The 232723-nt window shown below is 32.6% G+C and overlaps 32 protein-coding genes, 2 long non-coding RNA genes and 1 other non-coding gene across 58 annotated transcripts; 9 read left to right on the top strand and 26 right to left on the bottom strand.

Moving 5' to 3' along the window:
* The first annotated feature begins 1693 nt into the window (after positions 1-1693).
* On the top strand, positions 1694-2350 carry LOC103483809 (monothiol glutaredoxin-S2). Its single transcript, XM_008440601.3, has one exon. It carries the CDS (start codon positions 1795-1797, stop codon positions 2101-2103), a length of 309 nt encoding a protein of 102 aa, XP_008438823.1. The 5' UTR covers positions 1694-1794; the 3' UTR covers positions 2104-2350.
* Positions 2351-11685: 9335 nt separating this feature from the next.
* On the top strand, positions 11686-18913 carry LOC103483810 (acyl-CoA-binding domain-containing protein 6). The gene is made up of 17 exons (XM_008440602.3): positions 11686-12240; positions 12400-12478; positions 12562-12720; positions 12880-12957; positions 13103-13207; positions 13959-14025; positions 14098-14159; positions 14243-14382; positions 14549-14675; positions 14780-14894; positions 15386-15474; positions 16229-16312; positions 16405-16462; positions 16551-16750; positions 17334-17828; positions 17939-17998; positions 18555-18913. Exons 1-17 carry the CDS (start codon positions 12206-12208, stop codon positions 18633-18635), a joined length of 2034 nt encoding a protein of 677 aa, XP_008438824.1. The 5' UTR covers positions 11686-12205; the 3' UTR covers positions 18636-18913.
* Positions 18914-20878: 1965 nt separating this feature from the next.
* On the bottom strand, positions 20879-26839 carry LOC103483811 (probable serine/threonine-protein phosphatase 2A regulatory subunit B'' subunit TON2). The gene is made up of 12 exons (XM_008440603.3): positions 26376-26839; positions 25446-25537; positions 25075-25137; positions 24868-24966; positions 24361-24519; positions 23762-23833; positions 23506-23638; positions 23248-23312; positions 22526-22601; positions 22200-22301; positions 21801-21990; positions 20879-21437 (listed from the first exon to the last, which is right to left on the bottom strand). The coding sequence occupies exons 1-12, from the start codon at positions 26512-26514 to the stop codon at positions 21200-21202; spliced, it is 1428 nt and encodes a 475-aa protein (XP_008438825.1). The 5' UTR covers positions 26515-26839; the 3' UTR covers positions 20879-21199.
* On the bottom strand, positions 21549-21665 carry LOC127150118 (small nucleolar RNA snoR104). The gene has a single exon (XR_007822135.1). It is a non-coding gene; the product is annotated as a small nucleolar RNA snoR104 (small nucleolar RNA).
* An 809-nt stretch (positions 26840-27648) lies between the features above and the next one.
* Positions 27649-33251, top strand: LOC103483812 (GTP-binding protein OBGC, chloroplastic). Its single transcript, XM_008440604.3, has 7 exons — positions 27649-28757; positions 30228-30501; positions 30803-31091; positions 31191-31344; positions 31737-31845; positions 32471-32609; positions 32754-33251. Exons 1-6 carry the CDS (start codon positions 27700-27702, stop codon positions 32561-32563), a joined length of 1977 nt encoding a protein of 658 aa, XP_008438826.1. The 5' UTR covers positions 27649-27699; the 3' UTR covers positions 32564-32609; positions 32754-33251.
* A 9602-nt stretch (positions 33252-42853) lies between these two features.
* LOC103483813 (ethylene-responsive transcription factor ERF086) lies at positions 42854-45998 on the top strand. Its single transcript, XM_051086153.1, has one exon. The coding sequence runs from the start codon at positions 44900-44902 to the stop codon at positions 45872-45874; it is 975 nt and encodes a 324-aa protein (XP_050942110.1). The 5' UTR covers positions 42854-44899; the 3' UTR covers positions 45875-45998.
* A 3645-nt stretch (positions 45999-49643) lies between these two features.
* LOC103483814 (zinc finger CCCH domain-containing protein 34) lies at positions 49644-54060 on the bottom strand. The gene is made up of 7 exons (XM_008440606.3): positions 53579-54060; positions 53337-53479; positions 52973-53038; positions 52634-52753; positions 52190-52504; positions 51789-52103; positions 49644-50697 (listed from the first exon to the last, which is right to left on the bottom strand). The coding sequence occupies exons 1-7, from the start codon at positions 53667-53669 to the stop codon at positions 50302-50304; spliced, it is 1446 nt and encodes a 481-aa protein (XP_008438828.1). The 5' UTR covers positions 53670-54060; the 3' UTR covers positions 49644-50301.
* An 8167-nt stretch (positions 54061-62227) lies between these two features.
* On the bottom strand, positions 62228-66818 carry LOC127149864 (uncharacterized). Its single transcript, XR_007821677.1, has 2 exons — positions 66437-66818; positions 62228-62837 (listed from the first exon to the last, which is right to left on the bottom strand). It is a non-coding gene; the product is annotated as an uncharacterized LOC127149864 (long non-coding RNA).
* LOC103483815 (transcription termination factor MTEF1, chloroplastic-like) lies at positions 64404-72651 on the bottom strand. The gene is made up of 2 exons (XM_008440607.3): positions 72483-72651; positions 64404-65632 (listed from the first exon to the last, which is right to left on the bottom strand). Exon 2 carries the CDS (start codon positions 65596-65598, stop codon positions 64504-64506), a length of 1095 nt encoding a protein of 364 aa, XP_008438829.1. The 5' UTR covers positions 65599-65632; positions 72483-72651; the 3' UTR covers positions 64404-64503.
* On the bottom strand, positions 68426-69716 carry LOC103483816 (uncharacterized). The gene is made up of 2 exons (XM_008440608.3): positions 69559-69716; positions 68426-69432 (listed from the first exon to the last, which is right to left on the bottom strand). Exon 2 carries the CDS (start codon positions 69102-69104, stop codon positions 68427-68429), a length of 678 nt encoding a protein of 225 aa, XP_008438830.1. The 5' UTR covers positions 69105-69432; positions 69559-69716; the 3' UTR covers position 68426.
* On the bottom strand, positions 71203-72484 carry LOC103484193 (uncharacterized). Its single transcript, XM_051086165.1, has one exon. It carries the CDS (start codon positions 72099-72101, stop codon positions 71358-71360), a length of 744 nt encoding a protein of 247 aa, XP_050942122.1. The 5' UTR covers positions 72102-72484; the 3' UTR covers positions 71203-71357.
* A 2934-nt stretch (positions 72652-75585) lies between the features above and the next one.
* LOC127143804 (uncharacterized) lies at positions 75586-76059 on the bottom strand. The gene has a single exon (XM_051086582.1). The coding sequence runs from the start codon at positions 76057-76059 to the stop codon at positions 75586-75588; it is 474 nt and encodes a 157-aa protein (XP_050942539.1).
* Positions 76060-76200: 141 nt separating this feature from the next.
* On the bottom strand, positions 76201-76692 carry LOC127149988 (uncharacterized). The gene has a single exon (XM_051086583.1). The coding sequence runs from the start codon at positions 76690-76692 to the stop codon at positions 76201-76203; it is 492 nt and encodes a 163-aa protein (XP_050942540.1).
* A 500-nt stretch (positions 76693-77192) lies between these two features.
* LOC127149862 (transcription termination factor MTERF6, chloroplastic/mitochondrial-like) lies at positions 77193-78676 on the bottom strand. Its single transcript, XM_051086159.1, has 2 exons — positions 78423-78676; positions 77193-78295 (listed from the first exon to the last, which is right to left on the bottom strand). The coding sequence occupies exons 1-2, from the start codon at positions 78659-78661 to the stop codon at positions 77290-77292; spliced, it is 1245 nt and encodes a 414-aa protein (XP_050942116.1). The 5' UTR covers positions 78662-78676; the 3' UTR covers positions 77193-77289.
* Positions 78677-80197: 1521 nt separating this feature from the next.
* LOC103483817 (uncharacterized) lies at positions 80198-81911 on the bottom strand. The gene has a single exon (XM_008440609.3). It carries the CDS (start codon positions 81328-81330, stop codon positions 80236-80238), a length of 1095 nt encoding a protein of 364 aa, XP_008438831.1. The 5' UTR covers positions 81331-81911; the 3' UTR covers positions 80198-80235.
* Positions 81912-83535: 1624 nt separating this feature from the next.
* Positions 83536-84984, bottom strand: LOC103484196 (uncharacterized). The gene has a single exon (XM_008441159.2). It carries the CDS (start codon positions 84740-84742, stop codon positions 83645-83647), a length of 1098 nt encoding a protein of 365 aa, XP_008439381.1. The 5' UTR covers positions 84743-84984; the 3' UTR covers positions 83536-83644.
* Positions 84985-86601: 1617 nt separating this feature from the next.
* On the bottom strand, positions 86602-111027 carry LOC103483819 (uncharacterized). 5 transcript variants are annotated; one of them, XM_051086160.1, is made up of 3 exons: positions 88596-90011; positions 88368-88411; positions 87558-87814 (listed from the first exon to the last, which is right to left on the bottom strand). In XM_051086160.1, the coding sequence occupies exon 1, from the start codon at positions 89695-89697 to the stop codon at positions 88600-88602; it is 1098 nt and encodes a 365-aa protein (XP_050942117.1). In that variant the 5' UTR covers positions 89698-90011; the 3' UTR covers positions 87558-87814; positions 88368-88411; positions 88596-88599. The 5 variants fall into 5 exon arrangements, with proteins under 5 accessions (XP_016899004.2, XP_050942118.1, XP_050942117.1 ...); XM_017043515.2 differs by lacking the exons at positions 87558-87814; positions 88368-88411 and adding an exon at positions 86602-86621; XM_051086161.1 differs by lacking the exons at positions 87558-87814; positions 88368-88411 and adding an exon at positions 86829-86890.
* LOC103483833 (protein ALWAYS EARLY 3) lies at positions 90140-134420 on the top strand. 5 transcript variants are annotated; one of them, XM_051086155.1, is made up of 20 exons: positions 90140-90412; positions 91002-91119; positions 121199-121297; positions 121567-121629; positions 122162-122239; positions 123556-123745; positions 124004-124269; positions 124361-124709; positions 125379-125456; positions 126213-126430; positions 126544-126600; positions 127750-128070; positions 128151-128329; positions 128421-128703; positions 129012-129254; positions 131909-132070; positions 132424-132567; positions 132645-132833; positions 133354-133650; positions 134059-134420. In XM_051086155.1, exons 2-20 carry the CDS (start codon positions 91015-91017, stop codon positions 134221-134223), a joined length of 3486 nt encoding a protein of 1161 aa, XP_050942112.1. In that variant the 5' UTR covers positions 90140-90412; positions 91002-91014; the 3' UTR covers positions 134224-134420. The 5 variants fall into 5 exon arrangements, with proteins under 5 accessions (XP_050942112.1, XP_050942113.1, XP_050942115.1 ...); XM_051086156.1 differs by lacking the exon at positions 91002-91119 and adding an exon at positions 120189-120306; XM_051086154.1 differs by lacking the exons at positions 90140-90412; positions 91002-91119 and adding exons at positions 119341-119599; positions 120189-120306.
* Positions 93552-98275, bottom strand: LOC127143765 (transcription termination factor MTEF1, chloroplastic-like). The gene is made up of 2 exons (XM_008440618.3): positions 96814-98275; positions 93552-96440 (listed from the first exon to the last, which is right to left on the bottom strand). The coding sequence occupies exon 1, from the start codon at positions 97913-97915 to the stop codon at positions 96818-96820; it is 1098 nt and encodes a 365-aa protein (XP_008438840.1). The 5' UTR covers positions 97916-98275; the 3' UTR covers positions 93552-96440; positions 96814-96817.
* LOC107990329 (uncharacterized) lies at positions 100401-119121 on the bottom strand. 3 transcript variants are annotated; one of them, XM_051086162.1, is made up of 2 exons: positions 118944-119121; positions 100401-101685 (listed from the first exon to the last, which is right to left on the bottom strand). In XM_051086162.1, the coding sequence occupies exon 2, from the start codon at positions 101649-101651 to the stop codon at positions 100554-100556; it is 1098 nt and encodes a 365-aa protein (XP_050942119.1). In that variant the 5' UTR covers positions 101652-101685; positions 118944-119121; the 3' UTR covers positions 100401-100553. The 3 variants fall into 3 exon arrangements, with proteins under 3 accessions (XP_050942119.1, XP_050942120.1, XP_016899007.1); XM_051086163.1 differs by lacking the exon at positions 118944-119121 and adding an exon at positions 105287-105627; XM_017043518.2 differs by lacking the exon at positions 118944-119121 and having other exon boundaries at positions 100401-101278; positions 101407-102012.
* Positions 114001-115481, bottom strand: LOC103484197 (uncharacterized). The gene has a single exon (XM_008441160.3). The coding sequence runs from the start codon at positions 115239-115241 to the stop codon at positions 114141-114143; it is 1101 nt and encodes a 366-aa protein (XP_008439382.1). The 5' UTR covers positions 115242-115481; the 3' UTR covers positions 114001-114140.
* Positions 117667-118947, bottom strand: LOC103484198 (uncharacterized). Its single transcript, XM_008441161.3, has one exon. It carries the CDS (start codon positions 118907-118909, stop codon positions 117812-117814), a length of 1098 nt encoding a protein of 365 aa, XP_008439383.2. The 5' UTR covers positions 118910-118947; the 3' UTR covers positions 117667-117811.
* Positions 134421-134564: 144 nt separating the features above from the next.
* On the bottom strand, positions 134565-140939 carry LOC103483832 (uncharacterized). Its single transcript, XM_008440648.3, has 9 exons — positions 140840-140939; positions 140655-140734; positions 138613-138756; positions 137127-137324; positions 135727-137012; positions 135482-135639; positions 135278-135321; positions 135076-135177; positions 134565-134995 (listed from the first exon to the last, which is right to left on the bottom strand). The coding sequence occupies exons 5-9, from the start codon at positions 135825-135827 to the stop codon at positions 134939-134941; spliced, it is 462 nt and encodes a 153-aa protein (XP_008438870.1). The 5' UTR covers positions 135828-137012; positions 137127-137324; positions 138613-138756; positions 140655-140734; positions 140840-140939; the 3' UTR covers positions 134565-134938.
* An 881-nt stretch (positions 140940-141820) lies between these two features.
* On the top strand, positions 141821-143719 carry LOC103483830 (protein SRG1). Its single transcript, XM_008440647.3, has 4 exons — positions 141821-142285; positions 142362-142609; positions 142698-143025; positions 143115-143719. Exons 1-4 carry the CDS (start codon positions 142040-142042, stop codon positions 143376-143378), a joined length of 1086 nt encoding a protein of 361 aa, XP_008438869.1. The 5' UTR covers positions 141821-142039; the 3' UTR covers positions 143379-143719.
* Positions 143720-145297: 1578 nt separating this feature from the next.
* Positions 145298-146573, bottom strand: LOC127149863 (uncharacterized). The gene is made up of 4 exons (XR_007821676.1): positions 146370-146573; positions 146151-146212; positions 145920-146023; positions 145298-145770 (listed from the first exon to the last, which is right to left on the bottom strand). It is a non-coding gene; the product is annotated as an uncharacterized LOC127149863 (long non-coding RNA).
* Positions 146574-147733: 1160 nt separating this feature from the next.
* On the bottom strand, positions 147734-159180 carry LOC103483828 (cullin-1-like). Of its 10 annotated transcripts, none has more exons than XM_051086167.1 (20): positions 159076-159180; positions 158179-158278; positions 157805-157904; positions 157213-157398; positions 156997-157044; positions 156714-156917; positions 156551-156628; positions 156358-156447; positions 156174-156254; positions 155991-156053; positions 155019-155054; positions 149926-150012; positions 149615-149764; positions 149466-149521; positions 149249-149369; positions 149005-149166; positions 148768-148911; positions 148431-148649; positions 148177-148344; positions 147734-148086 (listed from the first exon to the last, which is right to left on the bottom strand). In XM_051086167.1, exons 2-20 carry the CDS (start codon positions 158265-158267, stop codon positions 147985-147987), a joined length of 2184 nt encoding a protein of 727 aa, XP_050942124.1. In that variant the 5' UTR covers positions 158268-158278; positions 159076-159180; the 3' UTR covers positions 147734-147984. The 10 variants fall into 10 exon arrangements, 7 of the variants coding, with proteins under 7 accessions (XP_050942124.1, XP_008438864.1, XP_008438860.1 ...); XM_008440642.3 differs by having other exon boundaries at positions 158179-158322; positions 159076-159160; XM_008440638.3 differs by having other exon boundaries at positions 158179-158406; positions 159076-159152.
* A 2296-nt stretch (positions 159181-161476) lies between these two features.
* On the bottom strand, positions 161477-165290 carry LOC103483827 (phosphopantetheine adenylyltransferase). Of its 2 annotated transcripts, XM_051086168.1 has the most exons (7): positions 165004-165290; positions 163649-163788; positions 163508-163579; positions 163028-163087; positions 162047-162141; positions 161861-161930; positions 161477-161777 (listed from the first exon to the last, which is right to left on the bottom strand). In XM_051086168.1, exons 2-7 carry the CDS (start codon positions 163766-163768, stop codon positions 161661-161663), a joined length of 534 nt encoding a protein of 177 aa, XP_050942125.1. In that variant the 5' UTR covers positions 163769-163788; positions 165004-165290; the 3' UTR covers positions 161477-161660. The 2 variants fall into 2 exon arrangements, with proteins under 2 accessions (XP_050942125.1, XP_050942126.1); XM_051086169.1 differs by lacking the exon at positions 163508-163579 and having other exon boundaries at positions 165004-165238.
* Positions 165291-167381: 2091 nt separating this feature from the next.
* LOC103483826 (uncharacterized) lies at positions 167382-168479 on the bottom strand. Its single transcript, XM_017043485.2, has one exon. It carries the CDS (start codon positions 168477-168479, stop codon positions 167382-167384), a length of 1098 nt encoding a protein of 365 aa, XP_016898974.1.
* Positions 168480-177676: 9197 nt separating this feature from the next.
* Positions 177677-190111, bottom strand: LOC103483824 (uncharacterized). Of its 4 annotated transcripts, none has more exons than XR_007821681.1 (4): positions 186835-188044; positions 186664-186750; positions 185510-186517; positions 177677-178233 (listed from the first exon to the last, which is right to left on the bottom strand). XR_007821681.1 is itself a non-coding variant. In XM_051086170.1 (2 exons), exon 1 carries the CDS (start codon positions 189845-189847, stop codon positions 188774-188776), a length of 1074 nt encoding a protein of 357 aa, XP_050942127.1. In that variant the 5' UTR covers positions 189848-190111; the 3' UTR covers positions 186320-186517; positions 186664-188773. The 4 variants fall into 4 exon arrangements, 1 of the variants encoding a protein (XP_050942127.1); XR_007821683.1 differs by having other exon boundaries at positions 185510-185620; positions 186835-188028; XR_007821682.1 differs by having other exon boundaries at positions 185510-185648; positions 186835-188028.
* Positions 190112-192900: 2789 nt separating this feature from the next.
* LOC107990389 (transcription termination factor MTERF4, chloroplastic-like) lies at positions 192901-194325 on the bottom strand. The gene has a single exon (XM_017043469.2). It carries the CDS (start codon positions 194107-194109, stop codon positions 193012-193014), a length of 1098 nt encoding a protein of 365 aa, XP_016898958.1. The 5' UTR covers positions 194110-194325; the 3' UTR covers positions 192901-193011.
* A 628-nt stretch (positions 194326-194953) lies between these two features.
* LOC103483822 (uncharacterized) lies at positions 194954-196546 on the bottom strand. The gene is made up of 2 exons (XM_017043488.2): positions 195825-196546; positions 194954-195740 (listed from the first exon to the last, which is right to left on the bottom strand). The coding sequence occupies exons 1-2, from the start codon at positions 196138-196140 to the stop codon at positions 195034-195036; spliced, it is 1023 nt and encodes a 340-aa protein (XP_016898977.1). The 5' UTR covers positions 196141-196546; the 3' UTR covers positions 194954-195033.
* A 546-nt stretch (positions 196547-197092) lies between these two features.
* On the bottom strand, positions 197093-199112 carry LOC103483834 (acyltransferase GLAUCE-like). The gene is made up of 2 exons (XM_008440652.3): positions 198436-199112; positions 197093-198056 (listed from the first exon to the last, which is right to left on the bottom strand). Exons 1-2 carry the CDS (start codon positions 198871-198873, stop codon positions 197106-197108), a joined length of 1389 nt encoding a protein of 462 aa, XP_008438874.1. The 5' UTR covers positions 198874-199112; the 3' UTR covers positions 197093-197105.
* Positions 199113-204433: 5321 nt separating this feature from the next.
* On the top strand, positions 204434-209777 carry LOC103483835 (uncharacterized). Its single transcript, XM_008440653.3, has 3 exons — positions 204434-204603; positions 206066-206824; positions 207365-209777. The coding sequence occupies exons 2-3, from the start codon at positions 206066-206068 to the stop codon at positions 209108-209110; spliced, it is 2505 nt and encodes an 834-aa protein (XP_008438875.2). The 5' UTR covers positions 204434-204603; the 3' UTR covers positions 209111-209777.
* Positions 209778-212653: 2876 nt separating this feature from the next.
* On the top strand, positions 212654-214204 carry LOC103483836 (protein SRC2). The gene has a single exon (XM_008440654.3). The coding sequence runs from the start codon at positions 212988-212990 to the stop codon at positions 214062-214064; it is 1077 nt and encodes a 358-aa protein (XP_008438876.2). The 5' UTR covers positions 212654-212987; the 3' UTR covers positions 214065-214204.
* A 3893-nt stretch (positions 214205-218097) lies between these two features.
* LOC103483837 (uncharacterized) lies at positions 218098-219034 on the top strand. Its single transcript, XM_008440655.3, has one exon. It carries the CDS (start codon positions 218207-218209, stop codon positions 218768-218770), a length of 564 nt encoding a protein of 187 aa, XP_008438877.1. The 5' UTR covers positions 218098-218206; the 3' UTR covers positions 218771-219034.
* The last annotated feature ends 13689 nt before the right edge of the window (positions 219035-232723 follow it).

Raw genomic sequence — 232723 nt, forward strand, 5'->3', positions numbered from 1 at the left:
ACATTTTCCAATTCCATACTCTCAATACTCATATACTAAACTTCATTTTCTGTCTCATAAATTATTATTATTATTATTACTATTACTATTTATTAATATTATTAAAATTATTTTCAAATCTATATGTATTAATAAACATATGTAATAATTTATCGTGGTTTATCGCAACTACATTATGATATTTTGAATATTTTAGAGAAGTTTTGTTATTTAAAATAAGAAAAATAGTTAAAAGTAGTAAAGTTGACAAAATATTTGCATTTCATGACCACCGGCGGATTTAGTATAGACTCAAAGGAGCTCGAGCCCCCTTTAACTTTATCATCTTTATATAATATATAAAGAAAATTATTTAATTTTCAATAGTTAGCTTGTGGTTATTCTGAATGTTAGCCTCCTTCCAATTTTTATATTTTAATTTTAGTTTCTGTCAATATATTTTCTAGATCCGTCACTGTTTATGACAAAAATTGTATACCGTAAATTTTTTGTTAGGAAGCAAAAATATCATATTTATTGTCGTTTGGTTAAAATAATAATAATAATAATAATTTAATTTTTTTATTATTAATTTATGATTTACGAGTGAAATGCATTTATTTAAAGTTTTAACTATATGACGTGGATATTTTAATACACTGCAAAATGTTGCAATTTTTTTTCTTTCCTTTTTTTTTTATTTTTTATTTTGATCTTTGTAGTTTTAAAATATTCAATTTTCTCTCCCATATTTTAAATTTTAGTTTAATTTTGTTTGTGGATTTTGAATTGATTCATATACTTTTAAAAGATCGTATTGATCCATATTTTCACTTAATCATACGTATAATCTAAAAAAAATGTTGAAATAAAAAATAAACACAAACATGATTATTTTGAAAGTAAAAAGACAGTCAGAATGAAGAGATGAAATTGAACAAAAATCTAAAATTACAAACAGTTGTGAATTCTAAAAATAATTAGAGCATCTTAAAGAAAAAATAGAGATTAAAATGAAGTAAAACTAACATATATATATATAAATATTCAAGTTTTGTAAACTTATTTTAAGAAATAGTGGATAAAATTTGAAGCGATGATGATGTGTGGTGCCGTACGAAGGACAAGTCTCTATTTTCCGCATTGCAATTTCAAAGATTCCGACGTCGTCGTTTTACTTTATATCTTCCCAATCCAACATGTCGTCACTCTCTACATCTAAAGAATTTTAAAACTTCAAATCACACATTTGTCCTTCCATTTTCATCTACTTCTTTCTTCCATTTAAATCTAAAAATGTAGAGAATCACTAGCAGTAACCATTTTTGTATTTATTTCTTTCATCTTATTTTTAAAAATTAAATAGATTTCATTTTGAGTTCGTAAAGAATTTGCACGTTACTTAAATACATAAATTATTTTGCCAGTTAAATTTTAAAAATAAAAATTTAAAATTAAATAAAAAATTTACAGGTAAAATAAGTGTTTATAAGCTGATATGATATTTGAGGACAAAAAAAGTTGAATTTGATATCATTATCTTAAAGCATGATTGTGAAATCAACTAAAATCTATCATCTAATGGAACATTCTTATTTGATTTCCTTTTCAATCATTTTCTTCTTTCCCAAGAGCCAATTCATTCTTTTAACCTTTCCCCCTCTTGTATTTCTCTTCTTCCAAAATTCCTTATAAATAGCTTTCACTCCCTATCTTGAGTTATCGGTTCTAGTTTGCCTTCTACATTACATACGTTGATTTGGTTCAAAAAAAAATATTTAACTTTGGTTTAAATTGCTATACGTTCCCTTACAAATGGATAGAGTCACAAGGTTGATTTCGGAGAGACCGGTAGTGATCTTTAGCAAAAGTACATGTTGCATGAGTCACACTGTCATGAGGTTGTTGAGTGGCTTTGGAGTTAACCCAGCAGTGCATGAGCTAGATCAGATCTCGAGAGGTAGAGAAGTGGAGCAAGCTCTCTCTAGGCTTGGATTCAATCCTACTGTTCCAGCTGTCTTCATTGGCGGTGAATTAGTTGGTGGTGCTAATGAAGTCATGAGTCTTCACCTTAATCGATCTCTTATTCCCATGCTTAGAAAAGCTGGTGCTCTATGGGTTTGAACTTCACCCTAGCTATATCGAATAAATTAACCGTCGTGATCATAGTTCATATGCTTAGATAAGAGCTAGTACTGTTTTATGGGTTCGAGCTTCCTTCTCCATCAAGTAAAGTGAATCGCATTAAACTATTACACGAAGCATTAACTTATATGTAGTGTATGTAACTCTGACTATCCCTTTTTGTAGTACTTGAGTTTTAATGTCATGGTAGTCTCTTTGTGGAATAAACATTAGGCCTTTTACTTTATTTTGTTGTCAAGTTGAGGGCATATTTTACAATCCATCATCTTAAAAGCATGCAATTTGGGCATTGAACCTTTTTTTTTTTTTGTCTTTGTGTACTTTTGGACCTCTATTTTCTCCCACTTCTAGGTGAGGTGTCACTCCTAATTTGAGAACTTTTTTTTTTCTTATAATTATTATCTTTCAAATTAAATCATTCTTAATAACTAAACTTACAAAAAGAAATTTAAAATAATTATATACATTGGTTTTAAAATTCACATGAAATATTTAATATATTAGGTTTGTAGCCATGATTCTCGCTCGTGTGGATTCAATGAAACAAACAATCCTACCTTACACCAAAACAATGGAACGTATATGAGTTTCTTACGTTGCTTGTATTTTTGTCCTTTTTTTATTTGAGTTGATACCCCTACGTTGTGTTATAGTTAAAAATCAACTAAACATTTTTTAAAATTGAAATAAATTAGGAACAAACAGAAATAAAATAATAAAAAAAAAAGCAAATATACAAGTATAAATAATATATATATAAAACTAGACGATTCACCCTTGATTTTAAGAAAAAATAAATATCTTAATTATAACTATTGAACTATAACTCTATCGATTTTTTTGCTTAATAAGTATACGATACTTCTAAAATATACAAAGAGGGACATGGAAAAAATAAATTCCAAATGAAATTTAATCTGATGAGACAAGGTTAAGTAAAAGTGAAATGAAATTAGCGGTATCTTTACGTTGTTATAAATTTTATTATTGCGCAGATTTCTCTTGCCTAGTTCTACGGTTAAATTATATACTTTACTAACTATGATTAACTTTCCAAACATTTATAAATTTCAACGTATACACTTTAGCTCTAGAGGTTGTTTTTTTTCTAAATTTTCATCAACTTTATATGGTATGCATAGTTTCATAGTTCATTCAACGCAAAAGATAAAACTTTTCATAATGATAATGTTTAAAATGAGAACTTACTATTACTAGAATATTGAAATTGAGACAATTTTTAAGGTTTAAAATTATATTATAACTCTTATCAAAGTTTGAGGCGTAGTTTGATGAAATTACAAGTTTATGGTAAGAATTCAAATAACTTTGACAAATTTTGGTCATAACTGATTTTTCCTACTTTTTTTTTTTATTCAACGATTAAAAGGTAGGAGATAGGCTAAAGTTGACTTAGATTAACAATAATGATCATCTATCCTAATGGTGAGAGGTTTGATCTCACATCTTCGTACTTGTTGTAGAGTGGAAAATAAAATAATTAATTTTACAAAGTTGTATTTAAGTTGACAAAGCATACAAAACTAAATGTACCGAGAGAGGAAAGGTGTTTTTCGTAGAAGTAACTAAACATATTTTAAAATATTGAAATGAAAACAAATTTGATATCCAACACAATATTAGTTTGTCAGTATTATTATTATTATTATTATTATTTTAATAATCTCTATTTTTTTATACAATCGACATATTTAATTAACGACTAACACAAACGACTAGGGTGTCAATAGCAATCCTAAATAACTTGTACACTTTTTGACATTTTTTTTTATAATAAAGATGTGGGATTCGAACCACAAACATATGTTGATCGATAACACATATCACATGTCATTTGATTTATGCCCGTTTTGATCTTTTTACAAATTGCACGTACCTTTTTACATATTCTAAATCAATGATATTTATTCTCAATGATTTTGTAACCTACAAGAGTACATCAATATCAAATATATTTTATAACTATCTCGATAGATGACAAAAAGACAATAACAGAGTTCAACGAACATAAAATCTTATACTATCAACTTTAGTAAGTAGTCAAAAATTGGTTAAATTACTATAGTACCCCCTTCAATAACCTAGATGGATAAGTAGTAAAGATATTAATTAATTGCTTTCTAACATTCATTCATTGATTTGGATCTTTGTCATGATTATGGATAATTAAACTAATAACCAACCGATCGCATTTTTAAATGATTTATTGATGGGCTGACAAGAAGAATGACAAAATTAGGGGTTTGCTTTGGATAAATGACAAATTTAGTTTTAAATTGACAAAATTGCATGACATAAAATTTTTAAATAAAAAATGAGAGAACAATGCCTTAAATAACACTATCTAAGTGACAAATGTGATTTCTAAATACACTTGTAACATAATCCACAAATACCTTATAATTAATACAAACTATGCACCAACACTTAAATATTATAATTTTTTTAAAAAAAAACCATCAAATCATCTGTAAGATATCACATCCCATTCAATTTGTCTATGTCATTTCACATCCCATTCATTATTTGAAGTTTGGAAGCAATTGAAATCCCTAGCATCTCCTTGTTCACTTTTGAAAACCCGAACATTTCTTTGTCTCATCTCATTTCCTTCGATTAGCATCTCCTTCCCTTGACATCTACTTTGTTGCGCTGCCATATCTTCTTCGTTCGATTAGCATCTCCTTCGTGTCGGCATATCTTTGTTCGTTGTTTGTCGTTCTTGACATTTTGGTTCGTCGTTCATCGTTTTTTGTTCGTCATTCCTCACTTCTCCGTTCGCGGTTGAATCTTTAACGTTGAAGAACGATTCGGCTTTGTCTTGGCATAATTTTAGGGATTCAAAGCAATAGTATTAATTAAGTTAAGGTGTACAATTTGAATTTTAAAAAATTTTAAAAATTTTGAATTAAAACCGTGATCTATAGAGTAAAATTAGGGAGTGATGCATATGAAATATTATATGTAGCATAATTGTAGGGATTCAAACTAATAATCTAAAATTGATGTATATAATTTGTATTTTAAAATATTGTTAAAATTTTGAATTAAAACTAATTTTATAATAACAATATTTTAAAATATGTATGTGTGTGGGTGCAAGTTAAGAATATAAAATTAATGTATTTATGTATGTTTTTTCATAAATAATTTGTAAAATAAAAAAATGTTAAAATTAAGGGATTATCCCTTCTATTTGGCATAATTTAATGAATTCAACTTAAGAATCTAAAATTAATGTATTTATGTATGTATTTTTATAAATAATTTTAAAAAAATTAAAAAAATGTAGAATTATAGATTATTCATTATCTTTTGCATAATTTTACGGATTCAAATTAAGAATCTAAACTTATCGTATTATGTGTGTTTTTATTGTAAATAATTTAAAAATAAAATTAATGGATTATCTATTATCTTCAGCATGATTTTACGAATTCAATTTTGAATCTAAAATTAATTAATTTATGTATGTTTTTTCGTAAATAATTTAAAAAATAAAAAATTGTAAAATTAATGGATTGTCCATTGTCTTTTGAATAATGTTAATAATAAAAATATTCATTTATTTTTATTGGATCTAATTAAATAAACCATTAATGTAATAACATACTGAATCATACTAAAATTAATTCATCCCTGCAATATTAAATATTCTCTTACATTTAATTAAATAATTACTTAGTTTTAGTTTCTATAAAAAAAATTGGTAGAATGAATATAGATATTTAACTTAGAACATTAGTCTGTATAATCAAACACAAACGTTAAAGTCTCATATAGTTGTGTTTGTACTCTCAACTTCAAGGTCTAAGATTTGATTTTTCACCCTATGCATTAATTCAATGTATTTACCAGAAAATTCATCAACAACAATTTGATGATCAATTTAATCGAGTTTGAAAATTATGTGAGTCGCACTAACTTTTTTGTTTCATTTGAAAAAATGTAGCTCGATTATTTTTCATGCAAATACAACTCTCAAAATTCTAGGATATAAATTGATTTTTGCCATAATAAATATTGAAACTATACCAAAACTCTCTATATTATTAAGATCTTAACTTACAAAAAAACTACTCTTTTAACACAATTATATATTGAGTTGCTCTCGATGAGATGAAACTAAAAAGTAGAAAAATAATAAATGGATGAAATTTAAAGATTAAAATATAACTAAAAAAACATAAGAAAAAAGAATAATACTTAAATATAGCATTATCTATCAATAGATTTTCAAGAGTTTTTGCACTCTCCCAAATTAAACGACCAAATGAAATTCCTACCTAATAGTTAAAAAATCTTAAGATCCTGACACACTATGTTTGCATCCAAAGCTAAGGAGGCAGCCCCTTTTTAGTGACCGACTTGTCCACTCATTTAGTACTCGATCGATTTCATCCATTAGTATATTCAAGTTCACCATTTTATTCATCAAGGGTTGTTGAGAAGTAGCAATGTAACTTGGAATGAGTAGCAAATCAGCGAAACAACAGTAAGAAAGATGGTTGGGATGAAAGTTGTGGAAAGACAATGAGTTTGGGTAATATGATATTGTTGTTGTTAGGTTGTTAAAAATTTTGGAAAGGTAATGAGTTTGGGTAATATGTTATGGGATAGCAAAAGGTTCTATATCCTCGAATTCTGTAATGAAAACCATACAAAAATCCATCAGTAATCTCCGGCGAAAACTTGAGCGTCTTCATCATCTTCGCATACGCCAAAGCTATCAACAAACTATCAGAACCATCGTTGAAAATAGTGTCGTTCACATTGATAACTCGGCGAGTCTCCTAAGTCCAAGTTCACCGTTTATCAAGTGTTCACAATTGCGAATCATGTGCTTGAGGTCGTTCACTGTACCAAGGTGACGTTGAGCTATGATGGCGAATTCCACCATGGACTCCGGCATGATTCTGATCATCAATAGCTTTAACAAATAAGCAACATCGTAAATTCCATGAAATGTGATCCATTTGGTTATTCGATTGCTAGAAAAGATCGGCAGAAATGTACGTCGAAATTCAGCCGATGGAATTCCGTCTTTCCTCTATTTCTTGAATTCGAACCCTTTGTTGTTCTTCAAATATTGAATTGACGTAGAACTAGAGAAGTCTGTTTGTTCATCAAAATCATAAAAGGTGAACACCCAAGACAACCCAACATGCTCGTTCTCATCCATCAGAGTGAGACCTAGTTGAAGAATTTTCAAATGGTTTAGATTGAACTTCAAATCTTGGTAGAAATGTTCCTCGGGAGCACCTCTCGGAGTTGATCGGAGACTCAGTGTTCATCGCGACTGGAAACTTGAAAAGTTGGTTGTTGAGAATGACCAATTCTTGGGTGAGATTATGATACCAAACTCGTCGAACGAAACTCATGATTTAACAAAAGTTTTTACGTCGAGAGATGATTGATGATTGTTGGGTTCTCTGAACATATATAAAGAGAAATTTGGAATGGAGATTTGTAAAAGGAAAAGGAATTGAGTTTTCTTAAGGAAAAAGGAAAAGGAAAAATAAATTCCACTAATTAACTATTTTTTATTAAATATTTATTTTATTTTTTATTTTAATTGGACCAAAAATATATTATTGGATTTGTAGCATAAAAATATTTAAGGGAAAAGGAAAATATATTTTTTTTTCTATTTTAATGTAAGCGTAAAATAATTATTCATTAAAGGGACATTTTTAATAATAACAAAATATTGAAACTATTTATGAAATATAACAAAATCTATCAAATTCTCTATGGTTCATTGAAGTTTTTATTTTTGCTATATTTTGTAAATAGTTTTTTTCTATTTATAACACTTCTCCTATATTTTTATAAATAATATTAATTTTTCAGAATAATAATATCAAATTTAGTTCATCATTAGATTATAGTTTTAATATTAATTTTATTTTTGAACTTTTAATTTTGGTTTAACCAATAAATATATATATATATATATATATATATATATATATATATATATATATATATATATATAACTTTTTTAGTATATATAACAAAATGAACAAAAATATTTGTAAATATAACAAAATATCATTGATAGATATCGATAGATAGTTGATAGATAAATATCATCTATCACTAATAGAATATGAAACTTTTTTACAAATATCATTGATAGATATCGATAGATATCATCTATCACTAATAGAATATGAAATTTTGTTATATTTATAAATATTTTTGATGATTTTATCATTTACTCTGTATTTATTAAATTATTTTTAGTAATTAAATTAAGTAAATGTTAATAATAAAATTATTCCTTTATTTTTATTTGAAACTAATTAAACAAACCATTAATGTAATAACATACTGAATTAAGGTGTAGAATTTAAATTTTAATAAAATTTGAAAATTTTGAATTAAAACCGTGAGTTATGGAGTAAAATTAGGGTGAGATACATGTGGCATAATGGATTCAAACTAAGAATCTAAAATTGTTGTGTATGATTTGTATTTCAAAATATTATTAAAAATTTGAATTAAAATTAATTTTATAATGAATAACAATATATATATATATATATATATATATATATATATATATATATATATATATATATATGTTCGTTGGAAGGTCCAATTAATATATGTACGTTTTTTCATAAATAATTTGAAAAGTAAAAAAATGTTAAAATTAAGGCATTATCCATTGTATTTGGTATAATCTTAGGAATGCAAGTTAAAAATATAAAATTAATGTATTTATGTATGCTTTTTTATAAATAATTTAAAATTTTGAAAAATATTAAAATTAAGTGATTATCCATTATATTTGACATAATTTATGAATTTAAGTTAAGAATCTAAACTTAATGTATTTATGTATGTTTTTAAATAATTGAAAAAATAAAAAATCGTATAATTAATAGATTATCCATTATTTTTGGCATAATTTTATGAATTTAAATTAATAATCTAAACTTAATGTATTATGTGTGTTTTTTTCGTAAATAATTTAAAAAATAAAAAATGGTGAAGTTAATGGATTATCTATTATCTTTGACATGCTTATATAAATTCAATTTTGAATCTAAATTTAATTAATTTATGTATGTTTTTTCATAAATAATTTAAAAAGTAAAAAATAGTGAAATTAATGTATTGTGCATTATTTTTTACATAATTTTATGAATTCAATTTAAGAATCTATAATTAATATATTTATGTATGTTTTTTCTTGGCATAATGTTAGGAATTCAATTTAATAATATAAAATTAATATATATAATTTGGATTTTACAAATAGTGTTATAATTTTGAATTAAAACTAAGGGTGGAAAATAATGTTAGAATATCAAATATGTATGATGTATTTTTATGTATATTTTTCATCAATATTTCGAAAAATAAAAAATGCAATCTTTGAAAGTTATTTTAGGGAATCTGAATTCAAATTGACGATTTTAAGGGATGGTGTAGATTGAAATTGTTATTATTAATTTGTAATATATACTATTTAATATATATTTTTTTAAATAATATGAAACATACAAATTCGTTAATTACTTGATTTTGTATTCTAATAAATGAGGATGTTGAAACTAATGTCATATCTTCAGAGATTGTTGGAACAATATAATATCTTTTTTATTTAGTTAAGAATTATCATAAGTGAGTGTTTACAAATACACTGTATTGGTGATATGTGATATTTTGTTTGACTTTTTGATCACAACAAATACACTATGGATGTGTTTGGGGTGGGGTTTTAGGAGGAAAAGGATTAGGAAATTAGACCAAACCGTGTTTTGCCCAAGGAATATGATAAATAATCATAATCCCTAAATAACCCTATCTTATCCTATTTTTACTTTCTTACAACCCTACATTACCCTACCTAAATAACCCAATCTAAATTCTAATATTATTTTTTAAATTACTACAATCATAATCCTTCCCCCAAACACATATTATTATAACACTACTATCACAATCTCTTCTCCAAACACATACTATTATAATACTACCTTTTATATTTTTTCTCCCAAACACATATTATCATAATCATTTTCTCCCATAACTATTTCCCTCTCCCAAACGCACCCTATATGTCTATAGGCATTTGTCATCTATGAAAGGATAAATTTGGACGAAAAATGAAAAAATTATTACAGAAGTTAGTTTTGTCGTAAATTAAAATAATACAGTAATTTGCTATTTTTCTTTGGGCTTGATTTGACTTGACTTTAAATGGGCCCAGTCAAACTATTTTTTGGGCCCCAAGAATCCGGAGGGCCCATGGAAGCCCATGTTCGGCACGCGAGAATCCATATCGGGCAGAATCCCGATTCTTTTCTCTCTTTCTTTTCCATCTGCTCCATTTTCCAACATCTCTGACACTCTCGTCCCCATTTTTGTTCGTAATAACTAAAAAGTGCCTTTCAAATATCATTTCCTTTTTCTTTCTGGTCCCCATACTTCTTCTTATTTGCTCCCTCTTTTCTTTTTTTACTCTGACCTATTTTTAGTCGTACTGTGGCCGTAAATTCTAAACCTTTTTACAACCAACAATCTAATCATTAACTTTATAATAATTTAGCATCTAAATTTTACTTATACACTCAAATTTACAATGATTCAATCTTTTTAATAAATTGCAATTATAATATTTTTAATAAATTGCAATTATAACAAAGTCGATCATGATAGGCTTTATTATTTGATTGACTTTTGACATATTTTGATACATTTGTAATTTTTTTAAATGTTAAATATACGTTAATATTTCGAATTTAATTCTTATATTTACAAATATACTTTAATTATATTTATAAAATTGAAACCAAATCTTGAAAATATTTGTAATTCATATTTTTATTATAAAATATTTACTAAGGATTATATTGTAACATATTTCCAACAAGGATAATTATAATATGTAGTAATTTTTAGAATAATTATTAAGTATATATCAGTATTTTAAAAAAATTACAAATATAACAAAGTTTATCGGTCATAGATTTCTATCGTTGATAGACTTTTATGGTTTATCGGTGATAGACCAACATTTGCTACATGCTCTATCAGTAATAACTTTTATAATTGATAGATTTTGACAGATTTTACTATATTTGCATTTTTTTTTAAATGTTGCTAACAATTTACAAATATATATATTTTTTTTCCTTTATGTATGTGTTCAAAGTTGGCTATTATGGATGTGTGATCGTGGACTAAATAGTATAGTCCAAAAATTATTAGAAGATTTTGAGAACAAATATATATATATATATATATATATATATATATAAATAAAGACAAAACTCATAATTCACACAAGAGAGAGAGAGGGGTAAAAAAAGGGATTAGAGGGAAAAAAGAAGAGAAATAGGGGACCAAAAACAGAAACAAAAAAGAATATATTATAATTTTTTATTTATAAATTAAATTATAAAAAGAGAAATTAAATGAAGTAGGGCCCACCCATGTTTGTCTGTGGAGCAGATAATCCTCTCCTCGACTCCTCCCTCCAAAATCAACGGTCATTTCTTATTCTTTATTTTCCTTCTTCACTCTCTCCTTCTTGTCTTCTTCTTCTTCTTCTTCAACTGTAGCTTCCTTTCACTTCACATGGCCTATTCTAGCATTCTCCTTCTCTCCTCTTCCCCCCCCCCCCCCCACTACTACCTGACAAAACTCCTTGCTAATCTGCGCTTCCTTTAAGGTCACTTTCTTCCTTTGTCTTTCTTTTTCCAGTGGACGAATGAACGAACGAACCAAAAAGTAGCTGATCCTCCTCGGAGTTTGGCCCCCTTTTGTCGCAGGATCCAATGTCTTTTTGATTGATTTCTTTCTATTCTATCGCTATCCCGCCTCTATCTCTATTGCGTGTCTCAATACTTTGCTTCTGTGGTTGTTTTGGTTGCATTCCGCTACCTCTTCTGGACTCCGAGGGTTTTTGTTGTTTGGCTCGTGGTTGTGTACCTTCCCTTTGATGGTAATGTGGTTTTTTTTTATTCTCTCTGAAGTGGTTAGGGTTTTGGAGTGAGGAAGTTTCTGGTGGTGGTGGTGAAGAAGTTTTTAGTCTGTGAAAATGTTCGGGTTTCGGAGGCGAATGAAGCTTGGAAGGTGAGTGATTGTGCCAGTTTTATGTGTTATGCAATATTTGAAGTTTTTTTAGATTTATTTGATTAAACAAGTTCTTATCTTGTTAACTGCTAGGAAATGGGACTTAGTGAGGCTACATTTTGCATTTTTTGATTGAGAATTTCTATTTCGTTACTGTAGATTGAAAGTCCAGCTTTCGGATCCTGCTCAGGGAACTAGGAGTCCTATTCGAAACCCCAAACGAGGGAGCAGCTCTAATGTAACACTTCTTTTTTTTTTTGGATGCTTTAGATTTTTGTTTGAAGTAGAATAGCTCGTTTCTTATGTCCTTTTCGCTGGCAGAGTGAATGTGCTGCGCCGGCTAGTAGGCATTCTGAAGAGCATGATGAGGGGCAACGAGCTTCTGACGTTCCAGATATTAGTAATAATGGTGCTTCGGGACAGTCTGAGAATTGGATGGTCTTGTCGATTGCAGGGGAAAAACCAGCTCCTCGTTTCAATGTATATTGTTTGATTCCACTTTCTATTGCCATCAATGATAATCTTGCACCGTTCTCCACTAAAAAAAATTGATAATCTTACACTAGTTTAGAGTTTAGACCTACATGTGTGGTTCTTCTAATGTTAAGAAGGTGAGTTGTTGCTCTTTTCTTTTGACAGCATGCCGCAACGGTGATTGGAAATAAGATGATTGTTGTTGGTGGCGAATCTGGGAGTGGATTATTAGATGATGTTCAGGTAGGAAAATCTTTCTTCTGCTTTGAATGGTTCATTTTCTTTGCACCAACATGTTACAGATTTAATAAATGTTCATTATACGACGTGAGTCACTCAAGTGATTGCTTTGCCTGTATGGATGTTGATTATTTCAGTTTTTATGCAGGTTCTTAATTTTGATAAATTTACTTGGACCAGAGCCTCATCAAAGCTTTACCTATCACCTAGCTCACTTCCATTGAAGATCCCTGCATGCAAGGGTCACAGCCTGGTAAGCTGTTACAAATAACATTAGCTAGCGAGTATTGTTGGAATGATATGCGTCCATGGAACTAATTATGCGATGAGGATAGGTTGTTGAGTTGAGATTCAGTGACTTCTTTAAGTAAGAATATAAATCCAAGGGTGTAATTGATAGACTAAAAGGATGATAGAGATTTGTTTTAATGAGCAACTTACTTATAGTTTTAGGTAGTGTTTAGTTCTATTGAATCATGTTTACCAGTTCCTATAGAGACTTATTGACTTAAATACGATTCCATTGTACTTCTCATTAAAAGAATAAAAGAAAAAATAAACATGTTTCTTTGCAGGGAATTTGGATTGAGAGGAATAATAGAATTTTTAGAGAAATGGAGAGATTGAGAGAGGAAGTGAAAGGTAATTAGGTTTAACTCCTAGTTGTGGTAGTCGATGACTAGGTCCTTTTGTAATTATGGGCTTGGTTTTGTTCTTAGATAGTTCTCTTCTATAGCTAGGGTTGATCCCTCATTTGTTGTGGGAACTCGTTTTTTGTGTGCCTTGTATTTCTTTTCTTTCATTCATTATGAATGCGATTTCTTAAAAAACAACCAAATTAGAGTAGGATAGTAGTTTTCAGCAAGATATTAGATTACAATATCCTCCATGGAGACGAGTTCTACAATGTTATTGCCCGTTCACTCAGTACGGTCACACACTCCTTATGGCATCTATTTTTGTTAACTTGCATCTCTAAAATATATTTCTTGCTTGTTTAAAAGGTTTCTTGGGGGAAGAAAGCTCTCTTGGTTGGGGGTAAGACAGAGCCAGGAAATGAGAGAGTGGCAGGTCAATATTCTACTTTTAGTATTGATACTGGTCTCCTTTTGTTTTGCAAGCTAATCTTTGTGGTGATTGCAGTGTGGGCATTTGACACAGAGACAGAATGTTGGTCGCTGATGGAAGCAAAGGGAGATATACCTGTACTGTTTTACATTTTATCTACCTTGTCGTAATTTAAATGTTTCTTTGTTACCCAAATCCCTTATGAAGTTAATTATTGCAGGTCGCTAGAAGTGGTCACACTGTAGTTAGAGCTAGCTCTGTTTTAATCCTTTTTGGAGGTGAAGATAGTAGGAGGAGAAAACTCAACGACCTTCACATGTTTGACCTTAAATCTTTTACTTGGCTCCCTCTACATTGCACGTGAGTAACCTTGGCGTTGGTTGAATTCTTAGTAGTACTTTTCATGAACTTTTGCATAATTAATGCTATGTTATTCTTAGAGAACCTTTTATTTTCCATTCTCTTTTACACTATTAGGGATATTAGATCTTTTCTCCTCCTCCTTATATTTCCGTATTTATGTCAGAGGAACGGGACCATCTGCAAGATCCAACCATTTGGCAGCTCTTTATGATGATAAAACTCTACTTATATTTGGAGGGACATCAAAATCCCGAACCCTGAACGATTTATATTCGCTTGACTTTGAAACAGTATGTGAAGATGCTTCATTACAAAATTAACCCCGTCTATAATCCAGAATGTCAACGGAATATAATCCTGATTGCATGTAGAACTATTTTTTAACCTTTGCCAGATGGTATGGTCAAGAATAAAGGTACGGGGTTTTCATCCATCACCTAGAGCTGGTTGCTGTGGCGTTCTCTGTGGAACTAAATGGTGCATAGCAGGGGGTGGAAGCAGAAAAAAGAGTATGTTCATGGTCCAAGAAACAAGTGCTTGAACTTCTTTGCTTATTTTATTATTATTGTTGTTGTTGTTGTGCTGTGTTTGAGAAATACATGCAATCTGGTTTAATGGAATTACTATATTACTCTTTTTTATGCTCTATTATGTCAACATACCTGGTTTCGATGCTCAGCCACATGTGTGATTTAATATATCTTAGCCAATCTCAGTAATAAGATAGTGATACTAGCCACTAGAACCCCTTTAAATTATTCCAATTCTAGCACAACTGATGATAATGCGTTTCGAGTTTCCATTTGGTGAATATATTGAATCTTCCTATAAAAAATGGTTAATATCTTCAAATCCTTAGTACATCCATTAGGTTGAAAGTACCTTTTTTTTAAATTATTTTTTTATGTTGGTTATATCTCTATATAATGCGAATTCCACATCATTATCTTTTTTACCACGATCTGATTTCTCTTTCTCGTTTTTTTCCCTCTGCTCCCAGGACATGCGGATACTTTGATCTTTGACATACTGAAACTTGAGTGGTCCGTTGCTCTCACATCACCTCCATCTTCTGTTACCACCAATAAGGTGAGTGGGGAAGATTTTGAGTATGTTGCTATATGTTGGCAATTTGCTATTTAATAGTAAGATATTCCCTCTAGAAGGGAAAGCTACCATCTTTTTAGTGATGGAGCTTTATTATTGTTTTAATCGATTCTTGCGGTGAACTCAGTGGATCATAGCTGCTTAGTGCGTCTTCAGGATTTTATGTTTTGGACCCTGCAAAACATTCTTTTGAAAAAACGACTGGAAGGCAGATTAGGGCTAAATCCCTTCTCATTATCGGTGATTAAAATTTAAAAGTCTGGCTTTGCATCAAACTGTTTTTTTGGACATTTATTTTGCCAGTAGCATAGTCAGTCTCCAAGAGGGTCTTGCACCTTGGGGCTGGGGTATGTCTGGGCACTGAGTTGAGTTCATATGAATTTTTTTTTGGATACTGAGTTAATATAAAGTTAGAACATAATATATAGGAGTCAGAAAGTTTCTGTTTGGAGTGTAGAGTTGTAAGATGGAGTTTCTCGATAAACATGCAAAATAAAAAAGAAAAAAGAAAAAAAGAGAAGATGGTTGATAAATGAACGATGAGTTGTTTAATGCCAACTTACGAAGTAGATAAGCCAAACACTCCTAAATATATAATGGTTTCGATCATATACCAGCTATTGTAGATATATATTTTTATTTTAAAACTTTTTGGTTTCAGGTAAAATCATTTGAAGCTTTACTATTATTTTGTCCAACTATGTTGAATGGTAACTTAAGATAGATATGTTCTTAGGGTTTCAGCTTAGTGCTCGTGCAGCACAAGGAGAAGGATTTTCTTCTTGCATTTGGGGGATCCAAAAAGGAGCCATCAAATCAGGTGACATTAAATATTATATTATTTTTTTCTTCTTTAGTCACTGAAGTGGTAAATTGTTTTCTTATAATTCTCTCCCTTCATGGTCGCCCCAGGTTGAAGTATTGACCATGGAAAAGAAGGAGCCATCTTTGAGGCACCGATCCAATCCCAGTAAAATCCTGAAAACTTTTAGTTCAATTCAAGCATTTCTTTTTCAACTTTTGCGTGGAAACTTAGTGATTCTTCCTTACGCATTCAGTTGACTCAACTGCTAGACAAAATCTAGCATCTGCTATTGAACATGGTTCTGGAAGAAAATCCATTTCAGAGACCTCACTTGTCGATCCAAATCCTATTCCTGGAAATATTTCACTCCGCAAGCAATTTCATAATGATGAAGCCTTTGACAAAACTACTAAGATAGCCAAGACTGCAGAAGATGATTCCTCCACTTCTCAGGTAATTTCAAGTTGGTTATATTGTTATCACTCTCTATTATGCAAGTTACCTAGTGAGTTCAATTGTGTGTATCTTTGTATTTATTGGCCTTGGTACTTTTATGTAACTTTCCTTTTTAATTCATAACCTTCATTGTTTGATAAAGTTCCGGTCCTTCATTGTTTGATAAAGTTCCGGTCCTACTTCAACTATCATGTTGGTTCTTCTTATTGGCCATCCGTTAAAGAATGAGAAAACTATTATGTCGACATTCGTCATCCAAGCTTACTTTTGGCCCATTTTTAATGAGTAGAATCGTCATATATTTGAAGATAATCCGATTTTACTCGTTTCTTGTATCACCTTTTAAATACATCTCTTTCATGGTGTGAATTAACTTCTTTCTTTTTTTGTGATTATCACCTCACATCTCTTATATCTCAGTGGAATAACATTATATAATCTCTCTCGGTTGCTCCTTTTGATTTCAAAATTATATCATTAAAAAAATTTGTATATTTAATTAGTAAAAAAATAAAAGTGATATTAAACCTCGCGTTTGTTTCTTTAGCAAATTTCATACGTTCATGGTTGGTTGGTGTAGGTAACAGAGAACAAGTTGACTCAATCTGGGGGTGAATTCCATGGGGAGACACTGCCTTCAGTATACGAGTATGAAAGCTCAAATCCCTTCAAGGAAGGAGTTGGATACCATCCCATTGATAACACTGATCTATTCAGCGAAAACAGTGGTAAAATAGTAACATCATCCACTTTTTCAAGTATATATCAATTTTATGAAGCAAAAATGGCGGCCTTAATCAGAAAGAATGGAGTTCTCGAAGGGCAACTAGCAGCAGCAACGGCGAGCCGAGAAGCCGTGGAGAAAAACTTATCCTCTGCTCTAAAGATCCGGCAGGAGATGGAGAAAAGAATAGCTGATATGATAAAGGAAATGGAAATGCTGAGAGATAAGCTAGCAGGAGTAGAAATAGCAAAAGAAGAGGCCAATAGTCTGTCAAATATTGTCCACTCTGACAATGTACGCCTTGAACATGATGTTGCTTTCCTCAAAGCAGTTTTGGATGACACTCAGAAGGTATTATTATACTCGTATCGTGGTACGGTCTATGGCCGTGTCGTGTATAACATTGCATACCTACTATTGCCATGAGGCTCAAGTTTTTGTCATTATCTTTTTGGCTGTAGGAGCTTCATTCTACTAGAGGAGTCCTTGCAGGAGAAAGGTCTAGGGCCTTCCAACTACAGGTAGGACATTCTTGTGATCATAGTTCCTTGTATGATTTTGAAATAGTTAATATCGTGTTCACATTTGTTTAAGCTTTCAAATAAATTTTGATGTAGGAAGAGTAAGATTGAAAGTATAATATCAAAAATCAAATTAACTGACCGATTAAAAGTTTGTTTCAAAGTGAGATATTCTGATAACGAAAAAAAGTTCACTTAAAATCACTCTTAAATGTATTAGCAACCACGTTGGGACTCCACTGTCTTTCCATGTTACGTGTGGGTGTTTATAAGGAGCTCATTCAACCTACTTTTTCATTATGTTCCAATAGCACCGGTTAGGGGTATATGCGTACGAACAGTATATTTTTAGTAAGAACATTAACAATAAGGGAATTCGTTAAGGTTTTCGGTTAGGGAGCAAGAAGGATTGATTTTAGTGAGAAATTTCATCTTCGAAAATTTAGGGAGAGCAAAAGGAAACCATGTTTTTTTAAACCTTCCTATTTCGTGATACCCTAACACAATCTTAGTTCTACGGATTTATTTCTGTAAGTCATTAATTCTATGGTTGCAGGTAGAGGTATTTCATCTAAAGCAAAGATTGCAATCCATGGAGAACCGAGCACCGACACCAAGGAAACCGTTCCACATGTAGCAATACAATTCGAACAAACACGGTAAGCATCTGTAAATTAAAATGATTCCCAATTGTAAGGTTGTGGAGAGATTATTGTTGCCAGAAATAAGAGCTTATTGAAATCCATCTTCCTTGAGGTAACCAACAACGAGATATAAGATTTTGTAATGGGAACTTATCTCCACAAATTGATTCACAACAAATCAATAGGCTTAGAATGTGGTTAGTTGTAGCGTAGGGTTTGTTGAAACCTTTTGTATTAATTCAATTTAAGTGTAAAAAAGAGTTTGCCTAAATTATTTCTCTCTTTTGTCCTCTGCTGACAAATTCCATTAAAAGGAACCCTAGAGGGATAGGCTAACTGTAAAGAAACACTTTTACCAATTTTTTTTCCTTTATATTTTTTGAGAAAACCATTCATTAATCTTGAGAGATGTATTGCTTCTAGAAATTTGTTGTTCCAAGACGTATAGTGTAAGAAGGTCAAAATGTAAGCAAGTAAAAGTTATAGTAAAATTTCAAAGATCATGCAAAATTAATCCAAATAAACAAACTTTTATATAATAGTAGATATTGATTGAATATCTATTAATAATAAAATATCAAATTTCACTATTTTCTATTTTTTAAAAAATAAAATGTAAGTTATTACCAACTTTGAACCCGTTTGGATTAATTTAAAATATATATATTTTTCAAAAAACTTATTTTTCGTGAAATTGGTTTAAAATACAATTAGAAAACTATTTTGAATAACTTCCAAATACTCTATTTTTTCTAAAAATTACTTATTTTTTAAATAAAACACTTAAATGTAATCCATATACCAAAATGGTAGATAATGCGTTTGATCCGATGTAGAAGTTTCAACTTATCTTTAATTGAAAGTTTAGATATTGTTTTGGTCTCATTCATTTTATCTTTGTACTTTTAGAATTTAGAATGTTTGTTGTGACCTTTATACTCACGATGGGTCCCTTTATTATAACCGGAATATAACAAACTTTCAGATTCTATTAATAGTAGATATTGATTGACTATCTATTACTAATAAAATGACAAATTTTATTATTTTCTATTCTTTAAAATAAAACGTAAGTTAGTACCAATTTTAGGCTGTTTGGATTGATTTAAAAAATATATATTTTTCAAGAAATTCATTTTCGTGAAATTGGTTTAAAGTACAATTAGAAAACTATTTTGAGTAGTTTTCAAAAGCTCTATTTTTTTTTCAAAATAGCTTATTTTTTAAATAAAACACTTAAATTGTAATCCACATACCAAAATGGTAGATAATGCATTTGATCCGAAGTAGAAGTTTCAAACTGTCTTTAATTGAAAGTTTAGATATTGTTTTGGTCTCATTCATTTTGCCTTTGTACTTTTAGAATGTTTGTTTTGGCTTTTATAGTCACGATGGGTCCCTTTATTATATTATAGCTATTTTCCTAAACTTCAAGAGTAAAAATGAATCAGAGTGGACTAAATCAATATTTAGAAAGTACAAGCACTTAAACAAACCAAAATAAACAATTTTAGTAAACATAGTGACTAAAGTATTAATAAATTGAACTTTGCAAAATATCTTTATAATTTTAAAACTTTTGGACTTTGGTTCAAGACTTGTCACCGTCAAAAAGTTCCAAAAAAGAACATCGGGCCCTACACTACAACAAGAGTGACGCCACAACTTCTCATTAAATAGATATTGATCCATCAACTTCTCAATAATGGATTGAAATCGATATTCCCTTCTTTATAGGTTAGTTTACACTCAATTGGATTTTGACGTCGAAATGCTTAAGGCTGATTAAGAAAGCTATCCTTTTCACGTTACCAAAAATATGATGAGAGTGCTTTTGGGATGACCAATAACCACATTCATCATATTCAAAACCACTTCTCTAAGAGTAACAAAAAATAAAAGCATTTTTAGGAAGGAAAAAAACCAAATGCTTGGTAACTTACGCTAAAACCATTTTACCAAGTACAGTACTTTCTTTACGTGCCCTAAACGGCTTAAATCTAACTTGTTTGAGGTTGCTATGGAAGCAAAGCCAATTATCAGCTAACTTAACTTAACCTGGCTAGGATAGCGTAACAAAGCCTAAACCCTAAACCATAGCAAGAAAATTAGTAAATCTAACCAACATTTTGTGTTACTTCAAGCAAGTAGAAATTGAATATGGTTGCATAAAATGAGAGGGGATAGTAAATCTAATGGTATTAATAGAAAGTTAACAAAGCATAGAGATGTCACCTTTTGTGATTCGAAATGGCTTTATAATAATAATCTTGGTGTTTCTCCATGAAGAAGGCGCAGTTGTGCCGTATACATTGATTCACCCAATAATTTGGCTCTGTTTTCACATCTAAATACAACTATAAAAACAGTCAGAATCAGAACAGGATGTTAAAATTTAGTATATGTACCTCAAACATGATACAATACATTAAAGCAGTTATCTACTTTTACTTTAAAAAGAGGTTCGAAGGGATCAACTTGATGGTTCATGTTGTAAATCCGAAACTTAAAGAGGAGATTTCCAGGTTAGCAGAGAGGCAAGGGGTTTTTTAGTCATTCACTCTTCTTCTGGCTCTTCTTCTTCTTGGAGAAGGTTTTCTCTGTTATCATGAGCCCAAAAACCACGAACATCAATTAGCATGCTCGCAACCGTGCCACCTTGCTTGCAGTTCAGTAGATCAGTTGAAGTGATTTTAAGAGGGTCAACTGGCTTAACCATGTCCCATATCTCATCTCTAACATCTTCGATGCACAACTCGTAGTTTCCACCCTCAATCCATTTCTGATGTACATCTCTGTATATCATGGGGGAAAGTTTATTTTATTTCATCGTAAAATGCAAATTTCACAACTCAAACTACTTGAAAGTGCCTTCATACACGTGTAAAATAATAATAATGTGTACTTCATGTTTCTAGCATTTTGAGGCTTGTAGAATTTGCTCGATTCAACAAGCAGGAAAATACAGATATTTCATGTAGGAAGATTGTATCAGGTAGCATCACAGCTTTTGGATGCTCCCCTTCTTTTACTTCCTTCATTTGAGTATGAACTTGGTTCACAAGATTTATTTATGAAACTGGATTTGAATCTGGAAGTGCTTGAAAAATGTCGAACAAAATAAGATGCTCCCCTAGGAGAAATTAAATTGTATTTACCTGAAAAGAGTATGAATATCCACTGTTGTAAGGTAACCTCTCCCATGAAGATCAAGACATCGAAATAAATATGTCAACCCTTCCGGAGTATCTTTGTTTTCAAGGGCAAGGACAAAGTCCAGAAAACTATCGAAGTCCATCTCCCTTGTGTTTCCTCCACCTTTGCTTCGACGAACATGCTCATCAAATACTATTGAAAGAGAACTATTAGCTAACAGGTAGAGAACTAGCTTTTTGCAGAATGAGGGGAAGTCATGACAATAGCATTTGAAGCATGTTTTCTTAAGAATTAAAAAAAAAAAATTTATAAGAAAAATGATAGCATACGTTGAAGGATGGATGGCAAATGGTGACTGATGAGTTCATAGAATTATACTAGGAGGATGAAACGGGACAAACCTCTTTCAATGAAAATTTCAGTTAAAGTCCCATCGGCATATTCTCGAAGCTCTTGCTTGCTTAATGTTCCATTCATATCTTTATCAAGGGCCAAAAACATATCTGCAGGAGTAGAAGTACAGTCAGCAAGACAGGAACCAAAAATATAGACTCCTTTCCACATTAACCACATGCATCCAAGACACTAGAATCTAATCAGATGCAGAATCAACATAGCAAGATTGGAAAAGAACATCTAAAATAGTGAACACTTCAAACAAAAAATCATGGCATGGATAAAGGAAATAATACTCGGTGAATAGTTAAGTAAGATGAATGTTACAAACCACAAATGCGTTGAGCAGATGTTAGGGAGAACCAGTTCTCTGCTTGTTCGGTATCAGTAACTTCTTCCTCACTTTCCTATAGAAGAGATAATGTGTTAAAATAATAAAAATATCTGTATGCTATTCAGAACACTGGGTGGGGGTTTAAAACATACTTTTGTTTTTCTGTGATATCGAAATGGGTGGGGGTTTATTTTTTGTTCCCATACTCCTAAGTCTATAAATTTTTGTCCAAGCACTATAAAGGAAAATGGATTTCATAAAAATTGTTATTGGTTTCTACGAATTGCTTGTGTGTGCTTCATGGTCACACATTTGAACCTAACTTTTTCTAAAGCACTTTATGTTACATCAAACATGAAATTGTCGAGTTAAAAGTGCTTTTGGCTATGACAGAAGCTCACTGGAAATGAATTCGACTATTGCTTCATAATGGCTTTCTATCCACTTGTGTCATAAACCACAAATGAACAATTGTACATTGGTCCATTTGGGTGTATGAACATATTTAGATTTTTGCAATTAAATTAAATGTCAGAATTAAAAATACAGAACTCTTGTATCAGGAAATTAGAATCTTTTAGATTTTTAGGATAGTATTACAAATTCAGTTTTATTTATAGATCTAAGTTTAGGTTTGTCTAAACCAGAGCCAAGGTTAACACCAAAATCCATTTGGTGTTTGATAACAAAAGCATTGAGCATAACAATGCGTGATCTACCTGGTGCAGTTCCATTAATTCCTGCAGACAATTACTGAGCAGCACTTTCTTTATGCAGGCTTTTCCTATAAAAACAACAATGAAGTCAGGAAGACCCTTTATTTACAAGCTGTACACAAATTAGAGAATTCATGAATCAAGAGCTATTTATAATTAGCAATGTACCATAAAAGAAATGATGTTGAAGGGATTAAGTTTTAAGGAGCTACATAACATTTTGATAACAGATTCATAACTTAATTAAGGCTGTTCCCAAACCTCTTCTTGCAGGATCACAAAAGAAGAAGAATTTCCGAGCGGCTATACGACAATAAGTTTGCACAAATGATGCAGGAATATCTCGCAGTTGAGCCAAATTTGGAATAAGACCTCTGATATAGCCCTCCATTTCCTGCCAAAAAAAAAAAAAAAAAAACAATTAAGCATTCATTACTGTGGTTACATGAGTTGCTACAGGAATAAACTAAAATTTGCATAGCCAGTCTTTGAACACATAAATATGCAGCAGGCTCACATGAGGTTGAAGGAAACCATCAGAATCCTCATCAAGTTCACTCATATCAATTCGGGCTTGAGTCAGTGAGACCTGCAGAATATAGAGAAAATCACACATATTAAATTGACGTGGAAGAAGAAAACCCTCCAAACATCTCAATATCCTTCTCTCTAGACTTCTTACAAATAAACTAAGTAGATAAAGACAAGCCTTTTATTCAGCAGAGGAATATCTTAAAAGAAACTTATTGAAGTTTCACTCCCTTGGAATGGTTGTGCTTCATGCATGTGTGGAATCTTTTGAGGATGAAATGGAATGCTGATTTTTTTTCTTTTTCATCGATAGTTCTGAAGAATATCATGTAACTTAATAACTTCAGCAGAGACATAGGGAATTCAATTGGAAAAGGCTATTTGAATTAAAGCACACCATCTTAGGACCCAAACCCCCACGCTCCGCTTCAATTGACAACAAAAAGTTGCAAGGGGTAAAAAAGCAGCAGGGTGACAGATGATTTCTAAATGCAGTTGATTTCCATCAACATCATTTATGCTTAAAAATGGAAATAATAGAATATTGTTAAAAACATATTCCTATTTCCTTGGGTCTAAACTCACCGTTCTCATCACATAAAGGTAGAAGGGAAGGATTGCAATTCTTCCAGACTCGTCTTTCTCAAACTTCATGAAATTAGAGGGACTGAAAAATCGCCGGCATTTAGGTCCTATTTGCTCAGCACATACTGAAGCAATGTGGCAAAAATCTTCATAGTTCATCTACAGATTGAAAAATGAGAGAATAAACACATATTACTTTAGATCTAGCTCAATATGCTGCAATCATGAAAGCTAAAGAAACATATGAACTTTAAAATCAGAACAGAACACACAATATCTGAAGATGCTAAGTACTGTTGTACATGTACATTTGTCCTACTGAACATAACTAACAGTAGTCTACATGAGTCACTGAGTCCTATCTGGCAGAGCTTTTAATAGCAATCCCGGGACATATGCTAGTCGCCCAATGAACTTCAGCTTGAGGCATATAGCAGTCTAGCAGATAAAAACTAATGTGACATGTTCAGGACAAATATCAAGCTAGAGGCTCAGAAATTATATTACCTTTTCTGCACCAGTTGCATCATCAATCACACAGTTTTCCCTCAGGCAAACCCACATGGCATCTAGATCATCAGCATTTAACAGAAGATCTGATTGTTTCTGCAGATCAAGAATGTGGTATGTAGAAAGCTCAATACTGGTGTGGTGGTGCCCATGCAGATAAATCAAGGGAACATCAATCATTGAAATGGAGAAGAGTAATCATACCCTCAGGAATCTATACTTGGCAAGTCTCTGAACCCTGTGGCTGATGGATCCCTCCTCAGGTTTCTAAAGAATAGACAAATGAAAATTCAATGAAACAAAGAAAAATACACAGCACAGCTAAGTGTTGGGTTTGCAGCCTTCTATTCTGCATCTCTATGCACCACAGGGAAGGGGAAAAAACAATAATATGCAAAATTGTTTGCATCTCTTCTATCCTGCATCTCCCTACACCTCAGGAAAATATTAATATGCAAAATTGCATAGCTTCTACATTAGAACGTTATAAAGCATCTCTGTTTCTACGCAACATCAAAAGACTAACTATGCAGTAGAGTTTACTCTTAGAACATATGAACTATGATTACACATGCCTTCTTATAAAAACTTGGGATTGTACCAGCTTCAGCAGTTCTCCGTTGCTTCTCTTTGAAAATATCAAGTAGAATTTTTTTTGTCTCAAGCTCTACAAAAAAGAGGGGGGAAAGAAATTAAGTTCCCCATTTGACTGTCATACTTTTCATAATAACCATATTTAGTATTGCAGATACACAGTTAATCAAGATGAAACAGCAGTAAGAGTGGGAGAGGAGAAAACAGAAGAAGAAGACTGACAAGAAGAAGAAACGAGCTCATCATTGTCAGAAGCACTAATTACCAGATCATAATCAAGAATTTCAAGAATAATCCCAGCCAGGAAATTCAAGAAGTTCTAAAATGAAATTGATCCAAGAGGAAGGATAATCATTAGGAGTCCAAAACTTACTCAGTGAATGCCTATAGCACCATGGACTTTGCATATGCACATGCATGCTTAAAAGAGCCAAAGTAAAAGATCGATGTCCAAATGTAGAATAAAGGGATCATCAAGTAGCCTACATTCATCTTTGATCAAGTTTTTTCCTCAATGAACGTAAAAAAAAAATGAATTCATTTCAGGAGCCATGGAGTTGCTGCTATTTGGAATGAATTCAATATGCGATAACCCAAGTTGACTTGAAAAGGCTAAAGCAGCGTTTGATCCAGTTCAGTTTTCTATGCCTCTTCAAATAAACTGAGAGTTAGATTTTTTTTTTATCTTTTGTTGCTAAATACTGAGCACTCCACGTTTTACACCAAAACATTACAGATTTATAGCATTGAAACAACTTCCTATTTTCCTCCTCATTTTGTTAAGTAAGTTGGTCGCGACATACTTCACGACGATATATGTACCAAACGGAGATATTTACGAAATAGAGTAGAACTGCGTGCAAGAAAACTGAAAATTAACTGAAAGCAAGAAGAAGGACAAAAGTACGAACCCATCAAAGCTTCAGATCCCAGCCCGGTACCAGTTCCGATGAATCTACGGAGGTTCCTGACCCACAGCATAGACGAAGCTGGAGGGATCTTCCGTTGCGGGGGGTCGTGGCCTTCGCCATCACTGGAACCACTGTACATAGTTGAGCAATAATAACCGCGGGAACTCTCAAGGTTAGGCAAACAAGTGGAATTTGGAATGGAAATGGAGAAAATTCAGATTGAAAAAGCCTCTCAGCCGCCGGAGAGGCTCCAGTGAAGAAACCCTAGCTCCGATCAAGCCGCAGGTGAGTGGAAGGTGGCTCACGGATGAATGAAAGTTTGTGTATTCTATGGGTTGCTGATTTGGTTTCCGCTAATTAACTCACCGCTCGCCGGTCTCTTTTCAATCGCTCACACTTTACTAATACTTAATCAAAGAGGTCATGGATAAAACACTTTTCTTATTACAACATTTCTATATACACATTTACAAAAACCCAACAAAATCTACTCTTCTTAGTCATATAATTTATAGAGCTGAAATTTAAGTTTTCGTGAGCTTCATTAATACTTTCAAACTCTAAGCTCTATGGTCAGTTTTTCGATTGAATCAACTATGATCAGTTTAGTAAATGTTCAAATAAATTCAAATCATCCATTTAACTCTTTAAAAATATTTTTGAAATTTGTCGATTTAAAATTCTTTAAAACCAATTTAATGGGTTGCTTCAATTTCTCGGTCTTTTATTATGTTCACCCTTAATGGTAAGCCATAGAGAAACTAATGAACCCTAGAGGAAAGTGTTAAAAATTAAAGGTTTAGAAAACACAAGAGCATTTACATTTCTTATAAAAAGAGTGAGTTAAGTTCTCCTTGATATTGAGATACAATGATACCATCTTCTACTTTTATTCTAGACAAGGATACATGCAAATTTTAGAATATTTATTTAAGCTGACAGTTTAATTTAATAAAATTAAAAGTCTCGTAAATATTTATCATAACAATAAATATCGATAATAACTTTTAATTGTTTTCACATTTTATAAAATGAGATAAATCATGGTAAACTCGGATAGATTGTTATACGTGTCTATAATAACATAAATAAATACCACTATTTTATTATACTTCATGGATATTTGATAGAAATCCAATGGGGTTATCATAAAAAATCTAACATGGTCGTTAATCCAAACGACGTCGTGGGACGAAGAAGGGGCTTTCAGGCATATCACGTACACGTGTCTTAAAATGAATGGATAGAGGACCCCTCTCATCCCAAAACCCGCGAACTTGGAGTTCGGAGTGCAATTCTGCCGTTTTTTCATTCGGATTTGGCAATGGCCGCCATTTCAATTTGCTTCGCTCCTCAAGCTCTGGCACGGCCCAGAGTTCGGAACCCTAAAAGAATACCATCAGACAAGAAGCTTCGTGGGAACAATAAGCTCGACCGCAATAGCGTCAAGATCAAAACCAATTCGAAAGAGTTATCTTCCATTGGCGTTGAAGCCACAACTTACACTCGCCTTCCACCCAGGGAAGACTTTGCTCTGCTTAGCTTTGATTCCCCGTCTTTTGATTCTTCTTCTTATTCGAAGGATGCTTCTGAGGTGAAGCTTTTGGATTCGGATGTTGCGATAATTGAGGAAGAAGGTGATTTGGATTATTTGAAATGTGAAGATGGGGAGGAAGAAGGGGATGGAGGGTTGGACGGAAATTTGGGGTTTGAAAATGGGTACGAGAAGTTTGAAGTGTTTGAAGGGGAATATGATGATGAAATGGAGGAGTATGGTGATAGTGACGCGGAAGAGGAAGATGAAGAAGGAGAGAAGGTTTTGGCGTTTAGGAAGGGGAAATCTTTTAATGCCAACGAAGCTTACGATACTGGCGAAGAAGGAAGCTCTTTCTTCGAGATTGAAGATGGGAAGGAGAAGGGGGTGCCAGCCGTAATGCGGTGCTTTGATCGAGCGAAAATTTACGTTAAAGCTGGAGATGGTGGGAATGGGGTTGTGGCATTTCGGCGAGAGAAGTATGTGCCGATGGGTGGCCCATCAGGAGGAGATGGAGGTAGAGGTGGGAATGTGTATGTTGAAGTTGACGAGTCGATGAATTCGCTATTGCCATTTCGAAATGGTATACATTTTCGTGCTGGAAGGGGTAGTCATGGGCAGGGGAGAATGCAAAATGGGGCAAAGGGGGAGGATGTCGTGGTCAAGGTGGCACCGGGAACAGTGATCAGAGACGCATTTAGCCAGGAGGTTCTTTTGGAATTATTGCAGCCGGGGCAGCGTGCACTGTTGCTGCGTGGTGGAAGGGGTGGAAGAGGCAATGCATCATTCAAGTCTGGAACAAATAAGGTTCCAAAGATCTCAGAGAATGGAGAAGAGGGTTCAGAAATGTGAGGTTTAATGTTCTTTCTTTTTAAATGGTTTGTCTTTCCAAAATTAGTTTATAATTTTCCAGGTCTAGCATGTTAGATTAAGTACTGTTAGAACAGTGAAAATTCTATGAAAACGGTACTCTATTCTCTCTCTCACCGCGCAATCACATACTCAAAATTATTTAACCCACCCGAGTGATGGTGGTTTTTTCAAACGCATCCTTCTTTACGCTTGGGAACTTACCGTGTGACGGCATTTACCTTCTTTCCAAGAATATAAGGATTGCTAAGTTAGTTGTACTTTGATGGTCTCGCTAGGTGACTGTGCGTTGCTGGTGAATCGAGAAAAAAAAGTTGGAATGTTGAAATCAAGAGTGAGTTGTTAGGAAAGGGATTGTTCCACGTATATTGTCTTTCATAATTTGGGCCATTTCAGGAGTTGCAAAAATTTCATCATCTCCTATTTATGATGATGATATGTAACTATTAAGGGACAAAGATATAGAGAAGTTGGTCTACTTATTCTCTCCTTTGTTTGTGCATTCCCAAGTTTCTGAGTTAGTTTTGAAAGGACTACATTTGCATCCTAAGAGGGAGAGTTCGGAGAGAGATTTGTCATCCTGATGAGATTGAGGGGTTTAGGATTTCCTTCGGCCTATATTGGGAAGCTGAGAGACTAATAAGCTCCAGCTCAATTTTCTGAGGCTCTCGGATAGAATGAACTCGGTCATGTTATTTCATAAATCTCTGTCATGTCATACATTTTCTTCTAGTTAGGTGCTCTGTGGCTTAAAGACAAATTATGGATGTGGTTCTCATTGACTATAAAGGCATCAATGGCATGCAGTTAACCGAAAATTTCATGTTTCTTAAATAAAACCCAGTCATAATAGCAAGAAGCAAGTTTCTTTTTTTGGTTCCCTAGAAGTGACATACTGACTAATGGTGTTCATTTGGAGTTGGCTTACACTTAACTTCCTTTCCATCTTCAAAAATTCTTGCGCCTGTTGGTGCTAAATTGGTAAAATAATATGAGGAATTTTTATGGAAGATGTGGGGGAGGAGGACAGTAGCTCTCATTACTTTGGTGAGGGCTGGTGCATAAACATTGTGTGGATGCTGGTCTGGGAATCGGGCATTTCGATTCTAAAATTTTGGATCTATTGTTCCTGTGCTGGTGACACTTTCCCTCAGTACAGCAATGTGACACGTGATCATTGAGCCTTAATGGGGGATGTCATCCTAATGGATAGGACTGAGAAGAGGTGGTGACAAGCACTTCTAGGATCGCTTTATAAACCATTTCCCGTCGCTTAATGAAAGTAGTTTCCTTAGAGCAAAAATCTTATTTCAGTCTTTATGAATTGTATGATTGTGTGTAGTTTTTGTGAATAGGCTGATCTATGTGCGTGAAGAATGTCTTACAGCTAATAATGAAATCCTATAAATATTTGGTTTATATTTGGTAGAAGTAATTATTTTCTTCAGGTGGTTGGAGTTGGAGCTAAAGCTTGTTGCAGACGTTGGAATCGTGGGGGCACCAAATGCAGGGAAAAGCACACTTTTGAGCGTGATAAGTGCTGCACAGCCAGCCATAGCAAATTACCCTTTTACCACTCTACTCCCAAACTTAGGTGTAGTTTCGTTTGATTATGATTCAACTATGGTGGTAGCAGATCTTCCAGGATTACTCGAAGGGGCACATGAGGGCTTTGGTTTAGGCCATGAATTTCTACGTCACACTGAGAGGTGTTCTGCACTGGTAAATAATAATGATGATGATGATGATGATAAATCATACTTCATAGTTCACTACTTGTCTACGTTTGTTTTTGAAACTAAATGATAAATTAACTTCTTCAAGGATTTGTAAATTTTAATATTACTTCACAATAATCCCTGATATATTGGAAAGAGTGAAAGGTCATAGACTCGTAAATACCCACAATGCTTATGGAAAATGTAACTGCAAGCTCTTGTTCAATTTTATTTTTCTATTGCATTTGTTGGCATCGTAATGCTTAGAAAGCTGAAGGATCTCCATTTTCTTTGTGGGATTGTAGGTGCATGTGGTTGATGGATCAGGACCACAACCAGAATATGAATTTGATGCTGTTCGTTTGGAGTTGGAACTCTTCAGCCCTGAACTAGCTGAAAAGCCCTATCTTGTTGCATATAACAAAATGGATCTTCCTGAAGCGTATGAAAACTGGCCAGCATTCAAGGAAAAGCTACAAGCTCGCGGGATCGAACCTTTTTGCATGAGTGCAGTAAAACAAGAGGGCACTCATGAAGTCATTAGTGCTGCATATCAGCTGTTAAGGGAGAATAAAGAAAACAAGGGATTTCAAGGTCCTATAAATTATTGTCTCCAGAATTTGTCTCTATTTTAAATCTTTATCTGCTATTTATTCATCAATAAAGCGTGTTAAAAAGTTCTGTCCATTTTAGGTGGGAAAATACCAGAGAATTTAGATCATGTGGCAGATAGAATACACAAGCAGCGTAGTGCTTCTATTGATGACTATGAAATTATTCATGATAGTGGTTCATGGCATGTTGTAGGATCTGGTCTACAACGTTTTGTTCAGATGACAAATTGGCGGTAAGTTAATCTTAATCTTAACTCATGATGTCAGCATAGATATGTTTAAATTTCCATCTCGCCCTATTTCAAAATCAAAAGAGTGAGAGTTTGTACTTTAACTGAGTTTTAGTAGGAAACAAAAGTAAACTGGGTTTTCCAAATATAGGAAAAGTCTTAAGGTGAATTTGACAACAAAAAGGAAAAACAAAAAGAGGAATTCCCTTTCCTTTCCTGGAGAGATCTCTCTGGTTCCTAAGATATGTTTTGATTTTTTATTATTTATTTATTTTTTAGTTAAATTGATGCAAGGCAGTTCAATTATGGATCAGTTCCTGCACTTCATGTTCTTTTTCATTTCCATACTTCTTTTGGGTTTATGGTCACTGAACTTAATGGATTTCATGCAATAGTTACATGGAGTCTGAAAGAAGGTTCCAACATGTCATGGAGGCTTGTGGTGTCAACAAGTCTCTCAGAAAACTTGGCGTAAAGGAGGGTGACACAGTATTTGTTGCAGAGGTACATTTCATGCTTAATTTGGTTGTATTATGGTTCTTTGTATTTCAAACCTTTTTGACCTAGCACTATTGCCATTAGTTCAAAGGAACTCTGCACTAATTCCCATTCAGATACAAAAACCAAAGATCATGCAAAAGCAAAGACATTTGTACTGAGTAGATGAGCCAATGTGGCCTATGACTCTTCAAATCAATATACAACTGTACACACTTGGATGCCTCTAAATTTATGCCACAACTAATAAATGATATTCAAGGTGAAGGGTTACGTTTTGCATCCTCTTTCCACCACACATGATAGTTATACTTCATACGCCACGTGTATCACTTCCATTTCCGATCATATCTAGGCAACTGTCTGGTTGTATGTTTTCGGTAACAGAGACTGGAAAACTAAGAAGCCTAAAAAAACTAATTTACCTAATGATTATAAATAGTTGATAGCATGATAAAATCAAAATAAAAAAAAATAAACTAGAACAAATACTGGAATTCTATCACGTCCACACTGCAATTAGTTCTCTCTAATATAATTCCTCACGATTCTACTTCAATGAGTGGGGTTCTCGATATTTAGATAAGAAAACTTGAGCAGACGACAAATATTTTGCTTTATTTTTCTTCAGATGGAGATGATTTGGCACGACTCACCAAATAGTTCTGGTCCATCTAATATGAAGAAAAGATCGGATTCTGTCAAATGGCCAGAGTGGAAGTAACTCATGATTGTTTGCTCACTTGGTAACTTCATGCTAATAACAGCAGGTATGCCGTCGAAATTTGCTTGCTGTGAAAGGGATATTGCTTTAAGAAGTCTTTGAAATTTGTTCTTAATTTTGAGGATAAGCCTCTTATATTTTTATGCTCAGTGCTAAAGCTAATAACATCTATGATTCTTGACATTTCCAGCAAAGTTGTAATGGTGCTGTCTGTTTTTCTATGGTCACAAATGTCTTTAAAACGCCCAATACGACGGTTAAAAAGCTTCGACCTTCATTCCCTTTGCTGAATGGTGGGAAGAATGAATTTTCTTAGTGGATCAGATGAACAGCCTTGCACATCCTGGAGATCCGAATGAAGAAGGCATCATTTGTGATGAAGGTAACTTTTGCACCCATCTCTCAAATGCTTAAATGAGATGAATTGAGTTCGAATTTTCTGTGAACGTTGTGATAAAGTCGATCACAGATTGTGAATAGAAGCACAATAGACTGCATATAATTGATCTCTAATTAGAATGTTATGTAATTTAATATTCTTTTGAAGAACAAAGCTGTTGCAATTACAAGGTTTTAGGCTGTTCTCTGTAATAAAGTGGTGGTGAGATTATTTAGAGTGCAACTATCCTTGTTCTGTGTAATATATATGTAGTAATACTAATAACTAATAAAACCGTTTTCTCTTTCACATTGTGTGAAGTTTCAGCCTTGGATAAAGTTGGTTGTTTCGTGAATTAATTGTGATTAACGTAAGCGGCTTTGGACACTCACAGATATATATAAAAAAAGAAAACAGTCGTAAAAATTTCCACGATGTGGCATATGAAGACAGTACTCAAATAGTCAAACATTATAGTTTCATCCTTTTATAATTTATCACATTCTATTTAAAAGAAAAGTTATGAAGTGTTTTCTTCTTACTACTGTGTCTTTGAATTTACATGTGGGGTTGAAGAGATTTAAATCTCTCAGTCGATGATGTATATCAAAACTATGACACAAAAGACAATGTTTTTATTTATTTCTAGAAAAGAAGTGTTTTTATTAAAAGCTATTTAAATATCTTTTGTATAATTCTAAACCATCACCACGTCAAAGTTGTTTAGTTCCACGAGGAAGCTGAATTCACTTGATTTTCTTTCCAACTAAATATGGTTTTCTTGCATGAAAATGAATTGAAAGTTACTTTTACAATGAGAAATACTTTGGTGTATTTCGGGCAGAACTTATTTTATTACATTCTATAAAATTGTCAAATCCTAATTTACTATGTGATAAGTTCCTACTTCTTTGAAATAATTTTATCTTTTGGTAGGAGCGTTGGATGCATGAAGATGGATGAATGCACTCACATGTGTTACCTATGCATAATCACAATAATATTATAATGTAATTTGCTTAGTTGGATTTAGTAATTTTTCACAATTTCTTGTTGGTACAAGTAGGCGTAAAAGATTTAAACTTTCGGATTCATCGAAGTGAATGCCAACCGGTATTGAGCTTTACATACGTCTAATCATGAATCCATTTTTTTTTCAAATATATTGTTTTTATCATGCAACAAAAATGTAAAGCGGCAAAAGATATAATATTAGATGTTAGTCCATGTTGAAGTGAGCTTAGCTCTTTGTCGATTTTGTTCTTATTTCCATAATTGTTGAAAAAAGAAAGAAAAGACAAATAATTTTTGTTTCCACCAACACATATTATGCTTATCTTTCTATAAATATTTTTTAGTCCATTTTTCTTCAAGAGAACCCTCCTCTAGACATTTTTTTTAAACCACAGAAATAACAACATGTCACCAACAAACAAGCGTACAAAAGTTGAAAACAAGTCACCAACAAACAAGTCAATCCTCATAAAAAAAAACAATTGTACAAAAGTTGAAAAAACTTTTTTTCAAACCAAACTAACACCCAAAAGAGACGTTAACAATGAACCAAAACTTCAAAGACTTTAGATTGTCTATACTAATACAAAGTTTTGGATCGTTTAAAAAGAAAGATATTCCATTTTATTTGTTTTTTTTTCCTCTAAAAATCTAAACATTTGAGTTATAATAGTTCATGTTTGATTCTAAAACCGTGTTTGAGTGAATGACTTCAAAATAGTAAGTGAGGTAAAAGAAAGAGATTTGAGATAGTAACGTTTAGTTAGAGTGAAAGAAAATAAGTGAGAAAAAAAGAAAAGAAAAAGCACAAAAAAGATTAGGGTAACTATAACAAATTGCAAAATTAAGAATAATAATAAAGTATACAGCAACATCTTTAAAAAAAATTATAAATATAGCAAAGTCTATCAATAATATATCGATATTTGCAACGATAGATTTTCGTTATATTTGTCTTTTTTTTAAAAAAAAATATTTATTAACTGCAATACTCATATAAATCTTCAACTCATGATCTATGCATAAAATTTGTATATTATTTTCAAACAAAATTATGTAAAATAATTTGTCCATAAATAAATAAGCTAAGAAGTAGAACACCAACTCACATTCCAAAATACCAAAAAAAAAAAAAAATCTAGCAATTTCCTGCTCTAGATTTTTTTGGGTATTTCTTTTTATTTAATTTGTGTGTGTGTGTGTGTAAGAACTAAGAATTAGATTAGTGTCAGTATTCTTTTCAGAATGTCAATTCAAAATGTTCATTTTCCCATACAAAACAGTTTAGAATTTAATTCTTATCTGATTCTTCTTCTTCTTCTTCCTAGTACTCTTTATTATTATTATTATTATTGTTTTTTAATGTACTACTCTTCAATTGTGTCATATTCTTGTCTTCTGCTCATCATTCTCCCTAAACTCATTTTCAATCTTCTTTTATTTATTCATTTTTTCCTATCACAATCAAATTTCCCCACCTTACTCTTTTCATCTTAGGTTCTTCAATGTTAGAATTTTCTAATCTCTATATCGTCTTTCCCGAATGATATAATGTTCTATAGGTTCAAACATGAAAACTTTTTGAATTGGTATATTGTGATATCATCTTAAACGACCGATTGATCTTTAGAATAATTGTAATGAGTTAACATGTAAAAAGTTGAAAATGTAACAAAATCTATCGAAGTAGTTTATAGTCGATAGACTTTGCTATATTTTTCGTTAATGTTTTTAATTTAATTACTAGATTTGTAACTATCCCAAATTTTTAAATTGATAGGTAAAAAAGATAAATTATAAATATATTTTTTTAAGAAAATTTGTCAAAGATAGAACATTTGACAAAATATTTATACTTCGTAGAAAAATCAAATGTAATTATTTTTATTCTTTAGTGGTTTTGTTCTATGTTGTGTAAATAATTTATCAATTTTTTTATTTTTAAAAAAATCCCTAAATTTAATTATATATTATTTCACACCATTTTCTTTAAAGGTTATTAATGTTTTAAAAAAAAATAAGAGAGTTTCGAAAATAAAACAAAGCGTTCTTTAAGAATGTTTGAAGTTCGAAAGAAAAATAAATGATTCATCGAAAAAGTAAAAATTATAGTTAGAAAATATATTTTATCAATTTAAAAATAAAATCTATTTTGAGTAAAATAAAATTTTAGAAAAATAGACCAATACTAATTTAGATTAACCGATTAAAACATATGTCTTATTTATTCTACGTTTAACGAGCAACGTCGCCATTGTTTGAATACGAAGCTTCGACACACAAATAATTAAAAGTAAAATTTATGAACAAAAATAAAACTAAACTTAATACGAAGGTTAAAAAGAAAGATGAGGTTATAGTTATGATGATCATACCCACACTATTTAGAAGCTTAAGTTTATTATTATTCATCATTAATTAAACTTTGAATAATTATGAGTGGGATTTCCTTGGAATTGACAAAATAAATTTTAATTTTGTTTTCCACTTTTCTTCTCACTATATTTTATTTTATATATATATATATATGTAGTAACTTTAATTAAATGGAGATGATTGGCCATCATTCTCTCAAACAGTTCAGATCTAACCTAATATTAAATCCATAGCCATCTACCTTTGCTTCAATTTTGAGAAACATAAAAAGTAACATGTTTTTCTTTTCTTGAGGGGAAAAATGAAAATTGATTATCATCATCATATATTAGTAGGCTATGATGAGATTAATAAATATATTTCTAGTATTAATAACATACAAAATGTTTCTTCTATATAATATTACCACTCATTTATCACCATGTTACATCATCTATTCTATATGTGGGACCATCCAAATTAACATATATATACATACATATATCAAACATAATTATATTTAGTCTGCATATTTTCCATTAAAAACATGTTTAAAATAATAAATTTTTTTTTGAAGAATTATAGTGTAGATAATAAAATGGTTTAAAATATTTAAATTTATATTTTTTTTAAAATATTTGTTATATTTGAAAATGATAAAAAAAAAAAATCTAATATTAAATTTTAGTTGTCTTTAAAAATTTGGTTGAACAAACATTAATTATAACATATCATGCATATATCACAAATAAAAATGGTTGCCTATAAGTTACAAATTTCAACTCTTTTGGTACTTTGGAGACAATTTAGTATTATTATGCTTCGATATATTTTTCATAACGTCCAAAGTTAGAATTTAGTTAAAAAAAACATATTATTTTATCAAAAAAATAATCTTTTAGTCGGTATAGAGATGGAAACTCTCACCCTCCTGGATATGATGTTTATGTTAATTAATGTATAGTAAATTCTAATTTTTCACCCGATCATAAGATTAATTTTACGATTTCTATAATTAACTATATTTTGATGAAAAGAATTTGAAATCTTGAGAGACTAAAATAAAAGTAGAAAACAATTAGAACAAAAAGTTTGAAAATTTTAGAAGGCAAAGGTAGAAAAGAAAAAGAATTTATTATTTAGTAAATTATATAAATATGTAGGTGAAGTTATTAGTTACCGTGAGCATTATTGAATTTATTTTAAAAAAGAAAAGAAAATAGGAAAGGAAAATTACGAAAGTGTCCTAATTGGTTCAAAGGAAATGAGGAAAGAGAGAAAATCCAGTGGTTTGCGCCCTACGGTAGGGACAAAAAAAAGTAGAGGAAGGGATTGTAAGTTTGACTTAACCGACGGCCGTCCAATCTAAATATAAATCACGAAATCCCCTTTCCCGATCTTTGACCCTTTCATTTCATTTGGACGATAACATAACATTACCTTCAACTGTTTCTTAATAATAATTATCCTATCAAACGCACATTCCTCCATCACTCATCATCCTCTACGCCGTACATCTTCACATGTGTGTGTGTGTGTGTGTATATCTATATATTTAATGCTCAATCCATACCCTACATCTCATTTTCTATTTTCTTTTTTCTTTTTTCTTTTTTTTATACAAAAACGTAAAATTTTATTTTTATACGATGTACGAATACGTACTTATGCTTTCTGGTTGTTCTAAAAGTGGATGATCTTTGTTCCTATGTTTATAAGAATAGACGCATTTGATTATCGAATTTTTGGAATGTATCTTTTTAGTGGTTGAGTTAAAAAAAAAAAAAGGTTTATAAGATTATAAATGTATTTTATATTTGATAGTTATATGATATTTAAAATTTTAAAAATGATGGCAGAGACATACTATTTTTAAAAGTTATTCTTTTAATTTAAAATGTTGTATAATTATTTAAAATAGAAGAATAAAATAATTTGAGCACCTATTAAACCTATTTTTAAAAATTCAAGGATTAAAAAAATACATTTTAAGAACTCGAAAACCAAATTGGTTTGTTCTTATAAAATTGGGAATTAAAAAGGTTTATTTTTAGAACTTATGGATCAATACACATATCGTTTTGGTACTCAAGTTTTTAGAGTTTGTTCAATTTTGGTTTTTGTATTTTCAAATGTTAATTTTTAGTTTATTGACTTTCAATAAATCTTAAATCTAGTCCTTACGATTAATCTATTGTAGATTTTTTTTTTTTATTTTTTATTAGCATTTTCACAATAAATTTTAAAATTATATTTGTGTATTATGTTTTATTGCAGGCAAAATTATTGTGACTATTTAATCAATTTCAATAAAAATTAATTTTTCTGAACTAAATTTAAGATTTACTAAAAAAAGTGAATCGAACATTTCTAGATTAAAATTGAACAAATTTTAAAACATAGAAATTATTTTAGCTTTCGTATATATTATTTCTATTATTCTTTAAAGTATACATCCTATTGCACGTGATCTCTCTACCCTTTTCTTCCCATGTCTTTCTTTTTGGGGTTAAATAACAAGATTTAGCCCTTTTTGAAAAACATGGTTTTTTAATCTTCAATTTTGTTTTTCTTTAGAAAATATTGGAACCCTAAAAAAGTAAAATATCTAATAGATAATTGAAATTTATTTTTCACGTTGGAAATAAAGTCATTCATTAATCGAAAAAGTTTAAAAGTTTTTTGATATTTGTATAAATACGAAAATATCTATGTCAAGTAATATGACACTTTTCAAGAGAATTTAGTATTGGAAGTAGACATTATCATACTACGAATGAAAACATGTTAAAGAAAAGGTTTGTTGTATTATTTTATCTATTGATGAAACTTGGTCGTGTCATTGAATAAATATTCCTTAGATTCTACATCAAAGGAGTTAGCAAGCGAGTGTCGTGGTCGTGTTGTATTTGAGAGTTACCCATTTGCTTTGATAAGAGCGAGTGTGTACGCAAATAAACGTTGTCTTGGATCGAAGAATTAGTGGGTGAACATACTATTTATGTTCATTATTTTGTTCTACAGAGAAGGATAGTTATGCGAAATACAAACAATATAAATCTCTCGTAAAATCACGAAAATATAAGTGAAAACAATTTTATCTCTATTTGTATAAGATATTTTTCATGATTTTAGAATAACAAACTCATGAAAGCTCATACCGATCGAAATAGACGATTATATATCACCTTAAATTGAAAATAGGTGGAGAGTCGGTTACTTTTTTTTTTTTTTATAATCAAAATAAAACAAATTAAATATCATATAAATTATTATGAAGACATGTTTAAGCAAGTTTATAGTGATTTAAGATATAGTGCAAAACTCACCTAAATAACTTTTTACTATCAACGAATTTCTTAGTCGAATAAATACACATGTAAGAATTTGTTTTACCGATGTTTATTATTAGTAATTATTGAACTAAAAAAAATTAAAAAATGTAGTAAAAATAGAAAGATGAAAAGAGAGATCAGATTGGATACAATATGTTATTAAGTTTATAACAGCTTATAATTAACATAAGGTGAAAGGAAGTATGTTCAAAATTAAAAGGTAAATGAAAAATTATATAAAAGTAGTGTTGATAAAACCCAAATAAAGTTCCTAAAATTTGAGACCCACTTGTAAGAAGTCAAGAAGCTTTTATGGGCAAAAGGCTTTTGCATGCTTCTCAAAAAGGTTATCTTTTGTAGCATTGATCTTTGAAACCCTAATTATTTATTATTCATATATATAATCTTTTTTTTTCTTTTACAAAAAAAGTAAAATGGGATTGAAATTATTATTATTATTATTATTATTATTATTATTATTATTATTATTATCGGTCAAACCCCCATTTGACCAATGCCTCCAATTAGGCCAAAAATATGTTCAATTTTTATTTTTATTTTTTTGTCTTTCATGTCCTTTGGTGATGCTATATGAGTACTTTGGTCTGCCACCAATATTCCATTTATTCAAATCAAATTTATAGTCTTTTTTAAAATAAAAATAAAAAATCTCTATAAGCAATGTTCCAATACCAAATTTTTTAAACAGGGTTTGAATTATATTGCATCTCTTTAATTATTTTTAATATATTCGAAATAGTTACTCAAAAACAAGATATATTTAAAAAGCATGCAAACTAAAATAAACAAAGACAAAAATGACAATAATTTAGAAACTAAATGAATTTTTAGAAACACTTTGAATCATATAAAGATTTTGTAAAGTCTTCAAGAAAAAAAAAACAGAGAGAGATAAATGAACATTCAAGAAATAAAACAAAAGAATTAGATGGTACAGAAAGATTGCTTCAATATTAAGGACAGAGTGCTTCAATTTTATTGTTTTTAATTTATTATTATTAATTGTTACATTATTGTTCATAAAATATAAAGCAAAAAGAGAAGAGGCAGAAAAGGTCTAAAACACAAAGGGACAATCTTACATTAAAACTTCAATATAAAATCTTTAGACTATATAATTAACCTTACTCTACGTTCTTTAATTTAAGCATATATTAGAATATAAAAAAAAACATATATATTAATATTAATTCCCTCTATATTAATAAATTCTCAATTATGCATGTAATTCAAACTTTACATTATATATATATATACAAGAATGAGGGATCGAACGTTCAACTTTTGATCGAGAAGAAAAGCCATGTCAATTATCTTTAAATTAAACCTACTCTAACAAACGACATACGCTTGTTGAATATTGATCAATTCATTTAACCATTTGTCACGTCACATCAATTCTACTAAAAATTCGTTTAACGAATATATCACCCATTAAATACATCGAAGATATATATATATATATCTTAAATTAGGTGAAGATATAAATATATATATATTAACAAAAATATACATCAATTTGGTGAAGATATAAATTAGTACTTCTTAAATCAAAATTAGGTTTGGTTTATAAACTTTTATGCTCATGTCTTATAAAAACATTTCTAATAAATTTCTGTTTAACGTAATAATCAATCATTTTAAAACTATGAATTCATTATAGGATATAATAAATTTTATGTATAATAAAATCATAAATGACAAAGATTTGTTAAACATAAAATTAAATATTAATCCGAACTTATTAACCACTAAAATTAGAGTTTAAAGACTTATTTGAACACATAACTTTGCATAAATCTTAAAAAAGACATAAGTGAAGTTTTCAAACGAAATTATTTAGTTAGTCATAAGCTCATAACAACATTATGAAATGACTAAATAAAAAGTAAAGTAGATCACTATCATCAACTCTTTCGTAAAAATCAGAAGTCAACACATGTCTTTAAAAATTAAAAAAAAAAAAATTCTACCTTACCACAAAATCGAGAATAAAAGTTAAAAAGGAAATATGTAATTTAACACAAATTTAATTTGATTTAGAAAAGGATAGAATATTTGAATTGGTGAACCAAAAAGGCAAAAAGAAATGAATCAATGATATTAATGGATTAAAATGTATATAAAGAAAAAGAGGGAAAAAAAAAACAAGAATTTTACAACTCAAGAAAAAGAGTGTCAATGTTTGTCGTCAAAGTCCAAGTGGTAAGAAAGAAAGAGAGAAAGAAAGACACGTTTATCTTTTTCCCCAAATCCCGGGCGACCCACTTTCAAATTATCATTTTTTTATTTCCCAACTTTGCCCCTTACTTCTTTCGAACTATGTGCAGAATTCTCTCTCTCTCAACCAAATCACTATCATCAACACACAAAATCATTTTAAATAACAAAACTATATTTTTTTTTTTTTTATAAAAAACAATTAATATTTTCATCAACTTATGCGATTGTAAGATCAGAGTCTCTTTGTTTTTCTAATCGTGGTGATAAAATAGTAGTAGAGAGATAAGTAAATTGTTGTAAATTTTAGGAAAAATATGAAAAATACAAGATTAAATGATTACATAGAAGAAAAGAAAGGGGTTTTGTTTTTTGGTGAAAGAAAAATGTTAACGTTGAGAGTGAAGAAGAGTGTTCAAATGTAGAAGTAGCTGGCTTTGGTCACACACACCTTTTCATAAGAGCCTTGACCAAACTTTCTGCTCTTCAAAAATTACTCAAATATACAAATAAACAAACAAAATTAAAATGCTTCCCACTCCACTTCATTTCATTGCCCTTCTCCCTCCCATGTGCATCCCATTTTCCAAACCCCTAAATTTTTTTTCTCTTCCACTTTCGGTGTTGTCTTCAAGTTCAATTTTTTTTTTAGAGAAAAAAAAAAAAAAAGAAAAAACTTCTCCTTTCTCTAATTTGGGCAAATGGGTCACTAGAAATCCCTATTTAGAGAAATGGGCGATTCTCTGTTTGGGATTTTAGTGGATCAGTCAATTGACAGAATCCATCATTTCTATGACTATGAACAAATAAAAAAGAATCAACACTTTATAGAAAAACCTTATGAAAATTCATTTACATAGATAAAAAACACCCCCCCCCCCTTTTATTTTAATGTGTGTGCATTTGAATTATATATATATATAAATTTGCTACTTTCTGCCATTTGTCTTGTTGTTGAGATGTTTTTTACAGTCAGAATATGCCTCTTTCAATCATTATGTTTAATATTGGCTGAACCATGATTGTGAGGTATTGCTAAAAACAAGAAGAAGAAGAAGAAGAAGAAGAAGGTTTACCCAATTGGATTATGATTGGTTTATGCTGTTCCCAATGCCATTTTAGCATGTGAATTTATGTTTTTTTCCATTCAAAATTCTGATATTATATATATGATTTAGATGCCCCCACCAACACTCTTTTGCTTTTGTTTTGCTGCAGTTTAATCTTCTTCTTATTTCCTAAAGTGTTTGTTTGAAATTCTCTAAGTTAATTTGTCTTGCCCCTTTTTTGACTCTATCTAGCCTTTTTATCATTGCTTTTGGAGATCAGAGAAAAAGAAAGTGACCCATTTTCCTTTTCATTCAAGGTTTTGCCCTGTTTCTGTTTGATAAAAGGTCTCAAAGAAAGTTAAGCTGGGAAATTGTACTACTTTTTACAGGCATTCTGTTATTTTTCAGCCAAAGTAGGCCAAGTTTTCTCCTTCATTTTTGTTCTTTTTTTACTGCTTGCATTTGTTTTTAGTGATGCAAAAAATCAACAATTTTCATTAAAATGAACTGCTTTTGGAGGGAATGTCAGTTTTTAAACAAACATGAGAAACACTTTTTGTCATATCATACGTTAGTCAAAATACATCTTGAGTCTCTCTTACTTTAGTTTGTGTAATAGTTTTAGCTTTTGGGTTTTTAACCATTTAAGTTAATGACATTATAGATACTCTACTTAGCATTAAGTGAAAACACAAATAGACATTGATACTAAATACCTAACTACACATTTGCATTAAGGTAGTGAGAAATTTGACCCCACTATATTCATTTGGCCTTGTTACAACCCTTCTTAGACCGTTTAATCTATAATTGTCACCTTAAGGGACGAGAAGAAGTACATGGAGTAAAACGTCATGGAAACCGATATCTAGAATTGAGTATAGTTAGGGAGAAGAAGAAGTATAAGGACTAAGACGCCACAAGAAACAAAGATATCTAAAATAGAATAGAGTTCAAGGAGAAGAATAAATATAGTGACTAAATAGAATATACTTAACGGAGATAAGTGCATGGACAACAATGTGACAAGAGCTAAGTTCTAAATTAGGATATATTTCAAGGAAATAAAGTATAAGAACTAAAATGTTACAAAAGACAATGTTGAAAAGAGAAGGTAGTTCCGGTAGAAGAAGAAGTAAGAGCCTAAGACATCATGAGACTCTGGATCTAAAATAGGATATAGTGCAGGAAGAAGAAGAAGTATAAGGACTAAAACGTCACGTGAGCCGAGATCTTAAATAAGATAAATTTTGACCTGACTTTTTCATGAAAGTGGATAACAAGCTGAAGTGGGTTTGCTACCATGAAAACAGACAAGAAAGCCTCAAAAGAGTAGCTCTTATTAATCACATAATTAATCCATTGTCTTTTTTTTTTTGGGTTAAAGTATAGATAATCTTAACTGCTCCCTTTGAAAATCATGAAACAGACAACAAAAACAGACCAAATTTCTCTTATTGGTTCTGTTTTTCTTAAACTACGCACTTACATGTGCAAATTGAGGTTTATTTGAGCCATGTAAATTTTGATCACATTCAAACATACCTTAAATGTTTTTTACTTTGTTTTTTTTTTTTTTTTTTCTTTTTTCATTTTCTTTTCTTTAGGGATTGTTCCAACTGTTATGGGAACTTGAAAAGAAAAGACTACCATTTTTCAAATATTATATTTGATGAGATTGTAAGTAAAACAATATCCCTGGATTTGTACCTTTTTCTTTCATATCAGAGTGATTAAAGGGATTGAATAAGGAATAGTGACTTTCAAAAAAAGAGGTCTTCCATAGAATGACATGTACAATGTACTTTTTCCCCCTTTTTTTCTCCTTCACCAACTCACACTCTTTAAAAAGACCTACAAGAGCTTCCTCAAACCTTCACCCCAAACTCAAAAACTTTATCTCTTCTGAACTGTCATTACCCTTCATATTATACTGTTTTTTTAGTTCATTTTTTTTGCTCTAATGGCTACCTCCAAAGCCTCAGATAAAGGCTACCCAATTTATGAAACTGGTCAATCTCAAATGGGTTTTGCCCTACTTCAAAGAAACTCATCTCCAATATCTCAAAATGGAGGTGAAAGAAGAGGTAGAAGAAAACAAGCTGAACCAGGAAGGTTTCTTGGTGTAAGAAGAAGACCTTGGGGAAGATATGCTGCTGAAATTAGAGACCCAACAACTAAAGAAAGGCATTGGCTTGGAACTTTTGATACTGCCCATGAAGCTGCCCTAGCCTATGACAGAGCTGCCCTGTCAATGAAGGGCACTCAAGCAAGAACAAACTTCATTTACTCTGACACTTCAACTTTCCATTCTCTTCTCACTGCTTTTGATGTTCAAACTAATTTGCTTCCTAATTCTGATCATTCTCATTCCAAATTACAACAAATTACTCCTCCCATTACTACTCCCAATAACCAACATAACAACAATATCTCATTTGCTCAATCTCAGGCCTTAAATCCTTCTGTTATTGATGATCACGACAGCAATTTCTTCTTCTCTAATGATTCTAACTCAGGTTATTTGAGTTGCATTGTTCCTGATAATTGCTTGAAACCTCCTTCAGATTCTAACTACAAAACCCAACCTAAGAACATCCATTCCTCTACTACTTCAAATGATCTTAAAAAATTCAGTTTCTTTGCCTCAAACTCCATTGAAACTCTCCCTTTTGAAGGTTTGGATGTTTATAATAATAATAACAATGGTGGTTATGGATCTGTTATGGAGGAACAACAGGAAATTTGGGAGAGTAATGGAGATGAACTGTCAGCTATAATTAATAGCTCTTCTTCTTCTTCTATGGTGGGTGAAAATGGAGGTTTTCATCCATTTATGAACACTTCTTATGGTGGTTTGTTGCCTCAATCTTCTACTTGTTCTCCTTCAGCTCCTTCTTTTGGTGAGGCATTTGATTTTGGGTATACATTACTTTGAGTAGCAAATGAACTGAAGTTGGTGAATCTGTTTAAAAGAAAGTGATTATTATTATTATTTTTTCATGCATGTACTTTCTGCTTTTGTTTTTCCTGTTGTGATATGAAGAATCCATGTTTTATCTCTAAAACTACTGTTTTATCTCTCTCTCCCCCTCTTTTTCTTTTTTGTAATTTTTATACTTAAATGAAGTCAAAACTTCCAATGTTGTTATTTTATAACGGCTAGTTATTCTCTGCAGCGAAATGTCTTGAATCTATTATTTGATTTTTTGAACGATTAAAGTTATGATCCAAGAATGATGCACCTTAGTGCACTATATAAACTATCAAACTCAAAAACCGTTGTTGGTATGTAATTATTTCCTGTAATAATAAATTATTTTACCTTTGCTTATAGACGACGTAGCTAGCACACTATGTAAATCTTTATATCCATTCTTTATTGTTTTACGTTTCTTCATGTTCTTTATTTGTCAACAGTAAACACTCTATTTTGAATTGTTTTTAACGGAGAAAGTTTACTTTGTGGCTGTTGAGATGAAAATAACTGATAAAGGACAAGACCAACACTTTTGATATTATTTTCTAAAATGGAAAAAAGAAAAAGACTTGGAAGGATAAATATTATTTCCAATCATCAACTGTAAAGATCGTCTTCTTTGACCTAAAGGGTCATAAACTTTCCAACTTCATATCTCTTCCAAGAAACCTTGTGAGAATTTCAAGTCAATGTGAAGAGCCTTTATATGTGGGTTAGGGGTTTGAGATACTTCTTTTTAAAAATTATTTTAAACCAATGTAGTTGGTAATATGGCCAACCCTCAATGGTTGGATTTATCAAATTAATCTGTTTTTCAAAAGCTGAGTTTATATGTAAATTTATAAGATTTATTTCTTCAAAGTACAATGTCTAACATGTACTTTTACCATCTCAAAACATATATAGTTAACTAATACAAGTTTTAACACCAAACTTACATGCAGAAAACTAGACTCATAGTAGATCTGTATGATCATGAAGCTGAAAGTATTTCTCAATGGGATGCATTGTGTACTTTCGATTTAAAGATCAAGGTTTTGAATCTTCAATTTCAGATAACAAGTCTTATTAGGATGAATGTTAAAAACTCAAGAAATTATCATTCTTTTGCAATATCTCACATTTTCCACCTATTCGATAATTTCATAAAGAAGGCTAACTAAAATAAAAGTTGGAACGATCTAACCAAAACATGTATATGCTAACCTCATAATTTAACCACACGCACAAAATAAACAAATGTGATAAAATATAACAAAGTTTAATTCGTGTGGTAGTTGACATAAAATCAAACTTTAATTTTCCAATACCCAACTAAAATATTTACGAATATAGCAAAATGTTATTCATAGAGATGCTAATAGACAAAATCGGATGTTGAAATCTCGCAAATATTATGTTAAACTGTGTTCATAATCACATGATCAAGCTAGTAATGCAGCCTAACTAAAAAGTGGGTAAACTTTGGGAAGTATGTAGGGGATTAAAGAAGTCAAACTTAGGTCATGTGGGTGTATTGTATATTTATAAAAAGGGTTTGATAAGGACAGTTTGTCCTAATCTATTAAGGATCAAATTTATATGTTTATGTGAAGCTTACCCTAACCTAAGGATGTTTCTTTGTTTGTCTATAAATATGCAATGTCCTTTTAAATGGACAAAAACAAAGTTGGGAAGGCATTTGTGTATATGATTGGTTTATATCCTACTTGTATTCTTTTCACTAAAATGGTGAGTTCCAAAATCACTACCAAGTAAAGTTAATTCTAGGTACCACATCCTTAGTAGCTTTTATTTTTCTATTATTATTTTGAAAAAAAAAAAAAGCATGTGAGACAAATTGCATTATTGTATATTGAAAATGGAATGAAAAGGGGGAAATTGACCAAAAAAATCTACAAACTATAAGAGGTTTTTTTTCGAGTATTGCGAAGATAGGAGATCAAACTTTCTACATCTAGAATAGAATATAATGTCAATTAACATTAGGTTAAACTCACTTTAATAAAGAATATGGTTTTAAATGAAGAAAAAATAATAATAATTGAAGTATTTAGTAGTAGTTAAATTTAATATTATTTAAATAAATTTAATTTTTTTTTAGAGAAAAGAATAGAAGGCTTCTATGATTGGCATGAGAAAGGGAGAGTGGTAAAATAAAATACTACATGATTATGTTTTCATTTAAGACAAAACTTGTATGGGTAGTATAGTTTCTAAAATTATATCTATTTTTAGAATAACTATTTTTAACCAGTCTCTTTTGTACTAAATAGTAACTTTTAGGCAGAATCATAAGCAAAGGTTACAAAAAATATTACATTTATTTATTTATTTTATCTAAGAGTTAAGTGGTTTTTGAAAAATTAACAAGAAAAGAGAATATATATATATATACACACACATATATACATAAAGTAGGAATATACCGTAAATAACATGGGAATATCTTTTAAACATAGCTTTACTACATAAATAGAGAAAGCACAATAGAATAAATCCCAAAAATATAAAGATTTGGGTGGAGATCCCATATAAAGTATTTTTCCATGAAAAATATAAACATAAAAGGGGGAAAATAACATAAACAAAAAAAACCATAGTAGTAATGTATATAAACTTTATTTTCAAAACTAGAACGGAGTATTTTTTTTAGCCAACAAAAGTTTAGCGTAACTGAGAATCAAAATATCAATGGCCTAATTACCTCAACGGTAATTAAGGTGACGTTCCATTTTAGGAGTTGTTGCCTTATATGCCAAAGAGGCAAAAAGAAAAAAAAAAACCATGAAATGGAGAGAAAAATAGAGAAAGAAAGAACAATCCCATGGAAAGCACAATGGAATAACACCTAATTAATAAATAAATGGGAGAAAGAGAGGATACCAATTTATCATTAAAGGTCTTTCGGCTTCAAAAGCTTTCTAATGCATTTTAGCCAAATTTGAGACATTTTTTCTCAGCAAGTTTTTTCAAACCTGTGGTGGCTTCTTTTTAATGCCCTTTGCCCTATTTTGCTGCTTATCTTTGGGATTCCACTGATTTTCTTTCCATGTTGCTGCTTGAAGCTTAGTTTTGTCTCCATATCCTTTACTTTTGCAAAATGGGGTCTCTTCTATAATGTTCTAGAAACCAATACTAACCTTCACAAAGGAGAAAAGGAAGTGGATATCTGAATCTGAAAAGATTCCCTCCTCAAGACTAACTAAATCAGGAACCTGCTTTACAAAACACTAGGATTCAACACAGAATATGAATTTGCTTACATTTGGATTCTCTTTCTTTCTTTCTTTTTTTTTTTTTTTTTTTCAGAACAAATAAAATGGTGTACAACATCCAACAACTGCATTGAGGGTATCAGACATATATCATCAGCATGGTATCATGATTTGTCTATTTGTTACCAAGAAACAACAATATAAACCCTCATCAATGAAACTTGTCTTGTAATTTCAATGGCCAGACATTAATAATATTCAATGTTGCTTCCTTTGAGAAAGAGACAGTTTGGGCAAAGAATTACCTAAAGTATTGCTGGATAAGCAAAGCATCATCATTGCTCTCCTATTTTCCACAGCAAGAAGCGATCTGTATAGTGGCTGTAGTATTTTTCTAGGCATTATCAAAAGTTAGGAGGGGGGAAAAATCATTTCAGCTATGAAGTTCAGAAGCCTTCAGAAGGAAGGACTGCCATGCAATATATATCATAAGCAAAGAGAAAAGGCAATTGATATAGAATTTGCAGGTTTTCATTTGAAACGTAAACTTTGTAAATTCATCCAAAGCCAAGTCTAGCAATGAATGTTTCACTACATAACGTGATATTAAAATCCCGTACAAGATTACATTGCCATTGGGGTGACTCCCAGAGTCTTAAATACATCTTTTTCCACAATAAATGAGGGAAAAAAACGAGTGGGAATTAACACAGCTTCAAATTCACATTCAATTCGAATTGAAAGCTTGCGCCCTGGTCACAGGAAAACTTGGAAAGAGATAGCATAAGCAGAGCATAGCTCGAAAGAAATCATCGTGGAACAGACCATTTTGTTTGTCTCGAAAAAGATTGATCAAAGCAGCAAAAATGAGTGACAAACGCCAGAAAGGAAGTTGTGATGCAGAGGTACCTAATTGCTATCGCTGCTTTCAGGATTATTCATAAGGCAGAGGCAGAAAACTGTACGAAATTTGCTACATTCTTTTAGGTTGACCATAACTTATTCAGGCTGAGATAAATTTAAATATAAGGATTGTATGGACACAGAAGGTCAGAGCTGAGGTATGCTAGACCTGGACTATGGGACCATTGTAATAGGAAAAGAAAAGGTCTTTGGTTTTGGGCTTGGGCAAAAAATAGGATGTTTTGATCCTGAGGCAGCTTAGCTTCAAGTACGACCCTCCGCACTGGTGCTGCTGGAGGTACTCCCCACTGACGGGCCAGAACTTTGAGAAGACCGTTGAACACTTGAAAGAGAATGCATTTCTGTCCTTGATGTAGTTGAACCAACCAATCCGCTAGAGGTGCTCATTGATGAAGACATTCTTGAAGGGTTAGAATCCTTTCTGGATCCAGAAAAATGTTCAGGCCTCAACTCTGAGGATGAGGATGATGGGGCTAAAGTACCGGCTACCGATCCCACAGGGTAGGGTGCCACTGGCATATCAGCAAGAGATGATGCAGATGGACTGTAACTAAGTCGATCCATTGAGTGGTCAAATTTGCACGCGGGGCCAAACTTGCACATTCCTCGTTGCATGAAGTGAGTACAAGGTGGTGCACCCTGACAAAAGATTATGTTAGAAACCATTCTGCCTCTAAAAAGGGAAACACGACCATACAAAAAACTTAGAAACAAGAGACAAATCGCCACCAAAAAAAGCATTAAACTAAATTGATGCAGTATTTGAAAAAGTGATAATAGGTTCAATCAAGCAATTTGACATGCACAGGTAGCATCTGCATAACCGAAGATTAAGAAGGCGACTAAAATCTAATTAATGTTTGACAAGTTTTGCTGCATGCATAGCATGCAAATTAAAGTGCAGTACAAGTTTGCCATTAACAGCTTCCTTACTCCGCTTTAAACAATGATTGTAACTACACAAAAAATGGTATGGGACTACATATCCTGAAATCTAACAGCCACGTTATGTAAAATCCTCAAGGAAGATCCCAGTGGATCTGGAAAGGGAATAAGTTAGTTTAGTAATATATCAAGTTTATTTGAGCTCTTCCAACATGGTTCTCGAGCAGGAAACATATAAAATATGATTTTCAGGAAGTGAAAAAACCAAGACCTTGTAGTATAGATAATGACAATGATATGGAAAGTAATTTCAGACTACAGCGGTCAATCCAACAGCATATTGACACAAAAGGCCCCCTTAATTTAGTATGAACAAAAAGACAATTTTCCGGAATATAATACATATTTTACATGCTTGACCTACATTAAGAACTCAAACAGAGACCTGGCAGCAAATGCTGCAACTAAACAATGAAACAATTGTTGAAGGGAATGTTCCGTCATCAGGTATTCAAGCAAGTGCTGGAAAAGCATTATAACATCATTTTATAGCTTAAGCCATCGGTTATAGGGGGCATGTACATCTTAATTCTTGTGTATGGCTGATCATTGATCATTCTCCCACAAACCTGAGCAACAACCTCAAGAATAATTTTGGAATTGAGCAAATTTTTGTCTGTAATTATATAATATTTGGAGAATCGGGAAAAAAACTAATGTCAATCCCTAAATACATCTGATAGGCAAGATTACTTAAGATACGGAAGAGTGAATTAAGCAAAAAAGTTCAAACCTTAAGCATCATTTTGAATCCAAATGAGATTTTGGTGCAAAGAGAGACTAACCGGGCGTAGAGGAAGACCTAGTTGGCTAAGGACAACACTTGGCCTCGAAGTAACCAATTCTGGTGGGTGATGGTATCTACAAGAAGATCCAAATTTACAATCCCCCGTTCTCATATAATATTGACATTCTGGTTGCCCAGGTCTTTCTGGAAATGAGTGCTCCTTCTGGCTAGTACTTGACGGACCAGCAGATGGCATGGGCTGATAAGATCCTGCAAAGGCAGATGCAGAAGGCGAAACATGTGCCATACCATAGAGTGGCCCTGATCCAACAGAAGGTTGAGCACTGGGAGAGGCTACTGGACTCATAGGTGCCTGCACCAGTTGTTAACAGCACTCCTTAAGTGCACGAATATAAAACAAGACAGAATGTGAAGTAAGACTAAGAAAGCTGTACATACAGGATAAGGACTCCAACTTGGGAACTGAACAACGCCCGGGGAAACCAACATAGGACCATAAGGGCCAGGGACATACGGGCTTGAAAGCAATGAAGGCCTCGCAAGTATTACTCCATATTGTTGTGACGAATGAGCAGAGGGAGACTGCACAGGAGGATAAACAGAGGGTGCAGGCACTTGACCTGCTATAGGTGTAACTTGAACAGGTGATGGTGCTGGAAACTGCAAGCCAGCCGGTTCTGGGTGATGAAATTTGCACGTAGCACCAAACTTGCACTGCCCATTCTTCAAATAATAAGAACACTCCTTTTCACCCTGCCATCAAAAGCCTGTAGGTTAACAAACAAAAATATATATACACACAATATATCGATCTATGACTCTTGTAACTCTCTAAATAATAAAAAAAACAAACGAAAAATGTGAGAGGAAGTTGACACAGACCGGCCTTAGTGGATAGCCATAGAAATTCAGTGACACGGGACTGAGAGAACCTCTTTCCTGCTGAGGATGGTGATACTTACACGAAGCACCAAATTTGCACATTCCTGTCCTCATATAGTACTGCAGATATCAATAAGATCAGCATTATCAATGACAACCCATGTACGAAATACTATTCATCTACACGAATCAACCAATTACAGCATATTTCAGTAAAAATAAAAACACGTCTCCATCCCATTCTCAAAGAATTTCATTAACGCACATTGCCCAATATAATCCCATTGAAGCCCAGATACCAAAAATTTCACATTCAATCGAACCACCAAAATGAAGTACCTGACAAACAGGCTGCCCTATTCGCTCTGGATACTCTCTTCCACCAAGTCTCGAACCTCCTAAAGCCTGATCAGAGCGAAAATCCACCAAAATCAACGAATTTAAAGAGGCGAAAAGTTCGCAAGCACTTTGCCGACAATTCAACAATAACATTTTAAAAAGAAAAGAAGAATATCTTGGTAGAGTCAGAATTAAACCCAAAAAAAAAAAAAAAAAAAAAAAAAAACTTAAGAAAAGGAATTTGAAGTGAAGCTGAAGTAGAGCAATTGGAAGGATCAAATAGCTTAAAACCCAATCAAACCAAAAAAACAAGCCCTAAAATAGAGAGAAAAAAAAGTGAACAGAAAGGATCAAAGAGAAATACCGGGGAACGTTCACGGGGATGATTAAACCTACAACGAGAGCCATATCCACAAAATCCGGTACGTAGGTAATATATACAATCAGCTTCATCAGGACGTTCAGGGTAGGAATCCCTATCCCTGGATCCCAAAGGCCAAAGGGAGTCTGCATTATGTGAAAGAAAAACGAAAATCAAGGAATCGAAAAGGAAAATCTGGAAGAAACGAAGAGTGAGATGAGGGAATGCAGAGTGAGAAAAGTAACCTCCATGAGATGTTGTATCAGGTCCAGAAACGGTCCATTCAGGTGACGGATCGGAGTGAGAACCTTCAATAGAGTGAGCGTAGGGCTTCATGGTACGGCCAGCTGCCGTAGAATGAGTGAAGAAGAGGAAATGGGTTGAAAGAAGAAGAAGAAGAAGAAGGAAATGGAAGGTCCGATCACATGTGGGGAGATCGTATTTGAGAGAGGAAGAAGATGAAGAAGAAGAAGCGCTTTCTTTCTTTTTGGATTTTCTGGGTTTTTGCTTTTGCCCCCTTCTTCTTCTTCTTCTTCTTCTTCTTCTTCTTCTTCTTCTTCTCTCTCTCTTGATTCTTACACAACAGTATCTCTGTTTTGAGCTTTTTCTTTCTTTCTTTCTTTTTTTTTTTCTTTTTTTAAATAAATAAATAAATAATTAATTGAATTTATTTTATTTATTTTATTTAGAGAAGAGAAGCACTTTTGAAAGCGTTTTTGTTTTTCTATCTCTCTCTTCCTTTCTGTTCCATAACTTTGAGAGGTTCTCTTTTTGTGTGTCGGAGTTGGTTGGTCTTTATACGCGCCAAACACTACAATTTATTTTTCTTTCTTTCCTTTTTCCTCTTCCTCTTTTCCTTCTCTATATTTATTTTCTCTCTACTAAATATTAATTTTAATCTTTCACTTTTTTTTTTTTTTTTAAATTCTACCTATTAAAATTAATAATTATATCAATTTATCAAACATTTGTACGAGAATCACTATACTTTCGACTAAACTTTTAAGTGGGTGATAGATTATATTTTATATATTACATTGAATGAATTGAGAGATTTTTTACTGATCATCGATACACTGATTTTGACTTAGACTTCAAATTGATTCTTTTATGAAGTTTTAAGTGATTAATTGGTTGAGTTATATATTTTGAGTAATGTTTATCTATGGAAATATAATGGAGGCTTGAATTGATACGTGTGTAATTAACAAAGTTTAGGGGTATTGATTAATGTTTTTGTTAGTTTTTATCAAAGTATTAATTTGACATTTGATCACGTGTTCTATAGATTTGGCATCAACATGAAGAAAATCGACGTTCAATTATATTGTATAAAATAAATTGTTGAAACATAAACAAATAACAAAACCAAAAACAAAATGTCACTATTATTAATATTATATAAGCAATGAGTATTTTAACATGTTTTAAAAGTGCAAAATGTTCGACCTTCAAATCTTGAACAACTTCATTCTTTTTTCTCTTTCAACAACACACTAGGTGGGTGATTAAACTTTTGTGACATTAAAGTTGTTATTGACTTAAATATAACATGCTCAATGTTAGCTCAATATTGTTTCGTCGTAAATCTAATTTTTACCATCAAATTGAAGTTACTCTAGATTTAATAGTGAACTTGGTGGATTGACACGTTATGTATCGGTAGCCAAGTTAATAGAATTTTGTAGATTAGAGATATCATTTTGCCTTTCCATTGGGTTTTTTTTCTTTCTAGGTTATTCTATAGAGATATTAAGTAATATATATATATATATATACCTATTGATGGGATTATGAAATTAAATTTCATAATCGTTAATATCTAACTTTAACACGTGTATAAAACTTTTTTAAAATGTAACATTAATGTAATTTATAAAGAAATTCTGAATAACATCGACAGATTTTTATTAAATTTGAATTTTTTTTTTTGTCTAAGATTATTCGGAAATAATTACGTGATAATTTTTCTTGCAATTCTAGTGATAAATTTGTTAATTATGTATATATCAAGATGATAAATTTGTTAATTATGTATATATCAAGATGAATTTACCTTGACCAACGACTAAAAGTAATTTCAATTTGGAATACTGTTATAATATCATGTTTTAAAGTAATTTTAATAAAACAATTAAAATCATTTTAATACTTACTAAAAACATCACTTTTATCGTGTTCGAGGTAAACATCAAGACCTCGAATTTGAATTTTCAAAATTGTTATAATTGTAACTATTACTCTACTTTAGGAATTATTTTTACAATTTACCCGACGACATGGGAAATTGGTAATATTTTTTTTCTGGGTAACAATAAAAAACTTTAAACCACATTTTGAACCAATTTTGGTCCAAAGTTGAATCTAATTCCTTTGTCTCATCTCTATTCATGTTTGGTCTCTTCCTATTTTATTCTTATTTTATTTATACACAAAATTGTATGTATATATATATATATATATATATATATATATATATATATATATATTATATAGATAGATAGCAATGTACCATCTTAAATATCTATAAAATTGGGTTGACATGACATTTTAATATAATTTATAATTGAATACTACACTTTGATTATTTGAGTATCCAAAAAATAATTTACTATAAAAAGCATTGGTTTTAAAAGTCTATTTTCATCCCTATATTTTAGTTTTTTTTTTTTGGGTTCTTTTTTGGTAACTTTAACTTTTAAATGGTGTGTTTTTGCCTTGACTTAGTTTTAAATGGTATGTATGTATGTATAGTTTGATTTTAAAATGTCTAGAAATTGAAAGAGATGTGTTGAATTTTAGAGGCAAAAATATAATAAACTTAAAAAATCACAGACCAATGCAAAAGCTTTTAAAAAGTTGGATTGAATTAAATCTATAAAATTGGGGAAGCAGAATAAAATCAAACCTAGAATATTCAACATAAGTGTTCTCAATAATAAATTTTAAATAACATACTAACATTTGGATTAAAGACAAAAAAAAAAAAAAAAATTAAAAGTTTGGTGATGAATTAAATGTTTATTCTAAAGTTCATCAACTATAATGAAATTTAAACATAAAAGCATTTAAAATAAACGTTTTGAATAATTTTTAAACGTTATAGATAGCAAAATTGCAAAAACAAAAACAAGTTTTCAAAACAAAACTTGATTTTTTAAAAACCTTAGTAAAAAGTAGAAAACAAAAACAATAAATTTAGAGGCACGGGAGAGTGTTGACAAACTTAATTTTCAAAACTAAATAGGACTTTTGTTTTTTTGAAAGTCAAATCTACATGCATGTCTTTTATTTATTGATTTATACGGCTTGTTATCTACCGTTTTAAAAGTGTCCAAAATCAAAGTCGATTCTTAAAACCTAAAAAAGAAATTCAAAAACTTTTTTTTTTTAAATATGAAAATTACGAATAATAAATCGAAAGAAAATAAACAAAAAATTTCAAAACCAATAATAAAAAAACTAACCGGTTAATTATCAACTCGAAAATAAAAAATAAGATTAGTATATCATAATTTATTTTCAATTTCAAATTCAACTTTATAGGGTTACATCTTTTAATTCAAAATTTTAAGGATATTGACAAGTATAGTTGTTATCATAATATTTTTTTGCAGTGTCATTTCAATAAACATTACATCAATGTTTGTTATAAAATTTTAGGATTCATGTCTATTTTATAGGGCACCCAAACCCATGTTTAACAAATGTTTAATATAATAATAATAATTATTATTATTATTATGAATTATAATTGGCTAAATATGTTTCTATATTTATAGTAAATTAGAAATTCAAATTTGTTTATTTTTGGGGTTTGTTTGTGACATCATATTTTCGATAGATAATAAATTTTTGTTATATTTGTAAATATTTTAGTTTATTTTGTTATATTAAAAAAAACTGTTTTTTTTTTTTAATTTTTTAGAAGTGTTTGGGATAAGAAGTTTGTTATTATAGTTGGGTTATAATAGTTTGTGTTTATGGTGTTAATTATTTTAATTTGAGTTACTGTGTGTTTGAAGTGTAAACCTGTTTTATTTCGAGAAAGAAATAGTAAACACTATTGCACATTATAAAAAAAAAAATAATGAATATAAAATAGTAAGTATATCAGTAAATTGAGATGATTAATATAGTCTTAAGATAATTCGCACCCCCACACGTCTTTTTAGTATTCATGTCAATATTTATTCATTTGTGGCCGCTAATTTCAATCCACAAAAATAAACTTGAGTCTAGCTTTTTATGATTTTGTGGTTACTAACACATAAATATAAGTTGAGTTATATGTGACGATTGGTACTATTTTTTTATCACCTCCAATAATTAATTTCTAATAGTTTGAGTTAGTTAGAAAGTCGTTTTTTATCATTTCTTTTCGTTCTTTTATTTCAAAATTTTGAAATTGTTATATAGTGTATTTGACTTTCCAACAAAAAAAAAAACACACACACACACACACAATTTAAACGACGACCCTTCATTTGTTTATCCTCTAAATTATACCATGTGGTTTGTTATATTTTTCATGAAATTGTAATAAGAACTAAGGCAAATACTAAGAATAATTAATAAGATCCCATTTGACAATTATTTGAGCATGTTTGATTAAAAAAATTTAAACTTGTAAACACCCATTTTGCCAATAATTATTTATGTCTTGTTATCCTATTTTACTAATATATTTAAGAAAAAACAAACTAATATTAGTCTTAATTTTTCTAATGTCAAAGCCAAAATGAAAAACTATATAACAAAGAATACACCATGTTGGAGATCTCAAATCCCAGATAAAGAGCATTAAAGCCACTTGATATGAAGTTACAGTGATACATTTACAAAGAAAATGAAATGATATTTACCTTTTTTATCTCTGAATTAGGATGAAATAGTTCTTTCATCATCCTAAACATAAGTTAGGGATTTGACTTCATCATATCACATTTGCTTATTTAACCCTAGTCCAACTTATCTTTCTTAACTTTCATTGACTTTCGAAATCCCCTAATCTCTGGATAGACAGTACAAAATTCATGCCAATTAAACTATGTTATTCATGTTAAACCTTCTACCCCACACATATTTAATAAACTAAGGTACATCTCCAGTAGTATCGCCTATTTTTATGCATCGATCTCACCGTATTGTCCAGCCATAACTTCTGCTGTAACAAAAATAACTGACGTCTAAGATGCATTCAAAAGTATTTGATAATTAAAAAAACGAATAAAGTGGTAAATCACAAAATAAAATAAATAAAGTGGAATGAGTGAAGTCATTAAAAAAAAAAAAAGTGTGTTGAGGAAGAGAGAGAGAGAGAGAGAGAAAAGGGCAAGTTGGTAATTTAGTAGTTAAAGGGGGAGAGAGATTATAATTAGGGGATTAAGAACTAAATCTTGGGAGGCTGCTGTCTCATCCTTTGAACAACATTGAAAAGATTTGGAGATTGTCTTCTTTAAAGTCCAGGTGGCATCTAACAAAGGCATCTTTCTTCAAAAGTTTCTATTTTTTTTTTCTTTTTTTTTTTTAATTTTCTTTTTTAACAACAACAACAACAATAATATCACACCTCTAATAAATTAATCAATTAACACTTTATGGCATAATTATTTTTTTAAATTTCAGTGTTAGGTTTAGTCTAATGAATCTTCAACTTTACATAATTAGTTTTTAATGTTGGTATTGGTTGTTATAAACTTTAGGCTATATTATGTTTAAGGTACCATTCATCTTCTAGGTTAGTTTGAATAATATTTGTACGAGAGAGGTTTAGTTTTGGACTTTTTAAATTGATTTAAAATGTGCTTTTGAGAATGATGTGAAAAGACAAGTTAAAAAGTTATTGTCGATCGAATGTGATTCTTAAAATTTAACTAACGAAATGTGTCGCATATGATTAATCGATAAAAGGAGAATGGATTAAATTTTTATTTTCTAATAAATCGTTGTTACTTATCACATTCAACTTTTAAAAGAAATAAATGTCGTTATGGTATACTTATAACTTAGCAACAATGTCAATTTCGATTGTCTTGTTCTAAGTAAAATTGTTAGAAAAATATATATTTAATTCGAATAATGTTTAAGGTAGGAGTGAGCATGGTGGGCTGAAAAACCGAAACGAACGACCGAAACCGAACGAATCGAAGTCGGGCGGTCAAAATAATAAGGTTGGCGGTCGGTTTGAACAATAAGGTCGGTCGATCGGTTTTGAACCGACTCATGTAATTTTTTTTAAATAATATATATACTATATTATATAATTATAAGTTTAGGTTTAAAAAGAGAAATAAAATAAAATAATGCAATTCTTAATTTTTAGAATAGTCTATCAAAAAAAAGTTTGCTCCAACCATAAACCACATAATATTTGTAATAGAAAATTCAAAGGACAAGGAAAAAAAGAAATTGAATCTATATATTTCACATTTAAAAAAAAAAAAGAAAGAAAGAAAGAAAGGGAGGAAAATAAAAAAAGAAAAGGAGGAAAAGAAAAGAAAGTTAGAAACATAGGAGGAGGAGAGAAGAAGAAGACGGAAGAAAGGAGGGAAAAAAAAATGACTGAACCGACCGACAGTTGGACCGGTCGGTTTTCTTGAAACCGACGGTTGAAGCCGGTTTTCTAACTTTCGTGCCGACAAAGTGTCAGTTCGGGGGCGGTTTGATCGAAAAACCGACCCCGACCGCCCGATGCTCACCCCTGGTTTAAGGTACGAGTAAAAGATTTTTTTAAAAAAATTCGCGATTATATCGAAACTAATTAGTAATTTAACTAGAATTTAGTTTATAATGTATTTCCCAAGGTTAATAAGCTAATTCATTATTTTATTATTGTTGATTTTCATCCTTAGAAAATTTAAATCTATTCTATTGTTAAATGTTAGAAGCTTTAATCGATAAAAGTAGAATTACCAAACAACGCTAATCTAAACATGACGTGATTAAAACTATAGTGAATAATTTTTCCATCTCTCCACAAAACACAAAATTGAGAGTTAGATTTTTTTTTCTTTTGTATCAATTTATATAACAAATTTTGGAGTTGTAGAGATTCAAACCACAATCTACTTAATTGTATTAATTCGAATCACTAACTTTTATAAGTCTATAAATTTTATACAATCCTTTAAACTTTGTTCTAAAAACATCATGTGAAGTCCACAATCACGTCTAAAATTTCACCAACAATTCAATCAATACCATTTACAGGTATTGTGTTTAAAAGTTATTCACGTATCAAACCATTACACACATTATAACCTTTTTCAAATGTTAGTTTAACAAAATTAACAAACTACAACACAATTTTCAAAGAAAAATCTCAACCATAATCTTAGATCGATCTACTTATAAAAGTGAGTGAGTTTGACCGACAACAAAATCAGTATACTTTTTGAAAGTTCATAGCCTAAATTGACACAGAAAGATGGGAGGAGAGAAGGGATAAAATGGTAATTTAGAATGTTTTGGAAAAATATATTTTAGAAAGATGAAAGAAGAAAAAACAAAGGGGAGATTCCATTATTTAAAGACAACTTAGGCGGTGGCTGATGGAGCGCACGGACGATGGCTTTGTTAGTTCGCAACGAATTTGCAAAGAGACCCCCCAAATCCACCAACCACAACTCGACATGTAATCATATACTTATTTCCACAAATTCCCTCCCCCACCCTCTCTTCCCCTGTTTGTTCCTCACGCCCTCTCTTGGAAACATTCTTTCTTATTTACTAATCCCATTTCTCACCCCTATGCTCATAATCACACTCATTAATCTCATTTATTTCTTCAAAATTAATTTAACTAACCCATCTCATCCATTTCATTAATCGATCACACCAACTACTTCCAATAAATAAGTTAAAAGTCAAAGTAAGAAAGTTATTCTAACACGAATGAGATAGTTAGGACACATTCGTCGCCCACCCAGAAACTATATCATTATTTACTATCAAAACTTAAGAAAGAAAAATGTAACTAAATTGAAACATCTAATGTATTTCTAAATATAAATAGAATATCAATAGAGTTAACGCATCGTCCTTTTCGTTCGACAATGATACTGGTTTTAAAAATATCCAATCCAATCTTCCTCGACAAACAACAAATCAAAAACTTATTGTCCAACCTTTCCATATATTTAATTATATCATTCTACACATTATGCTCATTGCTCCGTCTGTTTTAAAAAATAAACGATACTAAAGTGTTTTGGAAAAATAATTATCTATAGAATATAATATATTCTTTTTAAAATGAGAAGTAAAATATATTATTGTATATAAAAAGAAAAAAAAAGAAAAGAAAACGTATATACCTTGAGAACATTTTTCTTTCGTTGGAAAATTAATTATGTCTTTCTATTTAATTGTCACGTGTTTTGAAAAAGTTGATTTCCAAATTGTTAATACCCAGTTTTAGAGTTATTCATATTTAAAATAAAAATAGCACAAAGGAAAAAAATTAATTTCTTGAAAGCAAATATTTTATTATTCTACTTTCACTTTGCTTAATCCAAAATTCACAAAATATATACATTTTTATATAAAAAGAAATCTAAACAAATTTATCCTATGAAGAAAAACAATAATAGTAAAATTTAATTTCAAAATGGTTAGAATTTTTAGCTTATAATTTATAAGTTTCATTTTTATTTGATATATAAATTTTTAAATATTACATTTTTACCGCTGAATTTTGATTTAACTATCGTTTACTTTTATGTTTCTATATTTTGTACTGTGATTAAAATTAATGCAAGCTAATTCATTTATTTTTAAATTAATTAATAGACGTTAACATAATATTATATTTAATCTAAAATTTCGATATTTTTAAATACAAAGCATGAAATAGAATTTAAAACTAAAATTATAGTTTAAAATAAAAAAAATAAAAAATAAAGAAGAGAATATATTTTTCCTTAAGACTATTATGTATATTTGAGAAATAAAAATGCATAGCACCTTCACCTATATAAACATCCCTACGAGGTTTGGTGGAAGTAGGGGAGAGAGAGTAAACCAAATTCTATTTAGAGTAAAACAAAAAGAGAAGAAAAATTCCAGTAACCTTGGAACAATCACAGTCGTTCATTTCCTCCACTCCATCACTAACCCGACGGCTCAGATCCATTGAGATCACGTCAGCATTGGACAGACATATAAACGGCGACGTTTTCACTTAGAGGGAGTTGGTGAGGAGTCTTAAATGGGAAGCGCCGGTGGTCGGGTCAACCCGGGAAAGACCAGCACGTGTCGGCAAAGTACCCGGGAACCGGACCAGCAGGTCAGCCGGTGGTCAAAAAGTGGGTTTGTTTTTTTTGTTTCCTTTACTTGGAAGATGGATGGCCACAAGTGGGATTGGGAAGGGCAGTTTGGTAATTAAATCCCTCGTTTGTAATTGGTTCGCTTTAACTCTTCCGAACCTCCTGAGTGTCGGCGACCTGTTTGGCTCGTTTTGTAATCTGCGGACCGACCTATACTACTCTCCGTGAGCTCTGTCTAGTTTCGTAAATTTCACCATATAACTGATTAGGTTTAGACTATACTTACGATTGTTAGTTTTAGGTTTTCCTATTTATAACAGTAGAATAAAATATTTACCAAATATTATTACCATTGATATTTTATCGATATGAATAATCCAAGTAATCCGATAATCTAGACTACCTAATTTATATTTTATATTATTTTTTGAAGACTATGGTCCCAAAATTATGAGTCTCCAATTTCTAAAACTTTTAAAGTTTTTAGTAGAATGATAAAATAGAAACATTTGTGAAAAAAAGAAAAACCAACACCATATCACTAATTTTGAGATAATAATTATTATATATTTTTTAAAAACAAAACACAGAATAGTTTATAAATAATTCAAAATTTTGACAATTTTAGGCTGGGAATATATATTAATTAATTAAGGTAGATTAAAAGTTACAAAAATGATATTTTGATTTAAACATAACTCTTTATTTATTTTTATTGCAAATGTTTGAGAAGAGACGAGAATATGGAGCGGAAGAGGCGAGTTTGTTTTAATTAAGTTTTGTTCATCTACCTTACTATGTATTAATTCAAATCGAACGATATAGATGTTCAATAAAACTCTGACATTCATGTGAATCTTTGAAAGTTAAAAAAAGAAATGTGACTCGTTAGAAGTTTAACCTATATTCCAATCTAAAATTGAAAAACATAAATTGATTAATTCCAACAATATCAAGTGTGTTCCTTATGACCCTTGATTAGATAAAATAATTCAATCAAATTTGATGTTATTATTTGGAATCATGTTCAATGTAGTCCATTAATAGACTTAATTTATGGGATAAAAGAGATATAATAGTAAAGTTTTTTAAGATCATTTTGTACCCATACATGGTCTTTTATAAAATACCGAAATAACGAGAGGTTCTCTTTATTTCAATTTGAAATCTACCTAAGGATACAAACATTCTTCTAAGTGCATTCAACTCGAAGAGAATGAGAGGAATAAGCAGAGATTAGATTATTATAACGTCTAAGATATTTATTAACAACTTTAATCCAAGAAAAAAAGAATAGCAATAACATTAGTTGTGGTAAATTTTGAAGTTTGAACTTCAGGAAAAATTATATGTTTTTTTTTCCCGTCAAATAAATTGTAAATTGTTTGGGCACAAAGACCGAAGTGGGTATACTTTTCAACTTTTAAATTAAAATAAGTTTTTAAAATTTTACGTGACCCTCTTCTTGTGAGTTATTTTGTTTGATGTGAATTATTTGATCAAATTGAATTGAACAAAAGTTATGAAAATTTAATCAATAGTTAAAGTGTTCGTTTTAAAGAACTATAGTTTGATTTTTAATTTTAAAAAATGAGGTCTATGAACAATACTTACACCACTAAAACTAAATTTCTAGTTTTGTAATCAATCAAAAATTTTCTAAAAATTTTGTTCACCCTTGTAAGCATATAAATTAAACAAGGATGTGATCTCAAAAAAAAAAAAAAGAAATTATTTCCATACAAAACAAATGCAGAAGCCATAAAGAGAATGCAAACTAAGGATGAACAAAAAGAGGGACGAGAGAAAGATACCAAAGTCTGATCCATAAATTTTAGTTGTCCAGAAATACCAATCAACAAAACAGGTTAATATTAAAATTTCAAGGAGATGGAACCTGTTCATCTTCTAGAATCCATTAATTTCTGTTCATACAACTCCAACAATCCAGGAATCTTCTCCTTACGACGGTTTATGATTTTTTCTATGAAGCGCTTTTCAGGATACTCAAACAACGAAAAATTATTCTTATGTTTTTTAATCAAACCCTTTGACAGCAAAACTTGATAAACAAAGCCTCTAGGCAAAATCCTCTTCTTCAAACTAAATGCAAATAAAGTTGGTCTTCTGGCAACAGAAGATGATTCGCATTCCATTTTGTTGACAAAAAAATCCATTGTATCATTAATATTATCCTCAGACAATACCATACACCCTGGATGCTTTCTAAAAGCTAAACGGATCTCTTCTTCAGACAATCCCCATTTCCTATAAACTTCAACCTTCTTATCCCATGTAGATTTGGTCATTGATCGCAGAGCAAAAACAGCAACGAGAAACTGCAATCGTTGAGGGTTGAATCCCATTTCCGTAACTCTCTCTACAATCTCCTTGAATCGGATGGAACTTATTAAGAACACTCTAGGCTGGTACTGAAGATATTTTAAAATATTTGAATCCGGCACTCCAATTTGTTTCAAAAGTTCAATATTGGGACCAACTGAAATTCGAGGATTCCAACCGAGAATAAACGGAAAGCGTTTTATGGTAGCGACAGTCTTCTCCACAGTTCCAAGCATGGCTTGAACGTAATCAAAGACTGGAATAATTTCTTGGTTTAAACTTCGATTTAAAACTTGAGGAGCAGAACATACTAATTTGGTTATCGTGGGGGAAGAAAGACCTTTAGATTGAAAAAACAACAATATGGGAAATAGGGTCTCGGGGTTAGCAGAAAGAATTAGAGGGACCTTCTTAACAAGATCAGAGATTTGTGATTCAGAGAATCCATGATTCCCAAAAAACGCAAGTACAGCCTTCCGCTTGTTCTTGAGCTGAACAATATTCGAAGCCAACGAAGCAGATTTCGGAGATGATGCAATCTCAGAAGAGGTCGATAAGAATCTGAGAGATTTCAACGGACTTTCGGAAAATCCGTGAGAAAAGACTGACAATGGAGATCTAAGTAGAATGATTCTGCGAAACAAGTTATACATGACAGTAAGAACTGCGAGGAGAAGGAAGACTGACCTGTTGGTTACTTGTTGAGAAGAAGAATGAGAGAAACTACAAATGCCCCAAAAGAGGATGGAGCTATGAAGAAAAATGGGCGGCGCGAGCAGGAGAGGCCATGCGGCCGCCGGTAAAAATGGGAGACGGTGAAATCAGAAGGAAAGGAAAGGAAAGTAAGAAAGGCAGTTAGGGTTTTTGAAAGGAAATGGTCGAAAATACCCTTTTTAATTTTCCACTTTTTAAAATTAACTTTTTTTTTTTCCTTTTAATTCCGCAAAATCAAATACAAAAGCATTAGAAAATTAAGCCTAAAAAAGATCACTTTCTATCTTTAATTTTCAACAATGATGGTCCAATAAAAGTTAATTAACATAAAACCACTAAGAAATATTTGAACAATAGTAATGACAAAGATTGCAACCAACGAGAAGCAATTTAATATTGAAATATTGAAATCTTGAAATCAAACCTCGTTTTGATCTAAACTACAATTTAGGGGTGTAGAGAGATTTGAACTCTGAACCTCTTGTCTACAAGTAGATACGAGTACTAGAACTAAGTTCATATTGGCGATGGATCGAATACTCATTTGATTTAACAACAATTTGTTACTAAAATACATGAATTTAAGTTTCCATCTAAAAAGTTAGATGCCGAGTTGGAAAAAGAAAATTGAAAAAGAAGTCTAATGAAAAATTCAAGCACAAATAAGACAACGAATTGGGAAAAATAGGATTTTCTTGGGTGGGTAAAGATTTTTGAGTTGTTTTTCCAAAACAATGTGTTTCGGGACAAATGAGGGTATGAAAGGTTAAAACTAACCTTTAATTTTAGACAACTTCTGTGCAGACATTCCTTTCTCCCTCTCCCTCGTGTGTTATACTTCTTAGTGAATGGGGGTTATGACGAGCGACAAACAACAAACACACAGGCGACTAAGTTGCAGTTCAGACAACGACAATCACGGATTAGACACGTTGCAACCGGATAGTTGCTAAGATGGAGACTTTGTCGATGATGGGGGAGACTGAGTCGCGGCTTGACGACTGCTAAACTCTTATGTTGAACAAATTAAGGAAGCAATATGAAGCTATAAGGGTGGGGAAAAAAAAAAACAAACTCACTTATCATATTTCTCCTATTTCAATGGCTTCCTCATTGGCCCAGAGGAGATTTTGCCAATCCTAAAGATCAATAAGAATTCTGTATAGCTCCCTTCTTTTTCAGTAAATGAATGACAGATGAAAGCATATTATCTCAAGATGGTACGTATACTATTTTGGCTTGCTCTGAGACATCCAATTTGGCCTACGGTAATGTAACAAGGATAGAAAGTCTTAGGAATATCTATGAAAAAAATTCATTTCAATATTCTTTGTCTCGAGTAGGGGTGTTAAGTAAAATCGATAACCTAACCAATCTGGATTACCCAACCTAAACCGCAAAAGGTTGAGTTGGGTTGGGTTGATTTGGAAAATTGGAGAGAAAAAATGTCGAGTCTAGTAGCTAGGTCGTGCAAATGAGGGGTTGGATTGACTCAAACCAACCCAATTATATATATATATTATATATAAAATTCTCTTCTCTGTTTCCAATCTCGACAGAGTCCCCGAGATGACCCGAGTTCTATACTTCTTTTCTATGCCTTCCATCCCAACTGAACAAGCACTGAGATTAGTCCGAGAACTCAATCTCTAAAGCTTTCCATCCTTTATCTCGATTGAAAAACATCGAGATTAGCCCCGATGTTTCACTTCTTTCTTCAATTTCGATCGAGATTGCTCGATGGTGCCAGAGATATTGTAGACCTAAAACCAAAACCCTAAAAGTAAACCTCTTTTTGTATGGATTTTGTAAACTAGGAATTTGAATGTATAATATATATATATATTCTTTCCTCTTGAATGACAATTTTTTTAAAAAAAATCGAGCCACTTATATGAAGCTGAAAGGTGAAGAAGATACCTTTGCAATTAAACAAAGAAATACAAGACGTTATGGAGTAGAAGATACCTCTGCAATTAAAACAAAGAAATACACGACATTATGGAGTTTATCATTTCTAATACTTTAGAATGTTTTATTTTTCTTTTCGAACGCTTTTAGAGTGTTTTATTTTTTATCACTCTAACTTCCATATACTTAGGGATTTGACATCAAATAAGATTACTCAAAATTAAGAATGACCAGTAATAATAAATAGGAATGAACTTTGGAAATTAAAGATATCTGTGTTAGTTATATATAAGAATATTTCAGAATAAATTCTTTACGTACTTCATTTATAAAATTAATCATTAAATATATTAATTAATAAACAACAAACGTATATAACTTCGATGTATTAATCAATAAAAAGAATTAATAAATTCTAATTAAACAATGATATACTAATTATAAAATTATTAAGAAATAAATTCATATTAAAGTTAATCATAATGTTAATATAAATAATTAATTAATAGTTTTATGGGACTGGTACTTTAACATTTATTTAAAAGTACGGTTTATTTTTTTTAAAAAAAAGAGTATGGGTATAATATATGTGTATATTCAAACTAATTCATTAAATTAAAATAAAAAGAGAGTAAATATTGATTTATTAAATCAGTGCAATTAAATGCATACAAAATTTAACGTGGTTGAGAAATTCATTGTCTAACACCGAAGCATTTATATACACAAGCAAAATAATTAAATTAAACAACTTTTAGAAAATATGCTATACACATGATCATGGAAGGTAACTTTGTGAATGATATGAGCTTTAGCAAAACAATTAAATTTTCATGCTGATTGAACCTGTTCATCTTCAAGAAATTGAATTCATTGATTTCTGTTTATACAACTCCAACAATCCAGGAATCTGCTCCTTATGGGGGTTGATGATTTTTTCTATGAAACGCTTTTCAGAAATCCCAAAGAAGGAAACAGGATTCCCGTATTTCTTAATCAAACCCTTTGACAGCAAAACTTGATAAACATAGCCTCTAGGCAAAATCCTCTTCTTCAAACTAAGTGAAAGTACAATTGGTCTACTAGCAGCGAAAGATGATTCGCATCCCATTTTGTTGACAAAAAAATCCATTGCACCATTAATCTTATCCTCAGAAAGCATCATACACCACGGATGCCTTCTAAAAGCCAAACAGATCTCTTCTTCAGACAATCCCCATTTTCTATAAACTTCAACCTTCTTATCCCATGTAGATTTGGTCATTGCTCGTAGACCAGAAACAGCAATAACAAACTGCAGTTGTTGAGGGTTGAATCCCATTTCCGTAACTCTCTCTACAGTCTCCTTGAATCGGATGGAATTTGTTAAGAAATGTCTAGGCTGCCCCTGAAGATATTTTAAAATATTTGAATCCGGCACTCCAATTTGTTTCAGAATTTCAATATTGGGACTAACTGAAATTCGAAGATCCCAAGCGAGAATACCCGCAAAGCGCTTTATGGCAGCGAGAGTCTTCTCCTCACTTCCAAGCATGGCTTGAAGGTAATCAAAGGCTGGAATAATTCGTTTGTTTAAATTTACTTTTACGATATAAGGACATGAACATACTAATTTGGCAACTTCTGGGGAAGAAAGACCTTTAGATTGAAAAAACAACAGTTTGGGCAGTAGGGTTTTCTCGGGCTTCGCAGAAAGAATTCGAGGATACCTCTTGGCAAGGTTAGAGAATTGTGATTCAGAGAATCCATGATTCGCAAGTAACGCACGTACAGCCTTCCCATTATTCTCGAGCTGAACAACATTAGAGGCCAACGAAACAGATTTCGGAGATGATACAATCTCAGAAGAGGTGGATAAGTATCTGAGAGATTTCAACGGACATTCGGAAAATCCGTGAGAAAAGACTGACGATGGAGGTCTAAGTAGAATGATTCTGTGAAACAAGTTATACATGACAGTAAGAACTGCGAGGAGAAGGAAGACTGACCTGTTGGTTCCTTGTTGAGAAGAAGAATAAGAGAAACTACGAATGCCCCCAAAGAGGATGAAGCTATGAAGGAAAATAGGCGGCGCGAGCCGGAGAGGCCATGCGGAGAAATAAGGAAAGGAAAGGAAAGGAAAGAAGGGAGTTAGGGTTTTTGAAGGGAAATGGTCGAAAATACCCTTTTTAATTTTCTACTTTTTAAAATATATAACTTTTTTTTTCTTTTTTTTTTCGATTGTTCTTGCTAATTAGTGAGAAGCAATTTTATCCTTACACAAGGATGGATCAAGTAATACAATCCAGGGTAAAGAGATTTGAACTCAAACTTCTTGTTCACGAGTACATAGTAATGTAGTTGAACTAAGTTCATGTTAACAATGGATCAAATATTCGTTTGATTTTACACCAATTTCTTATTAAACATACATGAATTTAAGTTTCAATCTAAAAGACAGGGAATTGGGAAAAATAGGATTTTCCTTGGGTGGGTAAAGATTTTTGAGTTGTTTTCTTTTTCAAAACAATATGAGTTTTGGGACAAATAAGTGTATGAAAATTGAAAACTAACCTTTAATTTTAGACAACTTGTGTGCAGCCATTCGTTTCTCTCTCTCGTGTGTTATAATTCTTAGTGAAGGAGAGTTCTAACGGCGACAAACAACAAGCACACAGGTGATTAAATTGCAGTTCAGACATCTATGAAAAAAATTCATTTCAATATTCTTTGTCTCGAGTAGGGGTGTTAAAAAAATTGTTAACCTAACCAATATGGATTACCCAATCCAAACCGCAAGGATTGAGTTGTGTTGAATTTCTAAATTGGAGATAAAAAAATGTTGAGTCAGATAGTTGGGTCGTGCAAATAATGGATCGGGTTGACCCAAGCCAACCCAATTATGTATATAAGTATATAAAATTTCTTTTCTGTTTCCAATCATGGCAAAGGTCCTGAGATGGCCCATGTTCTAGGCTTCTTAACTTCTCTCTTTCCATCCCATCCCGATCGGACAAGCACCGAGATTAGCATGAGAACTCAATCTCTAAAGTTTTCTATCCTTCATCTCGACAGGGAAACACCGAGATTAGCCTCAGTATTTCACTTCTTTCTTCAATTTCATCTGAGATTGCTCGAGGGTGCCAGAGATGTTGTAGACTTAAAACCAAAACCTAAAAGTAAACCTCCTTTTGAATGAATTTTGTAGATTTGAAATTTGAATATAATATATATATATATATATATATATATATATATATATATATATATATATATATCTTTTTGCCTCTACGGCTTATTCACCTTGCATATTGAAAAATAATATGAATTATGAAAAAAAAAAAAAAAAAACAACCTGAATTTTTTGGGTTTGGATGGGTTAAACCTTGCCTATTGAACCGATTTTTGCCAACAGATACTTTAGGTTGGTCCATAAAATCCAGCAATTTTAGCAATTATTTGCTACTGTTTTTCTCTTTTTAATATGAAGGTGGAAGGTGAAGAAGATACCTCTACAATTTTAATTTGTTTTGACGTCATGGAGTTTATCAATTCGCTTTCTAACGCTTTCAGAGTGTTTTATTTTTTTTATCACTTTGACTTCCATATACTTCTAGATTTGAAATGGAAATAAGATTACACGAAATTGGAAATTAAGGAGAATATATATTGATTTATTAAATTAGTGCAATTAAATGCATTCACTGTGTTATACACATGATCATGGAAGGAAACTTAGTGAATGGTATGAGCTTTCTGTTCAGAAGAAAAACGATTAAATTTTCATGCTGATCGAACCTGTTCATCATCAAGAATCCTTTAATTTCTGTTTATACAACTCCAACAATCCAGGAATCTGCTCCTTACGAGGGTTGATGATTTTTTCTATGAAACGCTTTTCAGGAATCCCAGAGAAAGAAACAGGATTCCCGTGTTTCTTAATCAAACCCTTTGACAGCAACACTTGATAAACATAGCCTCTTGGCAAAATCCTCTTCTTCAAACTAAGTGAAAGTAAAAGAGGTCTAGTAGCAGCTAAAGATGATTCGCATCCCATTTTGTTGACAAAGAAATCCATTGCACCATTATTCTTGTCCTCAGAAAGCATCATACACCATGGATGCCTTCTAAAAGCCAAACAGATCTCTTCTTCAGACAATCCCCATTTCCTATAAACTTCAACCTTCTTATCCCATGTAGATTTGGTCATTCGTTGCAGACCAGAAACAGCAACAACAAACAGCAATCGTTGAGGGTTGAATCCCATTTCCCTAACTCTGTCAACATTCTCCTTGAATCGGATGGAACTTGTCAAGAACATTTTAGGCTTCTGCTGAAGATAAATTGAAATATTTGAATCCGGCACTCCAATTTGTTTCAGAATTTCAATATTGGGACCAACTGAACTTCGGAGGTCATGACAGAGAATAACGGCGAAGTGTTTTATGGTAGCGAGAGTCTTCTCCTCACTTCCAAGCACGGCTTGAATGTAATCAAAGGCTGGAATCATTCGTTTGTTTAAACTTCCTGATAAGACACGGGAAACGAACATACTAATTTGGCGATCTCTGGGGAAGAAAGACCTTTAGATTGAAAAAACAACAGTTTGGGCAATAAGATTTTCTCGGGGTTCGCAGAAAGAATTTGAGGCCGCCTCCTAGCAAGGTCAGAGATTTGTAATTGAGAGAATCCATGATCCGCAAGTAACGCAATTACAGCCTTCCGATTATTCTCGAGCTGAATGGCATTAGAGGCCAACGAAGCAGATTTCGGAGATGATACAATCTCAGAAGAGGTCGAGAAGAATCTGAGAGATTTCAACGGACTTTCGAAAAATCCGTGAGAAAAGACTGACGATGGTGATCTAAGTAGAAGGATTCAGCGAAACAAGTTATACATGACAGTAAGAACTGCGAGGAGAAGGAAGACTGACCTGTTGGTTACTTGTTGAGAAGAAGAATGAGAGAAACTACAAATGCCCCAAAAGAGGATGGAGCTATGAAGGAAAATGGGCGGCGCGAGCAGGAGAGGCCATGCGGCCGCCGGTAAAAATGGGAGACGGAGAAATCAGAAGGAAAGGAAAGGAAGAAAGGGAGTTGGGGTTTTTGAAGGGAAATGGTCGAAAATATCCTTTTTAATTTTTCACTTTTTAAAATTAATCTTTTTTTTCTTTTAATTCCGCAAAATCAAATACAGAAGTTTAGAAAATTAAGCCTAAAAAAGATTACTTCTATCTTTAATTTTGGACTTATGGTCCATTAAAAGTTAATTAAGGAAACCTTTCGCAACAATTGTTAATTTTTTCCTTATACAAGGATCTATTGAATATTTTCTTTTTTTGAAAGGTATTCTGACGTAGGGAAGAGAGATTTGAACTTGAAACCTCTTGTCCATCCATGAGTACATAATGACGAGAGCTGAATTAAGTTCATGTTGATAATAGATCGAATATTTATTTGATTTTACACCAATTTGTTATGAAAAATACATGAATTTAAGTTCCAATCTAAAAATCAATGAAAATTTCAAGCACAAATAAGATAGGAAATCGGGGAAATAGGATTTTCTTTTTGTGGGTAAAGTTTTTTGAGTTGTTTTTTCAAAACAATACGAGTTTTAAGGCAAATGAGTGCATAAAAAGTCAAAACTAACCTTTAATTTTAGACAACTCCTGTACAACCATTCCTTTCTCTCTCTCTCTCCCTCAAGTGTTGTACTTCTTAATGAATGAGGGTTGTGACAAGTGACGAACAACAAGCATACAGGTGACTAAGTTACGGTTCAAACGACGGCGAGCACGGATTAGACTTGTTGCAACCCAACAGTGGCTAAGAGGAGACTTTGTTGATGATGGGCGGAGACTGAGTTACGGCTTGACAACTTGGACAACTTCTAAACTCTTCTATTGAATAGATTAAGGAAGTGATATGAAGCTATAAGGGTAGGGAAAAAAACCAAAATCCCTCGTCATATTTCTCCTATTTCAATGGCTTCCTCACTGGCCCATAGGAGATTTTGCCAATCCTCACGATCGATAAGAATTCTGTATATATGTCAATTCTGTCTAAAAATCTTTCCGGGTGATAAGCTCCGTTCTTTTTCAGTAAATGAATGACAGATGAAAGTGTATTCTCTCAAGATGGTAAGTATACTTTTTTGGCTTGCCCTGAGAAATCCTATTTTGGCCTACGGTAATATAATGAGGATTGAAAGTCTAGTAATATCTATGAAAAACTTTGCATTGGGTAGGGTGTTAAAAAGAATCGATAAACCAACCAATATGGATTACCCAACCCAAACCGTAAGGGTTGAGTTTGGTTGGATTAGAAAATTGGAGAGAAAAATATTGAGTCGGGTAGTCCGGTTGCGCAAATAAGGGGTCGGGTTGACTTGACCAACCCAATTATGTATATAATATATATATAAAATTCTCTTCTTTGTTTTCAATCTCGATAGAGGCCTGAGATGACCCGAGTTCTAGGCTTCTTAACTTCTCTGCCTTCCATCTCGGTCAGACAAACACCGAGATTAACCTTAGAACTCAATCTCTAAACCTTTTCGTCCTTCATCTCGGTCAGAAAACACCAAGATACCTCTGCTAAATTACGAAGAGATGAAAAAGAAAATGGTCTAAATTTTAGCAATTATTTGCTACTGTGTTTTTTTAAAATTTTTTTTGTTTTTCTTTTTTTTTTGAAATGAAGCCATTTATATGAAGTTGGAAGGTGAAGAAGATACCTCTGCAAATATAATGTGTTTTGGATTGCTACTTAAAACAAAGAAGTACACGACGTTATGAAGTTTATCAGAATGTTTTATTTTTCTTTCCAACACTTTCAGAGTGTTTTATTTTCTATTAGTACTTAGCCTGATTTCTTAACGCTTTTAGACTGTTCTATATTTTATCAGTACTTTTCTTGTCACTTTGACTTCCATATGATTGTCAGGCACCGTTTGAATTTATGGATTTGAGATAGTTTTAAAATTGCTGGAAATTAAGAATTATAAATTTATTAAAACTGTACGAATTTTTAATATATTAATTAATAAACAGTAAGCGTAAATCAAAACTTTCAGAAAAATTAATTATTTAACCATTAGTATTTATAAAATAAGTAATTTTATATAATAAATTTGATGAATGTATATAACTACAATGCATTAATCAATAAAAATAATCAATAAAGTCTAATTAAACAATGATAATTAATTATAAAATTATTAAAAAATAAATTTATATTATATTAATCATAATGATAATAATAATGAATTAATTTATTAAGTTAAATAAAAGGATACTATATACAGATTTTAATGTGATTTTATAAACCATAAATTTATTAAACATTTAGGGTTCCTTTTTAGTAATGTTCAATGTTATTTGTTTCAACAAAAATGTATTCGATAACCAAAAAATTATATCTCTTTCATTCAACATAAAAAATAAAATTACCAAAAATTTATTTATTAAATATAAAAAATGCAGTATAAAAATAATACTGATAATATAAAGATTAAATTGTATCTATCCTCCAAATTTGATTGACAATAATATCATCTTTTAACGAGTGTTCAATTATAATAATCCTCAAATTAGTTGATAAATTTTGTTTATCATGAACAATCATTAATTCATTGCTAAGTCAATAAACAAATCATCTTTACAATTATTCAATTTAATATAATAACGTTTTCATTCCCTTCTGCCAAAGAAACTAATAAAAATAAATTAAAAAAAAAAAGAAACTGATAAAAATAAATTTTAAAAAAAGAAACTGATAAAAATAAATTAAAAAAAAAAGAAACTGATAAAAATAAATAGAAAAAAAGAGAAAAGAAAACTAATAAAAATGATTGAGAATCTGAGTAAATTACATTTTTTTTTCCAATAAACTACTCATTGTAGTTTCTGAGAAAAACAGAAACTTCACAAACACAACCGTTTTTTGAAAAAATGAAAACAGAAACAAGAGAAAAAACTCAATCATATTTTCTTTTGATAAATGATATGAGCTTTCTGTTCAAAAGCAAAACAATTAAATTTTCATAGTGATCGAATCTGTTCTCATCTGCTCATACAACTCCAACAATCCAGGAATCTGCTCCTTATGAGGGTTGATGAATTTTTCTATGAAACGGTGTTCAGAAGACCCAAAGAACAAATGAAGATTCCCGTGTTTCTTAATCAAACCCTTTGACAGCAAAACTTGATAAACATAGCCTCTAGGCAAAATCCTCTTCTTCAAACTAAGTGAAAGTACAAGTGGTCTTCTAGCAGCGAAAGATGATTCGCATCCCATTTTGTTGACAAAAAAATCCATTGCACCATTAATCTTATCCTCAGAAAGCATCATACACCATGGATGCCTTCTAAAAGCCAAACAGATCTCTTCTTCAGACAATCCCCATTTCCTATAAACTTCAACCTTCTTATCCCATGTAGATTTCGTCATTGCTCGCAGAGCAAAAACAGCAACAACAAACTGCAATTGTTGAGGGTTGAATCCCATTTCCGCAACTCTCTCAACAATCTCCTTGAATCGGATGGAACTTGTCAAGAACACTCTAGGCCGGTACCGAAGATATTTTAAAATATTTGAATCCGGCACTCCAATTTGTTTCAGAATTTCAATATTGGGACCAACTGAAATTCAAAGATCCCGAGCGAGAATACCCGCAAACTGTTTGATGGCAGCGAGAGTCTTCTCCTCACTTCCAAGCACGGCTTGAATGTAATCAAAATTATGAATAATTCGTTTGTTTAAACTTCCTGTTAAAACACAAGGAACTGCACATACTGATTTGACAATCTCTGGGGAAGAAAGACCTTTAGATTGAAGAAACAACAATTTGGGCAATAGGCTTTTCTCGGGGTTCGCAGAAAGAATTTGAGGCCGCCTCCTGGCAATGTCAGAGATTTGTGATTGAGAGAATCCATGGTTCGCAAGTAACTCAATTACAGCCTTCCGATTATTCTCGAGCTGAACAGCATTAGAGGCCAACGAAGCAGATTTCGGAGATGATACAATCTCAGAAGAGGTAGATAAGAATCTGAGAAATTTCAAGGGGCTTTCGGAAAATCCGTGAGAAAAGACAGAGGATGGAGATCTAAGAAGAAGGATTCTGCGAAACAAGTAAGACATGAGTGTAAGATGTGGGAGGAGAAAGAAGAGTGAGGTGTTGGTTCCTGGTTGAGAAGAAAAAGGGAAGAAACTACAAATGCCTCACAAGAGGATGAAGCTATGAGAGAAAAGAAAAGAAAAACGGGCGGCGGGGGAGAGGGAGACTACGAGAGAACAAAGAAAATAAGAAAGGGTTAAGAGTTTTTGAAGGGAAGAAAATGTCGAAAATAGCCCTTTTTTCTTTTTGTCTTTTTTTAGTTTTCACTCTTCAAGATTATTTTTAAAAAGTTAGTAATTTTGGTTGTATCGGTAAATCCCGAGATTCTCCCTAACAAAAATTAATCAACCAAGAACTGCAAATCTCATCCAACCCGAACGAAGAAGAAGAAGAGAAGAGAAGACAATTGAATTTGTAACCTAAAAATATGTAATAATATTTAGAATATTCATAATACTTTTAGATGTCCGTTAAAACCTTACTAGGAAAGGTGGGAAAAAATACTACTGAAAAGAATGCAGTATTGCTAGAAACACAAACTCTTCAATATATATAAATTTTAGTTGTCACTAGACATATCAACTAACAAATCAGTTAAATTTCAAGGAGATGGAACCTGTTCATCTTCTAGAATCCATTAATTTCTGTTTATACAACTCCAACAATCCAGGAATCTGCTCCTTATGAGGGTTAATGAATTTTTCTATGAAACAGTTTTCAGAAGACTCAAAGAACAAAATAAGATTCTGGTGTTTCTTAATCAAACCCTTTGACAGCAACACTTGATAAACATAGCCTCTAGGCAAAATCCTCTTCTTCAAACTAAGTGAAAGTAAAATTGGTCTTCTAGCAGCGAAAGATGCTTCGCATCCCATTTTGTTGACAAAAAAATCCATTGCACCATTAATCTTATCCTCAGAACGCATCATACTCCACGGATGCCTTCTAAAAGCTAAAAGGATCTCTTCTTCAGACAATCCCCATTTCCTATAAACTTCAACCTTCTTATCCCATGTAGATTTGGTCATTGCTCGCAGAATAAAAACAGCAACAACAAACTGCAATTGTTGAGGGTTGAATCCCATTTCCGTAACTCTCTCTACAGTCTCCTTGAATCGGACGGGATTTATCAAGAACACTCTAGGCTGGTACTGAAGATATTTGAAAATATTTGAATCCGGCACTCCAATTTGTTTCAGAATTTCAATATTGGGACCAGCTGAAATTCGAAGATCCTTCACGAGAATACCCGCAAACTGTTTTATAGAAGCGAGAGTCTTCTCCTCACTTCCAAGCACCGCTTGAATGTAATCGAAGGCTGGGATAATTCGTTTGTCTAAACTTCCTGTTAAGACACGAGGAAATGAACATACTAATTTGACAATCTCTGGGGAAGAAAGACCTTTAGATTGAAAAAACAACAGTTTGGGCAATAGACTTTTCTCGGGGTTCGCAGAAAGAATTTGAGGAAACCTCTTGTCAAGGTCAGAGATTTGTGATTCAGAGAATCCATGATCCGCAAGTAACGCAATTACAGCCTTCCGTTTATTCTTGAGCTGAAGAGCATTAGAAGCCAACGGAGCAGATGTAGGAGATGATACAATATCAGAAGAAGTCGATAAGTATCTGAGAGATTTCAACGGACATTCGGAAAATCCGTGAGAAAAGACTGACGATGAAGGTCTAAGTAGAATGGTTCTGCGAAACAAGTTATACATGACGGTAAGAACTGCGAGGAGAAGGAAAGACTGACCTGTTGGTTACTTGTTGAGAAGAAGAATGAGAGAAACTACAAATGCCCCAAAAGAGGATGAAGCTATGAAGGAAAATGGGCGGCGAGAGCCGGAGAGGCCATGCGGCACCCGGTAAAAATGGGAGACGGAGAAATAAGGAGGAAAGGAAAGTAAGGAAGGGAGTTAGGGTTTTTGAAGGGAAATGGTCGAAAATACCCTTTTTAATTTTCCACTTTTTAAAATTAGTCAATCTACTCATTTTGGTTTTAAGTATGATAAGATAAATTTGATGAATCTATATAACTATGATGTTTTAATCAATAAAAAATAATTAATAATAGGATACTTGTAGAAACAGCAAAAAAAAAAAAAAAAAAAAAAAAATTATAGTAGAACTCGTGACTATATTTTCTAAATTATAAAAATAATAAATTTAGAAAGTAGAAAATCTTTTGATATTTATCGATGTTGTGGACTGTTTTTCTTTTTTTCTTTTTCTTTAATTGGATGTGATTCTTCTTAATAAATTATAATTAAACAATGATAAACTAATTACAAAATTATTAATATTATAATAATCATAATTACCAATAACTAATTCCAAATATAAATAATTAATTAATAGTTTTATTGGTTTTTATTACCATTTATTTGAAAATAAGTATGAGTATATATGAATATATATTGATTTATTAATTAGTGCAATTAAAAGCATATACTATAATTTAAATTTTAACGTGATTTTGCCCAAGGATAATTCATCGTCAAAACTAAACTAAAAAGTGGATGCTTTTTCCTCGAAACTTTTTCTTTCAACACATCTCTTTTTGTTTTTTATTTTGATTATGATGGCTATTGCCATTATCATTAATTGGATATGAGTGTATGATTTTTACGAGGATAATACTAGTAGACATCAACTCAACTCAACCAGAGATCAAATGGCTGTCTGAGTTTATAAATTCAATAATCTTATTACTTTTTTTTTTCTTTTGTATATGTTGGTCTTGATCATCCTTAGGTCTTGGTCATCCTCGTTAAAAACTTTGCTTGGATATCTTTAAAGGTGAGTTCTGATTTGGTATATTACGAAGCAACATAGTAAAATAGAAAGGAATAATTTGAAGAGGAGAAGTTAGAAGAGATGATGAAGAGTTTGATTGTTTGCAACTACTAATGTGGTCGAGAAGTGTGGGGATAGTTCATTGATCATGAATGAGATATGAAACATTTTAAAATTTATGGATAAAATAATACCCTATTACATTTTCAAATTTTTTATATAAAAGTGAAAGGATTTGTTTTTGCCAAAGGGGCTGACCTTTAATCACATTCTATGGTTCATTGAGTTTGTTCTAAGTGTTTTTTTTTATATAAATTATACAGTGCAGATTCTTAAAATAACATTTTTACCCTCTTAGTGTATTAAATATTAAATTAGGCAAAGTTAGGCAACCATTTCCTTTTTGGTTTTTCATAAACACTAATCAAGTTCTGACTGTTATTTATATCTTTTTGAAATACAAGAGTTGAATTTTTACCAAAATTCCAAAAATAAAATTAAGTTACAAAAAGCTATAACCCATTTGGTAATGGTTTGATTTTTAGTCTATAAAAATTAAGTCAAACAGACCATCCTTACATATCTAAAGCTAAATTTCTTTATTTTGCTATCAACCTAGGTTTCCATAAACTTTTAAGTAAAAAATTTTCAAAAGAAATTGTTCACCCTTGTAAGGGTCAACTAAAGAAGGATGTGATCTCAAAAAAATTATAGAAGAAGACACAAAGAAGATGCAAACTAAGGATGAATTTCAAGGAGATGAAACCTGTTCATCTTCTAGAATCCATTAATTTCTGTTTATACAACTCCAACAATCCAGGAATCTGCTCCTTGTGAGGGTTGATGAATTTTTCTATGAAACGGATTTCGGGATACTCAAACAACAAATAAAGTTTCTTGTGTTTTTTAATCAAACCCTTTGACAGCAAAACTTGATAAACATAGCCTCTAGGAAATAGCCTCTTCTTCAAACTAAGTGAAATTAAAACTGGTCTTCTAGCAACGAAAGATGATTCCCATCCAATTTCGTTGACAAAAAAATCCATTACACCATTAATCTTATCCTCAGAAAACGTCATACACAATGGATGCCTTCTAAAAGCTAAACTGAACTCTTCTTCAGACAATCCCCATTTCCTATAAACTTCAACCTTCTTATCCCATGAAGATTTGGTCATTGATCGAAGAGCAAAAACAGCAACAACAAACTGCAATTGTTGAGGGTTGAATCCCATTTCCATAACTCTCTCTACAACCTCCTTGAATTGGATGGAACTTATCGAGAACATTTTAGGCTGCCGCTGAAGATAAAATGAAATATTTGAATCCGGCACTCCAAATTGTCTCAGAATTTCAATATTGGGACCAACTGAAATTCGAAGATTCCAACCGAGAATACCCGCAAAGCGTTTTATGGTAGCGACAGTCTTCTCGACTGTTCCAAGCACGGCTTGAATGTAATCAAAGACTGGAATAATTTCTTGGTTTAAACTTCGTTTTAAAACTTGAGGAGCAGAACATACGAATTTGGTTATCTCTGGGGAAGAAAGACCTTTAGATTTAAAAAACAACAATACAGGAAATAGGGTCTCGGTGTTCGCAGAAAGAATTAGAGGGACCTTCTTAACAAGATCAGAAATTTGTGATTCAGAGAATCCATGATTCTCAAAAAACGCAATTACAGTCTTCCGATTGTTCTTGAGCTGAACAACATTAGAAGCCAACGAAGCAGATTTCGGAGATGATACAATCTCAGAAGAGGTCGATAAGAATCTGAGAGACTTCAACGGACTTTCGGAAAATCCGTGAGTACAGACTGACGATGGAGATCTAAGTAGAATGATTCTACGAAACAAGTTATACATGACAGTAGGAACTGCGAGGAGAAGGAAGACTGACCTGTTGGTTCCTTGTTGAGAAGAAGAGGATAAAGCTATGAAGGAAAATGGGCGGGGCGAGTCGGAGAGGTCATGCGGCCGCCGGTAAAAGTGGGAGACGTAGAAATGAGAGAATAGTAAGCAGGGAAGGTATTTAGGGTTTTTGAAGAGAAATGGTAAAAATTAAATTTTCTCGGGACATCAACCACGAGATTTACTTGAAAAAAAATCCGTGGTTTTGGCTTTTTCGGTAAATATCGGGTAAAGGCCTTTTTCTTTCTTAATCTTCGAGAGGAGAGTTGGGAAAAAAGAAAAAAAAAAGGAGTGTTTATCCTATACATATTTCCACTCCTATTCCCATTATAATTTCCTCAACCCAAATGGCAACTTACTGGTTGGTTTTCTCCTTGATATTTGATTGCTTGTAGCTCCTAATGTGGTTGAGAAGTGTGGAAATAATTCATTGTCAAAACTAAAAGAGAGGACATGTTACTCATGACCATGAAAGGAAACTCAACTCAATCATATTTTCTGAAACACGATCATGGAAGGAAAATCATATTTTCTTTTGCCTCGTTGATTCTTGTCGAATTATTAGTTTACAAACTTTTCCAAAAACTTTTTATTTTTAACACATCTCTATTTGTTCTTCATTTTCATTTGATTTTTATGCAGATATTACTAATAATAGACATCAACCCAACTTAGAACCAGAGATCAAATGATTTTCTGAGTTTATAAGATCAATAATCTCATTTCATTTTTTTTTTCTTTTACATGTGTTGGTCTTCATCATTAAGAACTTTGTTGAGATATCTTCAAGAGGGCAAGTTTCGCTTGGTACATTTGAGAAGCAACGTGTGAAACAATAAAAACAAACAACCTTGATCAACCTTGATCAATGTTTTGTTGGCTGTAGATAGGAATGAGCATGGTGGGCCGAAGAACCGAAACGAATGACCGAAACCGAACGAACCGAAGTCGGGCGGTCGGAATAATAAGGTTGGCGGTCGATTTTCGGTTCTAGGAACTCAAAAACCGAGAGGTCGGTTGGTTTTGAACCGACCCATGTAATTTTTTTAAAATAATATATATACTATATTATATAATTATAAGTTTAGGTTTAAAAAGAGAAATAAAATAAAATAATGCAATTCTTAATTTTTAAAATAGTCTATCAAAGAAAATTTTACTCCATGCATAAACCACATAATATTTGTAAAAGAAAATTCAAAGAACAAAGAAAAAAAGAAATTGAATCTATATATTAGGGTGAGCATGGTATATATTTCACATTTAAAAAAACAAAGAAAGAAAGAAAGGAAAAGAAAAAAAGAAAAGAAAGTTAGAAACATAGGAGGAGGACAGAAGAAGAAGAAGGAAGGAAAGAAAAAAAACCGGCGGCTTAAGCCGGTTTTCCAACTTTCGTGCCGACAAGGTGTCGGTTCGAGGGCGGTAATGTCGGAAAACCGACCCCGACCGCCCGATGCTCACCCCTAGCTGCAGGTTCCAATGATTAAATAATTTAAAGAGAAGTTAGAAGAGATGATAGAAGAGTTTTGTGTTGGTTTAGCAATTTTCTGTTGTTTCTGATCATGATATGATCAAGATTTAAGTGATTTTGGGTGGATTTAGTGTTTTTCTACTCTTGCAAACATCCACTATCTTGCACCGCTTCCAACTACCAAACTTAAAACTACTCTAAATCACCTAAGACCTAAGACAGTTATAGAATCGATTGGATTTGAAGTTGAGTAATCACCCTAAATCACATAAAACAAATATATAATTAATTTTGAATTGTACATTTTAAGTTTGAAAATTGTGAGATGTCTAAAATGCATTCAAATTAAAACTTTTTCACAAACATCTAGCAACATTACACAAATGTAAACAATGAGCAATCTAGCAACAATATTCTAAGAAAAAAAAACAATATTCTCGACGAGCAACCTTATTGTTTGCAGGAACTGAGAATAGTATTCTCAAGAAGCATACGAAAAAAAACTTTCAACTAACCTGTTCTTAAAGCCATGATAAATTTACAAATTATATACTTCATATTCATAAACCTAAATTTCATGACAAATTAACAAATTATATATTTCATAAACATAAATTAAAATAAAAACAGTAAACTCAAATGCAGAAGCCAAAAAGAAGATACAAACTAAGGGTGAGCGAAAAGAGGGATAGGAAAAAGATACCAAGTCCATCCATAAATTTTAGTTTTAGTTGTCACTACACATATCAATTAACAAAAAACAGTTGAGCATTAAAATTTCAAGGAGATCGAACCTGTTCATCTTCTAGAATCCATCAATTTCTCTTCATACAACTCCAACAATCCAGGAATCTGCCCCTTATGAGGGTTGATGAATTTTTCTATGAAACGCTTTTCAGTACACAAAAACATGAAAGAAACTTTCTGGAGTTCTTTAATGAAACCCTTTGACAGCAAAACTTGATAAACAAAGCCTCTAGGCAAAATCCTCTTTTTCAAACTACATCCAAATAAAGTTGGTCTTCTAGCAACATAAGATGATTCGCATCCCATTTCGTTGATAAAAAAATCCATTGTATCATTAATATTATCCTCAGACAATGCCATACACATTGGATACCTTCTAAAAGCCAAACAGATCTCTTCTTCAGACAATCCCCATTTCCTATAAACTTCAACCTTCTTATCCCATGTAGATTTGGTCATTGCTCGCAGAGCAAAAACAGCAACAACAAACTGCAATTGTTGAGGGTTGAATCCCATTTCCGTAACTCTCTCTACACTCTCCTTGAATCGGATGGGATTTGCCAAGAACATTCTAGGCTGGTACTGAAGATATTTGAAAATATTTGAACCCGGCACTCCAATTTGTTTCAGAATTTCAATATTGGGACCAACTGAAATTCCAAGATCCTTCATGAGAATACCCGAAAAGCGTTTTATGGCATTGAGAGAATCCTCCTCACTTCCAAACACGGCTTGAATGTAATCAAAGGCTGGAATAATTCGTTTGTTTAAACTTGCATTTAAGACATAAGGAAATGAACATACTAATTTGGCAATCTCTGGGGAAGAAAGACCTTTAGATCGAAAAAACAACAGTTTGGGCAATAGGGTTTTCTCGGGGTTCGAAAAAAAAACTTTAGGGAACTTCTTGTCAAGGCCAGAGATTTGGGATTGAGAGAATCCATGATCGGCAAGTAACGCAATTACATCCTTACGCTTATTCTTATGCTGAACAGCATTAGAAGCCAACGGAGCAGATTCCGGAGATGATACAATTTCTGAAGAAGTCGATAAGTATCTGAGAGATTTCAACGGACTTCCGGAAAATCCTTGAGAAAAGACTGGCGATGCAGATCTAAGTAGAAGGATTCTGCGAAACAAGTTAGACATGAGTGTAAGAACTGGGAGGAGAAGGAAGAGTGAACTGTTGGTTCTTTCTGGAGAAGAAGAACGGGAGAAACTAGAAGCGCCACACAAGAGGATGAAGCTATGAGAGAACAGAAAAGAAAAATGGTCGGCAGCAGAGCATCGGCTATCGGCGGAGTGGGAGACAGAGAATAAAGAAGGAAGAAAGGGGTTAGGGTTTTAGAAGAGAAATGTTCGAAAATAGCTCGGTTGATTTGAAAATATTTATTATGATATTGTAGTTTTTAATAGGTCTGCTATTCAACCCGACCTATATTTTAAAAAAACAAACAAAAAAACCAAATCTACCTTTATTTTTTTTTAAAAAAAAGAAAGATCAGTAAAATATTTTTGTAAGCGATTTGGTACACATTTGTCCAGCAGATCGTTTAAATTTGTCTCTCCAGACAACAATTTTTTTAAAATTTGGGGTATACGTGGCTACAAGATCGTTCACATTTGTTTAGACAATCAACAATCATTTTTTAAATTTGGTATACGTGGTTGCAAGGGGTTAGGGTTTTTATTTTCAAAATTTTTATAAACGATTTTTTTAATATTCTTTATAATCTTTTAATTTTGGTTAATCCTACGATGAAAAAAAATCAGAATCTCACGCGTCTTCTGCTTGCTGACCGTCATTCCATCAAAAATACTAGCCGTGATCATTTTTCTTTCTTTAAATCTTCTTCCCCACATATTTTCTCATCTCTTTCCAATCTTCTTCTTTCCCACATATTTTCTTTTCTTTCTTTCCGTGAATTAACCACTACTTATCTTCTTCTTATTTCCAACGAAGAACGAGATCTGTGACAGAACTATTAAAAAATGAATTCATATTTAATGGTAAGTTTTAATATTGAAAAGCAATAACAAAATTTAAATTTGTTTGACAAAACTATTAAAATGAATATAAAAAGAGACAAGAAATTTAAATTAAAAAAAGTATTAGCTTGAACCCAAGACATTGGAGGGAAAAAGCACGACTACCACATTTTTCTAAATATTTTCAAAACTACAATATATCAATAATTATTTTCCAAATGTTTTAATTTAAACTATTGCAAAAAAAAAAAAGGATGAAACTGAGACTAGCCAAAGAATACTCTTTGTCGAGTATTTTCATTTTTGACAAAAAAAGATTTTTGATGCAACATATTTAGTAATAAGTTATTTCAATTAAACAAATTTTAAAAAAGAAAAGAAGATTGTAGATTTTTTCCTACAAGCTTTCAATAGTTATTTTTTTCCTTTAAGTTTCTAATATAACCATGATTTGTAGTGTATTTGCACATTCGTACAATTCTATATTCAACATTGAGGTTCATATGATTTAAAAATTTACAATTACGAACTATCTCCCTCAACAACATCCTTGCTTTGTTGTCATCATCTACGTTGAATACATCTCAGACCCGTGTTTTCAATATTGAGTTGTCTTGTATGCTTAATAATATGTTCTATGTTTACAAAAGGTTTGATCACACATTGAACTCAAATCTTATAAATCATGTTCCATCAAGTAATTATGCACGTTTTGTATAAAATTATTCTGAACGGTTGCAACTAATATAGTTAAATAATGTGCATGCTATCAAGTTAGAAAACAAATTATATTAGAATTCTTAACGCAATAATAGTAAGCGTCATCCAGAGTGATAAATCATATTGTAATTGACTGGTTTCAGAAAAAATAATCATTTGATATAGTTGGCAACTCGTGTGTTGCTTCTCCTTATGTATAAGGATCATGACATGTATGTCATATTGTGATATACTCATGAATCTTACACCAACAACTCGTGTGTTGGGTGTAGTGTCGAGTCTGCAAAGCACAATGTGGTCCAATTTGCAACATATTAAACTGTTGCAATACACGATCTAGTAAATGTCACTCAACAATAGAGAAGCATATCATAGGACCCAAGAAAGTCCAAACCTCCTCTCCCTTAGCAATGTCATAATATTGTGTGTGTATGGTGTCAATTAATCTTTTAAATAAAAACAAATATAAGTAGACAACAAAAGATAAGTAGACAACAATGCTAAAATTCTTTGCTACATATTAGTATTCATCAATTGATCAAATATCTATTTGTCCATTGTTCAAATGCATATAGTACACCTCTCCATCTAATGTGTGAAAAATTAACAATAAGTTATAAATAGTGCAAATATATTAAAAAACAATGTATAAATAAAACAATATCTAAAACTCAGTAGCTAAACAACTTGAGTCTATAATGAAACTTGTGGTGCTACATTAGAAATTCAATCATATACTCATACTTGTAGCAACATTAGTGGCTCCGCTATTTATAAGAGTTATGCATTAGTGGCTTGACACAATTCCTTATAAAGTCATGCAAGGCATGCAGCGCACGTCATGTAATGTATCAAGATATTTGACTTGACATAGTAGTCATACTATTTTTAAATTATTTCTTGAAGCATGTGAGTGATCTTGTGTTAATTATGGATCCAAACATGAGTGTTCCCCTTCAAGCCTAGTAATTTCAAACATTTCGTGACTCTTATGTCTAATTCCATGTAACCTATAGTTACAAACCAACCCTCTTTCCACTAATTGCATCTAACGTATCAAATACTTTGGTTCCATTCTACCATAACAATCTCATAATTTTTTAACAGCAACTTGAAGTTCTTATTTATAGTCAAATAACATTCCCTTTTAAATTAAACAACAATTGTCTAAAGATACATTCCAATCTCTCAATGTTGACCCTTGTTCACAAACAAAATTAGCAACGTCATAGTCTATTTGTTTAAATATCTCATATGGTATCATTTCATTTTCATGCTCTATATTTTTTTCATTTCCAAATAATTGATTAACCTCGACATCTATATCACTATCCCGTCATTACCAGGTTTAAGAATAACTAGATCTCCAGGTCCCATCAACATATATAAATAATGTACATGCTATAAAGTTTGAAAAATATCAGGACCACCATTTATTTCAATAGACAAACAAAGCCTACTTGCCAATCAAAATCCCAAATTTAAAGTTCTCATTCCAAAACATGCACATACCTGTAAATCAAAAATTTACATATCAATAAACCAAGCCCAGACTTCTATAAAACAATGCAATATCCTATTCATGAAACAAAAAGACAGAGTCCTAAAATCAAATATTTTCACAATACAATACTATGAATTTAAGCCATAAAATTACCTAAGACCTGTGTAGAATCACCTTAAAGTTGAATTCCAATGTGATTTAAGGTGATACTACATGTTTTAGCAAGTTCTTTTTGTTAGAATTTTTTATCAAGCTAACATCCCACACCTATCTCACACTTCCAAAATTGAAATTTTCTAACCTAAAATAACTTTTATCCCCAAGTTTTTAGTTAGAAGTTTCCAACCCCAAATCAATTTTATAAGTGTTTTAGGTGATCTAAAAGGTAATTTAGGGTGATTTTACTCGACAACATCTTGCACCATTTCACAAATGTAAATGATGAGCACTCTAGCAACAATGTTCTAAAAAACAACATTATTCTCCATCAGCAACCTTATTGTTTGGAGGAACTGAGAATAGTATTCTCAAGAAACAAAGGAAAAAAAACTTTCAACTAACCTGTTCTTGAAGCCATTATAAATGTACAAATTATATTCATAAACCTAAAGTTAAAAAAAGAAAAAACAGTAAACTCAAATGCCGAAGCCATAAGAAGATGCAAACTAAGGGTGAACGAAAAGAGGGAAAGGAAGAAGATACCAAGTCGAACCATACATTTTAGTTGTCACTACATATATCAACTAACAAAAAAAACAGTTAAATATTATAATTTGAAGGAGATCGAACCTGTTCATCTTCTAGAATCCATTAATTTCTGTTCATACGACTCTAACAATCCAGGAATCTGCTCCTTATGAGGGTCGATGATTTTTTCAATGAAATGCTTTTCAGAACACTTTACGAACATAGTAATATCCGCGTGCTTCTTAATCAAACCCTTTGCCAGCAAAACTTGATAAACGTAGCCTCTAGGAAAAATCCTTTTCTTCAAACTAAGTGAAATTAAAACTGGTCTACTAGCAACGAAAGATGATTCACATCCAATTTTGTTGACAAAAAAATCCATTACACCATTAATCTTATCCTCAGAAACCATCATACACCATGGATGCCTTTTAAAAGCCAAACAGATCTCTTCTTCAGACAATCCCCATTTCCTATAAACTTCAACCTTCTTATCCCATGTAGATTTGGTCAGTGATCGCAGAATAAAAACAGCAACAACAAACTGCAATTGTTGAGGGTTGAATCCCATTTCCGTAACTCTATCTACAGTCTCCTTGAATCGGATGGGATTTGTCAAGAACACTCTAGGCCGGTACTGAAGATATTTGAAAATATTTGAATCCGGCACTCCAATTTGTTTCAGAATTTCAATATTGGGACCAACTGAAATTCGAAGATCCTGAGTGAGAATACCCGCAAAGTATTTTATGAGAGTGAGAGTCTTCTCCTCACTTCCAAGCACGGCTTGAATGTAATCAAAGGCTGGAATAATTCGATTGTTTAAACTTCCTGATAAGACATAAGGAAATGAATATACTATTTTGGCAATCTCTGGGGAAGAAAGACCTTTAGATCGAAAAAACAACAGTTTGGGCAATAGGATTTTCTCGGGGTTCGCAGAAAGAATTTGAGGAAACCTCTTGTCAAGGACAGAGATTTGTGATTCAGACAATCCATAATCCGCAAGTAACGCAATTACAGCCTTCCGTTTATTCTTGAGCTGGGCAGCATTAGAAGCCAACGGAGCAGATTCAGTAGATGATACAATCTCAGAAGAAGTCGATAAGAATCTGAGAGATTTCAACGGACTTCGGGAAAATCCTTGAGAAAAGACTGGCGATGGAGATTTAAGTAGAAGGATTACGCGAAACAAGTTAGACATGAGTGTAAGAACTGGGAGGAGAAGGAAGAGTGACCTGTTGGTTCTTTCTGGAGAAGAAGAATGGGAGAAACTAGAAATGCCACACAAGAGGAAGAAGCTATGAGAGAAGAGAAAAGAAAAATGGTCGGCGGCGGAGAATAAAGAAGGAAGGAAGGGGGTTGGGGTTTTAGAAGGGAAATGGTCGAAAATAGGTTTATGGTAAGGGAAGAGAGGAGAGAATAGGAGACGGTCATAAATCAGAAGCAAAAAAGAGAGGAAACTAATTCTAACCTTTTTCTTTTTGTTATCTAATATATTTTATAATAATTGGAGTATAAACATTTAAAGAAAAAAAAAAAAGGTAAAGATATTATTTTCATTTTATAATTTCGGAGGCCATATATATTTAAGTCGTTGAAGTAAAAAAAATTAATAATTGCATTTGGAACCATTTATTCTTTTTTTTTTTTCACAGTATAATAGTTTTAAAGTTTCGCGGTTATGCCCCCAAATCCCCATTGTTGTTCTGCATCTTCTTCTTCTTCTTCTTCTTCTTCTTCTTCTTCTTCTTCTTCTTCTTCTTCTTCATCGTCCCCTCCTTCATTCTCTTGCCCACTCTCTGGATTTCGTCTTCTTCGTTTACCGCTTCTTCAACTACTTCAGTTTATGCTTGTGCTGTTTGATCTATGCTCTGGACCTAGACGCGCTTTGACGGGGACCAGCCATTTCAAAATCGGTAATAATCTCATCTTCACATCTGCTAGGGCTGTTTTTTGATGACCTACATTTCTATTTTCCTTAATTCCGTCTGGATTTTTCTTTTCGAGTTAATTGATGGAGACTTTTAGTTTTCTTCTTGATGTCGCATCTCTAACTCGGTTCAAAATTGGAGATCACTTTGTTAATTCGGTTCTATCCAAGTTTTATCGTTTCCCTTTGATTCTTCTTCTTATTCGACTACTGGGTTTTGATGGGGTGTTTATCGCAATTCAAACATTGATTTATTCGTTTTATTCCGTTTTGTTAGTTATGAGCTAACATGCATTGGGTGGGTTACTTTTGATGAAATCATGTTTCTTTGCTTCTTCAGTTGTAATTATTTTCTTTTGAGTTATCCCATGTGACGGGAAGTCGAGCAAGGGAAAAAAGGGCGATTTTGTTTTGAATATTGATTCGTTTGTTTTGAGAGTGTTTTTTCTATTTCGAGTTTTTGTATGCTGAACTAAGGAAACCATTGGTGTTTTTCCTTTTATTTTTGATTTAGAAGTACAATTTCTATGTAGATATTTAAATCAGTGTGCAACATGCTTATATATGTGTTACAGATTGCTGAAGCTCATGGCCCCGTCAAGAAAGTCTAGAAGTGTTAATAAGCGGTTTTCTTCTGCTAATGAGGCATCCTCAAGCAAATACGTGGAAGATGCCGGCAAAAGCAAGCAGAAGGTATGTGTGTTTGTGGTGGAAGATGAATTTTCCAAGATTTGTTCAGTCTGTGGACTTTCCGTTTGCTTCAATATGAAAAATATTATGTTTCTTTGTTTCAATTTAGAATTAGGGGTGCTGTTCTGGTCCTGTTACAGGCTATCTTGAAGTAAATTGGAGATTGTTAGTCTATCTATTATAATTGTTTTTCACATGTTGAAAGTTAAATGTCTAAATCACGACCGAAGAAGCACAATCACTTTAGTTTGACTAGTGTGTCCTTGTCCCTGTAAAATATGCTAGACGCTTGGATACTCCAACCCTTGTTGATACTTGTTAGAGCAATAGATTTACCAATCGCTAGTTTGACAAAGTCAAAATAGGACCAACATCTGGTGGACATGCATCAAACACTTAGTTGACACATATAGGACAAAAATAATAAAATTCAAGAGTGAAATACATCAAACTAATTTTTTAAGCATTCAAATGAATAGTGTTTTTGACTTTTAGTTGCCTTGTGTTTAAAAATGATATATATTTTTAAAATATATGTTTATAACTTGTCCTTGCTGTAAATTTTGAAAAATGATCTATTTGTCTATCATGTCATATTCAAATCCATGCTTCTTAGACCATGATTGTGTTCATATTTACCAATCCTATTGTTGTTAATGTAATTCAAACTCCAGTTTCCTTTTATTTCTGTTGGGCTTTGGTTTCTCTTTTTTCTTTTGATATTTCGTCAGTATATCATACATAATTTGAGATCTAATATGGAGTCGATGCCACCATCGATTAGTGTTGTCATAGAATTCTCACTGAAAGGACCATAACAGCAACAGGATTGGTTCTAACATGGAGTCGATGCTGCCATTTTCTGATTCATTGCAGTAGAGGAAATTTGCTGACCTGTTAGGTCTTCAATGGAGTAAGGATGAGATCAAGCAGTTCTACGAAGCATATCGTAAGTATTTGGAAGTACCAATCCAGGGAATGGCTATGACAATGTTCAATTGCCATGAGCCAAGTGCATTTCTTTGCCACAGCAAACTTGGGCTGTGTATTTCATCTATTGTACCTCAAAACTGTGCAATACTTTCTCTTGAAGTTTTAAAAAAAACGATTGAATACTTTTAATTTTCTTGTAGACTGTAATAATAATTTGTTACTGTAACCGTACTTGGTTCTTCATTTTCAAATAGGTATTTAGTTCTGTATTTGGGTTTCAACATTTTTATTTGGTACTTTTGTAGGTTGCTGCTGCAGTAAGGAACCGTTCTACAAAAATGGTTGAGGCTCTTTTCACCACGAACATGGTAGATCCTTTTTTCCTAATGATCTCTGAACTCCCAACTACTTATCTAAAATATTTGTATTGCTATGAACAATTATATATACAAATGGTTTCTTTCGTTAATATCCTGTAACTTGCCTGTTGTATTCCTAGTATTGGGGATCTATACTTTGTTAGTTTGTACTCGTAGAACACTATCCCTTTTACTTCTCCAAATTTATCATCTAATCGTAACATCTGCACTGCACGTTTATATGCTGCTCATGTAATCCAAAATTATCATCTAACATCCGATTGTTGAAGCTGTTTTGGAGTTTCACTTCTTTGACAAATTGGTATTAGATCTATCCTGTTACCTTTCCTGAATGTTGTTTTTTCTGAAATTCTGGGTTTGGAATATCCTGGTTTATAAAATCGACAGAAAAGCTTAAATACGTAACTTTTAGCAATGTCAATACATTGATAGTTATACTATCTTGTTATTGTTGTTTTTCTATTGCGTATTCTTGATTTCAGGCCTATTTGTCACTTTCAGAGGGTACTGCTTCACTTGTTGCATTAATAAATAAAGTATCTTATTTATAAATATAGTAAAATATTTTTTATGTGATAAATAATATGAGTAAAACTTTATTATATTTATAAATATTTTTAATAATTTAACAATTTAAAAAAATTTCTAAATCTTATTAAAACATTTTCAAATTCTCAGCTAAACAAGTTTTATGAAGAAGAGGCAGACCCTTAATCACATTTTATGATTGTTTGAGTTTGTTCTAAATGGTTTTTTTTTTATATAAATTAAATAGTGCAAATTTTGAAAACAATAATTTTACCCTACTAACGTATCATTAAAATCAAATTAGGCAAAGTTAGGCAACCATTTTCTTTTTAGTTTTCAAGTTTTGAAAATTAAGCATATGTATAAATATTTATCTATATTGTACCATTATTTATATCTTCAAAAGTTAGAATTTTTCCAAAATCCCAGAAACAAAAACAAGGTATCAATTTGATTTTAAGTTTTTGAAGGAAAATTACGTCTATGGACAGTCCATACATATCTAAAGCTAAATTTCTTTGTTTTGTAATCAACCTTTTACCTAAGTTTAAGTCAAAAAATTTCTAAAAGAATTGTTCACACTGTAAGCATAAATTAAACAAATGGGGTAAACCAAGGAATCTCTTTATTTGAGTGAGTAATTTACCTCTCAATGTGGGAGGAGATGTTTTATTTACGGGCAAGAATAGTACAAGTAGTTGGTTACATAGTAACTAACTAAGGTAGTTTTAGTAAACTAATTAATGCATAACAATAAAATATAACAGTGAATTAAAACATACGTTAAAAGACAATTTACATCATTCCACCCCCTAGCATCTCGAGTTTATCATGAAAGCTGGAATTCATTGAGTGCATTGTAGCTTCTAAGGTTTGCTATATTGAATTCATTGAGTGCATTGTAGCTTCTAAGGTTTGCTATATTGAAGATTGAGCTGACATTTCAATCTTGTAGGCATTTGGCTCATATTTAGCAAGTATTCTATATGGGCATATATCTGTTGATATTTTAGCTTTTCATAAGTTCTAATGGGGAACCTCTTCTTCTTCAAATTTGCCATTACAAGATCTCCAACTGGGAAATGAACTTCCCTTCTCTTCTTATTCTTCTCTTCTTTGTAGGACTCGCTAGTCTTAGTGATGTGATCAATGACTTCGGTGTGGAGCTTCTGTAAGCTAACTCTTCAGCCTCTTCTTGAATTTCTACTAATTTAGGGAGGCTAGTTAGGTCGAATGTCAACCTCATTGCCTTGGTATACACGATTTCAAAGGGACATTTGCCCGTAGTTATGTTCTTCATATTCTTAAAAGCAAATCCAACTTGGGCAAAAACCATGTCCAATTAGATTTCGCAAGGAACAGTCAGTTACCTATGTTCGTCCACCAGTTTGTGGATGAGCAGTGGTACTAAACTTCAAGGTGGTGTCAAATTTCTTCCACAAGGTTTTCCAAAAATGGCTAAGAAATTTAGTATCTCAGTCAGAAACTATTGTTTTTGGGATGCCATAGTCTAACAATCTTCCTGAAAAAGAGAGTGGCAACGTGCACCACATCTATAGTTTTTTTTTTTGCAAGCTAGGAAGAGACATCTTGCTAAGTCTTAGGTAGACCCACCACAAAATCAATTGACAAATCTTCCCATATGTTCTTTGGAATTGATAGAGGAGTGTAATAAGAACCTTTTGCTCTTGGCAGAGAGCACAGTTAGGAGAGTCCCTTTTATGCTTAAGGCATCCACAACTCTATTTTTACCAGCTTGATGTTTGATTGAAAAATCAAATCGTTCGATATAGGATACTCACCAAGCATGCATCTTGTTAATGCTTTTTTAAGCTTGGAGATACTCCCAAGGAGAAAGATCAATGACAGCACAAACTCTTTAGATAATAAGTAGTGCTCCCACTATTTTAAGGCCCTAATAAGTGCATAAAGCTCCTACTCATATGTGCTCCAGTTTTGCCTAAAAGTACTCAATTTTTCGCTGAAGAATTCTACCGAATGATCACCTTGGGAAAAAACAGCTCCAAATCCCACTCCTCTGGAGTCCACTGCCACTTCAAAAGGATGCAAACTCCAGTAACTTAGAGAACTGGATGGCAGCCAAGTTTTCTTTTTATTGAGTCATAGTCCTGATAAACTTCCCATAAAAAGAAGTCAATCCCATAAAAGCTTGAATTTCTTTCACTGATTTAGGAATTGGCCATTTAGTTCAAGCTTCCACCTTGCTTTCATCCATCTTCACTTGATTTTCGAATATAAAAAACCCTAGGAATGATATTTCTTCATCGTAGAAAATATACTTCTTCAAATTGATAAACAATTCATTCCTTGGAAGGGCTTCAAAAACCAACTTCAGGTGCTCTATATGATCTTGTTCATTCTTCTCATAGACTAAGATATCATCAAAGTAGACTATCACAAATTTATTCAAGAATGAATGTAGCACTTGATGCATCAACCGCATAAAGGTACTAGCCACTCGAATAACCCCTTGTTTGTCTTGAAGGTCGTTTTCCACTAATCTCCCAACTTTATTCTGATTTGATGGTAGCCACTTCTTAGGTCTACCTTTAAGAAAACAATAGCTCCTAAAGTTGATCAAGGAGATCATTAATTCTTGGAATAGGGAAGTGGAAATTGACTGTGATTTTGTTCATAGCTCGGCTGTCTACACACATTCTCCAGCTACCATCCTTCTTCGAAGTCAAAAGAGTTGGAACAGCACAAGGAATGATACTCGATTGAATGTGTCCCTTGATCTCTTCTACCGACTCGGCATAGGTAATAGCCTCGAAAACACTAAAAAAGGTTGTAATTTTACCTTTTCTTTCATGTCAAACCTTAAACCTCCTACAAACTGAGCGATAAGGTGTTGTTCGTTCCTTATCGATAATTATGGTACTGATTATAAAGAGTCTGCTCATAGTTGAGAGGAAGAAAACGAGCCTTCATCAATTTCTTCATTTTCTCCCATGAGGCAATAGGTCTCTTCCCATTTCTTCACCTATTACCCTTAAATTGCTCCCACCAAGCAGATGCTCTGATCTTCAACTTCAATGCTACTAGATGCACCTTCCTTCATCTCGAGAGTATTCATGTAATTAAAAATATTCGGTATTTTCAACAAATCAAGGAAAACTTCAATATTTGGTTTAGCATCATAACTAGGAAGGTCAATCTTCACTATGTTGGTTCCCTCTCCTTCCATCAACATGTGGACAGACTCTTATGTTTTGATCAATAAATGGCTTTTCTCGCCGTTCGTCGTCGTCTTGGAAAAGATTCTTGATAATCTTGAATTGGCCTTCTTCTTTCTTGGACTTCATATCTCCTTTCTCTTGATGTATTGAAAAGATGTACCGAAAAGATTCTTGATAATCTTGAATTGGCTTCTTTTTGCCAGGACTTCATATCTCCTTTATCTTGATGTCGATGCTCTATTTGAGGATTAGAGGATGAAGAGAGGACGGGTGTTTCATCGGCCTATTGGTTGTGAGATACCAATTGGTGTAAACCAAAGAGATGTTTTATTTATAGGGAAAATGGTAGAGTAGTTAGTTACATAGTAACCAATTGGGGTACTTTTAGAGGTAATTTTAGTTAAAATATAGTAGTTAACTAATAGAGAATTAAAAAAGAAGCTAAAAGAGAGTTTAGCTCAACAAGGATGTTATCTCAAAAAATTTATATTTATCTACACAAAACAAATGCAGAAGCCATAAGGAAGATACAAACTAAGGGTGAACGAAAAGAGGGATAGGAAAAAGATACCACGTCGATCCATAAATTTTAGTTGTCACTACACATATCAACTAACAAAAAACAGTTAAATATTAAAATTTCAAGGAGATCGAACCTGTTCATCTGCTAGAATCCATTATTTTCTGTTTATACAACTCCAACAATCCAGGAATCTGCTTCTTATGAGGGTTGATGACTTTCTCTATGAAACAGTTTTCAGGACAGAAAAACATCCAAGTAAATTTCTCGTATTTTTCAATCAAACCCTTTGACAGCAAAACTTGATGAACATAGCCTCTAGGCAAAATCCTCTTCTTCAAACTATATGCAAATAAACTTGGTCTTCTAGCAAGATAAGATGATTCGCATCCAATTTCGTTGACAAAAAAATCCATTGTATCATTAATATTTTCCTCGGACAATGTCATACACAATGGATTCTTTCTAAAAGCTAAACGGATCTCTTCTTCAGACAATCCCCATTTCCTATAAACTTCAACCTTCTTATCCCATGAAGATTTGGTCATTGATCGCAGAGCAAAAACAGCAACAAGAAACTGCAATCGTTGAGGGTTGAATCCCATTTCCGCAACTCTCTCTACAATCTCCTTGAATCGGATGGAACTTGTCAAGAACATTTTAGGCTGCCGCTGAAGATAAGATGAAATAGTCGAATCCGGCACTCCAAATTGTTTCAGAATTTCAATATTGGGACCAACTGAAACTCGAAGATCCCAAGAGAGAATACCGGGAAAGCGCCTTATGGCAGCGAGAGCCTTCTCCTTACTTCCAAGCACGGCCTGAATGTAATCAAAGGCTGGAATAATTCGTTTGTTTAAACTTGCCATTATAGCAACAGGAATTGCACATACTAATTTGGCAATCTCTGGGGAAGAAAAACCTCTAGATTGTAAAAACAACAATTTGGGCAATAGGATTTTCTCGGGGTTCGCACAAAGAATTTGAGGCCACCTCTTGGCAAGATCAGAGATTTGTGATTGAGAGAATCCATGATTGGCAAGTAACGCAATTACAGCCTTCCCATTATTCTTGAGCTGAACATCATTAGAAGCCAACGAAGCAGATTTAGGAGATGATACAATCTCAGAAGAGGTGGATAAGTATCTTAGAGATTTCAAGGGGGTTTCGGAAAATCCGTGAGAAAAGACTGACGATGGAGATCTAAGTAGAAGGATTCTGCGAAACAAGTTATACATGACTGTAAGAACTGCCAGGAGAAAGGAGACTGACCTGTTGGTTCCTTGTTGAGAAGAAGAATAGGAGAAACTACAAAATCCTCACAAGAGGATGAAGCTATGGGAGAACAGAGAAGAAAAATGGGCCACGGCGGAGGATCGGGAGACTGGGAGAGAAGAGAACAAAGAAAATAAGAAAAGGAAGGAAGGGGGTTAGGGTTTTAGAATAGAAAAGGTCGAAAATAGCCTCCCCCTTAAGCTTTCACTTTTCAAAATTAGCCCTCTCGGTAAAATAATTTGGTTTCTCCATAAATCCCGAGATTCTCGATAAGCTTTCACTTCTGTAGCAATGGGTATCGTCGAATTGATCACAAGATCTACTTGATCTTTGCAGCAGTAATCAAACACTTCAGCAGTGATAAATCAAGAGAAATTTGCTATACTATATTCAGTTCATCAAAATCAATAATAACCCTTCAGCAGCAGAAAACCTCAAATTTTATTTTGAGTGAAAGATTGAAAAAAAATTAGTTAAATTTTGATATAAATTTTGAAATGATGGAATGATGTGACCAATCTAGTGACAGATTTATCGAGAAAAATATGGAATTTTTAAGAAGGCTACAGCCTACTGATTTTGAAACGTGAGAACTTAAGAGGGTTGTTTTTAAGGATTTCCAGTTTTTGAATTAGGGAAAAATGTGGGAAATTATCCTAATTTACATTCTTCTTTTTAATTTTCATCTTTCAAACTAATACTTTTTTAACATCGTTAGTAGGGGTACAAGAATAACCCGAACAATTCCATAGCCCAGACTACCCAACCCATATAATATGGATTGGGTGAGTTTGGTTAGTTTAAGGTGTGAGTTGGATTGGATTGAAATTTTTTCGGGTTGGGTTGGGCATTGGGTTGGGGGTTGAAAAATTCGGGTCAACCCACCCCGAATTAATAATATATATATTTATTTATATTTATATTATAAATATTTTATTATTTATTTAATATTTATGAATAATGTTTAGAAGGTTAAACTTTTATGGATGTTTGAAACTTTGAATTTATAGATGTTTTGAATTTTTGGATATGAGTGTTTATCAACATCGTACAACAATTTTAAACGGTATAAACATTAAGAATGAAAAAAAAACAATATAACCCGACAACCCAACCCATATTTTAAGCGTTGGGTTGGGAATATAATATGGATTATTTGGGTTACCAACCCAACCAATTCGAAAATATGGATTGGATTGAAAATGTCCCTCGACCCAACCCATTTACACTGCTTAAGCTAAATTCTATATAATATTTAAGAAAGATTATAGGAGAAAAGTTGAGATGATCCGACGCTGTATAATATTTGGAAAGACAAAAAAGATCATAGTTAGAGACTTGAAGTTCATCACATCTATGTACAAGATGCAAAAGAAAAAAATATATATATATATATATATATATATATATATATATATATATATATATATATATATAGGTTTATTATTCACCTGATGACGGCTTAAATCTATGTCACTATATAATTTTGGTTTCTACCAACATAAAGACATAAAGAAATGTGAAGCCGACATAAAGAAACGAGGATAAAGTCTCTGCCAAAGTTATTTTTACGACATTCTTGTTGTTAAGTGGGCAAAAATGCCCATGCAAAGTCCGCAAAAAGTACATCAACTATATTTGAAAATACCTTTTATTATCGTAAATGTTAAAATGAAATGTTTTTTTTAAAGTTATTTATTAGTTAGATTATATACAAAGTACTCATAAAATGTGGATAGCTTTCAACTATACACATAAGTTTTCTATTAACAAAAGGTACCTTTTTAAGCTTCGATTTTTTACGTCATTCATTTTGAAATCAATGATGTTATAAATAACAATTACAACATCTTTTGATTTAAAATAACTAGTATACAACGTTAGCTCTTAGTATTTTAGGGGCGCCTTATGTACCTGAAATTTAGAATTGTTTTATTAGATTTAATGTTGTTTGTTGATGGTTTTCATTTAATTATCAAAGATCAAGATTTGAAGTTAATAATAACTAAAAAGAACTAAAAATTGCCTGTCAAAACTAAGCCAAGCATCAAAATGAGAGAAGACAAAATGAAAAAGAAACAAGCCAACGCCATGCCGCAAGTCACAAAGAAGGTAATTCAAAGTGCTGTGGTGACATTGGGTGAAAACGTTGCGACACTTTAGCAAAGCTTTTTCCTATTTGTTTTAGGTTTTATTAAGTTGAATTTTTAGCAAAATTTCAAAACGAAATCAAGTTTGTAGGAACTAATATGACTCCATTTACTAACCATTTTTATTTGATGAAAATTAAGTTTCGGGGTTCATTAGAAAGAAAAAAAAGAGAGAATTTCTTTAGGGATAGCAAAAAAAATTGAAATTAGTATTATCATGGTGAACATAAATGAAATGTGGTGTTGGGTTATAAAGACCCAACTGATGGAAGTACCAAATTTCCTATCATAAAGAAGCTGAAATAATATAACTCCAACAATGTTGAGCAAATGGACAATATCCAAAAAAGTGATAACGTAGAAACACATACTCTTGAACATATATAAATTTTAGTTGTCACTACACATATCAACTAACAAAACAGTTAAGTTTCAAGGAAATGGAACCTGTTTATCTTCTAGAATCCATTAATTTCTGTTCATACGACTCTAACAATCCAGGAATCTTCTCCTTATGAGGGTTGATGAATTTGTCTATGAAACGGTTTTCAGAAGAACTTACGAACAAAGGAATATTCGTTTGCTTCTTAATCAAACCCTTTTCCAGCAAAACTTGATAAACGTAGCCTCTAGGATTAAGCCTCTTCTTCAAACTAAGTGAAATTAAAGCTGGTCTTCTAGCAACGAAAGATGATTCGCATCCAATTTTGTTGACAAAAAAATCCATTGCACCATTAATCTTATCCTCAGAAACCATCATACACCATGGATGCCTTTTAAAAGCCAAACAGATCTCTTCTTCAGACAATCCCCATTTCCTATAAACTTCAACCTTCTTATCCCATGTAGATTTGGTCATTGCTCGCAGAGCAAAAACAGCAACAAGAAACTGCAACCGTTGAGGGTTGAATCCCATTTCCGTAACTCTCTCTACAGTCTCCTTGAATCGGATGGAATTTCTCGAGAACACTCTAGGCTGGTACTGAAAATATTTTAAAATATTTGAATCCGGCACTCCAATTTGTTTCAGAATTTCAATATTGGGACCAACTGAAATTCGAAGATCATGAGTGAGAATACTCCCAAAGTATTTTATGAAAGCGAGAGTCTTCTCCTCACTTCCAAGCACGGCTTGAATGTAATCAAAGGCTGGAATAATTCGATTGTCTAAACTTCCTGCTAAGACACGAGGAAATGAACATACTAATTTGGCAATCTCTGGGGAAGAAAGACCTTTAGACTGAAAAAACAACAGTTTGGGCAATAGGATTTTCTCGGGGTTCGCAGAAAGAATTTGAGGATACCTCTTGTCAATGCTAGAGATTTGTGATTCAGAGAATCCATGATCCGCAAGTAACGCAATTACAGCCTTCCGTTTATTCTTGAGCTGAACAGCATTAGAAGCCAACGGAGCAGATTCCGGAGATGATACAATCTCAGAAGAAGTCGATAAGTACCTGAGAGATTTCAACGGACTTTGGGAAAATCCTTGAGGAAAGACTGGCGATGGAGATCTAAGTAGAAGGATTCTGCGAAACACGTTAGACATGGCTGTAAGAACTGGGAGGAGAAGGAAGAGTGACCTGTTGGTTCTTTCTGGAGAAGAAGAAGGGGAGAAACTAGAAATGCCACAGAGGAGGAAGAAGCTATGAGAGAACAGAAAAGAAAAATGGTCGGCGGCGGAGCATCGGCGATCGACGGAGTGGGAGACAGAGAGAGAACAAAGAAGGAAGGAAGGGGGTTAGGGTTTTAGAAGGGAAATGGTCGAAAATAGGTTTATGGTAAGGGAAGAGAGGAGAAGGAAACAAGAAAGACTCGATGAGGTAATGAGGCTGGCGGCGACAATAGGAGACGGTCATAAATCAGAAGCAAAAAAGAGAGGAAACTAATTCTAACCTTTTTCTTTTTGTTTTCTAATCTACCAAGTGAAAGTGATATTCACAAATAGCCTATATTTAACCATTGATTTAAATCAATAGCTGAGGGACTGAGAGCATAATTTCATTCAAACTAAATAATATAGAAAGAACAAAATAATTTTTAGGAATGAAGTTATAAACTAAGGTCAATCACATAGATTCCAATGCATGAGTAAAACTTAATAATTTTTTTAAATCCATATTCTAATTACAAAACACAAATTTCGTTTATTTAATTCATTAAATCATTATAGTTTTTATAAAACAATTTAAAGTAATTTTTTTAAATACGATATCCATTTCTAACTTTTGTTTAAAAAAAATTATATTCTAAATTAAATACACAAATTTCATATATTTAATTTATGAAATCATTCTAACTTTTGCATTGTAGAAACAAAAGAAAAATATGGGTCAAGTGGTGTAATAACAATAAATTATCTAAAAAAACCAAAAATTTAAAATCTATGTAATTGTACGAAATTCATAAATTAAAAACAAGCTATATTTTTAAAATAGAAAAATTAATATTTACAAAACTCATGAGTATAGGAATTATAAATAAAAAAAATGGATTAAATATATATTTAAACTTAAATGGATCAATCGTAGATAAGGAAGTATTGAGGGGATGAAGAAGGGTTATGGCAACCCTTAACTCAGACAAGGAAAGGGTAAATAACCCTTTCTCCCCTAATCCCATCCCCCTCCGACACACCCTAAGTGTAACCTTTCTAATCTAGTGTTTTTTATCTTGATATGATCAAGATTTAGGTAATTTTAGGTGGATTTAGTGTTTTTTCAATCTCGCAAACGTCCACTATCTTGCAACAAGTTTCCAACTACCAAACTTGAAACCCCAAAATCACTCTCAATTACCTACAATAATTATCGAATGAATTTAGAGTTGAGTATTTCAAATTTGGACACTGCAACATGTTTGTGAGATACAAAAATAATAGATTAAAAACTTCTTTAAACATGAGTAGAATCACCCTAAATCACATAATATAATAATTGATTTTGAGATTGTACATTTGAAGTTTATTTGTTGTGAAATATCTACGAGATGTATGTCAGATACAAAAATTGTAACCAAAAACTTCCTCAAAGAAATGTAACATCACCATAAGTCACATGAAACAAGTATATAATTGATTTTGAATTGTACATTAGATGTTTGGAAGTTACGAGATGTCTACGAGCTACAAAAACAATAGCAAAAATTACCTAAAACATGCATACAATCACCTTAAACCACATAAAACAAGCATGTAACTAATTTGATATTTGACGTTTGAATCTTGTTGAAAAGTTACAAGATATTTGTGAGGTGTTTGCAAGATGTTTGCGAGATAGTACCTAAAAACTTCCAAAATTAAAACTCAAAATGTTTTAAATAGTGTTGGCTTCCAATGTGATTTAGGATGATCCTACACATGTTTTAGCAAGTTTTGTTTTAGAATTTCTTATGTCGCTAACATCCCACACCTATCTCACAACTTCCAAAATTGAAACTTTCAACCTAAAATTAATTTTGTATGTGTTCTAAGTGTTTTAAAGATATTTTAGAGTGATTTCAAACATAATTTAGAAAGTTTTAGTTAGAAGTTTTTATCTAGCAACCTCCAAAACTGAAATTTCCAACCCCAAATCAATTTTATATGTGTTTTAGGTGATCCAAAGATAATTTAGGGTGATTTTAAACATGTTTCAGAAAGTTTTCTAATTATAATTTTTTACTCTAAAACATCTCAGCACCATTTCACAAACGTAAACGACGAGCACTCTAGCAACAATATTCTAAAAAAAAAAAACAGTATTCACCATCAGCAACCTTATTGTTTGGAGGAACTGAGAATAGTATTCTCAAGAAGCAAAGGAAAAAAACTATCAATTAACCTGTTCTTGAAGCCATGATAGATTTACAGATTATATACTTCATAAACCTAATTTTTATTTAAAAAAAACAGTAAACTCAAATGCAGAAGCTATAAAGAAGATACAAACTAAGGGCTAGAGAAAAGAGGGAAAGAAAGAAGATACCAAGTCGATTCATAAATTTTAGTTGTCACTAGATATATCAACTAACAAAAAAACAGTTAAATATTATAATTTCAAGGAGATCGAACTTGTTCATCTTCCATAATCCATTAATTTCTTTTCATACAACTCCAACAATACAGGAATCTGCTCTTTATGAGGGTTGATGATTTTTTCTATGAAACGCTTTTCAGGAAACTCAAAGAACGAAACAAGATTCTGGTGTTTCTTAATCAAACCCTTTGCCAGCAAAACTTGATAAACGTAGCCTCTAGGATTAAGCCTCTTCTTCAAACTAAGTGAAATTAAAGCTGGTCTTCTAGCAACGAAAGATGATTCACATCCAATTTTGTTGACAAAAAAATCCATTGCACCATTAATCTTATCCTCAGAAACCACCATACACCATGGATGCCTTTTAAAAACCAAACGGATCTCTTCTTCAGACAATCCCCATTTCCTATAAACTTCAACCTTCTTATCCCATGTAGATTTGGTCATTGCTCGCAGAGCAAAAACAGCAACAACAAACTGCAATTGTTGAGGGTTGAATCCCATTTCCGTAACTCTCTCTACAATCTCCTTGAATCGGATGGAATTTATCAAGAACACTCTAGGCTGGTACTGAAGATATTTTAAAATATTTGAATCCGGCACTCCAATTTGTTTCAGAATTTCAATATTGGGACCAACTGAAATTCCAAGATCCCGAACGAGAATACTCGCAAAGTGTTTTATGGTAGCGAGAGCCTTCTCACTTCCAAGCACCGCTTGAATGTAATCAAAGGCTGGAATAATTCGTTTGTTTAAACTTGCTGCTAAACACCAAGGATTTGAACATACTAATTTGACAATCTCTGGGGAAGAAAGACCTTTAGATTGAAAAAACAACAGTTTGGGCAATAGGATTTTCTCGGGGTTTGCAGAAAGAATTTGAGGAAACCTCTTGTGAAAACTAGAGATTTGTGATTCAGAGAATCCATAATCCGCAAGGAACGCAATTACAGCCTTCCGGTTAGTCTTGAGCTGAACAGCATTAGAAGCCAACGGAGCAGATTCCGGAGATGATACAATCTCAGAAGAAGTCGATAAGTACCTGAGAGATTTCAACGGACTTTGGGAAAATCCTTGAGGAAAGACTGGCGATGGAGATCTAAGTAGAAGGATTCTGCGAAATAAGTTAGACATGAGTGTAAAAACTGGGAGGAGAAGGAAGAGTGACCTGTTGGTTCTTTCTGGAGAAGAAGAATGGGAGAAACTAGAAATGCCACAGAGGAGGAAGAAGCTATGAGAGAACAGAAAAGAAAAATGGTCGGCGGCGGAGCATCGGCGATCGACGGAGCGGGAGACCGAGAGAGAACAAAGAAGGAAGGAAGGGGGTTAGGGTTTTTGGTCGAAAATAGGTTTATGGTAAGGGAAGAGAGGAGAGGGAAACAACGAGAGAAGAAAGACCCGATGAGGTAATGAGGCTGGCGGCGACAATAGGAGACAGTCATAAATCAGAAGCAAAAAAGAAGGGAAACTAATTCCAACCTTTTTCTTTTTGTTTTCTAATCTACTAACTGTAAGCTTTCTAATTTATTTTATAATTGGAGTATAAACATTTTTTTAAAAAAAAGGGTAAAGTTATTATTTTCATTTGATAATTTCGGAGGCCAAATATATTTAACCCATTGAAGTAAAAAAATAAATAATTGCATTTGGAACCATTTATTCTTTTTTTTTTTTCACCGTATAATAGTTTTAAAGTTTTAACTATACCCCCATAAGTTTTCTATTAAAAAAAAAAAAAAAAACCCTAAGCTTTCCTTTGATATATTGTTCAACTTTAAGCACATCATTCATTTTGAAATGAATGATGTTATAAATAACAATTACATCTTCCGATTAAAAATAACTAGTAAATGACGTTAGTCCTTTAGTTTTCAGGGAATGTTTAATATTGAAATTAGAACTCATTTTGATCTTCAGTAGTGATCCTTTAATATTGTTCTTACATAACAATACATCATTTTCTTAGGTATCAATTAGAATACTCAATTTGATTTTACACCAAATTGTCATTTAAAATACATGAACTTAAATTACAATCTAAAAAGTTGAAGATGCTGAGTTGGAAAAAAGAAAAGGGTAAAGGAAAATTCCTTCACCTTCCCCCTCTTCCTAATTTTTTACAATTCTTTTTAAAAAACCATTATTTTTTAACTTTTGTAAACAGATGAATTTTAGCAAAAATAAGGACTATGAACCCTTTTGGGAACGGTTTGATTTTTAGTTTTAAAAAATTAAGTTTTTAAACGGTCCTTCTAAATTTCTTACCATCTAACCAACCTTTTACCGAAAAACTAGTTAAAATTTTTCTAAAAAAATTGTTCACCTGGTAAGCATAAATAATTAAAGGAAAATTGTTCAAAAATAAAATATTTACATTTTATAAAAAAAAATCAAATATGATAAAAAGGGGTAAATCGTTTGTCAATTTTTTAAAAAAAGTTATATTAATTTTAACACAATAGAAATGCAGAAGCCATAAAGAAAATACAAACTAAGGATGAACAAAAAGAGGGATACGAAAAAGATACCAACCAACAAATTTTAGCTGTCGAGACATACCAACCAACAAAACAGGTTCATATTAAGTTTTCAAGGAATTGAAACCTGTTCATCTTCTAGAATCCATTAATTTCTGTTCATACAACTCCAATAATCCAGGAATCTGCTCTTTATGAGGGTTGATGAATTTTTCTACGAAACGGTTTTCAGAAATCTTTACGAACATAGGAATATTCGCGTGCTTCTTAATCAAACCCTTTGACAGCAAACTTGATAAATATAGCCTCTAGGCAAAATCTTCTTCTTCAAACTAAATGAAAGTAAACTTGGTTTTCTAGCAACGAAAGATGATTGGCATCCAATTTTGTTGACAAAAAAATCCATTACACCATTAGTCTTGTCCTCAGAAAACGCCATACACATAGGATGCCTTCTAAAAGCTAAACGGATCTCTTCTTCAGACAATCCCCATTTCCTATAAACTTCAACCTTCTTATCCCATGAAGATTTGGTCATTGATCGCAGAGCAAAAACAGCAACAAGAAACTGCAATCGTTGAGGGCTGAATCCCATTTCCGTAACTCTCTCTACAATCTCCTTGAATCGGACGGAACTAGTCAAGAAAATTTTAGGCTGCCCCTGAAGATAAGTTGAAATATTTGAATCCGGCACTCCAATTTGTTTCAGAAGTTCAATATTGGGACCAACTGAAAGATTCCAACCGAGAATACGCGGAAAGCGTTTTATGGTAGCGACAGTCTTCTCCACAGTTCCAAGCTCAGCTAGAATGTAATCAAATACTGGAATAATTTCTTGGTTTAAACTTCGTTTTAAAACTTGAGGAGCTGAACGTACTAATTTGGTTGTCGCTGAGGAAGAAAGACCTTTAGATTGAAAAAACAACAATATGGGAAATAGAGTCTCGGGGTTCACAGAAAGAATTAGAGGGACCTTCTTGACAATGTCAAAGATTTGTGATTCAGAGATCCATGATTCTCAAAAAACGAAATTACAGCCTTCCGATTGTTATTGATCTGAACAACATTAGAAGCCAACGAAGAAGATTTCGGAGATGATACAGTCTCAGAAGAGGTAGATAAGAATCTGAGAGATTTCAACAGACTTTCGGAAAATCCGTGAGAAAAGACTGACGATGGAGATCTAAGTAGAATGATTCTGCGAAACAAGTTATACATGACAGTGAGAACTGCGAGGAGAAGGAAGACTAACCTGTTGGTTCCTTCTTGAGAAGAAGAATGAGAGAAACTTCAAATGCCTGAAAAGAGGATGAAGCTATGAGGGAAAATGGGCAGCGCGAGCCGGAGAGGGCCGCCGGTAAAAATGGGGGACGAAGAAATCAGAAGAAAAGGTAGAAAGAAAGGGAGTTAGGGTCTTTGAAGGGAAATAGTCGAAAATACCCTCTTTTAAATTTACCACTTTTGAAAATTAACACTCTTTTTTTTTCTTTTTTAAATTCGACAAAATAAAAAAGTTTGGAATTTTTTTTAAATCAACCCCAAAAAAATTTTACTCCAATCTTTAATTTTGGATAATTATGCTTCACTAAAACTTAATTAACAATTGTTCTTGCTAATGAGTGAGTGTGAGTTTTATAAAAAAATTTGATGGGTGCACGTTTAGTGGGGGTATTGTGTTAATCATGAAGAGCAACCAATAAAAAAAACAATTGAAATTGAAATTAAACTTCATTTTTTTCGAAAATAATGAGTTGGAGTTTCTATTGAAGAGATTAAAGAAGGGATATGAAGCTACGAGGGTGAAAGAAAAGAAAACGAATCAAACTCATATTATATTAATCAAAATGTCATTAAGTAACTGCAAATATAATTTAGTTGAGAAGTTTAAGATAATTCATTGTCAAAACCAAAGGATTTATACACTCAAGCAAGACCACTTTCAAAGGATATGTTATACACATGACCATGCGAGGAAACTCAATGTCATTGTTTCCTATTGCAACAGGTTTTATGAACTTTTTCAAAAACTTTTTCTTTTCAACACATCTCTGTTTGTCCTTCATTTTCATTTTAATGCATGGCTATTGCCTTAATCATCAACTAGGTGTGAGTGCATGGTTTTTATGAGGATAATACTAATAGACATCAATAATCTCATTTCATTTTTTTTTTCTTTTGTATTTGTTGGTCTTCATCATTAAAAACATTGTTGGGATATCTTAAAGAGGGTGAGTTTCCCTTTGGTACATTTATGAAGCAACGTGGTAGAATAGAAACAAACAACACCTTGATCAATGTCTCATTGGCTGCAGGTTCCAATGCTTAAATAATTTGAAGAGGAGAAGTTGGAAGATGATGAAGAGTTTAGTGTTGTTTTAATTAGCAATTTTCTGTTGTTTTAATTGGCTTTCTCCCATTTGATTGTTTGCCGTGAGGTGTCTAGGGATAGTTCATTGGTCAAAATAATATATTATTGCATTTTCAAAATTTCTTTATAAAAAATGGAAGAATTTGTTTTTGCCAAAATGGGCGAAACCTAAATCACATAAAGCACATTCTTATGTAGATCAATTCTATATTTATTAAGCATATGTATGAGTTGAATTTTTACAAACAAAAAAAATCTTAAAAACTAAGTAAGGGTTGAGTTATGAAAGGTTGGTGTTATGATAAAAGTAATATTGTGATAAACCTAGTTTCATACTAATATGTTTTTGGAGATATTTAAAAATGTAGTTTTAAGATAAGATGCATTTAGAAAAACGGTTCAAAAATGTACTTTATGGAAGAATTGAAAAAATTGGATTATAGAGATTTGAAAAAGGTTTTAGAAGAAAGATAGATAGAAAAGAGTATTTATGATAACACTAAAACAAGAGTTACCGACCCAATAGGGATAACTTTTGAGTCCAAGTTTTTAAGTTTTGCAAAGTTACATATCTATAGCTAAATTTCTTTGTTCACCCTTGTAAGGGTAAATTAAACAAGGATGTGATCTCAAAAAAATTAGCTGTCACGGATGAACAAAAAGAGGGATACGAACAAGATACCAAGTCTATCCATAAATTTTAGTTGTCACTACACATATCAACTAACAGAACAGTTAAATTTCAAGGAGATGGAACCTGTTCATCTTCTAGAATCCATTAATTTCTGTTCATACAACTCCAACAATCCAGGAATCTGCTCCTCATGAGGGTTGATGATTTTTTCTATGAAACGCTTTTCAGGAGACTCAAAGAACAAAACAAGATTCTTGTGTTTCTCAATCAAACCCTTTGACAGCAAAACTTTATAAACATAGCCTCTAGGCAAAATCCTCTTCTTCAAACTAAGTGAAAGTAAAAGTGGTCTAGTAACAGCTAAAGATGATTCGCATCCCATTTTGTTGACAAAAAAATCCATTGCAGCATTAATCTTATCCTCAGAACGCATCATACTCGACGGATGCTTTCTAAAAGCTAAACGGATCTCTTCTTCAGACAATCCCCATTTCCTATAAACTTCAACCTTCTTATCCCATGTAGATTTGGCCATCGATCGCAGAATAAAAACAGCAACAAGAAACTGCAATTGTTGAGGGTTGAATCCCATTTCCATAGCTCTCTCTACAATCTCCTTGAATCGGATGGGATTTGTCAAGAACACTCTAGGCTCGTACTGAAGATATTTGAAAATATTTGAATCCGGCACTCCAATTTGTTTCAGAATTTCAATATTGGGACCAACTAAAATTTTAAGATCAAAACAGAGAATACCCGCAAACTGTTTTATGGCAGCGAGAGCCTTCTCCTTACTTCCAAACACGGCTTGAATGTAATCAAAGGCTGGAATCATTCGTTTGTTTAAACTTGCTCTTAAAGCCCAAGGATATAAACATACTAATTTGACAATCTCTGGGGAAGAAAGACCTTTAGATTGAAAAAACAACAATTTGGGCAATAGGATTTTCTCGGGGTTCGCAGAAAGAATTTGAGGAAACTTCTTGTCAATGTCAGAGATTTGTGATTCAGAGAATCCATGATTCTCAAAGAACGAAAATGCTGCCTTCCGATTGTTCTTGATCTGAACAACATTAGAAGCCAACGAAGCAGATTTCGGAGATGATACAATCTCAGAAGAGGTCGATAAGAATCTGAGAGATTTCAAGGGACATTCGGAAAATCCGTGAGAAAAGACTGACGATGGAGATCTAAGTAGAAGGATTCTGCGAAACAAGTTAGACATGACTGTAAGAACTGCGAGGAGAAGGAAGAGTAAGCTGTTGGTTCCTTGTTGAGAAGAAGAATAGGAGAAACTACGAATACCTCACAAGAGGATGAAGCAATTAGAGAACAGAAAAGAAAAATGGGCGGTGGCGGAGCATCGGCGATCGGCGGAGTGGAAGACACAGAGAAGAAAATAAGGAAAGTAAGAAAGGAAGGAAGGGGGTTAGGGCTTTTCAAAGGAAATTGTCAAAATAGCTTTCTATATATAGTTAATTTTTATAAATATAACAAAAAAAATCTGTGTAATAAAATTCCATAAAGTTATCATTTTTTTAAATACTTTAAATTTGTTTTTTTCATCCTCTTTGTTCTCTCCAATTTTTCTTTCCCTTTACCTCTATATCCTTCTTATCCAATTTCTTTTTTCTCAGGGTAATTATTTTTCAAAGTAATATTTTGTTCAAAATAGTCTACCAAGTATAAAACATTTTATCTTTAAAAAAAATAGTTAGGATATTTTTAGATTTGGTTTGGTTGGGATATTGGTAAAGTATCGACAACGATTTTAGTCAAATATAAACGATAATCATTTAGATTGATAGCTTAGCTAAATTTTTGTGCACCAAATAATATTGAAAAAAAAATAGTTGGATATTGGTACACTATCACTAAATCTAAAATATCTTATCGATTTGTTATATTTTTTTTATAAAAAACTCTTTATATATATATATATAGTTTTAAATTTTCAAAATTAACCCCTTTTTGAAAACTGGATAGAAATTGACAAAGTTCAAACGACGGTTATTTGAACTTTGGACTTCTAATGAGTATTCTCACTTATCACAAAATTTTGTTTTGATGTTGTTAGTTTGTACATTTTAAGCTATTTCACAATTTTGAAAAAATAAAATTGTATTCTTTATGTGACTCTTTTTATATTTCCAAGGCTTATCTTTTTTTTCTTAAATTTCTAATATGACAATGATTTTGGTGCAAATAAGAATGCAAATTGGTATAATTTTACGTTCAGAATTGAAGTTCTTTGATTTGTATCTCTAACATTGAGTCGTCTTGTCTATTGAATAATATATTCTACATTACCAAGGTTTGATTACACATTGAACTCAAATCTTACAAGTCTTGAACAAAATTATTTTGAATGATTGTGAATAATGTAATTAAATAATGTGCATGTTATAAAATTAGAAAATAAATTATATTAAAATTCTTACCATGCAATAATTATAAGCATCATCCGGTGTGATAAATCGTTTTGTAATTAACTTGTATGAAGAAAAATAATCATATGATACAATTGATTCGTGTATTGCTTCTTCTTGTCTATAACGATTATGATATGTATGCCACATCTTTTTTCTTTCTTTATTTCTTTTTTAGGCCTTATTCCGTTTCTTTTATTTGTTGTTTTTCTTGCATTCCTTTCCTTTTTTTTTTTTTTTAATTTTTCTTAAGAATCGAGATTAAGAAATAAGAGAGTAGAGAGAAACTTGAAAAAATGAAAGAAAAAGGACCCTCATTTTGCATCTAGTTTTTGGAGGAGACTTCAGTCAACGTTAGGCATGTCGCTTTTCACCCACAAACTGATGGTTAAACTGAGCGTTTGAACCAAACTCTAGAGGACATGTTGCATGCATGTGTACTAGATTTTCCTGGGAGTTGGAACTCCATATGCACTTGATAGAATTTGCTTACCATAATAGTTTGGTATGGCACCATTTGAAGCCTTATATGGAAAGAGTTGTAGATCCCGTGTATATTGGGATGAAGTTGGTGAGATGACTTTTATGTGCTATGTTGAAGCTTGACTCTTGTGTGATTGTGTTGAAGTCTTTGATTGGATTATAGTATATGGTTATGGTATTTGACTGGTTTTGGCATGTGACTGAGTTAAAGGTTGTAAGTGGATTTAGCATGAGACTGGGTTGAAATTTATAATCGACTTAGTGGTTGAAATGACTGTTTTACTTATGTGACTATGTGTGATATATGACCTACTAGTAGATGCCCTTACTTGTATCGTTGTGCTCCTCTACAATATTGTGTCCCTTTTGGAGTTCAACAGTTTGTGTTCCCTTTGGGGCTAACCATATTGTGTTTCCCTTGAAGTTCACTAGTTTGTGTTCCCTTTTGGGGTTCACCAGTTTGTGTTTCCTTCAGCGTTCACCTGTGTGTGTTTCCTTCCGGGTTCATCCATTTGTGTTCCTTCTTGGTTCACCATTTTGTGTTCCCTATGGGATTCACCAGATTTTAGAGGCATATTTTGATTACACTATTGTAGGTTAACAATGCATGATTTACTATTACAATGTATACTATGGGGTTGGTATGTTTATCATTAACCTTTCCCGGTAAGGTTAAGGACTAGTTAATGGCAATAAGGATTCCTTAACCTTTTCAGATAAGGGCAAGGATCAGTTAATGGCAAGAAGGTTCCGTAGACAAGCCATGGGGCTAGAGTTAGTTCTAGCATCTAAGGCCATTTTTTCCTTTAAAACACATAATTTTCGAGTCGTTACAATCAAATTTTGTAAGTTTTTTCTATATTTTGTAAATAGTTTCGTTTTTAAATATCCATAACAATTCCTTTTTTTTCAAAAAATAGTTTGGCGTGCATTTAAAAAATATATATCTCATTGGTTTAAAACTTATCAACTTTGATTTTAGTATTTGATTTAAGATTCAAAACTTATAAAAAAAAAAAGAAAAGAGAATTATTTACGGATACCAAAAAATTGAAATTAATCATATCATGTTAATTGACATATATGTTCAACATGTCAAAGTTTAATGTAGTGGAATTGACATGCCTTTCATCTTAATTGATCATGTATGAGATAGATTTTATATTCGTAAGTATTTTAATTCATTTTGTTATATTTGAAAAAGAACCGAAAAATTATTAATATTAAAAATTACATGATCAAAATAGTTATATCATATTAAAAACCTTATGAGAATAATATATTTTTTCTTTAAAAAATTGTAAAAAATAGGGTACTAGAAAAGATAAGACTCAAATCATGATATACAAAAGCATCTCCAGTAGAAGGGAAGGCCAACACTGCACGACAACCCTTCAAGACAACCCAACTAGAAACAGCCATGTACCCAGATAATATAACTCCAACAATGTTAAGCAGAGGAACAGTACCCAAATACCTGGCGCAAAGCGGTTCTTAAGGAGTCATCATTCAATTAGCTATCTAAATAGTGATAATGTAGAAACACAAACTCTTGCGCATATAGAAAATTTAGTTTATTTCTACACATATCAACTAACAAAACAGTTAAGTTTCAAGGAGATCGAACCCGCTCATCTTCTAGAATCCATTAATTTCTGTTTGTACAACTCCAACAATCCAGGAATCTGCTCCTCCTTATGAGGGTTGATGAATTTTTCTATGAAACGCTTTTCAGAAGAACTTACGAACAAAGGAATGTTCGCTTGCTTCTTAATCAAACCCTTTTCCAGCAAAACTTGATAAACGTAGCCTCTAGGATTAAGCCTCTTCTTCAAACTAAGTGAAATTAAAGCTGGTCTTCTAGCAACGAAAGATGATTCACATCCAATTTTGTTGACAAAAAAATCCATTGCACCATTAATCTTATCCTCAGAAACCATCATACACCATGGATGCCTTTTAAAAGCCAAACAGATCTCTTCTTCAGACAATCCCCATTTCCTATAAACTTCAACCTTCTTATCCCATGTAGATTTGGTCATTGCTCGCAGAGCAAAAACAGCAACAAGAAACTGCAATCGTTGAGGGTTGAATCCCATTTCCGTAACTCTCTCTACAATCTCCTTGAATCGGATGGAACTTATTATGAACACTCTAGGCTGGTACTGAAGATATTTTAAAATATTTGAATCCGGCACTCCAATTTGTTTCAGAATTTCAATATTGGGACCAACTGAAATTTGAAGATCCCGAGCGAGAATACCCGCAAACTGTTTTATGGCAGCGAGAGTCTTCTCCTCACTTCCAAGCACGGCTTGAATGTAATCAAAATTATAAATAATTCGTTTGTTTAAACTTCCTGTTAAGACATAAGGAAATGTACATACTAATTTGGCAATCTCTGGGGAAGAAAGACCTTTAGATTGAAAAAACAACAATTTTGGCAATAGAATTTTCTCGGGGTTCGCAGCAAGAATTTGAGGCCGCCTCCTGCCAATGTCAGAGATTTGTGATTGAGAGAATCCATGGTTCGCAAGTAACTCAATTACAGCCTTCCGATTATTCTCGAGCTGAACAGCATTAGAGGCCAACGAAGCAGATTTCGGAGATGATACAATCTCAGAAGAGGTAGATAAGAATCTGAGAGATTTCAAGGGGCTTTCGGAAAATCCGTGAGAAAAGACAGACGATGGAGATCTAAGTAAAAGGATTCTGCGAAACAAGTAAGACATGAGTGAAAGAAGTGGGAGGAGAAGGAAGAGTGAGGTGTTGGTACCTTGTTGAGAAGAAGAAGGGGAGAAACTACAAATGACTCACAAGAGGATGAAGCTATGAGAGAAAAGAAAAGAAAAATGGGCGGCGGCGGAGTGGGAGACTGAGAGAGAACAAAGAAAATAAGAAAAGGAAGGAACGAGGGGGTTAGGGCTTTTGAAAGGAAATCATCGAAAATAGTTTTTCCTTTTCCTTTTTTTTTTTCCTTTTGAAAACTCGTTGAGAAAAAAATTGTTGGAACATCCATCACTAAATTTATTTTAGAAAAATTAGATAAACCCCAAAATTATTCCAAACAAAAGATTAATAAACAAATAATTACAACCCTCATAACATAGTCATCACCTTTGGAAATAAGGATAATAAAGACAGCAATTCCACCATGTCTTCTTCCAATTTACATGTTCTAACAAAAACCTCAAAAACCATGGAGCTCATAAGTGAAATGCAACCACGAAAAGCACCAATAAAGAAAAGGGGCGTATCAAAATTGTATTTCAGGGTCTTTTGCAATAATGGGTGTCGTCCGATTGATCACAATCTCTGCTACTTTGATGTAATCGGACACTAGGCACTAAAAAACGATTGCCATAACAATCTTCTAGTCGAGGGGAAAACCTTCGAATTTTATTTTGGGCAAAATATTGGAAAAAGTTACTTAAAATATTTATAGGAAGTTTGAAAAGATTGCAAAATGTTGGTGATATTATTGTTGTAGATTGATCGAGAAAGCCAATAAAAGAAAACAATGGATAACTAGATTTTAGTCTCAATGACTGGACTAGGATTTCATTTGAATGAAGCTTTTCGATAGGGTCGTTTAGAAGATCAAAGTACGCAAGAAATATGACTATTGCTATTTATGAATTATGAATTAGTACATCATGAGAGATAAAGATAGCTAGAGAATTTAGTGATAAACTACGAACCAAGAAATAAGAAATGTTAAAAAGATTTCAAGAATTAAGTATTATTGTAGAAAGAAAAAGAAATCAAGTGCTTACTTTCTAGAATTACGTGCTTTCAATCAATAATCAAAGAAATGCAAAGATACGATTTCTCTAAGAGATTAAAAAGATGAAATAACGTGTTTTAATATAATTTCAATCATTGAATAAAAAAGATAATTTGATCCTCGATCAATTGGCCATTCGAAGATCAATTACTCTAATTTAACGAACAAATAACAAACATCAAAATCCATACTAATTCAAGTAATTATATTTTCATCTCAATGGTTTTCACACAATCAACAAGGATTGCATAAAGAATAAGGATTTCAAATTAAGACTTTTAAAAGCGGATAACAAGATTGATCGGGGAGAACTTCAAATCAACAAATTGAGACAATTAATAGGATGCTTCTCGTGCTAAAGAATCAATAAAAAATCATCAACAATCATGTTTTAACTTTGTGTTTAGCTCATCTACGAATTAAGATTAAACGCTAAATTTATTGCACTACCAGACCAATTCTTAAAAGATTTTTTTATTGAAACAAAATAGAGGAAATAAATCCAAAGATCAATAAAAAGCAAAATTAATCCTGGATTCTCATTAGAACTAAAACATCCAAATTCCCTAAAGGTAACCTTAGTTCATAATGGAATTGGAAGAAGCATTAGAAATGTGAAGAATAAGGTAGAGATTATTCTCGAGAGAATTATGGATGAAAAACTAAAGCAATGGAGTGTTGAATCCGATTACAATGAGAAAATAAACTTAAATAATCCAAAATGACGATTATTAGGCAAAAGGTGCACATCAGAATTAGCTCTAAAACTTTGGAGTGCCATTGCAACCAAGAAGACTATTTCGAACATTTTTCTATTTTTGAAATTGAGGAGTGTTTTCTAAATAGGAAATTATGGAAAATTATCATAATTAACTTCTTCACCGAATATTCATCTTTAAAAACGAAGACTTTTGAGAAAAAATATGGGAGAAAATTTGAGAAGATATGACGATACAAGATTTGAAATATGGTATAATATTTGAAAAAAAGTTTATTTGCGACATTGGCTCATGTTGCCACACTGCAGTGGTTGTTTTAGAAAAAACCTTACTTTAGGAAATCTTTTCCCTGCTTGTTTTAGGTTTCCTTTAGGATGAATTTTTAGTCAAATTTAAAAAAAACTGCATTTAGTAACTATTTTTATTTTGTAAAATTTGAGTTTCGGGGTTCATTAAAAAAAAAGAGAGATTTTTTTACAAATAGAAAAAAGGAATTGAAATTAGTCATATGATGTTAAAATAACCCTTATGAGCTTTAAATGAAATGTGGAGGTGGCAACTGATGGAAGTACCAAATTTCCCATCATAAAGAGCTGAAATAATATAACAATGTTGAGGAAAGGAACGATATCCAAATACATGGAAAGGCAGTTCTAAAGGAGGAGTCATCATCATTCAGTTAGCAATCTAAATAGTGATAATGTAGAAACACAAACTCTTGCGCATACAGAAAATTTAGTTGTCTCCACACATATCAACTAACAAAACAGTTAAATCTCAAGGAGATGGAACCTGTTCATCTTCTAGAATCCATTAATTTCTCTTCATACAACTCCAACAATCCAGGAATCTGCTCCTTATGAGGGTTGATGAATTTTTCTATGAAAGGCTTTTCGGGAGACTCAAAGAACAAAACAAGATTCTTGTGATTCTTAATCAAACCCTTTGACAGCAAAACTTGATAAACGTAGCCTCTAGGCAAAATCCTCTTCTTCAAACTACGGTAAATTAAAATTGGTCTTCTAGCAGCGAAAGATGATTCGCATCCAATTTTGTTGACAAAAAAATCCATTACATCATTAATCTTATCCTCAGAAGCTATCATACACCATGGATACCTTCTAAATGCTAAACGGACCTCTTCTTCAGACAATCCCCATTTCCTATAAACTTCAACCTTCTTATCCCACGTAGATTTGGTCATTGAACGCAGAGCAAACACAGCAACAAGAAACTGCATTTGTTGAGGGTTGAATCCCATTTCCGTAACTCTCTCTACACTCTCCTTGAATCGGATGGGATTTGTCAAGAACAGTCTAGGCTGGAACTGAAGATATTTTAAAATATTTGAATCCGGCACACCACTTTGTTTCAGAATTTCAATACTGGGACCAGCTGAAATTCGAAGATCCCAAGTGAGAATACCCGCAAAGCGCTTTATGGCAACGAGAGTCTTCTCCTCACTTCCAAGCATGGCTTGAATGTATTTAAAATTAGGAATAATTCGTTTGTCTAAACTTCCTATGAAGACACGAGGAAATGAACATACCATTTTGGCGATCTCTGGGGAAGAAAGACCTTTTGATCGAAAAAAGAGCAGTTTGGGCAATAGGGTTTTCTCGGGGTTCGCAGAAAGAATTTGAGGATACCTCTTGTCAAGGACAGAGATTTGTGATTCAGACAATCCATAATCCGCAAGTAACGCAATTACAGCCTTCCGTTTATTCTTGAGCTGGGCAGCATTAGAAGCCAACGGAGCAGATTCAGTAGATGATACAATCTCAGAAGAAGTCGATAAGAATCTGAGAGATTTCAACGGACTTCCGGAAAATCCTTGAGAAAAGACTGGCGATGGAGATTTAAGTAGAAGGATTACGCGAAACAAGTTAGACATGAGTGTAAGAACTGGGAGGAGAAGGAAGAGTGACCTGTTGGTTCTTTCTGGAGAAGAAGAATGGGAGAAACTAGAAATGCCACACAAGAGGAAGAAGCTATGAGAGAAGAGAGAAGAAAAATGGTCGGCGGCGGAGAATAAAGAAGGAAGGAAGGGGGTTGGGGTTTTAGAAGAGAAATGGTCGAAAATAGGTTTATGGTAAAGGAAGAGAGGAGAGAATAGGAGACGGTCATAAATCAGAAGCAAAAAAGAGAGGAAACTAATTCTAACCTTTTTCTTTTTGTTATCTAATATATTTTATAATAATTGGAGTATAAACATTTAAAGAAAAAAAAAAGGGTAAAGATATTATTTTCATTTTATAATTTCGGAGGCCAAATATATTTAAGTCGTTGAAGTAAAAAAAATTAATAATTGCATTTGGAACCATTTATTCTTTTTTTTTTTTTCACAGTATAATAGTTTTAAAGTTTCGCGGTTATGCCCCCAAATCCCCATTGTTGTTCTGCATCTTCTTCTTCTTCTTCTTCTTTTTCTTCATCGTCCTCTCCTTCATTTACCTCTTACCACTCTCTGGATTTCGTCTTCTTCGTTTACCGCTTCTTCAACTTCTTCAGTTTATGCTTGTGCTGTTTGCTCTATGCTCTGGACCTAGACGCGCTTTGACGGGGACCAGCCATTTCAAAATCGGTAATAATCTCATCTTCACATCTGCTAGGGCTGTTTTTTGATGACCTACATTTCTATTTTCCTTAATTCCGTCTGGATTTTTCTTTTCGAGTTAATTGATGGAGACTTTTAGTTTTCTTCTTGATGTCGCATCTCTAACTCGGTTCAAAATTGGAGATCACTTTGTTAATTCGGTTCTATCCAAGTTTTATCGTTTCCCTTTGATTCTTCTTCTTATTCGACTACTGGGTTTTGATGGGGTGTTTATCGCAATTCAAACATTGATTTATTCGTTTTATTCCGTTTTGTTAGTTATGAGCTAACATGCATTGGGTGGGTTACTTTTGATGAAATCATGTTTCTTTGCTTCATCAGTTGTAATGATTTTCTTTTGAGTTATCCCATGTGACGGGAAGTCGAGCAAGGGAAAAAAGGGCGATTTTGTTTTGAATATTGATTCGTTTGTTTTGAGAGTGTTTTTTCTATTTCGAGTTTTTGTATGCTGAACTAAGGAAACCATTGGTGTTTTTCCTTTTATTTTTGATTTAGAAGTACAATTTCTATGTAGATATTTAAATCAGTGTGCAACATGCTTATATATGTGTTACAGATTGCTGAAGCTCATGGCCCCGTCAAGAAAGTCTAGAAGTGTTAATAAGCGGTTTTCTTCTGCTAATGAGGCATCCTCAAGCAAATACGTGGAAGATGCCGGCAAAAGCAAGCAGAAGGTATGTGTGTTTGTGGTGGAAGATGAATTTTCCAAGATTTGTTCAGTCTGTCGACTTTCCATTTGCTTCAATATGAAAGATATTATGTTTCTTTGTTTCAATTTAGAATTTGGGTTGCTATTCTGGTCCTGTTACAGGCTATCTTGAAGTAAATTGGAGAGTGTTTGTCTATCTATTATCATTGTTTTTCACCTGTTGAAAGTTAAATGTCTAAATCACGACCGAAGAAGCACAATCACTTTAGTTTGACTAGTGTGTCCTTGTCCCTGTCTGACAATGTGCTAGACACTTGGACACTCCAACCCTTGTTGACACTTGTTAGAGCAATAGATTTGCTAATCGCTAGTTTTACAAAGTCAAAACAGGACCAACATCTGGTGGAAATGCATCAAACACTTGCCACATAATTAAGTTGACACATATATGACAAAAAGATCAAAATTTGAGAGTGATATACATCAAACTAATTTTTTAAGCATTTAAATGAATAATGTTTTTGACTTTTAGTTGCCTTGTGTTTAAAAATGATATATATTTCTAAAGTGTATGTTTATAACTTGTCCTTGCTGTAAATTTTGAAAAATGATCTATGTGTCTGTATCATGTCATATTCAAATCCATGCTTCTTAGACCACGATTGTGTTCATATTTACCAATCCTATTTTGTTAATGTAATTTAAGATCCAGTTTCCCTTTATTTCTGTTGGGCTTTGGTTTTCTATTTTTTCTTTTGAAATATTGTCAGTATATAATACATGCTTTGAGATCTAATATGGAGTCAATGCCACCATCGATTAGTGTTGTCATAGAATTCTCACTGTGAAAGGACCATAAAAGCAATAGGTTTGGTTCTAACATGGAGTCAATGCTACCGTTTTCTGATTCTTTGCAGAAGAGGAAATTTGCTGACCTGCTAGGGCCTCAATGGAGTAAGGATGAGGTCGAGCAGTTCTATGAAGCATATCGTAAATATGGAAAAGATTGGAAGAAGGTTAGTACCAAACTAGGGAATGGCTATGACAATGTTCAATTGCCATGAGCCAAGTGCATTTCTTTGCCACAGCAAACTTGAGCTGTGTATTCAACTATCGTACCTCAAAATTGTGAAATACTTTTTCTTGAAGTTTTTAAAAAACAAGCGAATACTTTTAATTTCCTTGTAGACTTTAATAAGAATTTGTTACTATATCGTTCTTCAGTTTTAAACAGGTATTTAGTTCTGTATTTGGGTTTTAACATTTTTATCTGGTACTTTTGTAGGTTGCTGCTGCAGTAAGGAACCGTTCTACAGAAATGGTTGAGGCTCTCTTCACCATGAACAGGGTAGATCCTTTTTTCCTGATGATCTCTGAACTCCCAACTACTTATCTAAAATATTTGTAATGCTGTGAACATTTATATACAAATGGTTTCTTTGGTGGGGACCTATACTTTGTTAGTTTGTACTCGTAGACACTATCCCCTTTACTTCTCCAAATTTGTCATCTAATTATAACGTCCCCACTGCACGTTTATATGTTGCTCATGTAATCACTTATCTCTATTATCACATACTTTAGGTCGTGAAAACTTTGAATGTTATTAGTATTGAGTTTTCTTATATTTGATCAAAGAAACTTTTAGTCCTTCGCTCTTTTGATTGTTGAAGCTGTTTTGGAGTTTCACTTCTTTGACAAATTGGTATTAGATCTATCTTGTTAGCTTTCCTGAATGTTGTTTTTTCTGAAATTCTGGGTTTGGAATATCCTGGCTTTTAAAATTGATAGAAAAACTTAAATACGTAACTTTTAGCAATGTCAATACAATGACACTATCTTGTTATTGGTTTTTCTATTGCATATTCTGCTGATTTCAGGCCTATTTGTCACTTCCAGAGGGTACTGCTTCAGTTGTTGGGTTAATTGCAATGATGACTGATCATTACAGCGTACTGGTAAGATTTCTGTTCTATATGTAGATTCTTTTCTCCCCTTAAGCTTATTTATCACTGTTTTTATCATCTTCTATGTTACAAGGAAGAGAGTGAAATGTTGGTCCAGAAGCAAATGCATTTCGTGTCCTTTTGTTTTTGGTTTTTGTTTCTTTAAAAATAAGATACCGTATGAAGTGATAACAATGATGTAAAAAGAGGGTTATAAAGTTTAATTCAAATAGGATCTTTTTGATATAAAATCATCGGCAAGCATGGGAGGAATCATTTGTTCAATTTGCCTTTGCAGATTCTTTCTCCTAATAGCTTGGGATTTCCTGATGGCCCTACTACTGAACTGAAAGTAGTTATTCTTTTAGAATACGTAATAATGAACCAAAATGTACACCAAAGTCTGGAAGTGTGAAGGAAATGGATAACACTAAAATTTAGAGACTACTGCTCTAAATACATGGAAACGAAAAGGGGAAAATGAGAAAAAGCTAAGCAATAAGTGCAATGTTAAAATAAAGAGAGGCCAAGCCTTCAAAAACTTATTGGAACATGATTCATGAGGCAAAAAATTCTTCCAACCCAAATGAAGAGACTTCCAACAAAGGCAAAACTTGCAACTTGACATCTTGAGAGCTTTGATTGCTGGTCAATCAAGACATGATCTTTGAAATTCAATCAAGAATAAGTGCTTTTGCGTTTTATTGATCGGAAGATATTTTGGGTAGTTTTAGTTTCCATCCTTCATACACTTCGAAGACTTTGTATTGAGGTTTGGAAATTCAGGAAAGGCTTCTTGCAAGACGAAATTTCAATATATTTTTGACAAAGGAAGTCCATCCCAGAATTGTTTTATAAAAAAAAATGTAGAATCTTAAAGTGCAAAAGGAAGTAAAGCTTTTCACCTGGACCTTTTTCTATGCTAGAATCAGCACTTTGATTAGGTTAGATTCAGTGAGGAAACATTAGCATCTCTCTCCGCCCTCCTCTATTGGTTTGTGCTGTGAATTAGCAATGAAAGTTAGACTTCTTTCCCTAAGTCTTTTGTGCTCCTCTGCTGTATTGGGTTTTGGAAGTATTTATCAGGCTCATGGGGGGACCTGAAAACATTGAAGTATCTTCCCATTCATTGTTTATGTATGAAATGTAGAAAAAGGATTGTGATGTGGAGCACATATTTCTTCTGCAATATTTGGTTCAATGTGTTTATTTTCTTATATCAGCATAGATTTTACATGGATGTTACAGAATATTGTAAGACTATTGTTGATGTCATATGGCTTTCTTTATGGCTCTTCTGAGGTCTAAATTGATATATTGGTTGTCAGAGAGACAGTGAAAGTGAACAAGAAAGCAATGAGGATTCTGGAGCAATAAGAAAGCCTCAAAAGCGACTGCGTGGAAAGTCACGAAATAGCAACTTGAAGGGATCAGACGCACATTTTGGAGATGCTTCACAATCACAGTTACTTCCAACAAATTATGGCTGCCTGTCATTGTTGAAGAAGAGGCGTTCTGGTAGGAAATGTCTTGATTTCTCTCTTAGGTGATTTAGGTTTTCTTTAGTTTTCCTTCATTCTTTACCTTTACCTGTTGAGGTGCAATTACTGTATTTCATTTCATTTTGAGGCATGTGGATGGGTAGTTCTGGAGTACCATTCTGGAGCTAGCCGTGTTTCTTTCCATACACTCTGTTATTAAGTTTTTAAAATCATATGGGAAATTATTGTCATATTTTCAGATTTGAGTTAGTGATGTTAATGTGGGTGGTTTTAGGAATTAAACCTCATGCTGTTGGAAAACGGACTCCGCGGGTTCCTGTATCATATTCATACGACAAAGATGGTAGAGAGAAGCTCTTTTCACCCTCCAAGCATAATAGCAAGGGAAAGGTTGATGATCCAAACGATGATGATGTTGCTCATGAGATAGCATTAGTTTTAACAGAGGCTTCACAACGAGATGGTTCTCCTCAACTTTCACAAACACCAAATCCAAAAATAGAAGGTCATGTACTTTCACCTATCCGAAATGACAGGATGGTAATTATTCATCGCTTTTAGACACATGCTATTGCTTCCTTTATATTATTTTGAGCATGAAAAGTGATTGACTGATAAGTTCGATATTCAGCGAAGTGAATCAGATATGATGAGTACGAAGTTTCGATGTAGTGAAATGGATGAAGGTGGTTGCGAATTAAGCTTAGGAAGCACTGGAGCTGATAATGTAGACTATGACCTGGGGAAATGTACTCGTGAGGTTCAAAGAAAGGGTAAAAGGTACTATGGAAAGAAGCCAGAAGTTGAAGAAAGTATGTACAACCACTTGGATGACATTAAGGAAGCTTGCAGTGGGACAGAAGAGGGACAAAAATCAGGCAGTTTGAGGGGAAAGCTTGAAAATGAGGATTTGGACGTCAAATCTGTGAGATCCTCTTTTAAAGGACCGAGGAAAAGAAGTAAGAAAGCTCTATTTGGAGGTAAGCTGAAGGATATACCTGAATTGGGTTGTCGACCCTTCTTTTGTGTTTTGTATTTTTTTGTTCTATTAATTATTTGCGGAGGATGGATTCTTAGCTTATATTGTTCTTGACGAAAGTTGTGCTTATATTCCTTCCTTTGTAATAATAATATTTCAATTGTACATATTCTCTTATGTATGGGATGGTTACGTGAATTGTGAAAGGGACGAGAGATTATAACTGGAATGTGAATTCCTTGTTCATTGAAGTAGTTTTTTTTTTTATTTTTTATTTTGGTTTGGTAGTCAGTGGATTCATGTTTTCAGAACTTTAACAATTTATGGTTTAGCAGTAGCATTAGCACTTCTAGATTCTGAGTCAAATTTAAAATTACTGTACTTATCACATATCATTAGAAGTATTTGGCCTTTTTATTGCTGCCTCTTTCTACTAATCAACCAATTAATTGATGGTTAAAGTACGGTAAAAATTTAAAGGATGGGAAGATCAAGTGCCATTTAGATATTCAAATTTGAGAATGCGAATTTATATGGTTTTGTTTTGAGATGTTGCTTCAAGCCACTATTCCTTTAGATATTCAAATGCATGCATGTCTTTGTATATTTTCATAACTGAAGAAGCATGTTTGTGTTTGTAGCTTCATTCTTTTGGCTGTTTTCTGTTCAGATGAATGTTCAGCGTTTGATGCACTGCAAACTTTAGCTGATTTGTCTCTAATGATGCCAGACACAAATGCTGAGACTGGTAAAGTTATTCTTCAATTAAATCTTATTTTTAGGTTTGTCTCATGAAAGCTACTTGTATGATATTGTCTTGGTTTTTCATCATCTTCATTATTATTTTCATCACTTAATCATTATTATTTTGGGTTGTCAGCAATCCTTCATCACTTAATGCATTTCTCTAAGTTTCATGTTTTCCTGTGTCCTCGAGATAAAACTAATTGTGGATATCTCAAAATATGAAGAAAATGAGAGGTGGCAATAAAAATTCTGTAAATATCGTGTCGGCTAGAAAATACTAGTTGTTAAATCAGTACAGCATGTCTGCAATTGCTGGAGTTCAAGTAAGTTGTAGTCTTCAGTTACTTGAAGCTGGGGCTAACCATAAGTGGGTAGGATGTTGAGTAAATGGAAACTGGTAGCCTCATTGACACTTGTGTTACTCTACGTGAATTCATTTTATTCCAGCAAATAAGCTTAACTTGACCTCATCTTATGTTTGAGTTATCATTCTATATTTTGGCATGTTGCAATCTAATCCTCTAGAATGGCACACATTTGATTTAATCAACGAACTTTGGGTACATTCTTTATGTTCCAATTCTCCCGGCTTGTTACTAAATAAGAAACACCTGCAATTCAATTGAGTCACCTTAAATTTATGAGATGAAATTAAATTTGGTGGCTTTCAAATTTAACTGTTTGTGACTCTCAATATCAATTCCTCCCCAAACTGCTAAAAGCGATGATGAACTTCCCCTTTTTGTCTTTACATTAGAGCCTCCTGCAAAGGTTAAAGAAGAAAATCTCGATGTCATGGGCAAGTCGAAAATGAAAGGGAGTCATTCAGTTGCTGGAGCTGAAATCTCTGCTCTCAAAACATCTAAGACTGGAAAAGCTTTTGGCAGCAACGTTAGTCCTATTCCTGAAGCAGAGGGAATTCAAGGATCCAATAACGGAAACCGAAAAAGGAAACTGAAGTCTTCTCCATTTAAAGTAAGGATGGTTTGCAAGCATAATTTTTCTGGTTTTAAATTGCAGCCTCAATTTTTAAAATAATTTGTCTGTTGTGGAATGAATGTTGACAATATGGAAATTTTTGGTCTCAGATATCATCTAAAGATGAAGAAAACGACTCTCGTCTCCATGATACTCTGAAAATCAAGGTGTGACTCCTATTTAGTCATTGTTTTATAAAAGATCCCCTCCTATTTTATCTTAATTCTTTATTTTTTATTGTTATAACAAGGAAATTCATATGAACTTACATTTTGTATGAGTGAATTTTGTTATCCTATTACTTCTCTTTTTTCCTTTTCCAACAACAAAACAAACTTTCTATTGATGGATGAAAAGATAGAAAAATGTTCTTCAAACTGTCAAATGGAGTCAATAAAACGAAACGACCAAATAGGGTAAAGCTTCAAAATATTAAACATTGAAGATGAAAATGCCTTTGAAGATCTCAACAAGCCAAAGAGCTGAAGTAAACCAGTTTGGCTTCTTTGGCTTTCGAACCGACAAGTGAAACCGATTGGATTACAAGAAGTTTTGAAGTGTTTACTGTAACCCTTCACTCTTGTCAATTGGAAATTTATCAAAATTAAATTTTAAACTCTCAAGTTTTCAAGTGCACAGGGAGGGGGAATGCTTTGTATGTTTTTAACAAAGGCTCTATGTTGAGGACTTAGTTTGCAAATGGTTCTTATACCTGTAAACTTCAACAACCCCCAATTGATAAAGGCTCTGGACTTTATGATAAGGCTAGGAAGAATCCTTTTTATATCTGTCTGTCAACTGCAAAGTCATTAAAAATGATTTTACATTCTTCTCTAAATGTTGATTTTTTTGAAAAAGAAACAAGGCTTTTCATTGATGAAATGAAAAGAGGAAAAAAGGAAAAAAAGCACCAGGAGAACAATAATCTAGAGCTATACATTTTTCTTAAGGAAAATGCAGCAAACAGAGGGAAACAGTGTCCAAATTGAAAATCTTCTCTGATGCTTATCTTGGATATTGATACTTTGAGCAATAGTGTATAGGAAAATTCTGTTACTTTCCAGACTTGCCTTCCTGTTTCATACTTATCTCTAAAAGTTGTTCCTTCGAAGGTTTACACAGTCCTTGTTCAACAATTAACCAATACTTTTGTTTTTGCGTTGTGTTTACTTTAAATTTTGCCATTGCTTTGTATGTTTTCAATAAAGGCTCTTTGTTGACGATTTTGTTTGCAAATGGCTATTGTACCTGTAAACATCAACCCCCACTCAAGTTCCTCTTAATTCCAAACTTTGTATTTTTTGTTTTTGTTTTAGGCTGCAGATGAAGCAAAGAATTCTGTTGGTAAAGTTAAACGTTCCCCTCACAGTGCTGGACTTAAGTCTGGCAAAATATCAAAACCTCTAGATCATCACTCATCTTCAAGTACTGACCATAAAAGAGAAGAGGGTGACTATGCTTTATCCACAGCCCAAGTTCTATCAAATAATCCAATCAGCTTACCTACCAAACTGAGGAGCAGGCGGAAGATGAAACTGTGGAAGTCACAAAGAGATGCAAAAATTCCTGAGAGTACTTCGATTGATCAACTTAATATTACTGCTCAATCAATAGATGACAGACAACATGATCTCAAGGTTAAATACTTTAAGTCATGACACAAGTTTTCTTGGATGCTGGATTCTGTATCATTTACCGTGTATGTCTGTAATTGCAGGAGCGGCATTCTAATTGCCTATCTTGGCATAAATTGCGTAGATGGTGTGTTTTTGAGTGGTTCTATAGTGCAATTGACTTTCCATGGTTTGCGAAGTGTGAGTTTGTAGAGTACTTGAATCACGTTGGATTGGGTCACATTCCTAGATTGACACGTGTTGAGTGGGGTGTTATTCGAAGGTATTTTCTTTCAACTTGTCCATTTGTATCCTGTTAACTCGTTTGACACTTTCTATAGAAGGCCAAATTTTCTAGTTCTGCCTTGATTCAGTTCCCTTGGGAGACCACGGAGATTCTCAGCTCAATTCTTGAAGGAAGAAAAACAGAAGCTTAATCAATATAGGGAATCTGTTAGGAAACACTATGCTGAACTTCGTGCAGGCACAAGGGAAGGACTTCCAACTGATTTAGCTCGGCCATTATCTGTTGGACAGCGTGTTATTGCGATTCATCCAAAAACAAGAGAGATCCATGATGGAAGTGTACTTACTGTTGACTATAGCAGGTGTCGTGTTCAGTTTGACCGACCTGAACTTGGGGTTGAATTTGTCATGGTAATTATGTTTTCATGAGTTATTTATTTTTATAACATCTTATTTATTCATTTAGGAATTGAGATTGCTGTAGATCTTTGCAATTTCACATGGGCGTTCTCACCTGCGAGTGCTAAAAGTTCCCAATTGAAACAACTTTTTAAACTACATATTAGAATTATAAGCCACTGTTTCCTGCAAGATTTCTTAATTTTCGACTATGATCATGGGCGCAACAATTGGTTAATGTTGGTGATAACCATTCACTTTATTCTTTGTTTTAGATTTAGTGATGTATGGCACTGTTGATATTTGTCTCCTTCACACAGGATATCGAGTGTATGCCTTTAAATCCAGTTGAAAACATGCCTGCAAATTTGTCAAGACATGGTGTGACTCTTGATAAAATATTTGGGAACCTCAACGAGGTTAAGATTAATGGCTTACTGAAGGAAGCGAAGATTGAAGATTATATGAAATCAACCAGCAATGATAAACTTGAAAGCACTGAGGGTTCTGTGTATATTTCCCCTTCCACTCATCACATCAACAAATTAATTAAACAAGCAAAGGTTAGTATTCTGTTTTTTTTAATTAATGAGATATGCATTAGAAAATTATTTTGTGCTTATTTCTCCACCAGTCAACACATTGCCATGTGAGTATGCAACTAGAAGGTAGCAGAGGTCATATTATTATCAATATAGAACTACGGATTATGTAATAGGATTTTATTTTTCTACATTTTAGACATGGATAATTGAATTCCATTATGCATTCTTTGAACTGGAAGAACTGAACGTCACTATAATAGAACTCCATCAAATACGGGTAATTCAGCCTTACCTAGAGCTTTTAGAGGAAGACGTTAGAATCAAGTATACATGCCAATGATATCCATGCTAAGGAATTTAGAAGAAATCCAAGCACCATGCTAAGGAATTTACAAAAAAACTCTTGAAAGTTGTACTAAGAGAAATTAGATTGCTGTTATGAGGAGCCCATAAAATTTGTACCAAAGTTAAAATTAATGAAAATGAGAATATCCAAAAATTTACAAAAGGATTTTTGTGGTCTTAGAAGAATGTACTGATCATTTGAAGCCATAAATGTCAACACTTAAGAGAAGGTTCTAATAACCTATATTCATAGAATTTTCTTCTCTTTTGAAGATCTGTTCGTGTTGTGGGAAAGAGCAGTGTGTTAATCGAAGTTGACAACCATGAAATCCCAAAATTAGTTTAGGAAACGGTAATTTTAAAGAAAATGATTTTGTAGAGGAGGAGAATGGAAATTCTCCAGCTAAAGAAGGGTCAAAGAGGTGGGGGGAGTTATCAGAAGCTCCTAAAGTCTTCCTTTGTTTAAATATGTCCACAAGGAAGCAAGAATCTGGGTGAGGGACAGGGGCACTGTCAGCAAGGTTAGTGTTCCTCCAATGAGGAATAGAAGGGCTTTCCCCATGGGATTGGTGGGCCTTTTAGGGAAGCTTGGGATTGTTTGTGGGTGGAAAACATCAAGCCAATATGCAAATCATCTGAATATCTACCTTTTCCTTGGAGGAGGATTTTTTCCTCTTTTTTAGGGGATGAACTTAGTAAGACTTTTCAAGGCCAAACTTTTGAATTAGGTAACTGAGAGTTGGGCCCTATACAAAAAAGCAGTCTTAGAACTCCCATGCACTGCCTTCAAAATGGAAGGATTTGGAACTGGGTTTTCGTTTTAGGTACACCAGGCATGTGAAATTGAAATTTAACCTCTTAGTGGAAAGTTCAAAATGGAGGGATCTGAATAAGCAGCTAATGATGTTTGAGATTGAAATACATCATACTCATTTTTCAAACCATATAAATGCATAAATTGTAGGGATGCTTTTCCCCTTCTAGATTCTATGTTTATCTTTGGACGTCAGTGTCAAATTCATTTTGTCATTATCCTTTAGGTCTTATTTTGTTTGACCAAACTTCTTTCCTTTAGCGGGGACCCCTCTTTTGGCGGGCTTAGTTTTTTTTCCTCGTATTCTTTCAATTTTTTATGGACTTTCGATTCATTAAAAAAACAAAAAAGGAGCATGTTTTATTAAAGTGTATATTTTATTAAATGTGTCCTAGATTAAGAAAAAATGATGTGTCATGATGTTCGTATTTGTATCTTGTATCTGTACTGTATCCACCCATCCACGTGGGCGTACACAACATTATAGTGACAATAAGATTACAATTTTTGTTCACGAGTCCCCTCTGAAATCTAAATTTGTTTCCCTGTTTCCTCACCTGAGCAACCCCATTTTGGCTGACAAAAATTATCAACACTAAACAGTTACTTTGCTCATCCCATTCGTTATTATCAGCTGCTTTCTAGCCCCATTAGGCCATTTCGATAAGGAATTCAAATAATTGGTTGATGAAGCCTTGTGATTGCAGGAAACACGAGGGTTCTTTATGTTCTGCCTCTCTTGAATGCCACATATATAACATTCTGCCAAGTTCAAATTTTTCCACAATCAGTATTAGACAGATCATGAAGGTGCATAATCATCCTTCTTTAAGAAGAGAATATATGGAGAAGTACAAGCATGTTGCTTCAGGTTATTGCAGGATTTAGGAAGGGCCATTTGTATGGTCGTAAGTCCTGATTGGAGAGGTTATTCCCTCATCGGACCCACACACATGCTACCAAAATAATTTAGTTAGAAACCAAATTGCCAGTCACCAATCAGTCCTGAACGGGGTTGATTATCATTGAGAATGTTTTGGTATTTTTGTCTCTTTCTAGCTGTGATAGTCTGTAAAAACACTTTACTCTTGGTTTGATCTCTTACCTTTAAAATAAGACCTTATCTCCTAAATTTGTTCGCTTACCACTTTTATTTTACTCCTTCTGTTTGAGCTACTTAGATAAGGTCTTCTGTAACTATTCCATTATGTGTAATCATTGTCAGTTGAAAGTCCTTTTTATTTTTTTTGTTATACTGTTTGTGAGATTTCTGATTCCCCTAGGAACTCTTCAGTCATTCTGCTGTCTTTTACACTTAGTTTGATAGATAACAAAGATAAGTCTTAATTCTGGGGTTGTGAGATGACTGGGTTTAGCATAACAATGTTACTCTACAATAATGCCAAGACATGATCATTGACCTGCCTTGGATGTAGAAACATCTAAAGAGTAAAGAGTATCAATCCTTAATTTCTAGATTTTTGTAAGTGATAAAGGAGTTGTTCGTGGCCAGGTTGACCTTGGGTGCTCTAATCTACAAGCTAAATTTGGGCTTAGTGAGACTGTCGGTATTCAACAGGAGACAAGTTCCCAACCTTCTGCTCTTGCTCAAATTCAAGCAAAAGAAGCTGACGTTCATGCTCTTTCTGAACTGTCACGTGCACTTGACAAGAAGGTAGTACATATTAGCTTCATATTATCAACTTTATGTCAACCGTGTTGTGTTATATTGCAGTATCAAAGAGAAAATTTGATTGGAGAGGACTCTCTCTCTCCCCCAAGTCTCCCAATGGACTAATTCCCAAAACTTTGCCCAACTCCAGTCATCCTAACTTCAATCTAACAAAACCCTAAGTAATTACCATTATGTCATTAATTTTAGTAATATTTCCAATATATTCTCAACAATATTCTGACACTTTATTTGTCCTACTCTGGTGGATCTAGGAAAAACAGAATTCTATTTTAGCTAAGATTTAGCTCAAATTTGAATGGCTTTTAACCTGACTGATACATGTCGAAATTCAGGAGGTGGTGGTGTCTGAATTGAAGCGATTAAATGATGAGGTGTTGGAAAACCAAATAAATGGAGACAACTTGCTAAAGGATTCAGAAAACTTTAAGAAGCAATATGCTGCTGTGCTACTACAGTTGAATGAAGTTAATGAACAGGCATGAGTTTTGATGAACCCATTTCCAGCTTCACCCCGTTTTTTTGATTCAATTGCTTATCTTTCTAGTACGTATAGGTTTCCTCTGCTTTGTATTGCTTAAGGCAGCGCAATACATATCAAGGGACTTCACCATTGATGTTCCTCAAGCCAGTGCATGACTCGGGCGACCCATGCTCTCATTCTCAGGAACCTGGTTCCCATGTAGCTGAAATTGTGGGAAGTTCCAGAGCAAAGGCTCAAACAATGATCGATGAAGCAATGCAGGTTTAATCTTTATTACCGTTTAACCAGGCATTTTTAGCATCGGTTGGTTGGTCAATGTTAAAATTGGATATGTCATATGCATGTCAAATCAGTTTTAAACTAATTAATTTTAACAAGTTATATTAGTTATAAAATAATTTAGTAGCATTAATTTGTTCTTATATATTTAACTAATTGATTTCATAAAATCTCTTGCATTTCGGCATGTTTTAAGATTGCATTCATTTGAATCCCGTATTCTTTACCCCTCAAATATTTAATGGTTATATCCATGAACAAAATTCACTATCCAAATGAACCATTGGAGATATATAATTTGCTTCATGATGTTTAGATTGGCTTATAAATAACTGAGAATACAATTATCTTGGATGAATTAAAAATATTTACGTTGTAAAATTTCATCAATTTGTTGAACTCGCCCAATTCCTAAATGCATCCTTTAGAGCCCATGTTGGAGATTGGTTTTTCCCATAGATTTCATGCCTCTGATTTCTTTTCCTGTTAACAATCATTTCAGGCCATTCTAGCTCTGAAAAAAGGAGAAAGTAATTTGGAGAATATTGAAGAAGCCATTGATTTTGTGAGTAATAGACTCACAGTGGATGATCTGGCCTTGCCAACTGTGAGATCAGCAGCTGCAGATACTAGTAATGCCGCTCCAGTATCTCAGAATCATTTCAATGTATGTACATCGAACACATCGACTGCTAGTTTTGTAGTTGGTGCCAAATCCAATGGCTCATCTGACAAGACTGAAATGGAGATCCCTTCTGAACTGATTGCACACTGTGTAGCCACTCTACTCATGATTCAGGTAAAGGAAACTTCATTTCACTCTTCCTAAATTATATTTTCTTTCTTGGCATTACAATGTTGAATCAATGATCTATATGATCGCATTTTATTGGGGTTTTCCGTTCTGCATGATTAAGAAACGATGATTTAGGTTATTTATTCATCATCAACTGATGCATATTGTTAAAAGGTTATTAGAGAGGAAGCGTTAGACTATTACTTCCGATATATTGGAGTGACCATTTTTTCTCGTTTTGGAGATGGCCTGGAAAGTTGTCTCAGCTGGTAGCTACTGTGATCTTGCATAGGGTTGTGAATCATGTAAATTTTAGTAAATTATGAACTTTGCCTTGTTCTAGCTTTCCTCTCATGCATAGTTAAATTAGTTTTAGATCTCCAAATCCTGATTGTTGCTAAAAACATGCAGAAATGCACAGAACGACAGTTCCCACCGTCTGACGTTGCTCAGGTACTGGATTCTGCTGTCAGTAGTTTGCAGCCATGTTGTCCTCAGAACCTTCCACTATACGCAGAGATACAGAAATGCATGGGAATTATAAGGAGTCAGATACTTGCGCTTATACCCACGTAGGTTCGAATCCACTTCCCCTTGTATTAAGTCAAATTGAAATGGTGTGTAAATACGTCTTAGATATAATATTTTGGCCGCACCTTTTTGAATTATAAATTTGTAACTCCTTGCTATCAGTTTCTTTCGTCACTGTACCATAGACAGGAATTATGTATAAATCATTATAGTTTGAGCAAATTGTAGTTTCATTGAATGAATTCAATCTTCCACCTGCTTCTGCTTTGGTAGTATTGTTCCCCTTCCTCTTTTTTGCATTAGATTATGCTTGAGGATTATCCAGTCTAGAATATCTAATCTGGAGTAGAAAATAATTAGGTTCAAGGATAGTAGTAAACACTGAGTTTGTCAAATGAGTAGAAGTGGCATTAAGTGATAGAAGCCATGAATGATACATATGGAAAATATTTCTCATATGAAAAATCGAATTCAGGTCATTGGATTTAAAGAAAGTTGCTATTTGCCAACAAAACAAAAGAATGTTGCAACATGAGTAAGAGAAGCTAAACATCATTCTTTCACTAGAGAAATCAAATTGTTTTAGACTCGTGAATGTGAGACTTTATAGTTCTCGTTCAAAAACATCAGGAACAGCAACCCTGTATGGCTTACTAGCTGCCTTGCTTCCAAAAAAAGGTTCATCCTTTCAAGTTAATTCTCCAATCTTCTGAAAACTGATTATCTCCAGCTCTGTTTCCTTTCCTTTCAGCTCACAATCTCAACTTCTTTTTGGGTTTGGGTTTTTTCCAACGCCACACTCGGAGTCCTCAACAATCTGCAGTGCACAATCTCAACATAAGGAAAAACTGAGGCAACACTAAGATTATATAGAGCTTGAAGAAGGAGAATTTCAACCTTTTGCCTTTTGTTCTTCTTATTTTTATTTTTCTTCTTCTTGTTCTTTTTCTTTTGTTTTTTAGGCTCAGAATTCATAGATTCCCCTTCATCAAAAGAAGCCTGAATCATCATCATCATTCATCCATCATTATCATCAGTCAAATTGTTACTACAATGATGATTTAAGACATTAGATTCAAGAATTCTGAATAGAGCAAACCTCAGGGTCATCAAATGTGTCCACATGCCGAATATTTGTACCACCTGAAACATCATCATAGATATATATACATATAGATAGAGAAGAAAAACACACACAAAACTTTGATTTGATTAGATTAAGTTAATTCTGTTCCGTATCCAACGCATTCATGATCTCAACAAAGAAAAATAGAAATACAAAAGGGTGGGAGAAAATACGAACTGGAATGAACAGAGGCTTTGGCATTTCGAACAGCAAGGTCCAAAATCTGGGGATTAATAGAAGAGAAAGCATTAGGATCTTGGTGCAATTTCCGGTGAAGAAACTTAGCGAGAGCCGCGGCTTTGTTGGTTTTCAATGGTCCACCTGGATGAGCCAACCTTTGCATAGAAACCCCATTGATTAGAAGAAAAAACCCTAGATACCCAGATAGATGAAGAAGAAGAAGAAGAAGAAGAAGAAGAAACCTTGGGTGAGATCGAGAAGAAGTGGATTGCGATGGGAGAGGAGCGAACTTGCTTCCTCGTAGAGCACGTCTTTCTTCTTCGGTAAGATCTTCCATCACCATTGGCTATGGATTTTCTCTATTTTTTTGTTTTTGATTCTCTCAGAAATTTAAATTCTGTTCTCTTTTTGCTTTGTGCAGATCTTACGACGTCGTCCGTCGCTTCCTTTCTTCTCTTTGGGGGATGGAAAGGAAAGTCGTTTTGTCGTCCCGTTGGAGGGAGCTCCACGTGAACGACGTGTCGAACTAGTAAATACATTTTTCTTTTTCTTTTTCTCTCTATTTTTTTAAATAAAATACCCAATTTTTTAAAAATAAATAAAAAAAAAATAGTTTTCAAATATAACGAAATGAAACAAGCAAAATATCATCCTATCCACGAACCGATGGATTACTATCTATGTGGTCTATGATCGTACAATTTATTACAGATACATTATGATATTTTATAAATAATTTCAAAAAATTTTATCATTTGAAATAATTTTTCAAATTTTGTTTGAAGAGTGCTTAATAGGTCTATAAAAAAGAACAAATTTATACCTATAAACTTTGAGGTAGGATGAAGTTTCTAGAGTTGTATCTGTTTAAACCATAGATTATAATTACATTAATATCTTCTAATAAACTAATGTTTACATTAAAATCATAAAGCGCATTTAAACAAATGAATAGCAAAGATTTTGAGAACCATAAAGCACTTTCTGTGAGGAATTTAGTTTTGTAGATACGTATAGGAAATTAACCTTGAAAATGAGTTTGGCAAAATTCATTACATAACCTTTGGAAATGAGTTTGGCAAAATTCAATATATAATACTTTTGGCCATATTTGAATCAAAGTGATTTAATTAATTGTGGTTTGTGGGCCCACTAGTACTTTCTAACACAAAATTGGTTGTTGAATACTTGTTGGAATCTTCCTATGCATGAGAAGATGCTCCCACTTTGCTCTTTGTTTGCTAAATTATTATTATTCAAAAAAAAAAAAAAAAAAAGAGAAAAAAGAGAAATAATAATACTATTATTTTGAATAATTATAATTTAAGTCCTGAGAAGTCTTTTAAACCTATTTTAAAAAACTCAGGGACTCAAACGAGTCTATTCTTATAATATTGAGGATAAAGTATTTTCTTTTAAATTCATGGACCAAATAAACATATTTATCAAAATCTAGGGACTACATAGATAATTTTTCCAACCATTTCTATTTTCCTTTGAGGAGAGATATTTTAATATTTATGATTGACTTGAAAAACAGAAGAAGAAGAAGAAGAAGATAAGAGCCAATAAGATTGGCGGATAAAAGTTTTAACTTAAACTGTGTGGAAGACCCAATTAAAAATAATGATAACAATAATACCTGTGGAGGGAGTGAGTTTCAGAAGCCAATCTTCCCCAAAAAGAAATAAGATCTTGCTGTAACAGCAAAAGGGATCACATGGAATTAATATCAATGACAAGAGAAGCTAATCATGGCAGCGAGGAAACAAAGCACCAATGTGAAGTGGATATGTCATATTGACATGATTTCAATCATCCAACCTACAAATTGTTTTTACTAAAAAAGGTATGAAGTTAGTATATTGAAGTTGGGTAAATTAATGTGCAAAATAAAGAAAGGAAGATGATATTCCTCAATGAGTGTACAGAATTCAATAGTGTTACTATATAAGTTGAGTTGTTAAGACTAATATATGAAGTTGGTAGGCCAAATGTCCTGTAGCAATGTTTATCAAATGTGGCTAATAAGGCTAGACAATATAAAGGCAATGTAAAGTAAGAAATATTCAAGAATGAGAATCTAATGCCATAGTGTACACCATCGTAAGAAAATTTCCATCATGGAGAACACTTTGAATCTCCCAACTGGGAAGAGTAGAAATAGGGTTCATTTCATATCATTCTTAAAATCTACTAGATGTTTGAAGTTTAAAAATATCTGCCCAACCTCTCAACTTTTAACTTTGAAATTTTGATCAACTTATAATTTAATATATTTTGTTTAGCTCGAAGCTTATTAATAGCAAAATAACACAGGATCAAAAGTGAGTATTAGGGTGACCATTTTGAACCGTAAAAATTGAACCGTTTCTTCTTGAAGCGAATCAAACCATGAAACCGTAAAATATGGTTCGGTCCAATTTAAAGAAATTTTGAATACAAATTAACTACTAGATATACACGTATATGTATGTATGTGTGTATATGTATGTATGTATATGTATGTATATATATATAAATATATTTATATATATATTTAAAAAAAAGAGTAAAACCGAATTTAAAACTGAATTTTTAATTTAAAGAACAAAAATGTATTTAAAACCAAAACGAACTGATTTTTTTATTTAATTTTTTTTAAAATACCAAAACTGAATTTGAAACCAAACCCGCATAAATACGGTTGTTCGAAACAGTAAACTGGTTCGGTTTAACGAAATTGGATCGTTTCCACCCCTAATAAATATCACTTTGAATAAAAGTGTAAAATCGTGAAACGAAACAAAACAAAATTCAAATTCAAATGCATATAATTGCATAGTATGTTTTTTTATTTACTTTGTAATTAAATACAAGGGTAAAAGTTTTGAAGAAAACGACACAATCATGTAATTTTCTGCCGAGGTTGGAATATATTTGCTTCCTTTTAAAGGAAAAAAAAGAGAGAATCTTAGGGAGTTTTTATCAGAACAAATAGTGGATTTCAAGTAGCAGTGAGTGGCAGAGGCCCTACATCTTCTGTTATGTTCTAGAAATTACTTCATTAACATACAAGACACTGAAATAGTAATTCAAAGAAAACCACAATGTTGTAGGGTTTAGGGTTTGGAAGTCATGTACAGTACCGTTAAGGAAAGGCTGCCTTTGGATAGAGAGGACCCCCTCCTCCTGTGGATCACCAAAGTATACCAAATTTCTATCAGGCTGCCTTTGATAGGGAGGACCCTTCTAAGGTAGCACCAAATTATACCACTTTTCTATCCATATTTCTGTAAATTCACACCAATCATACAAGGAATTTGAACTTAAATGTATAGTTAAAAATGCGAATAAAGTTTCATTTTAGCTTGCCAAAGGAGAAAATCATAGACACATGATCAGGCATCTTATACGAAGATTTTTTGGATGAAACTCGTAAGTAAAGCTAAGAAGACTTATCTCTAAAGTAAGAATTATTACTTTGAGTTCTACTAGTTTATACTCTTCACACTTTCGTATTAATTCGATTTGAAGTCTATGTACATTTAGATATTCAAATTTAGCTTCTATATTGCGTTATAAATTATAATTTCAAGTTAAGTTTTTATCTAACTTATAAAAGTCGTAATAATAATAATTTCTATCCAACAAAAACACATACATCTTTTTTAGAGATTAACCATACGCTTATCTACAATATAATAGTAATTTTAAGAACTAATAAAAACACAAAAACTAAAATTTAACAAGTCTAAATTAGATGAACTGAAAATCGAAATGATGTTTAGATACTTTTAAGTAATATAATATCATCTCCGTGCATTCCTTTCCCCTTCATTGATATTTTCATTCAACAGTTAAAAGATCAAAGATGTGAACGTTTGATTGACATGTAAATTAAAAGTTTTGCTGGGACTTGGGAGAAGTGGAAAGAGGTGGAAGGCAAAAGCAAAAGATGATTTATGACAACACTAAGATGGATGGGTAGCAAGATCTGAAGACACCAAATCAAATAGGAAACCAGAATCTAATATGGCCCTTAGGCCCTACTAACTGCTTCTTTTTCTCATTGAGAAATGCCACTTGAGGCAAGTCAATCGACCAAAGTACATTTCTGATACCACACTAAATATATCAAATAGCTCATAATTTTAGGGTATTCTCAAATCCAACTTTAATCGCCTATCATTTTAAAAAGATTGAATCCTCCTCCTCCAATTTTATGCTTTTTATATAATATATATGCATATATGGTAAATCTGGCTTCTAACCCAAAGCCCTACCATATTAACGACATGTAAGAAAAAAAACTTCTAAAATTTGATAACTAAAAGTTGGTTATGAAATATAGCAGTTAATGTTGGAGTATAAATATTTTGTCGATTTCCCTATTTTGACCATTTTTTTTTATAAAAAGTATGATATACATCTAATAAGACAAAAATGAAAAGAGGTAGAAAAATAATTTAAAAATGACAGTAAAAAATTGTTCCAAAGGATTGGATTTTAACAAACCCTTCCGTTTGCATGGATAAACAAATTACTTCTTTTGTTTTTGGTAATTTTAGGTAACATATTAAAAATTTCCATAATAAATACCTGCAAAAATTGGAATTTTAGGTAAAGAGGCAAAACCTTCTAACAAACACCAATTTTCAATGTCCAAGTCCATTCTCCCTCAAAACCTTCTAACAAACACCAATTTTAAATGTCCAAGTCCATTCTCCCTCAAAACCCCTAACCAAGCAGGCCATTAAATGTTATTTTGTTGCTATAGTTAGACACGTAAACATGTCACACTGAGAAGAAAGACTTTTTTCTTACGAGTTACCTTGAATTTTTGTTGGTAAACAAGTTGTATGTCATGTGTCGAGTAACTTCAAAGTGACATATTTATCTGTTCTAACTGCATTAATAAAACAATAATTTACTAATGCATCAACTTTTCGTTAGTAAAATTTAAACAAAAATGCCATAAAGAGGTTTTTGAGAATCACCTAAAAGAGTAAAGACCATTCGGTATATTTCCCCTTTATCAAATTCCATTGCTTGCTATGCTCACATTTTCCACCGCCACCACCAAAAAGGGAAAAAAATTCAAAGAGTAAAGGTAGATTTCATTTCAGCAAAGATGGAAGAAAAAAAGTTTGGAAAGACGTACACTTGTCTTTTGTTGTTTAACTCATACCTCGTTCTGTCATCAACTAGGTATATAATATTCTCACATGGATGAACTTTGAATATACCCAATCTGACCACTGCTGAGGCCTGGAATTAGAACAAAAAGACTTTAAACCGTGATATAATCTTCTTCAAAATTCAGTCAGTAACTCAACACACGATTCATCGCTCAAAATTCAGTCAGTAACTCACCACACATATTTCATCGTAGAAAAGTGAATGGTATTTCCTCAGTCACATCCTGATTCTTGAACAATTCGAAAGGGAGCTCTAAAATATATTCGATTTCGCGTTCCCCTTTCAGCCGTAGAAAATGGTAAGAGAATCTGGGTTTTAGTTTCATGGAATACAAAAGTAAAACCACTTGATATTACCCACTCATAAAATCATATTACGGGTAAAAAGTTACTTCAGTAAGGTGTGTCAGATTCTTCATCAAATAAAATGATGTGTCAAATTATTATTTAATAACTTGGAAAAATACACCAAGTCTTAAATATACTTCTCATTTGGCCTTTTTACACTTCTCAGTAAAAAAAATTACATTTTTATCCCCGTTTTGAGTTTACTCTCCATTTTAGTCTATTTTAAGATAACTAACTGAAAAATTAACCAAAATAACTAAAGTGTAAGATCTTGAAACTTAGAAACTAAATAAAAACTACACGAGAATCAAAAAAAGAAAAAAAAAATCAACCTATTTACATGTTAGATAAAGAAGATTGAAGGAGGGAGTCAGAAGTGGTGGAAACTCTTATGAGAAATATAGATCTCGATTTGCATGCTAGAAGGAGATGGAATGAAAATAAGAGAGAAATATCAAAAGAGGGAGAAACTATAAAATCCATGCCTCAAACTGGATCAAGGTCAATTTGATCAGTTTCGATTGGTAAAGTTATAGGCTTCAAATCAAATCAAATATGTCGAGGCTTAAATAACTCTCAAGAAAAAGATACAACCTAATACAAGCCTCAAATAACGAACCTGAATAGATTGACAAAGAAAAAGAAAACAATGCATCAAAGTCTCCTATGTGCATCTAAACTTTGCTCAGTAATATTAAATGGGATTTGTTTTGGTTTTATTAGTTCAATAACAAAGATTAGGGCTTGAGTAACTTTCACGAAAAAGATATATGCAGTGTAATTCACGAGTCAAATAATGCCCCAAATTCCAATGTCCCCACGAACTGTAATATATTTAAGAAATAATAATATTAATAAAAAAAAGTAGTGCTTCAAGTAGCTCTAAATGCATGCTTGGGCAGCTCTATAAATACAGGATCATCTCAGGGTAGAGATACTTGCATTCCAAGTTGGACTTCCAAGAGTTTCAACCTTCATCTAAGCCCATTTCTTTCTTAAGAACTCTGTTTCTGACTCTCCACTCTCTATGGCTCCAGTACCTATTTCTCCAATCAAGGTAGGGCACATTGATGATGTGCAAGAACTCAGAAAGTTTAAGCCTAACATTATTCCCGAGAGATTTATCAGGGACATACAAGAGAGACCAACACCAGCAACACCTTTAATCTCATCCTCTGACATTCCCACTATTGATTTATCCAAGCTTCTAAAGGGAAACAAAGATGAAATTCTGCAGCTAACCACTGCCTGCGAGGAATGGGGATTTTTTCAGGTAAAAACTGATTGTTTATTTCCTTTTCAGCAGCTTAAGATAAGCTGTGAAGACTAATGCCCTGATTATCTATTAGGTAATCAATCACGGAATCGCTCTGAACCTACTAGAAAATATAGAAGGGCAGGCAATGGAATTCTTCAGGCTACCTTTGGAAGAGAAACAAAAGTACGCAATGGTACCAGGGACAGTTCAAGGATATGGGCAAGCATTTGTGTTCTCAGAGCACCAAAAACTGGATTGGTGTAACATGTTTGCTCTAGGAGTTATACCCGACTTTCTAAGGAACCCTCTATTCTGGCCAAAGAAGCCAGCTAACTTCAGGTGGTTGTTCGTGTTTTTCTTTTTCAAATACTGTCACCATTGTATTATCCATCCAGTAGCCTACAATTATACACCTTTTCTTTTGCAGCAATACTGTGGAGATCTACTCAAAAGAAGTAAGAAAGCTTTGCAAGAATCTATTGAAGTACATAGCTTTAGGCCTTGGTCTAAAAGAGGACCTATTTGAAGAAGCGTTTGGGGTGGCCGTACAGGCAATAAGGATGAACTACTATCCACCGTGTTCGAGACCTGATCTTGTTTTGGGGCTGAGTCCACACTCCGATGGAAGTGCTTTAACTGTTTTGCAGCAAGGAAAGGGCAGCTCAGTAGGGCTCCAGATCCTTAAAGATGGCAAGTGGGTTCCTGTCCAACCCATCCCAAATGCACTTGTGATCAACATTGGCGATACAATGGAGGTACAAATGAACCTTTGTCTAATTCTAGAAATAATTATCGATCTCATAATGGAAACTTAACCTCCTTTCTCATTGTTACATGTATGCAGGTTGTTACAAATGGCAGGTACAAATCCGTAGAGCACAGAGCTGTGACTCACAAACACACTGACCGACTTTCCATCGTCACATTTTATGCTCCTAGCTATGACATAGAGCTTGGTCCAATGCCAGAATTCGTAGACAAAAACAATCCATGCAGGTATAGAAGATACAATCATGGAGAATACAGTAAGCACTATGTAACAAACAAGTTACAGGGAAAGAGAACACTGGAGTTTGCCAAGATTATTCCAACCAAAAACTCCTGCTAAAGCATCCACTAACTTTCCCACTAAGGGATACCAATGCCAGACACACTTTATAGAATTTAGCACAGCGGTACTGCGGCGTTGGCAATATGGGGAAAAAAATATCGGTTAACATGCATAATGTACATCATGTCTTTAATTATTGCTCAATTTAAATGGATTGATTGTCACAGTAAACTCTTACCTAGTTAAGTTTCGTAAATTTTGACAATTGGGTTTATGGGGCCTCTAAGATTTGACGCTTCTCTTGTCAAGTCATGTTTGTCTTTGGGGATTTCAATCAAATAGCAGCTGTACTTGGAAGAAAACAAGAGTGACACAACGAAAATGTCCCTTTTCAACTACATACGAGAAGATATATGTGGGAACCAACAACATAATATCCCCACTAGATTTTTTAAAACCACAAAACGAGTTAATGGACGAGACCTCCATGACTATTAATTTGGCAAGAGAACGTCCGGGTGGTGACCAAAAAAGAGCTCATAAAATATGAATATATTCACATCAAGCGCTTCAACAGATGCACAAACCATATCAATAGTTTTCTTTTTGTTCCTAATGTTTTATTTAGTTCTGAGTGCTAAGAACAAGTAGTCCACAAAGCAAAGCATGATGAGACCGAATATAATAATGGCTTGAACAAACAAATCAAATATCCCTTGTAATAATGGCTTCATACTGACCCACCACGAAGCTTGGCAAATTAGTAAAACAGTGTTTCAACCACCATTAGTTAAATCAGAGTGCCAATGCAAGTAGTGGCTCCATTAGTTAGAAAAGGTTCAATGGACAGAGTGGTTGCAGATAAAGTCCGCATGCAAAGACCAACAAATCTGATGCAATGTCTTGGTAGAAATGGAAGAATATAACCCATTAGGAATTTGTGAGTTTAATATCCCGAGGATTTTGTTAGACAAGGATCCAAAATCAACAAACTCTTCAATCCGTGATTCCTAATCTAACTCAAAGGAGGAAAGAAAAACCCTTGACGTAGAAAAGTCCAATTTCGAGATTAATCTGGTTGAAAGTAAATACACTGCTGTTCTTGGTCGGTATACAACAGATGGAACAGAAAATAGAGTTTGGAAGCCGAACAATAGGTGAAGAAATTGAAAGATAAGGATTATTTATCTCCATTTTTCAACTTTTAAATTTTTTTTTTATAGCTACGCAGATGGATTAGGAATAACTAGATAGAAGCGAATGAATAGTATTTAGAAGATTGATTGTCAAATCATACAATTAAGAAAGATGACTATAAATTAATTCTAAGATATAATTGTTGCTAACCTGCAAAATAAAAAGGACTAGTTATCTTCATTGGTAAGAAATTTTAGGCAGTGACCTTCAACCGTTACTATCATCAATAAGAAAACCCTCAGGCATACAGAGACAAAAAGGAAACTTACAAAATCTAACTTAATAGTAATAAACGAGAAGATTTCTCTTTTAGCTTAACACATTATGAAAGGCTTTGCCAAGTAACAATAACAGTAGGAAAGTCCAGGTGAACAGAATGCATGCAGTCATGTTCACATTGGTAGTGCTACCAACACAGGTATGACGAATGTAAGCAGTCATAATCACTCGACAAAAGCAATTAAGAAATGATTGCAGTAGAAGAATTCTTTATCATATACTCCATTTACCATTTAAATTCATTAGCAATCTCAACTAAAAGATTGCTAAATTTACCACGGGCATCAGCTGATTGCTAAAATAATCATGGAAAGCTAACACTTTTTAATTACTACAAATTCTAAATCAATGGACGAAAACAAGAATTACAGATGAAATAAATAAATATTAATGGTAATATATTAATGGTAATATATTAATGGTAATAAAGTTCAAATATGGTTTTCCTTTGATCCTATATACTAAATTTGAAGTAATTACCTAGAATCCTAGATTCAATATCTATAAACGTTTTATCATATATATGTGTGTGTGTGTGTGTGTGTGTGTATTCATCTTGTTTACAATATTACTTTGAATGTGAAATAGGGATGTCTTAAGTATTGAGTTAAAAGCTGATAATCGCCTGTACCATGTTATTAGAACATATCCAGGTGGTATATTCCTCTTTCATGATACAGGAATAAAAGGTTTACAGTTAGAAAATCATATAAAACCTCCAAACAGAGCAAGACAGATCATGAAAGGGAACCACAGAATCATCGGAATGTGGCCGTAGTAATTATTGTGCGTGAAAAAGGACCAAAACCCACTGAGAAACGATCCAATACTCACACGAAGGAAGTCCCTTTCTTTTTGAATTTCTCTCTAATTTCCATCGGTAATAGTGGAAGCGTCAAATAACCCATCACATGAACTTTATAAAGGAAACATGATCTCAGCACAAGGGCCCCAAAATCCCACCCTCAAGAAACTTCAATAAGTTGCACTAGTCAAACATGATTATTTCAATGATTGATTGAGATTTATAATATAAATTTCACAAAGAAAATAAATAAATAAAAGATGCGAGATGCAAGATGCTAGATGCAAGATATTATTTGTCTAATTGATTTTGGATACCTCGTGATTTGGGAATCTGAAGAGGACCGTCAATTTTGCTTCACTAACTTCTCCATTTCTTTCTTCCACTACTCCATAGAATTGAAATCCCTTACGTAAGCTCCCTATATGCTATGTACATTAACATTCCCCTTTTCTTTCATATCGAATCCCGACCATTACTTTTCTCTCATATTTCACAAAATAAGAAAGAGATTCATGTGCGAAAATTAACAACCGAACAAACCTCACCTCACAGACTGTATTGTCAGGAGTTAATGTGACGACGTTTGGGCCAAATGTTCCATCATTGCCTGAAAAATTCGAAGGAATTTCAATGTGAAATAGGGAAATTCATCCAAGCTTCATAAATTTTACATTAAATTGTATGTATCTCGACGATCGTTCCATTGTTCATGATTATCGATTACTATTTCTGTAGTGAGTGAGCGAGAGAGAGAGAGATCGCACCTTTGGCGCCAAAAGAATTCTGAAAATCTATGCAATCAACGGAACGGAACCGGGGAAATTGTTCGCACTCAAATTCGTTAAAACAGTTGTTCTAGTGGCGCCACCACCGAAATTTATTGAAAATTATACTTTTTTTTTTCAATGTTATTGATTAGTTTGGTTTTGTTGTTGAAATCTCACCGATTCTATAATTTTTCAAAAGAAAATTTGTAATCATTCCAAATCAAAAAACAAAACTTTAACTAATTTTTCAAATCGTTCTCAAAACATTACTTATCTCTATCAAATTTTCAAAATTTTTAAAAAAATTTATTTTAATTTAAAAGATCTTGAGATTCCAAATCCTAAATTGCAAATGATGTTCACAAATCCAAATTCTATTATACCACTCTTAAATGGCATCCAAGTCTTCATAAACTTAGAAATCTTGAATATATTTATTAAAATTTGATATGGTTGAACTTTTTCAAATAAGTTTCGGATAAATTATTCTAAAACTTATTTGATTTTTTTCAAAATTTAAGAGGTTGAATCGATTTAGAAGAGATAAGATTTAATATAAGATAAAAATAAGATTAAAGTCACTAAAATCTTAGTGGTAACATGGTGAGATGTACGAGAATATGCAAAATAAAATAGAAAATTATAACTAGTTTTTGTTTTTTTATGGTCAAACCTCAGACTCTTAATTCTAACAATTTCTCATGCAATCGTACAAGGAGGAGGAAGCTCGTTGAACTAAGGAACAAAAACTTATCCATTTAGAATAAATGGATTTCTTGATAAAATTGTTGAACTAATGAGTGAAAATCAAACCTTGAGATGAGTGTTTAGGTAGGTGAATCGAACCACTCAATCATCTTTTCAAAGATATAAAACCAAAAGTCTATTTTGATCATTCCATTTTTACAAAAACTTAGAATTTAGAGAGAAAAACAATATTATGACTTGTAAATTTTTCGAAATTGTACTTCAATTTTATCAATCGGATCAATTTTAACATATATAGTTCCCATAGATTCATTAATTTCACCAATGAATAATAGCTCTCAAAATTCATTACTTCAACCAAAAAATTATTTAGCTCTTATGTTATTTTATTTTAAACATTTAATTCATGGTTAAATTGATATGTCTAGCAAGTTTATGAGTAAAGATTGATTTTTCCCCTTAAATTTATAACTAACTTCAAACCTAATTGACTGTCTTAACCAAATTGAAACCATAACATAACTGGAAAAAGAAAATTAGACTTGGAAAAAGAATAGTGGTATTAACATTAATAATAAATGAAAAAAAAGGGAAAAAAAAAGAAAAAAGAGTGTTCATCTAGAGACAATACACATAGATTGGGACATATGAGCTGATGAACAAATTATTCATTAATCATTAGGCATATGGAAATTATTCTCACTCTACCTGCCAATTAACAGCCAGTCTCAACATTGGGTATTCAGATTTTCCATCATTTTCTAATCATATATCTCAACTTAATGTAGAATTAGCAAGCGAACCTGTACCACCATCTCTATCTCCATTGCCATTGTAGGATTCCTTTCAAGCTATTTTCTAGTTGTAAAAATCGTTAACTTTTTCTATTTTGATGAAGGTCAGATCATGCTAGATACCTAAACAAGGTTGGGTTGTCGGTGTCTCTTTCCAGGTAGTCTCGGGCGATTAGATCTTCGATACGTTTTTTTATTATCTTAAAGTCAGGCTGCAAATTCACAATATTTCTTTTTAGAATCTATAAGTTAAAAAGCAGATTAAGAAACAAAGTATCGACAGGAAAGTCTTCGAGAGAAACCTTGAACATGCGACTGAGTTGCTCGACACACTCTAGCACCAACTGCTGGTGACTCAAAACTTTCCGACTCTTCATAATTCGGACAATTGATGCATCGATAGCATAACGTCTGTCTTTGTCAACATCTTTAGTTACCTTCTTCTTATCATCAACAGGTGGAAGAGGGATCTGCACAAAGGAATATCAAAACACTGCCATTTACAAGAATTATAGTTACCGTCAGAGCGCATGAAAAAGTTCTGAAGAATTAGAACCTTGATCCTCCTCATTTTGTCTGTGAACTTCGAGTTGAATGTGAAGTGATCTGTTGGCGAGATAGTTTTAGTATTTGGCTCCTTGTTAAGAATCTTATATTTGGCGCACGACAAGGAATGGAGTAGTCTCACTATATCTTCATCGCCCAAATTTAGTTGTGTCTTAATTTCGGAGTAACTAAGTTGGTCAAAGGTATTAAACAGCAACAGGACAGAAGCCTAAAAACAACAAAAGAGAGTATCATATAAATCACCATTAAGGACTTGGCAGTAGAACAAACTTCCATTTCTCCAAAACAAGAGGAAAGTCAAGTTCGAGAAGGGGAGATGTTAAAACCTGATAAGTAGTCACAATTAGTTCAATACTTTTTGATTCGAACTTTCCGTTGATGTTACAGGTACCCAGAGAATAAATCCATGTTAGCTTCTTGTGATTTTCTTTAATGTGATAAAACCCTTTGAAAGACTCAACGCAGTTAACCTGAAGTTGAGAGAAAAGTTAAAGATACAGGTTTTCATCAAGTTGTTCAAGCTGTACATGGTTAAACTGAAAATGAGATTAATCTGTGCCTACCATCTCGGCTGGGAGGTTGAGATCAAAGGACTTATAACTAGGCCAATACCCAGTAGTTAGAACAGTAACTGTCAAGTCAATGCCGGGATGTGCATGTGGATTATTGCTAAGATACTCCTCAAAGTTAGATTGGTTCTCCCTTGCCATAGCTAAATCTTTTACCTAAGGGAATCCAAAACAATCACACTTGTAAGTGTTTTCATAACATCAAGCACTTCAAATGACAAACAAACATTTGGCTTACCATGCCCTCCATCTTTGAGGTGAACTGACCACCACATTGCTGTTTCAGTTTAGTCAGAATACTTCTCTCGTGATCGTCGTTGGCACTCTTATCAAAAAGAAGTCGCCTTGCAAGCTTTTTCCTGCAAAAGGTTATGGAATTTATTATCGTCATTTCCTTTTTCATAATTTTCGATTTAACCTTATAAACCAATTAATTGGAGAATCTAGAGAGTTACCGATAAAATTCAGCAAAAAGATCTTTATCACTGATGTAAGCAAGCAGCTTCACTACCTGCCAATAGAGAAGGGTTTAAACTTGTAACGATAACATTCTCCAGAAAACACAAGGGGCGGAAGGAACAAAATATAGGAAAAAATAATGAACCTTTTCAAGAGTCTCCTCAATTGCTTCATCACTCAGTTTCTCACTTCCACCTTTCTTAAGAATGTTATCACAAAATGTTGAGAGTAACTCTGCACTTGAACTTCCAGCAACACTCTTGTTGCAAAAGACCTCAAAAGCCTCCTTGAGAGCCTATAAAGGTACACATATATTTTGATTAATAATTTAAATCTTAGTAGTTCTACTTCTATACCATAATATCTTTTTCTAGAAACCCCATCCTGGGTTTTAAGACCAGTTTATGTGGTACTCATACTTTGCACATGGTAATAGACTAGTAAAAAGGAACACACCTTGTGGAAAAGTGTATGATTTTGGAAACAGTTGTCCACGTACGCCATATATTTATCATGTAGCACCATCACTTTTCTTGTGAACACCTAAAATACAGATCACAATTTTAAGTCGTTATGTGATATATATATATATTACTGAAAGAAACGAAAAGACAAATACACCAATATCTGTGGAAACCCTAGCGCCATGGAGACTTTCTTTATTATTTACTAATCAAACACAAATATACAGGGGGGAGAATTAATGGGCAACAAGAACCTCAACAAAAAAGGAAAGAACAACTAGGGTAAAGCAATTTACATAAATACCCTTGGGCTTTCAACACACACCAAACCCATAAATTCTAACACTCCCCCTCAAGTTGGAACGTACATATCAATAAGACCCAACTTGCTAACATAGGAATCAAAACTTAGTATGAGAGGCCCCTTGGTGAGAATATCAGCAACTTGTCGAGGAATGTATGCTACCATTATCTAGTCTTTTTTTTAACAATGTGTCTGTCAATTTGCACATGTTTAGTTCTGTCATATTGGATTGGATTACTGGAGTATTTCAAAGTTGTCATCTCCAGATGGCACAATATCATCAACATAGACGATCAACACAATAACCTTTTCAGGCTTAGAGACCTTTGTAAACAACGTGTGATAAGAGTGTTCCTATCTGTACCCTTTGTAAACATGTCAAACCGTGCTCTCAACGACTGTTTCAATCCATACAAGGATTTCTGAAGCTTGCACACATGATGGTCAAACTGGGCTTCAAAATCAGGAGGGGGACTCATATAGACTTCTTCCTCCAAGTCTCCATTTAAGAATGCGTTCTTAACATCAAGTTGATACAGTAGCCAACCATTATTTATTGCAACATACAAAAGGACCCTAACGATATTTAACTTTGCAACAGGAGAAAACTTCTCAAAATAGTCGTCCCCATAAGTCTGAGTAAATCTTGTTGCAACTAGCCTAGCCTCGTGTATGTTTAGAGTTCCATCTACTTTGTACATGAGAGTAAACACCCACTTACATCCCCGCTTTATGCTTCTTAGGAAGACCACAGAGCTCCCAAGTCTTGTTCTTTTCAAGGGCTCTCATCTCTTCCATGTCTACAGCTTTCCACTCAGGGCACTCTAAGGCAATGTGAATATTCTTAGGCATAGTGGTGGAGTCAAGATTGGCTGTGAAGGCTCCGAACTAGGGTATAGGTTATTGTAAGACACAGTTACAAAAGGAGTGCTTCATGCAGGACCTGGTCCCTTTCCTTAGCGCAATAGGAATGTCAAGAGGCAGATCGTACTCATCAAGATTACCAGAATGATCCTATTTATCCTCATCACCTTCAGTCTCTGCTATGACCTCAATCTCATCAACACTGCCCTTCCCTTTTCACCCATATTTTCAAAAACTCTATCAAACCTATCATTCTCACCCATTTTATTGTCAACATATAAGCCAATAGATTGAGTCATACCTTGATCCCGTGATGGTTTAGATTCTAACAAAATGTTGACGAAGAGGATACCCAACAAAAACACAAGCTTGAAACCGAGGGGTGAACTTGGTCTAGTTAGGGTCATGGCTATGACGTAGGTCGTGCATCGAAACACGCAAAAGGGAACCTTAGGAATGAGACGAGTAGAAGGATAAAACTCTTTGAGACATTCTAAGGGAATCTGAAAGTGGAGAACATGAGCGAGCATCCAATTAATAAGATGAGTTGCAATAAGAACAACATTGCCCCACAGATAGGAGGGAAGGGAAGTAGACAATATAAGATAGCGTGCTATTTCCATAAAGTGACTGTTTTTTTGTTCGAAAACCCCATTTTATTGGGAGTGTATGCATAGGAACTTTGGTAGACAATCCCTTTCGGAGTACAGAAACTCATTATGGGTATGGTTTTGAAACTCACGACTGTTGTCACTCCGTAGAATTGCAATCTTGGCACTGAACTACATTTCTACGGTGTGAGAAAGTCTTGAAAAATGGAGGTGACCTCGAATTTGTCAGAAATGTGGAAGACTCATGTTAGGCAAGTATGATCATCAATGAAGGTCACAAACCACCGTTTCCATGAAGAGGTAGTAACCTTGGATGGCTCAAAACATCACTATTGAATTAGGGTGAAAGGTTGGGTTGGTTTATACAGTTGTGAGGGGAAAGAGACCCTATATTGTTTAGACCCTATGTTGGTTAATTTGTTATCAACTTTAGAGAAAAGATAGGGAGATAAAAGTCTCATATATTGAAAGTTTTGGTGGCCCAAAAGGAAATGATACAACATACAATCTATTGAATTAGGGTGAAAGGTTGGATTGGTTTATACGGTTGTGAGGGAAATGAGACCCTATATTGTTTAGACCCTATGTTGGTTAATTTGTTATCAACTTTAGAGAAAAGATGGGGAGATAAAAATCTCATATATTGAAAGTTTTGGTGGCCCAAAAGGAAATGATACAACATACAATCTTCCTCAAAAGTAGTAAAATACGACGATAAAAGACTAGTCCTAGAGGTACAGCTAGAGGAAGCATCATCATCAAGGAGGTAGAGGCCTCTACTGTGTCGAGCAGTACCAATCATCCTTCCCAAGCTCAAGTCCTGAAAGGAAACAGAATCAAGTAAGAAAGTTGCTTTGCAGTTCAACTCTCGAGTAATCTTGCTAATAGATAACAAATTATAAGAGATTTTTGGCACATGCAACACATTTTGTAATGGTAGCCCTTCAAAAGGGAAAATTTGCTCCCTCCCAGCAATTTGAACCAAAGAACCATCTGCTATTCTGATTTTTTCCTTACCAACACAAGGAACATAGGAAACAAAATTCTCATAAGAACTTGTCAAATGATCTATAGCACTCGAATCCAGAATACAGGGATGCTTCCCATCAACAGATTAAACTAAAGGACTGAGGCATACATGACTAAGCAATAGCTCCTAGTGTAGACAGACTAAAAGCATTATGGTTTCGTGTGAGGTCGGATGCTTAAGAGGTTCCAACAAATCCACTTAGATATGCTCCCCCTCAATTCTATTTGTCATTTGGAGGATGTTTCTTGCCTCCTAAGGAACGACCATGCAATTTCCAATATTGTTCTTTGGTGTGCCACTGTTTTTGGTAATGCTCACTGACAGGGACATGTTTTTCGTTCTCTTTCTCACTATCAGAAGTAGAGGACCTTGCACTAAAGCCAGTGGAATCAATGGCAGAAGTGGTCAGAATATTCATGGCACTCGTTCGGTCCTCCTCAAGACGGACTTTAGAACAAACCTCCATCAATGAGGAAATAGGTCTCTTGCCCAGTATACGACCACGAACGACATCAAACCTGGAGTTGAGGCCAGCAAGGAAGTCGTATATTCGATCAACTTCTCCAAGTCTGGATTGCTGTATTCCATCATTAGGATAGTTCCAGACAATTTTTCATCAGATATCCATTTCCTGCCTAATGAGGGAAGTTTATTAAAGTAAGATATTACATCAAGCCCCTTGCTTGCATTCATGGACTTCTTTTCTCGGTGTATAGAGATGGGAGGCATTTGACGCTTCAAATAAAGCTTCTGAGCTGTGTCCCATATATCCTTAGTAGTCGCAAAATACAATAAAGGCTTGTAAATATGTGGCTCCATATTGTTGATTAAAATGGCCCGAATAAGAGAGTTCTCTCGTTTCCAATAACACTCTTGGGATCACCTGGTTAAGGGCATGGTATATCTCCCGTCAGAAAGCCAAATTTGTGGCAACCCTCGAGGATCATTTTAACAAATAGGGCCCAGTTTTGGCCATTCAGTTTCTCCCTTGTAAAAATTCCTGTAGATTGTGCCACAGAATTAGACACATAAGTAGAGAACAAAGTAGGGAATGAAGTTACTGGATCCTCAGAATACATCAACAAGGTAGTGGGAATGTGTTAGATACTTAGATTAGTAAAGGGTTAGGGGTATAAGGGTAATTGGATAAGATAGGAAGTTACTAGTAGTTATTGTGTAAGTGTGGTTACTAGGGTGATTACAACTTGATATAAATAGAGAGGGAAGTCTTATTCATCTTTGTTCTTAGTTTTCTGCATTCTTCTTACTTTCTGCATTTTATTTCCAGACATGAGATCATCAATTCTATATTGTAATCGTTGAAGTTCATATCAATACAATACGAACACAATTCCCTAGTGTTCTAACAAAATGCCAGGACTGAGAGTGGTTGTAGGAGATCCTAACATTGCCTCAGATGCAGCAATTTGCTGTCAAAGCATGTCCAGTTGTTGGGCAGTACCCTGAGAAAGATCCTGTACATGAGGTTTGGACTGAGCCAAGGATTCACCAACTTCAGATGTGGACTGAGCATGAAGATTACCAACGGCCGGGATGACATTTGGATAGGATTTCTTGGTAAGATATAGTGTTCAGTCGGGTAGTGGTGAGGCACAACTGGGTTTGAAAGGTGTAGGATTTGGTTTGATGGGATTAGGGTATGCGGCGACAGCTGGACATGGGGCGATGGCTGGGAAAGGTGCTGCAATATAGGCAATGGTTGGATAAGGGCATGCGATGGCGCTTGGATTGCAACATACAAATTGGGTGACGCATGGACATGGTGTGGCTGTACGTTGATGTCGCTGGGCAACGCGTGCAGCTGGGGAATCACACCAGTCAGTGTAATCTGAAGTTGGCGGAGCAGTCTGTCCATGGCGGCGGCAATTCTGGCGTCAACGATGGCACTGACGGTGGCAACTATCTTGTTGGCAGTTGGATCCTCCCTTGGTTGCTCCGTTAGTTGGGTTCCATCAAGGGTGGTTTTTAGAGTTTCATCGTTACCTTGCTCTTGTACCATATTGAAAGAGACGAAAAGAACACATCAATATACATGGAAACCCAAGTGCAAAGAGAAAAACCACGGTGGAGACTTTTCTTATTATTTACTTAAGAATCACAAAGATACAATGGGGGAGACTTAATAGGCAACAAGAGCCTTAACTGAAAAGAAAAGAACTAGGATAAAGCAATTTACATAAATACCCATGGGCTTTATAAATTCTAACATATATACATATAGAGAGAGAGAGAGAGAATGTGCAAAGGAAGATTACCTGTTCCTGCAAGTCAACCACATCCTTTTTCTCGGCCTACAAAGAAGGAAAAAGCTGCCCTCAGTTCTAGCAAAAATAACCTCACAAGATTGACGTTTGTAGCTCAGGTAAATGTCCACCTTTTTTTAAATCAAAAAACCAATTTTCATTGAGATAGATCTCAATTAAATGTTCATGAAAAGTACAGCTTAATCATAAAATCAACGTTGCAGACTAGACTGAACACTGAGAATATTAAACCTGTCCGAAGCACACAGTTCCTAATTATGAGAACAAGAAGAACAGTTACAACACACAATTCACTTATACATGGTACACCGAGTTTAATTTGAATGCATGAATATCTGAAACCAAGCTCTGCAATTCATAAAACTATTAATCAAAAAACCCATTTACTTATCAAGTATTAGGCCACTTAGTGTTATTAAATTATTAAATAATACAGCTTTCATTTTATTACTACTTAGCCCAGGAGCAAGACGGAGAGCTGAGACATGTCCATATATCTATCTAAAACAAGAAATTTCCATATGATATTTGCTATCTCTATAACACATTGGAAAATCTCCAAAAGAAGAAAATAAGTTGTGAACGTAACACCAAGACACCCAAAACTTGTCAATTTTTATCAGAATACAAAATAGAGAGATAGAACTTGAAGAATAAAGGACAATAATCGATCCAATTTAAAATAGAAAGAGAAACTATCGATCACATCTCTAATTTTCTGAAAAGCAGAGAGCAGAAACCTTTCTGCTTGAAAAGAATTTTCTTGGTAGATAATATATATATGCTTTACTAAAAACTTCAGCAGTTACTGCACCTATATGTAACTATTACAAAACTACCCACCTTAATTATAATAGATTAACAGTCAAAAATCCATTGGTCAATGATTAATCAAAAAGGCAACTCTTTAATTTATCTAATGGTAATGCATGAATAAACAACATACAATGGATCATGACAAACCTTTTTGTTGCTTGCTGCATCATCTGCTTGTTTGACCAAGGCAGTCCCCTGAGCAGTAACATGCTGAACGATGGAAATTTAAAGATCACATTAGAGCTAAGGAAGTTAGATAAAATAAGAGAAAAGAATTTGAATCATCTCAATTAGAAAACAAGGGAAAATGGAAGTGGTTAAATCACTAACCTGCTTAAATGTATTTGAAACTGGCTCTAGGCCCCTAGGAATTTTAGAGAACAGTCTGAACATTCTTGATAAGTCATCCACCTAGAAGATATCCCATAAACACCAAAGAAGAAAATATAAATTCACTTTTCAGAAATTGTCAACCATAGACTTGGAAATCAAATATATTAAATTTTGCAAGTACCTTGTCATCTCTAAGCAATGCATGACATCCAGAATGCTCCTTTTCAAGCAGTTGGGTACAATACGCAGATAACAGTTCATGCTGAGCTTTCTAGAAAAGAGAAAGAGGAACATATCAACTATATACCTGGATGACTGGGATCAAAGAAGAATGCAAAAGACTAGTACAAAAGCGCTAAGAAGACAGAACAAACCTCAAGAAGTTTAGATTCACTGCTAGAGTGCAAATAATGCGAAACTCTGTCTTTCTCACGCCTTAGACAATCCTCAGCCTAGAATGTTCAATAAATGAGTTTAGGCTACCAGAAAAATAAATTGCAGTCATGTACAAAGCTAGAGAAGAATAAAGAGAAGTACTTTCAACATATAATCAGGACAAGAGTCTTCAAGAATCCAGTTTGAAGCCTTCCGAGAGTAATAAGCAGCAGTGTCTTTGAGCATGGCTACTTCAAAGTCATTTTCATAGCAATCCATTTCCCCCATCCCAATCTCCACAAATATATCTAAGGCATTCTTTAACAGAGCGCGGTCAATTTGCTCTCCTTCACGCTCTTTATTGATCTGATAGGAGAAAGTTTAGTTATGCATTGCAAAGCTTAAAAGATAGTGCAGAAAATAAAAGAGCATCAAGTTAATATACCAGTGATATAACAGCATCTCTAACTTTTGCATTCAACTCCCTGTAAACCTAAACCAACACAAATGTCAATACATATTCTATTGCAATGACTGGAAAATTTATTAAGTAGCAAGTTTCACAAGTATAAAGACAGACAGATTTTAGCCAAGTGAAGGGGCAAGAATATAAAATGGTACGAAAAACAAAGCACAATGCTTGGTCGAACTAGTCACATACCAGATCACGAAAACTAGTCAACCCAACAGTATGAAGAGATGGAAGTGACCTTCGAGCAATAAAGTAGCGATCAAGATAATAGAAGAAGCGAGAAAGCCACCTAACCATCACTTTGTGGTTTGCCCATCTTTTCACAAGCTCTCTCAACAAGAACTCGTCATGCTTCTCCCTCAAAGATGGTAATACCTAAAAAAAAGTTCAATTGTGAGAATGTGAAACAGATAACCTGCACCCCAGAAAAACTAGAAACTGACCATGAAATTTTTCACGTGAAGGATAGCTCATGAGACGGAAATAATCCGTGAACCTATGACTATCAACACAAAATACAAATATTGCGAAGCTAGGACTAAAAATTCAACATCAAGTGAAAAATATGTAAGACAATAAACGCACTTCAGCTTCAAGCTTACCAAATTCAATGGTGAATTTAGACCATTAACAACACTAACATGAAACAGACATGAAGAGAATTAAAGGGACTTAACCATTTATATCATAAGAAAAACAAAAATCAGCAAAATTTCATGTCACCTGAAAGATATGGCCCATAAGATAAAGGAAAACCAATATATGAACTAATATTTCTTACCGAAGAAATTGTATACTCTTCAAATGATTCACGGTACTTATCGTACAACTGGTGAGAGTAGTCATTAGGAAACCTTTGAGTACACATATTATAGATGGTCCTGTAGACATAATAGATATCATAAGTTGGACTTATGTCTCCATCAAACCAACTTCCAAATTGCAAAGTAATAATTGTAGAAAACTCACCCGCCCACCCCCCAAAATAAAAAAATAAATAAATAAATAAATAAATAAAATTCCTCTCAAATTTTTCTATAAAACTAACTCATCAAGGAAAACTTAGAAGATTTCAAACCTTCAAAGCCATCCATTAAATAAATATACATATAAAATGAAAACCATTGATAGCAGGCAATTTAGAAGATTTTGTACGTGTAGAGCATCATGTAATCTTCCGAGCTGAACTGTGGCTCTGGCAGTCCCTCAAGAATGTTCTTCAATTTTGTAATTCCCTTTTGCATGAAGTCCCATCCTTGTTCCAAATCAATAGAGTTTACTTCACTCATTCTTGTATGACTAGAAAACTCAAATTACTCAATGCTGATATCAAAACTTCTTCAAATTGAGACCATAAAATTCATAATCAGATTACGAACAACACTGTAAACACAAACCACAAACAAAAGTTTCATATACCCAATTCGAAACTAAAATTCAAGCTTCAAAGTAACAACTCATCAGTAACACCAATGAATCACAAATTCCAATCTCACTCCCCTTCCACTACTCATCCATAACTAAAACGACCCATGCAAAAACTGAATTACACCACTCCAAAACAATCCCGACGATACAAAAAATACATTACCATAATTCATAAATTTGCAAAGACAATGAAAACAACAAGAAGAATTGCCATGAAACAAGGAGAGATAGATTTGATGCAAACCAAAAAAAAAATAATAATAATAATAAAAGAAACGAAAAGTAAAACCTGTAGCTAGCGATTGAAAAAGAGAAGCGCGCAAACAAAAAACTCCGATGAGCGTTGATGGGATTGAGTTGCAGAGTGCTAACAATGATTTTGGGAAAAAAAATTGATGGGTTTTGCATAAGAAAACTGATAATTACTAAAGATTTTGTTTTTAAAATAAAGAGAGAATAAGGGTTTTAAAAAGAATAATAAATTGAAATCTTTCTACAATCATAGTTAATAACTAATTGAAATTTTTCAAGTAAAAACTTATTGGGTTGTTCTTAATTCTGTTTAAATACTATGTTCGGTTGAGATTATCATGTAACTTTAGAAATTATTAATGAAAAACATACTTTTGATGTTGTGGCAATTACAAGGTAGTTCTTGATTCTTCAGGACCCGGAAGGAATTCGAGAATTCAACACAAAATGTCTTATTTATTTATATATAAAGATTCTTTATTTTATTTAATAATCCTCTCTCTCTCTCTCTCTCTCTCTCTCTCTCTCTCTCTCTCTCTCTCTCTCTCTCTCTCTCTCTGTTTAGTATTTTTACATTGAAATATAATTTCAAAGATTTTAAAATTTTAATCAACTAAGTCAAAGTCAAAGATATTACCTTAAATAACAATAAAGTTAGAAGATATTTTTAACTTTGTAATTTGTTGAAATTTTACTTTTAGTATGCTATATAAATATTTTCAAGTCACTTTTTCAAAAATAACTAAATAAATAAAATTTTTATCTATAATAGATTTCTTTTCAAAAAAGTAAATACTTTTTTTATTAGTTTTTAGAAACCCTCTTTAACTTGCCCTTTTATTTATTTCTTCAAAAAGGAAAAAGTTAGCTTTTTTTTTTTACTTGAGTTTGGCATGCAAACAAATTATTTTAAAATTTTATCCAAAAAAAAACTAACAAAATAAATGGAATTAGAATGTAATAATAAAATTTAGGGGTTTTTTTAAAAATATAACACCAAAATATTTACAACAATCTAAAAAACGGAAAAAGTTAGAGAAGAATAGGATAATGAAAAATATTAAAAATGTCTCCATCAAAATACCATTAATTGGTACTATCCAATATCTTATTGATTTTTTTCTACCCAATATCCAAACAATTTTTTATAATAATTTTTAAAAACAAACAAAAAAATGCATAGAAAAAGACAATAGAAATAAAAAAAATTGAAAATGTAAAATAAATCTGAAATATTTTAAAAAAATAACCAGTTTGAAGTGCTTTTTCTATTTTATTACATGACTAGAAATATTTTAATGTTTCGTTATATTTACAAAAATTCTTGAAAAATTTAAAATTGTATAATTATTTAAAGATATTAAGAAATTTAGATTGAAATCATACATTCCTTTTATTTGTAAGTTACATATAAGTTTTTTATATATATTTTTGATTGAATTGACATTGACCGAATGAATTGAAATAAAATTGGAAGCTTTTAGTAAAATAGTAATTAACACCGAAGTTAAGTTTTGATGTCAATTGAATAGTTAAAATATTGACATGTCGTCAATTGATGGATTTGATATCAATACATTTAAAATCAAATATTAAGATATCGATGTCAAATATCAAAAGCTTCACATATCAGTATTCGTGAAAGTTGTCCAAGATAAAAACCCAAGATTCTGAATGAGCCCCCGCATAAGGTACCTGATAAGAGGCGGGGAGTGTGCGTCCCAAGAGAAAAATGTTATTGCATTCGAGCCAATACATATATACAAATTGAAAAGTTACTAAGTTGAATCAAGGAACTATCGTCACAAGTAAATGTAGATGTGTGCTAGATGATGGCTTATAAATAGCCTCATGCGACCACCCTAAAGTAAGTAATTTTCAAATGAAAGACTTGACTAACTTATTTTTTTGTTTAGCTTAACTAGACAAGTATGAGAATTTTGTGTCCATGTCACCTCAGAGCACATCGAGATCATGGCCACTAAGCATCCAAAGTAAAACTCAACACAAACTTCAAAGTATTATGTGAACACTATGACAATTGAGCTATGTTCATTATAGTTTTTTTCAGCTCAAAGAACATCGAGACCAAATCAAGAAGAAGTAGGTTATAGGCCATGGTCATTAATCATTCACAAGAAAACTCAAGACAAACTTCGAGATTAATAGTATAAGTTGACTTATGCTCGTTTTAGCTTTTTTCTATTGTTCTATCAATACATATGAACCAACTGTTTGTTTGTTAATCATTTTTATCTTTAGTTTTTTTAAATTGTTCTTATTTTCTCATCGTCTTCTAACCGTGATTTCACATTTTCTAAATAAACATTTTAATTCTTACCCAAATTCGAAAGGAAAAAAACTTGTTTTCAAAAGTTTGTTTAATTTCTAAAACTTGATTTCCATTTTAAAATCTTTTAGAAATAAACAATAAAACAAAAAAAATTAATATTGAAGAAATAACAAACAATTAGAATAAACTTTTACTTCGCAAAAATATCTTCAAATCTCCTCCTTCGCATCAACGACTAACAGGTATTATGGCAGAAAGTTGTGTTTCACTTGCCTTTACTGGACATAGAAGAAGGCAAAGAAATAAGTGTCGCAAAATATAGACGAAGAACCTAATAGCTTTTCGAAGAAATAGGGTGGAGAAGTATTAATTTTGGTTAATTAATTGATTCCATTAAATTATATTACATTCACTACATAAAAGGGCATTAAGTATTTTACAACCATTGAATAGATCAAGAAATGTATTGAATTACAAATATGTGTAGAAGTCGCGTGTAAGATTAAGATTAAAATATCCTGTCAATATATCGAGATATCTATAAATTAGAGATTCGACATCGATATTAAAGATTAATTGATAATGTGTATAAGTTTGATAAATACTCAGAAAACAAGATAATGTAATGTTGGCTTCATGAGTAATAATATTTGGTTTTGTGTTTCTATTCTGTCTGTTGTTGTAAGGCAGAGGCAGCCTTCTCTGCCTCAAGCTTTCTTAGTATTGATGAACTCAGTTTCTCATCCCCAGACTCCTCAGTAACTAAATCTACAACTTCAATCTGCAAACAGAAATCACCAAATCATGCTAATTTAATACCGAATATTTTGTACTGCAAAGATGATGCGAAAGAAGGACTTGGACCTTCAGTTGCGAGAGGCCATTTTCGGATCGCTTCTTGTTAACCGATATTCCACCAGGTAACGTCTCTTTGCTGCGGAAGGAAAACCCAGTGAGTGTTTTATTGGCTTGGATGAAGAACGTCATCAGCCATCAAATCGACAGTGAATATCAAGGATTTACTAGAAAATAAAACAGCAATGGAAAAACCTGACAACAATTGCTTCCAAACCTTCTTCGACAATGGATGGACCATATGGATCAACGATAGGTTCAACGCTTACCAACAGCGTGGGCTTCACAGACTGCAAAATCGCCGATTTACATTACTTGGGACATCCAACTAGCATTGAAAATAATACTCATTCACATGATACGAAGCAGAGCCAATGGGGGATAAAGCTCGTTTTCAAGAACATATGGCAGAAAGGGCATGTTTGGGAGGATGGAATGGAATGGGTATGTAATGGGTTTTAATTCCAAACTCATGTTTAGATAGAGCATTTTGGACCCGATTTGTAATATCAAACTCATTCCCTTCCCAGAGTTTTCAGCTCCACCCTCTTTACCTTTTGACGCTTCACTATCTAATTCTTTGTTCTGCCCTCAATTCCCTACTTCTCATATTTCTAATAATTTTGATTAGATTCCAACTAGAGAACTAAAATGTAATCAAAATCAATCGGAATTAGAAGAATTGAAAAATGTGAGTAATCGAAGACGGAATGTAAATAAGATCGTAAAACGTAAAAACAATGAGAAAGAGTGTTGAATTGAAAACTATCGAAATTTAATGAGTTTTGTATTACATATAGGGCCCAAAATGCTCAATCTAAATATGGGTTTCGGATTACATAACAAACTCATCCCATTAAGGATCACAAACACCCAGTAATTTTGATTACATTCCAACCTACCAAAGAGCCCCAAGTAGACTTCATGGTCCATGAAATCCAGGACTGTTTCATGCAGCTAAGTTACAGTCGAAACAAACTCTTGCAAGCTTATAGTTTCGTGAATGACATTATTTCCTCAAGGATCATCCAAAGATTCAGAAGAACAGTATTGAATGCTCTTCTTGCTAAAATGAAGTACAAGAAGCAACTTTACCAATTCTCCATTATTAGGTACACAAAGAAAACCGGCATGCAAACACAAAGTGACAAAGAAATAGGTTCTTAAATTAAGTACCTTGATATAATTTACGACATTTTGCATTCTTTCCTCAATGGGTTGTATAAGTTCCGGGAACTGCAAAACAGCAATTTAGATGACCATCCCAATCCCGTGGTTCTAAAAACAAGGAAAATTTCACTGAGGCCATAAGTCGAACAGCTTTAAAAATCAGATCAAAGAAATAACCACCTAGAGCACTTGTAATAAGTGGCAGATTGTCTCTTCTTTTTATTACCAATCAAGAGGAAAATTTTGATGTTAACAACCAGCACATTCTGCAGGACGAACTTCGTGCTGATCACGTGAACAGACATAATATGTTGTAAAACTAACAAACAACGCATCAAAAGTTTGTAAAACACATACTGAGCAGATTTGTTAAAATTAATATCAGCTAATCCAGAACTGAGTGGAATTTCATTCAATGCGTCCAAATATAGATTAAGATTGAAAAGGATAAAGCAGCAAGAAATTCAACAGAAATGAAGTTAAGACCTTTTTTTTGTTTAGCATAGGACCATCACAAACTCCGATCCAAATCCAATCCCTTGCGAGCTCTGCTGCAGCCTGAATTCCACCATCTACCATATCTCAACAAATAACAAGAAAAACATTCAAAATGAAGAGGAGAGATACCTTGAGAAAAAGACGGTGACCGTCATGTAATCGGTCAAAAGTACCACCAAGAACCACAGATCCATATGAATTTGGAGGAGAGATTTTGTAATTGATTGTGGAATCCTCCGAGATAGCCATTTCTAGGGACTACTGGGAATCTACATTTACCCATGTTGAACCTTAATCAAGTTCGTGCCAACTTATTAAACTATATGGCTAATATCAGCGTATTAACTTCTTATTCTACTCATGTTATTATCATTACTAACCGGAAGTCAAGTAACATCAAAAGAAAAATAAGACCTACTAAAAATTCATTAAACCTAAACGCTAATTAGTAGCAGGAACTGCTTAGGGAACAAAGATCATATGAAAATCCCAAAAAAAAACCTTTAGCTAAAAGAATCTCTATGGCCGTAATTACCTCTAAAATCAAAGAAAAACCCTAAACTTGATAAACCCCAATACTAACAAAAAAACATAACAAACTAAACAAAAGACTTTGAAACGAACAGCATCATATCGCAATCAGCGTGAAAAGGATACTTATCTGTAGAGTATCTAATTCTAATTCAGAAACAATACACCCTTCTTCATTGGTTGCTGCCACTTCCCCCTTCATATATATTATGAATTTATTTTTGTAATGACCCCAAATTAGGATACATTACTACACTTGTACAACAACGTCGATCAAGTCAAACGCTACTAAGTTCACATCATGCACACTCGTCCTCTACCAAGCTCTCTCAAATACTAGTAGTCGCCGGAGACGAGTACTGATCGTGAGTTGGGGTGCTGAACGCGTCAAGTAGATAGTAGAGACTTTCTTAACATAATTTCTCGGTCCATCTCGGTCTATTGTTGGTTTTTTGTTTTTAAATTTCAAAACAAAGGGTATTCTCAAACGACCAACATACACTTAGAAGTCCAAATGTTAGATATTCTAAAAAAGAAACGAATCCCTTTTTTCCCTTGCCCGACTTCCCGTCACATGGGATAACTCAAAAGAAAATCATTACAAGTGAAGAAGCGACGAAACACGATTTCATCAAAAGCAACCCAAAGCATGTTAGCTCAAAACTAACAAAACGGAATAAAACGAGTAAATCAATATTTGAATTGCGATAACACCCCATCAAAACCCAGTAGACGAATAAGAAGAAGAATCAAAGGGAAACAATAAAACTTGGATAGAACCGAATTAACGAAGTGATCTCCAATTTTGAACCGAGTTAGAGATGCGACATCAAGAAGAAAACTAAAAGTCTCCATCAATTAACTCGAAAAGAAAAACCCACACAGAATAAAGGAAAATAGAAATGTTGGTCATCAGAACACAGCCCTAGCAGATGTGAAGATGAGATTATTACCGATTTTCAACTGGCTGGTCCCCGTCAAAGCGCGTCTAGGTCCAGAGCATAGAGCAAACAGCACAAGTTATATATGACTGTAAGTTAAGAAGTGGGAGAAGAAGAAAGAGCGAGCTGTTGGTTCCTTGCTGAGAAGAAGAATGGGAGAAAAACTACAAATACCCCACAAGAAGATGAAGCAGTGAGAGAAAAGAAAAGAAAAATGGGCGGCGGCGGAGCATCGGTAAAATAAATTTCTTGGTAGATAGATATAGGTTGACATCAATCACTAAAATTACTTTACTAAATTCATAAAGGAAATAGTAAGAACCACAGATTTCCTCTAAAAATATATACATGGATTAAATGAAATCATTAGTAATTAAAATTTAAAAACTAAATTATTATTTTTCATCGTTCAAAATGTTTATGAACTAAGATTCTTTTTTTCTATAATATACGAAGGGATAATTCAATAGTATTAAATTGTTAAACTACCAAGATATTAAATCAATATAAGGAGTCTTTTAAAAAAAATATAAAAAAGCGACAAAAAATTTAATATATATAGAATAATTTCGAAAATAGAAAAAGTACAAAGATCAACCGTGTAAAACAACAAAAATACTCGATCAACAACGCGTGTGAGGATCGTTTAGATATGCTACAATTCTTTAATTTTGTTAGACGATTGTTTAATTTGGTTAGACGATCGTTTATATTTGTCTATTCCAAACGATTTTTTCGATTTTGTATATAAGATTTTTTTCGATTTTGCTATTTTTTTGTATTTAGATTAAAAAAATAAAAGAAAAAGAAAGACGATGGAAAGAAATTACAGTGAAAGAAAAAAAAATGAAAGATGATGGAAAGATTTAAGGATGTAAAATCACAGTTGAAAAATAAGAAAGATGATAGGAAAGAAGAAGACGATGAAATAAATAGCTAACCGACTTTGTTACATAAATATTTTGACCGTTCTTTCCTCAAATCAATATTATTCAAATTTTTGTTGACATGACTATCTTCGTTATTTATCGATTGTTAAAATCACTTTTCATCGTTGCTTCAAATTGAATCTTTTAATTTATTTTTCCTTAATTTTTATTCTAATAATTAATTATTGCATTATATCTGAAATGATTTTAGAGAGGGATTGAATTTTGAATTTAAACCTAACTAATTTATGATAATTTTTGTGTAAATACTTGAAAAAATACAAAAGGTTATTTTTTAATCTAAAATTATTTAATTTATATAGGTCATTTTGGTAAATAATGTAAAAAATAGAAAAGGATGAAATTAATGGATATTGCATTATATTTTGCTAGGATTCAATTTTGAATCTATAATTCGAAAAATAAAAAATTGAATATTTGAAATTCTTTAATATTGAAGATTTGAAGTTATTTTCGTTAATTTGTTGATGATAATTTTTGGAACAATATAATAATTTTTCGCATAAGTAAGTGTATTTACAAATATACAATATTCATATTATGATTGGGTATTTTTGGACCAAAAAAAGTGAAAAAATATTTTATGACAGTAAGTTTTGCCATAAATCAAATCAATATAACAATTTGCTATTTTTTCTTCTATCCTCATATTTGCTATTTCCACGGTCACAACAACAAGATCTCTTTTCGTGTTCAAATAGAGATGAACAAACTAAGTTAGTTATTTAGTAATAAGGCAAACATCATACCCTAAAACATTATTGCATATTTTCCAGTTTTAAATCAAAACTACTAGTAATGAAGAATTTGTTTTTGTTTCCTATTAAACTATTTGTTTTCCAAGGAACTAAAAGAATATATATAAACTAAAAGTAACAAACATTTTCTACCTTTGTAATGTATCAATAAATTTGAAATTAAGCAACCATTTTCCTTTTTTATTTCAAGTTATGAAAATTAACTTATTTACTATTATTATTTTATCAATTTCTTACCATCATTTGTATTTTTTTTTTTTTTTTTTGCTGGGTACAAATTTTGAATTTTTAGCAAAATTCCAAAACCAAAATCACTGTAAAACCATTTGGTAAAAGTTAGATTTCTAGTTTTGAAGAAGTCCTAAATTTCTTGCCTTATAAGTTATAACCCATCTTTTACTGAAAACCTATCAAAGTTTTTTTTCTAAAAAGAATTGTTCGCCCTTGTAAAGCATAAATTAAAGAAGGATGTGATCTCAAAAAATTTATATTTATCTTTAACACAACACAAATGCAGAAGCCATAAAAGAAGATACAAACTAAGGGTGAACCAAAAGAGAGAGAGGAAAAAGATACCAAGTCGATCCTTAAATTTTAGTTGTCACTACTCATATCAACTAACAAAAAAAAAAAAGAAAAAAAAAACAGTTAAATATTATAATTTCAAGGAGATGGAACCTGTTCATCTTCTATAATCCTTTAATTTCTCTTCATACAACTCCAACAATCCAGAAATCTGCTCTGTATGAGGGTTGATGAATTTTTCTATGAAACGCTTTTCAGGAGACTCAAAGAACCAAGCAAGATTCTCGTGTTTCTTAATCAAACCCTTTGACAGCAAAACTTGATAAATATAGCCTCTAGGCAAAATCCTCTTCTTCAAGCTAAGTGAAAGTAAAATCGGTCTTCTAGCAGCGAAAGATGATTCGCATCCCAATTTGTTGACAAAAAAATCCATTACACCATTAATCTTATCCTCAGAAAATGCCATACACAAAGGACTCTTTCTAAAAGCTATACGGATCTCTTCTTCAGACAATCCCCATTTCCTATAAACTTCAACCTTCTTATCCCATGTAGATTTGGTCATTGCTCGCAGAATAAAAACAGCAACAACAAACTGCAATTGCTGAGGGTTGAATCCCATTTCCTTAACTCTCTCTACAGCCTCCTTGAATCGGACGGGATTTATCAAGAACACTCTAGGCTGGTACTGAAGATATTTGAAAATATTTGAATCCGGCACTCCAATTTGTTTCAGAATTTCGATATTGGGACCAACTGAAATTCGAAGATCCCAAGCGAGAATACCCGCAAACCGCTTTATGGTAATGAGAGTCTTCTCCTCACTTCCAAACACGGCTTGAAGGTAATCAAAATTAGGAATAATTCGTTTGTTTAAACTTCCTGTTAAAACACAAGGAATTGAACACACTAATTTGACGATCTCTGGGGAAGAAAGACCTTTAGATTGAAAAAACAACAATTTGGGTGATAGGATTTTCTCGGGGTTCAGACAGAGAATTTTAGACTGCCTCTTGGTAATGTCAGAGATTTGCGATTCAGAGAATCCATGATTCGCAAGTAACGCAACAAGAGCCTTCGGATTATTCTTGAGCTGAACAGCATTAGAAGCCAACGAAGCAGATTTCGGAGATGATACAATCTCAGAAGAGGTAGATAAGTATCTCAAAAATTTCAACGGACATTCGGAAAATCCGTGAGAAAAGGCTGACGATGGAGATCTAAGTAGAAGGATTCTGCGAAACAAGTTAGACATGACTGTAAGTTAAGAACTGGGAGGAGAAGGAAGAGCGAGCTGTTGGTTCCTTGTTGAGGAGAAGGAAGGGCGGCGGCGGAGCGTCGGCGAAGGGCAAAGTAGAGAGAACAGAGAAAATAAGAAAAGGAAGGAAGGAAGGAAGGAGGTTAGGGCTTTTGAAGGGAAATCGTGAAAGTTTCGTTTAACCTAAGCAAAATATTAAAATTATTTACTTCATTTAGGTTGTTTTACTATTTTGTATAAATAATTTCTTTTCTTCTTTTTTTGGCTATGTATACAAGTCCCAACTTGAAGGAAAAATTCCTTTTTTTGCGAATAATTAATTTGAATGATGAGTTTTTTTTTTTACCAATTTTTATTCTTATATTTCTAAATTAAAATCAAACTTAAGAAAAATTGTGTATTTGCAAACACGAGCATCGAATAATGTAATCTTCTTTTTACCTAGGAATAAATGGAAGTTGAAATTCTTTTACGTATGTGTGTATATTCTAGAAAAATTGTAATCCTTATTTGTAAGCATTTTGATTTATTTTGTTATATTTGAAAAAAAAACTTAAAAATTATTACAATTAAAAATTAAATCATAATGTCAAAAAGCTTAAATTAAACAAGGATGAGATCTAAAAATTATTATAAAGTCAAATAATATCTATCTATTCAAACAAGAGAAAAAATCGAATTTAGCCCCTTTTAGATTTAGAAAATTAAATATATATCATCAATTGATCATAGATATATTTCCAACAATTTTTTTTAAAAAAAAAATTAGTTTCACGTGTATTTTAAAAAAGATATGATTATTGGTTTAAAATTTGTTATCTTTGATTCTAATAATTTTGACTCAAGATTCAAACTTATAGGGAAAAAAAAAAGAATTGAAGAATGGAAAGTACCAAATTTCACATCATAAAGAGCTGAAATAATATAACTCCAACAATGTAAAAGAAAATTAAAGAAAAAAAATAAACGTTAACAAATTTAAATAACACATAAAAATTTATAAGTTAAAATGGACAAGGATAGTTAATTATAATATTCTCAACAAAAAAATAAAATAAAAAATAAAAGTAGATAAGAGTAATTAGGAAAAGTACAAAGATATCTCACTAGCCAAAGATTTGATCGGAGTTGGGTTGAAGTTGCTTACACAAAGCAAGATAAGTGAGATAAATAAGACGATCCTTTGCTCCAGTTCTATGGATATTTGTTTGAGTACAAAAATATTTGAGTTGACTGAGCTTCAAACATCCAAGAAAATTTCCCAGTAACAAGAACAACCAATTGATATTACTATTAGCTTCAGATATAATTGGCTCCACACATTCTTCTTTATTGCAAAAATTGCAGTTCAGTAAAATGGGGTTTACCCAACGATCTGGAGCTCTATCATGCATATTATCCTTTTCTCTTTCGATGAACCTTCTAATCTCATCAAACTTACTTATTAGCTCATACTCTATCTCATCCTTTCTGTCACATCTCTTGCATTTCACTTCTCCCTTGATCGTGAGTATGTTGTTTGCTTCAAGGTACTCGAGTTTGTGGATTACCGCTCCCTTCTCTGTCGACCATGGATACGGTGGCTCGATCCTGCTATTGTCTGCTTGTGTTCTACGTCGTTTTGGTTTTGGGATTTCTGGTGGTTGGTTTTGAGTTTGTCGTTTTGGTTTTGGGATTTCTGGTGGTTGGTTTTGAGTTTGTTGTGTTGGCGGTGGTTGTAGATAATCGAATGGCAAAGGAGGAGACTGCAATGGTAGAGGGAGAGAGGATGGAAATTCAGCCGGTGAAGGTGGAGGAGGAGGAGACTCTAGTAGTAGATGGAAAGAGAGTGGATGTTCTGGAGGCGGAGGAGGATGAGGAGGTTGCGGCGACACACATAGTAGACGTTCGTGTGGTGGAGAAGGAGGAGGCTGCAAAGACAGATGTTGAGATAGTGAAGATTGAGTTGGTGGAGTAGGAGACTGTGTTGGCAAACGGAGAGAGAGTAGAGATTGTAGAGATTGAAGTGATGGAGGAGGAGACTGAAACGAAGAATGGAGAGTGAACAGAGATTGAGGTGACGGAGGAGGAGGAGACTGAAAGGGAGGACGGAGAGAGAGTTGGAGATTGCATCGGTTATTACTTTCTTCGTTTTCCATGGTTTGAGTTCTAATGCATGGATGAGAAAGCGATTACTTCTATTTATAGAACTAAAATAAAGAAAATCCCAAAAGAAATAGGATTCATAAATTATTATAAATAAGAATAAAATCTTTTATCTTTAACAATTAAAATAATCAATAATTTAGACAACAAAATCTTTGTATCAAACACTCAAATTCAAAATATCAATATAATATTTTAGTTTTAAATCGGTCTGAAGAAAAAGTTAAATTTAGTTTTAAATATTTAAATATTAATATAATAATTTTAAAACTCAGTTTTCAAATATAGTTCAACGAAAAAATTGGAGGTCTCCTCCCGCCAAGCTCCGAGATTTGTGATTGAGAAAAAAATCCCCATTCTTGTTCTGCATCTTCTTCTTCTTCTTCTTCTTCTTCATCCACCCCTTCATTCTCTTGTCCACTCTCTGGATTTCGTCTTCTTCGGTAACCGCTTCTTCAACTACTTCAGTTTATGCTTGTGCTGTTTGCTCTATCCTCCGGACCTAGACGCGCTTTGACGGGGACCAGCCATTTCAAAATCGGTAATAATCTCATCTTCACATCTGCTAGGGCTGTTTTTTGATGACCAACATTTCTATTTTCCTTAATTCTGTCTAGATTTTTCTTTTCGAGTTGATTGATGGAGATTTTTAGTTTTCTTCTTGATGTCGCATCTCTAACTCGGTTCGAAATTGGATATCACTTCGTTAATTCGATTCTATCCAAGTTTTATCTTTCCATTTGATTCTTCTTCTTATTCGACTACTGGGTTATGATGGGGTGTTTATCGCAATTCAAACATTGATTTATTCGTTTTATTCCGTTTTGTTAGTTATGAGCTAACATGCATTATATTGGGTTATTCTTGATGAAAGCATGTTTCGTCGCTTCTTCACTTGTAATGATTTTCTTTTGAGTTATCCCATGTGACGGGAAGTCGTGCAAGGGAAAAAAGGACGATTTCGTTTTGAATATTGATTCGTTTCTTTTGCCGAGTGTTTTTTCTATTTCGAGTTTTCGTATGCTGAACTAAGGAAACCATTGGTGTTTTTCCTTTTATTCTTGATTTAGAAGTACAATTTCTATGAAGATTTTGTTGGGTGAATGTAAGTGTTAGACCTGGAAATTCAGTGGATATTAAATCAGAGTGCAACATGCTTATATATGTGTTACACATTACTGAAGCTCGTGGCCCCGTCAAGAAAGTCCAGAAGTGTTAATAAGCGGTTTTTTACATTTGGAAGTGTTGAATGAACTTCCACTCAGTTCTGGATTAGCTTGTATTAATTTTAATAAGTCTGTTCAGTATGTGTTTTACAAACTTTTGATGCGTTGTTTGTTAGTTTTACAACATATTATGTGTCTCTTCACGTGAGCAGCACAAAGTTCGTCCTGCAGAATGCCCTGGTTGGTAACATCAAAAGTTTCCTCTGATTAGTAAAAAAAGAAAAAGAGAGACAATCTGCAACCTATTACAAGTGATCTAGGTGGTTATTTCTTTGATCTGATTTTTAAAGCTGTTCAACTTATGACCTTGACGAAATCTTCCTTGTTTCTAGAACCATGGGATTGAGATGGTCATCTAAGTTGCTGTTTTGCAACTCCCAGAACTTATACAACCCATTGAGGAAAGAATGCAAAATGTCGTAAATTATATCAAGGTACTTAATTTAAGAACCTATGTCTTTGTCACTTCGGGTATGCATGCCGGTTAACTTTCTGTACCTAATAATGGAGAATTGGTAAAGATGCTTCTGTACTTCATTTTAGAAAGACGAGCATTCATTACTGTTCTTCTGAATCTTTGGATGATCCTTGAGGAGATAATGTCATTCATAAAACTATAAGCTTTCCAGAGTTGGTTTCGACTGTAACTTAGCTGCATGAAACAGTACTGGATTTCATGAACCATGAAATTTACTTAGGGTTGTTTGGCAAGTTGGAATTTAATCAAAATTATTGAGTTTCTGTGACTCATAATTGGATGAGTTTGTAAACTGGATGTTTATGACCCATAATGGGATGTGTTCGTAATGTGTTTGTAATGTAATATAATCAAAAACTCATATTTGGATTGAACGTTTTGAGTCCTATTTGTAAATACATAAGCCATTCATTTTCAATAGCTTTCAATTCAACACTTTTTCTCACTATTTTGCCGTTTCACAATTTTATTTGCATTCCGCTTTTAAGGACTCACATTTTCCAACATTCTTCTGATTTCCATTAATTCTGATTATATTTTAGTTCAAAATTACTAGAAATAAGACAAGTGGAGAATTGAGGGTGGAACAAGAATTAGATTGTGAAATGTCAAAACGGTGGTAAAAAGGGTTGGACTGAAAAATGTGTGAAGAGAATGAACTTGATATTACAAATTGATGCTTTCGACTTGCAGAGTGTGTTCACTGCATAAGAACAACAAACTAAAAGATTGAAGGAATTCTAGTTGCTAGTAGTCTTAGAGAAAAAATGTTAAAACCACATTAGGTAGATTTATTATTCAAATACTCAATGAATTAATATAGACTTAATGCCATTCAATATTAAAAAAATAAGAAAAAATAAAAGTTCTACTAATCATTAAATTTATTTAATTGTATTGGTACAAAGATATACTGCAATACACGAGGTAGTACACTAGTTAATTAGTTAATTAAAATAACAAATCTCATATTATTTTTATTTTTTTAACCATTGTTGAACGATGTGTTATCATTACACCCTTAAACTTTCGATTAGATCAATTATGTTTCTATTTTATCAAATATTTTAAAATTAATAAATGAAAATCTCATTTTAAACAAATAAACTAAAAAATTAAAACCTTTGGCAAATTCTAATTCAAAGTTAGAAGAAGTGGAAGATAAAATTAAGTTGGGAAATTGCCAAAAATAGGTTAAAAAAGGAGGGTTAATAACTTTGGATAACTTTTCAAAATAAAAAGTTTTAGGACAATTTAGGTGTCAATGGACAAAAATGCACTTCATTAAATTTCTCTCTTTTCCTTTCCCTTGTCTTCCACGTTCGTTTTCCCTTCTCTCCACGTTCGCTTTCCCTTCTCTCCACGTTCGCTTTCCCTTCTCTTTCGCATATAGTTTCCCTTTCCATTCTCAATCTTGTACATAGAACACTTGAAGTAAAAAAAAAATCGTTGTGGTCCGATACTCTGCTCTGCTCCAGTGTCGTTCGAAGATACTCCAGCCATTCATCGCTTGCTGTTCGTCGCTTGTCGTTCGTTGGTCCTCCAGTGCATTTCATCGCTCCTCCTTTTCGAACCATTCAATCAACTTCGAGCGTTTTCTCTTATTTCAGTGAGTTTCATCTCTAACCCATTTTCAATTTATTTGCTGTAAATGTTTGGTTTAGGTATTTGTTGCGAGTTTCATCCGTAAATGTCTGGTTTAGGCTATTTTGGAATTGACTTATTTGCTGTAAATTAGTTCAGTCAAAGTTTGGTTTATGTTCTTTGAAAGCTCAATGGGTAGTGAAAAATGAATTGAAGTAGAGGATTTAGTTGGGTCAAATAGAAAAAGTATGAAGGAATAGAAGGGTTTTTTTTTTTTTTTTATCTACATTGCTTTCTATCTATTCTGTATTATCTTATATTGTGAGCAATTTTTCATGCAGCTGCTATGAATTCTTCTCAAACCACTCTAGCTTCTTCTTTGATCACTTTCTCTCACCTGCACTTTATGCATTAATTTGAATTGTTTTTAAGCATGTTCAGTAAGTCTCTTAGGTCATCATAGTTTATCTCGCACGTATCTCGCACCTTCCAAACTTTCACTATTTATTTCAAAATCAAATTGGTACACCTCCTAATCAATTTAGAGCGATTCTTTGCATGTTTAGTAAGTCTCTTAGGCCCTCATGCTTTATCTCGCATATATTTCGCACGTTCCAAACTTTCACTATTTATTTCCCTGCCACTGTCTCATGCCAAGTGCACAAGATCGACAGTCTTATTAAGGATAAACTGACCAAGGAACAGCTGCAAATATTCGATAAAACAATTTTTGGTCCATTGCTGAATGTCAACATGGTCTTCAACGACCAGTTGATCCATCATTTCTTGCTGAGGCAGATACCTGAAGATGCCAACGCAGATGGAATCTGTTTTTCAGTTTTGGGGAATAACGTCTGTTTCACCCCAAAGAAATTCAACATCATAACTGGATTGTGGCCAACAAACACAACATTCGAGAAAGATTTTGATAACAAGCGCATACAAAGCCTTCTATTCGGATCAGAAAACAAGAAACTAATAACATGCTTGGAAATTGAGAAAATTTTCAAGAATTTTGAGTTTACAAATGATGACGATGCTATGAAGGTTACCTTGACTGTCTTTATAGAAACTATGATGGTCGGGAAGGATGAGAAAACACAGTTTGACATGGATATTTTGGGAAGAGTTGATGATGAATAAGCATTTAAAAGTTTCGATTGGTCAACAGTTTAAAGACAAGTCTACAAGGAAAAAAAGAAGCATACGAGCTAAAGAAGACAACAAGTTCCAAAGCAGTGGCATACTACAACATCAAAGGCTACGTGCTTGCTTTTCAGGTGATTTTTATTTGTTTATACACTTTAATTAAATGCAAGTTAAACATGAAAGTTTAACATATTTGTTTAAATGTTGTAGGTGTGGGCTTATGAAGTACTCTCAACCGCAAGGGAGCACCTAGCCACAAGAAACAGTAAGGGATTAATCCCTATGATATTGAGATGGAATTGTATACAAGCTCCATCTTACAAAATGCTGCAGAAGAACATATTCGACAACAAAAATGTAAGTCAAACTTGTCAGCGATCGTTTAACACAATTACACGATCGTTTAATACAATTCACGATCGTTTAATACAATTACATTGCAAACTATTGTTAAACCTAAACTGAAGCTGTCAACCCAAGAGAAAGCTTTCATGGAGAGTCGAATTCGAAGGGATGATAACATGCAGATGGAGGACGATGAATCCATTTCAGATATTAACAACAATGATACCAATACTCCTGATCATGCAATGAACAACAAATCATTGGAGCAATCAAACTCCTCTCCACAACTGTCACCACAAAAGAAACAAAGTCAAACAGTGGCTGACCAGTCTGAAATGCATCCAATCACAAACAAGAAATGTTGCAAATCAAAGAAGTCCAATGACAAAGAACAACAAAGTCATTCAAAATCCTATAAGAAACTGAAGAACGAAATAAAAGAAGTTCGTAAGGTTTTATCCACACTGACTTTTATAGTATGTAAGATGGATGACACAATCAGAAAGCAGTCATTAGAGCTGTCTGAAATGAAGCAGATGCTCGAGAGATTGGTCTAGGTAAAATTTGTTTTCAGAAAGTATTTCGTTTATCAGTTGTTTAAATAAACGATCATTTAACTAAAATATCTAATCTCCTAGCAAAGTTACACGCTCGTTTACTTTTATATACACGATCATTTAACAATAGATTATTTTTTAATTTTATTTTTGTTTTTATTTGTTTATTAGAATCAAAATTAAAATAAAGGGAATGATCAAAATAGAGAAGATATGATCACCAGTGACCAATCATATGTTGAAGAACAACATACTAAAGAACAACATACTGAACATCAAGAGGAAACCCAAAGATTAACATTTCATTCATTGTTTACTGCTTTATAATGTTGAAAATTGCTTACATTCTAAATAAGTAACAATTATATTTTTTCTTATTCTCATTTTGTAGAACATCTACTAAGATCATATCAGAATCTACAATACCTGTCTCAGATGTCGAAATCAGAGATGAGATAGATATAATCCCATGTGGCAAGTGGATCTAAAATTATGAAAGGCATATTTAGAATGGAAAATATCAAGAAAAACAACTTATTAAGAAAGGAAAGTAGTCTCCACAACCAGAAAAAAAAATTTCAAACAGCTTGAAGAAAACACATGGATACTTGGAGACGTAAATACTCTTTCAAAATTTCATTTTATATGTAAACGATCACTCGTATTTTCTAAACGATCGTTTCTATTAACTAAACGATCGTTTATATATATTACACGATCGCTTAGTAAGTAAACGATCACATGTATATTTTCTAAACGATCGATTATACTCTCCTTTCATTCACTAAACGATCGTTTAATTTTCTTTGTAGACCATGGATTTGCTATTATCCCACTTGCAGGAGAAAATGTTGCATCTCAAGCAACTTTGCAAGCGTACTTTTAGAATAATAGAATCCGCGTTTATAGTAAGTTAAATTACATCATTATATTCTGACTATATTTTTTTACTTGTTCTTCAAGATTATAATCAATAAACCAGACTACATAGTTTGACAACATTTTTTATGCTCATATGGTGACACCAGACAGTAAAAAAGCTGAATGGACAGACACAACAGCACACTTAAATATATGGGTAGAAAAAGATTTGGAATACTTTTTCAACACAGCTGTTGGTGATTTCAAAGAAAAACCAGGGTGGGGAGATGTCAACTACGTGATTGGCTGCATCAACATAAAAGAACACTAGTTAGCTATTGCAGCTGATATGAGAAAATGCAAGATCTACGTGTTTAACTCAATGCTAAATTATGTTGAGCAGAAACTTGTTGATCAAGCACTTCAAATATATGCATGATGCATCGTCTCACTCGCAATTGCAATTGGAGTGAACCTTCATTCAGAACGATTCAAATATAGCCCTTGGCCAGTACGCAAATCGAAGACCACATTACAGAAAGGGCGTTTTCTGTTCTAAATTTATTGAATATCTTGTAACTAAAGCTGACTATGGTTGTCTAACTGTGCAAAACATGAAACTGTTTAGACAATAGTATGTACTGAAACTTTGAACGAATAAATACTTTTGGTAAATAAATATATATTTGGTTCTTGTACTTTTGACTTAATATTTGTATTCGTTTAGATACATATCACAAAACATTCGTGTAGAGAAATACTCATCCCGCACATATCTTTAAGCGATCGTTTACCTACATGTAGTTTTGCAGCATAGAAAATAATTGATACTTGTGATTTAAGTACATATTTCGCAACATACATGATATACAACTACTACAAATCTCACAACAAAATTCAATATATAAGAGTGTTGGTCCATAATTGAAATGTCAATTGTTTTCTGAAGTACGACATGTTTTCTTGACATAATGTATCTAAATCAAAACCAGCAGTTATGTACTCAAAATACTTAATGGTGAATACGCCATAATCATTATTATTTCGCTGTAGTGGAATGGAGTCGACAATGACATCTGGCCAAGGTTTCTTGTATGTCGATGATCTACCTAACAAATTTGGCACCAACTCTCGAATCGGCAGTAATATGTTTCTCATCTCTTTGGCACTCGTAAATGACGGAAGCGAAACCCATATCTTGACTTGACAACGTACTAAATCCAAGCATAATAGAACCCGATGGTTGGCATGGACATTGAATGGAGAGTAAAATTTACCCAAGGATCTTGGAAGTCCTCTTTTGACTCAATAACATAGTCAACCAACCTATACTATTCCTTCCAGTCAAACGGGCGATTCTCTTTAATACATTATTTGTATTGAGACCACTTTGCAACTAAAAGCCGCTGTAAAAAAAACATACAAACGCAAATATCAGATTCAAAGACATATCAAACGCAAATACATACATAAAGCAACGTTACGATTCCAAACCATAAAGATTGTGTCTGCAGTTGTGAAGTTTTAAGTAGAAGGTATGCCGACTGCCTTAATCTTGAAGCGAATGAAAATAGAAAGTACATCCAAATGCTAATAGAAACAAAAGTAAGCACTAAATGTATATAACCATAATAATAAAAAAATTATAATGACATAAATAATAAGATAATCCCTTATCTCATCCGCCAACCACCGACCTCACATAAACAAGATTCTAAAAAATATTTTCGATTTTTTTCCACGCACCTCATCATTTGTACACTTGTTTGTAATCCAAGCTGAAAATCTATCTAAATCGACGTCAAGTGTTTTATGCATGAGATTATAAACAATTGGTTCACATTAAAAGGTAGTGGTGATTGATATCGTAAACCGTTTAGGTAGAGTTGTGAATGGGGTTGATAGGTAAACACTTGCATGCTTCCTACGGACGGGCCGTCGTTGAGTGGAAAATGATTCTATCTCTGTGACGTCTGAATCAAAATGAGTACGAAATTTTTTTCCACCGTCCTCAATTTCAACTTCATCGTCAACGACATCTATTGGCTCCTCTAAACGAATCTCAACATTCTTCTCCAACACGTTGATTGGCTTCTTTAACTTAATATTAAACCTCAACCAAGGAGGGGTACCGACGGTGTGAACATCTTCGTCGCCCTATGGAAGCTAATAATGAATTAGTGTGGATAATGATAGAAATTAAACATCAATATTAACAAGAACATAGAATCAAACTTTCTTTTTAAGTTTAATGTGTTTTGCCCCATTATTTGTGTCATCCTCAATCAATGAGAGGTAACGTCTGTGTCAACATCTTTGGTCTTAGCATTATCCACTTCTTCACTCTCTAGTGTATGATCTACTAAACCTTCAAACCCCTTGCGGTCTCCTTCAAATCCTATGGAACCTCAAAATGAATTAGTGTGGATAACAATAGACAGTAAACATCAAGATTAGCGAGAACATGCAACTTAACATATAAGTAATTACCAAATATGAAACAACTAAAGTCAACACAATTAACAGTTTGATTCCTAATCTTTCTTTGAAATCCAATGTGCTTCAATATGGTTGACATCATGCTCTTCAATTCGTCAATATCTAATTTTATACTAGTAAGTTGCCCTTCAACAACCGTTACTCGATCTTGGAGATTCCGAATAGCATTTTTCATCTTAGACTTCGACTTCTGTTTCTTACTCTTTTTGAAGTCACCTTTATCATTACCAACTTCTTTTTCTCTTTTTGAACCATCATTCTTCGACTGAACAATGATAGATAAGCAGAGGTTTTCAAAAAGTTCACCTAAAGCAATTTTTAACTACTCCTCTTCAGGTGTCATCTCAATGACCGCCTTAATTATCAATTACAAAGAGAAAAGGTAAATGTATTTATGACAAAGAAATAAGCACAAAATCAAGCGATCCTTAAGTTAGTTAATATTGCTTACTACTTATCATTGGCGAATCAAACACCAAGCTTATAGTTTGGGACTTTGGTGATTATTGGCATACCCACCTCAACATTCGTGGTATGACATCATCTACATCACATCCAATGATAGTTGGTATAGACTCATATGTCCAGACTTATTCCACATTTGACAAACAAGTTTAGGAAGTGTCACAAGATATATATAGATATATAAAAAAGTGGTTTCACAATCGTTTAAATATTTAAACAATCATTTAATTTAAAATGTATGCATAAGTTTTGAAGTAAGAAGTAGCATACCTGTAATGCATGCGGAAATCCATTGATAGTATATTTTTTTGTCTTAGTTGATTTCTTCTTTCTCTTTACATATTGCTTGTCCAAGACTCTTTTCAAGGTAATTAGCGTACGTCCAAAAACAATACCGTCCCAATCATAATTATTAAATGTATTCCAATCATCAGCAATCTTAAAAAAACAAATGTCGACTTTGGTTCGCCTATCTTTTTCAAACAAAGATAGCTCTATAAAGTAGATTAAAGCTAATTTCACAATATCATCATCATCACCCTCGTATTCCAAAAATATATATCATTTAAGTCGCTTACATAAATACACTCTTTGTCTTTCAAAAACTTCTCAAATAATCTACTATTCCCAACCAACTGAATACTCCTTTTTAGGACCACATAGACCCGTTATGATGTTAAACTCTCTCCTACCGAAAGTACAAACAACGCCCCCTAGTAAAAAACTTATATAATCATTTTCTTCATCTTCCACCTCCCTTAACAATAAGTAGTGGATAAGTGGCCCATTAAAGACAATATTTAGGTCCAAAAAGTGCCCAAACTTTGTTTTCCTAAATAAGGCTAATTGATCGGGTTTGAGTTTGGCTTTAATATTATGTGTTGTCTTTTCTAAATGAGACAAACAACTTACTAGGACATAAACCTGATGAGAAGGATTAATCTTGTACACGGATCCGTTGGTCAATGTCGATGTCGATACCAAAATAGGTTAAAAAAGGAGGGTTAAATGACTTTTAGGATAACTTTTCAAAATGAAGAGTTTTAGGACAATTTAGGTGTGAATGGACAAAAATGTCATTCATTAAATTTCTCTCCTTCTTTTCCTTTCTCTTCTCTTCCACATTCGTTTTCCCTTCTCTCCACTCTTCGCTTTAGCGTATAGTTTCCCTTTTCTTTCTTAATCGCGTAGAACACTTTAAGTAAAAAAAAAAATCGTTGTGGTCTGATACTCTGCTCTGCTCCAATGCCGTTCGAAGATACTCCGGCCATTCGTCGCTTGTCGTTCGTCGATCCTCTAGTGCATTTTGTCGCTTCTCTTTTTCGAACCATTCAATCAACTTTGAGCGTTTTTTCTTATTTTAGTGAGTTTTATCTCTAACCCATTTTCAATTTATTTGCTATAAATCTTTGGTTTAGGTACTTGTTGTGAGTTTCGTCCGTTTGGTTTAGACTTTTTTGGAATCGACTTATTTGCTGAAAATTAGTTTGATTTAGGTTCTTAGAAAATTAAATGGATAGTGAAATGAATTGAAGTTAAATATAGTTGGCATTTTGCTCATTTTTCTTTGGATCTCTTCTTTAACTCTGAATTTGTTCCTTTTTGTTCAGGCTTCAATTATAACATCGACATCAACTGACAGACCCGTGTACAAGATTAATCATTCCCATCATTTTTATGCCCTAGTAAGTTGTTTGTCTCATTTAGAAAAGACAACAAATAATATTAAGGTCAAACTTAAACCGGATCAATTAGCATTATTTAGGAAAATAAAGTTCGGGCACTTTTTGGACCTAAATATTGTCTTTAATGGGCCACTCATCCACTACTTATTGTTGAGGGAGGTGGAAGATGAAAGAAATGATTATATAAGTTTCTTACTAGAGGGCGTTGTTTGTACTTTCGATAGGAGAGAGTTTAACATCATAACGGGTCTATGGGGTGCTAAAGATGAGTCTATTCAGTTGGTTGGGAATAGTAGATTATTGGAGAAGTTTTTCAAAGACAAAGAGTGTATTTATGGAAGCGACTTAGATGATATATTTTTGGAATACGTGGGTGATGACGATGATATTGTGAAATTAGTTTTAATCTACTTTATAGAGCTATCTTTGTTAGAAAAAGATAGGCGAACCAAAGTCGACATTGATTTTTTCAAGATTGCTGATGATTGGAATACATTTAATAATTATGATTGGGTTTGGATTGTTTTTGGACGCACGCTAAATGCCTTGAAAAGAGTCTTGGACAAGCAATATGTCAAAGGAAAGAAGAAATCAACTAAGACAAAAAAATATACTATCAATAGATTTCCATGCATTACAAGTATGCTACTTCTTACTTTTTACTCCAAAACTTATGCATACATTTAAAATTAAACGATCGTTTAGTTATATTTAAACGATCGTGAAACCACTTTTTTATATATCTATATATATCTTGTGGCACTTCCTAAACTTGTTTGTCAAATGTGGAATATGTTTGAGCATATGAGTCTATATCAACCATCATTAGATGTGGTGTAGATAAAGTAAACGATAATGTCATACCACGAATGCTGAGGTGGGTATGCCAACAATCACCAAATTCCCAAATTGTAAGCCAAGTGTTTGACTCGTCAATGGTAAGTAGCAAGCAATAGTAACTAACTTAAGGATCGCATGATTTTGTGCTTATTTCTTTGTCCTAAATACTGCCTTTTCTCTTTGTAGTTGATAATTAAGACAGTCATTAAGATGACACCTGAAAAGGAGCAGTTGAAAATTGCTTCAGGTGAACTTTTTGAAAACCTCTGTTCATCTACTATTGTTCAGTCGAAGAATGATGGTTCAAAAAGAGGAAGAGAAGTTGGTAATGATGAAGGTGACTTAAAAAAGAGTAAGAAACAGAAGTCGAAGTCTAAGATGAAAAAGACTATTCGGAATCTCCAAGATCGAGTAGCGGTTGTTGAAGGACAACTTACTAGTATAAAATCAGATATTGACGAATTGAAGGACATGATGTCAACCATATTGAAGCACATTGGACTTCAAAGAAAGGTTAGAAATCAAACTGTTAATTATATTGACTTTAATTATTTCATATTTAGTAATTACCCATACGTTAAGTTGCATTTTCGCTAATCTTGATGTTTACTTTCTATTGTTATCCACACAAATTCATTTTGAGGTTCCATAGGATTTGAAGGAGACCGCAAGGGGTTTGAAGGCTTAGTAGATCATATACTAAAAAGTGAAGAAGTGGATAATGCTAAGACCGAAGATGTTGACACAGGCGGTACCTCTCATTGGTTGAGGATGCCAAAGGAGGATGACACAAGTAATGAGGCAAAACACATTGAACTTAAAAAGAAGGTTTAGTTCCATGTTCTTGCTAATATTGATGTTTAATTTTCATCATTATCCACACTAACGCATTATGAGCTTCCATAGGGTGACGAAGATGTTCACACCGTTGGTACCCCTCCTTGGTTGAGGTTCAATATTGAGTTAGAAAAGCCAATCGACATGTTGGAAAAAAAAAAAGGTTGAGATTGGTTTAGAGGAGCCAATAGATGTCGTTGACGATGAGGTTGAAATTGAGGACAGTGGAAAAAAACTTCGTACTCATTTTGATTCAGACGTCACAGAGATAGAACCATTTCCCATTCAATGACCACATGTTCGACCCGCCCGTAGGAAGCGTGCAAGTGTTTACCTATCAACCTCATTCACAACTCTACCTAAACGGTCTATGACATCAACCACCACTATCTCTGAGTGTGAACATATTGTTTATGATCTCATGCACAAAATATTTGACGTCGATTTAGATAGACTTCGAACTTGGATTACAGACAAGCGTACAAACGATGAGGTGTGTGAAACCTTTAACGTAGGGTGATGTTTCAAGAGCTGTCGGAGCAAAAGAACCAACCTTCTATTCTAGAGCTAGGGCCTCAGGAGCGACTAATGTTTCATGTTCATCATCGTCTACTACACAACCCACACCCAAACAAATAAATTTAGATGACTCTAATCAGGAAGAAGAAAATACCAATGACTGTAAGTCCAACGAAGGAGTGAATGAAGATGAGGATCAATTTAGTGATGATGAGTTTGATCTTTAGGAATGAACTTTTTCTTTTGATTGTTGTTGAATTCTGACTAGTTTTCTACTGTGTTTTGTTTTTTGGGTAGAAAACTAATATTATAATATTTTATACATTAGAGTTAATTCTCATTTCTACATTGATTATTTACTTATATTTTATATATTGTTTATCCTTTCAATTTTGTGTGTATATATATATATATATATATATATATATATATATATATATATATATATATATATATATATATATATATATATATATATATAGTGCGCCTCATAAAAAAAAAGCCCATGCCTTTTTGTGTGCCTTGCGCCTAGGCCCCAGAGGACCATTGCACCTTAGTGGGCCTTGAGCCTTTAAAAACACTGGTTGTAGGATGTCAAACAATTCATTGTTCATCTCAACTGACTCCCATGTAAAAGTATCATCTTTTGAATCATATGACTTATATGATTCTCATATAGTCGAATTGGTTCCTATCATGTTATCACACAAGTCAACCTGAACTTCACCAATATCAATTTCATTGTCATGTAATGTATCCATTTCAATTGGAGGATAAGAATTTAAATTTTGAACTTGGTTGCTCCCAGATACTGAATTGTAATCTTTGTTTAACACTTTCTTGTTTTGATTGTTTGTAGGCTCAAATGATAGGTATAGGGAAACCTCCAATGGATTTTTACTAAGAATATAAAACTTCAAATTACGGTCATTGCTTAACTCAAATGGAGAAGTTTCTTTTTCCCCTTTTATCTCATATATACATCTTACTTTGTAAGGTCAACTTCTGCAAGGTCATAAAATTCATCCTGTAAACCTTTGTGTGTTATTTCTTTACTGACAACAATACTTTTTAACACTCCTTTTTCAAATTTTCATCGTCCCCCATCCCATGCACCACCGTAACGCACTAAAATCCGAACATGTGGACATCCTTAAACTACCTTAAGTTTTTTAGTTACTGCAAAAATTGATTTAAACTTAAGAACCTACAAGATGCGTGTGAGATGTTTGCGAGATGCAAAGAAATAACAAAAATAACAGCAAGATGTGTGCGAGATACGTGCGAGATAAAGCATGGGGGCCTAAAGGACTTACTAAACATGCAAAAAAAATAGCTCTAAATGGATTAAGAGGTATACCAATTTGATTTTGAAATAAATAATGAAAGTTTGAAAGGTGGGAGATGGGTGCGAGATACGTGCGAGATAACCCATAAGGGCCTAACAGACTTACTAAACATGCATAAAAACAATTCAAACTAATGCTCACAATATAAGATAATACAGAATAGATAGAAGCTAGAGGGTTTGAGAAGCATCTATAGCAGCATGAAAAATTGCTCACAACATAAGATAATACAGAATAGATAAAAAGCAATGTAGATTAAAAAAAAAAACTTCTATTCCTTCTATTTGACCCAACTAAATCCTCTAGTTCAATTCATTTTTTACTACCCATTGAACTTTTTAAGAACCTAAACTAAACTTTGACTAAACTAATTTACACCAAATAAGTTCATTCCAAAAACCAGATATTTACGGATGAAACTAGCAACAAATACCCCAACCAAACATTTATAGCAAATAAATTGAAAATGGGTTAGAGATGAAACTCACCGAAATAAGAGAAAACATGAAGTTGATTGAATTGGTCGAAGAGGAGCGACGAAATGCACTGGACAACCGACGAAGGACAAGCAACAAATGGCCGAAGTATCTTCAGGTGTTCTACGTGAAAGAGAAGGGAAAGGAAACTCTACGTGAAAGAGAAGGGAAATCAATCGATTGTGGAGAGAAAGGAAAGCAAACATGGGAAGAGGGAAAGGAAAAGAGAAAGAGAAATTTAATAAAATGTATTTTTGTCCATTCACACTTAAATTGCCCTAAAACTCTTCATTTTGAAAAGTTATCCCAAAAGTCATTAAATCCCATTTTTTAACCTATTTTTGGCAATTTCCCTAGTTTCTTCTTCTTCTTTTTTTTTTTTTCCTTTTTTCGTTTCAGCCCTTCTTTTGTTCCATCTCTCTCATAATTTAGTATGTTTGAAATTGACCAAAATTCACCAAGTTTCTTAGAGAAGGGGAAACAGAATCTGAAGAAGATGGGTATCACAATTTAGAACCCAAAAAAACAAATGTAGCACAAAGATCTAAGGAAGATGGGTATCACAATGACCAAGTCCAAAACTTCACAAAGCTCACTCGAGAGGAAAGAGCTCCATCAACAAACAGATAACATTATCCGGTGCCACATTGATATCGACCCCTCTTGAAGCAATTGTCGAACCTTTTAGTCATAAAAAATAGAGCTTTCTAGATTCTATAATTCTCACAATCCTCCTTTTTCTTTTTTCTTGTTGAATACTAGTAGGGCTGCTTCTTTGTTGAGATTGTCAAGATCAACAATCAAATATGGAGAATATATCAATTTTCCTTATAAAAAGCTGAATTAGAACTCCAATAACATTGAGCAAATGTACAATATCCAAATAGATGGCAAGGCGATTCTAAATGAGCATAGCACATCAAATATGAAGAGGATGAGAGAGTATTCAAGGTCTAACTTTACAATTTTCACTTTTTGTAACCGAACCATCTGGACGGAAAATTTGTTTCTTCCTCCCACCTATTAAACTCATATCATCATTTAGTTAACAATCTTAAAAGTGATAATGTAGAAACACAAATTCATGAACATATATAAATTCTAGTTGTCAGTAGACATATTAACTAACAAAGCAGGTAAATATTAACATTACAAGGGGATAGAACCTGTTCATCTTCTAGAATCCATTAATTTCTCTTCATACAACTCCAACAATCCAGGAATCTTCTCCTTATGAGGGTCGATGAATTTTTCTATGAAACAGTTTTCAGAACAGTGAAACAACGAAGAAAAATTCATAATCAAACCATTTGACAGCAAAACTTGATAAATGTAACCTCAAGGCAAAATCCTCTTCTTCAAACTATATGAAAATAAAGTTGGTCTTCTAGCAAGATAAGATGGTTCGCATCCACTTTTGTTGATAAAAAAATCCATTGTATCATTAATATTATCCTCAGACAATGCCATACACCATGGATTCTTTCAGAAAGCTAAACGGATCTCTTCTTCAGACAATCCCCATTTCCTATAAACTTCAACCTTCTTATCCCATGTAGATTTGGTCATTCCTCGCAGACCAAAAAGAGCAAAAACAAACAGCATCTGTTGAGGGTTGAATCCCATTTCCGTAACTCTCTCTACAGTCTCCTTGAATCGGATGGAATTTATCAAGAACGATCTAGGCTGCCGCTGAAGATATTTTAAAATATTTGAATCTGGCACTCCAATTTGTTTCAGAATTTCAATATTGGGACCAACTGAAATTCGAAGATCCCAGACGAGAATACCCGCAAAGCGTTTTATGGTAATGAGAGTCTTCTCCTCACTTCCAAACACGGCTTGAAGGTAATCAAAATTAGGAATAATTCGTTTGTTTAAACTTGATGTTAAAACACAAGGAATTCAACATACTAATTTGGGAATCTCTGGGGAAGAAAGACCTTTAGATTCAAGAAACAACAATTTGGGCAATAGGGTTTTCTCGGGGTTCGCAGAAAGAATTTGAGGATACTTCTTGTCAAGGTCAGAGATTTGTGATTCAGAGAATCCATGATTCGAAAGTAACGCAATTGCATCCTTCCGTTTATTCTTAAGCTGAACAGCATTAGAAGCCAACGGAGCAGATGTAGGAGATGATACAATCTCCGAAGAAGTCGATAAGTATCTGAGAGATTTCAACGGACTTTCGGAAAATCCTTGAGAAAAGACTGGCGATGGAGATCTAAGTAGAAGGATTCTGCGAAACAAGTTAGACATGAGTGTAAGAAGTGGGAGGAGAAGGAAGAGTGAGGTGTTGGTTCCTTGTTGAGAAGAAGACGGGAGGAACTACAAATGCCTCACAAGAGGATGAAGCTATGAGAGAACAGAAAAGAAAGATGGGCGGCGGCAGGGCATCGGCGATCGGCAGAGTGGGAGACAGAGAGAGAGAAGGAAGGAAGGAAGGGGGTTAGGGTTTTTGAATGGAAATGGTCGAAAATAGATAACTTTTTGATGTGAAATAGATAACTAAAATATCATTTAGATTTTAAAGGATCCTGTAACTCAAGGTCACAAATTAAACAATAGGATTCAAAAAACAAATCTATACCAAATATATTTCGACGGTCATTTTTTGTATTTTATACATTGACTTTTTTCATTTTTTGCAATTGACTTTGCTTTTTTTATTTTTTTTCTGAGATGAATAAATAATATGTTGAGATAAAATTTAAAAATAACCATAGATTTTAGAAGAAATGTAATTGAAATTTACATTTGAATTATGAGGTAAAATTTAAAAATAACCATAGATTTTAGAAGAAATGTAATTGAAATTTACATTTGATTTATATTGTGGTATGAATACATCATGTTAAAAACTACATCATCAAAATAGTTATATCATGTTAAAAACCTTACAAGCTTAAATTAAACAAGATAGTTATATCATGTTAAAAACCTTACCAGCTTAAATTAAACAAGGATGTGATCTCAAAAATATTATAACAATGGTAATAATGGCACATCAAAGAAAATCAGTCATATGATGTTAAAACCCTTATGAGCATAAATGAAATGTGGAGCTGAGTTAAAAAGGCCCAACTGATGGAAAGTACCAAATTTCCCATCATAAAGAAGCTGAAATAATATAACTCCAACGATGTTAGAGCAACGGGACAATATCCGAAATAGTGATAATGTAGAAACACATACTCTTGAACATATATAGATTTTAGTTGTCACTACACCATATCAACTAACAAAACGTTAAAATTCCAAGGAGATGGAACCTGTTCATCTTCTAGAATCCATTACTTTCTGTTTATACAACTCCAACAATCCAGGAATCTGCTCCTTATGAGGGTTGATGATTTTTTCTATGAAACGCTTTTCGGTACACTCAAAAAACAAAAAATGACTCTTGTGTTTTTTAATCAAACCCTTTGACAGCAAAACTTGATAAACATAGCCTCTAGGCAAAATCCTCTTCTTCAAACTATATGAAATTAAAGCTGGTCTTCTAGCAAAGAAAGATGACTCCCATCCAATTTTGTTGACAAAAAAATCCATTACAGCATTAATCTTATCCTCAGAAAACGCCATACACAATGGATTCCTTCTAAAAGCTAGACTGAATTCTTCTTCAGATAATCCCCATTTCCTATAAACTTCAACCTTCTTATCCCATGTAGATTTGGTCATTGATCGCAGAGCAAAAACAGCAACAACAAACTGCAATCGATCAGGGTTGAATCCCATTTCCGTAACTCTCTCTACAACCTCCTTGAATCGGATGGAATTTATCAAGAACATTCTAGGCTGGTACTGAAGATATTTTAAAATATTTGAATCCTGCACTCCAATTTGTTTCAGAATTTCAATATTAGGACCAACTGAAATTCGAAGATCCTTAATGAGAATACCCGCAAACTTTTTTATGGTAGCGAGAGTCTTCTCCTCACTTCCAAGCACGGCTTGAAGGTAATCAAAATTAGGAATAATTCGTTTGTTTAAACTTCCTGTTAAAACACAAGGAATTGAACACACTAATTTGACAATCTCTGGGGAAGAAAGACCTTTAGATTGAAAAAACAACAATTTGGGTGATAGGATTTTCTGGGGGTTCAGAGAAAGAATTTTACACTGCCTCTTGGCAATGTCAGAGATTTGTGATTCAGAAAATCCATGATTCGCAAGTAACGCAACTAGAGCCGCATTAGAAGCCAACGAAGCAGATTTAGGAGATGATACAATCTCGGAAGAGGTGGATAAGAATCTGAGAGATTTCAAGGAACATTCGGAAAATCCGTGAGAAAAGACAGAGGATGGAGATCTAAGAAGAAGGATTCTGCGAAACAAGTAAGACATGAGTGAAAGAAGTGGGAGGAGAAGAAAGAGTGAGGTGTTGGTACCTTGTTGAGAAGAAGAAGGGGAGAAACTACAAATGCCTCACAAGAGGATGAAGCTATGAGAGAACAGAAAAGAAAAATGGGCAGCGGCGATCGGCAGAGTGGGAGACAGAGAGAACAAAGAAGATAAGAATAGCAAGGAAGGAAGAAAGGAAGGAAGAAAGGAAGGAAGGAAGGGGGTTAGGGTTTTTGAAGGGAATTGGTCGAAAATAGATAAATTTTTGGTGTGAAATAGATAACTAAAATGGATAACTTTTATACACATTAGAACTTTCTTAATATATATTTTTTTCCGAAATAAATAAATAATATGTTGCTGTAAATTTTAAAGTAACCATAAATTTCAGAAGAAATGTAATTGAAATTTACATTTGATTTATAGGATGTTGTGAATAAAAATTGAGACTTATAACTTTTTTATCTTCCAAGATTTATAGGAAAATTTAAATTTCATAAGTTTTAGATATGCTTGGACCTATTTACTTGTTAGGCTTGGATTTAAGCTCGAGCCCGTTATTCTTTTTGACCTAATTTTTCTTTAGAAACTTGAATTAGGTTGGCTACTAGAAAAGTTGACTATCCAAATACAATTAAAATACAATCATCAATGACGTGGCCAAAATTTATTGTTCAAGAATTATTACTTCTTTATATATACTTTTTTTTTTGTTACATTTTAAGCTTTGAATTTTTATAATTATTTTTCTTTCTTTATAATATTATTCAACTTTTTTATCAAGCCATTGTATAGACTAATTTGAATTTTTGTTTCTAGAAAAGAAAACATATTACATTTTATATATTAAGTAAATCGTTGTATAAATATAATTTTAAGTAATAAATGCGAGGAGCTTACAAAATAAATCATATTTAAATCTTAATCAATAATATTATTAACAATTATATTAGAATTAAGAGACTCTAACATTTCTTCCTTTTTAGTTTTATTTTTCTTTAACAGATAACACTCCATTTGAGCACTCCATTTGAGACTCCAATTATTTTAGAAAGGTTACAAATCTCTTATTAGCAAATGCTCCACTAAGTTTGTGGTGTCGGATCTTTAAAGCAAAATGATGGTTCAAAATCGTCCCTGAGGTTATCCAAAAAATGCATGTGAAATGCAAACAAATCTTTGGTAAGTTTCATCAATATCAACTGAGATTCTTCATCTGCTCGAGCCTAGATTGATGAAATTGACGAGATTCATGAAGAAAACCGTTTGCGTTAACTTAAAATCTAGTTCTACATCCAACTACAACAGAAAACAAACTATATATTTTTTCATTCGCCTAAGATTTCATAGAAAACACTATAAAAGAAGATGACTTCGTGAAATTTTGAGGAGCAAAAACCAGATAAATCTCTTCGATTTTGGGAGCGAACACGTTTCCCCTCAATGGGAATGAACCTGAATTTAGGGTTTTAAGAATAGCTAATGTTCAGACTTCTAAAAGTATTTTGGTCATTTGAAAATACCCTTTATTTCAAAATTTAAAAACAAAAACCCACAATCTCGATTGAGATGTACAGAGAAATTATGACGTCGAAATGTTCCGAGAAAATAAATTTACGAGTTTTCGAAATTGTGCTACTTTTGAAATGTAAAACTAAAAGTGTGCTACATTCTAAAAATTTTCAATTTTCTTTTAAAAGTTATCACAATTAGGGATGTAAGAATAACCCGACAACTCGAATTATCTAACTCATATTATATGGGTTAGGTTAATTTAAAATGTGGGTTGAGTTGGAAACTGAAATTGTAGACTTCAATAACAATGCTAAACTCTTCGTAATTAAATTAAGTAGAATTTGCAACAATGACAAGTAACTCTTACTGTTGCATTTAATGATACACTGCTATTAGAAGAAAGAAAGAAAATTTATGAATGAAACATAAACGATAAAGTTCTATAAGAAAAAAATAACAACCAATCAATCTTCACAGGTGCCCATCGCCCGACTGAGATAATTAGTTCAAATAGGTTTGACTGCAAAAGAGGTTTCGTAGTACAAGCAGGACAAGAAAAGCAAACTAATCTTAACCAAAAGAGTTTGGGTCTTTGGTTGAAATGAGCATGAAACTAGCCCAAACCTACAATCCAGAGCTGTAAGTGGTCAAAAACCGAACCATGTTACTTTAACTGAGGATTGAAAGGAAAATCTGTGCTAAATCAGTGTATTTAATGATGTTTTGAGTTTAATGAATCAAAACTACAGATTATAAGGCAAACAAAAATTGAAATAACTAAGAAAAAAAAGTTTTTGAAACAACAATTGGATGATTCAAATTGAGATTCAAATTGTAATTGAAACACCATAAGTGTATACATGAGATTCGATGGCTTTGGACTTCTAAGATCAACATGTTACCCAACATGGATTAAAGAAGTGTTTGTTCACAAAACTCCAAATAAGGTACAATAGTATTTCTTACAAGCATTTCATCAAACACCTTATAGGCGTAACTAACGAAACTCGGAATTTTCCAATACAACGAACTAAATACCCAAAAAGAAAATACATAAATTACATAACAAAAGAGGGATTAGAGTATATGAAGAAACCAATTATGCAACACCCATTAACTAATTGTTAAAACTAATTGCAATAACAAAACAAATATTCTAAAATACAAGAAAAGAAAAGGAAAAAAGAAGAAACCTGCTGTCAATTATTGAAAGAGTGGCTGGAAGTTGAAGGTGTGTGTGAAAGTTGGGTGCTTAGTCACTTGATGGAAAGATCCAAACACGGCCGGCGAACAGATCAAATAAACGATGAACGACGAAGCAAAGAATGACAGATGTGATTATTGGTTTGAAATCGACCAAAATTGACCAAAATCGACCAAAAAAATATATGATTATTGATTTAAAACCCTTACGAGCATAAATGAAATGTGGAGCTGTGTTAAAAAGACCCAACTGATGGAAGTACCAAATTTCCCATCATAAAGAAGCTGAAATAATATAACTCCAACAATGTTGAGTAAAGGGACAATATTCAAAAGAGTGATAATGTAGAAACACATACTCTTGAACATATATAAATTTTAGTTGTCACTACACATATCAACTAATATCAACTAACAAAACAGTTAAATTTCAAGGTGATCGAACCTTTTCATTTTCTAGAATCCATTAATTTCTGTTTATACAACTCCAACAATCCAGGAATCTGCTCCTTTTGAGGGTTGATGAATTTTTCTATGAAACTGTTTTCAGGAGACTCAAAGAACGAAACAAGATTCTCGTGTTTCTTAATCAAACCCTTTGACTGCAAAACTTGATAAACATAGCCTCTAGGCAAAATCCTCTTCTTCAGACTATATGTAATTAAAGTTGGTCTTCTAGCAATGAAAGATGATTCCCATCCAATTTTGTTGACAAAAAAATCTATTGTATCATTAATCTTATCCTCAGAAAATGTCATACACCGTGGATTCTTTCTAAAAATTAAACGGATTTCTTCTTCAGACAATCCCCATTTCCTATAAACTTCAACCTTCTTATCCCATGTAGATTTGGTTATTTCTTGCAGAACCTTAGCAGCAACAACAAACTGCATTTGTTGAGGGTTGAATCCCATTTCCGTAGCTCTCTCTACAGTCTCCTTGAATCGGATGGAATTTGTCAAGAAACGTCTAGGCTGGTACTGAAGATATTTTAAAATATTTGAATCCGGCACTCCAAATTGTTTCAGACTTTCAATATTGGGACCAACTGAAAGTCGAAGATCCCCAGCGAGAATACGCGCAAAGCGCTTTATGGCAGCGAGAGTCTTCTCCTCACTTCCAAGCACGGCTTGAATGTAATTAAAATTAGGAATAATTCGTTTGTTTAAACTTCCTATGAAGACACGAGGAAACGAACATACTAATTTGGTGACCTCTGGGGAAGAAAGACCTTTTGATTGAAAAAACAACAATTTGGGCAGTAGGGTTTTCTCGGGGTTCGCAGAAAGAATTTGAGGATACCTCTTGTCAAGGTCAGAGATTTGTGATTCAGAGAATCCATGATTCTCAAAGAACGAAAATACATCCTTCCGTTTATTCTTAAGCTGAACAGCATTAGAAGCCAACGGAGCAGATGTGGGAGATGATACAATCTCCGAAGAAGTCGATAAGTATCTGAGAGATTTCAACGGACTTTCGGAAAATCCTTGAGAAAAGACTGGCGATGGAGATCTAAGAAGAAGGATTCTGCGAAACAAGTAAGACATGAGTGTAAGAAGTGGGAGGAGAAGGAAGAGTAAGGTGTTGGTACCTTGTTGAGAAGAAGAAGGGGAGAAACTAAATGCCTCACAAGAGGATGAAGCTATGAGAGAACAGAAAAGAAAATTGGGTGGCGGCGGGGCATTGGCGATCGGCGGAGTGGGAGACAAGAGAGAACAAAGAACATAAGAAAAGTAAGGAAGGCAAATGGTCGAAAATAGCGTTTTGAAAAGTAACCCGTTTTCTAATACTCGGTAAAAAAAAAAAAAGAAGATAAAAGTTCAAGAATAATGTTCTTTTATTTAATAAAACTATTTGTGAAAAATAAGGTACTTAAAAAAGATAAGACACAGTAAGGTGAAGCTGAAACTAGCGAAGTACACCATTTTCTTTTATGAAACTAGCTAAGTATACTTCTCATGAATATTGCGCCAACATTGATCTTGTTTCTCTCCAAAATCATCATTCCTCAACTTACCCAAAAAATGTAGGTGAAACACAAATAAATCTTGGAATAATTTCATCAATCTCGGTTGAGATTCTATCCAAAACCAAATTGATGAAATTAACAAGATTCATTTAAGGAAACCACCCTCATTAACTTAAAATCAAGTTCTACATCCAACTACATCAGAAAAACAATTTCATATTTTTCCATCACTTTAGGACTAAGTTGATCCCTTGAGTTGGGAAACATGCTATCTACTATCATGTATATTGTACTTTTCTTGTTTGTTGGATGTCGACTGTCCATTAGGTTAAACAATCATCCATAACAACTGTATTCAATTTTTGTAGAATATCCAAAAAGCAATTCTAAAGGAATCATCATTCAGTTAGCAATCTAAATAGTGATAATGTAGAAACACAAACTCTTTAACATTTATAAATTTCAGTTGTCACTACACATAAACTAACAAAACAGTTAAATTTCAAGGAGATCGAACTTGTTCATCTTCTAAATCCATTAATTTCTGTTTATACAAGTCCAACAATCCAGGAATCTGCTCCTTATGAGGGTTGATGAATTTTTCTATGAAACGGTTTTCAGAACAGTGAAACAACGAAGAAAAATTCTTAATCAAACCCTTTGACAGCAAAACTTGATATATGTAACCTCTAGGCAGAATCCTCTTCTTCAAACTAAGTGCAATTAAAACTGGTCTTCTAGCAACCAAAAATGATTCACATCCAATTTTGTTGACAAAAAAATCCATTACATCATTGATCTTATCCTCAGAAGCTCTCATACCCCATGGATTCTTTCTAAAAGCTAAACGGATCTCTTCTTCAGACAATCCCCATTTCCTATAAACTTCAACCTTCTTATCCCATGTAGATTTGGTCATTGATCGCAGAGCAAAAACAGCAACAAGAAACTGCAATCGTTGAGGGTTGAATCCCATTTCCGTAACTCTCTCTACAATCTCCTTGAATCGGATGGAACTTACGAAGAACATTCTAGGCTGCTGCTGAAGATAAGTTGAAATATTTGAATCCGGCACTCCAATTTGTTTCAGAATTTCAATATTGGGACCAACTGAAATTCGAAGATCCTGAGTGAGAATACCCGCAAAGCGCTTAATGGCAGCGACAGCCTTCTCCTCAGTTCCAAGCACGGCTTGAATGTAATCGAAGGCTGGAATAATTCGTTTGTTTAAACTTCCTGTTAAAACACAAGGAAATGCACATACTGATTTGACAATCTGTGGGGAAGAAAGACCTTTAGATTGAAGAAACAACAATTTGGGCAATAGGCTTTCCTCGGGGTTCGCAGAAAAAATTTGAGGCAACCTCTTGGCAAGGTCAGAGATTTGTGATTGAGAGAATCCATGATTCGCAAGTAACGCAATCACATCCTTCCGATTATTCTTGAGCCAAACAGCGTTAGAAGCCAATGAAGCAGATTTAGGAGATGATACAACCTCAGAAGAGGTCGATAAGAATCTGAGAGATTTCAACGGACATTCGGAAAATCCGTGAGAAAAGACAGACGATGGAGATCTAAGTAGAAGGATTCTGCGAAACAAGTAAGACATGAGTGAAAGAAGTGGGAGGAGAAGGAAGAGTGAGGTGTTGGTACCTTGTTGAGAAGAAGAAGGGGAGAAACTACAAATGCCTCACAAGAGGATGAAGCTATGAGAAAAGAGAAAAAAAGAAGGGCGGCGACGGGACATCGGCGATCGGCAGAGTGGTAGATAGAGAGAACAAAAAAAATAAGGAAAGGAAGGAAGGAAGGAAGGAAGGAAGGAAGGGGGTTAGGGTTTTTGAAGGGAAATGGTCGAAAATAGCTTTTTGAAAACTAACCCTCTCCTCCCCCATCTCGAGATTACCAAAAGAACATGTGAAACGCAAACAAATCTCGAGACAATTTCATCAACGAGATTCTTCACTTGCTTGGGCCTAGATTGATGAAATTGTCAAGATTTATCTAAGGAAACATGCATTAACTTAAAATTCATCCAACTACAGCTCAAATCTACACCAAACACCAATTGATTGGTTTCATTTGGTTCTGTAGAGATTGATAGGCTAACCAATTGACTATGTTAATGATATTTTGGTGTAATACTTTCATCTATAATTACATATTCTATTCGATTTTTTGTATTTGTTAGCTTATAGCCATGGAAAATTTATTACATAATTGATTTTAATGGATATTATTATTAATCTATAAATTCGATAGTTAAATACTTGTTACCAATTTTAACAAATAAAGAAGTTTTGAATGTTAATGTTTCAATGTTGTTGTATTAAAAAAATCTAATTAAAAAATTAGTAATGTTTTCTTTCAAAGTCCTATTAATTGCGTATTAAACTTTTATTGTATACTTTATGAAAGAAATCGTTTTTTTTTTATTATAAAGTAGATATTCAATTTCATATTTAGTGTCCAAAGGATAAAATATAATTCTCCTCCCAAGTTATGTACATTTGGACATGTTGTCATTGTGTGTTATGATTATATGCTTAGAGTTAAGCAAAGTATAAGGCAATTAAATCATATTGTAAATATATAACGCATGAGCTTCTTCATCTTCTCCTTCTCCAAACTCATCCAAACATTAACACTACTTCTACTCTTCCCTCCGCCGCTCTCTCCTCCATTCCCCGGAGAAAGCAACAACACAAACTCATCATTCCCGTTGGCCACTGGACCAACATGAACCGGTTTTCCAAACCCAAAATCCAATTCCTTAAACGGCAACTTCCACCAAGCCGAAACATAAAAACTCTTCCCATTACAAGTCGCCGGAATCCCTCTATAAACTTCAAGCCAATCAATCGCCGATCTCACATACTCCTCCTCCGATACCCTCTCAATCCCTTCCTTCACCCTCTCCACACAAAACGAAAACGGCCGTTCTACCACTTCCGCCGCACGCGCAGCCGCAAACCCAGTAACCACAGCGTTTCCAACGAAACCATCTGGGAGAACCGGACGGATCTTGGACCGGACATCAACCGCAAATAAAACCATGGAGGTCTCGCCCGGGCAGTCCGAGTAGACCGCGCGGGTCCTGGCGCGCCAGAGCTGGGACAGAATGGCTTCGAAGGTGGAGCAGGGGATGGGAGCAGCGGCGTTTTTTAGAGTGGCGATGGTGGAGGGGGTGAAGGGGATGAGGCAGTGGCGGTGGTTGGCGGCGGACATGGGCGACGATGGGGAAGGGGAGGGTTTAGTGAGGGCGGTAAAGGCGGAGGAGGGGAGTTGTTTTAGAGTTGGGGAAAATGGGGTGTATTCTTGGTGGGGGTGTGAAATAAGAGGAGGATTTCGAGCTCTGAAAATTGTTCTGTCGTTAAAAATGGTTTGGGTTTTCAGGTCGCCGCAGCCGCCACCGCCACGACATATTGATGCGAGGTTTTGGAACATCTCCGCCGCGGCTTTGCCGTCCAAAACGCCGTGGTTTGTTACCATGCCGATTGCATACCCTCCGCACACAAATTCCGTAACCTGTACCATGTGTACAATTACTTTTATCCAACTATAACACCCAAATCATTGTCCCAAATGAATTCTTAGAATGGCTAAAACAAACTATAGAAGAAATTAAAATTTCATATAAAATTTAAACCAATATGATATCTTTTTCATCCTTTGTTATTCAATCTTTTTCATCTTCTTTTGACCCAACATATTTTATCCACTTTGGTGATACCAAATCTAGAAAGAAAATGAATATCAATATTTTGCTTCAAGAAAAATTTGATATAGTGTACCATCTATCTATATTTTGTCACCATCCATTGTTTTCTTGTATATAGAAATTCAATGAGTGAAGTGAATATTACTTTAATTAAATAAATTTCATCAACAGTTTGTCGTCACATACCTGAACTGTAAACAGAGCTCTTTCATGGAGGTTTGTATTGAGTCCAGGCCGATGAACAAACCGACCAAAACTCGGATTCGGAAGCGACAAATCCCCAAGATCCTTCATCCTCACCTTCGATTTCGCATTCACAAACAGAACACCAGCATTATTACAAGCCAGCTCCAACCGCCCGCTCTCCCGGTTCGTCTGAAATCGACCGGCCAAGAAGTAGTACGGAACCAAAAGAATCGCCAACGCTCTCTTCACAATCCTCGACATCTCCGCCGCCGAACCGTCCTCGAAGAAGTACACGGTTTCCACAGTGAAGGCCACCGCCAGATCGATGTTCGACAGGAAGATCGTCTCCTCCGGCGTTGGATTGGATGGAGAGAGGAGTTTCTGAGGCTCGTCTTTGAGTATGTCTTCGTCGGATATGGAGAGAGGAGAGACGGCCATGGCGATTAATTTGATGCTGATTGAGAGGGAGAAGGAATTGGAGAGAGGTGAAATCCATGGCGGATTTAGGAATTTTAAAAGATAAATTGCGATTTATTTGGAGCATGAGAGTTTCGTTGCTGTCGATCCTTAGCGCGGGCGTGAAAGAACATGTTCGTTTCCCGTCGGAGACGGGAGAGGAGGTAATTCGGTGGCGCCCGTCCGGCGTGCGGGAAGTATACACGTGCAGATCACGTGTATGAAAATTTTCATTTTACTGAAATAAAAGTTTAGACAATTTTGTAATTTAATCTTTTATTTCTTGCTCCTTCCTTTTAGCCCAATTTAAGCGTATTCTTAGTAGCCCCAATTATTATTGGGCCTAGCTATCTCTTACTAAAGCCCACCGATCCTATTACTCGGACGAATCGATTTCTCCCTTTGAATTTGGAAATATTTGTCGGCAAACTTGTTTTTTTTTTTATTTCGTAATATTATTATTATTATTATTCAAAACTAAAAATGTGGAATAATATGTTTTTTTCTCTTTTAGTTGAGTTGTGCCATTTTTGTTGGATTTTTAGAGTTATAAAAAGTATTTTATAGTTTGAGAGGTGGAATTTCGAAAAAGTATGAAATTTTGTTGGTTATACCAAACTCGTAATTTTCGATTATGTCTCTTTACTCATTTATACCACTTCATTTATCTTATTCTAAAACTAGTCAATTTTAGTCCCAAATAGAGATGTCCATTTAACTGGGGATCCGTCCCGAACAGGTGGAAAATCCCGAATTACACGAGGAATGAGGGAGGGAGTGAGAAATTTTTTTTTTCCATTCGCAACACGAGGTCAAGGACGGGAATACATTCCTCGACCCCGCCCCGAACATAAATATAATTAATATATAATTAAATATATTTATAAATATTTATTTATTTAATAATAGTTTTTTTTATATATTCCTTTTCTTTATTTTTCCCCCTAATTTCAGTTCTATATTGTGAACTTTTAAGTATATGTAATACTTATGGATTGATCTTTGATTTTTTTGTATGGATTTTTGAATTTTATGAATGGATTTTTATTTTTACCAAGAAAGAGAATTTGACATTTTGAATTGTTTTAAATAAGAAAATTGATAATGTTTCATAAAAAATAAAACAACATTGTAAATGTATATACATTTCAAGTGAAAAATGAGATTAAACTTAAATAAAATGGAAATATTTCCCCTTTGGGAACCTGACCCGCGAAATCCCTGTTGGGAATCTCCGCCCCGTTTCTCGCACAAAATTTGGTGGGGATGGGAAATGTTATAGGGGACGGGGAAGGGGATTGGCATCCCCGATCCCACCCTGTCCTGTGGACATTTTTACTCCCAAACCATTGATTGAAAAAAAAAAAAAAACATAAAAACTTTGATGCTTGCCCTTATCATTCAAAATGTTGATTTTTCATTGCGTTAGAACCTATTTTTTTGGAATAAGACTCTATAGGATGGACTACAAAAGAAGACGGCAGACGAGTCTAAACTTACTAAAAGGGCTTAAAGAAATCTAAAATGAAGAAAAGAAACCCCATAGAACGGAAGGAAAAGACTTAAGGAACCTACTAAACCTACTATTTATAATAAAGTTTTTCCTTCTATGGTCTTCCAGAAAGAATAAAGTCTATCATCTGTATTCATAACTTGAAAACTAAGTGGATAATAAGAATTAGAACTTCTCCTTTCCCTATCATAACTTTGACCTAGACTCTACCCTATTTGAATCCCTACCTTTCTATAGTTTTTTTTTTTTTTTTTTTTTATGTTAAATATGGGGAAGCAGCTTGGACAATAACTTCAATTGAAAGAGATAATGTTATAGATCTTATGACTTCAGATGTTCCCTTTTAGGGAATCCCTGTTGTACCTATTTATAAGGAAAACATAATTCAAACTAGAGTGATCATTTCAACCTTTGACAAACCCTATCTCGCACAATTAGAGTCATCAAAACCTAGAAAGCATATTCATTGACGAGACGTCCTATTGAAGTCAAGGTGCGTCCAACCCCAAAATTTTTTTAATAGAGTCGGATCTAAATATTGGCTAGATAACATCGTATCATCGTATCGTAATGGGAATAACTATGAACTCTAGTAGACCCACATAGTTAAAGTATTTGAGCTCGTGTGGCAAATAAACATTTTCACGTTTTTAGTTTCTTTTATAGATGTTAGATAAAAATTGGAACACATCACGTTTTTAAATTAACGGATTTATCATTCATATTATATTCACATTATCTTTTTATATATTTCGTGATGTGAATTGTGAAAATATTAATGAAATGTCAACTTGTTGATTTGTAGTTTTGATTTTTTTTAAATCTAAGCAACTGAAATTTAAATTTAAAAAAAAAAAAAAAAAAAACATTAGCATAAGTCGTTATTTTCTTTTTTTATTAAATAAACTTTATTACACTGACAAACTCCCAAATCATCACCATTTTCAAGAATAGCATGTATTATTATATATTTATAGATACCAACAATAGGTTTAATAAATATCTATATATATAATTTTATGCTAAATTATAAAATGCATTCATAATTTTCTTATAAATATTGCAATGTTAACCATAGTTTTATAAAACATTTGATTCGACTTGTAATAGTGTGACAATGTTTAAGGCTCAAATTGTGTTCTATATTTTACTTGATATCTAAATGAATGTTTACTTTAATAATAGTTTTTAAAACTTAACTGAAATGTCAAATTTTATATATGTAGTTTGTTGTTAAAATATAATAGAAGTATAACTTTTAAAGATACTTAATGTTCGAATAATGGTATATTGATTCATGTACGACTTTGATCTTGATTACCTATTGAGAAGTGGTTGGATGAGTTACACATATTTGACCGTATTTTATTCGTTTTAGAGCGTTGTAATTGGGAAATTTGTTAGGCATTATTTTTTTGCCTTTGTGGTTTGATACATAGAGGGATATAAGAAAGGGACAATTTTCTCTTTGAATATTCACTTAGCAATATAATATATCATCCTTATCATGGAGATTAAAAAGTTAATTTGTTACAAATTTTTCTTTCAAAGGTCCAACTCATATTACAATTTTAGGTTTAGAAGAATATTTAGTCCTAAACTTCCGGAAAATTACCGTTTTATCTTTAAACTTTATTAACATTTTAATTATCAAACTTTTAATTTCTTACTAATAATTTATACCTAATTAACATATTTCTCGATCGTAAAATTTGAATCTTTAGCCAAGTTTAAAAAACAATAGGTACGTGTTTTTCTCTTTTTTTTTTTAGCCAAAGTCTCTTTTCAATTTAGTTTTTTAAACGATGTCTATAAAAGCTCGTTTCACATTTAAATTTATTGCCTTTATAATATGTTTGTTACCTATATATTAAAAAATCGTGTCAAAATTTGAAAACTAAAAAAAAAGTAATTCTTAAAAACTCGTTTATTTCATTCATTTTTTTTAGATTTTGAATAAGATTTCAATTATTTGAATCAATAACGATACACACTACTGCAATAATATGGAAGAAAATATACTTAATTGAAGAAAAGAAAAAAATAAAGAACGAAAGGGTCACAAAGGAGACTTTTCTTTTTTTTGGAAATTTGTCAAAAAATGAAAAAATTAACCAAATATTTACGATTCATACAAAAACATTAGTTTTTTTTTTCTTTAAAAATAATTTGTTTTTTTATTTTTGATTTTTTTTTCTAGTTTTAATTTTTGTTTAGAATATCACCAAAAAGATGCAAATAAAAAAAAAAAAAAGTGGGACAAGTAATTCTAGTTTTTTTATTTCTTTTAATAAATGATTTCCAAGGATAGGTTAGTTATTGAATATTAGTATTTAACCATTTAAGTCACATACTCTTTAACACTTACAACAATTTAATCCTTACCATTCAAATCATTCTGTTTTATGACTTTAGTGTTCTTTTTTTTTTTTTTTTTTTTGAGATATATGAAATTGGTAAATTAATTAGAAATAAAACATATTTATAATTCACAAAAGACTCTATCACTATATAATGAAAACCCAAACTTAATTTTTATGATAAATATCAAATTATTATATAGTTTAGAATTCAACATTTCTAACTTTAATTCGTCCGAATCCTTGTACTATCAAAATATATTTTTTTTCGTCTATATACTTTTAGAACGTTTATTTTATCTTCTAAACTTCAAAAAGTAAATATAATGATGAATAAACGAAAATTTTATACCAAATCAAAATCATTACATCTAATAAAATATAGTAAATGAAATATCACACACAAATTTTAATGGATAAAATTAGATAAAAAACAATGATAGGGAAACTAATATAATTACTTTTTAAAAGTAGAAACTGCATACTTCTAACGTTAAACAACAAAATAAACAAAAGAAAAACACACAATAATCAAACCTAAGTAGTAAATATATATATATACACACACACACACACACACACACAAATATTAAAATACTTATACTTATTATTATTGTTGTAAAGAAAAAGTAGTATTCAAACCATTAAACCGAGAAGGAAAAAATATATATATTGCCAATATTACCCCTAAATCCAATCTTTATTTTATCCAAAAGCCAAACCATTCAACATCTCCAAACATTTGACTCTCCCACCACCAAAAAAAACAATAAACATTTATTCAATATTTGATTAAATAATAATAAAAAATGACCCATTGCTTTTGTTTTAAAAAATTAAGTATATAGACCTACTAATTTTACCTTAAACTCTTTTTTTTTTATCTACATTCCATCGACCACCAACGGTTTAAAAGAGAAGTCAAGTTTTGAAAATTATAAAAGTAACTTTCAAAATGTTATTTTTATTTTTAAAATTTGATTAAAAATTCAGTTCGTGTGTTTAAAAAATAAGTAAGTTATTGTAAGATTCTCTATATTTAATTTTTAAAATTATAAAAAAAATGAAATAATAATATTTACAACAAAACCACTAAAACATAAGATTCACTCGTATAAAATTTATTGTATTTTATTTTTTATAAGAAGTATAAATATTTTATCAAATATATATATATATATATATATATATATATATTTTCTATTTCACTTGTTTTTAACTTTTAAAAATTCAGTAAATACATAGCAAAAACCCAATTGAGTAATTTCAACCCAATTTTCATTCTCAACGAAAAAAAAAAAGATAAAAAGAAATCCAAAACCATTAAAAATAAAAAGCCAAATTCAGACGACCACGCGCCACACCGCGAGTGCACCAGCACCCCTCCGCCGCCCGCCACATATAACCCAAAAAGCAAAATCCCGCCGCAACACAAACTCCAATAAAACGTGTCGAACATCTAATTCGGAAGTCACATCATATCCAATAGACCTCCCCGTAGACAATCCAGTCGGCGCCACCGATCGTGATCCCCACGTGCCACACCACTCGCCGTCGCCAGCGCCGTCACACCACGCGCCAACCACCCCGCGTACAAAATACTCTTCTCCGTTCCTCAAAACGGACCTCACCCCCCCTTCTCTCTCTCTCTCTATAATAAGCCCTCTCTTTCTGTCTCTCAAAGCACATAAACAAGTTCGCTTTATTTTTATTTATTTTTCTTCTTCTTCTTCTTCTTCTTCTTCTTCTTCTTCTTCGTATATTATTCATCCCCATTTTTCTTCGGCTTTTCAATTCTGTATTTCTCGCCATGAAAGCGTAGCTTTGTGTTAAACCAAGGTACAACTCTTCTTCTTTACGAGTATAAATTTATGAGTATTTTTATTCTATACTGTATTAACTACTCCTATACATGATTTCATACTCTCCTTCCTTTTCGTCATTTTTTTTTTCTTTTCATGTTTGTTACTATCATTATTATTATTATTATTCTCTATCGTAATTCGATTTTGTTTATGGATTCAAGAAACTCCAGGAATCCTGTTTTGTTTTTGTGAGTTTTTTTCGTTGTTATAATACAATATATTGTTTCGCTTCTTTAAGGAAGAAATAACTTCATGTCGGGTTTTTGAATTTTGTTCGATTTTTGTTCTTAGTGTTAAACACAGCTTTTTAGGTGTTTTCTTCACTAGATTAACTTTAATTTTCTTAGATCACATTGAGATAATCTCTCAGAACGTAATTTCTCGAGTATTTTTCGCTTGTTCTAACCGAGTTGTTTGTTTACTGGTTGTATCTGTGATTAGTGGATTTTTTTTTATATTGAAGTTTAGAGTGGAGCTGCTTTTTAAGTCTGTTAATGTGGGGACGTTTGGTTGTTTCAATTCCTTTTTTTTTTTCTTTGGGTTCAAAATATGGATCTGGATATGATTACGGTTAATTGAGTTTGGAGTACTATTGCTCATTTCTTCCTTTACTTGCAAGGGATTTTTCTTTCTTTCTTTCTTTTTTTAAAAGAAAAAAATGTGTGTATGAATCTTTGTATAACGTCTTCTTTGATTAATTTGGAAGAGTTAGAACGCTGTTTTTGTATCTTCTATGATTGGTTGAATATGATTTGTAATGGTAAGTGCTGACAAGATATTTTCTGTGTTCTTCTGGATTGACAACTTGAGAATTCGATCCGGTTCTTCTTTGCATTGGGTTTAGCATTTGGAATTTGTTTCTTGGAAATACTTTTTAAATTAGTTGGGGCGGATCTATTTGGTTGCTAATGAACGTTTTATGTGTGTGTTTGGATACTCGCTCTTCTCTTAAAGGCCAGACGGGAGTGAATAATTTTCTTGCTGTACCTAATATATTGGTCGGAAAGTTCTAGGCTTCATTGGTAGTAAATGTAGAATGTTCAATATATTTGTTAAAATTCAAGAAGAGTTGTGGGTAAACTTATGGTAACTGTACTTGTACCATCAAAATCTTTATTCATTAAGTCGAGGCCTTTATCCTCTGGTATTAATTGGTTTTTCCGGGGTGTTTTCAGGAAAAGTAGACGTTTTTATTTTCAGATTGTGCTTATGATTGTATAATATGCTTGCTAATTGTATAATACGATTATTTGGAAATCAAACTTTTAATGTTCCTGAAAAGGATACCTGAAATTCTAATGCAAATGCACGATTGAAGATTAACTCTTTTAATACTTTATAAAATCATGCAAGGTTAGTGCTTCTTGATATGATAACTTTAGAATTAGTTAAAAAGAATGCTCAAGTGGTTGTGATGTTGTAAATGGTTTTTTCAGATGGATGTAGTTCAAATAAAAACCCAAGATACTTGCTGCGAAGATATGTCACCTGAGCTGTCTGTTTCTCCACAAATTTCTAGTACATGGGCTGACTTTAGAGAACCTGAGGCTCTTCCTCGAATTGGGGACGAATACCAGGCAATAATTCCCCCTCTTATGGTCAAATCAGATGATTTTGGGCTTTTGAAAAGTGAAGCTAGTGGTATTGATGATGTTGAGATTTGGAAACAGAAGCAACATAGTGGGAATGATAATATTGCTCTGGCATCAAACCAAAGTGAACATGCAGCTGTGTCTGAAATGCAGGATGTTCCAGAAGCTCGAGAGGTTAAATCCTCCGGTGCCATGACAAGTAAGGATTCGGAATATGCAACAAATTTTCTGTTGCAACAAGAAATGAAGATGAAGATGAATGAGAGCAATGCTGACAATGACCATTGGTTGGCTTCTGATTCCTTGAATGATTCGTGGAGTGACATAGAAATGGCCAGTCTTCTCCTTGGATTATACATTTTTGGGAAGAACCTCATTCAGGTGAAGAAATTTGTTGGAACTAAACAGATGGGGGATATTCTTTCATTTTATTATGGGAAATTTTATGGATCTGACAAATACCGTAGATGGACGGCATGTCGTAAAGCAAGAGGCAAGAGATGTATATGTGGACAGAAGTTATTTACTGGCTGGAGGCAACAGGAGTTGTCATCTCGCTTGCTTTCCTCATTATCAGAGGAAAAGCAAAATACCGTAGTGGAGGTGAGTTCAATTTTTACTTCATGCTAGATTATATAACAACCGATCCTCACGTTGGCAACCTCATCAATGTAAAGGAATTAAAAAAATTATAGATTACCCGCAGTGAAACTACCACTTGCTTTTGTACATAGTTATTTAGAGTCAGCTGAAACTGTCCTGCCCACATTTTCCTTAAGAATGCAGAACTGACACCCTGATTTTTCAGCACAAAGAATAGATAGACACATTACATTTCCATGTAGTTTGCTAACTTGAACACTTAGATCCATGTTCCTGTCGAAGAAAGACACTATTTATTGTTCTTCTTCAGTTTCACAAACATTATGTATACTCTCAGCCTCAATAACTTATTCACTGTTGTGAAGTATATGGTGTTAATATATTTTCTTTTAACATTTTGACTTATGGCTAAAGAAAAATGTTCAGTCAGCTAAGGGCTTTATCTTGATTTTCTATCTTGCATTTATTACCTAATTTCTATCATTAGCTATAGCTGATGCATTTTGTTTCCCTAGATCTCAAGTTTTCATGTATTGACAGGTTTGTAGGGGATTTATTGAGGGTAAAATACTGCTGGAGGAATATGTATTCTCTTTGAAAGCTACAGTTGGGTTGAATGCCCTTGTAGAGGCCGTTGGAATTGGTAAAGGAAAACAAGATCTTACCAGCACCACCATGGATCCAATTAAGTCTAATCATGCTCATCCTGCCCGTCCGGAAATACCAGTTGGTAAAGCATGTTCGACACTTACACCTGTTGAAATTGTCAAATTTCTTACTGGAGATTTCAGGTTGAGCAAAGCACGATCAAGTGATCTCTTTTGGGAAGCTGTTTGGCCTCGTTTGTTAGCAAAAGGGTGGCATTCCGAGCAGGCTAACAGTTATGGTAGTACTGTTGGTTTAAAGCATGCTTTGGTCTTCCTAATCCCTGGTGTGAAAAAATATTGCCGAAGAAAACAAGTTAAGGGAGAACATTACTTTGATTCAGTCAGTGATGTCCTAAATAAGGTTGCTTCAGACCCTGGGCTTCTTGAACTTGACAATGTTGTAGAAAAACAGTACACTGACAAGGAAGAGCGCGAGTTGAGTGGCAAAACAAAACAGGACCAGGAGGATTTTCCTAGTCAGCAACGTTATTGCTATCTTAAGCCCCGAACTCCCGTTCATAGTACGGATATGATGAAATTCATGGTTGTTGATACAAGTTTGGCTGATGGAAGCACATTCAAGATCCGTGAACTGCAAAGTTTGCCGGTTGAGAGTACAAATACATATTTTTCCAAAAGTCATTCCGAAGATGATGAACAAATTTCTTCAGAGATTTCAATGGATGATACTCATTCTGATAATACTATGCATTTTGATAAGGAAGTAAGTGACACTTCCAAAGGCACAAGAATCAGCTTGGACAAAAAAGTTTATATTGACGAGGAAACTTGTGTAGGTAATGCTTCAAATAAAGAGTCTTCAAATGATGGCCTAGATGGCCTACATTCTACTAATATAAGCATGGAAGTTCAGGAGGATAAACAATCTTTATTGGACAACACACAACAAAGTGAGACTGTTCTGGACCAAATAAGCGAGGGAAAACCCAAATCTGAAATTGACTTCACCGATTATACCAAACCAAGTTGGGAATTAAACACTTGCACTGAACAAGTAAGCTGCAATGTAATTAAAATCTTCACGGATCCTGAACTAAAAGAGGAGCACAGTTCATCCGATCATTATGATTTAAACCATAATATTCTTCTTCAAGTTGATTCGTCCAAGGAGAATTTGCCTTGGTCTTCTTTATCCAGGGGCAGTACAATTACTAGTTGTGGTGATGTTCCTAATGTTGTTGAAGTTCCACAAAATATACATGTACCTCATACTTTTATTGACCTTAATTTGCCTATTCCTCAAGATTCCGACAGCCATGGAAGCTCCACCACGGAAACAAAAGGACAGAAAAATATACCAAACAAGTGTTCTGAAAGCCTCGACATCTCAGATCGTGACTCCACCATGATTTCTCGTAGACAAAGTAATCGAAACCGACCTCCAACAACTAGAGCTCTGGAAGCTCACGCTTTAGGACTATTGGATGTAAAACAGAAGCGGAAGAGTAAGGACGTCTTTCTAGAGGAGAATTGTATGTTGCGACCTTCCCAGCATGCTCATTCAAAGGCGAGACACACGGATAAATTTGGGAATGGCATTGTGGATTTCCAACTAGAGGACAGAGAAAGTAATGTCGGCAATGACAATGGTAACATGTTCCATAAGCTGGAAGTTTAACTTGACATTGAAATCTCCATGACCTGGTTTCCTAAACTCTAAAGGTGCCTTAATGTGAACTTTCGCACGAGAACGAAGGCTACTTTGTAATCATACACCATCCTTCCGAAACTAATCTTTCGAAGTGTTATGCTTGAGCAGAATCTCTGATGATCGCGGTCTTTTCTCATCCTCCACATTCAAGCAGTGTGCTTCACTTCATAACTGTAGCAGTTCTCTGTGGAAATTCAGAAACTAAGTTCCTTTACCCTGTGAACCTTGAATTAGTTGCTTCTCTTAAATCATTTTTTGCTGCTGAGTTCGATTACTCGTCGATGTTTCTCTTCGTTCGTTCAAATCTTGGACTCTCCTTGTGTTTTGCACCTGTACAGTGTCCAGTGGTGATAGTAAAACTTGTCACTATGAGTTATGACTTCATCTTCCCATCCACAGAAAGATGGCTGAGCCTTGTGCTATGCTCCATCAGCCCGTCTATGGCGAATGTAAATACACACAAAGGTCAGAATCCATAGCAGAAGGTTGCCGTATCTGTTCTTTTTCACTGCATACAGATCAAACGGGTAATATTAGTGTATTTATTTGTCTTTGAAAAACGAAAGATTAGACAAAGAAACAAAAGTATATGTGGATTAACTTAAAACGCAATTACTGATGTGTTAAACTGTTAGGATTTTGCCTGATTTGAATTGGTTTGTGGTCATATCGTTAATTCAGTCCATGTGCTTAAAAGTCGAACTTAGTCCCTACTAGAATTTAGGTCTCTATGGTTTGATAAAACTATCATAAACAATCCTTGAAACCTATTGTGATGGTTTTATCAAACTAGATGGCCTATCTACGATGCCGTACAAACTATGATGACCTAAATTCTAACTTTTAGAAAATTATAGGGACCAAATTTGTAATTTCACCTAAGTTTGCTGACCTTTTATTCTTTACTAAATTGCTTATTTATATGATGTCTTTGTTAAGTATATTTCTCTAAAAGTTTCACTGTACGCACACACACACGTACAGTTTTTTGTAATGTTGAAGATTTAGTATGATATGTTTGAAGTTAGTTCACACAACATTGCATGGATACCAAATACCAACAAGGCCAAATTTGGTGAAAGTCTTTTTCATGTCTTAATTTTTTTTGTTTTGGATTTGGTATCACATATGTTTGTGAGTACTTAAATACATTTTTTAATTATTATTGATAATATGTGGGAAAGAAAGTTGAACCTCTCGTTTTGAGGTTGATATTAACGTGAATAACTATTTTCATCCCGACTTTCCATTCATTATTCTATGATGGAGACTATTAAGAGATTTACTAATATAATATTTATATGTATAGCTATTATAATTAATATTTGAAAGAATATTTGTTTTTTATTTGACAATATATAGAAGGGGAAGAATCAATCTCAGTTCACGTTGATACAATGATTTATGGATATAACACTATTCTAATTTTATATATAAAAAAAAAATCAAATAATAAGATTATTATTATATTTTATTTACTATTTATTTTTTAGTTTAATTGATAATCTAATTATGATTAGTAAATGAAAGTTTTTTACCATTTCGTTAAAATGAACTTAGGTCATAGGTAAGACTTTCGTCATAAAGGTAGGACGTTCCCTTCATCATATCGAATTGTTATACTAAAAAAAATTCTCACCATCTTTCAAGTAAAAAGACCCTTAAAATGGTTGACCAATATAAAGCCAACTTGAATTAAAACAATTTATAGCCATATGTATTTTAGATTTGGTCCAATATAGCTTCATTAACCAACATCACAAAGTTCTTTAACTTTGTAACTTCATAAATATTTTGTTTACATCACTTCCTACATTTTTATTTGGTTATAAATTTAATAACCAATCTACATATAAGCTAGTAACTTTATTACAAATTTTATCTGTTCTTTTGTCTTTTATTAGGAACTGTTGTTGTTTACTATTTTGGTAAAATGAAATAAACTAATTCTTTCTTGTTGTTGAGGTGATAATATTAATGTACATTAATAGCTGTAAATGGAAGTTCTTAGAAGCTTCCAATAAAATGTTATTTCATAAAATATCTCAAAAATATTTATTTATCATAATGTTTTTTTCCCTTTTGAAGGTTTCCAATGTCAACACTTTCCTTTTAGAAAAAACATAAAATAAAATAAATACCTATTGTCTATTTTTTTTTATATTATTAAATTGTTCAATCACAGTTTACCTTCTTTTAAAAAATATTATGATATTTTTTTACAAGCAAATTAATTTTAAAATATATATTTTCTAACGCACTTAATTCTTTAATTTCTCAATTCATCTTTGGCTAATTATCAAACCATTTGATTACTAGCACTATTGCTATATTTTGTATATATATATATATATATATATTCGTTTTATATAAGCTTCAAGAAATTGAAAAAAATGGTTTAGGAGGAAAAAGAATTTGATAAGAGGGGAAGTTTATGAGTATTTAAATAATGATATACTTTAGTTTATTGCAAACTTAAAGTTTATAATATATTTTTGTACATGTCTATATGATCATTATATGTTTATTTAATTGAGATTCGATGGGTATGAATCATAATTAATCACAAGGACTTTTTCTTTTTCTAAAAAAATTATCAAATTAAATAGGTAATCATATATGATATTCGAAAGATTGAGATTTATCAAAATAGATAAAAGAAGATTTTCTAAGCTTAGTTGATAACCGAATATGAATAATCCATTTTTTATGTCATAGATTTCTTCTATTCTAAGACTTTATGTTAAAATGTATTGAATTTGAACCTCTAACTTCAAGAGAGGTTTGTATGTATATATCAATTCTTATCAAATTTTATTGATCAAATTAGGCTTCATTTTTAACACGTGAAATGATATAAATATTATGAAATTGAAATAATATATATTTTAACATTTCATTACGCCAAAATCCTTTAATTCCACTTTCATCGATCATGATAATGACGACATTTACCTAATTTTAATTAAAACTTACTCATTCATTTACTTTGATAGCCAATAAAAAAAAATAAAAAGATAGAAAAACAAACAAATATAGAACCAATTACACCTCAAATATTTCAAAATCTCACGACAAAATCTTATCTATTTTCATTTTTCTTTTTCTAAATCTAATTATATTTTATCGAATATTATATCAAAATCTTACCAATTTATCGTAGTAATTTTTTAAATCTTTAAGCCAACTTTGTTTAGACAAATTGTTAGATTTATATATAATATTTGATCAAATAATTGAATTTGAAAATTTTTTAAAAATATAAAAGATTTGGTATAATATTTGAAACGAGTTAAGTTTAGGTCGTTTAGTTATAACAATTCTTAATCCATTTTTATCATAAACCCTCAAATATATCAAGTTGGATTTCAACCTTATGCAAAAAATTTTAACAAAAAGGCATATTAAGAAAAATTTAACAATCTGATTAAATTAAAACTTAAAGAGTAATATTGTAAACTATTGGAAGAAATACATAAAAATAAACTTAAAAGAACAAAAGGATTACTAAACAAACACATTAGGGAATTGAATAGATTTAGTAAAATTAAAAGGTTTAGGGACAAATTGAACTTTGTAATTAATCTAAACCCAAATAAAATGAAAACAAACCGACCGGTGTTGGAATTTCCGAGAACCATCCGGAGATTGAATAAACCGGTTCATCATTGACCTAAGAATCTTCATTTATATTAAACATACCTTCTTGTAAAGAACCAAAACTATAATCTAATTCCTTACTCTCTGCCACGTCTCTCCGCCGATCTCTCTCAACCTCCCCATTCTCCCATCTTCCATTCTCTTTCTTTTTCCCTTCCTAATTTAAGGAAAAATATCTCCCAGTATGGAAAGATCTATGGAGATCAAGATCGTCTCCGCCAGGGATCTCTACAACGTCAATCTCCTCATGAAAATGGACGTTTACGTCGTCGTCAAACTCCTCGTCACCGACGCCTCCGGTAAATCCAAGCCTAAATCCGCCCAGAAATTCATGACTCCCGTTGATAAGGAAGGCGGCAGCAACCCAATTTGGAATTTCTCCGTTAAATTTTCTGTCGATGAAGCCGCCGTTAGGGCAAACTGTCTGACCCTCGTTTTTAAACTCCGATGCCAACGGAATCTCGGCGATAGAGATATCGGCGAGGTGTATGTTCCCGTAAAAGAGCTTCTAGATTCCGCCAGCGAGGGTAAAGGCGATTCGATGCAACATCTTAGTTATCAGGTGAGAAAACCGTCCGGAAATCCCCAGGGAGTCTTGAATTTCGCTTTTCGATTTGGGGAAAATTCCTCCTCCGGACCGATTAAACCGGATCCGGCTCATTTCCACAACCCGGTTTCCACCTACCCGCCGCTGGAACCGAGTCCGGTCGCCGTCTCTCACGGTGGGGGTTATCCTCCGCCGCCGGAACCGAGTCTGGTCGCCATCTCTCACGGTGTGTCTTATCCACCGCCAACGCCTCTTCCTCCGCAGCCAGAAATTCATTCTCAGCCTTCCAATTTGTATCCGGTCCTTCCTCCGAAATTAGCGGCACCGGAGATCGGATTTACTGCGTACCCGCCGCCGCAGGTGGCGGCTGGATATAGCGTGTACCCTCCTCCGACTACGTCATACCACTCATACGCGCCGGCACCGACATACAGCGCGTACGCGCCAGCACCGACTCAACAACCGGGGTACGGATACAGTCATCTACCGCCGCCGCCAACGACAGCGGCGTATGGGTACCCACCGCCACCAACGTACGGATATCCGCCGCCACCGTCGTATTACCCACCTCCGCTGCAGAATAAGAAAAGCAACGTGGGGTTAGGAATGGGAGCTGGGTTGGTGGGAGGAATGTTGGGAGGGCTTTTGATAGGAGATATGGTGTCGGACGCCGCCGCCGGGGGGTTTGGTGATTCTGGTGGATTTGACTTTTGATTGAAACGATGCCGTTGTGTGTATTTGTTTGGTATCTCCCCCAAGAGTTGGTTACCGTTTTGGTTTGTGGAAAATTCAACTCCTTTGACTGTTTTTTCTTTTGTATATTAATAACACTATTATTATTATTATTTTTTTCATTTTGTTTTGTTTATGTTCTTTTTAAAGGTAAAATTTTCTTTTTCTTTCTATTAGAATGGTTGGTTATGAATTCGCATTTGGTGATTTTTAGTGGAAGAAGAAGAACACTAATTTCTTACCTCTCGAATTGATCGGTACAAAAACTAAGAATTTAATTGAGGTGGAGATTTTGAACACTTAATCACTTTTTTTGTTTAATACATTTTTAATTCTGTGCCTAATATATATCTAATTGATTTGAAATTAATGGTACTCTAAACTTTCTAATTCTTTGTTTAAAAAGAAGTGCATTTTGAAATTTTTATAATTTTAAAAAATAAATTGGTAATGATTAAAGTAATTAAAAGAGTTAAATAAATATGTTTATTAGTTTTTGTTTTTAAAAATTAAGCTTACAAAAAGTATTTTTTAGTTTTGAATTGTAAAATAATCATCGGTGAACTTCTTAAGTGCTATTTAATATCATTTAATTGATATTTCGTGGTTGTTATGAATTTAAATTGATAATATCTTAACTAAGTAACTGTTCATGAACCCCTGAGCTATAAGAAAAATAATAAAAAAAATAAAACAGTAAAATAAGTTGATGAAAGAACTATCAAAATTCAAATGAGTCAAAAATATATAATATTATGAGAAGACAACATACATAGAAAAATTAAAACCAAAAAGTTGATTTTCTTTTTTCTTTTTCTTGTTACTTTTATTATTATTATTTGTGGTGATGTAGGGATGAAGTCATGGTTGAATTTGAGGAAGAATTTTCAAAGGCACAAGAGAGAATAACTTGAAGAAACCATATGTTTGACTTCTTTAACTATCTATTCTAATATATTTGTACATTGCAAAGATTTTGGATAACTTTAGTATATTCGTTGTATTATCAATTTTTTGTATTAGTAAATATTAAAGAGACTCACCTTAACGTGGTACAAAAGAAAAAGTATAAGAAAAATATATTGATATGACACATAATAAATAAGTAAAGATTCACACGTATAATGTTAAATTCAATATACTTTTTCAAAAGATAACGTTCTAAATTGGTGATGGACTAATTTTTATACAAATTAAGTAATTAGATAGACATTGTTTTTTTACCTTTGAGATATAAAAGGAAAATAAAAATATTTTTTGCCGTAGATTTTGGATATAGTTTCTATTTTTTGTTATGAGTATTTCATGTTTAGTAATTAAGGTTTAAGTTGAATTTTCAATTTGATTTTAAAAAAGTTATAATTTTATCATTTAATTTTGAGTTTTGTTTCAATTTAATTTTATAAGTCGAGGATTTGAGTTAATTTATTTTTAAATTTTCTCTAAACATTGACTTTCAATTTTATATCGATTAATTAATTAGAGTTATTAGTGATTAAATTTCATTATTTTCTTTCAACGTTATTAAAATTAGTTTTAAAACCCCACTTCACAGTTATTTGAAATTAATTAATAGACATTGATGACAAATTTGAAATATGTATTTAGTAAAAGAAATGGAAGTTAAAATTATAAAATTTGATTAATTTAAAACAAAACTCAAATTCCATAGGTAAAACGACGAACTAAATTGAATCATTGATTGAGAATCTACTTAGGATGTACTTCAAATCAATTAGCATTAAGAATATTTTTGCAATTTTATCGGTCACTCTATCTTTTCAACAATTACAATAATTAAAAGAAATAGAATTTAAGTTTCTCGCTAAATTCCTAATATTGACGATCCAATTTTCGGCAACGTTCATGATCTCCTCTATCATTAATAAGCTATTGTTAGTGATAATATGATTTATGTCACGAATAGACTTTCAGAGTTTGATCTATATTTTGCTATATTTAGTGATTTCAAATACTTAAAAGAGAAAAAAAGTTAATAAAAAGGGAAAGAAGAATAATAAAAAAAAAGAGCCATAAAAAATCTCAAAACCAGAAATTTACACCGTTTATTTGACACCGCTCTAAAGTCTAATTTGATTTGTATGTATGCTAATCAATGATGGTGACATCCATAACATTCTCAATCGTGCATCTCTAATCAATAATCACATTACACCTAACCAAAAATTTAATTATTTTTTAGTATTAGTTAGACCAAAAAAAATATAAAAAAACTTTCCCTTTTCAAACATTATTTCCTTTTATAAAAAGAGTTAGTTGATATTTATTCAAAGTAGGTGAAAAATTCAAATCAAAGAAAAAGAAAAAGCGTGTAATATAAATTTATAATAAGACCAATCGATACCTTAATTAATTTATGCTAACATAAGTAGATAACACATTTGTTAATAAACCTTTGTCGTTAATATTGAAAACAAAGGATCCATATCAACACGTTGACAAACGATGTTCAAAATAAATCAATAATTATTTTGCAAAAGATATTTTAAGTTTCAAAATAAGTTTTTGTCTCGAATTAGTTAAAAACAATTACAAGTCAAAAGTTACGTTTTATAGAAATGAATTAAAGAAATATTTTTGTCAAATTACCTCGATTATAAATTTAAAAAATTAAGATAAGATCCAAAATTTCAAAGTTTGTCAAGGAGTGACATCAAATTGAAAATAATTTTTCTAAATGAGTATATTTGATTTTCTTTTTGAAATTTTGAAGTACAAACTTTTCTTCATGAGTAAAACAATAGTTATCAAATTTATAATTATTCGTGACTAAATTACAAAAATTATTATTGATTTTTATTCTTTAAAAACCACAATTTAATTTTTAAGATTGCAACATTATTATTATTATTATTGTTGACGTATCAACACTAAAATAAAATTTTATTAGAATGAGAAATAATACAATGATAATTCAACTGCAAAATAGTTTTGAAATATTTGTAATTTACAAGAAAAGTAACATTTGCATAAATAAGAGTATTTCTTATCCATTTTTATTTAAATTCATAATAATATTTTAAAATATTTTGAAACTAATTTCAAATTCAAATTTATTGTATACTAGTAGTTAAGTGGGTTAATATTTCATTTTAATTTAATATATAAAAAGAGACCCGGGTTAATAAGTTGAGTGATAATTTTGAGTACAACAAGTAGGACTAAGGAGGAAAGAGAAAGAAAACGTATGAACAAATTTTTAGGGATGAAGATGTCACTGATACTCTTTGTAATTCAAATTCAATTCATTTTATTAGATCAATGAATAAAGTTTTTTACGATATAATGTGATAGGGTTTCGTAGGTTTTTTTTTTTTTTAATGATTTAGTGTAGTTTTGTTGAATTTTAAGAGGAGAAATCTTGCTTTCTAGACTTTGGAGAATTGACGTAAGAGTTTGACCCATAAGCAACTATATGAACAAAATTATATTAATGTCAAAAATATTTTTTAAATATCGAAGATTTAAAAGTTACTTGTTAAATGTTCTAATACTTCTTTAAATTGTTCGAAGGAAGCTTGATTGAACAATACTAACATGACCTCAATCGATTCAATCCAATTTCTCACTCCTATCGTTATAAAACAAAAATAACTAGATAAGATATGTTGTCTCGATTGGTTAAATCACAAAATTAATTTGATGAAAAAATTAAATTTATTTTTTGGACAAATTACAAAAACCATTCCTAAAGTACGGTGATACTTATAATTACGCATTTAAATTTTCAATAATAACAATTAGACCCCAAGATCTTTTAAAAATGTTAAATTTTCAATAATAACAATTTCTAAAGTACGTTTGTAATAATTGTAAACATTTAACTCACAAATGATAAAAAATGTAAGTTTGAGGGTTTAATTTTACCATTTGAATAAATTTGAGAGTTAAATTTCTAATTTTGAAAGTTGGTATAATTACTTTTTTTTTGTTGCATTTTGACCCATAAAGTTAATTGATTTTAGAATTTAGTCCCCAATTTGATAAATTTCAGAAATCTTCCCTTCAAGTTGTGAAAGATATTTTACGTATAAAGTCATAAACCCTAAAACCTACAAAATTCTCCGCGCCACCGCTCACTCCTCCTTCTCCGATCGACGACGATGAGGCCTTTAGACGAGCAAGAGACTACCGTCGTGTTCGAAAAGCTTCACAAATTCACAGGTAACAACCTCAAGAACATCGTCGAGAATCCCTCTCATGAAGGCACCGAACCAAATCCCGGCCGCTACTGCTTCCGCCTCCAGAAGAACAAGGTTTATTACGTCAGTGACTCCCTCGTCAAGCGAGCCACCAACGTAGCCCGCTCCAACCTCGTCTCTCTCGGCACCTGCATCGGAAAGTTCACTCATGGCGGCAGTTTTCATCTCACTGTTCAGTCGTTGGGGCTATTGTCCCCCAATGCCAAGCACAAGGTTTGGCTTAAACCAACCTCTGAGATGTCCTTTCTGTATGGAAACCATGTTTTAAAGGGCGGCTTAGGACGGATTACTGAAAATATTGTTCCCGGTGATGGGGTCGTCGTGTATTCTATGTCGGATGTGCCTTTGGGATTTGGAATTGCGGCAAAGTCCACGCAGGATTGTAGGAAATTGGACCCAAATGGGATTGTGGTTCTACACCAATCGGATATTGGAGAGTATTTGAGGATGGAGGATGAGCTTTAAAGGATCAAGGATGAAGCTGAATTGAGTTTATTGGGAATCGGCTTCCCGTTCCAGGTATACTCCAGTTGTTCTTGTAAAGTTTGTTGATCAATAGGATTTTGAGCTCAAATTGATATTCTATTTTAGGCATCAAGTCAATTTTGTATCTTTTGAACACCATGGTGTGAGATTTGTCTCTTTAATTGAGTGTTTAAGTTATGTGAACGATGAAACTATTGCTCTAATCCGAGCTATCTAATATCATAGAGATAAAGATTTTGCTTATTCTTTGCTGCAAACTAACAGTTTCTTCTTTTTATGATAGTATTGAATGATTTTCTCTGATGGTCTGCTTTTAAGCCATTTGGTTTAGTTGTCTGTGCTTATTTTTGTAGCAAAGTATCGTCTTCTCATTTTTTTTGTATAGTTATTTCTATTTGCTCGCAAGGCCAATACGTATGTTTATTTGATCATCGATACTTTTGGCGAATTGAGCAACAAGGACCTTCACTAGAAATGAGTTTCCTTTGCTAGGCTTTAAGCCAGTCTCCTTTATGCGATGGCGGTTTCTAAGGATTTGTGTAATGTCTTAGATGATTGGTTTTCTTCTTCTTCTTTTGTCTACGGTTTAAGTTTTTGTTTGGAGTTCATTTGGTAACTCTATTTGTATTTTCTAATTTTTCTCATTGAGAAGTGTTGTTTTTCATAAAAGAAGAACTAGATTCATTCCTGCTCTGATAGATTTATTGGTTGCGGTATTTTGGTGGGATTGCTTTTTGTATGCATTGTATTCCTTTTTTTTTTTTTTTTTTCCTGAATGAACGTTGTTTATATATATATAATCTACTTACCTGTGGCTTGCAATATGCACTACATGGATAAATAGGGGACTCTGTAATTTATATACAATACTTTTCTAAGCACTCAATGATCCAAATTTTGTCATCCGTATTATCTCAGTCTTTAAACTTGAATTAAGGGCGGAGTTTTTGATGGGTGGCAGTTATGAGCCAACGTTGTGGTTGTTGTTAGATGAGGTTATTTCTTTTGGTGGTTTGGTTTTTCTTACAGAGCTAGTTAGTTAGTTAGGTGGTTTTGTTTGTTGGTTTATTTAAGATTGAAGGCTCTTCTGCTGGTTTGGTTTTTTTTTTTTTTTTTTTTTTTTTGCGTTGGTGTATTCTTTCATTTTTCATTACCTTAATTTTGTGAGTAGATTCAAATCTTTTTTTCTTGTGTTTTGAACAAAAGCTTCTATTTTAACAAAAGTTTCTATTAGGGCAAAAACTCCTCAAGTTTGGAATTATTGTTATTTGTTATCTAAACTTCCAATAACACTCTTGGTCCCTAAAGGTTAAAAGATTGGTCTAAAACGGTCGTTTGACCCGTAGTTGATCAACATTTAGATGATTAGGTGTTGACTGGATTGTTAATTTGTCAAAATGTGTTGATTTAGAAATATTTTTGAGTGATTTTTCTTCCCCCTCCTCTCCTTCTCCCTTTCTTCCTAACTTCAACAAACCTTGTGGCCGCATGCCTTCTTTGAAAGACATCGCTGCTATCTTTGAACGATTTTAGGTGCCTTCAATGTTCATTTGTCCTGAAACGAACAGTAGTTCTTATTTGTTCTAGATTTGTTTGGAATGGTGGGGGATCTGCCTAGAACCGGAACAAAGGTGTTCGTTCTACTTTATTTCACACTAAAATACTGAATTCAGATTATATCAACCTAAATTTTTCCGTGATGGTTAATATCAAGAGTAAAGAAATTTTTTTTCTAGACTTAGTCTCCAAACACTCTACAACATAGCTTCATTCAAAAACTAGATGGCTGTTGTGATACAACAAAGTTGACTTTTAAGCCTGCAAACTATAACCTACTAAAGTGTCTTCAGGAGTGCAACCTTCAACACTTTAACATCTTAATCAGGTGTCAATTTAGATAACGCCTAGGAGGTTGGAGTCCCTCGATTTTATGCTCTTATATTTATATACCAACTGCTATAATATTGAATTTTTGAATCCGCCACTAGTCTTAATGATCCACTAACAAAAATAACCTAGAAAAAAAAATGTTGAAATGACTTGAAAAACTAAAACTTACATGACGTTCTGAAATTGAGAATTGTATTTGAGCTTGTTGGTATTTGTAACTTCTCAAGAATGAATGAAGCTTCATCAAAGTAGTTCAAACTATTGTTCCGTTGATTGATTGAGATTTCCTTTAAATGAAACTTGAGATGCATCATCTTAAGTTTCATACATTTAATGCAACTTTTCCTTGAAGCTTTACTTTATCATTCTTGAAGTATTTTTTTATCGAGTTCACCAAAGATTGTGAAGATGAAGAATCACAGATTATTGAAGTTTCTTATCCCTTAATCCTGGATTTTCATCATCAATACTATTCCAAGACACATACATACATAACTAAAAAAAAAACCCACAAAGAAAAACTCTTTTGGGTCTTTAAGAGAGGCCCTAAACTAGGTGGAACAACAAAGAAAAACTTTTGATCCAATAATCAAACTAATCAATTGGAAATGAGGTAAAGTAGCACCATGGAGACACATGTGATGCTTGTGCCAAATGTGGTAAATTTCAACCTTCGAACAACTTTTCAAATAACTTGTTTTTGCAAGAAGAAAGTTATTCAAATTAAACCAATTAAATTCTATTTCTATCAAACTAATTTGATCACTTCCCAAGGGATGGGTTTCAATTTAATTAATGAACCATTCTTACATATTAATTTTTTTAAAGAAAACAAAATCCTATCTCAAGCAATCATGCCATGGTGGACTCCATTTCTCATATATCCAATTTTAACCATAGTTTTTAGTTCATTTTATAGCTGATTTGAAAAACACACTGCATCTTTTAAAATGTTTTATAAAGCTTTTTTTACACCAATTAATTTGGCATTGCCCAACCTCTCTTCATGGACTTCTACCAAAACCTATCTTGAAGCTCATTTTAGCGTCGAGAAAGCCTCTCCCGACACTTTTTCTTTTCTATTATACTTTTTCCAACATGATGTGGCATCGGAAAAAGTTTTACATCTTGTAGTATAAGATTTAAAAACGTATCTAAACTATAGACTAATTACATTGAAAAAAAGTTGACCGAATACTATTTTAAAAGAATATATATTATATAGATTTGGTTATCAAACATACTCGATCGAAAGTTAAAAAAAAGTTATCAATAAAATTACGAAGAAGAATGAATTAAACACTTTTAAATTTTATATAATTAACAATGGAATAAATCCTTGATTAAACCCTAGCTAAGATGCTTTGAAGTATAGACTTTATTCTCACAAACTTTAATTTGTTGGATTGGATCCATCTGTTCTAAACCCAAAACAAATTTAGGCAAAGCACCAAAATCAACCATCTCTATGGATTTGAATTTTATATGATTCCTTTCATATACATACCAAAATCAAAATTACCAAAATATTCCTTTTTAATTAGGCAGCCACTCCACAAAACCCCATGTGATATATGTATTTTTTTAAAACAATGAATAATTAGGGATTTGCTCATATTATAAAGTTTTACAAACCATTTTGTTCATTATTTGTCAAGATGCCAAAAACCTAAAAATTAAGAGAATATATATAATAATAATGTATTGTTTTAATTAGGATCCCACTTACACACACACACATATATATATATATTGTTATATATTAATAAGTAGAGAGAAAAGAAATGTTCTTTATTGTTCTTTTTCAAAATAAAAAGAATTATATGTGATTTAGCTCTCCTTTTCAAGTGTGCTTATACAATGCCTAATTAAGCATATTGAAACTCTTATCCCCATCTCATACAATGCCTAATTAGCTCTCCTTTTTTTTTTTTCTTTTTAAGTTTTGAAACCAATTACATATTTAGTCTTTGATTTAAGTTTTAAGTTCGATTTTAGTTTTGGTTTATAGAATTAAAAATGTTAGGATTTTGCTTCGGTTTTTAGTATAGTTAATCAATTGTTGATTAATTAATCTAAAGTAATTAACATTTGAAATTAAAAGTATAAGGGTGCATTTAAAGGTTGTTTTGGAGGAGTAAAAAGTGATTAAAAGCAACTTATTTACTGCTTTTAATATTGAATAAAAGTGATTGAGATTATTAAATATGTACGTCAAAATCACTTTTACAAATAGATTAACTATTGCACATCTTTTAGTAAATTGTCACACATTTGAATCATAATATTAATCTTTTACTAGCATGTTAATAATTTTTTCTATTAATATTGCCATATTTATTCAACATCAACTTGAGAAGTAAACAATCCTCGAGATTTCTATTATATATTTAAAGAAAAACTAAGCAATCAAACATATTTATACTCCTTCCATATAATTTTATTTTTTACTTTTTGAAAAAATATCCTTCGATGTCAAGGTTTCAATAAAAAAACCTCATCATTTTAAATTTTGATATATACATCATTTCTAAATATATGGTACTAAATTGTCAATATGAATGTAACTCAACATCATAGTATATGTACTATCACCTTCGAAGTTAGAGGTTCGATTTTTCAACGACACATAGCTCTCGGTTTTCATTGCACTTAATTCCTTTGCAAAAAAAGAAAAAGCCAAACCATCAAATTCTTGATTGAGTAATATATATATATATATATATGTGTGTGTGTGTGTGTGTGTGTGTGTGTGTGTGTGTGTGTATGTATATGTGTGTGTGTGTGTGTGGATGGATATTGAGAAAATATTGAGTGTATATATTGATGGGTACATGTATAGTTACGTGAGGAATTTATAAAAACAAAAAATAACACATAGAATATATTCAAAGATTTTAGTTTTCTATAAGTTACGTTTCTATTCCATTTTGGTGACCTAAGTCCCATAGAGTATATCAATAAATAAATTGTGTCGTCATTTATAAAGTGAGAAAATAAATTAAAAGAAAAAAAAAAAGAAAGAAAGGTCATTCTTTAATGATTTCGACATTTCATACTTCTTTTTTTTTTTTTTTAATTAATAGGTTAAAATTAAAATCAAAATAACGGAAAATTATTTTCAAATATAACAAAACAAATCGAAATATAGAAAAAAGCTTTGGATCATTTCTTTTTTTAGTTAATTATTATGTTTCGAAAGGAATTTTTTTAAAATTACATTTTCTAGTTTTTCAAAATGTTAATTTAAAATTTATTTATTTACTTCATATAATTTGATCAAGTCTCATCCATAGTCTATGTGTTTTGATAAAATTCGTATAAATGCTTCTTAGAATTATCAAATCATAGAAATTAAATTCAAATTATAAGTCATGGACACTAAAATTTGTAAACCTTTTTCAAACCATTGGCGTACAAACTTTGTAATTTAAAAACATTAAGTAAAAATAGATCATAATATATTATATGAAAGTGGAGTACTTTACACAATGCCTAAATATCGAAGAATAAGAAACTAAACTTGAACTTTTGACTTTGTACTAAGTTGTGGACTTATTTCAAATATATTAGATAGGTTTATAGAGGTCTAATATCTAACATGCAAGAAATCATAAGTTTAACGACTTATTAGATATGTTTGAAAGTTGATATAAAATTGAAAATTTAAAGAGACCCCGTCAAGTTTTCTTTTTCTTTCTGAAAAGTTTAAGAGTCAACTAGCCTAAGTAGGAAAAAAGATTGAAGAAATTAGGGTAATTCATAGTGGTGAGGGAGGATGGGTATCACATGGGCATGTCAAGAGAGATTTGTTTAAAGCAAAGCCATGGTTTAAAAAGTTGGTCGGTTTTAGACATAAGTGAATATTTTGTAACCCTAAATGTGTAGCAAACTTTACTATTCAAACCAAAAATACTTTATTGTAAAAAGTTTTTGTCCTTTTTTTTTTCTATTAGGCCTCAACGAGAAAAAGAAAAAAGAAAAAACTTAACGTTCTTCGTCGACAATGCAATATAAGAGAATATAGAAGAGAAATTCGTTGTTCATACAAATTAGGTCAACTTTCTATTTAAGACTTCACAAATTTTGCAATATAATTAACAATATCGTCGAGAATGTGTTACATGAAAAATATATGAATAAAAGATAAGACTAACACTTAGAAAATTTGCAGAGCATATTTTAGTATTAAATAATTAAAATCTAAGTATATCAATTTTGGTATAGGTAAAATTTTGTGTTATGAACAATTTGGTTGTATACCTAATATACGAAGAATATTAGGTCCATATATGCTTTCGTAGTTTACTTAATGAACTTATTAAAATTGAATTTTCCAATGTAGAAACGTAATACGTAAGGTTAATTATATTATTATATATTAATTAGTTTATTAAATTGATATTAAGTTTTGCTTTATAAGAATTACTTGATTCATTTAATGTAAGGATTCTTCCATTGTAGAGTGGACAAAACCAAATCTAATATTCTACCCATCTTTATTTTCAATTCATCCTTACCAATCACCTTCAAATTCTTGGATAATGATCGAGTTTAGTTGAGGTTGCACTTATTTTTATACCACTTTTGGTCGTGGTAGAATTCCATAGATGTCTATTGAACGATGCATGGATTGTACTTAGATCTACTCAAACAAAGATAAAATGAATATTACACTTTTGATTTTTGAAAAAAGTTAGTTCATATAACAATTGGGTTATTTTCAAAAATAAAAGAATTTGACAAACTATTTACACTTCACATAATAAAACTATTAAAAAATAAAATTTTTCTACGAACCGTAAGTATTTTATCAAATATTATATTTTTGACAATTTTCTTATAGTTTAACAATCCATGAGATCTTTATTACCTTAACATTTATAAGCAACACGAAACATATTTGTAAATTTACATAAAGATTATGTTTTTGTCGAAACAATTGAAAACCAAACTTAAATTTTTTATGTTTTTTTAATAGTAAATTAAACGATTATGAGTTGATTAATTAGTGGTAAATAAGAGAGAGAGAGCATATATATATATATATATATATATATATATATAAACGCCTTGACAAAGAACAAAAATCGGATCATTTGTTAAAATATATATATTCTATTGATTTTTTTCAACACACTAAAATATTATAGGATCATGGATGGTTCGTAAAATTAGTCGACATGCTTATAAATTATCCTATATACGCTACAGATCTTAAAACAACTAAACTGTATGGTGACACAAACTAAATTGCGAGGGACAAAGTACTGTCCTTGAAGGTGGAAAGAGGGGAACAAATGGAGAAATGGAACAGAGGGTGAGACAAATGGACAAATGAGAAGAAAGATATAGATATATATATATATATATATATTATGAAGATCGTTATATATATGTGTAGGGAATTAATTTATATAAAATGGTGGGTGACTAAGTGTGAGTGTGTAATGAAAATGGACCCTTTAGATACCTGAAGAAGAAGCAAAAATGAACAAAGACTATGACTTCAATTCATCTTTAGTCTGTTCGGTTGCCCCTAAACACTCAATTATGTTTTGTACCTTTAAACTTCAACTACTCTCTTAAATTCAAACCACACATTTTCTCCCCCTTCAATTAGCTGTTGGAATATGATCTCTCTCTCTCTCTCTCTCTCTCTCTCTCTCTCTCTCTCTCTCTCTCTCTCCCCCCCCCCCCCCCCCCCCCCCCCCCTCTTTTCCTTTCTTTTATCATTCTGCCCACCTTTCAATTTTTAGGGTTTTCTTTTGCTCCTTTATGGATGGACATTAGCCACTTTCAATCTCTTTTCTTCCTTACGTGTGAAAGAATATGTTTGATCAAATTGATCGAATTCAGTATATTAATTGTCTGTTCATCTCTAGTAGTTTCTTGAAGATGATAAGTATGTGCAAAGTAAATTGTTTGAATGGAATAAATATTGGTTTTTATTCTTTGATAAAGCTTATAAACACTCAACTGATGTGGATTCTTGCACGTACTAGGTTTCCTTTATTTTTCTCTTTTTATTTCTATATATGTTGGAATACATACAGATGTCAGTTGAACTAAGTTCTTATTGATCAAAGTTTTCTTTTTCCTCACATATTATTACATTATAAAAACTATTAATAAACACTGACTTTTAATTTGATGTCATATTTATTTTTTACTTATCACACTATATATAAATGTTTGGAATTAAAAAGAAAAATATATATTTCATAAGACTTTTTATCATCGAAATTTAGCTATGAACTATTTGGATGTTAATTTATTTGTTTTGTAATATCAGAATATGATTTAAGCTACAAGTCTTGTGATTACAAAAACACTCGTATCTACATACGTCAAATGTTTGAGATTATTAATAAAAAAATCATTAAGAAATAAATATAAATTGTGACATCATATTTTTAATAAAGAAGCAATAATATCTGTTTATGGAAACGATATGTGAAATATTTTTTGAAGAAATATTTGAACTTTGAAGACAATATGGATCGATGATGATGATATATATCCATCAATTCTGCCGAATATTATCATATTCAAATATTCAAATGACATAGAGATATGTATTGCAAGATTTCAAGTACACACATGTCTGCAGTGCAAAGAATATATCTAAATATATAATCCAAATTACATGATTCAATTTTTATGTAATTTTTATTCCCAGCAACCTCTTCAATATTTGAAAATAAAAACATTATATAATCAACGAACTACCAAATCTAATTTCTAGGTCTCAAAGATATGTTTTGAAATATTTATAAAATGTTAATATTACCATTTTTTAAACAGAGAGCAATAATATTTTATGCATACTTGTTTTAAAAAATTTATTTTGAATTTATCAGAAACAAAATCCCCTATTTTAATTTCTTTACTTATCTATTCCTCAATTTGAAATAAAATATATATTATATTTTAGTTCCCTAATATTAAATTAATCTTCTATTATCATATCAAATAACATAAATTACTTGGCCTTAATAACCAAGTCTACATTACGTTTTATCTTATCAATTACAATAAAATAGTATTGAAGACAACACCACATTTTTAGAAGATATATAACTAACGTAATATTAAATTCTAACCATTATATAAGCAAAGTATTTTCATTGATATTTTCGCATCTTCATAAACTCAGCATCAATCAATATTTTCATTATATGTGAGCAACAATTTATCACTAATTGTTTATTTTACTATATAAAATAATAATAATAATAATATGATAGATGTCCATATCATCCTCTCATTAAGCTCGAGTGTATTTGTGCATGTTGTCTATATGTCATACAAATACATATTATTATATTAGCGTTCCAATAAGCTCACATTCTACTTATCACAAAAGTATATATAAATAGTGGTATTTAGTGGGTTAGAATAGATATATGATGTCGTAATTAGTAGCTAGAAAATTTTGGAAAAATTTTGATTATTAATTTCATAATTTGTTATTACATAATATATTTTATTTCAAAGGTTTTGGCAATGGTAATTCCATTATTGAAAGGTACAACCACAAAGGGGAAAACATAAAGTGGGAAAAATATAATTCTTGAGGGAATACACACAAACACATAAAAGACAAAGATTCCCACGTGTGGGGTTTTGAAAAAGAGATTTATTTTTCTTTTCAAAGTCTTTTGGAATTTTGTAATATAAATGGATTCCCCATATCCGATAATTAAATACCCTATAGATTTAAAAACAATGACAAGTTTTCTTTTTTTCCTTCATTTCCTAAAATAATATGTCCCTTCTAAAATTCGTATCAATCATCAATTGTTAGGTCTAACACATTTTTTTTCTTTTATTAAATTTTTAAAAAATACAAAGCAAAGAACCTTCATACCTAAGAACACAACTTGTTTATTTAAATTTATGAGTTTTCATTGCTTTTTTTTGTTTATACTATATTCTATATACATAATTAAATCCTCCTTTATTCTAACACAATCCACATATTCAATTAATCTTCTTATTCTATATTTATTAAAAAGTTTTAGACAGAATAAATTAAATTAAATTTGATATATCTTTAGTGATTGTATACCTAAAATTTAACACTCTACAAGTTTTTTGGGACTTAAATGTTATAAAACCGAACGATTATTATCATGTGCAACGTTTTTCAAGTAAAATGCATATTTATATCTCATATGTATTTATATATAACTTAAGCCGTGCTTAAATATTTTTCGATTTGTTAGAAATTTATTTTTTTTTAGTACAAATGTGGATAAAAACTTAATTTTTTTTAATCCTTCGATAAAATTACGAAACTTGTTGAGACCCCACTTCACATTAGCTTCCATATCCTTCGAAGAAAACAAAAACAAAAACATGGCACATTAAAGTTTGTTCTTTTGCCCAAATAAAAATTAAAAAAAAAAAAAAAACTCACTTTCTCTCTCACTTCTTCTCTTCTCTCCCTATATATATACATAAATACACAACCTTCTCACCAAATCAATCCTCCATTATTGTTCTCCAAACCCAAAGAAGCAACCAATTAAGTACAGTTGAGAAAGAAGGTAAAATAAAATGTCAGGTGTTTGGATTTTCGACAACGGCGTGATCCGGCTAGTAGAGAGAGCAGGGGCAGTGGAGACGACGACGTCGAGCAGCAGCGGGGGATCAGGGAAAAGAAAAGTTCTGATGTACACGCCAACGAACGAGGCGATGACATCGTATGAGGTGCTTGAAAACAAGTTGTCAATGTTGGGATGGGAAGTGTACTATGAAGATGGAGAGGTTATGCAATTTCACAAGCCATCGTCTGTGGATCTAATTTCACTACCTAAAGATTTTAACAAGTTGAAGGCTAGACACTTATACGACATCGTTGTGAGGAATCGTAATCTTTTTCAAGTTAAGGACATGCAGTCCCACTAATTGTAGGACCCCTAAACCCTTAACTGTTATTATTATTATTATCATCTCTCTCTTTATAATGCTTTCTTTTTTTTCTTTTCTTTCGAAATGATGTAGTTTTTGTTTGTGTGATTGATTGTTATTGTGTTTATGTGTGAGTGTGTTTGGAAGTAATAATATATATATATATATTTATTGGGGGTGGTTTGATTATGTAAATTTTGTTGTTTAAATTACAATTCACAATCAAATTAAGTTCTATAAATATGAAATTATTTAATTTGACAAGTCTCTATTATCTTTCATGTTTTTTTTTTCAAGTGAAATTTGAAGATGACGATTTGAACTATCCGAAATCTCTCTCTCTCTTGACGTATGGAAAAATTTGCCTTGGTTAAGTTATCATTTTTGTTTAACATATATTTGAGTTTTATACTTTCATATATCTAATTTTAGTTTACGTGGTTTCACTAAATCTAATTTTTTTATTATAAATTGTGAAAATATATTTGTACAGTGTATTTTCTATTATGAATATATTTATTATTGTTAAAAAAAGTTGAATTTAAAATGTATTGAAATTGAAAGAAAATCATTAATACTTAATACTAATCTAAAGAATACATAACAAAACAAGACTTAAACAAATAAGTTATTTGAGAGGGATCGGAGGTATGAGAATGAATGTATGAGTTATATCAAAAGAAGATAAAGTTTAAACTTGTATTTTTCTAGAGTACGACTTAACTTATTAATTCAATTTTGTGTCTAATAACAATTTTAGTTTTATAAACAGTCTTTTAAATTACGTGATACCAATGCCAACCAAATACAAAATCGAAAGTTAAGACTTAAACTTATAATCCTAACAATTTTTTTTTTTTTGAATTTTTAGTGAATGGGTTTTAAAATTATTGAATGTGACTATAAAACAATATTTTATAGGGTTGGAATTTACTAAGGGAAGTGAGGTGATATGGTAAAGAAGAATGGGGAGTTGACACGTAGATAAATAAGAGTTTTTTTTTTGTCAAAAAAATAAAATAATAAAGTCTCCAAATTTTAGATTAAAGTTTAAAATTTTTATATGAATTTTGGGATGTAGCTAAGTGTAGGGATATAGATATTGTCCCCACCTCAGCATCCACTTAAATGCATTATTATTCAAACAGTATCTTCCTCAAGATTTGGAATTATTATTTTACCTATATCTATTTTATATATTTCTCTTAATACAAATTTTCCCTTATATTTGATGTTTAAAATGATATTTTTAGCTCCATATTTGTTGTTTTATTTTTTTATTATTAATTTTCTGGAATTTTCTATCACGTTCACATATCCAATTATATATAGAGAATTATGAGCCTAGCTAGGTAGTCTCATTATTTTTTTTCTCTAACTCTCAAATAATTTCTCCAAGATTTGATTACAGACATAACTGAGAGAGAGAGAGGTTTTGGTTTGGAAATTCTCATGTATCCAACTTTCTGTCCTATGTATGGATATATGGATAAAACTTTTTTTTTATATATATAATGAGTTGAATATTAATAAATTTTAAAACAATAAGTGATAAAAGAAGCTAAGAAAATGGGTTACCATGCAAAATAATGCAGAATAGCCCAAAGAAAAACATCAAAAAAGAAAAATGTTTAAAATACAATTTCACTTCCTATACTTCAATGAATGCTAAAATTAATTTTCACGTTAGTTTACTGTGTCTAGAGTGATATAGAAAACTGGAAATTCGGAAAAACAAAATCAATGGTTTTGTCGTTTGATTTTTTAGTATCAAATTAGACCTTTTGATTTCTATTTGGAGAAAACTAAGAAATGCTCTAATCGAGTTTTTGTTGGAAAAACCAATGAAAATTAAACCAAATGAAATTGTGTATATATACCCCTAGAAAATACATTCTTAATTAGGTATTTTTTTTAAAATTATAATTATTATCATGTATGTATATTTGTTGTTTAGAAAAAAAAGAAAAAGATCGATTATTATACAGCGCAAGTACCTTTTAATTTATTTAGAAAAGTACCCAAATACTATCAAATTACAATTTATAAAGAAAGAAATAGTCTAAATTTTTAATTTAAAGTTAACAAAAACGACTCGTTCAAAACAAAGTGGAAATTAAGGATAAAACTATGGAAGAAAAAAATGTCAAAAATCAAGAACCAAACTAATACTAAACCTATCCAAACAAACCAATTCGTTAGTTTCAGATCCAGAGTGTAACAAATTAACTAGGTCAACTATCTTTTATATATATATATATATATTTAAAATTGAAGATTGAAGTGGACTAAAACGTTTTAGTATTTATTAAGAACAGAAAAGGAAAATGGAAAAGTAAAAGAATAGTGAATGTAAGAAAGGAAGGGGGGGGGGGGGGGGGGGGGTGGAAAGGGTTAACCAGGGTAAGAGTAAAAGGGTAGTTGAGATATGTGTGGGGCTAGGGTGAGCTGACACAGCACGTGCATGCGTCACAAGCTGGTGACGATAAGACTCAATCTGATGGGTCAACGGATATCGCCCATATCCTGGGGGAACAAAACCTACTCTTTTTTCCTTCTTTCCCTTTTCTTTTTGATATATATACACTCTTAATTCCTATAAAATATTGATGGGGTGTGGTAGATATTTTTAAGAAAGAATTAATATACAATAATAATAATAATTAAAAAAAAAAGGAAAAAGATTTGGAGAGAGAAAGAGAAAGAGAGATGGATGGTTTGAGAGTCACGTGTGTATGAGAGTAAAACCCATTCCTATTTGGAAAAGAGAGAAATGGGCAGCAATGCTTTCTCCCATTGAGCCGTCGCTTCCTAATTGACCTTCTATATCTTCACATACAAAACACAAAACATTATTTGGATCTTTATATATATCCCCCATACAATTGCATGCATGCACATTATTTTGTTTGGATGTCCTACACTTTTTTTGTGTTATACCATATCCATATATCATCTTCCATTTTGAATTTCTGGCTTCTGCCTTTTGATACTTTTTTTAAATTTACGATCAAATAAATATATACTATAGAATTTGTTAAACAAACTTGCAATTTTAACTAAATTATCGTGTGTAATTAAGAAAATAGAGTGTCGAGTAAATCAATTGTTGTGTTGTGGAAT

The sequence above is a fragment of the Cucumis melo genome, chromosome 6, assembly GCF_025177605.1.
Source record: "Cucumis melo cultivar AY chromosome 6, USDA_Cmelo_AY_1.0, whole genome shotgun sequence".
NCBI classification, from domain to species: domain Eukaryota; kingdom Viridiplantae; phylum Streptophyta; class Magnoliopsida; order Cucurbitales; family Cucurbitaceae; genus Cucumis; species Cucumis melo.

What these genes read in the sequence shown, in the direction of transcription:
- LOC103484198 (XM_008441161.3), bottom strand. Translation starts at nt 118,909, where the DNA reads ATGTCTAACTTGTTTCGCGTAATCCTTCTACTTAAATCTCCATCGCCA.
- LOC103483822 (XM_017043488.2), bottom strand. Translation starts at nt 196,140, where the DNA reads ATGTCTTACTTGTTTCGCAGAATCCTTCTACTTAGATCTCCATCGTCT. An exon ending in GTTGTTTCTTCAATCTAAAG is followed by an intron (nt 195,741 to 195,824) that starts GTCTTTCTTCCC and finishes GAATTATTCCAG; the next exon opens with CCTTCGATTACATTCAAGCC.
- LOC103483827 (XM_051086168.1), bottom strand. Translation starts at nt 163,768, where the DNA reads ATGGCTATCTCGGAGGATTCCACAATCAATTACAAAATCTCTCCTCCA. An exon ending in GTCACCGTCTTTTTCTCAAG is followed by an intron (nt 163,580 to 163,648) that starts GTATCTCTCCTC and finishes GGTGGAATTCAG; the next exon opens with GCTGCAGCAGAGCTCGCAAG. An exon ending in TTGGAAGCAATTGTTGTCAG is followed by an intron (nt 161,931 to 162,046) that starts GTTTTTCCATTG and finishes TTCCTTCCGCAG; the next exon opens with CAAAGAGACGTTACCTGGTG.
- LOC127143765 (XM_008440618.3), bottom strand. Translation starts at nt 97,915, where the DNA reads ATGTATAACTTGTTTCGCAGAATCCTTCTACTTAGATCTCCATCGTCA.
- LOC103483809 (XM_008440601.3), top strand. Translation starts at nt 1,795, where the DNA reads ATGGATAGAGTCACAAGGTTGATTTCGGAGAGACCGGTAGTGATCTTT.
- LOC103483814 (XM_008440606.3), bottom strand. Translation starts at nt 53,669, where the DNA reads ATGAAGCCCTACGCTCACTCTATTGAAGGTTCTCACTCCGATCCGTCA. An exon ending in TGATACAACATCTCATGGAG is followed by an intron (nt 53,480 to 53,578) that starts GTTACTTTTCTC and finishes CACATAATGCAG; the next exon opens with ACTCCCTTTGGCCTTTGGGA. An exon ending in ATGGCTATCCACTAAGGCCG is followed by an intron (nt 52,505 to 52,633) that starts GTCTGTGTCAAC and finishes TTTTGATGGCAG; the next exon opens with GGTGAAAAGGAGTGTTCTTA.
- LOC103483833 (XM_051086155.1), top strand. Translation starts at nt 91,015, where the DNA reads ATGGCCCCGTCAAGAAAGTCTAGAAGTGTTAATAAGCGGTTTTCTTCT. An exon ending in CCGGCAAAAGCAAGCAGAAG is followed by an intron (nt 91,120 to 121,198) that starts GTATGTGTGTTT and finishes GATTCTTTGCAG; the next exon opens with AAGAGGAAATTTGCTGACCT. An exon ending in CTCTCTTCACCATGAACAGG is followed by an intron (nt 121,630 to 122,161) that starts GTAGATCCTTTT and finishes TGCTGATTTCAG; the next exon opens with GCCTATTTGTCACTTCCAGA.
- LOC103483832 (XM_008440648.3), bottom strand. Translation starts at nt 135,827, where the DNA reads ATGGTGATGGAAGATCTTACCGAAGAAGAAAGACGTGCTCTACGAGGA. An exon ending in CAAAGCCTCTGTTCATTCCA is followed by an intron (nt 135,322 to 135,481) that starts GTTCGTATTTTC and finishes ATGATGTTTCAG; the next exon opens with GTGGTACAAATATTCGGCAT. An exon ending in AGAAGAACAAAAGGCAAAAG is followed by an intron (nt 134,996 to 135,075) that starts GTTGAAATTCTC and finishes TGTGCACTGCAG; the next exon opens with ATTGTTGAGGACTCCGAGTG.
- LOC103484197 (XM_008441160.3), bottom strand. Translation starts at nt 115,241, where the DNA reads ATGTCTTACTTGTTTCGCAGAATCCTTTTACTTAGATCTCCATCGTCT.
- LOC103483835 (XM_008440653.3), top strand. Translation starts at nt 206,066, where the DNA reads ATGGATGTAGTTCAAATAAAAACCCAAGATACTTGCTGCGAAGATATG. An exon ending in AGCAAAATACCGTAGTGGAG is followed by an intron (nt 206,825 to 207,364) that starts GTGAGTTCAATT and finishes ATGTATTGACAG; the next exon opens with GTTTGTAGGGGATTTATTGA.
- LOC103483811 (XM_008440603.3), bottom strand. Translation starts at nt 26,514, where the DNA reads ATGTACAGTGGTTCCAGTGATGGCGAAGGCCACGACCCCCCGCAACGG. An exon ending in CCAAGTATAGATTCCTGAGG is followed by an intron (nt 24,967 to 25,074) that starts GTATGATTACTC and finishes CTTGATCTGCAG; the next exon opens with AAACAATCAGATCTTCTGTT. An exon ending in ATGCAACTGGTGCAGAAAAG is followed by an intron (nt 24,520 to 24,867) that starts GTAATATAATTT and finishes TTCAATCTGTAG; the next exon opens with ATGAACTATGAAGATTTTTG.
- LOC127149862 (XM_051086159.1), bottom strand. Translation starts at nt 78,661, where the DNA reads ATGAGTAGATTGACTAATTTTAAAAAGTGGAAAATTAAAAAGGGTATT. An exon ending in TCTCAACAAGTAACCAACAG is followed by an intron (nt 78,296 to 78,422) that starts GTCAGTCTTTCC and finishes GAAATCTCTCAG; the next exon opens with ATACTTATCGACTTCTTCTG.
- LOC107990389 (XM_017043469.2), bottom strand. Translation starts at nt 194,109, where the DNA reads ATGTCTTACTTGTTTCGCAGAATCCTTCTTCTTAGATCTCCATCGCCA.
- LOC103483837 (XM_008440655.3), top strand. Translation starts at nt 218,207, where the DNA reads ATGAGGCCTTTAGACGAGCAAGAGACTACCGTCGTGTTCGAAAAGCTT.
- LOC103483830 (XM_008440647.3), top strand. Translation starts at nt 142,040, where the DNA reads ATGGCTCCAGTACCTATTTCTCCAATCAAGGTAGGGCACATTGATGAT. An exon ending in AGGAATGGGGATTTTTTCAG is followed by an intron (nt 142,286 to 142,361) that starts GTAAAAACTGAT and finishes ATTATCTATTAG; the next exon opens with GTAATCAATCACGGAATCGC. An exon ending in AAGAAGCCAGCTAACTTCAG is followed by an intron (nt 142,610 to 142,697) that starts GTGGTTGTTCGT and finishes TTTCTTTTGCAG; the next exon opens with CAATACTGTGGAGATCTACT.
- LOC127143804 (XM_051086582.1), bottom strand. Translation starts at nt 76,059, where the DNA reads ATGGGATTCAACCCTCAACAATTGCAGTTTGTTGTTGCTGTTTTTGCT.
- LOC103483816 (XM_008440608.3), bottom strand. Translation starts at nt 69,104, where the DNA reads ATGCTTGGAAGTGAGGAGAAGACTCTCGCTGCCATAAAGCGCTTTGCG.
- LOC103484196 (XM_008441159.2), bottom strand. Translation starts at nt 84,742, where the DNA reads ATGTCTAACTTGTTTCGCAGAATCCTTCTACTTAGATCTGCATCGCCA.
- LOC103484193 (XM_051086165.1), bottom strand. Translation starts at nt 72,101, where the DNA reads ATGTTCGTTTCCCGTGTCTTATCAGGAAGTTTAAACAAACGAATGATT.
- LOC103483826 (XM_017043485.2), bottom strand. Translation starts at nt 168,479, where the DNA reads ATGTCTAACTTGTTTCGCAGAATCCTTCTACTTAGATCTCCATCGTCA.
- LOC127149988 (XM_051086583.1), bottom strand. Translation starts at nt 76,692, where the DNA reads ATGTCTTACTTGTTTCGCAGAATCCTTCTTCTTAGATCTCCATCCTCT.
- LOC103483813 (XM_051086153.1), top strand. Translation starts at nt 44,900, where the DNA reads ATGGCTACCTCCAAAGCCTCAGATAAAGGCTACCCAATTTATGAAACT.
- LOC103483834 (XM_008440652.3), bottom strand. Translation starts at nt 198,873, where the DNA reads ATGGCCGTCTCTCCTCTCTCCATATCCGACGAAGACATACTCAAAGAC. An exon ending in GAGCTCTGTTTACAGTTCAG is followed by an intron (nt 198,057 to 198,435) that starts GTATGTGACGAC and finishes CACATGGTACAG; the next exon opens with GTTACGGAATTTGTGTGCGG.
- LOC103483828 (XM_008440643.3), bottom strand. Translation starts at nt 158,859, where the DNA reads ATGCAAAACCCATCAATTTTTTTTCCCAAAATCATTGTTAGCACTCTG. An exon ending in TTTTCAATCGCTAGCTACAG is followed by an intron (nt 158,323 to 158,740) that starts GTTTTACTTTTC and finishes TGAGTTTTCTAG; the next exon opens with TCATACAAGAATGAGTGAAG. An exon ending in CATTGCTTAGAGATGACAAG is followed by an intron (nt 156,255 to 156,357) that starts GTACTTGCAAAA and finishes GATATCTTCTAG; the next exon opens with GTGGATGACTTATCAAGAAT.
- LOC103483810 (XM_008440602.3), top strand. Translation starts at nt 12,206, where the DNA reads ATGTTCGGGTTTCGGAGGCGAATGAAGCTTGGAAG. An exon ending in GATTATTAGATGATGTTCAG is followed by an intron (nt 12,958 to 13,102) that starts GTAGGAAAATCT and finishes GTTTTTATGCAG; the next exon opens with GTTCTTAATTTTGATAAATT. An exon ending in AGGAAATGAGAGAGTGGCAG is followed by an intron (nt 14,026 to 14,097) that starts GTCAATATTCTA and finishes TGGTGATTGCAG; the next exon opens with TGTGGGCATTTGACACAGAG.
- LOC103483824 (XM_051086170.1), bottom strand. Translation starts at nt 189,847, where the DNA reads ATGTCTTACTTGTTTCGCAGAATCCTTCTTCTTAGATCTCCATCCTCT.
- LOC103483815 (XM_008440607.3), bottom strand. Translation starts at nt 65,598, where the DNA reads ATGTATAACTTGTTTCGCAGAATCATTCTACTTAGATCTCCATTGTCA.
- LOC103483819 (XM_017043515.2), bottom strand. Translation starts at nt 89,697, where the DNA reads ATGTCTAACTTGTTTCGCGTAATCCTTCTACTTAAATCTCCATCGCCA.
- LOC103483836 (XM_008440654.3), top strand. Translation starts at nt 212,988, where the DNA reads ATGGAAAGATCTATGGAGATCAAGATCGTCTCCGCCAGGGATCTCTAC.
- LOC103483812 (XM_008440604.3), top strand. Translation starts at nt 27,700, where the DNA reads ATGGCCGCCATTTCAATTTGCTTCGCTCCTCAAGCTCTGGCACGGCCC. An exon ending in GGAGAAGAGGGTTCAGAAAT is followed by an intron (nt 28,758 to 30,227) that starts GTGAGGTTTAAT and finishes TATTTTCTTCAG; the next exon opens with GTGGTTGGAGTTGGAGCTAA. An exon ending in AGAAAACAAGGGATTTCAAG is followed by an intron (nt 31,092 to 31,190) that starts GTCCTATAAATT and finishes TGTCCATTTTAG; the next exon opens with GTGGGAAAATACCAGAGAAT.
- LOC107990329 (XM_051086162.1), bottom strand. Translation starts at nt 101,651, where the DNA reads ATGTCTAACGTGTTTCGCAGAATCCTTCTACTTAGATCTCCATCGCCA.
- LOC103483817 (XM_008440609.3), bottom strand. Translation starts at nt 81,330, where the DNA reads ATGTATAACTTGTTTCGTAGAATCATTCTACTTAGATCTCCATCGTCA.